Source organism: Canis lupus, chromosome 24 (genome assembly GCF_048164855.1).
Source record: "Canis lupus baileyi chromosome 24, mCanLup2.hap1, whole genome shotgun sequence".
Taxonomy (NCBI): Eukaryota; Metazoa; Chordata; class Mammalia; order Carnivora; family Canidae; genus Canis; species Canis lupus.
This window is the reverse complement of record NC_132861.1, coordinates 32,580,306-32,803,655: the sequence shown is the minus strand read 5'-3', so window position 1 is coordinate 32,803,655 and position 223,350 is coordinate 32,580,306. Positions and strand designations below refer to the sequence as shown.

The following is a 223,350-nucleotide window of genomic DNA, read 5'->3' as shown; positions in this document are numbered from 1 at the left end:
TTCATTTAAAAAGTAGACAAGTTCAGCAAGGCTAGAGACAATTTGAACAATATTATCAACTTTTTGACTTAATTGACATTTATAGAACACTCCACTTAATGAGTGCCGAATTCATGTTATTTTTAACTGCATATGAAACATTTACATATTATTAGACATAAATTAATGCCAATAAATCTGGAAAGAGTTTACCAGCATTTCTATTTATTTAAGTTTTTAAAGTAATCTCTACACCCAAAGTGGGGCTTGAACTCATGGTCCTGAGATCAAGAATCAGATGCTCTACTGACTGAGCCAGCCAGATGCCCTTGAAAAGACTCTAAATAACCATAAAGGAATTAAATTATAAACCGCAAGCAGAAAATATCTGAAAAAAATTCATAAATATTTGTAAATAAAATAATACACTTCTAAAAAGCCCATGAGTCAAAGAAAAAGTAAAAAAAGAAATGAAAAGTATTTTGAACTGAATGAAATTCAAAATACATCACATCAAAATTTGTGAGATGCAGCACAAGCAGCAAAATTTATAGTCCTGAAAGGAAAATTTATAGTACTTATATTATAAAAGAATACAAGTTTCAAATCAATGATCTTAGCTTCCACCTCAAAAAAAAAAAAAAACTAGGAAAAGAAAAATAAATAAAATCCATGTGAGCAGAAAAGAAAGTGAAGAATTTAGTAAAATCAGAGCAGAAATAAGTGAAAGACAAAGTGGAAAAACATTAGAGAAAATAAATATATAATTTAAAGTTGCTTTTTTGAGAACAGCAATAAAATTGATAAACCTCTTGCTAAACTGATCAGGAAGAGAGAAGACACAATTAACCAATGAAGTGATTTCACAGATACTAAAAGGACAGTGAGGATATTTTGAAAGATCTATGACAATAAATTTGACAACTAAGATAAATGTTAAAAAAATTCTTGAAAGAGACAAAACCTGAAACTTCCACAAGAAGGTATAGATAATCTATGTAGACCTACATATATTAAAGGAATTAAATTTGTAGTTAAAATCTTTCCTACATGTTTCCATAAAGAACGCTCCAGTCCAAGAAGATTTAACTGGTGAATTCTACCAAATATTTAAGAAAGAAATAATGCCTATTCTAACCAACTTCTTCCAGAAAACTCAAAAAGAGGGACTATATGGTCAGCATTATTGTCATTTTTGAAACTAGACAAAGAAATTACATATAGGTGAGGAAATTCTTAAAATTTTAGCTAATCCAATTCAGCAATTTATAAGATATATATGAAGTCTAGTGCATTATAACCAAGTGAGATTTTTTTAATTACTTATTTTTTTATTTTTTTAAAAAGCTTTATTTATTCATGAGAGACACAGAGAGAGAGGCAGAGACATAGACAGAGGGAGAGGCAGGCTCCCCGCAGGGAGCCCGATGTGGGACTTGATGCTGGGACCAGGATCATGGCCTGAACCAAAGGCAGACGCTCAACTGCTGAGCCACCGAGGTGTCCCCAAGTGAGATTTTCTTAAATAAAGATTTTATTTATTTATTTATTTGTTTGTTTGTTTATTTGATAGAAGCTGAGAGAGAGCATAAGCAAGGGGGAGTGGCAGGCAGAGGGAGAGGAAGATCATGACCTGAGTTGAAGGCAGATGCTTAGCCGACTGAGCCACCCAGGTGCCCCAACCAAGTGAGATTTATTCCAGGAATGCACGGTTGGTTTAAAATTTGCAAATCACTGAAGGTAACTCCCTACATAAACAGACTAAAAAAGAAAACCATATGATTATGTGAATAGATGCAAATGACAATATCCAACATTCATTAGTGTTAAAAACATCCTCAAAGTGAGAGTGTATGGAATTAGTTTTCTGTTGATGTGTAGCAAATTATCACAAACTTAGAGACTTAAAATGCCACCCACTTATTACCCAACACTCCATAGATCAGAAATCAGAGTGGGCCAGCATAGATTCTCTGCTGAGAATCTCACATTCACAGTATTGGCTGGGCTGGGTTCTCATCTGGAGGCTCTGAGGAAGAATCTACTTTCAAGCTCATTCAGGTTGTTGGCAGACCCCAGTTTTAGGTTTTAGGTTGTAGGTAAAGATCTATGTTTTATAGCTGACTGATAGGTAGCTAGGGCCTGCCATCACCTCCCTGAGGTCCATGTTTCTTCTCAATGGCCCCTCCATCTTCAAGGCAGCAATCATTTGTCAAGTTCCCACTCATACTTTGAATCTGACTTCTCTTTTTATCAACCATAGAAAGGTCCCTAACCTTTTGAAAAGATTTTTTTTTTTAAGAATAGTTTTGGATTCATAGCAAAATTAAGGAGAGGTTACAGGGATTTCCCATAAACTTTCTGCCACACTCATACAAAACCTCTCCCATTACCAACATCTCTTATCAGAGCCCCTCCTGTCAATAGCCTCTATCATTATCAACATTCCCTACATTTGTGGCAATTGATGGATCATTACTGACACATCATTAGCCCATTGTTTACCTTATACTCACTCTTGGTGTTATACATTCCATGGGTTTGAACAAATGTATAATGATATGTATCCACCATTATAATATCATACAGAGTATTTTCATGGTCCAAAAATGTCCTCTGTGTTCTGCCTATTTATCCCTCCCCTTCACCCTAACCCCAGGCAAACATTGCTTTCTTTTTTTTTTTTTTTAGGTTGTTTCCATAGTTTTATATCCAAGAATGTCATGTTGGAATCATACAGTAAGTAGTCTTTTTAAACTGGCTTCTTTCACTTAGTAATATGCATTCAGTCTTCCTCCATGTCCTTTACAAGGTTTGGAGAGCTTATTTGTCTTTTTGGCACTGAATAATAGTCCATTGTCTGGATGTGCCACAGTTTATTTACTCATTCAACTACATAAAGATATCTTGGTAGCTTCCAAATTTGGACAATTATGAATAAAGCTGTTATAAACATCCGTGAGCAGGTTTTTGTATGGACATAAGTTGTCAACTCCTCCAGAGAGTTTGATTGCTGGTGAGTATGTTTAGCTTTGTAAGAAACTGCTAAACTGCCTTCCAAAGTGACTGCACTCATTTTGCATTCCCCCCAGCAATAAATGAGAGTTTCTGTTGCTCCACATCCTCTTCAGCATTTGGTATTGTTAGTACTCTGGATTTTGGCCATTTTGATGGGTGTGTAAAGGTATCTTGTCACTTTAATTTTCATTTCCTTGCTGACATTATGTGAAACATCTTTTTACATGCTTGTCGTCTGTATATCTTCTTTGGTAAAGTGTCTGTTAAGGTCCTTGGTCCATAAAGGTCTCTAATTTTAGGGGCTCATGTGATTAGATAAGGCCCACAGATAATCTCCCTCTTAAGGTCAATTGTGCCATATAGCATAACATAATTTCTGGAGTGAGATCTCATTATAATCACCGGTGCCAGGGCATGGGAGTAAATGAAGAATACCCAAATAAGAACAAACAAAAGCTATTTACTTAGCACTTGCAGGGGATCAGACACCATCATTTGCATTTAGCAGACATTCCAAGTCAGGCTGGGGAAGTGGAAGGCTTTATAGTGGAAAAAGAGATGGCTTAAGGTATGCTCTGACTGGAGACTTCTGGTAGAGGAAACCTGGAAGTAGGCCAAATAGAAGCAGAACATTCTATGTGGCTTCTTAGGGGAGCATATTTGGCTCATTGTTTTTAATTTGGAAGTGGGAAATAATTAGGGAAGCTGCAGTTACTGACCAAGCGTTGACTATTTTGGTCTAGTTGCTGCAGAAGTTATGGGTCAGAGTTCTACTTTTATTCATGGTCTGGGTGTTGTTTATTCAGTTTTTCAAAGGATTAGGAGGAACATCTTTGGGGAGCCATTTTAGAAATTATTCCTACTACAAGTATCTATGAAAAACCTAGCTAACATCAAACTTAATGGTTAAAAAAATGGAATGCTTTCCCCTTAAGATCAGGAACAAGACAAGAAATTTTGTTATCACTACTTCTATTCATTATGGTACTGTAGGTTCTAGCCAGTACCATAAGACAAGAAAAAGTAATGATACCCAGATTGAAAAGAAGTCTTTAATCTAAGATGACATGATTTTTTTCTGTAAAAAAATCCCATAGGAGCAGGCCAGGTGGCTCAGCAGTTTAGCGCCGCCTTCAGTCCAGGGCCTGATCCTGGACACCCAGGATCTAATCCCACCTCTGGCTCCCTGCATGGAGCCTGCTTCTGCTTCTGCCTGTGTCTCTGCCTCTCTCTCTCTCTCTCTCTCTCTCTCTGTCTCTCATGAATAAATAAATAAAGACATAAAAAAAAAGTCCTATGAAATCTTTAAGAAAGTGACTACAGGGTGCCTCAGTGACTCAGTCAGTTAAATATCAGGTCATGGTCTCGGGGTCCTGGGACTGAGCCCCATGTTGGGCTCCCTGTTCAGCGGGAAGTCTGCTTCTTCCTTTCCTTCTGCCTCTCCCCCCTGCTCATGTAATCTCTCACTCTCTCTCAAATAAATAAAATATTTTTAAAAAAAAGAAAGCTACTGGGGATCCCTGGGTGGCCCAGTGGTTTAGCATCGCCTTCAGCCCAGGGCATGATCCTGGAGACCCAGGATCGAGTCCCGCGTTGGGCTCCCAGCATGGAGCCTGTTTCTCCCTCTGCCTGTATCTCTGCCTCTCTCTCTCCTCTCTCTATGTCTATCATGAATAAATAAATAAATAAATCTTAAAAAAAAAAAAAAAGAAAGCTACTGCAACTGATAAGTGAGTTTAGCAAGCTTGCAGGATACAAACTGATATATAAAAATTAACTGTTATTTCTATATACTAGCAACAAACAAAAGACAATATGACTTAAAATGGCATTAAAAAATGAAATACTTAGGGATATAGTTGGCACAATATGCATTAGACATCAATACTCAAAACTATAAAACATTGCTATAAAAAATTAAATATGACCTAGTGAATGAAGAAATATACCGAATTCATAGATCAGAAGTTAACTATTGTCATGATGTCAACTATCCCCAAATTGATCTATAGATTAAAAGCAATCCAGGGATCCCTGGATGGCTCAGTGGTTAAGCATCTGCCTTCGGCCCAGGGTGTGGTCCTGGAGTCCCGGGATCGAGTCCCACATCAGGCTCCCTGCATGGAGCCTGCTTCTCTCTCTGCCTGTGTGTCTGCCTCTTTCTCTCTCTCTGTCTCTCATGAATAAATAAATAAAATCTTTTATAAAAACAAAAACAAAAACAAAAATAAAATAAAATAAAATAAAATAAAAGCAATCGAAACAAAATTCCAGAAGTCTTTTTGGCTAGAGATTGAAAAGCTGGTTCTAAAATTCACATGGAAATGCAAAGGATCTTGAATAGCTGAATTGACTTTGAAAAAGAAGAACAAAATTGGAGAACTTACACTACTTGATATCAAGACATTATATTACTACAGTAAATAAGACAGTGGATACTGGTGTCAAGATAGACAGATAAACAGGATACAATAGAATCCAGAAACAAGCACCTCCCTATATGGTCAACTGATTTTTGATAATGATTTAAAGGCAATTTAGTGGAGAAATGATACTCTATTCAACAAATGGTGCTGGAACAATTGGATATCCATATGCAAAAGAGATAAAAAAAGAAGCAAAAACTGGAAGAACTAAATGAGAGAAATCGACAAATCTACAATTATAATTGGATATTGTAATACTCCTTTCTCAGTAATTCGTAAAACATGTAGACAGAAGATGAGTAAGAAAATAGAAACATTGTCAATCTTTTCAGCCAACTTGACTTAATTAAAAAAATGAAAATTAATAAAAAGAAAACTCATTTGGAATGGCATCAGGAAGCTAATAGGGGGAGCGGTCATGTCCAGCACTTGTTGTCAATTGTAAATCCAAGAGGAAGAGATAGATCTTGCAAGTCAACAGCACTATTCTGCAGGAGAAGAAAGACTTCTTCCTACCCTGGTAACAGCCCAGCTAGTGAGAGACAGTGACAGCTCAGCCAATGAGAAACAACTATAGTCTGACCTCCCACTTTACTCCAATGAACTTTTAGTTTATAATAGTCCCCCCAGACCCCCTTTTCCTCATAAAAAAAGCATTTCTCTGCTTTGTTCTCTGGGACTTGCCTATGGTTTAGCATAGTTTGCTTGTTCTAGATTCTAATTTATATAAAAACAGAAATCTATGAAATAGAAAATGAGCAAATAGAGAAATCAATAAAACCAAAATCATCTTGTTAAAATGGTCAATAACACTGACAAACCTCTAGGGAAAAAAGTAGATGCAAAATACTAATATCAGGAATGAAAGTGGGAGGAATATTAGGGCTCCTATGGTTTTGGAAAAGGGTGTATTGTGAACAATATATTTATTATGACAATAAATTTTTTGACAAATTTGAACACTTAGATGAAATGCACAAATTTCTTGAAATTGCCAGAATTGACTCAATACAAAATAGAAAATTGGAATGACTTGAATTTCTTTTCTTTTTTTTTTTTTAATTTTTATTTATTTATGATAGTCACAGAGAGAGAGAGAGGCAGAGACACAGGAAGAGGGAGAAGCAGGCTCCATGCACCGGGAGCCCCACGTGGGATTCGACCCCGGATCTCCAGGATCGCGCCCTGGGCCAAAGGCAGGCGCCAAACCGCTGCGCCACCCAGGGATCTGAATTTCTAATTAAAACCTTTCTCTAGGGATACTGGCTGGTTCAGTGGGTAGATCATGAGACTCTTAATCTCAGCGTCCTGAGTTTAAGCCCCAGGTTGGGCAGGGAGCCTACTTTAAAAATAATAATAATATTTAAAACCTTTCCCTAAGTCAGTTTCCAAGTCCTGTTGGCTTCACTGGTACAGTCTAGCAAACTGAAGCAAAATTTGGGTTTGAGGAGCCTGTGGAAGGTTTAAAGCCATTACTGTTGTATAGGTTGTATAGATCTTGACACTACCAAATACTTATTGAACATGCCATGGGCTGTGGAATTAGAATATCTAGTTTCTCATCTACTTCTGCTACTTCATAGTTATACAACCTTGGAAATTATTTCAGATCTTTCAGAAAACATCTATGTCACAGGCTACTGGGGAGAACCAAAGTATACATAACAGTAGTTTTATACTCTAAATTATTCACATATATGATGATACTAACATTAAAAATAACAAGCTGGGGGATCCCTGGGTGGCTCAGCGGTTTGGCGCCTGCCTTTGGCCCAGGAGTCCTGGAGTCCCGGGATCGAGTCCCGCGTCAGGCTCCCAGCATGGAGCCTGTTTCTCTCTCTGCCTGTGTCTCTGCCTCTCTCTCTCTCTCTTTATCATAAATAAATAAAAATAAATCTTAAAAAAAATAACAAGCTGTCTTTTCACAGGCTTTACCATAATTTTTTATTGATGGTGGTTGTTTGGGGGAACTTATGATAATCTTGCCTGGGCTTTTCCAGAGAAGAAGTAGGATTTCTGCACAGTCAACTTTAGGAACTCGAGTTGGCTTGGATGTGCAACACAAAATACTCAGGAAGATACCTGACCTAAACTCCCTAGAAAATTATATCAAGCCAGAGGCAGGTTTTTCTTTTTAAGTTTCCTAACACAAGGGGCCGTGTCATCATATAAATGGCCAGGATCACGTTTCACTTTCAAAGAGTCCTTTTGTGATTCTGCTTTACACTGTGACTGGATATTTGTGCCTTAGGAATTTATTTTGATGTTTTTGGCACGAGGAAGCATTCTGGTTCACCACCCTGGAAAGTCTCTGAACCCTCTCCTTTTCTTTTGTTTGTGGAGGCTTTATCACATAGGCACAATTGATTAAGTCCTTCCATTGGTGATTGATTCAACCTCCTGCCCCTATCCCAGCCTGGAAATCTGGGGGCAGCACTGAAAGTTTCAACCCTCTATTCATGGTTGGTTCCCCTGGTAGCCAGCTCCACCCATCTTCAGGGGATTTTCAAAAGTCATATTATTAACATAAACTCAGTTGTTGAATGGAGCTTGTTGTGAATGAGATACCCCTTTCGCCTTTATGGCTCTGAAGTCACTTAAGAAACAGATGACAAAGAGATCAAATAGAAAGAACAAAAGATGCTTCCCGTTGTTCTTATCAATTAGGAAATTCCAAGGGTTTGGCGAGCTGTAAGCAAGAAACTGTGGCTGGAGGACCAAAATATATATTTATTACCAATCACAATATCAATAATACCTTTAATTACTTCGCTTCCCTCCAAAACTAATTCATGCCTTAATGAAAAAAGTCATAATGAAAATATTTAAAATATCACTTAGCAAAATAATGGCATATAATTAAAGTTGTACTTAAACATAAATTTCTACATTTAAGTACATTTATTGAAACATCATGAAACACAGAAAACAAGGAAGAATCCTCAAGGAGATAAAAATGAAATGGGGGGGGTGGGGCAAGATGGTGGAAGAGTAGGGTCCCCAAGTCACCTGTCCCCACCAACTTACCTAGATAAATTTCAAGTCATCCTGAAAACCTATGAATTCGGCCTGAGATTTAAAGAGAGAACACTGGAATGCTACAGAAAGAAGAGTTTGTGCTTCTAAAAGTACAACTTGTTTTTAGCCACTCTACACTGAGCAAAATGACTAGAAAGAAAAGCCACAAAAGAAAGAATCAGAAACAGTACTCTCTCCCACAGAGTTACAGAATTTGGATTACAATTCAATGTCAGAAAGCCAATTCAGAAGCACAATTATAAAGCTACTGGTGGCTCTGGAAAAAAGCATAAGAGATTCAAGAGACTTCATGACTGCAGAATTTAGATCTAATCAGGCCAAAATTAAAAATCAATTAAATGAGACGCAATCCAAACTGGAGATCCTAACGACGAGGGTTAATGAGGTAGAAGAAAGAGTGAGTGACATAGGAGACAAGTTGATGGCAAGGAAGGAAGCTGAGGAAAAAAAAGAAAAACAAAAGACCATGAGGAATGGTTAAGGGAAATAAATGACAGCCTCAGAAGGAAAAATTTACGTTTAATTGGGTTTCCAGAGGCAGCTGAAAGGGACAAAGGACCAGAAAGTGTATTTGAACAAATCATAGCTGAGAACTTCCCTAACTTGGAGAGGGAAACTGGCATTCAGATCCAGAAGATAAGGAGATCCCCCCTAAAATCAATAAAAACCGTTCAACACCTTGACATTTAATAGTGAAACTTGCAAATTCCAAAGATAAAGAGAAAATCCTTAAAGCAGCAAGAGACCAGAAATCCCTAACTTATATGGGGAGACGTATTAGATTCACAGCATACCTCTCCACAGAGACCTGGCAGGCCAGAAAGGGCTGGCAGGATATATTCAGGGTCCTAAATGAGAAGAACATACAGCCAAGAATACTTTATTCAGCAAGGCTCTCATTCAGAATAGAAGGAGAGATAAAGAACTTCCAAGATAGGCAGAAACTGAAAGAATATGTGACCACCAAACCAACTCTGCAAGAAATATTAAGGGGGACTCTGCAAAAGAAAGAGGAAGTCCAAAGAAACAATCCACCAAAACAGGGACTGAATAGGTATCACGTTGACACTAAATTAATATCTTTCAATAGTAGCTCTGAACGTGAATGGGCTTAATGACCCCATCAAAAGGTGCAGGGTATCAGACTGGATAAAAAAGCAGGACCCATCTATTTTCTGTCTACAAGAGACTCATTTTATTTCATTTTTTTTTTATTTTTATTTTATTTTAATTTTTTTTATTTATGATAGTCACACAGAGAGAGAGAGAGAGATAGAGGCAGAGACATAGGCAGAGGGAGAAGCAGGCTCCATGCACCGGGAGCCCGATGTGGGATTTGATCCTGGGTCTCCAGGATCGCGCCCTGGGCCAAAGGCAGGCGCTAAACCGCTGCGCCACCCAGGGATCCCGAGACTCATTTTAGACCTAAGGACACCTAATGCCTGAAAATAAAAGGTTGGAGAACCATTTACCATTCAAATGTTCCTCAAAAGAAAGCAGGGGTAGCCATCCTCATATCAGATAAGTTAAAGTTTATCCCAAAGACTGTAGTAAGAGATGAAGAGGAACACTATACCATACTTCAAGGATCTATCCAACAAGAGGACCCAACAATCATCATTTATGCCCCTAATGTGGGAGCTGCCAATTATATCAATCAATTAATAACCAAAGTTAGGACCTACTTAGATAATAATACACTTATACTGGGAGACTTCAACACGATGCTTTCTGTAAATGACAGATCTTCTAAGCACAACATCTTCAAAGAAACAAGAGCTTTAAATGATACACTGGACCAGATGGACTTCACAGATATTTACAGAACTTTACATCCAAACGCAGCTGAATACACATTCTTCTCAAATGCACATGGAACTTTCTCTAGAATAGACCACATACTGGGTCACAAATCAGGTCTTAAATGACACCAAAAGATTGGGATTGCCCCCTGCATATTTTCAGACCATAATGCTTTGAAACTAGAACTAAATCACAAGAAGAAATTTGGAAGAAATTCAAACACATGGAGGTTAAAGACCATCCTGCTAAAAGATGAAAGGGTCAACCAGGAAATTAGAGAAGAATTTAAAGATTCATGGAAAGTAATGAGAATAAAGATACAACCATTCAAAATCTTTGGGATACAAAAAAAAAAATCTTTGGGATACAGCAAAAGCAATTCTGGGAGGGAAATACATCACAATATAAGCATCCCTCAAAAAACTGGAAAAAACTCAAATACAAAAACTAACCTTGCACCTAAAGGAACTGGAGAAAGAACAGCAAATAAAACCTACACCCAGCAGAAGAAGAGAGTTAATAAAGATTCGAGCAGAACTCAAGGAAATCGAGACCAGAAGAACTGTGGAACAGATCAACAAAACCAGGAGTTGGTTCTTTGAAAGAATTAATAAGATAGATAAACCACCATTAGCCAGCCTTATTAAAAACAAAAGAAAAAAGACTCAAATTTATAAAATCATGAATGAAAAACAAGAGATCACCACCAATACCAAGGAAATACAAATGATTTTAAAAACATTACGAGCAGCTATACACCAATAAATTAGGCAATCTAGAAGAAATGGACGCATTTCTGGAAAACCACAAACTACCAAAACTGGAACAGGAAGAAATAGGAAACCTGAACAGGCCTATAACCAGGGACGAAATTGAAGCAGTCATCAAAAACCTCCCAAGACACAAAAATCCAGGGCCAGATGGCTTCCCAGGGTAATTCCTTCAAACGTTTAAAGAAGAAACAATACCTATTCTACTAAAGCTGTTCTGAAAGATAGAAAGAGGGGATCCCTGGGTGGTACAGTGGTTTAGGGCCTGCCTTTGGCCCAGGGCGTGATCCTGGAGACCCGGGATCGAATCCCACATCAGGCTCCCGGTGCATGTAGCCTGCTTCTCCCTCTGCCTGTGTCTCTGTCTCTCTGTCTCTCTCTCTCTCTGTGACTATCATAAATAAATAAATAAAAATTTTAAAAAAATCTGTTGAAAGATAGAAAGAGATGGAGTACTTCCAAACTCGTTCTATGAGGCCAGCATCACCTTAATTCCAAAACCAGACAAAGACCCCACCAAAAAGGAGAATTATAGACCAATATCCCTGATGAACATGGATGCAAAAATTCTCAACAGATACTAGCCAATAGGATCCAAAGTACATTAAGAAGATTATTCACCATGAACAAGTGAAGTGGGATTTATCCCTGGGATGCAAGGCTGGTTCAACACTCATAAAACAATCAATGTGATATATTATATCAACAAGAGAAAAAACAAGAACCATATGATTTCTCAATAGATGGGGAGAAAGCATTTGACAAAATACAGCATCCATTCCTGGTCAAAACTCTTCAGAGTGTAGGGATAGAGGGAACATTCCTCAGCATCTTAAAAGCCATATATGAAAAGCCCACAGCAAATATCACTCTCAATGGGGAAACACTGGGAACCTTTCCCCTAAGATCAGGAACACGACAGGGATGTCCACTGTCACCACTGCTCTTCAACACAGTACTAGAAGTCCTAGCCTCAGCAATCAGGCAACAAAAAGAAATAAAAGGCATTCCAATTGGCAAAGAAGAAGTCAAACTCTCCCTCTTCGCAGATGACATGATACTGTACATAGAAAACCCAAAAGATTCCACCCCAAGATTGCTAGAACTCACACAGCAATATGGCAGTGTGGCAGGATACAAAAATCAATGCCCAGAAATCAGTGGCATTTCTATACACTAACAATGAGACTGAAGAAAGAGAAATTAAGGAGTCAATTCCATTTACAATTGCACCCAAAAGCATAAGATACCTAGGAATAAATCTAACCAAAGAGGTAAAGGATCTATACCCTAAAAACTACAGAACACTTCTGAAAGAAATTGAGGAAGACACAAAGAGATGGAAAAATATTCTATGCTCATGGATTGGAAGTATTAATATTGTGAAAATGTCAATGCTACCCAGGGCAATGTACACATTTAATGCAATCCCTATCAAAATACCATGGACTTTCTTCAGAGAGTTGGAACAAATCATCTTAAGATTTGTGTGGAATCAGAAAAGACCCCAAATAGCCAGGGGAATATTAAAAAGAAAACCATAGCTGGGGGCATCACAATGCCAGATTTCAGGTTGTACTACAAAGCTGTGGTCATCAAGACAGTGTGGTACTGGCACAAAAACAGACACATAGATCAATGGAACAGAATAGAGAATCCAGAAGTGGACCCTCAACTCTATGGTCAACTAATATTCAACAAAGCAGGAAAGACTATCCACTGGAAAAAGGACAGTCTCTTTTTTTTTAATTTTTATTTATTTATGATAGTCACATACAGAGAGAGAGAGAGAGAGAGAGAGGCAGAGACACAGGCAGAGGGAGAAGCAGGCTACATGCACCAGGAGCCCGACGTGGGATTCGATCCCGGGTCTTCAGGATCGCGCCCTGGGCCAAAGGCAGGCGCCAAACTGCTGCGCCACCCAGGGATCCCAGGACAGTCTCTTTAATAAATGGTGCTGGTAAAATTGGACAGCCATGTGCAGAAGAATGAAACTAGACCACTCTCTTACACCATACACAAAGATAAACTCAAAGTGGATGAGAGATCTAAATGTGAGACAAGAATCCATCAAAATCCTAGAGGAGAACACAGGCAACACCCTTTTTGAACTTGCCCACAGCAACTTCTTGCAAGATACATCTACGAAGGCAAGAGAAACCAAGGCAAAAATGAACTATTGGGACTTCATCAAGATAAGAAGCTTCTGCACAGCAAAAGAAACTGTCAACAAAACTAAAAGACAACCTCCAGAATGGGAGAAGATATTTGCAAATGACATATCAGATAAAGGGCTAGTATCCAAGATCTATAAAGAACTTATTAAACTCAACAGCAAAGAAACAAACAATCCAATCATGAAATGGGCAAAAGACATGAACAGAAATTTCACAGAGGAAGACAGACATGGCCAACAAGCACATGAGAAAATGCTCCGCATCACTTGCCATCAGGGAAATAGAAATCAAAACTACAATGAGATACCACCTCACACCAGTGAGAATGGGGCAAATTAACAAGACAGGAAACAACAAATGTTGGAGAGGATGTGGAGAAAGAGGAACCCTCCTGCACTGTTGGTGGGAATGTGAACTGGTGCAGCCACTCTGGAAAACTGTGTGGAAGTTCCTGAAAGAGTTAAAAATAGAATTGCCCTATGACCCAGCAATTGCACTACTGAGGATTTACCCCTAAGGTACAGATACAGTGAAACGGCAGGACACCTGCACCCCAATGTTTATAGCAGCAATGTCCGCAATAGCCAAGTGTGGAAGGAGCCTCAGTGTCCATCGAAAGATGAATGGATAAAGAAGATGTGGTCTATATATACAATGGAATATTACTCAGCCTTTAGAAAGGATGAATATCCACCATTTGCTTCAACATGGATGGAGTTGGTGGGTATTATGCTGAGTGAAGTAAGTCAATCGGAGGACAAACATTATATGGCCTCATTCATTTGGGGAATATAAGAAATAGTGAAAGGGAATAAAGGGGAAAGGAGAGAAAATGACTGGGAAATATCAGAAAGGGTGACAGCACATGAGAGACTCCTAACTCTGGGAAACGAACAAGGGGTGGTGGCAAGGGAGGTGGGTGGGGGGATGGGGAGACTGGGTGATAGCCATGGGGGGGATACTTGACGGGATGAGCACTGGGTGATATGCTATATGCTGGCAAATTGAACTCCAATAAAAATTTTTTTAAATAAATAAAAATTTTAAAAATGAAATGGTATATTAATTCTAATCATGGGTGAGAGGAAAGAAATAATAAAAATAAGGTAAGAAATTAATGAAGTAATGAGAGAGAAGTAATGAAAATAAGAACAATAAAATAAGAACTTTATTTATCAATAAAGTGATAAAAATATAAAACCAGCCCAAAAGCTGATTCTTTGAAAAACATTAATGAAATAGGTAAATTTCTGAGAACATTAACCCAGAAAGAAAGATAAAAAACTAACAACAAATAATATTAGGAATGAAAAGGGAGCCATAACTATAGAATCATTAATAATTACAACTTGTGAAGAGAACACTGACTATATACATTTGAAAAACTTACATGAAATGGGAAAAAGTAGAGTATGTGAACTATGAAAGTTGAATTCAGAAAAAAATAGAAAATCTTAATATTCCAAAAACCATTAAAGAAAGTTAATCAATAGGAGAACCTGGGTGGTTCAGTGGTTGAGATGCCTTTGGCTCAGGTCTGGTCCCGGGATCAAATCCCACATCAGTCTCCCCATAGGGAGCCTGCTTCTCCCTCTGCCTAGGTCTCTGCCTCTCTCTCTGTGTGTTTCTCATGAATAAATAAATAAAATGTTAAAAAAAAATCGAATCAGTAGTTACAAGTTTCTCCCCAGCTGTCCCAACACCCCACGTTGTCAACCACCTCCATATATATTTCAGGTTCAGATGATTTTAAAGGCAAATTATTACCAAACCTTGGCTGAAAAACAACAAAATATCCGGTGGTTTAAAGATGTTATTGCCCTGTCTTTTGGTCTCCACGTTTTCTCATGAGAAGTCAGCAGAATTCCTATGAAAATTCTTTTGTGTGTAGTATCTCATTTTCCTCTGGCGGATCTCAAGATTTTCTTGGTTTATAGCAATTTATTTTTGGTTACAGCAGTGTGACTATCATGTGCCTATATATGATTTTCTTCATACTTATTCTATTTGGGTTGTCTGTTCTTGCTTATGTTTTGTTCTACTCCTTAGGGTTTAATTTCTGTTGCTCTCTCCTTTGTTTCTGACATAGATTGGAAGTGTCAGGAGTTGGGGTGAGGGATCCCTGGTGGCTCAGTGGTTTGGCGCCTGTCTTCAGCCTAGGGTGTGATCCTGGAGTCCCGGGATCGAGTCCTGTGTTGGGCTCCTTGCATGGAGCCTGCTTCTCCCTCTGCCCGTGTCTCTGCCTCTCTCTCTCTCTCTCTCTCTGTGTCTCTCATGAATAAATGAATAAAATCTTAAAAAAAAAAAAAGGAGTTGGGGTGAATGTGTAGGAGACAATAAGCAAGATCCCTTCTCCTCCTCTTTTTATTCCTCAATATCTATCAGTTCCAATTCTTGTGCCTATGAGGGTTTTGTCTACTTCATAAACAAAAGCCAAGTTTGGGTTAATGTGCCCTCTCCTGGCATACACCACAGCCTGCCTTGTCACAGAGGAAATGCATGTGCTCAACCCATGTGTCCAAAGTTGCACTACAACTTTGATGGATTCCTCAGCTGAGCCAAAAATATTCTAGTTGCCAGTGGAAAACACTTCAGATCCATACCATTCCATGTTCTAAAGCATCAAAGAACTTTTGGGTGGGCCCTAGTCAAGGAGGAATAGCTCCCAGACAGTTCAATGACTGATAAAACTTAGTGGTCCTTGGGGGGAGTGGAGATTCCATGACTCTGCCAAGTCGTCCATTTGGCGATCTATAAAAGACCATTCAAGGGCCTGAATGTGGCCTGTGGGAACCTCTAATGACTGGGTCCTCACCCTACATTGCCACTTGAAGGTCATAAACCCTGGCAGGTGACAGGAGTTGGGAGTCCAAAGGATTACTACCTTAATTTTAGACCCATAAATCACCCTATAATTTGAAACAGTAATTGGCAGTTCTGGATTGGTAGATGGCAGCACATCTAGCCAGATTTTTTAATTGTCTTAGGCTCATGCAGAAACTTTCTGTTTAGAACCTTTAAAATGTCCACTGGCTACTATTTGGAATAGTAGGGTTCCCAAGCTCAACAAATGTCATCAGAGGGGATGCCTGGGTGGCTCAGTGGTTTAGAGCCTGCCTTCGGCCCAGGGCATGATCCTGGAGTCCCGGGATCGAGCCCCACATCAGGCTCCCTGCATGGAGCCTGCTTCTCCCTCTGCCTGTGTCTCTGCCTTTCTCTCTCTCTCTCTCATTAGTAAATAAATAAATAATCTTAAAAAAAATGTCATCAAAGGTTTGCCATTCCTTGTGTAGGGTTTTACCAGGGAATGCAATGTGATGACTAGTTAGCAGAACTCAGTGTCCCTTATTCCCTAACTGGTTTCCACTGCCTTTCTTATGTTCGCTCACAATATAAAGTTTCCTTTTGTAGAAGGAAATCCTGCCATGTGTGAGCCTGGAGGACACTATGCTAAATGAAATAAGCCAGACACAGAAAGACGAATACTGCATTATCTCGCTTACATATGGAGTCTAAGAAAGAACTCAAGGAGATAGATAGTGGAATGGTGGTTACTAGGGGCGAGAGGTGAGAGAAACAGGAATATGCTGCTCAAGGGTACAAACTTTCACTTATACAGGATGCAGAAGTTCCTGAGATCTGATGGACAACATGATGACTATAGTTAATAATAATATGCTGTGTGCTTGAGATTTGCTATGAGAATAGATAGAAGTGTTCTCACCACACACACATGTGCCCATGCACATGGTAACCATGGGAGGTGATGAATGTGCTAATTAGTTTGATTGTAGGGATCATGTCACAATTTATGAATACATCAAAACATCACATTGCACTCCTTAAATATACACAATTTTTGCTTGTCAATTATACTTTAAATAAAGCTGGAAAAAAAGGAAGTTTATTTTTGTGACAATTGCTTGTTATTTCAAGAAAGCTATATTAGTAACTAAGTTAGTTGGGAAAGCTGTCGTACCAAGAAGACAAAGAAAGCCATCAGCAGGACTGCCTTTTCGCTGTGCAGAGCAGGGGCATGTCTGGGACATGATGGGATGGAGGTGAACCTTCCCTGCCTTCTCTGGGGACTTCCTGCCTAGGCTCCTAGCCTCCAGTACCACTACATAGTCTGGGTCATGCCTCCCTTTGGTAATCTTTCCCTTCAAGGGTGGGTGGGGGTGGGGCAGATTGGGAAAAAGTCTCAGCTGCTGCTTTAAGCACACCACACATTTAATGGGCATCTCCAGCTGGTGTCCTGAAAGATTGAAATCCTACACCCTTTTTTTCTTATGATTGAATTGATTTTGGCATCTACTTCTGGGGTTACTCTAGTTTTTAAGAAAATGTTCATCTGGGATGTCAAAGACCACTTGGGCACAGCGAAGGTTGTATAATACAGGTCAGGACCAGGGACAACTCCAGAGCCTGCTACAGTGGGGGAGGCTAGCTTCTGGGAAGCCCATCTATGGACACCATCTTGCACCCCAAGAGACTTTTTTTTTTTAAGATTTTATTCATGAGAGACAGAGAGAGAGAGAGAGGCAGAGACACAGGTAGAGGGAGAAGCAGGCTCCATGCAGGGAGCCTGATGTGGGACTCGATCCCAGGTCTCCAGGACCAGACTGGACCGCAGGCAGTGCTAAACTGCTGAGCCACACGGGCTGCCTCCCAAGAGACTTTCTCAATGAGTATAAGTCTTCCCTGAGCAACTCAGGGAGCTTCTGGCCCACCCTGAAAGAAAGGAGATAAGAGAGATATCTGCTCTGATCATGAGTCTTTAGACCATCTAACGATCATGCTGGTGGTAAACAAAAAATGAACTCTGAGTGTATTTGACAATACTGTCTCAGATCCTCTTGCTTAATTTCTATGTTTCATTTCAGGCTCCACTCCTTCAAAATCTAACTTCCAACACCTTTGCTTTCTCAGTCTTGACTTGTAGGATTCCCTTAGATATGGCTTACATTATCTTTTTCTTCCTACTTATTGTTGCTAGAGATAACATCTAGCCAGATGACATCCTAAATACACTCTTCACACACTGGGTTGCTTTGCCAATGTTCTGTCCAGGCTTGTTAGGACTGACCCACAGTGAGCTGTGGGGCAGAGGGGGTCAACTTATGCCAGGAAATATGTTTGCAAGTGAGGAAGTGATGATGTGAAATAAAAGAAGTGACTCCAGCACTCTTCAGTCTTTCCTGAGATGGAAGACTGAGCAGCTTCCACTCAAGAGACGTGAGAGCAGCAGGTTACCAGGAAAACCCAGGGTTCAATTAAGGAATATGGTGCCAGAGTATTTTGCAAGGACTCTAATGATGTAGGCTCATTTGTCTAGGGCTTCGTGAGTATCAGGAAGGCACACTGGAGGACCTTGAAGATCAGCACTGGGAGAAACACAATGTAGCATGGACAGGAGAAAAAATATGAGAACTAATGATCAGAGTCTTGCATTTGGGGTCGACAGTGATGACCACAGGATATGAGGCTTGGCAGTACTGGCTGGTACAGATGGAGAAGTCCGATGACACTAAGGCCTGAAGAAGCTGATGGCCATGGTGAAAAGTTGTTTTCAGCAGTGCGCTATGTAATTTTGGAGGCCTCAGACTCCAAGGGTCAGGACCAGAGACATAGTAAGTATAAGACGAGGCCAATTTTTAAGAGGTTTTTCTCAAGTGATTGGGAGAGGGTGTTGGGCATCCCTTAGGACACTCATCTTGTAAAAGGCTGATCTGCACTGTGCACAGCCCAATGATGACTATAGTTAATAATAATATGCTGTGTGCATATCTATCTCCCCCATTGCACTGTAGAAAAGTGGAAGAGAAACAATTTCAAAAGCCCAATGGCAAGAGGAATTTTACTCCTACACATTTGTAAGGTAAAAAAAAGGACTTCATCCAAAAGACACAATATTTCACCTCTAGGTTATTTCACTCTTGGCAAAATAGACATGGCGAATTTATCTGTACAGTAACTTGCCCAAGATGAGTTGGAGGTCTCTGAGGGAATAGGCCTCCATATGTTGTCTCCATGTATTTAAAAAGGAAAATCGATCATGGTGGACTGTGCTCTCTCTCTCAGCCCTGGAGACAAAGCTCAAGTATTTCAGCATTTTGTTCTTAGGTTTTCCTATCTAGATGAGTTCAAGACCTTTTGGCTTTGGTTTGATTTTCTAACCTTGTCCATTAATTTTTTTTTTTAGTAATGAAACTTCTTCAAGCAATAGCTAATACAGAATCACAATACATGAAATACACAAAAAAAACCTCAGAATTTTATTAGCTTGTATTTATTTTATAACTTCATGTTTATAACATTTTACTTTGTACATGCCATTTTCATGAATACAAAAAACATGAAATTATGGTATACTGGACAACTGTATCGTTTTGGTTGAACAGCATTGAAAAATTATAACTTAGAAATGATTACAAATGGTAGTTTTAACAAAAATACTTTTCTTACAATCTCAAGATATTCTTCCTTTAAAATTATCCACAATCAGAAAGAATAATGTATTGTTTCCAAGTCAAATCACTAACAATAGTCAACAGCTGCTGGAATGCTTATCGCAAAGGTAACAGGCAGCAAGCACTGGAATATACCAGAGAAGCTAAAATGGTTTCTAATGCAACGTTGTCACAACTTGACTGACAGCTGACATATTTACTTATTACTGCATAACTGTTAGAACAATAAAGAGAACATGCGTTGAACAGACAGTAAGTATCATGAAAACCATGAGTCTTAATATATTGAAGACTTTCTATGTTCCAGACATCATACTAAGTGATTCAAAGGCATTATGTCATTGGAGCCTAACAACAACCCTATTTTGTTATGTTCCCATTTTCCTGATGAGGAAACTGATGTTTAGAGAAGTTTGTTGTATACAAAAAGCTACCGTGATGCTGTATATCAACTAGCATTTACTGAATGGTGCTCACTTATGCTCTATTAGCACACATTACATCACAGGGCATGCATGGACATGATTTAAACACCTGTCAGGTGCCATAACTCCTTAAATCTATGAACAATTAAGAGAAGTCCAGATATGTGCTCAGATATCACAAGGGAACCTTACTTCCAAGGCCTGCACAAAACAAGTCAATCTGGAAACATAAGGGGATCCCTGGGTGGCTCAGTGGTTGAGTGCCTGCCTTGGGCCCAGGGAGTCCTGGAGTCCCAGGATCGAGTCCCACATTGCTCTCCCTGCATGGAGCCTGCTTCTCCCTCTGCCTGTGTCTCTGCCTCTCTCTCTCTATCTCTCTGTCTCTCATGAATAAATAAATAAAATCTTAAAAAAAAAATCTGGAAACATAAGTGAGCCTGCGGATGAATGCCAATGTGTGAACATCTGGATATCGACGCACTTGAATCTACCTGTCCTTCAGTAGAGATGTGAAGAGTTTAAAATACATTTTAAAGATGGAACTGCTGAAAAAAAATCTGCAGAACTATACAGCACGACTTGAAAATCATGATTGTAGTGGCAAGAGGATTAGCCAGAGTCAGAGTTCTGTGTCCGCTCTGCTGCTTGTCAGGATTTCGATATTGACGAGACCACTTGACTCTTCTGAGTTTTGTCTTCGTTCTCCTTCAAAAAGGGCAAAATGATACCCTACTGATGTTGCTGTCTACATTAAATGAGATATGTGTACAACACCTGGCACATAATAGACCCTCAATAAATAACGAGCTCCATTCCTCTCTTCTGTCCCCTTTGTCACCACTAAAAATATTCTCTGATCAGAATGGTCTGCTCATAAAATCCAATCCTCCCTCTCTAGCATGCCTTCCCATAATGTGTACACTTTTTTGAAGGTGTCTTGCACACTGTAGATCTCTTGAAAGCAGGGATTAGGCTGAGTCATGGGTATCTTGAGGGCCTATCATAGTGCCTGGAACCAACCATCTGACACCTAGCGGACAAGTAGAGGAGTGCATCCGAAGTAAAGAAAAAGAAACATCATAGCGGAAGTGGTTGTATTCATTTGGCAATGGCGCTTCTACTGGGGTTGTGACTTATTTACACATTAGGTCATTTAGCTTCTCCCATGCAGAGGCCACATCCTCAATGAGGCAGTAAAGCTCCTTGAGAGCATGGCCCATGCTCCTGGGTGTAGGACTCTTGCCTGCTTGACCAGTGCTTCACACTGCTAGGCACTCAGAAAGAATGTGCTGATTTGAGAAAGGAAATCCACCTGACAAGTCAAAAAGCTCGGATTTTTAAATAGATTACAAAAGATATTTTGTTCCTCATGTCATTTCTTTCTTTCATGGTATGGGTAAACTTTGGTCTATTGGGGAAACTTCAAGTGCTTCAGATTCCTTCAGACTTCCTATCGCATATTTGGAATTGAATCCAGTGTTTAGTCATCATCTATATAGGGTCCAAGAAACTCTGGGATACTTTTTTTTTTTTTCTTAGAAAGAAGAATCAAGACCTGGCTTGAAAGCTTCGATTTCAGTTGCATCCATTTAAAGACAAAAATAGCCACCCGGTCTCAGCCGGATAAAAGGAAATGTCCCGAGGTGCACTGGCTGTGCACTGGCTCCAAGCTGGTTTTTAGTCATCTGCCTCGTCATCCCAGTGGCCATAGCCATCCCCTTCATCTGGCTCTTCAATATTCTCATTTTCAAAAGAGGCCTCTTCCTCCTCTTCCTCCCGGATTATCTTCATTAACTCAAGGAAGTTGGGAGGCGGGCCCTGATCCTTCAGCTCCCTCAGCCTGCACCAAAGGACTTCGCTAAGGCTGGCCCCTGCCATGACCTGCTCCAGCCGGACCTGATCTGCAATATTCCTGGGGATGGCTCGTTTCTCCACGGCCCGCCGGAGCAGGGTTTCTAACCGCAACAGGTAGGCTGAGACCTTCTCCCCCTCCTCCTGATAGGTCTTCAGGTACTTCACCTGGGAGGTCCTGCGGCTCTCGAGGCTTCCAAACACTTGCTTAAACGCCTCCAAACACTCTTCCACGCTTATGGCCGCATTGTCTGCTTGTACTATATGCATGAGGTCCAGGGCAGGGCCACGCAGGCTTTCCATCAACCACCTTTTCTTTTCTGCCTCTGCAACTGGCCACTCTTTGACGATCTCAGTGGCCTGTTCCAACCAGATTTCAAAGGGCTCTTCTTCCGGGGCAGGCACAGCGCTCCCTGAGAACACTCTCAGTTTCCGGTATCTCATGGGGAGCAGAGGCTGAGGGGCATGTGCCATCGCCTGTCCCAACAAATGAGCCAACAGCTCTGGTGATACGCAGGGCACTGTGGCTGGAGACATTCCCTCATGCCCGAGGGCTCGGAACATACCTGAGACTGTCTGCCCCTCTTTTTCCAGAAAGAGGTTCAGTCGTTCCAGAAACTCAGTGTCCTGGTTAGGGGTCTTAAAGATGACTTTCCAGATACCCCCCTTTCCCCGTACCTCACTGGGGATCACCGAGACGTCAACATCCTCCATAAGCTCCAACAAGACAGCATTGGCATTGTCCTGCTTCCTGAATATTTTGCCAAGCAGTCTATACCTGCCCAGAGACTTTAGGGTCTCCTGGAGAACCTCCTGAATCTCAGCCTCATCACAGTCCACCGGTATCCCCATAACCACCAGTGATTTCTGTTCATCCACGCTCATGATCCTGCACCAGTCCTCCAACAGCGCCAGCGCCATCGTCCAATTATCACTCACCCTAACTCTCTGGCCACCCAATAGTTTGTGGTGTGGCGAGGCACTGCCTTAGGACTCAGAGTATCCTGGGTGAGCTCCTGATCTTATTATACTCTACCAGCGACTGGGGCCTGGCCACTCCAACAGCAGTCCCAAAGGCTTCTGGACCAATAACCCTTACTTGCCCAGTGGCAAGAACTCAGCACTTCCAGTTATGTCTCTAGACCTGACCCAAGGCAGGTGGTTCCTATCAAGGTTATGACCGTGCCACTGCCTGTTGCTCTGCGGTCCAGTGGCTGCTGTGGCTCTCCCGATGCCAGCAGCCACGTGGTGGTGTTGACCCTCCTCCGACTGCCCGAGGCACCTGCAAGAGCTGCTTTTGCCACTCTCCCAAGTCTTGGCTGCCTCGCTTCACCTCTCCTCTCGCACTAGTCACTGGGAGAGGCCTCCACTCTGGCACCCAGAACTCCTGGAGAGAAGTGTCACCGCAGGGGTGCTTGGACTCCTAGTGAAACAATGGCCAGTTTTACCACATAGCCCTTTCCTTCTGGGGGAGCATCGTGCTTTGGTTCAGGATGGAAGTAGGGGTTCCATCTCACATTGGATTTGCACCTACCCCACTGTTAGACCTCTTCTTTGCATAGGGTGACTTTTTTTCTCTTGGGGACCCTCCTGCAATCTGGCTTCCCCACCATTTGCTCATTAGACATGCCAATTAATGTCTGAGCCCCAATTGTGGACAGGACTCAAGATGTTCCCCATGTTAAGAGCAAAATCAGGTGTGGCTAGATACCTGTTACGCGATCCAATTGTTCCGTGAGAGTCACGAGCTTATTTATTCAGCTTCTAGAAAAGGAAGATGTCACCCAACTCCACACAATGGTGTGTCTGGGTCTTTCTTAGCTCCAGCCAAGCCAAACTGCCCTGTTACACATAGATAATAAGAGTATATATTTATGGCTTGATAATATCCAGTGATGAGGACTGTTAATGCACTTATTAAAAAAAATGACAGTCTTTTACAACTTAGTTAAATCTACGAATCGATATCAAGTTGCTGCATTTCTTTAATTAAAAAAATCCAGTTAGAAATCACTCAAACATTTAAAACCAATATAGGTATAACAATTTAATTTACATACTACACTTTAATATAATATAGTATAATATAAAGTAATATAGGCATAATAATTTAGTATAGGTTTAACAATTTTTTAAAAAATTGGACCAAATAAATCAAACCTGGAATTACAAGTCAATTCCCTTTTGTTATGTCTGGGCAGGCTTTACAAATGCAATGTTTTTTTTTTTGTTTTTTTTTTGTTTTTTTTTGCGATTAATGTTAAAAATGCTTCATAGCATTTAGGCTTGAATGGGTCATTTGAAGAAAAAGAAAAACAGGAAGCCCATCCATGGAGAGTGGTGGAGTCTGGGTAACCTAGAAAGGGAAGAGCTCCTACTGTCTCCCAGTTACAGCTATGGGGTATGTGTTAAGGGGCTACGAATATTCTTCTGTAGGTCTCAAAGATCCCCATCCATCCAAACGGGGTTCATATGCCCCAGACATCAACTTGCAGCTATAGAGGCAGCTGCTCCTGCTGCAGACACATTTTCCAAGTCCTTCTAGAAGGTGCTGAAGGCCTGGGGTGTGCCGGAGGGCCAAGAGAGCAAAATACTGGGTCCCACCTTCAACCAGCAGCCCCAGGGATCTGAGCCCAGTGAGCTTCTCCATGCTGCACTCTCCCTTCAGAGATACGGGGGTAACATTCCTTTCCTTGTGATATTTAAAGGAAATACGAGATGTAAAAAGGCACTGAATGCCCAGGAAGAAACATCTCCAAGGTCTACATAATAACGGCCATGCTGAGGTTAGGCTACCTGTGGGTGGCTGCTTCTTCCAAAGGCAATCTCTACCTGCAATGAAAATATTGGCACATTAAAAAAAAAAAAAAAAGTAAAATTTTGTATTTTCTTAGGTAAAGATGGGATAAGTTGGAAAAGGAATCAGATTTTCCGGGCAGCCCGGGTGGCTCAGGTGTTTAGCGCTGCCTTCAGTCCAGGGTGTGATCCTGGAAACCAGGGATCGAGTCCCACATGGGGCTCCCTGCATGGAGCCTGCTTCTCCCTCAGCCTGTGTCTCTGCCTCTCTCTCTGTGTGTCTCTCATGAAGAAATAAATAAAATCTTAAAAAAAAAAAAAAGGACTCAGATTTTCAGGTGTCGTTGTTGGCTGGATCATTTAGCTACATAGTGACCTTAGCCAAAGTGCCTCAATCTCTCTAGATCTGTCTCCTGCTCTGGAAATGGGTGATGATAAAAGCACTCCTATCTCGCGTGCCTGCTCTGGGTAGGAAATGATGTAATTCGTGTGGAAGCACTTTATTCAAATGCGAAGCACATCTGGTGCAAAGTCCTGGCCCCTCCACACAAATATTCCTCTCCTTCCTCAGTCTCCCGTTCTCAGCAGGGTCCTCCTTCCCACCTGCCATGGTGGGCTCGTCTTCAAACTGTGACCGGTTGTCCTCCAAATGCAACTCCATTCCCCAAACTGTCCCTCACGATTGGGGGTGGGGGGAGCGTATCCGAACTTAATCCTTGCAGGGGCAAGAGCTGACAATGGGAGTGAATCCTTGGTCACGCTGCCCTGCACGCGGGTCTTGCGGTAAACAGCTTCTCCCAGCCCAAACCCACCCTGGTTACTGAGCATGCCCAGATCTCCGTCTCCAGTGGCCAAAGGATGGGCATCATTTCTGCAGGATTTTGCCACTATGGAAAGAGGGGCGGGGTTGTAATCGGCCAGAGGCAGGGACTGATGCATGGAAAGGACGTGGGGACAGGAACAAGCAATGAAGGACTCTCAGAGACCGCGTTCCCGGCACAAATCTAAATGCCCCTTATCTGCCCGCCAACCCAGTAGCTGTGGCTGGTTTAGCCGCCCGCACACACCCAGCCCCACGCACCCTCGCGTGGTCTCACACCGTTCAAGGCACAGTCACAGGCGGCACCCGATCTCCCACCCCATCAGCGGACTCGCGCCCCAGCACTTTACATCCCAGGCACTGGGCTTCGGGCCACCTGGGGGACGCCGCGGCTCTGGCGCAGTGCGCAACGCGGGCGGGGGATCGAGGCGGGGCGCTCCGGGCGCGAGGAAGGGCCGGGGACTTGGGGAATGGGCTTCAGTCTGCGTCTTACCCTCTTTTTTGGCAGGGAAGGTGGAAGATAGCAAATGAAGGCATTCTCCCGGGCCCTTCTTGGTGCAGTGGCGCAGCTACGGCACGCGGCGCCTTCGGGCACGAGAGCAGGTCCCTACCCACTCTTACTACGAGTTGCCGTCCGTGCCAGAATTTGCAGACTGCACTTTTTGCTACACTCCCACAGCCCGCAGGCCTATGTCTTTATCCCCCCCCCCCTCCACGCACACACACTGGGCTACGCCCCTCTGTATTTCCCCCCGCCTGGCTGGGCGCCCCCCACCACTGTGGGTGCTGCGAGTGAGGAGAACCTTTGCGTTTCGATCTCTGCGTGGCCCCCCCAGGCCCGTGGCTAACAAGGCTCGGTGTCCCGTGCCTCGTAAGGCCCCCACCTTCCTAAACCGACTGCGCCACCCCTTCCCCATCGTCAGCGCCGCCCCTTCCCCTGCCCGCGGTGTCCGGGCCTCACTGGGCTCGCCCCTCTCTGCCCATCCATCAGCTCACACCCCGCGTAAGGGGGAGGGCGCCCTCCCTCGCCCCGGGCCCACCTCTGCAATGCGGTGGGGCTGGGGGACAGGGGCGCGGAGGCCAGGGACTGCGCCCTCGGGTCTCCGCCCCTGCGTGCGCTGCCCCACACTTACCCCGGAGCGGAGAGCGGTCGGCGGGCCCTGCGCTCCGCATCCATTAGCGGGTGGTCTGGCCGCTCCACTTCCGGAGCGCGGGGCTCTCGGCGGCCCGGCCCTGCTCTCCGCTCCCGGGCCCGCGCTCCGCTCCCCGCCCCGCCCCTCCCCTCCCGGCGCGCGCCCCGCCCCGCCCCCGCCCGCCCGCGCCTCCCTGCCGCCGCCGCTGCCGGGAAGCTGGCAGCCTCTCCTCCTGCTGCCGCAGCGGCCGCCCTCCCAGACCCAACTTTGCTGCTCGCGGGCGCTGGCGCGGCGGCGGGGGGCGTGGGCAGGGAGGGGAGAAAGCGGGGTCAGAGGGAGGGGCCGGGAGGGGTGGGCCGCTGCTCGCCAGCCCTCCTTCCTTTCTGTACACCTTGCGGTAGGCAGAGAGCGGCAGCCTCGGCGGCAGCCCGGGGGTTTGTGCACAGAGAGGCCGACTTAGGGACCTGCAGACGGACGCACCGCGAGGACCCTCCCTGAGCTCCCGCGCCATGGCCGAGAGGAAGCAGTCCGGGAAGCCGGCAGAGGATGAAGAAGTCCCTGCCTTTTTTAAAAACCTGGGCTCGGGCAGCCCCAAGCCCCGGCAGAAATTCTGTGGCATGTTCTGCCCAGTGGAAGGGTCCTCCGAGAACAAGACCATCGACTTCGACTCGCTGTCTGTGGGCCGGGGCTCGGGGCAGGTGGTGGCTCAGCAGCGGGACGTCGCCCACCTGGGCCCGGACCCGCAGCAGCCGCACCCCCGGCAGGGCCGGCGCGCCGGCGGGGAGCCATCTGTTGAATCGAGCCGGAAGGTGGAGATCCGGCGGGCCTCGGGCAAGGAAGCGCTGCAGAACATCTACGACCAGGTTGGTGTGGGGGTGGGGGTGTTCGAGACGCGGGACCAGAGGCGGGGGTCGCCCCTCCCAGCTCGGTGGAGAACCGAGGATGCCAGCGTGCCCTCCTCCGTCCAGCCTCGCTGGGATATTGCATCCTCGAACCCGCACAGGCACCCCACCCTCCTTGCCCCTCTTCCGTGCAGGGCGCGGAGAGGCTCGGGCTCGGCGATGGGCGGCTGTGCGCCCACAAAGGCTGCCCGCGCCTCCCCGGGCCTGGGAGGTGGGGGGTGCGGGTGAAGGAAGAACCGATCCCGGGTTGGGGGGGGGGTCGTATGGCGATGCGGGGGGGGAGGGTTGAACCGATTCCATTCTTCTTAAACCCTTCTGGGCGGCTTCCGATTGCAGTTGTGGCTGGGTGCCCCACCCTTTTTTGATGCATCTGGGAGCGTGCAGTGGAGGGTTCGCGTGCAGGCCCGGGGGCTCCCCGGGGTTCGGGAGGGGCGGGGGCTTCCACAGCCGCTCCCCGCCGCGCCCTGCGCGCCCTCCCACCGGTACCTTCTCCCGCGCCCTCGGCGCCCGGGTCGGGAGCTCGGAGGCCAGGACCATGGTCAGCGCCTGGGCGGACCGCCTGGGAGGATCCGCTCGCCCTGACTCCTGCTCGCGGCGTGAAACGAGGGAGGCTGTGGAGTCACCCAAGGAACCCGAGACGCTCCAAATAGCCCATGTGGAGAACAAAGTTCCGCTAAGTATCTCAGCAAGGGCTTCCCAGAGTGCTCCCCCCGCCACTATTGGGGAGGTGCTTTGGGGATGGAGACTTAGTGGATTATGTTCAAAGGGTCAAAAGAAAAGAAAAGGGAAAAATCCCTCACATTTTGAATACATTGTCAAAGATGGACTGGACCCCCTATACCGTGTTAATGTAGAAACAAAGGAGACCGATTTGGCAAACCTTGATTTTACAAAATATTTGTTATCTCTGGCCATTGTGAACAGTGTGCATTTTAAGTGCGGTAGTCTTCTCACACCACATTTTCTTCTTTATCAGGGTGACCTTCATACTTGTGCATTTTTTTCCCCACATCCTTGATTTCTCAATCGATAAATTACGGTGTGAAATGTTTTAACACTTGTTTGCTGTTTCTCTCCCATGCCTACTGGTGAAGATGGAAAATCAGTCAATGATTGATTATTGAATACCTATTGTGTGCCTTGCCTTGTAGGGCAGGGAGAAGGTTAGCTATAAAAAGTTCAAGGTGATTTCTTCTTAAGGGGCTTTCAGACTAGTTGGGAGTGGTCTATACACATTCCCTGAATGATTCCACTAGCATTTATTTGGTATTCAGATTGTGTGCTTATAGTGAATGCATGGAGAACAATTAAGAGTTGGTGATAATGGCCAGAACACATTGCCGTTTCCTGACATGGCATAGAGTTTTGCAGCTTTTGACTTTTATTGCACCAATCCTAGGAAAGATAAACCATTAATGTCATTTTCAAAAGGTGGGGCCATTAATTACTTAGTTGATTCCTCCTCTCCCAGCTCTGTCTTCTAATTCAGTGATATAGGGGGTACCTGATATCCATATTTCAGTATGGATATTTCACAGCCAACCTGAAGGACTCAATCCAAAAAACTCACCTGAACCCAAATGATCAGACAGTTGAAACAAAAGTTTTAAATAATGTAATTTACACTGAAATGTGAGTGTGAGATACTTTCCCATGTGCATACATTGGATGAGGGCCAAACCATGATCATATAGCATCATGGTTGTGTGAGTATCCTCATCTTCAACAAGTTGTGCTGGTAATTTTACTGTCCTAAAGGGAGCAGAAAAATGCCTTGAGGTAAGGAAGAGATTATTTTAAAAATGGCAGATCAGGGGGCAGAGTTTGAGAATGGCCACCCCTATAATGATGGCAGTGAATTAGAACTTAAGTTTGAAAGGCAAAGTTTCATTGGATTGAATAATATATCTCTTTTCCTGTCCATTTGGAAGCTTAGACGTTTAAGCATCAGCTTCTTGTTTGAACACTCCCTAATTTTAGTAGAAATTTGAAATTGTAAACCTAGCATGTGTGGACGGGGAGATTTGAAGAGGAAATACCCATCCAGAACCCCAGCCACTTTTAGCCTCTGCAAACCCACATTTGCTTTAGTTGCCCAGTTATTAGCAACAGAGGATGATTCCGGCTTGGGCTTTCTGCAGCCTTCCCTGGATTTTCATTCAGTCTTGCCTTACCACATAAGAGCTGTTCCTATGGGATTGTTTTCATTCATGACTAAGAGCACTTACCAAGATCAATACTTACAGTGGTTGAATATTTCATGTCTATACAAGAGAGAAAAGGTATTTGGGGTGTGTGTGTGTGTGTGTGTAACAATGGTGATATTCAAAAGCACACCTAGGCCCACCATTTTGATTGACTTGAATAACCATCACTTTAATTTTTAGCTAATGAGCAGTGTGACTGCCAACATCTCAGTGCATTCCTGTCTGAAGCCCTGGGACAGAGAGAGGAAGAGAACTAGAGTGAGTGGGTCCTGGGGCCCCTGACTTGCACCCATTCTCCTCCCCTAAATCTGTATTTATAGGTTTTGTTAAAGTATGGTCGGTCAGAAGTGGTTTTGTCTACCTGTCACCCTAAGGGCCTGCTGTTCCTCTAGTAAGGATTTGGGAAAGGAGGGAACAGGCTTCCTCAGCCCAGATACCCAGATGCGGCTTGTGGGACATGGATGTTTGCATTTGCATTTACAGGTGCTAGCAGATAATCACTAGAGGTCAATGGGTGTGGCTTGGGCTGGGATGTTAGGTTTTGGTGAAGGGAAAGAGCCAGTGTAGTGAATATGAATGAGGAAAGCTACTTCTTTACTCTTTTCCTTTGTGTCTTTGGCAAGGTCCACTTTGGGCTGCAGTGGGGTTAGGTTAGATTGATTACTATCTGTGAAGGACTCTGAGCCTCTTGGAAGAGAGAGCATAGGGGAGTATTGTTGGCCTAATTCTCCCTTGCCGTGCCCAGGGGTCCCTCAGCCTCCTTCCTTCCTCTTAGGAACTCCCTCTATTCTACCTCAGACATAGTTTGAGGATGCTGGATCATGAGCATCTCTTCCAAAGATGCTCCCAGGCCTTTCTTCCCACAGCAAACCTGTGTGGCTGAGGAGTGATTCTCCATTTCTCCAGGGCAGATGCCAGTGAATGAAATATAATAGGAATTCCACTGAACTTAACAAAATCCCCTAGTCTGTAAAATGCTTTTTGGTATTCCCTGCCATTGTGTCGCCCCCCAATCCCCTCTCCAAATTGGCTAACTCCAGCCCTAGATGCCCAGTGACCCTGCTGTCTTCTTACTATTCAATGCCACCGTAACCCCATCCTGATGGTGATGCCCATTCTAGATCCTTCTTCCTCCAAAACAATGAGTTCTACAATCACTCTTCTCCTTTGCCCTCACTTCTCCCATTCAAAAATCTCTTCCTTGTGTGTTTATCTTAGCAAGAGAGAAATCCCAATGATTGAAGACTTCCATCTGTTATGTGAGCGACTGATACAGAAATTGTCCCCAGAGATACTTGTTTGATAGTAGGCTAGCCTGTTCAACAAAATGAACATCCAGTTAGCCAGGTATGTGGTAGAGATTTGGCTGAAAGCCAAGAACAAGGGCATTCATTTGATACTTTAGAGGCCACGTTGTTTCCAAAGAGGAGACATAACTATGAACATTTGTATGTTCAGGATTCCAAAAAGCCCAAGACCCATCTGGGATCACAGGGAAGAGAAGGAAATGATGATAATCCACAATTATCGGTTGCCCTTTACTTCCCAAGTCATATGGAAATAATCATGTCATTAGTTAGACTAAAAAAATGATTGTGGTGAAATACACATAACATACAATTTATCTTAATCATTTTTAAATATACAATTCAGTAGTGTAAACATACTCCTATGGTTGTGCAACCAGTCTCCAGAACTTTTCATCTTGCAAAACTGAAACTCTGTTAACATTAAACACTAACTCCCTTGGGACGCCTGGGTGGCTTAGCAGTTGAACGTCTGCCTTTGGCTCAGGGCATGATCCTGGGGTCCTGAGATTGAGTTCCACATTGGGCTCCCTGCATGGAGCCTGCTTCTCCCTCTGTCTGTGTCTCTGCCTCTGTGTGTGTGTGTGTGTGTGTGTGTGTCTCATGAATAAATAAAAATGAAATCTTAAAAAAAAAAACCCAAACCACTATCTCTCCATTTCCCCTCCCCCCAGATCCTGGTATCCACCATTTTACTTTCTGTTTCTATGAAATTGATTACACTAGATACCTCCCATAAATGGAATTGTACAGCGTTTGTGTGACTGGCTTGCATCACTTAGCATAATGTTCTCAAGGTTAAATCATGTTATATATAGCACGTGACAAGATTTCTTTCTTTTTTTAAGATTGAAGAAATCCCTATAATTAGTTACAAATTTTTTAAAAAGACTTTATTTATTTATTCATGACAGACACAGGGAGAGAGGCAGAGACACAGGCAGAGGGAGAAGCAGGCTCCCTATGGGGACCCCGATGTGGGACTTGATCCCAGGACCCCAGGATCATGCCCTAAGCTGATGGCAGACGCTCCACCACTGAGCCACCCAGGCATCCCAATTAGCTAAATTTTAGTAAGTCAATGATTGAAAATTTATTGCCCAATTAATAGATCTGCAATGAATTAATTATGGAAAGAAGTAAGAAGGATTACACGGGATGAGAGAGACTCTTCCAGCTTGCGGCCGGAGACCTGAATAGAAGAAAACTCTCATCAGCTAAACAGCCTTTACCATCTGTCTCCCTTGTGGCTCAAGGGTGGAGAAGAAAACTGCTGTCATTGAACTTCCAGTGGCAACATCCAGTTGGATGTTGCATAGTTCACAAACCCGTGCGCCATGGGAATCAAGAATGGCCTGGGCATTTTCTGACCCTTGGTAGAGACAGGCCAGTTTTTCTTGTGGGTCCTTTAATAGCAGTGTCTCTCTCCTCTTTCTTGAGAAAGAAAAGAGAGTCAAAATTGATCATGGATTTGAATATACACTGCCATTGGATCTCAGAGCTTGAAAGAGACCTCCTCAGTCTACGAGTGATGATTATTCAACCCCCTCAGTCTAGCAGTGGAGCAAGCGATACCCAGAAAAATCGTGCTTCCTCTCATGGAATTCAGGTGATGGTTTCTGGTTTAGGATGGAGACCTCTCACTGCCCAGTCTCACTGCAGTCCTATCCCAGTAAAACCTTGTTATTTTAGTTTCATTATATAATTCTAGAATGTATGTTTATATTCTAGAGCCAATATTTTAAAATGTGTAGAGGATAGTATTTTGAAACACATTCTTATACAGGCATTTTCCCTTTTTGTAAGTAGGGACACTGAGATTTAGTGATATTTACTGAGCAGTCCCAAGACCTTGCTCTTTAGTAAGTGTATAACCTAGGATTTGAACCAAGGTTTCCTGATTCAGTGCTGTACTACTTCTTTTTTTTAAGATTTTATTTGTTTATTTGAAAAAGAGAGTGTTAGTGGGGAGGAGGGAGGAGCAGAGGGAGAGGGACAAGCACACTCTACACTGAGTATGAGCCCAACACAGGGCTCCATCCCACAACCCTGAGGTCATGACCTGAGCTGAAATCAAGGATGCTCAACCAACTGAGCTATCCAGGTGCCCTGCTAGTTCCATACTTCTTCCAATACACCATTCTGTGACTCCATTCCACTGCCAGAGATAGTGAACTAATTTTTTTTTAAGATTGTATATATTTATACATGAGACACACACACACACACACACACACACACACACACACACACAGGCACAGACACAGGCAGAGGGAGAAGCAGGCTCCATTCCATGCAGGGAGCCCAACATGGGACCCGATCCCAGGTCTCCAGGACCACACCCCGGGCCGCAGGTGGCGCTAAACCGCTGAGCCACCCAGACTGGCCTAGTTAGTGAACTTAAAGGTACAATTTAGTTTTGCAGGCAAAATATTTCACATCCCATTAAACTTCATATGTTCTATGCTGTAGGTTCTGTGCTAAATGCTTTATGTATGCTATCTTATTAATCCTAAGGTAACTCTGTTAAGTAGGTACTACTGTTATCCTTATTTTGCAAAAGAAATATCTGAAGGTAAAAGAAACATGCAAAGCAACCTGCTAACTAAAAGCCTGAGGCAGGGTTTGAACCCAGGTCTATGTGATGAAATAGTCTTTTCCTCATTGTGAATTACTGAATTGCTTTCTACATTAATTATTTTTTTCTCGGGGATCTCTGGGTGGCTCAGTGGATTAGCCCCTGCCTTTGGCCCAGGGCGTGATCCTGGAGTCCCGGGATCAAGTCCCACATCCGGCTCCCTGCATGGAGCCTGCTTCTCCCTCTGCCTGTGTCTCTGCTTCTCTCTCTCTCTCATTCTCTCTCTCTCTCTCTGTCTGTCTCTCAGGAATAAATAAATAAAATCTTTAAAAAAATTATTCTTTTCTCATTTTATCTCCAAAGAATTAGCTATTACAAAATAGTTCTGAGTGCCTACCTTTGTTTTCCATTTTGCAGTGTACTCTTTGAAGCCATTTATAAAAAGGGCTGTTGATCTGTCTTTATCAATGTGTCCTAAACTGCTGATATTCTGTCCATTTTTTTTTTTTTAGTACAAGAAATGTCTTCAGATATCACTGGGACAGAGACCAACTTTGATAATGTGAATGACATGCTTTTTTAAGATTAGAGCAATGTGATGACAATGTGATTTTTCCACTCAATGTAAATCATGAGCTACAAGCAAATAATGAGGGAACCATCAATAAAAGCATTGGCAGGTGGGCTGACGTACACTTGACTTTGGTTGGCTGCTGCCCATGGCAAAGGCTGATGCCACAGGTCAAGAGCTCCGCACAAATACTGCATGGAAAGGGAAGCACCTGATCTTGAAGGTGCTGGTGGCTTGGGGTATGTTTTCCAGACATTATAGACAACCTGCCTGGTCTCTGATTTCAAGGCTGCTTTCTGGCAGAAAGAACTAGGGGGTGCCAGGTGGCTCAACCAGTTAAGCATCTGCCTTGGGCTTAGGTCATGATCCTGGGATCCAGTTCATGATCTTGGGGTCCTGGGATCAAGTCCCACGTCGGGCTCCCTGCTTAGTGGGGAGCCTGGTTCTCTCTCTCCCTTCCCCCTGCTCCTGTTCTCTCTCATAAATAAATAAAATCTTTAAAAAAGAAAAAAAAAAAACAGAAGAACTCTGAACCAGGCATCAGGAAATCCAGCTTGTAGTTCTGGCTCTGTTGTTCACCAGGTGTGTCACCTGCACAGTCTCTTAACCTGAGCTGTCATCAGGTAGGGCCTTAATCTCCAAGACTTCATCTCTCATTTCCACTAAAGAAATGAGAGAAAGCTATGCTGTCCCTGGCTGTACTTTTTTGTTTTTTCAAAACTGAAGTAAAATTCATATAACATAAAATTCTCATTTAAACCATTTCAGTCTACAATCCATTGACTTCTGATATGCAACCATCTAATTCCAGAACATTTTCATCACTACAAAAAGAAACCCCGTATTTACTCCCTAATACCCTCCCATCCCAGCCTCTGGTGACCACAAATCTATGTCCTGTCGCCATGGATTTGCCTATTCTGGACATTTTGCATAAATGGAATGCTATGAAATGTGGCCTTTTGTGTCTGGCTTCTTTCACTTGGTGTAATGTTCTTCAGGTGAACCCACATGATAGCCTGTGTAGTCCTTCATTCCTTTTCCTTACAGGACAATAGTCCATTGTTTGTATGTGTTACATTTCACTTATCCATTCACCAGTTTATGGACATTTGAGTTGTTTCCATTTTGGGCTTTTATGAATAATACTGCCATTATCATTTTTTAAAAGGCTTTATTTATTAATTCATGAGAGACACAGAGACTGGCAGAGACATAACATAGGCAGAGAGAGAAGCAGGCTCCATGCAGGGAGCCTGATGTGGCCTAGTTCCCAGGACCCTGGGATCATGACCTGAGCTGAAGGCAGACACTCAACCACTGAGCCACCCAGGCGTTCCCCTATTATCATTCTTTTACAACTTTTTATTTAAACATATGTTTTCAGTTCTTTTAGGTATATACCTAGCAGTGAAACTGCTAGATCATATGGTAATTTTATGTTCAGCTCTTTGAGGAGCTGCCAAACTATTTTCCACAATTTTACTACCATTTTACATTTCCACCAACAATATACAACGGTTCCAGTTTCTTTCTGCACATCCTCCACAACACGCTATTTCTCCCTTTTTTTGATTATAGCTGTCCTAGTGGTGGTGAAGTGGTATCTCATTGTGGTTTTGATTTCCATTTCCCTAATGACTAACGATTTGAGCAGCTTTTCATGTGCTAGTTGGTCATTTGCATACATTCTTTGGAAGAATGTTTATTTGAATTCTTTGCCACTTTTAAAAAAAATTGAGTTGTTTGTCTTTTTATGGTTGAGTTGTACAATTTTTTTTTCGTTAAGATGTCTTTTTAAGTAATCTCTACACCCAACATGAGACTTGCACTCACAAACCCGAGACCATGCTCTACCCACTTAGCCATCCAGGCGTCCCTAGGAGTTCTTTGGATATTCTGGATAATAGCCCTTATCAGATATATGATTTGCAAATATCCCATTTTCTCCCATTCTTTTTTTTTTTTTTAAGATATATTTATTTATTTGAGAGAGAAAGCCCATGCTCTCACATGGGAGTGGCAGCGGAAGACAAAGAATCAAGCAGGCTCCATACCACCTGGGTGGATCCTGAGGCGGGGGCTTGATCTCAGGACCCTGAGATTATGACCTGAGCAGAAACTAAGGGTTGGGTGGCTCAACCAACTGCGCAACCCAGGCACCACTGTTTTCCTCCCATTCTTGGGTTGTTTTTTTCACTTTCTTCATATGTACCTTTTGATGCACAGAAGTTTTTAATTTTGATGAAGTCCGATTTATCTGTCTTTTCTTTTGTTGCTTATGCTTTTGGTGTTAGACTACTCTTGGCTATTCTCAAAACTGCTGGATCATCTGAAATTAGCAAAGAAGTTCCAGGGTCTCATTTCTTAGAGTGATAATCATGTAACTAAATCCTGTTGCTTTATGGGAGCTTTGAAATTCATTTAGAATAGTATTTACAATGGGCAGTGCTCTTGAATGTTTTGTGTACTGCATAAGTTTGATCCATTTCATGATCCTGTTCACATAAAAAAAATTTGTTTCCTTTTTGTGTATTCACACATATATTTGGTATTTTATACACATATATAATATATACATAAATACGTATTTATATAAAGTATATAAATATATGTATATAAGTATACACACGTTTTCAATTTCATTTTTATGTGTAAAATATGTGAATATTTATATATAAACATATATATATATATATAAAACCAGTTATTTGGGAGCAGCAAGGATGGTGTTGAGGAGGGCAGTGACTAATAAGCTGAATTTGGGAAAAAATAGATTTGAAAAATGGATTGAATTCAATTTTTATTTTATTCCATATTTTTTAGAAATGACATGACAGTAATGTGTTTATCGTAGATAACTGTGATGAGCACTTTTTTAAAAAAGAAATCCTTGATAATCTGATTATCTAGAAATAAGTTTGGATAGCATTTTGATAATAGTATTTTTTCCAGTCTTTTTTTTTTTTTAAGATTTTATTTATTTATTCATGAGAGACACAGAGAGAGAGGCAGAGACACAAGCAGAGGGAGAAGCAGGCTCCATGCAGGGAGCCTGATGTGGGACTTGATCCCGGGACTCCAGGATCATGCCCTGGGCTGAAGGCAGACGCTCAACCGCTGAGCCACCCAGGTGTCTCTTTTCCAGTTTTTATACTCCCACCAAAAATGAATGAGGAATATTGTTTTTCAGCATTTCTAACATCGGTGGGTATTATCATTTTTATAGGTATTTCCCAAATTTGTAAATGATAAGTGTTACTTGCTTTTCCCCAATTTTCCTATTAAAGCATTCATATTTTAAACATTGATTTGTAAAAATTCTATATTAGAATATATATATATATTGTGTATCCACTTCAATATCAACTTGTTACACTTTTTTTTTTTTTAAGATTTTATTTATTTATTTGTCAGGGATAGAGAATGCATAAGCAGGGGGAGCAGCAGGCAGAGGGAGAACCAAGGAAGCCCGTGAAACTCAATCCCAGGACCCTGGGGTCATGACCTGAGCCAAAGGCAGCCGCTTAGCCAATTGAACCACCCAGGTTTCCCTTGTTACACGTTTTTTCCTAATTTGCATCTGATTTTTAGTAGCCTTTATATTTTTGACATCCAAATTTAAATTTTGAAATTAAATCAGTTCATCTTTTCTGATATGTTCCTGCCTTTTGAGATTATTATTTACTTATATTTTCGTCTAAAACCTTTTTGGATTCTGTATTTATATTTAGATATTGCAATCAATTTTTTAATAACTTGAACTAAGGTATAACTTAATTTTCCAAATACCCTGTTGTTCTAATGGCATATAGTGAATAATTGATGTTTCTCTTCTTATTTTTTATATACTCCACCTTTTACATGTCTGGATATGAGTTTTGGCTTCCTGCTGTTTCATTGATTTGTCTTACTAATGTAGTCGTTCAATACTGCTTTAGTTACTGTTGCTTTTAAATATTTTTGGTTCTTTTCATTTTGCCATCATTCAACTGCATTTTCCATGAAAAATATTTTCAATTACAGAAACCTGATATGATTTTTACGAGAATTATATGAAATTTATATAGAGAACTAGAAGATATATTTAATTTTAAAATAGCAAGACTTTCTTTTCTTTTCTTTCTTTCTTTCTTTCTTTCTTTCTTTCTTTCTTTCTTTTCTTTTTTTTTTTTTTTTACTAATTAATTTATTTATTCACAAGAGACACAGAGAGAGAGGCAGAGATACAGGCAGAGAAAGAAGAAGGCTCTCTGTGGGGAGCCTGATACAGGACTCTATCCCAGGACCCAGGGATCAAGCCTGAGCCACTTAGGTGCCCTGATAGCAAGCCTTTCTACCTAAGTTTATAGTATAGGCTTGCCATTTTTTTTTTCAGGTATTTCACTCTATTCCTCTGAAATTTTTTGTTACATTTATTCCCAGTGCTTTGTTGTTATTGTGAATATAATTGACATTATACTGTGTAGTTTACATTCTGAGTGACTCTTGAGTTTTATATTAATTAATAACGGAGTGTTTTATTTAACTTGCTCTTGGCTCTAATATTTTTCAATTGATTCTCTTGGGACAATTTTTTTTTACCCCATATTACTTTTATATCTTTTTTCCACTGTCTTTACTTATTATTTTCTTCTGTCTGGCTCCATTGGTTAGAGCTTCTAGAACAATGTTGGATAATGGTGGCAGTATTAGGGTTTCCTGTTTGATTTCTGACTTTGACAAGAAGGCCTCTTTACCTTCACTAGTGTTTGAAAGTTTCTCTGTCATGTTACCTAATCACTGAATTTCTTTTCTTTTTTTTTTTTTTATTTATTTATGATAGGCAGACAGTGAGAGAGAGAGGCAGAGACACAGGCAGAGGGAGAAGCAGGCTCCATGCACCGGGAGCCCGACGTGGGATTCGATCCTGGGTCTCCAGGATCGCGCCCTGGGCCAAAGGCAGGCGCTAAACCGCTGCGCCACCCAGGGATCCCTAATCACTGAATTTCTGTGTGCTCCTATTGATAATGTCCTCTGGCTAGCAACCACCATGAGCACACTTGTGGTTGAATAGGCTGGGTTTATCATTTGTTGAAGTGAGGGATAACGCCCACCCTGGAGAACCATGGGGCATCTCTGTAAGACGGTATTTGAGAGAGATCTGGGTTTCACTGGGGTGTTTTGGGGGAGTGTCCGAGGAAGTGAGGGTTCCTTCTGGGCTGGGGCTGCCAAAAAGTCAGGCAATTCTATGATTTGTTATCTCAGTAAATCTTACCTATAAAAGGACAGATTAGATAGAGGCTGAACTGTGATTGGGGAAGAAGCAGCAGGCACTAATGGCAGTTAGGATAGGGGGATTTGGTACTTTGTGACTTGGACAATGTATTTTTCAGACATGATTATGGAGGGGTCTCATTTTTGTCTTGATCCATCATGGTCACTGGGTGGACTTGTCTGATGTTAATACTCTGTGAAATTTATGTTCAGCAGGAGAAAACCCAGGTCAGCTCTTGGCAACTATATTGTTTCTCAGTATAGTGTTAAAACCAAGAATTGATATGATTTCCTATTTGTTTCTGTTTTAGCAATTTTCCTACCCTCTATTGAAGATGCCAAATCATTTCTTGAATGTGTCTCTCCCACTCCTTCATGAAACCTGTCCTTTGTTCTGTAATAATTTTTGGTAAGCTTGCTATTTTTTAAATTTTGGTTTTATCTTCAATTAAAGTGAGATCCCTTCAGAATCCATGCTTTTAGCAGAAAGGTGTGTGAATGGTTTTTGGCCCCAGACCACATGCACTCATTGAATCTTCTTTATTAGGCTTATAGTTTGAGGCTTGGTTCAAGCACCAGCTGCTTGTCCCATTCCCATTTTCTGGTGCTGTGTTGGCAGACTTTGGCTTTCACACTCTGGTTAAATTTCAAAAATAAATTTGGGGGGCAACCTAAGGGTTGCCAATTTTTATGTTGCCAAAATAGGGACGCTAAAGAACGAAGCAAAACAAGGCAAAAAGATCACTACATGATGTCATCTCATAACAGGGAGGACAATTAAGCCCCAAACCAGCAGAGGTAAATTAACTTTAGAATTTAAAAGTATGCATGAATTGAGCTTTCTGAAAAATTACATGTATTGTCCTTATTTTTCTCACTTTGACCTAGGCGTGTGAACACTTTGTCCCAAGCAGCCTGGCATCAGCTACCAGATCAGCATTGGCGGAGGTGGTGTCTCTCTTACTTCTCCTTGTCTGCCCTTTCCTGAGTAGCCTCTTTCCAGAAGTTGTTACCTCTGTTGGGTAAAGGAGCATGACCTCTCACAGGCTAGTATAGGCAATTGTTTCAAAATGCACCTGGGATTTGTTTTGAGCAGGTATAGTAAGACACACAGACATGGGAATGACTGTCACGAAGGAAGAGGTTTTTATCCTTACAGATCCCTAGAACAGGAGACAGAGCATGGACACAGGACTGCCAGGAGAAGCACCAGGGTAAGTCAAGAGGCAGTGGAATGACGAGAAGACAAGGGTAAGAGCCATTATTGTGGTTTCTGGGAAGGAACAGGCAGGGCAAGGAAAACAGGCTTAGTTTGGATAATTTTAGTGAGCCCTGGGGCATAGGGCCTGTCGCTAGTTGTCTGATACTTGGTCCTGGGGTGATCAGGGCAGGTGGATAGTGGCCTTGAGTTTAAGAGCTTCAGAAAAAGAGTAGATGGCTTATTGGGCTCTTGATAGAGAACATACGTTTGCATATGAAAGGTGCACTCCGAGGAGAATCTCAGAATGTAGGAATTGGCTAATCCTGTGAGAGGCAATCTTTCCAGGGTCAGTAAAGTCCCAGATGTCCCAAGCACCAGAAATACAGAACATAAAAAGACATGATTTAATATAACAATACTATCAATAGTAGACCTAAGATTATTACAAAACTCTGTCCTCAGGCATCTGTGTTCTTAGGTTTACAGAATTACTGGGCACTTTGGCATGGGTGTGTTTTTTAAAGATTTTATTTATTTATTCATGAGAGACACAGAAAAAGAGGCGGAGACATAGGTGGAGAGAGAAGCAAGCTCCCTATGGGGAGCCTGCGATGCAGGACTTGATCCCAGGACACCAGGATCACGACCTGAACCATGGTAGACACTCAACCACTGAGCCACCCGGGTGTCCCGGGGCATTTTTGTGTTCGTATGATCTTCATTAGCATTTATTTAAAATGTTCTATCTGCAATTTCTGGCCCACTGCCTTTGTAAGTCTGGAAACCCATAATCTGACTTTTAAAAACTTAATGTGGGGGATCCCTGGGTTGCTCAGTGGTTTGGTGCCTGTCTTCAGCCCAGGGCATGATCCTGGAGTCCCCAGATCGAGTCCTGCGTCGGGCTCCCTGCAGGGAGTCTGCTTCTTCCTCTGCCTGTCTCTGCCTCTCTCTCTGTGCGTCTCTCATGAATAAATAAATAAAAAATAAAAATAAAAAAATAAAAACTTAATATGTGTTCAGTTATAGTCTCAGTCATTAAAAACAATGGAACCAAAACTTCATTCCATTGCTGGGCCTTTTTATTTATTTATATAAATGAACTATATTTCGTACAGGGCACGTGATCATGCCAAAGATGGTAGTGAAGATAGCTAGGAAAAAAATTGACCACAAAAGCTCTCGTCTACAGTTCTGGGTCCTAAATCTCCTCCAACTTTAGTGACAGAATTAGCAAAAACAGGATATCCAGACAGGATCAGCTTGCCCCCCTGACTGAGTTCATCCAGTGACAGTGAGCATGCTCATCGCGGCATTATCACAGCTTCCTCGGCTTCACCATAGCACATTGGCAGAAGGGTCTCTTTGTGATGTTCTTGAAATAGCCTTTAAGTAGTCTGTGATATTTGGGGTCACATCCTAATGAAGGTGCAGACTCTGAAATTATCTTGCAGGATTTGGGAATTAAGCCCTGCAAGGCATTACCCAAGTTTGAAATCAGAGAAAGCAATGCAGAGATAGTCTAGAAGCTTCTCAGACCCAACAGGACCTTCAGCTACTTTTAGAATTCTTTCATATTTAGCATTATCACCACTGGCTCTTTTTCCTTCCTTCTGGCCATTTAGTTAGGTAAGAAGATGTACTTCCATGGGAAAACCACCCCAGTGTTGTGTGTTTCACACTCGATTCTTAAAGTGTCCTTGAATGTCACTGGAGAGCTTAGTGTGTAAGAGATTAGGGTGACTTTACCATGTTACAGCGAGCCTTTTGATTATACCAGATGGTGACTTTGAGCAAAACATCTATTTCTTAGACCTGATTTATTTCTTTTCTTTTCTTTTTTTCTTCTTTCTTTCTTTTTAAGATTTTCTATTTTTATTTGAGAGAGTGAGTGAGAGAGAGAACACAAGGAAGAGCAGAGAGGGAGATGCAGATTCCCTGCTGAGCAGGGAGCCTGACGTGGGACTTGATCCCAGGACCCTGGGATCGGGACTCGAGCCTAAGGCAGACACTTAATTAACTGAGCCACCCAGGCACCCCTAGACCTGCTTTCTCATTTGAAAAGTGGGCATCAAAATAGTGACCCTGTGGGTTACTGTGATATTGTGTGGATATTGTGTGTAGAATGCTTGGCCTGAGTAAGGAGATGGACATATGTATGAAAAATTAGAGCACCACTTGGTGAGGTCTAAATAGCAAAAGTATGGAAGCACTACTGTGGGAACACCAAGGTGGGAAGGGTTTATTTTCTTTTATCTTAAGCGACAAATCGCAAATGGACATTGAACCCTTTCCAGTACAAAGACAGATATTCTACATCTTCCCGTCACTCAAATCCTATACCCTCTCCACCTGCCATCTATCAGTGGTTGACTCCATTTTACTGCCTGGGAGGTAGTGGGAGGAACAAGTCTTAAGAGAGGAACCCACATTATCTTCTTACCACTAAATGTATCACCTTCCATCCCTGGTACTATCCTGCCCTCCCGCTGCTTACAGCAGAAGAAGGGTCCCCCTTGTGTCTCTGGTCACTGGCTCACAGATGGCCTGAGTACATCACTTCCTACCTCCTGAAACTGCTCACCCTCATCCCCTCAACTGCATCGTTTCTACTACATACAAATGTTCTTCAGCACCTCCATTAAAAAACAGCAACAACAAAACTCACAGAGTCCTTTCTTGACTGCACAGTCTCCCCCAGAGCCTATTATTTTTTTACTCTTGGAGAACTTTTCTAAAGTTTGATCTGTATTTGCTGTCTTCAGCCCCTAATCATTTTTTAGAATATTAACTTTCTGGGGGAGCCTGGGTGGCTCAGTTGGTGGAGTGACCAACTCTTGATTTCTGCCCGGTTTGTGATCTCAGGATTGTGAGATCAAGCCCAGCATTGGGCTCTGCAATGAGCGTGCAGACTGCTTAAGACTCTCTCTCTCTCTCTCTCTGCTCCTCCCCCAGCTTGCGTGTTCTCTCTAAATAAATAAACAAAAATAAATAAAATCTTAAAAAAAAGAAAATTAACTTCCTATACATCACACAGAAATATGTTATTAAACACAGAGATATGGCTAAAGCCCACTTTGAACACTCTCTGCGTCATGTCTCTCTCCTGACCAGAGGTCACCAAGATTTATATGTTCCCTATGTCTCTCCAGCCCCGGTTCCACATATTTACAGGTGTCTATGTTCTTGCAAAAATATGTAGTATTTGTGTGTTTGTTTTACCTAAATGATACCACCCTGTGTTAGCAATTTGTTTCCTTTCTCTCTTTGTGTTTCAGAAGTCTGTGTTAGTACACAAAACTTATATTATTTCACATAAATTTACATTCTTTTAGCTTCTGGTTCTATTAATATTTGCTAATATTTATTGTGTGCTGACATGTCATAAACATGTCCCGTGTTTTATGCGTGGTTACTCATTTAGTCCTTTCAATGGTCCTGGGGTGTAGGGTTTATTGTCCCCATTTATTTGTTGTTGTTTTTTTTCCCCATTTATTTGTTTTAAAGATTTATTTATTTATTTTAGAGAGAGAGAGAGTGTGTGTGTGTGGGGGGGGGAGCAGGGAGAGGGGTAGAAAGAGACTCTTAAGCAGGCTTCATGCCCAGCTCGAGCCAGTCTGGGGGCTCATTCTTAGGACCTTGAGATCAGAACCGGAGCCAAAATCAGTAGGAGGCTTAACCAACTGAGCCACCCAGGTGCCCCTACTATCTCCATTTTAATCAGGCAACTGAGGCAGAAAGAGACTAAGTAACTTGCTTAATTAAGGTCATGTGCTCAGTAAATGATGAAGTCAGGGTATAAAATCTGGCACTTGGCTCCAGGGTCTGTTATTAATCATGACATCGTCCTACAGTATGAATATACCGTGGCTGATTTAGTCTGGTGTTTTGTTATTGTTCATGGTTTTTGTTGATAATAAACAATGCTTCAGGGAGCATCTTGCACATGCTTGCTTGCTTGTGCAGGGGTGTGTGTTTCTTGATGGTCCTTTCACACTGGATGGTTAAAGTTCTGGGTCACGCGGTGAGCACATTTAGCATTATTATGGATATCACATCCCCTTTGAGAGGAATTGTCCATTTTATATTCCCAGCACCCAAGTAGGAGCATACTTGTTTTCTTGTGATTTCACCACAATTTTAAAAATTTTGCAATTATGCAAGTTAAAAATGTTATCTCATAAATTTCACTTGTCTTTTTCCTTTTCTTTTTTTAAGATCTATTTATTTATTTTGGTGGGAGAGAGAGAGAGTGGTGCAGGGCGGGAGAGGGACAGAGGGAGAAGGAGAGAAAATCCCAAGCAGACTCCCCACTGAGCACCAGAGCCCAACACTGGGGCTCTGTCTCACTACCATGAATCACAACCTAAGCTGAACCCAGAATTAACTGCTTAACCAGCTGTGCTAGGCACCCCAATTTCACTTGTGCTTGTGGGTGGAACATCTTTTCATATGGTCACTGGTTATTCATAGTGTTTCCTTTATGGGCTGCCTGTTTATAAATCTTAGATGTTTTTCTGTGTGAATATTTGTTACAAAATTTCAGTTTGTAAGAGTTTATATATTTTGGATACCACAGCACACTACAGATAACTTCCATATGGCTTCCATCTCTACTAAAACTTATATAGATCATAGTATCCTTCATATAGTGGATTCAATAGATCCTTCTCTGTCATTATCTGGGGCCATGCCAAACATAGTGGGTTTGAGGCTACAGGGGTTGGTACAGGAGACACATGACCGCTAGATGGCAGTAGCCCTCAACAGTCTTATTTGGGTGGGTCCTTTGACAAGTTGCCTGAGAGGGGAAGTTGCTCACAGCAAGAGACATTCCAGAGACTGGTGGAGCCACCACCCAGAAGAGGAAGAGGGCAAGGGCATTCCTGGGGGAGAGGGACATAATATATAGTGGGGTTGGGGTCTCCAGGTCTAGGCGGTGTTCCTCAGCAGCACAGTGGGGTGTCTCTGGGTCAGAAAGTTTTTTGAAGCTTTGAGTTGTTTGTTTGCTTTGTAGCCATAAGGTTTGGTTTATCTGTGGCTAGCAGATATTGGGTGCAGTTCTGTGGGATCTGCAAAGCAGGCAGGGTCTCAGTCTCTAAAAATATGCTTTACAAAAAAATATTTACAGCAATTAGATGTGTAAAAATTTGAGTTTGGAGCTGGCGGTCTTTGAGCCAGAAATCCCAGTATACTGGAAAGAAAAAACAACATAGGGACCAATATAAAGGGGCCATCTGTAACCCATTTACTTAACACTCTTTTTTCAAACACTCTTCTGATTTATATGATGCTGCAGTCAGGTTTTCCTCCTAATCATCTCTCTCGGTACTCTTTCATCTGTCTTCTAAATCAGTGATTCTCAAAATTTTTGGACTCATGATGCCTTTAAATTCTGAAAAATTGAGGTCCCCAAAGGGCCTTTGCTTTTGTAGGTCATATTTCTCTATATTTACTGTCTTAGAAATTAGGGCTGGGGAGTTAAAATATATTTATTCATTTGTTTAACAATAGCAGTAATAAACCCATTGCAAGTTGACATTAAGTAACATCTTTTACATGAAAAGTGAGTAATAGAACCTTCTGATATATTGATTTCATTTTCATCTTTAAGTGTAGACAATATACTATACGTCTAGAAATTGAATCTTCTTTTTTTTTTTTAATTTTTATTTATTTATGATAGTCACACAGAGAGAGAGGCAGAGACATAGGCAGAGGGAGAAGCAGGCTCCATGCACCAGGAGCCCGATGTGGGATTCCATCCCGGGTCTCCAGGATCACGCCCTGGGCCAAAGGCAGGCGCTAAACCACTGCACCACCCAGGGATCCCAGAAATTGAATCTTCTAATCTTTTTTTAAAGTCAACAATCCTTCCTTAGATAAAATAAAATATTATAAATAAATTTTATTTTAGAATGAAATATTCTTTTTTTTTAAAAAAAGATTTCTTATTTATTTATTCATGAGAGACACACAGAGAGAGAGAGAGGCAGAGACACAGACAGAGGGAGAAGCAGGCTCCATGCAGGGAGCCAGATGTGGGACTCGATCCAGGGTCCTCAGGATCAGGACCTGGACTGAAGGTGGCGCTAAACTGCTGAGCCACCTGGGCTGCCCAGAATGAAATAGTCTAAGTAATAAAAGCCCAAGATAGAATTTTTTTTATTTTAGTTCAATTTGCTGACATATAACACCCAGTGCTCATTCCATCAAGTGCCCCTCTCAGTGCCTGGCACCCAGTCACCCCCACCCCCTGGCCACCGCCAAGATAGAATTTTAAAATTTAGAAAATATTTCAAAAATCTAAAAAAATTATTGTAAAACAAGGAAACAAAGTCTACTTAGTCCTAGTTATGTCTCCACATGGGCTCAAGGAAACTCTGGGATTTCAAAATAACTGTTGAGCCTGACGAGGGGCTTGATCTCACAAGCCTGAGATCATGATCTGAACTGAAACCAAGAGCTGGAAGCCCAACTGACTGGGCCACCCAGGGACCCTATTAATGACATCTTTTATATTTTGTTCATACTAAGGGCTTTTTTTTTTTTTTTTAGCTTTGAGATATAATTGACATACATTGTGAAACTTTAAGTTGTACAATGTGATGACTTGCTATATGTGTATACTGCAAAATGATTATCACAATAGGGTTAGTTAACATCTCCATTACCTCATATAATTACCGTTTCTTTTTTTTGGAGCAAGAATATTTAAGATTTCCAGGCAGCCTGGGTGGCTCAACAGTTTAGTGTCACCTTTGGCCCAGGGCGTGATCCTGGAGACCCAGGATCGAGTCCCACATCAGGCTCCCTGCATGGAGCCTGCTTCTCTCTGCCTCTCTCTGTGTGTGTCTCATGAATAAATAAATAAAATCTTTTAAAAAAAGAATATTTAAGATTTCCTCTCTTAGCAACTTGCAAGTATATACTACAGTATTGTTAACTATCACCTTATTCATCTTATAACAAGAAATTTGTACCCTTTGAACAATATCTCCTCCACCTCCCCCATGCCAAAGCCCTTGCAACCACCATTCTACTCACTGTTTCTGTGAGTTTGGCTTTTTTAGATTCCATATATAAGTGATATCATACAGTATTTATCTTTCTCTGACTACTTCACTTAGCATCATTACGCCCGCAGTATGTTATCATAAGTGGCAGGACTTCCTTCTTTCTCATGGCTGAATAATATTCCCATGTGTGTATGTGTGTATCATGTATTCTTTATCCATTACATCCACAAGTAGGGGCTTAGGTTGTTTCCACATCTTGACCATTGTGAATAATGCTGCAACGAACACGGGAGTGTAGATACCACTTCCAATTAGTGATTTCATCTACTTACTTTCAATATATACACAGAAGTGGAATTGCTGGATCACATGATAGTTCTATTTTTTTATTATTTCAGGAAACTTCATACTTTCCTTTGCATAGTGGCTGTACTAATTTACAGTCCCACCAACAATGCGCAAGGGTTCCCTTTTTTTCTACATCTTTGCCAGTAATGCTGTCTCTGATCTTTTTTTTTTTTTTATGATAGTCACAGAGAGAGAGAGAGAGAGGCAGAGACACAGGCAGAGGGAGAAGCAGGCTCCATGCACCGGGAGCCCGACGTGGGATTCGATCCCGGGTCTCCAGGATCGCGCCCTGGGCCAAAGGCAGGCGCCAAACCGCTGCACCACCCAGGGATCCCTGATCTTTTTGATAATAGCCGTCCTCATAGGTGTGAGGTGATATTTTGTGGTCTTTATTTGTATTTTCCTGATAATTAATGATGTTGAGCACCTTTTCATGTACTTGTTGGCTCTCTGTATAAATTCTAGTCAATTAATCTGCACACTTGAACTGCACACTTTTTTTTTTTTTGGTTTTTGCTCTTGAGTTGTATGAGTTCTTTCTATATATATATCTATTTAAAGATTTTATTTATTTATTCATGAGAGAGAGAGAGAGAGAGGCAGAAACACAGGCAGAGTGAGAAGCAGGCTCCATGCAGGGAGCCCAACATGGGACATGATCCTGGGACTCCAGGATCACACCCTGGGCCAAAGGCAGGCGTCAAACCACTGTGTCACCCGGGCTGCCCAGTTCTTCATATATTTAAGATATTAACCTCCTATCAGATAGATGGCTTGCAAATATTTTCTCCCATTCTGTAAGTTACCTTTTGGTTAATGGTTTCTTTTCTGTGCAGAGAACATTTTAGTTTAACGTAGTCCCAATTTTTGAGTTATGCTTTGTTGCTTGTGCTATTGGTGTCATATTCAAAATAGCATTGCCAAGATCAATACTGAGGAGTTTTTTCCCTTTTTTTTTCTTCTGGGAATTTTACAGTTTCTAGTCTTATATTTAAATCTATAAGCCAGGATCCTTGGGTGGCTCAGCGGTTTAGCACCTACCTTCAGCCCAGGGCATCATCCTGGAGACCTGGGATCAAGTCCTGCATCGGGCTTCCTGCATGGAGCCTGCTTCTTCCTCTGCCTGTGTCTCTGCCTCTTTCTCTCTCTCTCTCTCTGTGTCTCTCATAAATGAATAAATAAATAAAATCTTTTTAAAAATCTATAATCCATTTTAATTTTTTTCCATTTTACTTTTTGTAAGTACTATAAGATAAGGGTCTAATTTTATTCTTCTGCCTGTGATTATCCAGTTTTTCTAGCATCATTTATCGTAGAAATTGTTCTTATCTCATTAAGTATTTTTGACTTCCTTGTCAAATATTCCTTGGCTTCCTAGTACCAAATATGAGTTTGTTTCTGGGCTCTGAATTCTGTCCCACTGGTCTATGTGTCTTTTTAAGCTAGTACCATACTGTTTTGATTATTATAGCTTTGTAGTATAGTTTAAAGTCAGAGAGTGTGATGCCTCAGCTTTGTTCTTTCTCAGGTTTGCTTTGGCTATTTGCAGTTTTTTTGTTGTTCAATACAGATTTTACAGTTGTGTATTTCTATTCCTGTGAAAATGAATCTGTAGATGACTTCGGGACATTTTAACTATATTAATTCTATTGATGCACAAACACAGGATATCTTTTCATTTATTTGTATCTTCTTTAATTTCTTTCAACAACAAGGTTTTGGTGTACAGATCTTTTACCTCTGTGGGTTTTTTTTTTTTTTTTTAAACCAAACCTCAAAAAAGCCACTTTAATTCTGGCCTAACAGTGCCAGGTGCAATGTCTGGGGACACACTCTGGGTACAATGCTGTGTGGTGACCACTCACTCACACACGGCTCTGAGAAGGCCCCTGAGGGAGACTTACCTTCTGGGGGCTGAGCCAAGGGGGAAAGGGGTGGTCCCAGAGCAGGGGGCAGGAGCAGGCAGGGGGGTGGAAAGTGCTACTTCTTGGCAAAAGAGATCTTCATGGCATTGTTCTGGGTGATCTTGAAGCCCTGCAGTGTGTTGCGAGTGGCCCCTGCCTGTACCTCATTGTCAAACTCCACAAAGGCAATGTCGTGCCACCCAGGGACCAGTCGTACCTCCTTGAAGCCAGGGAACTGGTTGAAAAGCTTGGGCAGCATGAGCTCATTGGTCTCCTCGGGCAGGTTGGTGAGGAATAAGATGTGATTTGGTGGATTTTCTGAAAGAGGCTGGGCTGGTGGCATCTGCCTACCTCTGTGGTTAAGGTGGCTTCTTGGCTATTATGAATGGGATTGCCTTATTTATTTATTTATTTTCAGATCAGCAACTCTGCCAGTAGCTCCATCATCATCATTTAAAAAAAACCATCTCCATAGGTGTTCAGGGCACGTTACACATACAGAGACCTCAGCCCTGCCTCCGCAGACGACTAGTCTGAGCAAAAGCCTAGCAATCAGCCTAAAAACATTGTTGCGTGATTTGAATGCAACTGCTCTTGAATATTGGGAATGCTGCTCTAGGAGCTGGATTCAAACAGTCCTTTATAGTGAGGCTGACACACCACAGGCCATGTTTCTTTGAGAATTAAGTTGTTAAAAAAAAAAAAAAGAAGTTGTTTGCCAATAATTGGTAGCATTTAAAATTAGGAGTTTCTTTCCTTCAAACTCTGCAATTTGGAACATAAGCACCTTCACCCTAGAATTAGGGGGAGGTTTCAGACCCAGCTGCCTTTTTTCCATGGAATTGGGGTCCTTAGAGAAATCCATGTCAGGTAAGAAGATGGAGATGCGGAAGGAGAGGACCAAAACCCTGGCTGCCCAGCTCCTTTCACCTATCCAGCGTCAGACTAGATACGTCAGCTGTATTCTGTGGAGGCAGAAACTTACTGATGCCATTCCAAGATGAAACCAGGAGGAAAACAAGTAATATAAAGGCCAGAAAAAGCAGAACTCCCTTGAGAAAAAAGATCCCATATGAAGCTGAAGCTTCCTTCTCAGCAAAAATCTGTCTCCTCCCCACAAGGTATGGAGATCCACAAGAAGGAATGTGCGCAAGACCTGAGAATAGACTACCCTAGAACAATCAGATTAAGATTTCACTCCACTTCCTTTGGACGCTGAATCTGCATGATGGTAGATTTGTAATGTGTTCAGGTATTTACATGCCTGTTTCTGCATTTCCAGGGTGATGCTGAGAAATGCTTTGAACTAAGAGACATACAACAGTATTTAGTCTTATGGAAATGCGGGTACCCTGGCAGATGCAATTTTAGGGTATGCTGGAGAAATGGGTTAATTCAATCTATTCCTGCTCTTTGATTTGATGTCTGCCTATTCTTTGTAGGGGCTGTTCAATATACGGCTTTATCTGTCTCCGTGGCTATGTATGAGCTTTACTCAGAATCTGTTCATTCATCTGTTCATTCAATAAATATTTATTGTGCATCCACTTGTTAGTGTATAGAAAGAAATACAATTGATTTCTGTATGTTAATTTTGCATCTTGCAACTTTACTGAATTACTTGATTAATTCTAACAGATTTTTGGTGGAGTCTTTAGGATTTTCTATACAAAAGATCATATATCAGCAAACAGAGATAATTTTGCTTTTTCTTTTCCAATTCTTTTTTTTTTTTTTTAATTTTTATTTATTTATGATAGTCACACAGAGAGAGAGAGAGAGAGAGGCAGAGACATAGGCAGAGGGAGAAGCAGGCTCCATGCACCGGGAGCCCGACGTGGGATTCAATCCCGGGTCTCCAGGATCGCGCCCTGGGCCAAAGGCAGGTGCCAAACCGCTGCGCCACCCAGGGATCCCTTCTTTTCCAATTCTGATGCTTCTTATTAAATTTTTTCTTGCCTTAGTACTCTGGGTAGGACTTCCAGTACTAGGAAGTATTGAGTATGATATTTGCATTCCTAGAATAAATCCAACTTGAACATGGTGTGAGATCATTTTAATGTGCTATTGAATTTTGGTTTGCTAGTATTTTGTTAGAACTTTTGCATCTATTTTCATCAGAATTATTGGCCTATGGTTTTCTTTTTCTTGTGTTATTAACTGGCTTTGGTATCAGGGTAATGGTGGCCTTGTAAAATAAGTTAGGAAGAGTTCCCTCCTGTTCAATTTTTTGGAAAGGTTTGAGAAGGATTGGTGTTAATTCTTTAAATGTTTGACGGAATTCACAAAGAAAACCATCCAGTCTTGGGCTTTTCTTTGTTGGGAGAGGTGTTTTTGGTTTTTTTTTTTGTTTTGTTTTTTTGTTTTTTTGTTTTTTAAAGATTGATTGATTGATTGATGAGAGGGAGGAAGGGAGAGAATGGGGGGAAAGGGCAGAGGGAGAGGGAGAGAGAGAATCTCAAGCAGATTCCCCACTGAGTGCAGAGCATGATGTGCATGATGTGGGGCTTGATCTTACAACCTTGAGACCATGACCTGAGCTAAAATCAAGAGTTGTTTGCTCAACCAACTGAGCCACCCAGTGCTCCTTGTGGGTTTTATTAGGTTCAATCTCCTTACTCTTTAGTTTGTTCAGATTTTCTATTTCTTCATGATTCAGTCTTGGTAGGTTCTATCTTTCTAAGAATTTATCAATCTTTTCTAAGTTGTCCAGTTTATTTAAGTATAATTGTTCCTAGTAGTCTCTTATTACCTTTCATGTTTGTGTGGTATTGGTTGTCATGTCTCCTCTTTCAGTTATGATTTTTGTTTGAGTTCTCTTTAATTTTTCCTGAGTTAGTGTAGCTACAGTTTTGCCCATTTCTCTATCTTAAACAAAACAAAACAAAACAAAACAAAACAAAAACAGCTCTTAGTTTTGTTTTCCTATTGTTTTTTTTCTGGTCTCCTACTCATTTATTTTTCCTCTGATCTTTGTTATTTCCTTACTTCTAACTTTGGGCTTGTTTGTTCTCCTTTTTTTCTAGCTCCCTAAGGTATAAAGCTAGGCTATTTGTGACCTTTATTATTATTTTTTTAAATGTAGCTGTTTATTGCTATAAACTCTCCTCTTAGAACTGCTTTTGTTATATCCCACAAGTTTTGGTATGTTGTATTTTCATTTATTTAAAGATATTTTTAAATTTCCATTTTAATATCTTCTTTTAAAAAAAAATATTTTATTTATTTATTTGAGAGAGGCAGAGAGAACATGAGCAGGGGAGGGGCAGAGGGATAAGCAGACTCCCTGTTGAGCAGGAAGCCAGACCCAGGGTTTGGTCCCAGGACCCTGAAATCATGACCTGAGCTGAAGGCAGGCACTCAGCTGACTGAGCCACCCAAGTACCTCATTTTAATTTCTTCTTTAGGCCATTGGTTGTGCAAAAGTATGTTAATTTCACATATTTTTTAATTTTACAGTTTTTCTCTGCTTATTGATTTCTAGTTTCATACCATTGTGGTTGGAAAAGATACTTGGTATGATTTCAGTCCTAAATTTGCTAAGACTTGTTTTGTGATCTATCACATGAACTATTTAGGAGAAAGTTTTGTGTGTGCTTGAGAAGAATATATACTCTTCTGCTGCTGAATGGCATATTCCATATGTTCTGTGGGTTAGGTCCATTTGGTCTAAAGCATAGTTCAAATTCAACATTTCCTTGTTGTTTTGTGCAGATGATCTATCCATTATTGAAAGTGAGATATTGAAATCCCTACTATTTTTGTATTGTCTAGTTCTCACTTCAGATTTGTTAGTATTTGCTTAATATATTTAGGTGCTCTGATGCTGAGTATGTATATACTTATAATTGTTATATCATCTTGATAAATTAAACCCTTTTATCGTTTTATAATGACCTTTGTTTTTTGTTACTGTTTTTGGCTTAACATCTTATTATGTCTGGTGTAAATATAGCTACACCTGCTGTCTTTTGGTTTTCACTTACATGAAATATCTTCTTCTATCCCTTCACCTTGAACCTCTGTGTGTCCTTAAAGCTGAAGTGAGTCTCTTGTGGGCAGCATATAATTGGGTCTTTTTTTTTTTTAAGTTCTTTCAGCCATTCTCTGCCTTTTGATTGGAGACTTTGATCCATTTACATTTAGAGTAGTTATTTATAGTTAAGGACTTATGGATGTCATCTTATTGTTTTGTGGCTGTATTGTAGTTCCTTTGTTTCTTCTTCTCTTGCTGCCTTGCTTTGTGAGCTGATTTTCTATAGTTGTACAACAATTATAATACACATTCTAGCCCCTTCTCTTTCTCTTTTCTTTCTAGGATTCCAATAATTTGTACAATTTTTTTATAGTTTCCCATAGATCACATAGGCTCTCTTCTATCTTTTTCTTCATTCTCCTCTGACTGAAAAATTTCAAAGGTCCTGTCTTATAATTCATAGATTCTTTCTTCTCCTTTATCTTTTCTGTTGTTGATGTTCTGTATTGTATTTTTCATTTCTTTTCTTTTTTTTTTTTTTTTTTGTATTCCTCAGTGCCAGGATTTGTTTGGTTCTTTTTAATGATTTCTATCTCTTTCTTAAACTTCTCGTTTTGTTCATATATTATTTTCCTGGTTGGTTGAGTTGTCTTTCTGTGTTTTCTTGTAGCTCACTGAACTTCCTTAAAACAGCTATTTTTTTTAACAGCTATTTTGAATTCTCTTTTTTTTAATTTATTTTAATTTATTTTTTTAAATTTTGAATTGGGTAAATTGCAGGTCTCCATGTCTTTGGGGTCAAGGTACTAGAAGATTATTTTGATTCCCTAGTGGTGTTATGTTTCTTTGATTTTTTTTTTTTTTTTATGTTTTCTGAAGTCTAAGGTGGCTGTCTTCATATTTGAAGTATGAGTCACCTCCTGGTGTCTTTTTTTTTTTTAAGATTTATTTTTTTAATTTTTAAGTAACCTATGTACCCAAAGTTAGGCTCGAACCTATAACTCCAAGATCAAGAGTTGCATGCTCCACCAACTGAGTCAGCCAGATGCCCCTCTTCCAGTCTTTACTGACTTTGGGAGGAAAGTGCCCTCTGTCAGCCCTGCTAGGGATTTTGCGATTCCTCAGATCTTCTGTGGATATATCTGCTCCACACTTCCTACTCCCTCTTTTGGCAGAATCCTTCAGCTTCTACGCTTTCTTTTGATCATGCAGTGTAGAAGTTAGATTCTGATGGGTTCCCTTTTGCTTTCCCAAGGGTGGAGCTAAAGCTCAAGTTTGTGGTCCTCTCCTTGTCCCACAAATTTGGGTCAGCTATCCACATGTGCTCATTATTTGTCTGCCAAAGCTTTCTCTCGCCACTCTTGCCACTGTCAGGATCATGCACAGGCAGCCAGCCACAGAGTGGGATGTGTGTGGGTGAGATGCTCACAGCACTGAGGGTACCTGTCAGCCAGCTGGGAGGGTCTACAAGTGAGGCATACCCAGGGGCTCCTGGGGTGGCTTCTTGTTACATGCAGTTAATACTACTTTAATGCATTCTTAGTGTCTCATCTGCTGCTCTTCCAGCCTCTACATACCCCCTAGTCATGCAGCTCAGGACTTAGTACTCTGGATGAGAGAGAAAGGGCCTGTTTGGCAGCATCCCACACAGCTAGGAAAACTGGGAGCTCATTCATATGTCCTAACTTTTCTCTGTGGGAGAAATCACAGCCCAAGGAGGGCTCATAGCACAGAGCTGTGCCATCCTGGGGCACGTGTGAGGCAGGTAAAGTCAAGCTGTTCCTCTTACCATGCCAATGCATCCAAACTCATGGGTTTGTTTTTTTCTCCAGTGGTATGCTGGAACTTCTCTGCTAGAAGCCTGGGCTTACACAAAGGCTCCCTTATCTGTGAATGATTGTCTAAGACAGTGTTCTCCAGGGGGTTCTTGGCAGGGGCTAAAAGGGACTGGAGTTGCTTACTGGGCTACTGCAGAGTCCACAGTTGGGACTGAAGTCTGTGTACCTGTTATCCAACACGCAGGGGAGCAAAGCTACTCCTGGATCCCTACACACATGGTGCTAGATGTCATAGCTCCCACCAAGGCACTTCTATCTGTAGAAGGATGCTAAATTGTTGTTTTTGAAGGGATATAAGTGAAGGAAGTCTTATTTGTTCATCTGGTTGCTGTCTTTCCATATCAAGTCTTTGAAATCTGGTGTATATCTTATTTATATTTACAGTGTATCTCAGTTTGGACTAACCACATTTTTTTTTCTTCTTCTTCTTCTTCTTCTTCTTCTTCTTCTTCTTCTTCTTCTTCTTCTTCTTCTTCTTCTTCTTCTTTGAGAGGGAGTGTAAGGGAGGAGCAGAGGGAGAGGGAAAGAGAGAGCCTTAAGCAGGCCCTATGCCCAGTGCAGAGCCTGATGTGGGGCTCAATTGCACAACCCTGAGATGATGACCTGAGCCAAAACCAAGAGTCAAATGCTTAACTGACTGAGCCACCCAGGTACTCCCTACTCTGGAATGGTTTAAATAACATTAGGTTTACCTGTTCTTTGAAGATCTGATGGAATTCTCCTGGGGGTTCTCAACAGGGAAGACATGCATAGACGTCTGTTGTGAAAAGATTGTTCTGGCATAAAGGTAAGGGATTTATTAGATGTAGGAAAGTCTGAGGGCAAAATGACCAAAAGAAATTAAAAAGCAGCAGTTGGAGAAATAAGATCAATAGCAGGCAGGTGTGGTATCATGGTACATAGAGCACTGATTTTGGAGTCATCCAGAGCTGGAGTTGAGTAGGTTATTTAATCTTGGGCCTCAGTATAACTAATCTACTGGCTTTGGAGCCATATATGAAAATTAGAAACAGTTCTTTTTTTTTTTTTTTTAACCTGTCTCAACCCCTATTCCATACCATCGTTCAGGTTAACCCAGAGGATTGGTGGAAGTACAGTACCTGGTATTATCAGGTACTTAAGAAATGGCTATTGTATTTTATGTAATATCATAAAAGTCAAGATAGGAAGGGGAAAGGAGGACATTTCAGAAGGTGCAAGATGGTCAACAGTGTCAAAGACATAGTCAAATGAAATAGGATGAAACCTGAAATGATAGCACAGGTTGGCTGTTAGGCTTTGGATCTTTGAACAAGCAGTGGTGGAGGATGGGTGGCAGCAGCTATGTGGTGTGAGGTTGGGGAGATTGGAAGTGTGGTGGGGGTGGATGGAGGCATCTCATCTTGATGTTCTTAGGGAATACAGGTAGTTTCCTGGGGAGGCAGGCATGGAGAGACATCTTCTGTGTTTGTAAGTTTATTTACTTTGGTACAGTAGGAAATCTTGCTCACATTTGGGTAGTGAGAGGAGAGCCACAGTGGGAGAGCAGTATTGATAGAGAGGGGGGTTGTGGTCTTCTGAGTAGGAAGGATGGATTGGCTTCAAGTGCAGGGGTGGATGTGGTTGCTTGAAAATGATCAGGGCTTTCTCTTGGACTTGGAAAGACTGTGTGACCAGGGATGGGGGTGAAGGTGAAGGGAGGGCACTTGAGGGAGCTTATGTCCCGTGGGCTTCATTTTTAGGTAAAGGAGGAAGGGAGGGTGTCTTCAAGGGAAAATGAGTCCAGGATGCACTTCAGGAGAGACATTTTTTTTATTGAGATATGATTCATGCACCATAGGATTTCACCTCTTTAAAGTGTATGATCAGTGATTTTAGTTTTTTCATAAATTGTGCAGCCATCACATGGTCTACTTTTGAGGCATTTTCATCACTCCAAAAGGAAACTGTTAAGCAGTTACTCTCTATTTCCTCTACCCCCAGTTCCTGGAAACCACTAATTTGTTTTCATCTCCACTGATTTGCCTATTCTGAATATTTCATACAAATGAAATCATACAATAAGAATTTTTTTGTGACTTAATTCTTTTCCTTGGTTTTGTAAACTGCATGTTCGTGCCCCCCAACAGATGTATATGTTGAATCTCTAACCCTCATTGAAATTAAAGTAGGAGGTGAGGCCTTTGAGAGGTAATTAGGTCATGAGGATGGAGCCCTCATGATGAGATTAGTGCCCCTTCTGATAAGAGAAAGAGAGCTAGTCATTTCTCTCTCTCTCTTTCTCCCTCCCCTCTACCATGTGAGGATATGTTGAGTAGATGACTGTCTATAAACCAGGAAGAGGACTTTCATCAGAATTTGACCATGCTGGTACTCTGATTTTGGAATTCCAGTCTCCAGAATTGTGAGAAATAATGTTACTTAACCCACTGAGTCTATGGCTTTGTGTTATAGCAACCCAAACGAATACACTTTGCATAAAGTTTTCAAGATTTATCCATGTTATAATATTTATTGGTACTTTATCCTTTTTATGGCTGAATGATATTTCATTGTATGAATATCCCTCTTTTTCTTTATCCATTCATCAGTTGACAGATATTTGCATTGTTTCCATTTTTTGGCTATTATAAGTAATGCTACTATGTATATCTATGTATAAGTTTTTGTGTGGACATATTTTCCATTTTTGAAGGTATATATTTAGGAGTGGAGTTGCTGGCTGATATGGTAACTCTATATAACTTTCTTTTTTTTAAGATGTTATTTGTTTACTTGACAGAGAGAGAGGGCCAGAGTGAGAGCACAAGCAGGAGGAAGAATGAGATGCAGATTCCTCACTGAGCAGGGAGACTGATGTGTGGCTCAAACCCAGGACCCTGGGATCATGATCCAAGCCAAAGGAAGATGCTTAACAGATTGAGTCACCCAGGGCCCGCTGTGTTTAACTTTTTAAGGAACTTCCAAATTGTTTTCCATAGTGTAGAAACTCTGTGAGGGCTCCAATTTCTCCACATCCTTACCAACACTTGTCACTGTTTTTTTGATTGTAGCCATCCTAGTGGGTGTAAAGTGGTATCTCATTATGGTTTTAATTGCATTTCCCTCATGACTAATAATGTTAGTACCTCTAAATGTGCTTTTTTGGCCATTTGGATACCTTCTTTTGAGAACTGTCTATTTAAGTCCTTTACCATTTTAAAAATTGAGTTCTTTATTGTTTTAATATTGCTATAGGAGTTCTTTTTTTTAAGGTTTTATTTATTTACTTGAGAGAGAGAGAAAGCATGAGCAGGAGGAGGGGCAGAGGAAGAGGGAGAAGGAGAAGTAGACTCCCCAACTGAATTGAATTGAACTTGACACAGGGTTCAATCCCAGGACCCTGAGATCATGACCTAAGTCGAAGTCAGACACTTAACTGACTGAGTCACCCAGGCACCCCAGAAGTTCTTTTATATTCTGAAGACTAGCCCCTTAGAAGATATATGATTTGCAAATATTTTCTTCTGTTCTATGGGTTGTCTTTTCACTTTCTTGATAGTGTCCTTTGGAGTTGAAAATCTTAAGACTAACAACAATCATAGCAGCAACAATACTGGTTATTAGTATTATTATTAACAACTAGTATTTGAAACCTACGAGGTGTCAGACACCATGCTTCATTTATGTAGACTATCTTTTTCAATCCTTACAAAGATGAAAAGTGTGAAGTCTGGTGTCAGCTGCTTGGCTTCATATTGGCAATTGCTACTGCTTACCAACTGTGTGACCGTGGCCAATTACTTACTCTTTCTATGCAGTGTTGCCAGTTTTCACAAATAAAAATAGAGGACCCCCAGTTAAGTTTGGATTTCAGATAAACATCAAGTATTTTTGTGTATGTGAAATAATTTTTTACTTGGTTTAGTTTGTCTCATGAAATATTTGGGACATACTTATACTAAAAATATTATTTATTGTTGGCCTGAAATCCAAATTTAACTGGGTATCCTGTATTTCATCGATGGCAAATGGTATTGGTATTTCTGTGACTATTTCCTTGCTTAAATGAAGGTAAGAACACCATCTAAGTCTTTAAGTGTCTTAGTCTATTTGGGCTGCAATACCAAGTAAAGACTGGAGGGCTTAAACAACAAACATTTATTTCTCACAGTTTTAGAGGCTGGAAGTGTGAGATAAGGGTGTTGGCTTGGACAGGTTCTCATGACAACCCCCTTCAAGTTGTCGGGAGCCAGCTACTCCCTGTGTCCTCAAATGGTGGAAAAGAGAATGAGCCAGCTCTCTGGTTTCTTCTTATAAAGGCACTAATCCCATTAATGAGGGCTCCACCTTCATGACCTAATTCCTTCCCAAAGGTGCCACTTCCAGATACCATCACACTGGGGGGTTAAGATTTCAAAATATGAATTTTGAGGGGACATAAATATTCAGTCCATAACATTCATTCCATTAGGGGAACTAAATGTCTGATACATATACAGTTTTTAGAGCATGAGTTGGCACATACTAAAAACTGAACTATTACCTCTGATACTGTGTGAACTTTTCCCATTCGAGTCTGAAACTTGAATTCATTTCATAGAATATAAGTACAACAGTTGTGGTAGAAAACAATAACAAAAGGAGAAACATACTATGTTTCAGGCCTGTTCATGAACAGTTAAAGACTGAGATTTGGATTTTTTTCAGGGGTCATGTAGGACAATATTATGAATTGGGATGTAAACTAGTTATTTACTTAGATGAGCTGGTCAAGATGAGATTGTTAATTTGTTGGCATTATCTTGAAATAAATGTGCCAGGGCACAGGGTCAGCATATTTCACTTCAGCAAGAACAGGGACTTTATGCTAACACACAATGCTATTATCGTTTCACCCTATCATTACAAGTTCAGATAGCTTTCTTTCATCTAAACAATAAGTTCTCTGTCGGTAACATGCTTTGAAAAGGTAAATTACTGGGTGGGCTAGACATGAATGGTGGAGTCACGAAGGACAGGAAATTGTGTTTGAACAAAAAAGAATCTGGAAATAAGTCTAAAAGAAGCAAAACAGGAATAAAAGAGAAACATTTGCATATGATAGAGAAATGGTAAAGATCCTGACTGCAGATTTATTGACAGCAGAGGCGATGAAGACACAATGAGTCAGATGTGAAGTATAGCCTGATTTAGGCCGCTGAGCGGACTCTGTTTGGTAATGCAGGAAAAAATGCCCATTAAACCTGATGTCCCTTCACAGCTGATAGGCATGCAAAGGGAGGTCATGATAAGTAAAAAGGATATATTTAGGGATCCCTGGGTGGCGCAGCGGTTTGGCGCCTGCCTTTGGCCCAGGGCGCGATCCTGGAGACCCGGGATCGAATCCCACGTTGGGCTCCCGGTGCATGGAGCCTGCTTCTCCCTCTGCCTGTGTCTCTGCCTCTCTCTCTCTCTGTGTGACTATCATAAATAAATAAAAATTAAAAAAAAAAAAGGATATATTTAGGGACGCCTGGGTGTCTCAGATGGTTAAGTCTTTGCCTTTGACTCAAGTCATGATCTCCAGGTCCTGGGATCGAGCCCTGCGATGTCAGGTTTCCAGCTCAGCTGGTAATCTGCTTCTCCCCCTGCTTGGGCTCTCTCTCTGTCTCTGTCTCTCAAATGAATAAATTAAAAAAAAATTTTTTTTAAAAGGATATATTTATTTGATAGAAAATTTTAAAAATTAATTTTCTAATTATTGGCTTAAGTACATTTGTTTACAGCTAAATTTATGTTAATGGACTGTAGGAGCTAAAAGTAATTCTTACAGAAATAATTGGGCAATAGTTTCTTCACGACTGTCTAAATATTTGGATAATTAGGGCAAATAATTGTTCTGGGAGAAGCTGGGTGATGGCTTTGACTCTCCACTTTCTGATTTAGTGGAGCTTGATTTGGGCGGTTTGCCCCAGCTCTGCAGAGTTAAGGCAAATGCAGCAGCTGCAGGATGATTCAGCGTAGGGTCCCTTACTCCAGGCATTGACTAGTTTTTGTTATAGCTGCATGCAGTCCTTATTATTATTTATACAGTATTTAATAAAAATCAACTTCTGCTTTTAAGCTATTTTTTAACTTTATATTTTCAAGTAATCTAAAATTTACAGAAACAATGCAGAAATAGTACAGACTTTATGTATAACTTTATTCAGTTTCTCTAAATTGTTGACATTTTACTACATCTGCCTTACTCTTTCTTTCTCTGTCTTTAAATACACACACACCCCTATATGTATTTTTTCTGAGTTATTTGAAAGTTATAGATATAATGTGCATTTTTCCTTAATACTTTAATGTGTGTTTCCTAAAATACAAGGACACTCTCCTCCATAACCAAGCATAACCATCAAAATTGGAGAATTAACGTTGATACAGTACTACCATCTAATCTTCAGATGCCATTAAAATTTTGTCAATCATCCAATAATGTTCTTTTTTTGGGTTTAATATCCAAATCTTATTTTATTTTATTTTTATTATTTTATTTTTTTAGAGAGAGAGTGAGAGCAGAGTGGGGAGCGGCAGAGAGAGAGGGAGGATCTTAAGCAGACTCCATGCCGAGTTGGAGCCTGACCCAGGGCTCAATCTCCTGACCCTGAGATCATGATCTCAGTGAAGTCGAAATTAAAAGGCAGATGCTTAACTGACTGAGCTGCCCAGGCACCTCGCAAGTCAGGTATTATACTTAGTTTTTATCCCTTTAATATTCTTCAATCTGGAATAGCTCATGAGATTATATGAAGGTGTAAGTACCAGCAGGAAGGGGCTACTGGGGGGCACCTTGGAAGTCTGCCTACCATAAAGAATAATGCTTCTTATGTCAATGTATAGCATTTTATAATTTTTAGGTCTTTTTCCTATTTAATCCTCATCATACCCTGTGAAATTGACTAGCTTGGGGCTCAGCAAGGTGTTGCTGGCCAAGGTGACACAGTCCATTTCTGACATGGGCAGAAATAGACCTGGTCTGGGTCTCCTTCCACTATGTCACACTGTTCCGGCTGCCCTCTGCCTCCCCTGGATATCCTGTGGTATAGCCTAAGATCAACTCTCCCCTTTTCCAGTCTGAGTCTCCTATAACCCATTCTCCACACTGCAGGTATCTTCAAAACACACATCTGCTCGTTCTTTCAATGTCCCTTATAGTTTGTAATCCTAGCTTCTCACTTCATTAATGTGACTAATTGTCTATTTCCTTTTCTAGTCTGCAAGTTCCTAGATAATAGGGACCTTGTCTGTCTTTACATGCTAAGGGTGTAGCAGCTTGCTTGGTACATTATTTGTTGAGTGGGCTGGAGGAAAGAAGGGAATTGCAGTGTCCCTCATGAAAAGCAGAGGCTGGGGTAGACAGATGGGTCTCATCTGATGCAGTCTTTGTTCTTGAAGTTTGGGTTACTGGCTGCTTGGATGTGGGGTGGTAGGTATTCAAGTGATCTGTCTTGAGCTCTAAGGTCAGATTTGATCTCCTATAGTAAATGGGTAACACCAGTACCAGCTGATTATGCTCCATGGAGTCCTAAGGCTCCTCCTCATGGTTGAGTTTGTCTGGAGAGGATGTCCTCTGAGGATTTCATGAAGTCCAGATCCTGGCAGCTGGTGAGCTTTACAGCAGTTGGCCTGCTCTATAGTACCCTAGACCCTCAAAAGACCATGGATTCCTCCAGTCTTGAGCACTGGCCACCTAAGTGGACATACAAGCTCTGTGGCAGATGAATTGTGAAGATAGAATGTGTACATAGACACCATCTAAACTTATGATACCAAGTTTTGCTACAAGTCAGACAAAGGGACTTACAGTCATGTTGTCCCAATAATTTTTCATTATAGTTATTTAAAAGTCATTCAAATGGGGGTAATGGGTCATTGAGATCACCATAGTTAGTTGTGACCAATTTTTAAGAGAGAAAATATTTTGTTTTATTTTAGTTGCACAGACACATATGTATGTTAGGTCATGATGTAAAATGTTTGTATTTACTAAGAATCTTGGGCAAATGTTTGCAAAATATTGGTCTGAAGTCTTATGCTAGATGAATATATGGGCCACAGCCTGTTATAGAGACAAGCAGTAGTGTGACCTCAGCAGTGGATAATGTAAGAACAATTTAGATTTGACCTTGAAATGTTTTCTGTGACTTCCTCCCCCAGCTACTTTGCATTCCTACTTGGTCTGCTTTTAAAGACAATATCTTTGTTTATTTTGTTATAGAAGTAATATATGCTTGTTGTGAAAAAAATCAGACATTATAGGAAAGAATAAAGAGGTGACTCTCACCTCTAATCCCACTCTAAGGGTAACCACTGGTTAAGTGTGCAGATGCTGCAGACAGATTGCCTGGGTTCAAATACTTAGATGAATTACTTGACCTCTCTATGCCTCAGTTTCTTCATCTATAAAAATCAAATGACAATAATATCAAATTATCTTTGGGATTGGTGTCAGGAGTAAACAAACTATTTAAATATTTAAACAATTATGAATTTAATAATCACTTAATTATTGAATTAAATAATTAATAATTTTAAATAATCATATAATACCATTATAGTTATGACATATAATATAATAATTAACTACCAAAGAGAGCTTAAAACAAATCTTGGCACCCAGTGGCTGGTCAAGAAATACTAATAATATTAACATTTTAGAGTATATCCTTTTAGAGTCTTTTAAAGGAATTTATACACATGCATTTATTTACATTTATCATGTGTATATACACTGTGTATATTGCATTAAAAAGAAAACAGAATCAGATGAGAGGGTTTTCAGTTTCTGGTCCAACATGTTAGGAGTCATGACTTCTGTTTTCACAATAAGAAAAGAGCTGAACAAATGGAAAATCAGCAGTTCTTTTTAGATCAGATAACCCAGGTTGCAGGTTAAACTTCTGTGCCCACAATTGGAGAGATAAACTAATACAGAGAATCAGCTTCCTGGGGCAAAAGTCCACCATAAGAACAAGTGTGGATTACTTTACTCAGGACACCATGACTGACTTTCAGCAAAAAATTACAAAACATGCTAAAAGACAACATAGTTTGAAGTCACAGAACAAACATCATAACTAGACTCAGATATGACAGAGATTTTGGAATTAGCAAATAGGGAATGTTAAATAACTACAATTACTATAACTAAAAGCTTTAATGGAAAAGATGGAAAACATACAAGAACAGATGGATTATGTTAGCAGAGATACAGAAACTCTAAGAAAGAATAAAAGGAAATTCTAGGAAGTAGAAATACTGCACTTCAATTGAATTCATTGAATGCCTTCAATGCACTTATCAAGAGACTAGACACAGCCAAAACAGGATCAATGAGTTTGAAGACTCTTTAATAGAAACTTATGAAACTGAAATGTAAAGAGAAAAAGAAAAGAATGAAAATGACAGAACAGTATATACAAGAACTGTGGGACAGGGCACCTGGGTGGCTCAGTCAGTTAAGTGTCTGACTTGATCTTGGCTCAGGTCATGATCACAGGATTGAGAGATGGAGCCCCACATTGGGCCCTGTGCTCAGCCTGCTCGAGATTTTCTCCTTTTCCCTCTGCTCTTCCCCCCACTCCATGCTCTCCTTCTTTAAAATAAATAAACCTTAAAAAAAAAAAAAAAAACAAGAACTTCGGACAGTTATAAAAAATGTAACATAGATGTAGTGGGGATACCAGAAGGAGAAGAAAGAAAGAAAGAAAGAAACAAACAAACAAACAAACCCCGGAAGAAATACTTCAAGCAGTAACAACTGAAATTCTTTTCAAAATCAATGATAGACACCACAACACAAATCTAGGAATGTCAGAGGACACCAAGCAAGATACATTCCAAAAATTTATCCCTAGACCTATCATATTTAAAATGCACAAAATTCAAGAGAAATAAAATCTTGAAGGAAGCCAAAGACGGGAAGGTACAGCTTACATAGAGAGGGACAAGAAATAGCATCAGATTTCTCTTCAGGCCCATGCAAAGGAGAAGAGGATGCAGTGAAATATTTCAAGTGGTGAAGAAAAATAACAACAATAACAACACCTAGAATCTTATATCCAGTGAAATTATTCTTCACAAAGCAAGCAGAGGGGTATCTGGGTGGCTCAGTGGTTGAGAGTCTACCTTTGGCTCAGGTCATGATCCCGGGTCCTGGGATCGAGTTCCGAATCAGGCTCCCTGTAAGGAGCCTCCTTCTCCCTCTGCCTATGTCTCTGCCTCTCTTTGTGTCTCTTATGAATAAGTGAATAAAATCTTTTTTAAAAAAGGCAAAGAGAAATAAGTACCTTCTCAAACAAAGTTGAGGGAATTTGTTGCGAGTAGATTTGCCTTGCAAGAAATGTTGAGGAATTCTTCAGAGAGAAGAAAAATGATACAGGTCAGAAACCTGAGTCTGCATAAAGGGAGGAAGAGCATTAGAGAAGGATAAATAAGGGTAAAAATGAAATCATTTATTTTCCTTATTCTTTGTTGACCTAAAAGATAACTGCTCAAAATAATAATACCAACAACATATTGGTAATGACAGCTTTATGAAGTGAAATGAATAAAAGCAATGATATAGGAGATGGGACAGAGCAACCAGTGGGGCAGCTTAGTGTTATTTGAAAGCAGACTTGGATTAGTCGTAAATGTGTATTGCAAACTCTATGACCACCAGTAAAAAAAGTAAAGAAGAAGCAAAATTGATATGCAAAGGAAGAGAGAAAATGCTCAACTAAAACCAGAGAAGGCAGCAAAAGAGTGGGGGGGGAAAAACAACAAAAAAGAACAAAGACAGTAAATAGAAAATAACAGCAAACATGGAAGGATATGAATGCAACTGTACTGAATATCAATAATCACTTTAAATGTCAATGGTCTAGACACACCAAATAGGAGACAGACACTGTCAAAGTGAACAAAAGAAACAACACCCCACTATATGTTGTCTGTAAGAATCTCATTGTAGATATAAAAAAAACAGGATTAACAAGTGCACTTGTGATGAGCACCAGGTGTTGTATCAGGTGTTGAGTCACTATATATTGTACACCTGCTACTTATATAACTAACTGGCATTAAAATAAAAACGAGAAAATAAATATAAAAACAGACATAGATTTTAAACAATTTTTAAAAAACATTTTATTTATTTATTCATGAGAGACACGCAGAGAGAGGCAGAGACACAGGCAGAGGGAGAAGCAGGCTCCATGCAGGAAGCCTGATGTGGGACTCGATCCTGGGACCTCAGGATCATGCCCTGGGTTAAAGGGAGGCACTTAACCACTGAGCCACCCAGGCGTCCCAATTCTTTTTTTTTTTTTTTTAAAGATTTTATTTATTTATTCATGAGAGACACACAGAGAGAGGCAGAAACACAGGCAGAGGGAGAAGCAGGCCCCATGCAGGGAGCCCGATGTGGGACTTGATCCCTGGGCTCCAGGATCATGCCCTGGGCTGAAGGCAGGCACTAAACTGCTGAGCCACCCAAGGATCCCCCAGAGATAAATTTAAAAGGATGGAGAAAGTTATACCATGCCAACACAAAGCAAAGGAAAGCTGGACTAGGTATAGTAATTTCTGGCAAAGAACACTTCAGAGCAAGGAATGTCATCAGGAACAAGGAAGATCATTGGATAATGATCAAGGAGTTCATTTTCCAAAAGACACAACAATCTTTAATGTGTCTGCATATAACAGTAGTGCATCAAAATACGTGAAGCAAAAATTGATACAACTTCAAAGAAAAGTAGAGGAATGCACTCTTATAGTTGGAGATGTCAATGTTCCTCTACCAGTAATTGACAAATCCAGCAGGCAGAAAATCAGTAAGGACATAATTGGACCAAAGAGAACCATTGATCAACTAGATTTAACTGACATTTATATAATACTTTATACAACAACAGCCAAACACGTGTTTTTCTCAAGCTTGCATGGAACATTTACCAACCTTCACATCTGGGCCATAAAATACTCAACAAATTTAAAAGAATTGAAATCATACAACATAAGACCACAGTGGGATTAAACTATGTCAATAAGAGAAAGATAACTGGAAAATCCCAAAATTCTTGAGATTAAGCAGTACACCAGCAAATAATACATGGGTCAAAGAAGAAGTCTCAAGAAAAATAAAAAAAAATAATGAACTAAACCAAAAGAAAAATACAACGTACCAAAATCTGTGGGAGGCAGAAAAAGCAGCACATAGGGAATTTTATAGAATTGCATGTGTATGTTAGAAAAGAAGAAAGATCTCAAGTCACTAGTCTAAGCTTCCACCTTGGGAAACTAGAAAAAAGAGAACAAATTAGAATCCAAAGTAAGCAGAAGAAAGTAAGTAATAAAAATTGGAGCAGAAATCAATAAAATTGGAATAAGAAATGACTAGAGAAAATCAATGAAACCAAGAACTGTTATTTTTAAAAGAATAAATAAAATTGATAGTTCTCTAGACATGCTAACTGAAGACAAAAGAGAGAAGACACAAATTACTAATGTCAGAAATGAAAGAGGAACCATCACTACTGATCCCAGGGATTTGGAAAGGATAATAAAGAAGTATTATGAACAATTCTGCATCCACAAATATGATAATATAAATGAAAAAGACCAATTCCTTGATAGGCACATGTACCTAAATTCACAGAAGAAGAATGCATAATCTGAATAGATATATCTATTAAAGTACTGTAATCAATAGTTAATAATCTTATAAAACAGAAAACACCAGTGAATTCTATCAAATAAGAAGAAAGTGTACCAGTTCTTCACAATGACTTCCAGAAAATAGAAGCTGTGGTACTTAACCTAATACCAAAATCAGACAAAAGCATTACAAGAAAAAAAATCTATAAACCAAATATTTCCCATGAACACAAATGTAAAAATCCCCAATAAAATATTGACAAGTAAAACCCAATAAAGCGTAAAAACTTTCTACACCATAACCAAGCAGGATTTATTTCTGATATGCAAGTTTGGCTCAGCATTCAAAAAATCAACTAGTGTAACCCATCACATTCATGGGCTAAAGAAAAAAAAAACATTTGATCATATCTATTGAGATATAGGAAAAGCCTTTGATAAAATCCAACATCCATTCACGATAAATACTTCCAGAAAACTAGAAATATAGCTAACATCATAGTTAATGATGAGAAACTAAGCCCTTTCCTGCTAACATTAGGAACAAGCCAAGGATACCTCTTCTCACCACTTCTGCTCAATATGACATTGGAAGGCTTAGCTAATGCAAGAAGACAAGAAAAGGAAATAAAAGGTATATAGATTGGGAAGGAAGAAATAAAATGATCTTTGTTTGCATATGACATAATTGTCTACATCAGGATTTATATCCCAAAGAACCAACAGTAAAGAAAACCCATCTGGAACTAATAAGTTGTTTAATATACAAAAGTCAATTGCTTTACTTCAGCAGTAATGACTAACTGGAATTTATTTATTTTTAAAGGTTTTATTTATTTATTTGACAAAGGAGAAACAGAACAAGCAGGAGGAGTAGCAGGCAGAGGAAGAGGGAGAAGCAGGCTCTCCACTGAGCAGGGAGCCTGATAAGGGGCTGGATCCCAGGACCCTGAGATCACAACCTGAGCTGAAGGCAGACACTTTTCACTGTCTGAGCCATCCAGGTGCCTCAACAACTGGAATTTTTAATTTAAAAAACTGTACTCTTTTTATTAGCATCATAGGTATAAATCCAGTAAAACCTGTGTACAATCTAAATGAGGAAACCAATAGTTCTCTGATGAAAGAAATCAAAAAAGATCTAAATAAATAGATAATCCATGTTTGTGGATAAGAAAATTCAATATTGTAAAGATGTTATTTATTCCCAACGTAATCTATGCAATCAATGAAATCTCAATCAGTTATTTCATTAATATTAGCAAACTAATTTTAAAGTTTTTATGGAAATGGAGTGCTGTATGGCTCAGTCGGGTAAGTGTCTTCCTCTTGATTTCAGCTCAGGTCATGATCTCCGGATTGTGAGATAGAGCCTTGAGTCAGGCTCTGGGCTGAAGGTGAAGCCTGCTTAGGAGTCTCTCTCTCTCAAAAAAAAAAAAAAAAAAAAAAAAAAGGAGTCTCTCTCTCTCTCTCTCTCTCTCCTTCCTCTGCCCCTCCTTCCTGCTTGTGCACTCTCTCTCTCTCTCACACACACACACACATACACACAGCTTATATGGAAAGGCAAAAGATTTAGCATTGTCAATACAATATTGAAAGAGAAGAATAAAATTGAATGGCCAATACTACCTGACTTTAAGACTTAATATAAAGCTATAGTAATCAAGACAGTGTGGTACTGGTGAAAGAACAAATAGGTTGAGTGAACACAATTAAAAGCCCAGAAATAGACCCACACAAATAGAGTCAACTGATCTTTGACAAAGGAGCAAAGGCAACTCAATGAAAAAAGTCTTCTTTTCAAGAAATGACACTGTAACAGCTGGACATCTATATATAAAAAATGAATCTAGACACAGACCTTGGCCCTATACCTAACACCTTTTATAAAAATAAACTCGATATGGATTATAGACCTAGCTTTAAAATACAAAACTATATAAAACTCCTAGAAAATAACATAGAAGAAATTTTTGGTGACCTTTTGCTTGAAGGTCACTTTTTAGTTACAAAACCAAAAGCCGAATTCATGAAAGAAAAAATTGATAAGTTGGGCTTCACTAAAATTAAAAACCTCTGGTCTTCAAAAACACTGTTAAGAGAATACAAAAAAATAAGCCACAGACAGGGAGAAAATCTTTACAAAACACTTTTCTGATAAAGGATTGGTATCCAAAATCTACAAAGAACTTTTAAAACTCAACAATTCGGAAGCAAATACCTCAATTTTAAAAATGGGCAAAAGATTTGAGGATACTATACAAAAGAGATAAAAAGATGCTCAACACCATATGCCTTTAGGGAAATGTAAATTAAAACTAATTAAAACGATGATTTTCTACACCTTCCAGAGTGGCTGAAATCCAGAACCTTGACAACACCAAATGCTTCTGAGGACGTGGAGCAAAAGGAACTCTCATTCATTTTTGTAGGGAATGCAAAATGGTACAGCTATTCTGTGGGAGGCAGTTTGGCGGTTTCTTATAAAAACTAAACATACTTTTATGATCCAGCAATCACATTCCTTGGAATTTACCCAAACAGGTTCACACAAAAACCTGCACACAGATATTTGTAGCAGCTTTATCTGTTGTCATTGCCAAAATTTGGAAGCAAAAAGATATCCTTCAGGAGGCAAATGGATAAATAAACTGTGGTACAGCCAGATAATTAAATATTATTCAGCGCTAAAAAGAATTGAGCTATCAAGCCATGAACAAACACAGAAGAACCTTAAGTGCTTATTGCTATGGGGAAGAAGCCAATCTGAAGGGGCTACACGCTGTACAATTCCAGTACAGTTGTAGGATGGAGACAGTTAAAAAAACACTGGTTGCCAGGGGTTCAGGAGGAGGAAGGGAATGATAAATAGGCAGAACACACCAGATGTTAAATGCAGTGAAACTATTCTGTAATACTACGGTGATGGATGCTATCCTACATGGGTCCAAATCCGTAGAATGTGTAACTCTAAGAGTGAACCCTAGTGAACCCTAGTGTAAGCTATGGACTTTAGTGAATAATGATGTATCAATACGAACCTCATCAGCTCTAACAAATCTATCCTCCAAATGCAAGGTGTTAATACGTTGACAATAAAGGAACTGTGTTTGTGGGAGGGGAAGATGCTATATGAGAGCTTTCTGTATTTTCTGCTCATTTTTTCCTGTACATACAAAGCTGCTCTAAAAAAATAAAGTCTTTTAATGTAAAAAATGGGATTATATTATATAAACTTTTGTAGCTTACTTCTTCCACTTAATACTATGTTGCACACACTAAAAAAATTAATAATTGCATGGTTGGATCTATCATGAATTTAAACATTTCTCCATTGTTTCTACTTTTTTACTATTTCTAATGGTACTGCAAAGAACATCCGTAAACATGCATATCTGCCAATGATTTCCTTAGGATACATTTCGAGAAAAGGAATCATTTTATTTATTAATTTTTTAATTTTAATTTTTTAATTTAAAAAAAATTTTAAATGATTTTATTTATTTATTCATGAGAGACACAGAACAGAAAGAGAGGCAGAGACAAAGGCAGAAGAAGAAGCAGGCTCCATGGAAGGAGCCCGATGTGGGACTCGAAACTGGGAATCCAGGATCATGCCCTGAGCCACTCGGGTGTCCTGAAAAGGAATCATTTTTACTAAAAGATTTTATTTACTCATTCATGAGAGACACACAGAGAGAGGCAGAGACATAGGCAGAGCGAGAGGTAGGCTCCATGCAGGACTCAATCCCAGGACCCCGGGATCACAAGCCGAGCCGAAGACAAGATGCTCAACCACTGAGCCACCCAGGTGCCCAAAAAGGAATCAATATGTATCAAGGGATATGCATATTAAAAATTTTACTTGTTTTTTTCCTCTATAAATATAGTGCCAGTGTACTTCCTGTGAGGAAGACAGACACAGGCAGAGGGAGAAGCAGGCTCCATGTAGGGAGCCCGACGGGGGCTCCAGGATCAGGAGGATCAGGCCCTGGGCAGAAGGCGGCCCTAAACCGCTGAGCCACCGGGGCTGCCCCTATTTTTTCTAAATAATAGTAAGGTTAGACATATTTTCCTTTTTGTTTCTTCTCTTATGAATGTGTATTTAGTTTCATCTTTAAATACACTGGAATGTTCACTTTTATTGTTCTGTAAAGAATTAAATGAGGATATTAGTTTTTCACTGTCATAGGTTCTAAATGTTTCATAGTTTGTCATTTGCCTTTTTTGTTAGGATTTTATTCATTTATTAGAGAGAGAAAGAGAAAGAACAAGAGAGTACAAGCAGGGGACCAACAGGAAGAGGGAGAAGCCCCAATGTGGGGCTTGCTTCCAGGACCCCGGGATCACAAACTGAGCTGAAGGCAGATGCTTAACTGACTGCACCACCCAGGCACTGTGTCACCTGCGTTTTAATTTTATGTATAACACTGAGACATTTCTATGAATCTTTTCCTTTAAGGTTTTTAGTTTTGATGTCATGCTTTGCAAAATCCTCTCTACCCGCTGCTCATTCTTTTGTGCTCTGGCTCCTATAAATCAGTTCCTGCTGGAACTTCCTCAGAGACATAGGGAGGAGTGCCCTGGGTGTGCAGTGGTCCAGGATGGCCCAGTAATCCCTGGATGAATAAACTGTGCTGGATTGAAACATCCCATGGGAGACCTTTATTCTCTTCTTGCCTTACATCTCAGCTCTCCTACTGTTAGTCCATAGGAGATGGTTGACTCAGCTAAAGACCACGCGTAATTTTATATCATGAGCAGACCCCGCCATGCTCCACGGTCTTGGCAGGTAATCCTGACTGATCTCGGGTGTGTGTTTTATAACTTTCACAAAACTAGGTTCCTTCCTTTCTTTCTTTCTTTCTTTCTTTCTTTCTTTCTTTCTTTCTTTCTTTCTTTCTTTCTTTCTTTCTTTCTTTCTTTCTTTCTTTCTTTCTTTCTTTCTTTCTTTCTTTCTTTCTTTCTTTCTTTCTTTCTTTCTTTCTTTCTTTCTTTCTTTCTTTCTTTCTTTCTTTCTTTCTTTCTTTCTTTTTTCTAGGTATGTTTCTATTCTCTAGGCCAGGCCACATTTGGATTCAGTACAAGTCTTGGGACACTTCAAGACAGAGCTCCTTCAAAGAATCTGCTTTATTTACTGCTTAAGATAACATTTAGATTTTATTCACAGTGGTTGCAGCCCTCTGCTGGTGAGATGAACTTGTGTCTGAAAGTCTGAGAAGTTCTGGATGTCCACTGACTTGATCTTGAGGATGGACATAAGAGAGTGTGTCCACAGCTCAAACCAGGCTCTGTGGGGTAGACTCAGGGAGAACTAATCAGGGAAAGCATTAGAGCAGATACCCAATAATGCCTTGGTGACACCTGATAATGTTGCTTGAGGCAGGCTCATCTCTGTTCTTTAATAGAAGCATTAAAAAAAGTGAGCAGCCATAATTTCAGGGTACAGGGAGATTTTCTATGGGGATTTTTCAAGCATCATATGCTCTGTTTCTGTCACGGATATGATTTATCCTTTTGGTAAAGGTGCATGTGGGCCTCAATGTGATCCACCTATGTATCATTGGCAGGAGTTACAATTTGCAGATCCTCCTCATTTCTCACCAGAAAGGAAAGAACATCATTAGTTTTACAAATGTGGGGCCTCCGGGTCTAAAGAGGAATTTGAACCTGAACTGGACTCTCCCAGAGAAGGGGAGAGAGCAGCCGCCCATGCATAGTAATGACACCCTATCTTATCCCATTGCTGTAACATCTGTGATCCCACCACAGCAGCCTTCCAGAAGCAGAGGGATAAATGGAAAGAGAAAGGTTGATCCACGAGACTGTCACTTGGTGTTCCTGATGGGATGCACCAGTGGGTCGTCTGAGTGGGGATATTCTCCAGCCTCCCGGCAGCCTTAGCAGCACTTACCTGAAACATGGCTTCTTTTGGTGCCCATCACACCACACCCCCCTGCCTATCTCTCTGATCTCTCCTTTTGTGTCTTCACAGGCAGATCTTTTTCTAATTGCATGGGAAATATGGGAGCTGACATGTCTTCTCTCCTCCATCCTCACTTTGTCCCTAGATGGTCTCATAGTGTCCTCTAGCTTTGACTACTGCCCTAGTTCATTCAGGCTGCTATAACAGGACACCACAGACTGGGTGGCTTATAAACAACAGACATTTACTTCCCACAGTTCTGAAGGCTGGGAAGTCCAAGATCAAGGCACCAGAAGATTGGTATCTGGTGGGAGCCTGCTTCTTGGTTCATAGATAGCTCTTCTCACCATGTCCTCACATGGTGGAAGGGGAAGGGAGCCCTCTGGGACCTCTTTTATAAAGGCACTAAACCCATTCATGAGGACTCTGTCCCCATGATGCAATCCTCTCCCAAAGGCCCCACCCCCTAATACCATCACACTGGGGATTAAGATTCAAGTACAGATTTGAGGAGGACATAGTCAGTCTATAGCAATTACCATCCATGAGCTAATGACTCCTAAACAACCTAAACCTTGACTTCTCACTTGAGCACTTTATTATTTCCACTCGGTGTCTAAAAGGCATCCTCAAATTACCACGCTTCAAATGGAAATTCCTTCCACTCCCATGGAAATGTTGACCAGGTGCATATTCTCACCCTCCCACATCAGCCTGCTTCTCTCCTTGTCTTTCTTATGTTGACCAGGAGCACCACCATTCTCCCACAGCCTCCAATCTAGGGTTCACTTGTGAGAGTTTTCTGGCACCTACCTACGTCCAATCCAGCTGTGGCTGCTGTTGCCCGTAGCCATGAGAAAGGACATAGACTCTGATCTGGCCCCAGAGTCTTGATTCCTGGCTCTACCACTTACTAGTTTTGGGTCCTGGAGAAAATTCCTTGATCTCTTAATGTTTTCCCCCCCACCTCACAGGGGTTTTGTGAGGATTAAATGTAAGTTATGAGGATTAACCTGAGTTAATACATGTAAAGCACTTAAAACAGTGCCAGGCAGGGTAATTACTGAAAAAGTGGTAGCTGTTAATATCACCTTACCTGCAAAGTAAATGCCATACCTCTCCATATCTCCCAGTGCTACCTGCCCCCACCCTACTCTTGACCATGATCAGCTTCTCCTTCCTATAGACTGTGTCCCAACAATCCTCCAACTATGCGGCAACCAAAACAATATCTAGAAAGCATGAGTTGGATTTTCTAGATTTTATTTTCCTGATTAAAGGACTCAAATGGTTTCCTTTTATTTTTTTAAAGATTTTATTTATTTATTTGTGAAAGACATAGAAAGAGGCAGAGACATAGACAGAGGGAGAAGCAGGCTCCCTTGGGGGAGCCTGATGTGGGACTCGATCCTCGGACCCTGGGATCACACCCTGAAGCTGAAGGCAGATGCTCAACCACTGAGCCACCAAGGTGTCCCAAATGGTTTCCCTTTAAACACAGAATAAAATCTAAATGTATTTCCATGGCCTAGAAAGTCCTCCACATGTGGCCCCTCCCTACTGCTTTCACTTTAGTCGTACAAGGGAGATATTGCTGCATAACAAACTACCCCAAAATGTAGTGGCAAAAGCCAGCGATGGCTTCATTAAGCTCAGGGATCCTGTGGGCTGAGAACTTGAATACAGTATAGGAGGGATGTATTGTCTCTACTCTACAATGTCTGGGGACTCATCTGGGGGAACTTGTGTAGCTTGGAGTGATTTGAACAGTTGGGGATGGAATCATCTGGCGTCTTGGCGATGATGGCAGGAAAGCAAGACTCAGCTGGGACTGTCTGTTGGAATTCCTATGTAGTTTGTGCTTCTTGACATCATGGCAACCTCAGGGTAGTTGGGTTCCTTACGTGGTGGCTCAGAACTCAAAACGTGGTCTTTTATGACCTATTCTTTGTCTCTCTCTTCTGCTCACGGTTTTCTAGTCATGCTGGATTCCTTTCTGTTCTAAAAACACACCATCTGGGATCCCTGGGTGGCGCAGCAGTTTGGCGCCTGCCTTTGGCCCAGGGCACGATCCTGAAGACCCGGGATGGAGTCCCACATCGGGCTCCCGGTGCATGGAGCCTGCTTCTCCCTCTGCCTGTGTCTCTGCCTCTCTCTCTCTCTCTCTCTGTGACTATCATAAATAATAATTAAAAAAATAACTTTAAAAACACACCACCTAATCCTTACCTCAAAGTTTTCCCACCGTTTTGTACTCTCTGATGTGAACTTTTTTCTCCCAGATGATTGAATGGTTGGCTCCTTCTCAGAGTTTGGGCTAAGGCTTCATTTTCAAGTCACAGAATAACTTTGAAACTTTGCTGCCAGTGATGAAGCTCTGCTATCTCCTTCCAGAGATGAAGTTCTAAGTTTATTTTCCAGTCAACTGACTTTTCCCTGTGGGGTCTAAGTTTTGACCTCTGCTGCCTGAGGCTAAGTCCGGAATTTTCCCTCCAGAGGCAAAGATCTGATTTTTGCTCTGGGGATGAAATCCCCACTTAGATGTCAGCTGTCCAGAAAGCCCTTCCTAGACCACCATTTCTAAAGTGCCTCCATCTTTCCATGCTCTGTTTATGTCATCGATAGTGCTTAGCACAATCCATAGGTATCCTGTATATGGTTCTTTACCTGTTCATAGTATGTAACTTCCATGAGGGCATGTGTAAGTTTCTGGTTTTTTTCCCCCCAAAACTCTATCCCTTGGAAAGTAGGAGGCACTTAATATATCCTTGTTGGATGAGTGAATGAAGGTTGGGAGGGGTCAGAGATGAAGATTTGGAAGTCAGAAACATTTAAGTGGTATACTTTCTGGTTAATTATTAACCATGGCACAGAAAGAAACTCAGGAGATAATGTCAAAGATCAACAATATTTACAATGGGGTAAGGATGAACATTGAGATACAAGGGGCATAGGGACCCCTGGGGGGCTCAGTGGATTGAGCGTCTGCCTTTGGCTCAGGGCATGATCCCGGGGTCCTGGGATCAAGTCCTGTATCGGGCTCCCTGCAGGGAGCCTGCTTCTCCCTCTGCCTGTGTCTCTGCTTCTCTCTGTGTGTCTCTCATAAATAAATAAATAAATAAATAAATAAATAAATAAATAAAATTTTATAAAAAAAGAGAGAGAAGAGGCATAAAGATAGGGGAGACAAAGGGAAGGCATCAAAAGAGCAAGGGAGGGGAACTTGAAGAAAAACAGTAGAGGTGATGTTAAGTATCACAGGGAGGTCAATTAAGATGAAGGCTGCAAAATGTTCCTGAGGTTTACCAAGGAGGGGGCTCTTTGCTAGAGCTCTTTCAGTGAGCTAGGGGAAGTACCAGATGACGATGGCTGAGAAGCATGTGGGAGCTGAAGCTGAGGAGGTGGAGACACTTGACTATGAGGGAAGAGCAATCCCAAGGCATTAGCTGGTGAGAACATAGGGCCTAGGAGGGTGGGAAAGGCTGCGGAGTGTTTCCAAGCTGACGGGAGCAAGTGGCAGAAAGGATGAGGTTCATAGGAAGAAGGTGGGACACAACAGAGATTAATAAAGAACCCTTCAACAAACCGTCCTCTTCCAATGAGACTGTAGACAAGGAGAGAAGACAGGCACACATGAGTCTCTGCTAGGAATAGTCATTCCACATGTAGTCCCTTGCTCAGCATCTGCCTGGCCAGTCAGACAATGAAGTCCAAAAGGGCAGGAGATGGTAAAAGTCATGGCAGCTGCTGAGACACACAGCTGAGGGTGTGACCCAGTCAAGGGCTTTTCTGAGATTATCTATCCCAATCTTTAAGGCAGGATAAGTTTTCTCTGGCATCCTTTTACAGTATTGGTGCAGGAATAGTGAGTTTTGGGGTTGGTCCAGGACCCAGAGGTTTCAAGGTAAGAGGAATAATGGAAGGATGCTGCTGAGAGTCAATCACGTGATGGTCTGTGGAAGTCAGCCAGGATGGAGATGACTCAGCTGGCCTTGATGATGCTGTGTGGAGCTGAGGCTTCACCAAGCCTAGAAGCCATGGCTGAAGATAAGGGCAGGCCAAGGTTGCTGGAGTCAAGAAGGTGAGGGAATTGAGAGGTGCATGTGTGTGTGTGTGCATGTCACAAATTTTAAATCCAAACAGCATTATGATAGAAGTTGATAGAAAGACTACTGCTGCTGTAACAATTAGACCCCAATACATACAATGGCTCAAGCACAAGAGGAGTTTACTTCTGTATTATATTCATGATGTTTAAGGTGTGTGTTCCTGATTGGCAAGTGGGGAGAGGCACAAGGTCCTTGCTCTATGCAGTTAATTAGAGACTCAGGCTGCTGATGGCCCTCCCGCCAACACGTAGCTCCCAAGATAGTCTGGGGAGCATCATCTCAGTCATCCAGAAGGAAAAAGGAGCATGGAGGAACATAGAGTTCTGTTTCTAGAAGAAACAACCATAGGTCTCCCCTTCCTCCCATTCAGGTTCAGTTGTGCTAGAACCCTGGCACATCTAATAGCTAAGTAGGCTGGGACATGTGGTGCACTTGTGTATCCTAGAAGAGGAGATCATGGATTTTGTGAACAGATAGCAGCCTCTGCCACACTGCGGGGTCACAAAGAGAAAGACTGGTCCTATCACTTATATCCTGAATAAATATGGAGAAATGGCCTGGAAACTGATTGATGCCAGTGCACTGGAGGGTGGGGCTTCTGCAGGATAATGGGAGTGTGATGGTCTGGAAATGACTTTGTCCGGTGGACAGATGGAGTACATGGGAGTCAGATTTATCTGTTTGAATGTTGGCTATGTTACTTTCTGGCTATCTGAATTTGATTCAGTTATTCAATTTAATTATTTAACTTCTTACAGCCTTTAGTCTCTTCCTCTGTAAAATGGGATGGATGCCACTGACTTCACAGTATTAAATGAATAACATATGTAATAATTTTTAGTGAATAGCAGCTGTTTCATAAGTTATTTTTCTTCTGCTGCTTATTTAAGGCTCTTCAAAGTCACAGACAGAGAGGAATCTTGTTCAAGAAGTTGGGTGAGGTCTGTGGTTGGCTAGGCAGACGTTACTTACATCAAGGCTACCTGGAGCCAGGTGGGTAGATGTGCAGCAGTCATGAATGAAGAAGGTCCAGGTAAATGCTGGATAGTAACTGAAACTCAGCCTCTGTGTGAGGGTGGCCGGTGGGGTGTGTGGAGATCAAAGAAACAGAGCTCAGGCCCTTCTCCAGGGGCAGCTGCTACCCTGTTCCAGCCACCTGATGCCACCTATGAAGAGACACTAGAGTTGCCTGGAGCTTCTGAATTTCCAAAAGCACATAAAAATGTGGCTTTTTCATGAAAAGTATCCTCATTTTAAAATCTTGGCCAAATTAAAAATCCATTGAAAACACTGTATGGTGAAACAAAATATGTCTTTGGGCTGATCTGGCCTATGAGCTACCAGATTGTGCCTTGCATATTCTCCAACACTTAAGGCCAGCTACAAGCCTTGGCTTCGGGATCTGCACAACCCAATGCAATACCTACAAGGAGCTATTTAAGTTAAAATTGGTTTAAATGAAATAAACTAAAAATTGAGGTTTCCCCCCCCCCACCACAGCATCACACTAACTGTGTTTGGAATACTACACAACCATGGGTGGGGGTGGGGGTAGTGACTACTGTGTTGGACAGAATAGATATAGAACATTACACTCATGGAAGAAAGTTCTTTTACAAGGCACAGCTCCCTGGATGGAAGGCACATGAAAGGTTGTATCATGTCACAAATCATTCCTTTTATTAGACATTTGTTATATTTTGTCTATCTTGATGAATTAGGTGTTGTCACACAGCCAAGATGGGGGTCAGAGGAAAGACTCACAGAGTTTCCTGTTGTCTCATACACAAGTGTAATTCCCATCTCTGGGCTGCAACTTTGGTGAGTTATGGAGATTTGATGGTGTCAGATGGATGTAGACTCCTCCACTCCAACTTGGCTCTATCCACTGCACTCTGAATGTACAAGATGAGATACACATCCTGTGGGCGGGGGGGGGGGGGAGAAGGTATCACATCTTAACACCTTTCAGGTGGAAGACTTGGTTTCTCCCATGGGAAGGGTGGTGATCCTTTCCCTAGGGTCCTCCTATGCCATAGGCTAGGTCCTCCTACGCCAGAGTGGATATGTAAGGAAGGTGACTGTCAGGCAGAGATTGGGACTGGTGCTTTAGTCAGGCAAGTACAGTCAATCAAACAGTTCAGCTCTCGTGAGTCCCATGTCAAGCAAAATGGGCAGCAGTGGCAGTGGCTGGTGGGGGTGAGGGGGATCGGCAAGGTGCAAAGGCAAGTGGTCCATCAGTTAAGTAGAGCCCTGGGATGGGGTTCAAGAGTAGGTCACTCTAAGAAGCACTAGCTGGTAAGGAGACAATAGCCATTCTGCAGGAGACCTGCCATTTCTTGGGAGGTCTTCTGTGCATATCAGATCCCAGTTCCTAGAATCCACTGGGCTGGGTGCAGGGCTGGACTTCAATCCTCAAGAGGTAAACTAGCAAGAACCAGGCAAGACCCAGGCCATAGGGGTTGATGGCACCTGGGAGGGGCCTGGGACCCATCTCCAACTCCCAGGACCCACCACCCTCCAAAGGTACCTGTGGGGGGAGGGGAGGCAACAATCACTGAAGAGAGTGGAACAAGAACCCACTGTTAGCTGCAAAATAAATCCCATCTCAGAGGAAAACACCTAATACACAACCCTGACTGTGGCACCTTGCAACACTTGCATCCCATTTGGACTTGTCTGGAAACTGAAGAATGTGCTTGACAACATGAGGCATTCATAGAATTGGGTGCAGGTATGGACATTAACAATGGCTTTGAGGCAAACCTCATAAACCTGATGGGAAGGGAAAAGGAGAAAAAAATGAGACAAGGAATAGAAAGGAAGCCCCCAACATTTGACAAAAGATCTTTTTGGTCCTCTTGGTATCTGCAGAAAATATGAGGCAAGAGAATAATAATCATACAGAGAAAACTAATGCCTGGAGGGTTCTTCTAAGATGATGCAAAGACCAGCAAAGAATTTTGTTCAGTTCTTCCCCTGGAGCCTCTGTCTTGGTGGCTTTGGTAGGAAGAAATTGAAGCCATTTGGGTCACCCTATTCCTCATGCTTTGATGATTGCCACAGCCTGTAATGTTCCAAACGACACTGTCTCTCTCTTGGGGATGTGTTAGCTGGTTGGTGTGGGCAGACACAATGGCCACAGGAGAGCTACTTGGTTTATGCATTAAATATGGAGGAAACTGTCAGGAGGTCCCTGCCACTGTCGGGAGAGGGAGAACCAGGCGTTTGGGCAGGTTGCTATCCTAGAAAGATGATGGATGCAGAGGAGGGGTTGGCCCACGGTCTACTGACCTGCTCATTGCTATCATCCTGAGCACCAAATTAACTTGCACAAGCTAGTGGGGGAAGCTTCCAGATTGTCCCAGTAAGAACTATGCTGAGCATTAACCTCAGTGGTTTGAAATAATGATGCAAGCAAGCTGCATTTTGGCCACCTGGCTGTGGCTATCCATAGCTGAGGGGCCAGCTTAAGCCAGGAATGGCCTAGTGTCCTGATACTGCATGCTCTATTTTTTTATTATGATGTTGCAGCCTTACATTTTGCCGTAGCCTTGCTAGTTAAAACTACAATGGCTTTGATCTATTCTTCCCTGCTTCTTCTCCACCATCTGATTTGGAGGTTGTCCTGTGAATGCCCAGATCTAGTCTCCTCAGGATGGGAGGACTCAGGAAAGTGTGGGGCTCATGCTGTTTCTCAGCTCTGGTCTTACCCCAAAAGGGGCTGAAAGGGAAAGTCTTAAACCACTGGATTCCCAGGGGTCACAAGTTTAGGATTCAGACCCCTGCAGTTTTAGTGATATCCTTGGTCGTCCACAAGATGATGACTACTTCTGGTGCTTTGTAGGCAAAAATGACCAAATGACTTAATAAAGCAAAACAAAACAAAACAAAACAAAACAAAACAAAACAAAAAGATGAAAAATAGTGGAAGGGGGAAGGATAAGGGATAAGGAATATTTGTACTGGATTGAAAGAACATTCTACAGTGTATAAACTTCTTCAACCTGCCTTTGCCTATCTGAACATTCCCCCATACCAACCAAGGATATTTGTCACCCTGGGAGATGCCAGCATTGTGAAGATGTCCTTTCTTCAAGGTCTCTTATCCCGTTTGCATTAAGGAGAAGTGTCTGGAGACATGTCTGCTGATCCTTGACTTTTCTGCAGCATGAAGAGTATCTCCCAGAAAGTGCCTAATCCATCCATGAGTACACAGTGGTGCTGGTAGCAAGTCAGAGGTACCCAGGCCCAAGTGGCAGTTCTGTAGTCTTCTCTGGCAGGACTGAATGGCTGTCAAGAGTACCCACTGGTCTTCCTGGGAACTTGAAGTAAACAGAAGGGGCTGAAGACAAAGCCTGGTTGTGAGCTTTGTGCCTTAGAAGATCATTTTAGACTCAAGTCCCTGTGTAACTATATAACTGGGACTTTTGTTCAGGGAGCTTATTCATTTACTCATCTGTTCATTCTTCATCCATCCATCCATCCATCCATCCATCACCCACTCATCCATCCATTCATCCATCTGCCCATCCATCTATCCATCCACCCACCCATCTATTCATCCATTCATCCATCTGTCCATGCACCTGCCCATCCATCCATTCTTTCAGAATGTGTTGTGTGTGTATGCATGGCCTTATGGTTCATGCTGCAGAAAGAAAGTATAGTTTTCTGCCATCAAGATGCTTCTTGTCAAGGAGGAAAGGGTGCATAAAGAAATTACACAGCAAACTGTTTCAGGCCCTCTGCTAAGAGTCTTTATAGGGCCCAGGGGTGCACAACAGGAGTGGTCAGCTCTACCAGGTGATTGTGGAGTGCTGCAGAGAGGAGGTGTTGGTGTGAGAGGTCAAGGAGGGGATGGGGTGCTGGAAGAGGTGGAAATATGAGTAGAGACACAGGCTACAAACAGCCTGGCATACCCAGGGAAGGTGAAGAGTTTGATGTGGCTGGAGCACGGGGTGTGGCCCAGGGATGCGGCACAGGGATGCAGACGGCGCTCAAGAAGGCGAGAGAAGTAGGCAGAAGCCCAACTATGCAAGAAGCCTGGACACAGTGCTAGGGATTTCGGACTTTGTCATGCAGGTATCATGGAGCCATGGAAGCATTTGAAGAAGAGTAACATGGTCAGATTGCATGTTGGGAGAAGTACTGATTTGGGACAGCATAAGATCCAGAAGCAGCAGGGCCCTTAATTCAGCACAGGAAAGATGGTGACACCCCAAATGAGGCCGTGGCTCTTAGTCTCTTAGGCCCCCGGGATTACTGTCTTCCTGTCCCAGCCAATCACCTAAAAGGGGCTGTTTTACTAATTTAACTTTATTCCTAAATTCCTGAGGAAGAGAAGGGAACTCCTGTGGCACTCAGACTCCTCTTCTGGTTTGAGTGCATGCTACACGAAGTCAGCGTGGCCCGTGGATGTAGAATCCGGTTTAAAGGCCCACATGTGTGATGGGTGTAAATTTCAATGACTTCCTTATCTGCCTGGTCCCATTGGATCTTGTTCTGCTTCTAGAGGGAGGCCGGGCATGCTCAGAAGTTGGATGGTGCCCCGTCTTTGGTGAGGGGACATTGCAGAGGCCCAGGCCCAGGGCAGAGGAGCACGGCTTCTCTGGAGCCCGGGAAGCAGCGTGTCCCCTCACCCCATGGCCTCACCGTGCGCAAGGCCTGACAGCCCAGGGGGCTCCTCCTGTGAGGAGCTTGTGAGCTCGCCTCCCCATTACCCTTTGGTTTTTCTTGGGCTGGAGCCCTGTGATTGGCAGGGGAGAGGGGAGTGAGGGCGGGGGTGGAGGGGGCAGCGGAAGACCAATCTGATGAAGGGAAAAACCAGCAAATCTTTAAATCTTTACAGTATCCAAATGGACTACTTCCAAGAATTCACAGACTAAGCTTATAAATCGCCCCCAAAGAGGTCTCTAGGGGACCTGTGTGAGCAACCGGGCTAGAGGCACACAGTATGTTTTTGAATAAGTTAGTAATTCTCAGTCTTTGATTCTTCTAAGAGACTTAAGCTCCTGACGTATTGTTTAGACTCTCTGGACACCCGGTTGACACGTTGTCACAGCCTTCTGTGGAACTGACAGCTTCTGAACCAAAGAGGGCCCAGACTGACGAGGATGGGCTTTATTTCCTAAGTGTGTTGCAGCCCAAGCCCAAAGCGTAGGCTTGGCCAAGGGACTCACCTGCAGCTATCACAGGCCAAGCTGGTGGAGTCGTGCTTGGGGAAGGCCAGGCCCGGGGTACCTGAAGGCCAGGTCCCAGGGGGAGAGAAATCTACACATGCTGCCACAAGTAGCTGGTCCTCAGGTCACTTGTGACCCAACCCAATGAGGTGAATTCTTGCCATCTAGCATTTTAAAAACTTGGGTGAATGAGGACTTGTGGGGTGGCAGGTGCACATCAGGGAGGCAGAGGTGGAAGGTGAGGCCTGGGTCCCCGGGCTGGAGGACTGGCATGGTGGGGCTGGGAACCAGGTGGCTCAGGGAGTCTGCAGATGCGAGTGGGAGATTCCAAAATACAGATGTAAACAAACACGCCAGATACTTCCCACTGTTGATCGCTGCTCTTAGGCAGCTGCCAGGATAAGGAAGGTAACAAATATGTGGGCTGACTTCACATAGGGGTCAAGGAGAGTGTCCCAGAAGAGGGCACTGACTGGTGAGAAGGAGCCCTCCCTGCAGTGAATGGAAAAAGTGGAGGGGACCACAGCAGCAGCAGGAACCAGGGGTGCTGTAGAGGCAGGGAGGGCAGGATGAGGCTGGGAAAGCAGGCAAGCTGGACAGTTTGCCTGGCCTTTAGGCAGGAAGCCCATCGGGGCCTTGCCCTCTTAGCTCAGGGGTAGCATTGTTCAGGGTTCATTGCTCATTGAAACCTTGGTGTTGATCTATTATGTTTCCAATGAGAGAAACTGACAGAAACTGACAGAAACTGACAGAAACTGACAGAAACGGAATCCTGCTGGGTACTCAAGAAAGGGGGATGGAGAATTGATTTGGAGACAAGGGGAAATGGGGAAGAAGTGCAGAAGTCCTTGGAGCCAGTTGTGGCAGGGGGGCACTGGGAAGGGGTAAAGAAAGACCCAGCAGGCCTCCTACACCCACCTCCTTCACTAGCTGGGCACTAGTTTCTGCTGAAAAGTACTTTATCATTTAAAGAACTAGCGCCTTGAGCTGTGGGGGTCGCAGGGGCCTGGGTTAGCATCCTGCTCTCACTCTCTCTCCCGCACCTGGGCCTGGAACAAAAGGTTTCTTTGAGTTTTATTCTCTTCCCTATACAATAGGGATACAAAGACTTCCCTAGTAAGATTTTTGGGGAGGATTAAACAAGATGTATTTAAAAGCTTTGCGTAGACTACAATAGGTGCTCAGTAAATGTGAATTGCCTCCTAAGGACTGCATAAGGAGTGTTTTCCTAGGAGGCAATCAAGTGGAAGGATAGAGGGAATATTTACCACTCTTTCATAAGATGTCCCCATGGGGTGAAGAGAAGGGCCATCCCTGTACTTTGGGGAAGGAGAAAAAGTCCTGCGTAGGCCTGAGACCTGAGTGCAAGCCAGTCCATGTTTTCCCAGCTTCCTTTTCTCTAAAAAGCAGGGTGTGGTGGGCTCCTGGCCAGAGGTAGACTGGGACTTATCTCTGGAGATTCAAATCAAGAGGGCTGAGTTAGGGCCCCAGGTGATTCCAAAGCAGAGGCAAAATCACTCCAGGAACCCTGGGACCAGGCCCTTTGCTGATCCTGAGTTGAGGACGGAGGGGACCCAAAAACGCACTCTCCTCATTCACCACCAGAGGGCGGGCCGCAGGCATGACGGCCAAAGCAAGCTGCTGCCTGTCTCCAGCTGGGGCAGAAAAGACCCCAGGAAAGATCTGTGGTCACACGGAGGATGATGTGCAAGGTAGGTCATGAAGGCCTCATCAGAGGAGAAAAAGCCGAAGGCTACTAGATTTGAAGTGCATGCTTTCCTCTGTGTCCCAGTGTCCGAGAGGACTGGGACAGAGGAGCCTCTTGTCTTCACCCAGTTAGGACTCAGTCGGGGTGCTTTCATCCCCAGCTGACCAGTAGTCTTTCCAGTGCTCGCAAAAGCAGCATCTGGCTCAGAGGGCCTGTCACTTCCACCCCTCATGGGTCACCAGTCTGCAGCCCTGGATAAAGGATGCACCCACTGGAAAGGCTTGGACGGGCCAGCCGTTGGCTGTCCCTCTGCAGACTACCCCTTCAGGGTTATGCTCACAGAGATGGCCAGATTCCATCTGCAGGGAAGAAGGCATCACTTCCAGCTCAAGTGCCTCATCAGTGCCCTTAGTTTTTGGCAAGAAAGAATTCCGGTACTTTCTCTTTACCACTGCATTGATTTTAACCTCCTCTGCAGACTGCATCTGAGGCTGTAGCTCTTGGTGGCAGTCCTGCAGCAATGTGGGGACTTGGGGATTTCTCTTCTTTGCCATGTCTGGGCTCTGCTCTTCTGGTCAAAATGTATGTTGGGGGGGCTTCCCTACTCTGTGACATCCTGAATGTCGCACTTCCACAGAGGGAGGCCCAGGGGGGCCGCAGAAGCAGAACTGGCTACTGCAGCCTCCCAAAGGGGGAAGATGAAACCGAGAGAAGTGGTGGGCCTGGTCTGAGACGGCTGTGGAGGAACTGGAAACAGCCCAGTCACCCTGCAGTGCCCCGCTGACGGGACTTCACGTCCCCACCCCCAGTTCCCTGCAGGCTGGGTGATTTGAAGATCTTAAAAAAAAAAATCCTGACTGGATGCCATCACTCATACATCTCTCCTGGTGGCCCATCCCTCTAGACACCACCACCACCTCTAGGTGCCACCAGGGTGGCACCACCACCCTGTCAGGCCCTGTAAAGGGTAAGACATGAAGAAGTCTTAAGAGTTCCCAGTCTATGTGAGCTCAGACTCTCAGGGGAAGGAAAATCCTGCTCACCTCATCATGGTATAGGTGAGGGTGGTATAGGGTAGGTGGTGGAACACGATAAAGGGTTCCAGGCAGGCACGTACAAAGAATAATGGAAGGGTGGAGAAGAGAATGATCTGAGAAACGGGTGCTCGGGGCGGTGGGGGGGCGGGGGTGGGTGGTGGAAAATGACCAGAGATGCCTTGTAGGATTCTAGAGCTCTGAACTGGATGCTCTCTCCTGTATTTGATCAGGCTTGGTGGTATGTGGCAGCTTTGCTTAGGGGATCCTTGGCTTAAAATTCAGGCAGCTACGCCCACACCAGGAATAATGAGCTGCATCATTATAATAAGGTTCTCCTGCAGTTTCTGGAACTTGAGGGGGGAGAAGGAAGACCCAGCAAGGCAACAGGGCTATGAGAAAGGCTGAGTTGGGGGATTTTGTTGACATTCAAACTCACCCTGGCAGTGACACGGAAGGACTCTTTTCTCTTGGAATAGCAGCGACAGCATTTAGCTGTATATCAGACATTGAGGGCCCCTGCCACAGGTCAGGCAGTGTGTTGGTCACTGCACAAAGAGAAATGCAAGGCTCTTAGCTTTTAGGAGTCCTGTTCGGATCGAAGAAAAGCACAGTCACAATATGGGAGGATGGGGATCCCTGGGTGGCGCAGCGGTTTAGCGCCTGCCTTTGGCCCAGGGCGCGATCCTGGAGACCCGGGATCGAATCCCACATCGGTCTCCCGGTGCATGGAGCCCGCTTCTCCCTCTGCCTATGTCTCTGCCTCTCTCTCTCTCTCTCTCTCTGTGTGACTATCATAAATAAATAAAAATTAAAAAAAAACAATATGGGAGGATGCAGGTCCCAGTGGCGGTGAACACAGGAGGTTAATACCACAGGAGGCAGCAGGGAGGTGGACTTCTCGGAGGTGGTGAACTTTAAGCTCACTTTTGGAGGGAGGGTTGAGGGAAGAGGGAGGGAGGTTAAGGGAACAACATAGGGCAGGGCACAGATTTGAGAAGGCACATGGCCTCGAGGGGCAGCGTGTATATTGGTCCACGTCTGCATGTACCCCATGTGAGCGTAGGGAGGGAGGCATGGGTGTCAAGAGACCTCTGTCTAGCTGAAGGCTGTGGTCAGAGACTGATACAGAACCTGGGTAGTCTGCTCTTTTTTTCATGTTTGATATGCACTGAATTCCTTAAAAGTCTAGAAAAATCCTGCCCAAGAACAGACTAAAATATTTGGTTTGGGGAGAACGATTTGTAACCTGACAGGAATTTTCATCAAGTGTCTAAAGACAATATGAAAAAAAACCAGTGTATATTATATAGGTCTGTCAGTGCAGAGTGGGTGGAAAATGCTTCCCTGCCCCCTTTATTTTTCTGCAACACACTGAGCAGGAAGCCTGGCAAGAAACTCGGATTGCAGACAGTTCCTTGACCAATTAAGACTATTCGGTATCTTCTTTGTGCTAAATACCCTTAGGCCCTAGTTAAACTAATGAATTTAAACCCTAAAGCTTTGGATATGTAGGAGTGGAAATGTCCATCATCATGGACTAAGAACCTCGTATCGATGGCTCCAGAAATAAGGCTGATGCAAATAAGACTGACATAAAAGCTTTTATTACAGAGGCGCCTGGGTGGCTCATTCTGTTGAGCGTCCTGACTCTTGGCTGCTGCTCAGGTCATGGTCTCCAGGTCCTGGGATTGAGCCCAGCATGGGGCTCTGCGTTCAGCAGGGAGTCTGCTTGGGATTCTCTCTCCCTCTCCCCCTCCTCTCTCTCTGAAATAAATATATTTTTTAAAGCTTTTATTACAAAACAAACTATTCAATGGCAAATTAGTAAATAACAAGATATAGTTAAACCTGTTAAGATCAAACCGTTCAGGAGCAGGAAAATTTAACAAGAATATATTAACAAACAACTTAATTAGAATTCAATCTGTTTTAAATTAATTTGAATCTCATTATTTGCTTGCTTGCTTAGTGGTATTTTACTCATGATCTAATAGAACACTTGCCCCTGCCCGGGTTGGAACCTACAGTTGGCTTTCCCTGGTAGGAGGGCACATTTTAGCTTTCTCAGACTTGTGACTTTAACCCTTACAGGCTGACACTAATACCTGCTGACATTGTCATTTTGCTCTTAGCACATCACATAGTCGGAGGGGGGAGTGCTTCTACTTTGTTTTCAAGATGCACAGCTAATTGGAACTTGAATGAATTAACCAGCTCTGAAGCTTGCTGCATGCCCCCACAGCTCCCTTCTGGGACTTTAGAATTTACCAGAAAAGGAGTTGAAGAGTCCAGTCTTACACCTTCTGGACAATCATCCAAAGCAGCCACATGCAGAAAGACATTGGAATGCGGGGCCACAGTAGCCCCAGGATTATTTTGTATTTATCTGGCTAATCTTTGCTGAGCAGGTATGAGCCAATTAAATAGATTCCTTTTTTTTTTTTTTTCCCACGGCTGCCTGATGGCCTAGATTATGGAAGGATTCTATCTATTGTTTGATCTGAAGCAGAGAAACCCAAAGCCATGAGCCTGTCTAGATGTTTCTAGTCATTGTACCTGCTTGGGCAGTATCTCCAAAGAGATGACCCCCTGGGAGATTGTTCTGGATCAAGTGGACCGGCTCATTTCTCCTACCGGGATTCTGCAGGAAGAGCGCTAGTGCGCTATTAGGACCAGCAAAGCGGGTGGGTGGGTGGGTGGCGCTTCCAGGCCTGTTCAACTGCTGGCGCCAAGAAGAGAGGCCTTGAACGCAGTTTAAATCGCGACTAGCACCTCTGAGCGGGGAGGCAAAGAGTCGCCTATGTTTTTAACTCGGATTCCGGAGGGTTTCTGCCTGACTCAGTTTCCCCTTCTTGGGGGGGGGGGGAATGTAAGATCTTCCGCTCCTCCTGCTTTCCCCATCTCCTCTTTCTGTCCCATTGTATGATGCGGAGGCCCCGTCTACGGCACTCGGATCGCGAGTTTTTCAACAGATCTGCAGGCCCCGGGGTGGAATGCGCCCCTGTAATCCCCCAAATGGGCGTGGGCGGGACTGCTCGGGAGAGCTGGGCCCTAGGCTGGGCCTCGACCTCAACCTGCGGGGGCGCGGGGGGCGCACAGAAAAGGGCTTTCAGGGCGGGGTGTGTCCCGTCCCTCCCATCGCTCTCCCAGCTGCAGCGCGGCCTCCCTCCCCGCTCGCAGCACTAAGGGCTTGGGCGTCTGCAGCCGCCGCCAGGCCCGCGCGCCCCCGCGGCCAGCCGCCCCTCTCCCGGGCCCGGGCGGGCCCTCCCCGCGCCGCTCCCCTCCCCTCCCCTCCCCTCCGCCCGCCGCCACCCCAATTCCCCGTCGACGCCTGGGCGGGGGCCGAGCGAGCCTTCGCGAAGGGCGAAGGCGGCGGGAGGAGGGCCCGGGCGCCCCTCCCGGGCTGCGCGGCGCCGGCCGGCGGTGCAGTCGCGCGCTCGCCGCCAGCAAAGCCATTGGCTCGGCGCAGTCACCCCACGCGGGGCTGCAGCGGCGGCCTCCGCGGATTGGCGCGCGGGCGGGCATCCAGCGGGGCGCGCGCGAGCGGGTGCGTGCCGCACGGCTGCAGCGGAGCCCGCCGTCTCCGGGCTGGGCTGCCCCGGCCGGCCAGGGCCGCCCCTCCATTGTCCTTGAGCCGCCGAGGCTGCGTGTGGGCGGCTGCCAGCCCCGGCCCCGGCCCCGGCCCCGGCGCCCCGGCCTACAGAAAGGGCGCGAACGGCGCGCTCCCCGCTCGGGCGCACGCCCCGACCGCCGCCCTCGGAGCCACACTGCGGCGTTCGCGCTCTCGCGCCGCCCCCTCCCCGCCGGCGCTCATTTGCATCTCCCACGCCTGTGGCCAATCAGGGCGCGTCTCTCTCGAAGCGGATGGCTTTTGCCTGAGAGGAAAGGGAGTGGCTGGCGGCGCATGCGCCGCGGTGGCCGACTTGAACCGAGGCTTTTATTGCTGTAGTTTATTTCCACCCCTTCCCTCCTGTTCTCTCTCTCTCTTTCTTTTTTTTCCGCCCTAGCTGGGGCTGTGTTGGAGCAGAGGAAGAGAGACAGAGGATTGCATTTATCCCTTAACGTTCCTGAAATCTGCAATCAGCAAGACCGGCTAAGCGAAGCGGTTGCACCTTTTCCAGGGCTGCAAAAAAAAAAAAAAAAAAAAAAGAAAAGAAAAAAAAAAAAAAGAAAAAAATACCATCTCTTTCCTGGCAATTTTGGCTTTAAAGCTGTCCTCTTGAAATTATTGTTATTATTTTTTTAACCGAGAGACAGAGAGATGTCTTATCAGGGGAAGAAAAATATTCCACGCATCACGGTGAGTTTGGTACTTGGGAAATCTGCGATCGGCCAGCAACCTTTTGTGGCAAAGAACATTTAAGGGTTTTGTTTTTTTTTTTTTTAAAGGAGGGGGAGGAAGAGGAACCCAACTTTTCTTTTTTTCTCCCCCCCCCCCCTTTTGCTAAAGAAGGCGATGGTGGTGGTGGTGGGAGATGCAATCACATGGAATTGTAAGCTCCATGATTTGTAAGGCATTAAAATGGGAGCGTAAGTGCATGAAAGGACGTCTTGGGTAGCGCGCCGGAGCCTCCGTATCCTTTTATTGTCAGTCCGAGATGCTGCAGTGCCGGCCTGCGGGGTGTAAGCAAATGGATGCCAGATTGAATATGCGTGCTGGAAGCTCGGATATTGTTCTCCGGGCTGCGTGCTGTGAGGCTGGGCTCCGGGAGCTGGATGGGGAGGTGGTGGAGGGGGGGGTGGTGGAGGATGGAGATATGGATTCTCCCTGTGTCTCCCGCCCCCACCGTAAAGGCTTTCTGGAGCTTTCCTCGGGCTTCAGCCCCGAGGCGTCATGACAGCAGGGGGATGCTGGAAAGGGCAGGGAGGACCAGGATGATGTGGAAAGGGGAAGGAAAAACAGGGACGCGGTGATGAGCAGACCAGGGTGCGGGGGCGGGGGGGGGGGTCAGGCGTGGGCTTTTTGTTGATCAGGGACTGGGTTTGGGTGGCCCTCTCGGCCCCCTCGCCCACGGTGTCGGGGGGGGGACCCCGGCGGGGCTCTGGGCTCGCTTTCTGGGCGTCTTTCTGCCTCTTCTGCAGCCGAAGAGGCGCACACAAAGCGGGCTGGGAGGGTGGGCGCTGGGGACAGCGCCGAGCCGGCTGCAGAGCTAATGGCGCTGCGCGACGCGCGGAGCAAGCAGATGGCCCGGCCCGGCCTCGGCCACACAATGATCGCAGCGGCCGAGGTGTCGGCGCGGCCCTGGGCCTCGGGCTGCTCGTGTGCAAATCGCGAGAAAAAGCATCGACGCGGCGAATTTGCGGTGCTGCAGCGATGAACCGCGGGTTCTTGCTTTCACCAAAGCTCTCCTGCCCCCCCCCACCCCCTCCCCAGTCCTGGCTCTCTGCAGCCCCGAATAAAATCCCGGGGAGGGAGGAACGCGAGGGCAATTCATTGTTATATAATGATGTGCAGTTGGAATTGGCCGGCTGGCGGCTGGGCAGAGACCGAAGAATCCTGGTGAACTCAAGAGGTGCTGAGGGCTGGATGGGAGGGCGCGCTTTGGCTCTGGTTTCCTCCTCAGCCACGGACACCCCGGCTTCCTCTGGATGCACAAGGGCACACCCATCCGCAGGAGGGAGACGTGGAAACAAATGCACAGGGGAGGGGGCGTGTGCTCGGAGGACTGGATGGGATGAGCCAGGCTGTGCTAGGCGAGGGTGGGTACTAGCTTTTTCTCGAAGGCCAAAGACTCAGGATCCGAAAGGGCTGGGCTCAGGGGGATGCAACATTGTGTGTTCCCTGCTCTGGAGGAAGGAGTCTGGGGAGTGGGGATGGGTGGGGAGCAGATTTGCTGCAAAGCTTTAAGTAATTTGCTGTCTTCTTGAATGCAAAAGGCAGTTTCATTTTGACGGGGTGGAGAGAAACACATTTAAAAAGCAAACAATCGAGACCTTATTTATTCCTTTTTTTTTTTTTTTTTTAAGAGCGCCCCCTCTACGCTTAAAATCTGTTTTTATTATCTTAGGACCTATAGCATGGTTTCCCTCCCTCCATCATCATGGCCAGCATCTTATGTAAGAAGCCTTCTGGAAGGCACTAGGGTGGACGGGGCTGTGATGTCTCTTTTTTTTTTTTTTTCCTTAGCATGATATTGGCTCCAGGATTCGCAGTGTTAGCTGGGACAGGTAATGGCAGTGACTAGGGGAGCTAGTTGTGAAGGGCAGGGCTGCTTCATGCTTCCTGAGGCCAGGAGCTGGATGGAGACTAGGGGGCTGGGGGATCCTTATAGACAGAGAAAAGTACCCTGGATCAGGTGACCTTGAGCAAGTGGCTTAACCTCTCAGCCTCAGTTTGCTTATGGTCCTAGGAATGAAAATCTGGCCCCACCCACCTCACAGATGTGTTTTGAGGCTTTGGTGACTTGGGTACATGGCAGGATTTTGTAAAGATCTTTACATTTACCTTGTACAAGTGCCAGAATTATTGTTGACTGTTCATTCCCGTTCAACTTCCTGAAGTCTATAGCAGGATGAAGGACCCTACCATGTACAAAATTAAAAGGATCTTACTGTTTTTCAGTAAGAAAATAAAATAAATACTTTCCATACTTGGCTGTGTCTGCATTCATATGTAAAAGTATCTTTTTCCCTAGGTACCTAGCAGCTTACATATTTTTTATTACTTATTTATGTAATTTATATTTTTACCTCTCATCCCCTATATTTTTTTAAGGATTGGTTATAATTTTCTTTTTTTTTTTTTGATAGGTGCTGAATATAAATAACAGTAAGAATATTGATTTGTAACTGGATTTTAAGTTAGCCATTATCAAAGTGAATGTCATCTTCTGAAATGTTTTGTATATTAAAAGAGCAGTCTGTGGTTCAGCTGGTAACTGAGTCTGGAAGAACACAGGTGCATATCCACTGAACACAGACCGTTAATAATCTCATTCTGTCAACAGCATTTGGGATAGAGATGAGTCATAATGTAATATTTCTGTTGTATTTGTGGCCTTCATGTGCTGCTTGTCATATATATACACATGAACGTATTTTGCACCAATTAAATATAAAATATAAGTGCATCAACAACGTAGATTTTGGAACTTGCCAGTTCATCTACTTGATCACAAAACTCTACCTTTTTCTTAACAGCTTAGTAGTGAAAGTAGTGTATGTTTGAAGTATTTTTTCCTCTCTGTTACAATCTCTGTGATTTACCTCAAAGATAAAAAGTGAATATACAGAACATATTGAAATGAAACTTTGCAGTGGTCGAATCAAGTGTGTTTGTGTAGAGTATCCCATGACAACAGACTTGGTTAATTTTTCCCCGACACGAAACTTGCCAAGAATTGACTTCCCTACATGTGGGTGTGTATATATATATATATATATATTTTTTTTTTTTTTAATGACGTTTAACCTAAAGCCGTTTAAAAAAATATTGTCTTCTTTATCTGAAATGTTTCCACAGCTCTTCAAAGGGAGATTGTTCTTTCATTTTCTTTCTCTTTTCTTTCACTGGAAAGGGATGGTTTTTTTTTTTTTGGTTTTGTTTTGTTTGTAAACCTAGGATAAGCTTTGAGCTTTTGCCAGTGTTTGACTCATCAAGTGATGAATAAGTTGTCACATCAGGTTCACCTTTGTCCCTAAAGCTTTTCCAAAATTGACATATTTTGAGCGTCTCTTTTGAATAGTGAAAAATACGTCCTTAGCTCATTGTCTCATTACCAGTGTTTCTCATAGATCACGTGTGAATTGTGACTTTATTACTTCTTTATTTCAGAGTGATCGTCTTCTGATCAAAGGAGGTAAAATTGTTAATGATGACCAGTCATTCTATGCAGACATATACATGGAAGATGGGTTGATCAAGTAAGTGTAATTCATCATATAGACAAATTTGTGTACTTTCCAGTATTCCTAAGCAGTACCTGCAATTCACATTTGTAGCATCAAACTTTAATAAGGACTTCAAAGGCTTACTAACTTAGGATCTGTTTAAGCTCATTTTGATTGGTGGTAATTAGTGAATTTGAAAACTCAGATTTAGGGAATTCAGAGCCACAGTTAAATGCACACCCATTTCCTTATGTGTTATGTAATTTACTATTTTCACCGAGGTGACACAATGTCCTCTGGTTGCCAGTTCAAATACTTGGTTCATGATCTATTGAATACATTAAAGGTTTTCCTAGAACGTAGTTGTTTCAGTCGATTGCCCCATCGAAGACACAAACGTGGTGTACAGCCTCTTCTCTGAAGATAACACATCTGCTTTCTTAATTAAGAATCCAAGTTGGTGGGGCCAAAGGACACCAAATTGATTACCAAGTAACACACAAAGTACTGCTTCATCCTGAGGGAATTTTGGGTTTCATTCTGTAAGTGGCAACAAGCACAAAGAAGACTGCCCTTGTGCTTATTGTATATTGTGTGGCAGAGGAGAACGGACAGAGGGTTAAGTGAGCTGAGTCTATTGAGTATATACCAGTAGCCTCCTGCCCTCCTCACTGGGGCAGCTCACAGGGCCCTGGAGAAGGAGCGCATCTGTTTAAAGACAAACACTGTAGCATATGACATCTTTTAAATAAGCAGCATTCATCAAGTGCTAGCAGCAAACCAGTTTGGAGGAGTGGAAAACTGAAGTGGATATGTCTGTTGCCTGGAAACTCACACCCTGATTTATGAACCTAAAATAGGTCTTAACATTTCCACATTTAATGTTTTCTCCATGTGTGTTTGCTTGTGACATTCTCCGCTCCAGGCTCTCAAATACCATGACTTTCATGTTCCATTTTCCCCCAATTAGAAGGCAGCATGATACTGGCCTAGAAGTGAGCAAGCCTGTGTCCTATTTTTAGTCAACACTGATTTGTTTCAGAACTTTATCATCTCCTCCTTGATTACTTTTTCCTTCTGAAAAAACTAGTAGCGAGATGTAGCCCAGATGTTTTTTAAAAATTGGAAACAAATCCATGTCCCCCAACATAATATTAGTTGTTCTGTCCTTAGTATCTGAGTAACTGAGCACGTGCTTCCAAATTTTTTTTTTTTTTTAAGATTTTATTTATTCACGAGAGACAGAGAGAGGCAGAGACAGATAGAGGGAGAAGCAGGCTCCCTGCAGGGAGCCTGATGTAGGACTTGATCCCAGGACCCCAGGATCATGCCCTGAGCCAAAGGCAGACGCTCAACCACTGAGCCACCCAGGCACCCTGCTTCCAAATTTTTAAATAGTTGTAATCATTATGTTCCTTTTCCCCCCCCTTTGTTCTACTGCTAACTTTTCCACCCCTGTTTTCTCGGGGTTGAAAATAAATGTAAAGTATAACCAGGTGTGGAGAGAATTGCTATTTGATAATTAGTTCAGGTATATGTGTTACAGAGAAAGTGTTGGGGCCTTTTATATAAATATCTTGGGGCCTTGTTATCATTTGATCTTAGGGGTTTTTTGGCAATTAAACCTCTTCAATCAGGGCTTCTGGTACTTTATTTAAATTTTGTTTTCTAAAAAAAAATTTTTTTTGTTTTCTAGTATGCTCTGCTTTGCCTCTTAGTTGGGAGTAGGGACTGGGGAAGCACACATAATATGAATATGAACAGTAATCCAAAAAGTCTGCAGAACCTAGGGAAGGATAGTATATGGCTTTGTGAAATGTCCTGTCAGATGCCATTTGGTTCAGGGATGGTTTATTGACAACTGTTATCATCCATCCTGTTTATTTAGGCAAATAGGGGAAAACCTGATTGTGCCAGGAGGGGTGAAGACCATTGAAGCCCATTCTAGGATGGTGATCCCTGGAGGGATTGATGTCCATACCCGCTTCCAGATGCCTGACCAAGGAATGACCTCCGCTGATGACTTCTTTCAAGGCACCAAGGCAGCCCTGGCTGGGGGAACCACCATGATCAGTAAGATAGCTTAAAAATAATAATCTTAGAGCTTGGGAGCCATTATTATTTGAAAATGAGTCTTTGTTGTTTGATTCTTTCCTTCAAAAAGTTGCTGGACTGAGCAGGGGATTGATTTACCTCAGAAGTGGGTGGGAGTGGGCCAACCATTTGTCTTGTGTCCTTGTCCTCATTTTCTGTCTGACTTGGAGTCATCCAGTTGAACTTGAGAATATGGTTCTAGAGAATTGTGGTAGGGTAGAAGGAATGGCTTCTTGCTTCCACCTCTGGAATTTTTGTCTTCCTTAACCTGAAAATGTGATTTGATGGTGGTCACTTTAAACACACAGCGTTGGGAGCAATTGTCAAAGCTCTCAGTTTTGAGTCTTTGCTCCAAAGTATTTGAAATTTCATTTTTAAAGAATTCCTGAGGGTGCCTCTTCCTGGGATGAGGATGGGGTGTCATAAATGAAATGTGGAAGGCTGAACCTCTCTATTCCACTGCTAAGAAAATCAAATGGGAGGAATATATCCTGGCCTGGCTTTGACATAAATGAAATTGGGTGGTCCTGCTTGGAGAGGGAGCCACAGATATCATTAAGTGTCATTTAGATATGAAAATTGCTGGCACTAACAGCTGGGTATCCTTCATGCGTTGCTCCAAAGAATTCATGCTTTCCATTCAGCTGAATCTAAAGTGTTATTTCTTGGAGTCATAGCACACATGTTAAGAATTTGCTTGTAGAATGTCAGTTTCCAATGTGTCTCTTGATGTCCCTGTGACAGATCTTATTTTGTCTTTGAGAAGGTGGGCCTACACACACAGCGGTCCATCAGACACATAGGTTAAAAAAAAAAAAAAGTTTATATGAGAGCGAAGGTAAATACATAGTCTTTAAAACTTACAGTTCAATTCAGAAGAGGGTCAAAGTAGAAAGAACTCAGCTGTTTTTATACTTTAGAGAAACCTACTGCTTGTTTTTCAGAATAGTGGTCTTTTCCCCTTACAACTTCAGGGTCTCAGCTTCCTTTTTTTTTAATCCTACTGCCCAGGGAAACATTGCCTTGCCTTCCCCTCTTCGTCTGATCCTCCCTTGCATTTTAAATTGCATGTCCCTGGTCTTCTGTGAGTCCTGGTCTTCAGAATGATTGAAGGATTAGGGAACGTTCTCTCCTGTTCAGCTTTCCAATGACACAGCCTGCAGATTTAAGCCTTGTTACCTCTCTTTTTTTTTTTATTTTTTATTTTTTTGCGGCGCACATCACCTTCTAACCCAGTGGGGCTACTCAAGGTGGGGGTGATCCTCCACACACACCTCAGGACCCTAACCTGGAGAAGGCTGCCATTTTGTCCATGGTATCTGTTAGGACTCACTTGGTACTGGTGGGCATTGCTACCTATCCTCCAGAGCCGGCTGCAGAGCCACATTAGAGCTTTGAGGAGCACAGGCTGCTTGGGTATAAGCCTGCAGGTTATAACCTGTCTCCGTCTAGAGTTCACATGAGGGCCCTGTAGGCCCCCACATTGGTCACAGAGTGTTAATAAGCCACAAATAATATTCCTGAGCGAGTAGTCAGGGATGTCTCATTGGAGGGATTGCTGGGCAGGAGCCCTCCACGGGGGAGAGGCTGCTAACCAGGAGTCTGGTGTTCTGGTCTCCCTCCAGCATTAACTTGCTGTGTGACTGTGGGCCAGTCACCTCACTTAGCGGGGCTGCTCAATGTGCACAATGAAGAATATGCACCATATGACCCTGGATATCCCTCTCAGCTCCCCACACCTGCTGATTCACTGAGCTCAGAGACCGTTTGCCTTTGATCAAATGCACTTTGCTCAGCAGATGCATAAAAACTGTTTTCTCTCAGACTTACTTGAAAGACCCCATCATTCTGTTTTCTCCACTCTTGTGTCCTTGAATGTGCCTTCCACTCCTTACATGTGACCAGTGACCCATTCTTTGGCCTCATTTTCTTTCTTTTTTTTTCTTAATAAAGTTTTTATCTATTTATTGATGAGAGACACAGAGAGGGGCAGAGGCACAAGCAGAGGGAGAAGGAGGCTCCCTGCAAAGGAGCCCAATGTGGTACTTGGTCCTGGATCTTGGGGTTACGCCCTGAGCCAAAGGCATACGCCAACCGCCGCCAACCGCCGAGCCACCCAGGTGTCCTGCGATCATGTTTTAATGTAGGGTTTGTGATGCAGTCAGTTAGGCCAAAGAGTAGGGGAATTCAATGAGCAAACCTCAAAGAGTGAAAGTAATCAGCAGTGGTGGGGATATGGTTGGAGTTGTCACATCCCAAACTCCACTGCTTTTATAGCCTGATAAAAATATTCCTTACAAATAACCACCCACGGTTATTGACGTCTATATAATTCCCACTGGCCTGCCCTTCCCTCAAGATGTAAGTGGTAATAATACGGGTTTGAGGAAATCAGGATTTTTTCTGCTTGCTGGTCATGCATTCTGCATTGCTTCCAGTGAGCGCCCGGCACGGGCACTTTGCGGAGACTATTTTGCAAAGAGGGAGAGCTAGCTTGATATGACTTTGTTGGTACCTTTGACCTGCTCCTTCATGGAGACTGTAGCTTCTTCAGTGAGTATTGAGGCCAAAAGGAAATGCTTAGGGCACTTGGGTGAAAACTCGGAGGAACAGGCCATCGAAGTAAATCAGTGCGCCACTGCCCACACCCCCTTGCTCCCATCTTCCCGCATTGCTACAAGCACATGCCCTTTGCTGTGTGCTCCTCAGGTCCGTCTGAACCGGCACTGCCCAAGGTGCAAATGTAGCAGAGCAGTCCAAGTTTAAAAATGGAGGTGACGCGTCAGCAGCAGAAAATAATATTATTGCCATCAAACAGAGCCTCCCATTGAGACTGGCACAAGGAGATCTTTGTAAGGGGCGTTCAGTGCGGGGCAACTTTGCCCTTTCCATCCAGGGATGGGTGGGCGGAGCCTCCAGACATGCCCTGCAGGAAGCTTCTAGACTGGCTGAGGGGTCAGGGAGGTGGCGGGAGTTGCAGCTTGGGGAAAATGCTGCTGGCTCCCTGGGAGCTTTATGATCATCAGAGTTAAGACCCAGCATCTCCTGGGAAGCAGATGGGAATGGTTACCTCCATTTTATAGAGGGGAAATCTGAGGCCAGAGGGAAGGGCGTTATTTGCTGACACCCTGTGTGTTGGTGTAAGTGGCGGGTGTAGACAATACACCTACATTTCCGGCTCTACCATTTGCCTTCTGTGTGACTTTAAGCCTCAGTGGTCTCATCTGCAAAATGCGTAAAGTTGTTACAAAGGTTGACTTGGAGACATTGGAACAGTACTTGGCCTGTAGTAAGCACTTGGATATGGTAAGTTAAAATTTTTCCATCTCATCTCTGGATCTCTACTTTCCTAATAGAGCCAGAGAAAAGAGCTCCAGCTGCAGGAGGGAGCGGGGTTCTCCGAGTGTGGTCATCAGCTTGTGTACTCCAGTGTCACCTGCGTGCATTTTAAACTGTGCAACTTCTTGGGCTCCACCCAACCTACTGAAGTAGAGAGTGTGCTGGTGGCACCTGTGAACTTGTGTTTGAATCTGGTGATTGTCACATGCACTTGAGCTGTTCGTGAGTATGGATCTCAGGGATCCAAGCCAGATCTCTGCATTCTAGATGTCCAAGGGCCAGGAGCCACAGCTCAGAGAGGAGAGCCTGACTGTCACTTCTGCTAACCTGAACTGCAGGCTCTCTGGAGGGGCGGAGCCCCAACACCATACAGCAGAGACCGGGGCGGGACTTGAGTACAGAGAAGTGAGGACAGACTGCTGCTGCTGAGGGCTGGTGAGCACTGGAAGGGGCCTCTCTGAGTTCTGGACTTGTCACCTTTTAGATGCGGGCCCACTGGATGTGCCTCAGGCATCTCCATCTAGCCATCCCTCTCTTTTGGTGCACAACTCCAGACAGGGTGTTTGTCACAGTCATGCTGGTTTGAACCCATAAAGTCACCCTGTGCAGATTTGGGAGGATTTTATCTCTTTGATCTCTTGCACCCACTCCACGACTGCAACTGATGCATTCATACTTTTGTTGTCTGTAATGGATTTTTGCCCCAGCCTCCTGAAGAGTCTCACTTGCCTCTGGGATCCTGTCTCTATAGCCTGCATGTCTCCTTGCACCCTGGGCTCTTTGTCTGGCATGGTGGGCATCATGCCATCTCCCTCCGGTGAAGCCCTCTGGCTCTCTCTTGTCTGGAGAACGCAGCTCAAGCAACAGAGCCCTCACAACCTGACTCAGTCCTGATGCTCCAGGCTGGACTCATGTTGTCACCTCAGCCAGGGATGCCCTTACCTTCTTTTCTTTGCCTCTAGGAATCTTAATTACCCTTCAGCTAGGTGTTACCTCTGTCCTAGAGCTCCTCCAGAGCCCCGTTCACTGTAATATACCACGGCCTCTTTGTCCCTTGGCAGACATTGGGTTTTTGTCCCATGGCCAGTATGGCATCCATCCTGTGTTACAGCTTGATCAAGACCTCTTTCATTTGAGTACTCCCTACCCGCCCAGCAGTATCTCCCCCCTCAGGTGCTCCACTGATGGCTTCTAGTTGAATGAATGAATGAATGAATGAATGAGTGAAAGAAAGAAAGAAAGAAAGAAAGAAAGAAAGAAAGAAAGAAAGAAAGGAAGGAGACTCTAAGGGGACTTGGTTTCATGCTTCATTTTGAACGTGATGCCAGAGGACTGAGAATCCTGGGGTGGGGTTAGCATGTCTGAGGTCCATCATGGTCATTTCAACTGAAGCAGATATCTCCAGAGGTGACCCCTTGTGTCTGCTTCCCCCACCCCATAGTCACCCAGGGCAGCAGTTGAGGGAGGGCAACATGAGGGGAGAGCCCGGGGCCCATGCATCAGCCTAAGGTCGTGATCGGGCAGCTTCCTCCCCGATCACGGGGACTCTGTTGCCCACAATCCACAATCCTCCCCCTCCGCCTGGACTGTTCTTTCAGGAGGAGGCAGGGTAGCACACACTCACGCGGTCCTCCTGTGGGAGATTGGGCAGTCATACCCTGACACACCTTGGGCAGGTCCGTCCCAGTCCTTTCTGGAGTCTTGCCTCTGGAGGCTGGAGGCCTGACGGAAAGGCGAGGAGGCTTCCCACGGCCCTGCTGGCTGGGCTTTCCTCAGGAGACGTGGCTCCGAGTGTCACTGTGGTACATCCACTGCTTGTCATTTTTTCATCCATGTGGCATTTGGGTTAACTCCCTGCTTCTGATGAGTACACATGTGTGAACACACACACACACTATAATATAAATCGCCTGTAATTGATACTTTGATTATTCCCTTTGCACCATTCATTTGACTCGGGTTAGAAAGTGTTTACAAAAACGGCCGACCACATCAGACTGAAGTTTCAGAGTCCAGGACCAAAGTTGCGGCCACAGAATCTGGCCGCGGTCTGGCGATTAGAAAGCCACGTTAGCCGATGGGCTCTCGTCGCCTCTTGCCCTCCGCTGCTCTGTCTCCCCAGGCACACGTGGGTGAGGTCACTGTGCGAGCAGACACCAACGGGGCCTGCACAGGTGGTGCCAGGACTCTCAGCCATGACCATCTGTCTACTCCGGGCAGGATTTTGGGTTGATCACCTAACACCTGCTGAGCAGAATGCAGGAAGGGAGGGAAAAGATGAGGAGACCCATTGGGTTGGGCTTGACCAGCCAGCCTTGTAGCCCTGTGGGTTTGGGGTAAGGTCCCTCTAGAAACAGAGGTATTCCCATTCGGGTCTCTAGGTCCTGTGGATATTGTCATGATTATCCTAATCTACTCGGGGGGTTCTTGCTGGCTTCTGGCTCTGAGAGCTGGCAGTTCCAACTTTGGAATTCATCCCTGCCTGCAAAGGGGGTGGTAGGCCTTTATCTCCTAAGAAGGCATCTGCATCCTCCCATGATCCGGTTCTGGCTCTGTGTGTGAATGCTGTACACGGAGTTTGGGGAGTCTCAGTACTCGGATGCACCCAGAGCCTATTCTCTGGCTTCCCATAGAGCAGGATGTTTAGACTTTTGGGAGCTTCCTGTTGACTCTGTTGCCCACAATCCACAATGGCGGCTGGAGCCAGGAGTAGTAGCAGGGGAAGTGGAAACGTTGCACTCCAGCAAGGTCTTCCCAGTCTCTAGATGTGAGGGATAGGCTTCAGGGGTCAGCATCCTGAGGGATCAGGGTTCCATGTGGCTATATAAGAGCCTGAATGACACAGACATGTCCGAGGACACCCTGGCTCTGTGTCCTGGCTCTGTAAGCTGAGCAAAGATTTCTGGAGGGCACAGATAATGCCGAATCTGATTGTATATGGCACCTCGCATACGTGGAAGCTGCCTAATAAAGAGCTGAATGAATCTGGACCTACATCTGGACTGCATTGGTGCTTCTACCTTAATAGTTTCACATCATTGTCCTGGGACACCTCTTCTCATGTGAAATCCTACATGGACAGGCCTCCCCTCTTCCTGTCCCCTCTACCACCTGGCAGATAAGGCTGATGAAGATGGAGCTGCTCTGGCTGGAACAGTGGGCTGTGGGAGGGCCCAGGTCTTCGCCCCCTTTCTCACTGTGTTCCCCATCTTGGCAGCCTTTCTGCCTCTGGGGAATCCTTAGCGCTTGGGGAATCCTTAGTGCTTGGCGAAGCCTAGTTCGGAAACCACCCCATTCCATTACTGCCTTCTCCATTGCTTCCCTTCCCTACCTAGCCATGTGACTGCTCCCTGCCTAGCTCCATGTTAAGTTCTAGGAGAAAGGGTGTTCAGTAAGAAGGGACTTACCCACTTAGTCATTTAAGAAACTCCTAACTACACTGTAACTTTGGGGTGGTTTTGTGCAACATATCTTTCGGTTCAAGACAGGAATTGGGACAGAGCACCCATGTCACTTCTGCATAGGTTTGCACTGCTTTGCTTGGATTTTCATGAAAGCCCGTCATAGGTAAACATTCTGTCCTTGTTTGCAAAATTAATGATGCACAGTGTTTTAAAGAGAAAAATGCCTGTCTGAGGGAGTGGCTGGCCTAGGTGTTTGCGTTTTCCGACCTACCATTCATAGTTCTAGCCCCACATCACTCCTTTTGGGCTGCTTTTCTCTTTTTTCCTCTTGGAGAAGACTTCCCTATTTCTTCTTGGAAAATGATTATTTCTTTGGGTTTCGAGGGCTCTGCCTCTGACTTTTCTGCTCTTGTTGGGGGAAGCCATTTACCCAAATTTCTTGCTTTTAATCCATCCTAACTGCCATGGTAATGATAAAGGGTAATTACAGTGAGTAGAAATTAGAGTCTTTCTGGTTAACCCATTTGGGAGGCAGCTCTCTTTGAATGTGACTAAATGTTCCCCTAATGATAGAGAGGATGCAGTGGGGGGCTGGGGTTCTGGCCGAGGCTGCCTGTCCAGGGAAGGGAATTTTGCAGTGAGCCAGAGCAGTAGTTATAAACCTCGGTGGCGCGCCTAGAATCCCCTGGGGACTCTTCATAAACTGCAGAGACCAGAACTTCTGACTTTATTGTTCTAGGTGGCCTGGGCATTAGTTTTTTAAAAATTCCAGGTGATGGCCGGGGTTAAGAGCTGTGGATCTAGGTGCTTGTTCCAACAGCTGGTCTTCAGCTGAAACTGAATGAATATCTGTCAAGGTTTTCTTTCTTTCTTTCTTTCTTTCTCTTTCTTTCTTTCTTTCTTTCTTTCTTTCTTTCTTTCTTTCTTTCTTTCTTTCTTTCTTTCTTTCTCCTTTCCTTTCCTTTCCTTTCCTTTCCTTTCCTTTCCTTTCCTTTCCTTTCCTTTCCTTTCCTTTCCTTTCCTTTCCTCCTTTCTTCTTCCTCTCTCCCTCCCTCCCTTCCTTCCTTCCAGAATTTTATTTATTTATTCATAAGAGACACAGAGACATAGGCAGGGGAGAAGCAGGTTCCCTGCAGGGAGCCTGATGTGGGACTTGATCTCAGGACCCCGGGATCATGACCTGAGCCAAAGACACTCAACCACTGAGCTACCCAGGGGCCCCACTGTCAAGGTTTTCTAAAAGCTGGAGATGCCCTCTGCCACCATTTCCTGCTGTATCCTGTCCTCTTTGTGAAGGGAGGGGGAGGGGGATTGCACTGTCATGACCTGGGGTGTGTGGATTTTGCAGCCAGCAGGTGTCCTCCAGAAGCTAATGAAACATGGTGGGGCTGAGCTAATGTCACCAACAAGGGCCTCCCTTCAGTTGCTGTCCTTGGTGTGCTGGAAGATTGTACTTGGCTAATGCCCTAGTAGGGCACTGGTTAGGACTTGCAGAAGTGGGGTGGAAGGTAGGTGGGGAAGGAATGCTGAAGGTCAATGACAGGGGCTGGGATGGGGCCTGGGATGGGGGCCTGGGACGGGGGTGGGGGGGTGGGGGGGGTGGGGGGAAGGCTGGAATGGGGGCTGGGATGAGTATTTGATGTCCCTGGCCCCATGGGCCACCTGCTGGGCTGGTTTCCCTGAGAAAACCCTAGTGCCTTTAGATTGAATCAATAGTGTTTATGACCTAATCTCCCTCTAATGATAGGTCAGAACTGAAATCCTTCTTTGTGGGGAGCCTATGAGGGAGAACTCAAAAGAGCCTGGTAATAACATAGAATCAGAGACTTTAGGCAACTGTTCAGATTTTCTGTCCTGGCCTCTGTCTTCCCAGTGGGTGGAATTTACTGGACCATGCTTCAGAGGGCAACACAACAGGGCTGGGGCAGCCGAGCTCCAAGGGGCCGAATACCTCAGTTTAGTTTCCCTTTCTAGTACTCGCTGCTTGAGTATGGTCATGTGATACCTTAGTTCTAGATGGCAGTTTCCACGTCTAGAACATGGGGACAATGCTGTCCTGTACGTCGGACTTACGTGCGCAAAGCAAGCAAGGTTGTTTGTACCACTCTTTGGAAATGATTATTGTGACACTTTTGGTACACGTGTGGATCGGTTGATCTATCTATCTACTTAAGTACTCTATTGTGTGTCTGTCTCATCTCTGTGTCTGTCTTTCATTTATCTCCTCTCTCATCTCTATATGTGACATCATCATCTATCTATCTAGTCTGTATGTCTAGCTATCTAATCTCTTGCCTAGCATCTAGATAAATCTTTATTATCTGTCTGATGCATCTACGCAATTTAATATCTACCTACTTATCGAAGGGTCTGTCTATTGATGTGCTCTTCATCTCTCCTGCTCCAAGGGTGCAGTCACATGCCAGCTAATTCCAGATGGCTTATCTCCCTTTGCTGCCACTTGGTGAGTTCAAGGCTTATTTTGTCTTCAAGCCCTTTTGTAATGGACTTTGTATTCTGAACATAGTAAGAAGAACGACTGTCTTGGGAAAACGACCATCTATCTGTCTACCTATCTATGAAGCCCTCTAAAATGGCTTCTTACACAGAAATTTAAAATTGTACTTTTCACTTTCCGCTCCACCTCCAAAAAATCACTGGAAAACTTGGAGCTCGAATTTCTTGACAACACACTCCGCCCCACAGATGCAAAGCGATGTCACCAGGAAACAGCTCATCAAGTCAATAACTCTTGCTAGATTGGAATTCTCAGCCAAACAGGAATTCAGATGAGGCCAACTTTATACTTGGTTGTCACCGTGCTGTTGAACACCCAGGCCTCTCTGTTTCTTGTGGTGGATTCATTACAGTCTCTGCAAGGAGGTTGCATTTGTTGCTGAACCTGCAGAAACCCCTCTTTGCCCTCAGCTCACTGAGCTTCCCGTGCCCAGCCTAGAGTCATGACCCTGGCATCGGGGACAAATTCCTCCCCAGTGGGTGTCCCACTTAGGAGGGCTTTAGCCATATAGAGCCCAACACTCAGAGCATGGTGGGAGAGTCTGGGCAGAATGCTGAGCTTTCTCCTCTCTGGGCAGGCATGGGACATGACCTGTTTTTGACATCAAGTGAAAGGACCATGTCAGACCCCTTGGAGATGAAAGCACTGGTCCCTGATCCGTCATCGGCCAGTTCTGGCAGATAGGAGTAGCTGCTTTTCCCTCAACTGGCACATCTCCTGCTGCTTTCATCCAGCTGGGAGTCTTTATTATTTATAACTTATTTATTTCTTGCGTGGATTCATTAGCTACAAAATCGTGGGTGACAAAATACAAGTAGAACAAACCCATTGTGAAGGCAAGAGGAGAATTTACGTAGAAAACCATTCCCTGAGGGGTGGACAGATATTTTGGGGATACACAGAGCTCAGTGGAGGGGGGTGGAGTTAGTATTTTGGAGAAAATAGAATTTTTGCTTTAGAATTTTATATGCAGATCCAACAGAGTGTTGCAGCTCAGGCCCAGGAGTGGTGGTATGTTTTAAGTGTCATTTTATGCCATTATATGGGGGCTTCAGCCCTATAGGTGGAATGGCCATCTCAGTTTTTGTCCAGGTGAATGCACGTGTGGGAGCGAGAGGGGGTGCTCCTGAGGACAATGGAGTCAACCATGGTGGTCTCAGGTAAACCCAGATGAGCATCACTCTTCCTCTGAGGGGCTTGCCTTGAATTCTCTTGTCCTCAGATGAGCTTGAAAGTGAATGACCCAGTGGCTGCTCTCTGGACCATGCCACTGGCCTGCAAGGACTCGCAGGGCAGAGCTGCATGACTCTTTTGCACTTGAGATGGTTAGAAGAATGTGGGGTAACTCGGAGTGAGCAGGTAATTGGTGTTACTTATTGGGGCATCGGTGCCGGGCCAGCCCTACACATTCCATTTCTAGTCCTTCCATTAGCCCTGAAGATAGGTGGGCTTATGCTCATGCCATAAATGAGGAAGTGGGAAGCCCAGAGAAGCCAGGTGACTTGTATAAACCCACGGGGCTTGCAAATGTTGGGACTGGGATTCTGAGCCAAGCTCTGGGGTGACGGCACTTGCAGATCACAGAATAAAAGGGTACTGTTTGCCTTTTAACAATTAAAAAGTGTGCTCATGAATGCTCCTCTGTGCCAGTGTTGTCGGGTGTTTCACAGATATCCCAGATGCAGCCCCCACCTAGAGTTTGTGGTCAGGCATTGGGCTACTATCCATCCCCAAGGAACAGAAAGATTTTGGTGTTAAAGCTTTATACTGCTCTTTGATCCAACTTTATTTACTTATTTAAATTTTTTTAAAAAAATTATTTATTTGAGAGAGAGAGAGAGAGAGCGGACAAGTAGGGGGAATGGCAGGCAGAGGGAGAGGAAGAAGCCGATTCCCCTCTGAGCAGGGAGCCTGATGGCGGGGTGGGGGTGGGGGGGCTCCATCCCAGGACCCTGAGATCATGACCTGAGCCCAAAGCAGATGCTTAACCGACTGAGCCACCCCGACGCACCCCCAACTTTCATTTAAAATTATTTTTTTCTATAGTATCCAGGGAGGGAGTGATCAGATAGTGACCATCTTCCTTCCACAGGAGGCTGTGTCCAGTGGGGAAAGATGCTCACCACAATGGGGGTCGAGGGTATCTTGCTGTCCAACAGAAGCACTGGATTGATGCCCTAGATTCCCCACCCACCCCCCGTGTCCTGGGGTGTATCTGGAGAGCAATTGAGAGGAGTAACCGATGCCATGCATTTATCAGCTGAACTTACCCCTGGTTCTGGGAGGCCCAGGAGCTCTTTTCCATGTGGGCCAGATTGTGCTGAGTCCTGTCACGCAAGCTGCTTCAAAGGTCTCCTTGCCCTTGCCTGGGCCTCGTCTTTCCTCCTTTTTCTGACTCACTTTGGCATGGTCCCCTGCGAGGTTCACTGGGCTCAGCTCTTTGCAAGGCTGATTGGGAAACACCTCGGGCAGATGGCATTGTTTTAGGAGGACCAAGGACAGGGAGGAAAATCTGACAGTTTTTCCGAGTTGAGATTGCTGTTCTGCACATTGTTTTTTCCTTTATGGAGATAATCCAAGGAGCACCATGAGGTGTAGTGGAAAGAATTTGAGGCCTACACTTCTTGACGACACATCTTCATGACGCTAGGAATCCGAGACCTTAATTCTGGAATTGACCCTGCTGCATATTTATTAGCTCAGGCAGGTTGTCCCTTATTTCTGTCTTGGTTTTGTTGGTTTCCTGAAGGGCCTGGATCAGACTTTCTTGCCTGCTGGGGTTGCAGAAAGGATTCAGTGGGGGCGATGTAGTTGATTGGGCTTGGGCAGGTTAAGTTTGAGGGAGGAATGGGCCCTACAGCCCCGTTTTGCTCCTAACAGTTAATATCATGACACCTGGACACTGAAGTATTTGAAGGGATACATTTGTAGTGATTGACTTCAGCAGTTACCTCACATTTCATCATATATACATCTCTCCTTCCATTGAGATTCGCTCAAAATGGTCCACATAACTCTGAAATCGTATTGTTTTGGACATTATAGCAGCACATCTTCTCCATCACCTAAACTTCTTTTCTTGCTGAGAGCACTCAGCTCTGTTATTGGAGAGTTCTCCTCTGGCACCAGGAAACGTAGTTTACATCTTACTTTGGGAAAGGAGGACTTGCTTTGCTGAATTTTATATCCTGCTTAGTGGGAAATTTAAGCTACCCAATCATTTTCTCCCTTATATTCTAGAAAAAGGCCCATTTGTTTAATTAGAAAAAGGTACTTTTAAATAATGGCTGGCTCCAAGGACAGGTAAAATTTTAACACCAAAGTCTTTGTTACTGGGGGATGGAGAGTGCAAGCTCCAGGTGAGGGCTGTGTCTTAAAGATTGTTTACTGCTATCTCTTCACTTTGCAGCAGGGAATCCAGAGCTCAGGGGGTGATGTGACCTTGGGGACAGGTCTGAGACTGCTGGTGTGCCCTTTCTCTCATGGGGCATGTTTATATCTGTACTAGCGTGCCTCGTGTGCATTTTTGTTCACTACCAACGGTGAGTGCTGGCAGTTCACTCACTCTTAAGAAGAGAAGCTTTTCCACCATGCAAAGCTCATCTCCACAAGAAAGCTCACCTTCTGGAGACTAGCTGAGCAAGGTATCATTCCTCTTTGTGGCAAAAGGGGGGTCTTCATGGAATGGCAAGATATCTCAGCAAAAGACAGACTGGAAAGGCTGATAAAGAAGAAAGAGATTCCCCTATCTAGGGAGATGGAAAATTTTTATTCAACTGTATTCCTGCTGCCTTTGGCTTGAGTGAATAGGCATATGACTTTCATGTCTCAGTTGCAAGAGTCAGGTGATCCCGAAACCACATTCTGCGCAACATTTCTGTTTCTATGACATAAATCCCCGATTTCCATTGTCTCCTTGCCAGTTAAAAGTGGCCCCTAGCGACCGATGGGTTTTCCATCCATGACTGTGCCAGAAAATGTTATTTTCCTGATTGCATTCCCTCTTCATGGATTGGCTTGACCCTTGCCTTTTCCAATTCTCTTTGTCCTGAAGGCAGTTTGCAAAAAACCCCTGCCTGTCCATTCTGCTTGTTCCTAAGAACTTCATCAAGAAAAGATGCTGTGTAAGAGTCTCATTAGTTAAGGCTTCCTTCCTTCCTTCATTTGTTGATTCATTATTTATATGTTGGTTTGCACAAGCTATATTAACTCTCTAAAAGCTAAAAAAAAATATGTATAATTTATAGGCCATAAAACTTACTCTTTTCAAGTGTTCAATTAAATAGTTTTCTGTATATTCATAGAATTGTGCAACCATAACTCCATCTGATGTCAGAACATTCTCACCACCTCCAAAAAGAAACCCCATACCAACTAGCAGCTATACCCCACCCCCAACTCAGGCCAGAGACACTCAGCTACTCTCCATCTCGGTGGATTTGGACATGTCACATAAATGGAATTACATAACACGTGGCCTCTTTTGCATCTGGCTTCCTGCGTTTAGCAGAACGTTTTCAAGGCTCATGCGCGTCGTAGCATGAATTAGCACTTCATTCTTTTTTATGGCTGAGTAATAGTGTGTTGTATGGATAGACCACATTTCGCTTATCCATCGGCCAGTTGATGGCATTTGGATTGTTTCTACTCTGTGGCTGTTGTGAATGATACAATGTTCGTTGGTGGACAAGTTTGTGGGTGCACATATGTTTTCATTTGTCTTGGGTATATATTCAGGAGAGGGAGTGCTGGGGTTTAAGCTAATTCTATCTTTAACTTTCTGAGACCCTGCCAAACTTCTCCAGTGGCACCAATTTTCCATTCCCACCGGCGGTGTAGGAAGGCTCCGATTTCTCCATACCCTTGCCAACACTTGTTATTGTCCATTGTTTTTACCCTAGCCATGTGGGGAGACGTTGAGGAGTGAGGTGGTATGTCATTGTGGTTTGACTTTAGGCTTTATTTTGAGGCCACTCTGCTTGTTCACTGACTCCTAGTCACACTTCTCTTGATCTGTGATGTGAGAGCTTGGTTTTGAGTCTGTTTTCCTAGCCCTGCATAGGGGCACCCGGTGTGACCAGTACAGGGATGCTCCTAGAAATGAAGTAGAATACCTGGAATCAGATACACCCCCCAAAAAAGCAGGGTTCACTGTCCTGGTTGGCTGCTGTGGCTGCCTCTGCCCCCTCTAGATTTGTTCTGGTCTCCCCACATGTTCCAGAGGGAGTCCTGTTCTGCTGCCTCGGTGACCATCCTTCATTGTGCTCTCCAGGGGGATGGGCAGGTAACTGCCCTGTGCCAGGGAGGGAAGTTGGCAGAGGCTCTTTAGCCTGCAGGCCTGGGGAACTCCTGGCTGAACTGGAAATCTCCCGGGCCAGTCCATTCCTGCCTCGGGTGGGCATCCCCCACTTCTCCATAGAACAGATAATTACCTTCTGTGCTGATTGGTACAAAGCCCTTTACACACAGCTGCTTTCTCCTGGGACTCTCCTTTTCACACTCCATAAGATAAACAGGGTGGGAAGTGTCCCCCACTTCCCATGAGGAAATTGCAGAATAGAGAGGTTAAGTGACTTGTCCAAGGCCACCCAACTGATACCAGGCCAAATGCAGACTCCTGTCCTGGTCATCTGGTGGCATGTTGCTGGGCCTCTGTCCTCGGGCAGGGGGACATCAGGCATGTGAACATGGTCTCAGTATGTGCTCTCGATTTGAGGTGCTCTCGATTTGAGGTGCTCTTGATTTCTGATGTAACAGTAGTGAGGACCTGCTGGATCCGAGAACTGACAATATGGTGCTAGGTGGCTGTGGTTGCATTCATGTGGGCTGGTGGAGGGTGATAACGGGGATGTGGTTATTTCCCCAGTGCCATCACAGCTCTTACTTTGTTTAAACAAAGTTAATTAGCGCTGTGGTTTCTCTGGCTAAGAAAACCCTGTTCATTCATCCATTCAGCTGATGTTTCTTATGCCACGTGATAGATACCCATCTAGGCAGTAGAGCTGCAGATACGGTTCCTGTTCTCAAAGAACTTGCAGGCTACTGAGAAGACCCAACAAATAAAAGCTTACCATATAACATGATCATCCCTATACTAAGGTTCAGGGGAACCTGAGGAGAAGAAATCTTTAAAATCTGCCTGAGAGGGTCAGGGGGAGACCTCCAGCGAGGCTTGAAGGCAGTTCAGGATTTGCCCTGGAGTCCAATTGTGGGGCGGGCAGCAGGACGTGTCCAGCCAAAAGAGAGGCATGGATGAATGGATTGAGGCATGTGGGCTCTGGTAAATGAGAGTCTGGCATACTTTAGAATTTACAAGTAAATCAGTATTGTTGGGTATTTAATTTTTTTTTTTTTTCAGCCTGTGGGGCATGGGGAGAATCTACAAGGAATGGGGAGGAGAGGCCAGTGGAGAAGGGGACCACGGTAGAGAGCATCCTGTTGGTGCAGCAGGAGTGTTGCCACCTATCTCTGGGTCAGAGGGGAGCCCCTGCCACTTATTTTTTTTTCTGCTCCTCTCCAATCTCTATTCCCTTCCATTTATTATCAAAATCCAGCCTGTCCTGTCCTAGGCAATGCTGAGAAACTCCAGGTTGTAGAGAGTCAGTTCCTGGAGGGCAGAACCAAGCCATTGATGGGAAACCTTCATTCTGCAAGGACAAGTCTTGGGGAATTCCAGCCTTAGGCATGGGGCTGGTTGTAGGGACCTGTGATGGAGGGATGGACTCTGGATTTGGCTGTATGGTGTTTGAATTCTCCCTTCACTGCACACCAGCTGGGCAAGCATTTTTTATTTCTCTGAGCCACAGTTTTTTATTTCTTCCTTCTTTCCTTTTTAATTTATTTTCTTAAATTGCTCTAACACATACATGAAGTTGACCATTTTGACCATCTTTAAGTGTATAGCTCAGTGGCATTAAGTACGTTCACATTGTGTGTGACCATCACCACCATCCACCTCCAGAACTTTTTTTATCTTCCCAACCTGAAGCTCTATACCTGTTAAACACTAGGTCTCTGTTCCCCCTCCCCGCAACCCCCAACAACCACTATGCTACTTTCTGTGTCTATGAATTTGAAATTCATAGAATTTCATTGTGGGATTGTTGAATCAGACACATTTGTCTTTTTTGTGACTGGCTTATTGCACTCAGCTCAGTGTCTTCAGGGTCCATCCGTGTTGGTGCAGGTGTCAGAATTTCCTTCCTTTTAAAGGCTGAGTTCTAGTCCATTGTATGGATATTCCATATTTTTCAGTCTACTCATCCGTTGACGGGCACTTGGGTTGTTTCCACCTCTTGGCTATTGTGAGCAATCTTCTATGAGCAAGTATCTGTTGCAGTCCTTGATTTTAATCCTTTGGGATATATTCCCAGACATGGAGTTGCTGAATCATATGGTAATTCTTAGCCACATTCTTCTGATATGTAATATGAGGTTTCAAGGTTACTGTGCAACTTACATTTGATAGATTATACAAACTGCTGAGTACATGCTTGGCACGCGATAAATGTTAATCCCTTCCTTTCTGAGAGGCACCTTCCATCCTCTCCTGAAAAATTTACCCTTTAAAACAAAAGCATTTTTAACTATTTTGATGAAAAATACCTCTTCAAAGTCACCTGGCCAGCTTAGTTGGTGGGAGCATGTGAATGTTGATCTCGGGGTCATGAGTTTGAGCCCTATGTTTGGCATAGAGTTTACTTAAAAAAAAAAAAAATATATATATATATATATATGTGTATATATATATATATATATATATATATATATAATTGCTCTTCTTATACACTTAAAAAAATACCTCCTCAGGAATAATGCCTGGTCCCTTCTAAGTGAAGGGAATGGGACATAATTTCAGCCTCTCTTGATGGCTCTGCGTTTATTACTAGGATCTGTTAGAACGCTGTGCTGCTTTCAAAGAATTGTGTTTTAAACAACTCCCACAAATGGTCTCTAGTTGTTGGGAATATTTGTCTCCGTTTGATCATTTTCCTGCCTCCTCCCTTCCTGTCTTTCTTAGCGGTGCTAGTGTATCTGACTGTGGTTGCCACCCTCCCTCATTTATGTTCATGTTTCAAGTCTTCCTTCTACTCGAGGACCAAAGGAGTGAGATCCTCACTGCTGTATGAAAGTAGAAAGAGACAGGTGTTGATTGAATTCTATAACCACCCTTCCCTGAGAGCAGTTTGTTTTGATGGAATAGAAGTTTTTTTGGCAGTTTTATGGAGTTTGAGTGAGGAATCAGGTGGCCAGATTTGGATAGATGTCCTTGTGCCTTGGAAATTATGCCAGGGAGGAGGTGAAAGCCAGGTGCGTATTCTCCCAGCTTTGAAGAGCAAGTGGACAGCTTCCATCTGGACGGTCTTGGAAGACTTCTTAGAGGAGAGGGAAATGGGCCCAGTTGGGGAAAGGGGTGGTGAATGAATGCATGGAGAACGTCAGAGGAAGCACAGAGCAAAGAGATCAGCTGCTGGCTGCCCCTTGAGCTCCATGGCAACTGTGCTTTGGCACTCCTTCACGGCAGGACCCAGGAAAAGTCTGACATCCGGCCATTTCTATTCTAACCCCCTCCCTGTCAAGTCTTGTATTTACCTTAGGAAATAATTAACATTGTCTTCATTTGATCCAGTATCTTATATGTTTCTCAAAGGCATTTTTGTTCAGTTGTTGAAAGTGTGTAGAAGCTGCTGTCTTCTCTTGCTTTGAACTTTAATTTTGCATCAAGTCTGTGGGCCATGGGGCTCAGGCAGGAGCACTAGTGCTGACCCACACATACTTCAACGTCTCCCTCCCTGCTAAGAGACCAGAATGCCAGTTATTATCTCCAGTTATTGTTCGGGGAAGTCCTAGCTAATGTAATAAGACAAGAAAAATAAGTGGTAAAAATATTGGAAAAGAAAAAATAAAATGGATGTTATTTGTTAGATGGTCGTAAATATTCAAAGGAATTGACTGAAGGGAATATTCGATTTAAGAAGAAAGTTTATTAAGATGACCAGTTTAAAAATATATATTCAAAATTAACAGCTTTCTCATATGCCAGAAATAGCCAATTGGAAAATGTAATTTTAAGAATCCCATTCACAATGGTATTCTTAAAATTACAATAGCTATACAAAATATAAAATAACTGGGAATTATAAGAATACATTCTTAAATATGGGACCTGAGAGAAGACATTAATAAAAAAAAAACAACCCCACATTAATGAATAGAAAGACCTAACACTGTAAAGAAGCAAAATCCTTAGAGATTAATCTAGAAGTTCAGTGTGATTCCAAGCAAAACCTCAAAAGGTATTTTATTTTTTGACACTTGACTAAATGATTCTGAAATTCAGGTGAAAGAATCAACAAATATTAAAAGCCAAGAAAATATTTTAGAAGAAAATAATGAAGAAAGGCAGGAAGCCTATGCTTAATGGGATATTTAAAAAAACTAAAAAATGTCATAATTCAAGTGGTAGGGACTAGCTCCAGAAAAGACATCTACATCAATGACATGAAGTAGAAAATTCATCAGTGGAACCAACTCTAAGTATTTAACATGTGAAAAAGGAACATATCCAACTCAGGGTGAAATGATGGCATAGTATAATATTATGCTGGCATAGTTAACCATTTGAAAAACAAAGAAAGATAAATTCCTTACCTGACATCCTATTTCCAAATACCTTTCAGATGGGTTAAGTTAAATTTAAACAACAAAGTCAAAATGAACAAGAAGAGAACACAGATGAAGAGTCCTGTACTTTATGTATTTTATTGGAGGGAGAATCAGGTAAGACAGAGCACTTGACAATGTAGAAAGACTTCATCAGAGTAAACTAATTAAAAGGAACACCAGAAGTAGGAATTTAGATTTGCCAAATATGATAAAGGGTTGATGCATTGAAAATATGAAATCTTAACATTTCTTTTTTTTTTCTTTAAAGATTTATTTATTTATTCATGAGAGACACAGATTGAGAGAGAGAGAGGCAGAGACATAGGCAGAGGGAGAAGCAGGCTCCTCACAGGGAGCCTGATGTGGGACTCGATCCCAGATCCCAGGATCACAACCTGAGCGGAAGGCAGGCGCCCTATCACTGAGCCACCCAGGTGTCCCTTAACATTTCAATAAAAAGGTGAACACTAATAGAAAACCTAAGGGATATGAACATGATATTCACAAAAGAAGAAATAATTCTACCATTAAATTTTTGAAAGAATATTCAATTGAATGAGTAATATAAGATATAAACTAACAATGAGCTAAGTTTTTGTTTTCTAAATTTTCTGATATTAAAAGGGATTGTAATCCTTGTTGATGTGAAATGGGCACTCTTAAACTGCTGCTAGGTGCTCACTTTGGTATGGCCTTTCTGGAAGGTAGTAAGAAAATATCTAACAATAGCTTTGACGGTTTATAAGCAAGAGACACATCCCCTTTGACTCTGAAATACCCATCTGCAACATTTCCCTCTAAAGGTGTTCATTGTAACATTATGATGAGAAAAAAATTAAAAACAAGCTAAAAATGAGTAAAATAGATTGGTTAAGTAAATGATGGCCATTGAAAAGGTAGTATGTAGTCATTAAAAAACCACAGTGGAAAATATTTATTAATATGAACATGTTCGCGGTATATTGATGGAAGAAAGCAGACCATGATCATTATGTCCAATTTGATGCTATTCTTTTTAAAGAGCTTCATTGAAATATAATTTACATACTGTAAGTTATGTAAATTAGGGCACCACTTTTGTAAAGAATACATATGTGGGTGTGTTGGTGGGTAGGAGAAAAGATTGGGTAGACATACATCAGTGTATATTTTCTTTGGATGATGGAATTACAGAACATTTTGGGTTTTTCCTAAATTCTTTCCTAAATTCTTTCTTGTTTTCCAGGTTATTGACATTTAAACACTTTTTCACTTAAAGGAATTTTACAAAAAGAAAAGTTTCCTTGGAACTCTCTTTTGCATCTGGGGTATTATCTCTTACTCCTGTCATTCCTGGGGAGGAAGAGAGCATAATGTGAGGAAGTGTTTGAATTTTATGTACAGTGGCAGAGGCTGGCTTGTTTGTGAACTTTCAGCTACTCATACAGTTGTGAGGTTTAATGAAAGGCTCCCTAGGGATGCCTGGGTGGCTCTGTCGGTTGAGCATCCGAATCTTGATTTTGGCTCAGATCGTGATCTCAGGTTTGTGAGATCAAGCCCTGTGTCCGGCTCCACGCTGAGGCATGGAGTTTGCTTGGGATTCTCTCTTTCTTTCTCTTTCTGTCCCTCCCCCACCACCCAACTTGCTCATGTGCACACACTCACTCTCTCTTTTAACAAAAAAAAAAAAAAAAAAAAAAAAAACTCCTTGAACAGCTGGTTCCCTTATCAGGCTTAAACCTCATTGTCCAGATACATTGGCTGTTATTCAGAGTCTTATTAATCAACTAGGGGAAAAAGACCCATTGAACGGTTAGCCCTCAGCCTGAGATAGAGAGCACATGATGGTACAATGACCATAGTTCAGACTCCAGAGATGTTAGGCTATGTTTTTGAATTCAGTCCAGGTTCCTAGGAGGAAAACACCCGTCAATTATATTGGCTTTAGATAGGGCTCAGTCAACATATGACATCACCAACTCTTCTTTCCTTGCCCAACTTTCTTTGCAGGGGCTGCAGGGAAGACAGTTGTGCAACATTGGAATAAACAGAATAGATACCAGGCTCCTCAAGCTTTTGTTTCTGGATTGAGTTCCAATCCAAGAGCTGATACATTCTTTTCCAGATACAGTGAGACTCTGTCAAAGCAGCTTTGTACAAGGGTGGATTAATTAAGAGTCCTGCGAACACATCAGTTCTTTTTTTTTTTTTTTTGAACACATCAGTTCTTATTTGAACTAGGCACTCTTGTCTTTTTTATATAACTTGGTGCATGTGCATAAATGATGTCTTAAAATATAGTGGGCGTGAACATCACGTCTTTTATTTCAGACCATATTTCCGCACAAAGATGATTATATTTAGGTCATAGGGTTTGTCAGATTATCTACTTAAATAGGAATGTAAACATGGCTGTTTCTTTAATTTGCTTCCTGTTTTTTCCTGTTGTTGACCTTGACCTTGGGTCTTTGGCTGTAGCATTTGACATAGTTCCACCCGTTAGGTGAATACTGGGTTTCTCTTGGTCTCTAACTGGGAAGCTGCAGGTCCTTGAGTTTATAGTTGAATCTCCTTTCCAATGAGGGACCAGCAGGAAGGAAAATTGAGCCCAACCCACTCTGCACGTGAAAGCCTGGCAGTGTGACTTTTATTTTTTTGTGATGTTCCGCACAGCCCTGTAATCTCTTATTTTTGGCAAGCCAGAGCTGAATCTGTGGTCCGGTAGCCCCGGGCAACCAAAAGCTGAGACAAACAGAGGAAGTGTCATTACTCACATGTTTCCCCAGCCACCTCATCTGGGCCTGGTGCTGCCAGCTGCCGCCCCTCTTGCGAGGTGGAGCTCTTCAGCATGGAGGCAGACCAGGCCCCACATGGAGACTGTGCAGGGTGTCATGCCCTGGCCCCCTAGTGCCCCTAGCCTCCCTCTTGGCTCCTTACTTCTCTGCACTCTTTCTGTAATTTGTTTGTAGTCTGGATTTTATTTTATGGCAGACTTTATGGTGAAAACAGGGAAGTATCCATTTCCTTCAAGCAGCCTGAAGGCCTCGGGGGGATCACGGGAGCTCACCTCCCATCCCTTGGTCCCTATCATGCTTACACAGGCGTGCACATGCACATACACACAAACATGTGCATGCATGCGCGTGCGCGCGCACACACACACACACACACACACACACACACTCGTACATACTCTTGAGTCATCCTGTTGATGTCCAGGATATTGTGTCTTATAAACAGAGCTGATGGATGCGGGTGTGCTCAGGAAATCTGCAGGCCCTTGAGCTGCCTTTGCTAGCAACTCTTAGGAAGCTCACCTCCTGCTGGGTCCTCTCTTTCCCAAAGGGGAGAGGGGAGAACCAGATCATGGATCCCAGCCTGTGGTGCTCCTATCCCTCTGGGTTTTTGAAAATATAAATAGTTTCGGGCAGCCTGTGTGGCTCAGTCTTGAGTCTCTGCCTTTGGCTCAGGTCATGATCCTGGAGTCCTGGGGTCAAGTCCTATGTCGGGCTTCCTGCAGGGAGCCTGCTTTTTCCTCTGCCTGTGTCTCTGCCTCTCTCTGTGTCTCTCTTGAATAAATAAATAAAATATTTGAAACAAAATAATCTTAAAAAAAAAAAAACATAGTTTCAGGGTTTTAAAAGTCTGCTGGAGATTCAACTGACATTTCAGGGGTAGGCCCAGGTTTCCTTGCTTATGATTGGAATTGCATGGACTCTGTTAGTGGTTTGTGTTTCCTGTCCTGATTGGGTCACTTTTCTTGCATTTGACTCATAATAAAATGGGGGATGAATTTATTCATTCCTAATACATTTCATTTGATAGGAAGATTATTTCCATCACTGTATCCAGGGCTTAAAAGGAGTTGGGGAGGGATGTTCTCTGGGAGGTGACAAGTCTCCATTTATGTTTCTTGAAAGAGGGTCTTTGATTCTTCCTGTACTAGCATTTACTGTCTCTTATTTTATTTTATTTCATTTTTAATAAAGATTTTATTAATTTATTCATGAGAGACACAGAGAGAGAGAGAGAGAGGCAGAGACACAGGCAGAGGGAGAAGCAGACTCCATGCGGGGAGCCTGATGTGGGGGGCTCGATCCTAGGACCCTCGTATCACCACCTGAGCCAAAGGCAGACTCAACCACTGAGCCACGCAGGTGCCCCTACTGTCTCTTATTTTAGAGCCAATGCCTACTTGCTATGTCAACAGGACAGATTTGTTTTGCTTGTCTTGGTCTTACTCCATTTTATGCAAAAGACAAAGTTCCATGCCTTTCTTGTGGCCCAGGAGCCTCCGGTCTCCTTCCAGTAAGGTCTTTATCCTGACCCTTCCCATATATAGGACTCCTCGTGGGTTTGTTACCTTAGCGCACCTCGCCGAGCCCTTCCACTGCTCCCTGGCCGACAAGCAGCATTTGGGAGAAGGTCCTCAACCTCCTAGATTCTCTGCCCTTAAGATGACCTAAGCCCTGACTGCCTCCCCACCCCCCACCATGTGATACCTCTTAGTAAAATGGAACATTTAGGGAAGACCAACTTCTTGCCAGGAACTGGTTCAAGCAACCTTTTGTCCTCAAGACAATCCTATTTTGCTTTTAATTTAATGAATACTTATGTAAAACCTTCTGCGTAAGCATTGTCCTAAGCCCTTTATAAATACTATTTCATAACAACCCTGTGAGTGGGTACTATTACAATTTCCATTTTACAGGTAAGGAGACTGAGGCCCAGAGAAGGAGATGGTTGCTAAGGTTATCTAGCTTGTGGATGGATGCTAGAGCTGGGGTGCCAGCTCAGGCAGTCTAACTATGGAGTTCATGCTTTTAACCCCTATCCTAGGAAGTAGCCACTGTTGCTGCTCTTTTGCAGATGGGGAAACTGAGGCATGGAGGAGGTGGTTTAAGTTACTTGCCTAAGGTCCTAGAACCTAGTCAGTGGCAGAGCCATGACCTCAACCCCAGAGAGTTGAGCTGTGGAGCCAAGCTCTGCACTTCAGCAGTGCTGCACTGCCTGTGGGTTTTCTTTCTTTCTTTTCTTTTCCTTTTTTTTTTTTTTAAACAAAGATTTTATTTATTTATTTGAGAGGGAGAGAGAAAGCATGAGCAGGGCGAGGGACAGAGGGAGAGGGAGAAGCAGGCTCCCCACTGAGCAAAGAGTCCCCCTGGGGCTTGATCCCAGGACCCTAGGATCATGACCCTAGCTGAAAGCAGATGCTTAACCAGCTGAGCCACCCAGGCGCTCCCACCTGTGGGTTTTCATCATACCTTGTTTCTGGCGCATTCGGCATGGACACTCACAGCATCAGAGACTGTTCCCACACAGCACTGTGTTTCCTGGTTCTCTAACACTTCCTTCATGAGTGAGAGCCCAGCTTTGCAGGCAGTGGTGCTGAGGCCCAGTGGTCTGAGCAGGGGTCTGAGAGCCGGCCACCTGAGGGGCCTCTGCAGCCCTGTAGGGACGAGTCACTCCCCGGGGCTTCATGATGCTCTGAGGAATCCCAGGATCAAAATGCTAGCCTGTAGCCAACTTTGTGGTTCTCCCACCGGTGCAAGGATAGGAGATGCCATAAACCTGGCTTTTCTTCAGACTCCGAATGCCTGTCTAATTACAGGAAACAGAACCCTCCTCCCGCTGTTAGCCAACGATTTCAACATCTCTTGGAGAAATTCTCCGTGGACCTGAAGTTTGAAGCTTTGCATTCTAATGAATTTGGCTGGGATTTTCACCTTTGGCTCTCCTCGCCTTTTCCCTGGGCCATGATTTCATCATCGTGCTTTGGGGATGGCACTTCCTCTTGAGTGTCTGTCTTTCTGTGAACATACATGGAGCTGAGACAAAGCGCAGCCTCTCTGTGCACCTGGGGCCTTGGGGAGGCTGGGGTTCTCTCCAGCTCTGCTGCTGCTCTGCCTACATCTCAGATGCTTGGCAAGGCAGCCTGAGTGGGAGTCATCTTTGGGCTCCCGAGACAAAGCTGCGAGATGGGTTGAGGGGGGACCAGAGCTAAGATGGTGGATATGGCCATTTAATCATGGTCTTGTTAAATCGTCAGTGACTTCTTTGTACAGCTGGTTGGTCTGGTCTCTCACGGATTACGCAGTTCCCTATTTGGGTCTTGGAAGATGGCCATTTATCTGAGACAGAGAAGATGGCTTAGCAGAGTGAAAAGATCTTTGTTTCCTACCCCCTTAAATAGTAAGCAAATAAAATGAAAACCCCAGCACTGGCTGGGGTGACATCCTGGCGTGTTGCTGGTGGCAGTGTGAAGGGGTGACACTTTTGGAACGCAACATGGTCATCTGTGTTAAGAACCATATAGTTTATCCCAGCTCTGGGGCCCTCTCCAGAGAAAAGCACCAAGAAAAGGAGAGAAGGATTTGCATGGCTGCACTCCTGAGAACATTAAGTAACATGGGAAAACTGGAAGCAGTCTATACGTTCAATAGAGGGACGTGATTAACAAAGTTCTAGAAGATTCCCCCCAACTAGCTCTTAGAATAATGGTATTATGAAGATTGTAGGACGAGTTGGTATTAAGGAAAAAGGCATCATGCCCTGTCATTACCCCCCATATAAAATATATCTACAAGACCAATCTGGAAGATGATACAAAAAAGGTTTCTGGTTACTATTAGGATGGTGGGGTTTAGGTACTATTTTCTTCTTTTATAAAAGAACAAAGTGAAGGCCACAGTTCAGATTTTAGCTTCAGACCTCAGATTAATTCTGGTGTTACTCATCTCGTGTATCTTTTAGCAACTCTTGAAACTTCTCTGGGACTCAGATTCCTCATCTGTAAAAAGACAAAACGATTTCTAAGTATCCTGGATCTGAACCTGATTCTTGCCATGGATACCTCTTCAGGTAGAATAAGACCGACATCTGGGCACTCAGGAGCATCGTTGATCACCACCAACAGTCGGAGACAACTTTAAACATTTCTGGTGTTTAAGTGGTGCTCCTGCAGATTTGTTCTCACCATTCATGGTTTGATAGAACCTTCCCCCATGGCATGTCCTTTCTGAGTGAATTTAGAGCAAACTACCAAGTACTACCCCAGAGGCTGAATTTGAAGTAAACTGTTCCTGGTGAAGTGACTTTCTTCTCTCCCTCTCCAAGTCCACTGGTCAACTCTGATGGACCCTTCCTGGGAAGGTTGAGCCCATGTTGCCTACAGATGGGCTCTCACACTCTCCCAGTCTCCCCATGTCTGCTCCTGCTAAGTCAGGGAGAGGCTATCTGCCCATTGTGTGGTTTGTCGCTCTTCAAGGATTTACACGTTATAAATGACCCTTCATCGCCACACATAGATTTCATTAGCCTGGCCTTTGATCTTGTGTGCCATGTGCACGCTGGGCCATGTGCAGGCTATGCCAGGCCTCAAAGAAAAGGGTTTTACGAGGTGCTGACATTTTGACAAGCTTTTTATCTGACACCCCAAGTTGACTGTCACCGGCTCACATTGGCCATTTCCTCCTCTGTCCACTAGGTTAAGGTCATTAGCTGCACACTTAAGTGAACCTGCATATGTTTTTGATGATAGAAAAAAGCCTACGTTTGAAGAGTTGAGGTGAATGGTTTTTGTAGAAACCCTGGGAAGGTGGTGGTTAGTAAAGGCGGTAAAACACGGTAGGTTTGGGCTCCGGCTCTGTGAGTTTGTGTCTGCAGGACTGCAGGCAGGTCTCACAGCCATGGTTCATCTGTGCCACCAGCACCATAAATATATCTGCCTCCCTATTAAAGCATCCAATGAGGTAAGGCATATGGTAGCACTTTGTGAATCGCTGAAAAGCTGTACCCATGTGAGGTCGATACCATTGCCATCACATAAATGCAAACAGTGGTATGAACTTATGACACGGTTCCATTGTCCCCCTGGAAAAGACTTCTACAGGGGTGGATATATTTCTCTAATGCGGGGAGCTCTGGTCATGCCTGTGTTCTATTGTGAAAAAGGAGGAGAGCTGAGGATGTCTTTCTAGGATCGTCTTCAGAGTCCGAGATAACACTGGGTTTAGAAGCTGGGCCTTCTCTGCCCTGCTCCCCACTTCTCCTTTCCCATCCTCAGACTCCAGCTCTGAGCCCTCGACTCCCAGAGTCAATCTTCCAGCAACCTGGAAAGAGTGTGATCTCATTCCAGCGAGCACAGGCCACAGGAAGGGAAATGGGTGGACAGGAAGTGTGGACTGCATGTGCCCGCCCCCCGCTTCTAGATGGGCAGCTCCCATCACGTGCAGAAGCCAACCCCAACAGGTGCTGGTGCCTGCGGGTCTCCCCTGCTTCTAGCTGCTCATCCTGGGATTCACCTGAGACCCAGGAGAGTCCCAGACCCCAGATCCATCACCCATCGAATGTTGAGCCTGAGATGCACTGAGGAAGATAGCAGGAAGCAGAGGAAGGAGGAGGACGGAGATCGGGAGGGAGGAGAGAGAGGACATGGCTGGGGACAACGAGACCAGAAAAGAAACAAGAGCAAGAAATAAGGGGCCCTGTGCAGGCCAGCTGGAGGAGGGCCTGCAGTTCTGTGGTTCAGATCCCCGGCCCAGGACCTTTTGAATAAATGTCAGACATGTGAGTGGAATTGAAGGATGTCGGACGGAGCTCCTGGGAACAGCAGCATTGAAAACACTGGGGCAAAAGAGGGGCCAGGGGACAGTTGTTGAGAGAAGCTGAGGGAAGCATGTGGGCTGTCCAGAAGCTGGGGTGGGTGTGGGCAGCCGGAGCTGCGGGCAGTCACACCAAGTCCTTGGAGGGTGGTACTGGTCCCCAGGGGATGGGGAGAAATGAGAGCTGGTTCGGGGGTGTCGGCACACTAGAGCCAAGGGTGCAGTTGGCCACGAGTGAATGGGAGGTGACAAGGTGAGGCATCAACAGCATTCAGCTCTTTGCAGAGCTTGGTTGAGAAGGGAAGAGTGGGGATGTGCAGTAGGCTGAGGATTGAGCAAAATCCCTTCCTCTGTGCACACTTTAATGCCTTTTTTTTTTTCCCCCGAAACTAGATTTTAAGCATTTTAAGGGTATGGTTTGTATCTTCTACCTCTTTGTTTTCCTCCAAAGCTGGCTGGTCATCAGATCACATAAGAGGTTGTTTGCTTGTTTTATAAATACATTTTACTGGATCTCGCTTCAGCCCTTATTCCCTCCAGATTCTGGCTTAATGATTCTAGCAGCGATCTCTGGATGCGGAACAATTACTCCTGGCTCAGCTTGCTTTGTATGACTATACTTGTTCAGCTTTATTTATTTATTTTATTTTTTTATTTTTTTACTTGTTCAGCTTTAAAAGAAAGGTTACATTAAAGAAAGTTTGGCAAAGAGAAAGGGATTACCCAGGTGTCTCTAAGGTCAAGCACTTGGGAGCATGAGTTAATAACCCTGTGGTTGTTAGGCTAATTATACCATTTTCTTTTTATTGAATTAATTGAACTGCATGCTGTAGTTATAAAAAATAAAGGGATAAGGCTCCATTTCCCTTCTCAATGATCCATTCCTCCCCACTCTTAAGAGTAGAGGTTCTGGAGTCAGACTCTGGGGTCACATTCCACCTCTGCCTGTCAACAGTTGTACTGGCTATGGCCACATTATTCACACCTTCCAGAGTTCTACCAAGGGCCTTGCTTGCCAAGGCACACGCGGTATGAATGTTGCAGACCTTCTGTATGTATCTCTGCATGCTAAGTAATACGAGCAGGTTACTTAACCCCACTGCCCTCAGCTTCTCCACTTGAAAACTGGCCCATGCTGGCCCAATGTAAGGGTTAAACAAGATAATCCACAAAAGATGCATGGAATTGTACCAGACATAGGAAGTATTCAATAAGGATTATTTTTACTGTTACTCCCATTTTGAAATGTGTGAATTAGACTTATGTTAAAGGTAGTTTACTGTGGTGGGTCCCCTTGCCAGCATTCAGGAAGGCTGGGATTTAACAACCATGGCAGACAGACAGGAAAGCTGCAGGCTCCAAGAGTGCTAGGGATCCCTGGATTGGAGTGTTCCATCCCAGAGCCCCATGGCTGGGCCTCTTGGAGAAAGAGGTTCCTTGGTGCTCCAGTCCTAGGGTTGGCCACGGCCTTTCTTGCCAGAGGCATGTGTGATGTTTGGTCTCTCCTCTGCTTATTAAGCACCTTCTGTATGCCAGTCCTCCTGCTTGATGCTTTAGGGGGTACAGGGAAGAGGATGTGCTCATTGGAATAGCACTTCATTGTTTACTAATACCATCTTACTGGGCACTAGCAAAAGTGCTATGAGATGTGTTATTGGCACTGGTTTGTAGATGAGAAAAATCAGGCACAAACATTCGAGGCAGTTCCAGCTCTTGGGAAGATGCTTCTATGTATTACCAGAGAAGCGATATATTTGTGCAAGGCAGGTAGGTTGCCCCAGAAGCTTGTGCTTTAGAGGCACCTGAGATACTTCACAAAGGGGTTTATGTGTAGCAGTTTTCCTTACAAAGGAGTATAACTGTCCTTCCGCTGGTGTTTGTTGAGCACAGCTCTGAGGCAGGCATCCTTCTAGGAAGTTCCCCTGTCATCTCATTTACATCTCACTGGATCCCTGAATTCCTGGTGGAGGAATCTGAAGGCCAGAGAAGATGAGTATCTTGAAGAAAACCTCATGATGAAAAGGTGGAACTGACCAGGCATAGGGCATCTGACCCTGGTCCTTCCTCTACTACCTCTCCTCTGGGTACCCCTTATGTTCCTAAGGACAGGTGCTTTCTCTTCCTTTTCTGCTTTTTTTTCTAGAACAAAACCATGTTATTCTAACTGGCAGGACAGGGGCTTTTATCTCTCTACCAACAAAAGCTATTCTCTGCTGAATAGGCCACTGGCATTTTGCTGAGTAGATGGCAGCTCGATGCCCTCATGGATGAGCCAGCGGTGGTTTCTGTTGTCATCTCCCTGATGGTTTGCTTTTAATTCAAGCCCACTGATTAATCTAGGACAAGAAAGGGAGAGGCAGACGTACGGACAGCTAAGTGACGGGACTAGAGAATGAGGCAGTGATGATTCTGGAATGGGAGGCAGGAGATGGGCAATTCTGATAGAGTAAATACCACTGGGAGTGTGGGGTGGTGTGTGTACTAATTGGAGTTTCTAGAACTGCAACTGTGTGTGAGGCTTCAGAGAGACTGGGGCCAAAGGGGAGCCCAGCAGAGCTATCCCCCTCTTTTTCCTGCTCCACCTGCTTATCTAACTGGCAGACTTTTGAGATGTGAGTCCTGCTCAGCCACTTCAATTCCCGAACAGGGACCATGATGATGACTTTTCTGACATCTCTATGTGTTTTCAGTAACGTTGGGTCCCTTGAGAGCTGATCAGAAACACTAACTGCTTGGGGTTTTGGGTTATGTCCATGTGGACATCCTGGTTGTGAAGTGTTAAAGTGAAGCAAGTGTTACCCCTGGGGGACAGTGGGTGGAGGGGCTGAGGACTTCTTATAACTGTGTGTGAATCTACAGTTACACTTCCAAGTAAAATGTTAAAAAAAATACGGTCTTTTAAATCCTGCAAACTCCAGAGGAGTTCTTTGTTTGAATTTTCAAGCAGCAGCTTGTTTATTGTGTGTCCAGCACCTTGCCAATATCCTATAAATATAAAAATAGGGTACTGAAAGCGCTTGGGGCGATAAAAGAGGAATTGGAGGGCTGTTGTGGGCTCCAATGTGGATGAACCTTGAAGACAAGATGCTGAGTGAAGGAAGCCAGACACAAAAGACCACATACTGTATGATTCCATTTACACAAAATGTCCAGACTGGGCAAATCTCTAGAGGCAGAAAAAAGCAAATTAGTGGTTGCCTTAGGGCTGGGAGCAGCAGGCTTAGGAAGGAATGGGGAAGAATTGTAGATGGGTATGGCTTTCTTTTTTTGGGTGATGTTCCACAATTAGATTGTGGTGATGGTTGCGCAACTCTCCGACTGGCCTAGAAGCCGTTGAATTGTACCAGTTTAAATGGGCGCATTGTGTAGTATGAATTACATCTCAGTAAAACTCTTTATAAAATTTGGGGTCTTTTGACAGTTTCGAGAGAAGTAATAGTAGCTCTTTGGAAAGAGCTGGTGTCTTCTAGGAGTAAGTACTTCTGCGTACTGCCTGTAACGCCTCAATTCAGGCCACCGTCCCAGGGCATGTTCTTGGCTCCCTCCTAAACCAGATTCGCAGGCCTACCACTGGAACCACAGTGTGTTTCTGAGCATTCAGCTCAGGGGAATGAAGACTCAGTGTGTGCCAGACGTTCTTTCTGCCAGGTGCTTTCATACATGCTTTCTTCAACCTCCTGCAGCTCTGCACGGTGGGTAGTTTCGTGCCTATGTTTTATGCATGAAGGCATAGAGTTCCCAAAGAGTATATACAGCAGGGTAGAGCTGCCCTGAGAACCAGCTTTTTAACCCCTGGATCGTTAACTTTACTGCCCGGTTGGAAGGCTGGGTTGATGAGCTTTTGCTCACATCTTAAACAAGGGGAAAAAGTCAGCTACAAGGCAAGAGCCAGGCTCTTGCAGGGGCAGGTAGCTTAGGAAAATCACCAGATTAAAGGCCTGTGAGTTCTGGGCAAATCCTTTGCAGGCTGGTGTCTTCAATGGGGGAATTTCTCTTTCCTCCGGAAGAGAGGATGACTTTTTGCCCTGTTCCCTGGAGTGGCTCTTCCCAGGAGACAGCTCCTATGGAAAGAGAACTGTGGGAAAACACGAGGAGGCTTTTCATGGACACTTTTCTGAGTGTCATTAGTTCTTAGAGGAAACATGTTTATTTCCCTGGAGTCCTCAGCTTTGCCTGTGCCCTGAGTTTTCCAGAGTTCGTAAGGCTAAGAGCTGTTTTTGAAAATGGAGGGAGGCCATTTTCCTGACTGTATTACAGTCAGGGAACCTGGTGTTTTTTTGCAAGTGAGAATGCTGTTGAGTAGTGAGACGGGACCCTCCTGGTAAAATGGGCATGAATGAGCGTGAATTCAGGTGGTAGGAGAAGTAAATGGGAAGAGATATGCACTCAATTAGTGATGTTCAGAGTGGTCTAAGGCAGACATATCAGCTCCAAGAGAGATTATTAAAAATGCAAGTTCTCAGGTTCCAGCCCAGACCTACAGAATCTGAAATTCTGGGGATGATGTCCAGGAACCTGTGTTTTAGTAAGCTCTCAAGAGAATTCTTAAACACACTTAAGTTTGAATAGCTTAGCACCAGACGACCTCACATATACTTGAGGTTGAGCAGAAAAATCTGGTCATGTTCCCAGTAGAGCACCTCCTTCTGCGCTTGACCTGATCTTGCAGGGAGGAATGTGAGCTGGAAGGGAGCATTGACTCATTTATCGAAAACATTTATTGAGCACTTCCTCTCTTGCAGGCCCTCAATCCCTGCGCCGAGGGAGTTCACATCTAGTGGGGGAGTCAGATAGCAAATGAGGGGAGTGGGTGCAGAAATTACCACAGATGGGGATGTGATTCTGGGATGGTGGCGTATATCCAAGGAGGCAGAGATGCCCACGTAAAGAGCCAGAGGAATGGGTTTCCAGAGAGGGAACTGCTGGTACAAAGGCCCAGAGAGGTGGGGAGGAGTCAGGCAGGTCCCTGAGTGAAAACAGCTGGAGGCTGATGGTGGTGAGCAGGGTTAGGGGCTGAGAGTACATTGGTGAGATGAGACTGGGTCCGTAGGAACAGGGAGGGCATTTGTTTTTTTGGTTATTATTATTTTTTTTTTTAGATTTTATTTATTTATTCATGAGAGACATAGGGCGAGGGAGAAGCAGGCTCCCTTTGGAAGCCCAGTGTGGAACTTGATCCCAGGACCCCAGGATCACGCTCTGAGCTGAAGGTAGATGCTCAATCACTGAGCCACCCAGGTGTCCCAAGGGAGGGGATTTGAATTTGACCCTAAGGGTAGTGGACACCTATCGGAGGATTAATCAGCAGAGTGATGGGATCTGGGTAAAGATTTAAGAGGATCATCTGGCTGCTTATATGCAGGCTGGTGTGGCAGGACGAAGGATGAAATCAGGAGTGTGACCAGGGAGGGTCTGTCGAAATTATGATTGCCACAAAATCATATTTTCTTCTCCTCCTCCCCACCTGCCTCCCTTCTTCTTCTGGTGTGGGGGGACACAAGAAAATTAGAATTGTTTTGTCAAGGTTTCTGTGTCAGCATTTTACAGATGGAACCGACTTGCATTACAAGTGCGCATCCTCATTGCTTTCATTAGATAATATGATGTGTGTTACAATACCAGCTGTGCGTGTACCCATTTAATCACATATACTACTGCTTATTTTTGAAAGTACATTTCGTTGAAAGAAAATTCAGCTTTGTTGTCCACATTTTTGAGACCTATAAAACCAAGCTCAGTTATTTTTTTTTTAAATATTTTATTTATTTATTCATGAGAGACACACACAGAGAGAGGCAGAGACATAGGCAGAGAGAGAAGCAAGCTCCCGTGCAGGGAGCCCGATGTGGGACTCAATCCCGGGTCTCCAGGATCACACCCTGGGCCAAAGGCAGATGCCCAACCGCTAAGCCATCCAGGGATTCCCCCCCAAGCTCAGTTATTACAGTTCAGCAGCATCTGCAAGATTTGATCCATTTCAGAAATTCGAGCTCACTAGCGTTGCCGGGGCTGGCATTTTCTTAGCCGAGAATTGCTTACCCCAGTCTAGAAAACCTAATGTTTTATTTAGAAGAATGATTCATTGCTTTAGGTGTCTAGAGTCCTGGGTTTTATCTTTGTTTGCCTAAGTTTTTTTTTTTTTTTTTTTTTAAGATTTTATTTATTCATGAGAGACACACACACAGAGAGAGAGAGAGAGAGAGAGAGAGAGGGGCAGAGACACAGGCAGAGGAAGAAGCAGGCTCCACGCAAGGAGCTTGATGTGGGACTTGATCCCGGGACCTGGAATCACACCCTGAGAGAGAGAGAGAGAGAGAGAGAGAGAGAGGGGCAGAGACACAGGCAGAGGAAGAAGCAGGCTCCACGCAAGGAGCTTGATGTGGGACTTGATCCCGGGACCTGGAATCACACCCTGAGCCAGAGGCAGATGCTCAACCACTAAGCCACCCAGGCGTCCCTGCCTTCCTAAGTTTGGTTTGACCTCGGACAAGTCATTTCATATTTTAGTGTCTCTGTGCAGAAGATTGGGGGTAATTGTTCTGGTACACCTCTCATCATCAGGGTTACTGGGCAAGAGCTCTGTGACTTAGAGATACAGTACGTCTGCAAAGGCCCTGTGGCAGAAGGGAGCAGGAACTGGAAGTTAATGTGGTTGGAGGGCAGAGTGCAAGGTGGAGGTAATCCAGAGTGATGTAGAGGTAGACAAGGACCAAGCTGGGCCGAATCTTCTTGGAGACTTGATTCTTTATCTTAAGAGCAAGGGGAAACTGTTGAAAGATTTAAATAGGGGAATGACAAAAGATCAATAGATATGCTGTTTCATTTAATCCTCATGAGAAATGTGTGTAGCAGCTAATATTCCCATTTTAAACCACTGGAGAAATTTAGGGTAGTGGAGATTAAGCAGCATACCCAAGAGCATGTTGCTGGTAGGTGGTGGAGCCAGGAGACCAACTCAGGTCAGCCGGAGTCCAAAGTCCCCTGCCCTCCATCTCAGGCTAACTCAATAACTATATAACAATAACCACTGTTTTAAAAGACACTTTGAACTCTTAAGATGAAAGATCTCCCTTAAATGACAAAGTGGTATTATGCGGCAGAAATATGAGCGGTGAGGAGAGATTGGATATGCCTAGAACCTTTCAGAGCCCCAGTCTGCATGGCTGTGGTCCAGCATCTTCAAGTTCCTTGCCGTCTGGTGAGGGGCGTCTCACTGGCAGCTCTCAGCACACAGAAAGGGTTGGCAGCTCCGGCCGGCCATTCGACACTGCCATTGTCCATAAGGACTCATTGTCCAGGAAATGTGCCCGAGGTACGAGCTTTCAGGGCTTTTGAGCTGGGCGATCAGATCCGGGCAGTTCATGCATGGTTTCGCTGGAGTAATCAGGCCATGCCAAGTTTCTGCTTTCTGCTTTCTCCCTCTTGGGGAGTCAGCTGGTTTAAGTGGATTCTTAGAAGCAGGTTATAGAGATCACCATCTCGATTTTGAACCTAAGAAGTCTTGCTCAAGGTTGAAATGGGAAAACAGCTGTGACCCATGGCCCTTGAGACTTGTTGATAACTGCCGGTGTCTCTTCTTTTCTAGTTGACCATGTCGTGCCCGAGCCCGGGACAAGCCTGCTGGCAGCCTTCGACCAGTGGAGGGAATGGGCTGACAGCAAGTCCTGCTGTGACTATTCTCTGCACGTGGACATCACTGAATGGCATAAGGGCATCCAAGAGGAGATGGAGGCCCTGGTGAAGGACCACGGTAGGTTGTGCTGACCAACAGCTCTGGGGATATTTCCATTTCGGTGCATGAGCTCTGGTGCAGGTCTGTGAATAGCACTTGCAGATCCCTTGCATGCCTTACCTCTGTGCCTGCTAGGAGAAAGGGTTGAGCTGTAGCTGGTGCCCATTGGAGGTGACCAAACCCGGGGCAGCAACAGAAGCTTTCATTGACATGAGAACCTGAGCTATACCACAGGGACCAGTTCTTAAGTAACAACTACTCACAGCTTACTGGTTTGAGGGATCTGCACCCAGCTAGGTTGGAGACTTGAGGCCAAGAATGCCTATCCTAGTGATGATTCTAGGTGATCATGGGGAGGTAGGTGCCTGGGACACTGAGTGGGGGACTTGGGCAAGCTCTTTTTACAACCCCATAAGAACCAGGATAGATTTGGGGATGAGGAGGCTCTGGGACAATGAAAGATACCTTTTTATTTCTTTTATTCTTCCTTTTTTTTTTTTTTTAAGAGTTATTTATTTTAGAGGGAGAGAGGGAGGTAGGGGGGTAGATAGGAGCAGAGGGAGAGAGAGAGAGAGAGAATTTAAACCAGACTGCCCACTGAGCTTAAAGCCTAAAGCAAGGCTCAATCTCATGACCCTGAGATCATGACCTGAGCCGAAACTGAGAATCAGACAATCAACTGAGCCACCCAGGTGCCCTGGGTCTTTCTTATTCTATAGGACTATTTTAGGAAATAGGATTCCAGAGGTTGCATCCTGGAAGATTCCCGGGGAGTCTAGGGGAATCTAGATGACCTCAAGGTGCCTCTGGGACCCTTTTGTCCACAGGATCCTTGGGAGTTGAGGTGGTATTGCCAAGTTCTATCATCTTCTGGGGTCTTCTTGAGGTTGGCTATAGACTAGACTCCTGGGGTGAGATGTTGATCTCCCTGGATCTTAACTGTCAGGGAGACTTCCTGTTGCTTTCATTTTCTGAGATTTCTAAGCTTAGAAGTACCATGAGCTGTGATTCAATAGCAGGAGGGAAATCTCTAGGCCCGAGTACAGTAGGTAGATATCCATAGATACAGCAGAAAATGCCCCAAATGAAAGTCTAGAGTCTTAAATTTTATGAGGCTCAATTAAAAAAACATCTCTGTTTTTTGGTATTGGGTATTGGACTAGAGGGTATTGGACTAGAATATCCTGAGATTCCTCCTGGTATGAAGGTCCCACCCAAAAGAAAATAGGTTACCCTTGACCTTTCTTACTTTTGAGAGAATACTGAGGCTTGAGGGGGTTTAACTTTCCATATTTTAAATGAATCGACTTCAAATCAGCTAGGAGAGTTACCATAGCAACTGTTGCCTGGTAGAAGAGAAAGGCTGGGATGTCCTGAGCCATTGAACCCAGACAGCATCCAGCACCCCCAGGTGGCTTGAATTAAGCTCCAGGACTAGAAGATTGTCCGCTCAGTTGTTTACCATTGTGATGGATGTGGGGCAGGGATGTTTGGTCTGGTGTCTCGGGTGACGAGGACTCTGAAATGCCAGGGGGAGAATTGCGACATCAGTTTGTTGGACCCTGTCTTACTTAAAAATGTTTCTTAAAAGTCAGCTTCAAGCGCAGTCTGTTTACCAAAGAAAAGACATTTATTATAGATCCGCATCCACAGAATCTTCTAATTCACGTTCTTCTTAAAGTCCCAACAGTTGAGGGCAACTTTTGTTTTTACTTTTTTAGTTTTTTAAATTGTGGTGAAATACAGCACAGCATAAAATTTACCATCGTAGTCATTTTTAAATGTCCAGTACATTCACATTGTTGTGCAACCATCACACCAGCCATCCCTAGAACTTTGAATCTTTCCAAACTGAAACTCCATCCCCGTTAAATATGAACCCCCCAATCCTCCTCCCCCAGCCCCTGTCAACCCCCGTTCTACTTTTTGTCTCTTTGAGTTTGACCTATTAATGGAATCCTCCTTATCTGTCCTCTAGTGACATTAGCATAATGTCCTCAGGGTTCATCCATGTGACAGGATTTCCTTCCTGCTTAAGGCTGAATAATATTCTGTTGTATGGCTGTATGACATTTCGTGTCTCCATTCATCTGTCAGTGGACACTTCTGCCCTTTGGCTGCTGTGAATACTGCTGGCTGTGTATTTGGATGTACAACACGGGCAACTCTGAATTTCGATATAGTTTTAAACTTAAGAGACAAGCTGTCAAGATATTAAGAAGAACTTCTGCACCCTATTCCCAGATTTAAAAAAAAAATTTTATTTATTTATTCACGAGAGACAGAGAGAGAGGCAGAGACATAGAGGGAAAAGCAGGCTCCACACAGGAAGCCTGACGCGGGACTCGATCCTGAGACTCCAGGATCACGCCCTGAGCCAAAGGCAGACGCTCAACTGCTGAGCCACCTGGGAGTCCCTATTTACAGATTTTTTTTTTTTACTAATTCTTAGTATTCCAGCCCATTTGTTTTATCCTTATTTCTCTGTCTCCACCTCTGTCTCTGTGTCTCTCTCCTGCTCCCCCCACCACCGCCCACTATATACATGGTATATATATATATATATATATATATATATATATATATATATGCATGGTATTATACTTTTCGTATTCTTTTTCCAGTTTATTTGGTTTGTTTATTAAAGCCAGGTCTCTGCCTCTCTATTTTGTCTCTCTGCTAGGAGTAAATTCCTTCCTTGTGTACATGGCTTTCAAAGATCGCTTCCAGCTAACGGATTCCCAGGTAAGAAAAGGTGGCTTTCCTGAACAGGCGCCTTGGCATTTGGTACCTTGGGACCAATGCTCTTGTCTGGGAAGCTGCCTCCAGTGTATGTATGTCCCTTAGCTCCGTGGGAAATGGTTAATGGATGAGGCCCCTGGGTGACTTTAACCTTTAGGGAGGGTGTGATCCCAGTGCCCTGGCCCTCCAGGACTGGTGTTCTCCCAGGCTCTGGAGTCAGCCTCCAAGCTGCCTCTTTGGCTCAGAGCCACCTCAGCAAGCCTGGTGCAGGGCCAGTTGTCCTCCATGAGCCTCCCCTACTCCGTGTCCTTTAGGTTATGCTGCCTCTCTTGGTTATTGAGTGCTCCTGCTCTGCCAAGTGTGGCCAGTAGCTTTGACCTTGGGTCATGTCAAAGGAGATAGCTGTAGTAGTAGCAGCCAAGGGTGCATTTCTGACCCCAGTGGCCGGCAGGGAAGTGGCTGTGCTTGTGTACAGGAAGATGGACACCCCGTCTCCTCTCTGCCCTCTCAGATCTATGAAGTATTGAGCGTGATCCGGGATATCGGTGCGATTGCCCAAGTCCACGCAGAAAATGGTGACATCATCGCAGAGGTACGGGGCTTTCCTCTTGTGTTTTCTTCATGACCTGCGGGGTATGAGGCGGGCTCGAGAAAGGGAAGGCATTCTGTAGCTCAGCTGTGAGGAGGAAAAGCAGGGTGACCCAGGGCCACCATCTGGGGGCACAGTGCTAGCAGTCTTACCGGCAGCGTGGGTGTTGGTGATGAGCGTGCCTGCCTCCCTGTGTCCTGCGGGACACACAGACTGTTCCCTTTCCACAGAGAAGTCATTTCCCTCAGTGGTCATGCAGCTGTCTCGGAGGTGGAGGGCACATGTGGGCTTTCAGCATCCCAGGGGAAGAGCTGAACACACTTGGGAAAGCTCAGGCAGGACTGGGGACAGGGTAGCGATCCCTTCTCTTCACGAGGTCCTGTGATGAGGGCTGTGAGGGGTCAGCAGGACTGTCTTTATGTCTTGTCCGAGTAACTTTTTGGATCAAAGATCTCTAGCAGTCAGAGCCATCTGGAGTCCAGCTCTCCCTGACGGCCTCGCTTTCTTTAACCTTGCAGGAACAGCAGAGGATCCTGGATCTGGGCATCACGGGACCCGAGGGTCATGTGCTGAGCCGGCCTGAAGAGGTGAACATCTGTTGAATGGAATGTGTGACTCGGTGTCCCTTGGGTGCTTCCAGAGCCACAGAGAACCCACTTCTTGCCTGTTGAGATTGGGGCTTCTCAGGATCTGAGTTTGGGCCCTCTGAGAAGTCACAGGTTACATGCGTACATGCGTGGGTGTCTCTGTGGGCAAAGTGAAATACTAGTCCGAGCCTGGAGATTCTTCTCTGTGTCTGATTCTTTGTGTGTGTGTGTGTGTGTGTGTGTGTGTGTGTGTGTGTCTGATTCTTTAAGCCCTTCCTTGAGTGGATATGAACAGCTTTTTATTAGCATCCTGCAATTTGGGTTTCATGGTTCACAGTGTGGGCCCTCCAAAATCTCACCACCACCAAGACATCGTCATGGGGATCTGAAAGCTCTTTTACATTACTAAAAAGCTTAAGGGGAATTGTAGGTTTTTCCATGGAAAGTCTGCGCCAGGTTTCAGCAGAGAGTAGCAGACAATCTTTCAAACCTGGGAGGGATAATTAAGATCCAGAGCACAAGTTGAGGGTCACGGTCATGGATGTTGAGTCTTGTAAGACAGAAGGGAGGTGCTCACATCTTAGATGGTGGAGAATCTGCTCTTCTAAATTAGAATTTGTGACCTTCTCGGAAATTGGCTCATTGATGAAAGTCTCAAGGTCAGACTTTTGACGACCTGGCTGCCCTGAGCAAATAGAATGCTGGGGGGAATCTCATGGAAACAAACAGACTTTTCTTCTTAAAGGAGAGAAGTGACAGAGAAGGGCAGATAAAATCCTCAAGGAACTGGATGTTGGCTTAACAGGATTTTTCCTTCTGGAAACAAGTAGAGGGAGATGCTTGAGAAGAGTATGAATCGGACCCATGCCCCCAAAGCACAGAACTTTAAAATGGGGAGGTTCCCCCCGGCTCTGGGAAGTGTTCACTCTGGGAGCCACGATGCAGGGAGCATCAGCTCCCCCTAAGAAGAAAATAGATTGTCCAGGTTGGGGTGGAGGGCATGGTATCCACAGCCTTTTCCCTCTGACTTCGGGGGAGAAATGAGGCTGGAAATAGAAAGAATGTCAGAAAAAGGGCAGAAAAAGAAGCAGGAGGCACTTGGAATTTCCTGCACATACTGAGGGTTTGCACTTCCTTGTCCTGTCCTAGCTGCACGTGCACACACACAGACACACACAGACACATACACACCAGGGTACCGAAGGTACCATCTGTGGCTCTGAAGACACTTTCCTGTTGTCAGTTGAAGGACAGAAGCTGTGGCATTTTCAGTGCTGTCTGGTCCCTGTCCAGGCCTTGGGCTGTAGTTCCTTTCACACCATCCAAGCTGCCCACGCACACTAGAAAGCCACAGGGATGAGCCGGAGCCAGCGCACAGGTGAGGGAGGTTGAAGGTGGCATCTCTCGGCCCTTGTGTCATAGCTGCCTGCTGTCACGAGTAAATACGTGTACACATGTGCAGTCCCATACATGCGTACATTGTAATGCTCACACATGCACACCTGCATGTGCACACACGAATGTATACATGCGCATACGGCAGTCTCATATACACATATATTGTAATGCTCACACATGCACACCGAGTGTATACATGCACACATGTGCAGTCCTGTACACGTGTACATTGTAATGCTCACATGCACGTTTGCATGCATGCACATGTGTATACCTATGCATGCACACACTAGTATTTATGTGTACACACGTGCAATCCCATACACATGTAGATTGTAAGGCTTACACTTGCACGTTTGCATGCATGCATATGTATACACCTATGCATGCACACACTAGTATTTAAGTGTACACGTGTGAAGTCTCGTACATACATACATTATAAGGCTCACACGTGCACATTTGCACGCATGGACATGTGTACACCTGCGTGCATGCACACACACGCCCGCGGGAGCCTCAGCTCCCCATATACCCGATGGGCCCCTGTAAGCAGGTGATGACACCCAGGGCCAGACTTAGTTAGAAAGTTTGCTCTCCCCCTCATCCAGTTGTTTGTGCTGTGTGTTACCTTGTTACACGGGGGAGGGCTACCTCTGAGATCCATGCTCTTGTTGAACCTATAGGAGCCTCCCTGGGGCTTTGCTTTCCTCTCTCCTTCTGTCTGTTCTCCATCCGTGGATCCCTGCGGACTGGAAAACAGTGCAAGCCCTGCGTTTACAGAACAGGCGAAAGCTATCGGAGGAGAGTTCGACAGAAGTCAAGCCCATTCTTCCGCGGTTCGACCCAGGAGATGTCTCTCATAGCCGTGGTTGCGTGGAGAAGTTCAGAGTCCCCAGAGGTGGATTATGAGACCTTGTTTTGGGGCCATCAGACCTGGGGTGCCCCAGTTTGAGGAGTTTTTGGCTTTTGGGGAGGGTCCTCTTGTCTCACAAAAGGCTGTTTTAGGTGCTTTCCGGGGTCAGCTGCTTCTTAACTCCTTCAGAGGCACCTGCTCTCCGTCAGCCCCCATATTTGGTACTTCCCCTGAGCTTGCCCATCAATGGTTCCCTGCACATGGATGATTGGGCCCAGTTGGGACAGCCAGATGAAAGAGGAAGGGATTGAGGATGAGTTGGAGAGGAAGAGACCGGTGGAAAGTAACTAGGGAGGGTAGAAAGTGACAGGGGCTCTGGGCTGAAAGACTGGCATTCTGGAAGAAAGTTGGTGTTTTGGGTGAGGGTGATGGCCATGAAGAATCTTTCTCAGAGAAGGGAACTTTCCAACTGGGCCAAATGGGAGCTGTAATTAGGGTATGCATACAGTTAGGGGGCTGGGCCATAGAGGGTCTGTTGTGTATAAACGCTGTGTGTGTACAGGCACTATTGTGTATTGGGATTTTTTTTTTTTAAAGATATTATTTATTTATTTGAGACAAAGCGAGCGAGCCAGTGAGAGAACTAGCATGGGGAGAGGGAGAAGCAGGCTTCTTGCTGAGCAGGGAGCCCAATGTGGGGCTTGATCTCAGGACCCTGAGATCATGACTTGAGCCGAAGGCAGACGCTTAACTGACTGAGCCAGCCAGGCGCCCTGTTGTTTGTACGGACAGTGTTGTGTGTTCTGACACTAGTATCCAGACACTACTCTACCAACACTGTTGCATGTTCCTGGACAAGTGGCTTTCCTCTCTGGATCTTGGGGGTGTCCGATCTTAAAAATCAGCAGGGCTAGGTGATAAACCCCAAATCCTTGATAGCTCTGTAATGAGACAAAATGTTTTAATTTTTAAGCTGTAATATTAATTTCATAATATTTTAAGTTGGTCTTACTTAAATCTGTTCACTGTGTGTAAGGGGCATGGGCAGGTACACACCGAAGGATAAATGTGGATCCTTCTATGGTTCTGGGTGGAACGCAGAGAATTGGGGATTAGGGACCCTGTCTTTCCAGGAGGTAACCTTGTAGTCAGGCCTGTGCCCTCACCCATTTGTGCGCTGGGACAGAAGAGGGCTCAGAACTCGCCTTATGACTGATGAGCGAATCCAGAGAGGGCCCTGGGAAGCCAGTCCTGCCGGGGGCAGCCCCCCCCCCCCCCCATAGAACTGGCACATTCGCTCCATTTACTTCTAATTAGTCTGATTCCACATTCCAGTTCACCCAGGACAGTCCCAGTCCACGCCCATTTCTCCCATGCAGTTATTAATAGTTTTCTGTTCACTTTCTGAAGTATTTGTGTTGGGCCAATAAATTGGGTAGTCATTGGCGCCCCCGGGAAGCCGTGAGGATTCTAGAGGAGTCCTTTCCGTGCTTCACACTATGGGGACTTTTCAAGTGACTGCAGGGATTCAGGCCATCCCTCTTCTGTGCTCCCCCAGGCCAGAGGCACTGCTGTTGTAATTGGAGTCACGGAGAGGGAGGGCCAAGAGGGAGGGCCGGGAGGGCCGATGCTTCAGCTATTCCAGGAATTAAAAACATTTGGATGTTTAATGAGCTTTTTTCAAGAGCCATTTGGTTTACCTTTGAATTTTGAGACCTCTCTTGTCGCATAGTCGCATAGTTGATGCCCAAAAGGGCAAACGTGAATGAAGTTGTCTTCGTTTATTAAATTAGATTACCAGTTAATGCAATTACAGAACTTCATCTCTTGGCCAGGGTCCTATAGAAACTCGGTTAGCTAAGATAATTCAGTTAGGAACTCAGCTATTTCTTGTGAAAAGTAGCAGCTCTGCATGGCACAGCCTAGCTTGAACCAGTAACAAAATAAAGTTAATTTTTTGGTTCAGTAAACATTTTTGGGCAACCGCTGTTGTACCGGGCATTACACTGAGGACCCTTGGGGGTGGGGCACGGAGGATAGAAAAATTCTGAGTCAAACCCAGCCCCTTGCCTTGAGTGGAAGCCACAGCTTTTGCCAGGATTTGAGAGGGAGCAAAAGGCTTTTGGAGATCCATCCTTCTACAATTCCACCTGGGGCCAATTCTAAACACACATACATCTGTAGGATATCCCCTGGTCTCCATAGTCTTACCTGGCCAGGTAGTTAATAGTAATCACTTGGGCTCTTTGGAATATTATTCACTGAAGCATCAGGTTTAAAGAATCCTATTAATTAGAGCAGCTCTCCCATCTGGTGCTGAAGGCCCTACCAGTTTGTGTGCAGCCACGTGTTTCCCATATTGGAGACCATTGCTTGACACAGATTTGCCTGCTCCATTCCCAGAGGCTTGTGAGGTTGCCTTATTTGTTGGATTCATTTGTGGGTGTCGGACAGAAGCCTGGCACAAAAATCTCATTGCTGGATGTCTTGACTCAACACCGTGCAGCTGAAATGAATGCACTGGTGTGGGAGCAATCCGTTCCTGTGGCTGGTGGTTTTCTCACATGAGCAAGCATAAGTCAACAGGAGCTGTTAAAACGACCCATGTTCTGGGCCCCATCCCCAAAGTTACTGATCCGTTTGGGACTGAGAAGGGCCTGAGAATCTGCATTTCTTCCCACCCCTGGGCAGATGCTGCTGTGGTGGGTCTGCCGGGCACCCTTCCAGTGCCTCACTCGGTCTGGGAAGGAATTGCCCCCTTCTATCTCCACCCATCAGTATTGAGCGACACCGGGAAAGTCCCATGTCCCTCCTGTGGTGCCGCTCAGGGTTCAACCTTGAGGACACAGTGGCCTCTCGTTCCTCTTGACCTCTTGGGGGTGGGGAGGTGGTTGAGCATAAAGACGGGCTCATGGAACAGGTGCAGATCGGGCAGGGTTCTCACGTCCACGTGCTCCTCTGTAGGTCGAGGCCGAAGCCGTGAATCGCTCAATTACCATCGCCAACCAGACCAACTGCCCTCTGTACGTCACCAAGGTGATGAGCAAGAGCGCGGCTGAAGTCATCGCCCAGGCCCGGAAAAAGGGTAAGTGTTACCTTACCGGCTGTCTGTCGGCGGGCAGGTTCAGAAGGGAGGAAGGCTTCTTTTCCAGACCTTCATGCCAAGTGGGCTGCTTTCATCACGTTCCAGCATTAACCTAATTACCGCGGTGCGAGGCAGGGAGCTCCAGTTTCTCCCTCGGTGCCGCCGCCGCCACCACCACCCTGTCCCTATCTACTTAGAGCTGCGCACCGTGAAGAGTGGGCGGGCGGGCACCTCTCCCTCCTGCCCCTGCTTCTGGAGCAAAGTTGGACTTGGTTCGATGCAATCTCCATAAACTAGACACATACACAGATGGTGTCAGCTGTCATCTGCCCCAGAGTCCTTCTGGGGAACGTTCTGTGGCCACACGAGTCCCTGTTCCGTGGCTGGTAGTAATTGCTGGCCCGGTAAGTAAGAGAGTTTACGGGGACAGAAGGGCAAGAGATTTTGCCCCGGGGCCTCCCCAGGTCCAGTTCTGCAGGAGCTTGAATCACTCCCTATCAATTATATTGACATATTCGGGGCTGAGGCTGGCACCGTGTTAGTACTTGGGAGACCATTGAGAAGGTTCTTGGAGACTAATTTACTAAGTACAGTTTCCCCTGCTGCTTCCAAAGGCTGGTCCGTGGAGCTCCTTATACATTATGAATTCAGCAGAACCCTCTCGTCACCTGCTGTTGCCTGTGAGCTTGAGTGGTCACACCACGTGTCCTGTGCTTGGGAGTGCAGCTCATGTCCAGCTTGATGGTGTGAGGTTGACTTCATGAGTGTGCATCCTGGGCCTGCTTATTTCTCTCTCGTTTTCTGTCTAGCTTTCTCCTGCCCCCTCCCCCCCCATCTGTTTATCTCTTTCTGTATTTTTCTTTCTCTGTCAGGAAGGGAGCAGTTTGACCTCTATGCTTCTGTTCCTAGTTCTCTGCGGGATGTGACCCACATGGATAAGGAGGATTGTAGGAGTTTTTCACTGGTGGGTGACTTGGTACAAAACCTAGAACAGATTGCTCAATGACCACTGAGTCAGCTTGTCCCCAGAGATGATGACTTCCAGACGGACACAGCACTTCCTGACCCATGTTCCTTGGAGCTCTCCCTTGGAGCTCTCCCAGAGGCCTCTGTCCTTAGGCTTTGCGGCCCATGGTGGCTAAATTCGCATCTTCCCGGAAACCTGCCCTCTCCTGGCAGCTAGTAGAAATTGCCTTTTTGACATAAAGGAACATTCACCCAAGTAATAGCATCTGCTCAGAATCAGCGTCCAGTTGTTTTCTGGAAGACACCATGGATGATGACTCACAGGGAGCATGGGGGCAGTTGGCACAGTGTCTGAAAAGGAGGAGTTAGCGGGTAGCTTAATTTATTTATTTTAGTGACCATACTCTACCCAGATGATGATAATAAGTGAAGAGGTAAACATTTTAATATAATTTTAATATGATTAAACATTCCAATTAGCAGAATTTAAAAACCAAGGACCCATTTTCTGATTCAGTTATCACTTGTCCAAATTATAGGGTGGAGGAGTCAGTCTCTCTCTCTCTCTCTCTCTCTCTCGACCCTGGCCCTTTCAGGTGGCACTAGCCTTGGTCTCGGGCACAGAGTGCTGACTTGTGAGCTGGCAGTGCTGGGGGTTCTCCTTTCTGTGCCTCAGTTTCCTTATTTGAAGGTGTAGAGCTGGAGTGTGTTACTGTAGAGTCCAGGCCTGCTCTGGTACTCTACAGTTCAGTGCTTGATGATGTCCCTCTGTCGTCTTTAGGACTTTGACCCTGTGTGGGCAGTGAGCACCAAGAAGGGGCTACTTTGGTCTATTTGTCCTAGAACTTTCCGCATGTGAGTGCAGTGGTGCCTGCCTGCATCATGGTTACTGGGGTGGCTTTTGCATTCCAACTGTTCCCCTCTAGTCTGTGAAACCCTTTGCTTTAGATGGGCCTGAGCTGCCAGAAAGTAATTTTTGGTGCATTTGGCTGCTAATGAGCAAGAATGAGAGATCCTTGCTTGCTTGTGGGCTCTTAAGGCTTTATCCATGTTGTTGGAACTCCATCATAACAACTTTGAGAGGCAGCCTGGGCAGGAGTTTTTTTTTTTTTTTTTTTTTTTTGGGCAGGAGTTTTTGTACTTTGTTTTACTTTGCAGTTGGGTAAACTGAAGCTCAGAGCTAATGAGCGGTGGGATTGGGTTTTGATTGTCAGGTGCCTGACTTCAGGCCTGAATAGCCACGTGAGTATCTGAATTACCTTCATGTTTTGAGATTATTTTAATATGAGCAATGCAAGTATCTGCTTGGATTTAGTTTCTTAACAAACCTGGTAGAAACTGGAGCTTGACACCTAGTAAAGTCGTGTATAATACAGAAGCAAAGATTCCCAAACACCCAAGAAGGAAAACAGGATAGGTTTTTATTATGCATTTGCACTCTGGGATCAATGTCCTTTCCTGGATCAAATCCCAGCTTGCTTGTGTGCTAGCATGTGATGCTGGATAGCTCCCTTAGCATTGCTAGGTCTCATTTTCCCATCTGCAAGGAGAGGCTAGCCATAGTGACTCATCTCATAGATTGAAGATGGTACGTAACTGAGATAATGTGTTCATAAAGATGTATATCACAACTATACCCACTGTTCTCTCGATTAGAGAGTAAAGCATTGGTAGAAGTACAGCAATGATGCCTGCTGACCTAGCATAGGGGTATTTTGCTAAGGATGCTTTTCTATTTAGGTGAATTCTTCTGGTCCCTAGTGGCAAGTGTTAAGGCACTGCCAACTTTCTGCTGCTCCCATTTCTTCATCTGTAAAATGGAGAGGTTCTTCATTCATTCAGCAAACTTTTTTTTTTTTAATTTTTATTTATTTATGATAGTCACAGAGAGAGAGAGAGAGGCAGAGACACAGGCAGAGGGAGAAGCAGGCTCCATGCACCAGGAGCCCGATGTGGGATTCGATCCCGGGTCTCCAGGATCGCGCCCTGGGCCAAAGGCAGGCACCAAACCGCTGCGCCACCCAGGGATCCCTATTCAGCAAACTTTTATTATGTGATACTTCAGGCCTTTGTGCTGGAGATGAGACATAGTCCTAGCCCTCAGCTCCTTCACTCATAGGGGCGGGACACTTGGATAGAAAGTCACAATGGCAAATGGTCAATGTTAGAAAAGAGGTGCAAGCCCAGTAGGGTTAGAGCACAGAGGAAAGAGCCACCATATATAGATGTACACCCCACCTGTCTCGGAGGTCAGGCTGCATAAGGAGACTCAACATTTCTTACAAATGGGAGCAATTGGAAGATCATGATTTTATATCTTATTAATGTCTTTGTGCCTCCCCACCTAGAAACATGTTGGTCCTCAATCTAAAATAGGATGTATTATTAAAAAAAGAAAAAGAAAAAAAATAAAATAGGATGTATAGGCTACCAAGGATGTGAGGTGAATTTCAATGTGAATATTTTCTATGCACATTTGACCCACCACAACCACATACCATCTTCCTGGAGAGACTGCGTTGCTCGTGCTGTCCCCTCGTGCTGTGCCAGTCAGCAGGACCATGTGTCATCACCCCCCACTCTGCAGACAAGGCCATGAAGACACACCCAGGAAAAGAATATTTTAGGCAATTTTTACTCTTCAAAACAACTTAGATGTTGGTCAGTTTATTTTTTATTTTTATTTTTTAAAAGATTTTATTTGTTGATTCATGAGAGACACAGAGAGGCAGAGATATAGCCAGAGAGAGAAGCAGGCTCCTCATAGGGAGCTCAGTGTGGAACTTGATCCCCAGACCTGGAATCACCCCTTGAGCCAAAGGCAGACTCTCAACAGCTGAGCCACCCAGATATCCCAATGTTGGTCAGGCAAATTTCACGGAAGAGAAATTAAAGTGCAGAAAATAAATATCTTGCCCCAGATCATCCAGCCCATGGTTCCAGACATTTGGCCACCTCTCTTTCCATTAAAGGTGAGGATTTGTCTAGAATGAGTTCCCTCAGACTATACTTTGTTCATGAATGAAATCTACTGTGGCTGCTGGTACCTTCTGCATATGAATGGTAGCATGTAGGCAGTGCCTGATAACCTCATCTGACGTCTGATGGACATTCTTCTCCGTCCTCCTCCTCGCCTCACCCCCGTAACTCAGATGCAGAAATGTTTAGAACGGCTGGTGACTGCCGAGGGATGTTATAAACCCTGAGAACCCAAACTGGAGCCAGTACTTTCTATGTCCCGTGGGTCAACTAGAATGACTCTGGCGTAATGAGAAAACTGTGTTCATGGGGCTTGCAAGGACCACCCCAACTTGGGGATGAAGCCTTAGCATTAAGCTAATGCACAACCTCACTATCTTGAACCCAAAGAGGGGCATATGGATTGGCTTGGGAATGTTGTAAAATCTCACCAAAATCTGGGTTAAGGCTCTTCAGAGAAACAGAGCCTATATATAGAGAGAGGGAGGGCGAAGGGGGGTAAGAAGAGAGAGGGGGAGAGAGAGAAGGAGATTGATTGCTGCTCTTAAAGAATTGGCTCAGTGGTTGTGGGTGCTCTCACTTCTGATTCCGCAGGGTGGGCAGGCCTGGAGCCTCAGGGAGGAGTCAGTGCTGTGGCCTGAGCCCGAAGGCTATCTGGAGGCAGACTTCCTTCCCAGTCAGTGCCCTTGCCAGGTTGTGAGTTCAGTGTGTCATAGTACAGCTGGCTTGCAGGATGAGACTCTGGGTTTGGTTTTCAGCCATTTAAACTCCAAGATTCCTAGAGATAAGGCTCTCTTTCAGGACAGATATGGAACCCTTCCGATCATTTCTATAGCACTTGGGCTGGGAGTTTGAATCCCTGGACTCCTTTTCTTTCCTCACTTTGTCTAGCATGATTAGGAACAACCAGCCAATCTTGATTATACTCCGTTGGACAGAAATGTCCTAAGGAATCAAAGCCATGGTCAACCCAGATTTAGCCTCTTAAGAGAAGTATTTGATTGGAGTATCCAGTGGTCGATATTTTGTGCATCTCTATTGCCCCAACACGCCATGACCTCTCTTTACTACTAGGAATAGAGGCATTAGTGCCTTTGTTTTTTAGAAAAATAAAAACATTTTTATTTTTTAAGATTTTATTTATTTATTCATGAGAGACAGAGAGAGAGAGAGAGAGAGAGAGAAGCAGAGACACAGGCAGAGGGAGAAGCAGGCTCCCTGCAGGGAGCCCATGTGGGACTCGATCCCAGGACCCTGGTATCACTCCCTGAGCCAAAGGCAGACGCTCAACCACTGAGCCACCCCGGTGTCCCAGCATTAGTGTCTTTAAATCAAATCAAATTAGAGTGGTAATTTCTAGAAACCCCAGAACCAGTTCAGGAAACTTACAATTCTCTTCCTTTGGAACCACTCTTGGTTATCTGACAGGTTTATCTATGGATAGGCCCTAGGTTATGGAATTCTGGCCTTGGGCTCTCTTGAGAGGAGAGTGTAATTGTGTTTGTGTGTGTGTGTGTGTGCGCGCGCGCGTGTGTCCCAGTTGGTTTTTTACTGTGCTTTTGTGGCTGCGTTTTGAAATCTACATACATGGTTTTCCATTGTTTCTACTCTGAATTTGTTCTCCTTCTCGTTCATGGGAAATGACTTAACTGTCAGAGCTGGGAGCTGTCAAACATTTCTAAACCCGAGCCTTGCATTTATTCTTCATGAATGCACTCAGGCTCGTGGTGAATAAACACCACCCCCCAGGGCCCTTCAGTTCCCGGCCATCCTGGAGAGCCTGCCAAAGGCTGGCTCGGGGTCACATCCTTCAGTTTAGACTTTGCCTAGAGAAAAAAATCACAAAGGTCTAATTGCCGCCAAGAAAGAGTCAGCAGTGTGTTTAGAGGAGTATGTAAAGGCCATTTCAGCTTATTTCATGTTTTATTATTATTATTATCGGTAATTCTTTATGGCACACAGTTTAGTGGTGTCTGGGGTGGCCTGACTGAGATCCGAAAGCTCATCCACGGCTCCCTCCAGTATAGTGTTTATAAAATGGGAGAGATGCCTTGGGAAGGTGCTGGGAGCAGAGCCGGGCCCCCCCGCCCCCCCGAGTTGTGATCCCACATGTCCCTGGAGGTAGAGGCTTCCACAGGATGGTTTAACTCCTGCCCTGTCTTTGGGGGGCTAAAGAAAAGAAATCACCTAAAAGCCAGCAAGGACCTCTGAATCCCTTGGAATTTGAAGAGGACAAAGCAGAAATGAGCCACAAGATGCCTCTTCCTCCAGGATCCCCATCTTAGTTCAGCTTCGGCCTCAGGAGTCAGGTTCTGGTCTGCAATGGCCTTGGAGCTCTGACCCAGTTCTGGGCTTTCCGGGGGCTGCAGGCTGGGTTCATTCCTTTGCAGTGAGGTGTGTGTTCCCAAGCACAGAGCGAATGGGGAACCCCCTAACCCACCCCCGCAATCTGAGCTGTATTTTGCAGAGTGAGATGAAGGCCACAGTCAAGGGCACTCACACTCGTGGGATCCAGGATGTTGTTCCAGGAACCAGATCCTCCTTGTTCTAAAGTTTCCAAAGGCAGGACTGAAGAGCAGCTTCAGGGAGAAGATGACCCATAGCAAATGACAGGAAAATCAGGGAAGTGTTTATGCTTGCCCACGGATCTTCAGAGACAGTCTAACCACTCTTTTTCTCTGAGCAGTTCCACTCTCTCGACCCTATTCATGTCCACAGAACCAGGAAACCTTTGGGGTGACAGATCCTTTGTTTCTCTTGGCTCTCTAGGGAGACCTCCCCTTTGTGTGGCAGTAGTGGGACCTCCAGGCTTGGCTGGGTCAGAAGAGCTCTCGTCAGCTCAGCTGGGTCCTGCTGATGTGCAAACCAAAAGCTGGGAGCCCGGGGGTCCTATGAGATCCGGAGAGGGAGGCCCAGCGCTGCTCTGCTCACCCATCTGCATTTATAAATGGCCCTGGCAGCAGCTAAGGCCTTCTCATTATGCCTTGTTTTTCCACTTTGGGATGAACTGGAGCAGTTTGTGTAGCCGCCCAACTGGCTCCTGGGACTGCATCCTGCTCTGGGAGACTTTGAGTGGGTCAGGAACTCAGGAGCCCTTCAGGTGATTCTGAGCATTGGCTCTTTTCTGCCTGGGGGTGTCCTGCTGTGTGAGGCTTCCCCGGGGGTCCTGGAGATTCTGGAGCTCACCCTCCTGCCTGGGGATTTTTTCTGATTTCCTCCAAGTGAGCTGCCTGCCCTGGCCTCTTAACACTCCCTGGCTGGAGAGAGGCTCCTTTGTGAAATTCCTGAGGCTGGAGGGGGGCGCCTGGGAGGAGCCAGCTCTAGAGCAACAGGGGAGGGTGTTGGGGTGTATTATCAAGAGCTAAGTCCTTGAAAGAGGCTGGGGAAAGGAGAGGAGGTGCATTCCTGAGTGGGAAGTGTTTGGCCTCGAGGACCCTGTGTTTGGAGAAGAGGGATCCCTTGGGTGAACCACTAGGGGAGTGGTCAGCCCTGTGCACAAGGGAGGAGACTGGAGAGGTACATTCCTGGTGGTGGTGAAGGCTGGCTGAGGTCAAATTCCAGCCCTGATGCCCTCGGCTAATGAAGTATCACACCCTTTCATCAGTGTGACACACACTTACTGAATGCCTATTCTTTTTTCCAGAATTCTCCCATCAGGTGGAGAATAAAAAAAATTCAAAACTGGGTAATCGTTGGGGTATTGGAGGGGAGAACTGGATGAGTTGTGAATGATTTTTTTTTAATTTTTTTTTTTTAATTTTAAAATTTTATTTATTCATGGGAGACCCAGAGAGGTAGGCAAAGGCATAGGCAGAGGGACAAGCAGGCTCCCTGCAGGAAGCCCAATGCAGGACTTGATCCCAGGACCCCCGGATCATGAGGGCAGCCAAAGGCAGATGCTCAACCACTGAGCCACCCAGATGCCCCAGTTGTGGATGATGTTGAGGAAGAGATGAACTTTGGTAGGAAGCTGGATGATGAAGGGCATCAGATGCTTCTGTGTCGAGTTTGTTTCAATTTTTGAAGGCAGAAGGGCTGCTTAGGAGGAGTTACTGCAAGAGAAAGGCATGGGAAGATCACTCTGGAGGTATCCTGGGGAGTGAGCAGAGGGGTGGGGAAGAACGAGGAGAAAGCAAAAGTACATCTGAACTCCAACTGAGAGGCTCTGTCAGAATGGGCTGGGGAGAAAGGAAGAGGCCCGATGGAAGGGAAGATGTGTGGGGTGGCCAGGGAAGGATGTGTTTAAGGGATTGAAGCACTGGCATTCCAGTGGCATTATGACTCCTGATTTTCTGGGTTGCAGCAGACACGATTTGAGTGAGCATCAGGGAATTGACATTCTCGGATGATGTGTTAACTTAGACTAAGCTTCTGGAAACACTGACATCCCGGTGGTATAACCATGCAGGACCCTTCATTTCTGTCTTCTATCGGCAGTGCTGCTGGTGGCTCTTGGGGACAGCTGCCATCAGAGATCCAGGCTGTCCCTCAGACCTACCTGGAGGGCTGTAGATGAGTTCCCGAATGCTTCAGCCCACTGCTGTCATGTGTAACTTCTCTTGCAGCCCAGGAGCCAGAATGGGCAAGTGCAAAGGTGCTGGGCAATGTTGGGAGAAAAGGGAAAGCGTTTGGTGAGCAATGAGGTTAAGCTTGAGGTCACCCCAATATAAGAGTTCAGACAGCATTTGGGAGTGGGCATTTGAATGCAGTGTGAGTGGGAGATTGTTTAGTAGACGTGGGGATCAGCAGTGTCAGAGGTGGAAGTGTGTATTGGGGTCGAAGAGCGGGGCTCAAGGTGGAATCTTAGGGAGCACATGTTGGATTGGTGACTTTGGCTGGTGGTATCTGGCCATCGGTGTCGTCACCTGTGAGAGGATGCTGGTGCCTCCTTCCAGGAGAGTGGGGAGAGTGTGTGGCCTGCTGCCAGGTGGGTAGCGACTCCCACCAGGGTGGTTTCCTTCCCCGGTTGCATTGTACTCAGCCTTGGTTTTCTGTTTGTCAGGAACCGTGGTGTATGGGGAGCCCATCACCGCCAGCTTGGGAACTGATGGCTCCCACTACTGGAGCAAGAACTGGGCCAAGGCCGCTGCTTTTGTCACCTCCCCACCCCTGAGCCCTGACCCGACCACTCCGGACTTTCTGAACTCCTTGCTGTCCTGGTGAGTCTTGGCGACTTGCTTGCGCTCCCCATTCTCAAGGTACAGCCTGGTGGGCACAAGCAGGCTTGCAAACAGAGAGACCTTTGTTTTCCAAATTCAGATCACTAAGCGAGAACAGGGAATTATGGCTCTGATGTTGTTCTGCTGGGAACTTTCAGATAAAAACCTGGGCCGTCTTGAAAGCCAGGCAGCGGGGATGAGGTATCAAAAGGGTTCCACTGGGGTGCAGTCTCACTGTAAGATAAAATACCTCACAAAGTGGGTTTAGACATGCAGCATTATATTGAAGTTTCCTCCTGAATTTCCTATCTCCTGGCAGGGGTAGGGGGAAGGATAGGCTATTTCAAGAGCTTTCAGTGGCCTAGAAAATGAAAAAAAAAAAAAATGTCCAAAGTGATTTGAAGTCGAAGATGAGTTAAAAACCAGTTGTGTGTTTTCCTTCCAGCGGAGATCTTCAGGTCACTGGCAGTGCCCATTGTACATTCAACACGGCCCAGAAGGCTGTAGGAAAGGACAATTTCACCCTGATCCCCGAAGGCACCAATGGCACCGAGGAGCGGATGTCCGTTATCTGGGATAAGGCTGTGGTAAGGAGCAGGGGCCTTGCTCATGGACTCGTGTCAGTTTGCCCCTGCCTCCCTGTCTGATGGTCGTGGGTCTCATGTAGGCCTTGAAATGGTAGTTGAGAAAACTCTAGAAGCTGGTCCTTGCGTGATAGTACTTTTTAGGTTTGGGAATCCAACACCACTGCTTATAGGTCATTTCCTCCTAAATACTATATGTATTTCTTACTGTTGTCATCTGTGGATCAATGGAAGCTGAAAACAAACAAACCCAGAGACTTTTTAAAATAGGACTTTTTTGATCAGTCAGGAAAAAACTTAGCAACCTGGTGACAGTCTCAGTCAATCTGTTAGTTTGGGGAATGGATTCTGTTTCCTTCAAACTGTCTTTTAGGGCTCTCTGGAGCTGGCATTTCTGCCCACTGCAGGCTTCTGGGAACCCTGCTTTGAACGTATATTGACCTTTCAGGGGTCCTTTGGGATTTTTCATTTTCAGTGTTTTGTTTTTTGAAAGATTTTATTTATTTATTCATGAGCGACACCGAGAGAGAGAGGCAGAGACACAGGCAGAAGGAGAAGCAGGCTCCTCGCAGGTAGCCCAATGTGGGACTTGATCCTGGGACTGGGATGATGCCCCTGAGCCAAAGGCAGATGCTCAACCTCTGAGCCACCTAGGTGTCCCTCATTTTCAGTGATTTTTTTTTTTAAATAAGATTTTATTTATTTATTCATGAGAGAGACAGAGAGAGAGAGAGGCAGAGACACGGGGAGAGGGAGAAGCAGGCTCCATGCAGGGAGCCCGACGTGGGACTCGATCCCGGGTCTCCAGAATCAGGCCCTAGGCCAAAGGCGGCGCTAAACCGCTGAGCCACCCGGGCTGCCCCTCATTTTCAGTGTTTTAAGCATAGTAGCAGGAGTGCTTCGGTTGTTCAGTTAAACGTCTGCCTTCGGCTCAGGTCATGATCCCAGAGTCCTGGGATCAAGCCCCACGTTGGACTTCCTGCTTAGTGGGGAGTCTGCTTCTCTCTCTCCCTCTGCCCCTCTTGTCCACCGGGCTCGTTTGCGCTCTGTCTCAAATAAATAAAAATATTTTTTAAAATGTAGTAACAGAACAGATTTTCTGGTTCTTAATGATTTTTTTTAGATTATGGGAACAATATAATCTCATTCCAAAAAGAATAAGGAAGTAAAAACCACTCATTTCACACCATCTTTCAGATAACTGCAATGAACCTTTTGGCAAATGTCTTCCCAGTTTTTGCCAGTCCAAGAGCACACGTGTGTCTATGACATGTATGTGTGTGAGTGTGTAAGAAGCACTGGCATTATCTATACTATTTTGTGGCCCATTTTATTGAAACAGTATATCCTGAAAAGTCTCCATATCCTTAAGTATACTTGAAAAACTTGGTCTTTAGTAGCTGAAGATTCCATCTTAACCCTGGATTTGTAACTCTTTGAACGTTTATGTTATTTCTGATTTTTTTTTTTTTCTGAGATGAACATCTTCTGTAAACATCCTTGGACAGATCTTTAACTGTGGTTGTAGAAGAAATTTCTAGAAGTGGTATTCATAGGTCAAAGGGTGTGTATATGTTTAAGGCTATTGCTATATATCGTCTAAATTCCTTCTAGAAAGATTGTACCAATTTTTATGCTGCCAGCCATGCATGACATTGTCTTCTTTGAGGTCCAAATTGGTATTATATCAGCAAAATAGAAGTATTGCTGATCTGGCTGGTGAATTTGTTTTACATTTACTCTCTCCAATTACTGATTAAAATGAATTTTTTTCACGTCCTTATTGGCTGTTTGTATTTCTCACTCTCTTAATACTTGCTCATTTTCTTTGCTCATTTTTCTACTACCTTTAGAGTGGGTTGCCTACAGACAGGCAGTCATTTCCTCAGATTCTGTATGTATGTATGTATGTATGTATGTATGTATTTATTTATTTATTTATTTAATACAGAGAGAGGGGGGTGGGGCGCAGAGACACAGGAGAGGGAGAAGCAGGCTCCATGCAGGAAGCCCGACACGGGACTCGATCCCGGGTCTCCAGGATCATGCTCTGGGCTGAAGGCAGCGCTAAACCGCTGAGCCACCCGGGCTGCCCCAGATTCTATATTTAAAGGGAAGAGGAGGACAAGTGGTAGAGACGAGAAACAGCAGGGAAGGATGTGAGGAGACTGGGACTGGCACCTATGGCATGCTGTGGACACCCAGACATGGCCTTGGGACCTCTAGGTGTCCTAGACTGGAGACCTAGGGCTGTGCCTGTGGTTTTGAAAAGCACAGTCATTTGGGCCAAACGATGTTTCCTGAAGGGCTCTGAACTTTTCACTTGGAAACAATTACAGATTCAGAGGAAGTTAACAAAGACAAAGAGGGGTCCTGTGTATAGTTCATCTGTTCTCACCAATGCATAATTCTGGCACCATATCAAAGCCCACGGAGTGACAGTGGTGCAAGGCGTGTGTATGATTCTGTGTCATTTTGCCATATGTGATTCATGTAACCACCACTACGGTCAAGACACAGATTTCCTCCATCACCACAAGGACCCCCTTTGTGAGGCCCTGTGATTGTCACACTGACCCTTGACCCCTGGAGGAGTCTCCACCTCGCCCCTCATCTGTCCTCCATCTCTGTATCTTCGTTTTTTTGAGAATGAGATTATTAAATAGAGTCATATGGTATGTGGCCTTTTGAGATTGGTTCTTTCACTGTGCGCAATGCCCTTAAAATCCATGCAAATTGTTGTGTGTTTCCAAAGCGTGTTTCTATTTTCGCTAAGTTGTATTCCACCCTTCAACTTTTTAACTTGCTTTTGGGGTATGTGTCACACTCTTCAGGTCACTGGGAAGATGGATGAGAACCAGTTTGTGGCCGTGACCAGCACCAATGCAGCCAAAGTCTTCAACCTTTACCCTCGGAAGGGCCGCATTGCTGTGGGATCCGATGCTGACCTGGTTATCTGGGATCCCGACAGCGTTAAAACCATCTCTGCCAAGACCCACAACAGCGTAAGTCCAGTTAATTGCATGGACCCAGTCCCCAATGAATTATAGTCCCAGAAAGGGATTGAGGCAGGGAGAGTCCCCAGAAAGAGCTTGTTGTGATAGGAATGAACTTCCCCCAGGGTATGTTGTAACTTGAGGTTTGCTGAAAAAAATAGTAGCTATCTTATCTCTCTCTGGTCAGGACAATAAGAATGTTAACCCTTCTCAGCGTTTTGGAGTTCTTTATAGGTAGAGGTCTTTGTAGACCTTCAGAGCCTCCAAAGTTATGCCAGGACATCAGAAGCTTCTAGAAGTCAGGCGCCATCCTATGTGAATGGTTGGGTGCAGCACCTTTCATGGCGGTGCTGGCCACAAGGGACCCACAACGAACATTCAGATATCCACTCCTGAGGTGCCCACTGGGCACTTTTATTCTTTTAAGCCACTGCTTTCTCATGTCAGTGTTTCAGGACAGAAACCTCAGTGACAGATGCTCTTGGTGGTCCTAAAGGAATGAATTGACTTTGAGTTGACTTTTTTCCTTCTTCCTCACTGGCTGACTTAGCTTCGCAGCATAGCATTACAGCCACACCTACCCTTTTTTTTTTTTTTTTAAGATTTTAAAAATTTATTCATGAGAGGCATAGAGAGAGAGGCAGAGACATAGGCAGAGGGAGAAGCAGGCTTCCCATGGGGAGCCTGATGTGGAACTTGATCCCAGGATCTCAGGATCCCAGGATCCCAGGATCACAAATAGCCAAAGGCAGACGCTTAACCACTGAGCCACCCAGGCGTCCCCAGCCACACCTACTTGTAACTTAGATCACAACTCTTGGGGTCTCAGAATGGCCCCTATGGGCAGAGCTCCTAAGGTCCTGCCCGGTGAACCTACCTGTTCATATGTATTAACAACACAGCCCCATTTACTCTTTACATGGCCTTCTCAGTAAAGAGATGGCTCCATTTACCCCAGTTACTTAGTGCGAAGATTGTAAATGGAAGCTTCAAGAGCTTACGTGACCAGTTTGACATTATATAGCTACTTTGTGGTAGAGCCAGAATTAGAACCCCAGATTGTCCAAGGTCCTTCCCTGCCACACTGCATATGTAGCCTCTTGGCCAGGCTTACCTGGAGGGAATGCTCCCCTTCCCTTGTGGCCCCTTCTACAGAGGTGATGCGTGAGTTGGACTCATTATTTAAGTTGTGGATGACCCAGCTAGGGAGTTTACATGTGGAGCCCTTTCCAGGCCGAAGAGAGGACGTGAAGGAGAGATGATTCAAGAAGACATTTCGCCCTTCACACATCATTGCCAAACCTTTCCAGAGCAAAAGCACTGCCCTACCTTTACGTCCAGGCAACCCCGTGTAAAGAAAGTACCTCTGTTCTGTCCTCACCTGATTCAAAGAGTCCACACTAAACACATTTGTGCAGCATTAATCATCCAGGAAAATACAAATGAGAGGTTTTCCCTGCGTAATACAGTGTTTCATACCACTGGGCTAATTAGCTTTAATTTGGAGCATTTAGCTAACTATTACTGAGCCCTGCTGCCAAGCCTCTGCTTGGGTTTTTCAGGCATCCAGCCAGATGAGTAATTTCAGAGAGCCAGGGCTGGATGTAGGTTAAAAATGTCTATACCTGGTGAACAACGACGCCTCGCTGCCTCACGGTTTGATAGAAAGTTGATTCTGTATACCCTGAGCTGTGATCTGACCAATGGGCTCGTTCATTTAAAGTCACATAGAGTCATGGGGCTGGTTCCTCCCATCTTTTAAAAATGGGGAATGGCTCAGAGCCCTTTTAGGCTTTTGTGATCTGTCCTTTACAAGCGATTAAACTCAACATATGCGTCTTATGATGGCTTTGTCACTGAAGAGCTCGCAGTCTTATTGTGAAACGACAATAAAAAACCAGACAGTGGATGAGCGAACATTTCTTAAGTGCCTACTCTGGGCCAAGTACCGTGCTGGATGCTTTTGTTCATTTTATTTCATTGAGTCTTGGCATCATTCCTACAGGGCAGGCTTTATAAACCCCGGTAGGTGAGGAGCTGAGTCTCAGATGTGTAAAGAACTTGTCCAAAGTCACAGCTGGGGTGTGGCCGACCTGGGATACAAACCCAGGGTGGATTTGTCCCAAGTGGTCTCCAGTCCTCCAGTAGGGTGCAAGAGGAGCTTGTAGAGTGTAGATACTTAGCTGTGGAGTGACACGGAAGAGCTGGGGCTTGATGCCCTCAGGATGACGTACACCCTGTAAAGGTCACTTTGGAGATGACAGGATTCAGACTTTGTGATCTACGGATGTATGTTGGTTTTGTTGTCATGTTCACATAAGCCTTGGGAGAGAGGCAGTTGGAGAACCTGTGGTTCTGAGGCAGGATTCAAATGATTGGCTCAGGGTTCCACGCACAACTCCTAGATTTCACCAAATCTGAGATGCCTTTGATTTGAAGCTATTCCCTGCGTTCATTCACTACCATGAAAGAAAACACACGAATCTGAGTCTACTATGAGACTCCTTTCCAAATACACTCTGCTACCTAGGGCTTGCCTGTGCTTCGCATAGGATAACCATGAGGTGAGTCTGCCCTGGAGAAAGGGGGGGACAAAGAATCTTGTGTGTCTCAACATCAGCATTGGGGGCCGAGCAGGCAAAAACAGCTCCTGAGAAGATGAGCTGCAAGCTGGTACTCCTGCAGGTTGCTGGCGATCTGAACTCCTCCTGCCAGAGTGGTCTAGAGAAATGTCAAGCTGAGCAATTCATGTAAAATGGCCTCAGTGTGGTAATCCCCCAGGCCAGTGGGAAAAGCAGAGCTCGATCCCACTGGCAGAGAGCTCTGTTCCATGTGGACTGACAAGGGGTTGCTCAGCTCCATTGTTGTGAGACACATACTGATTCCAGGGAGGAGTGTCTTTAAAATGATGGAAGATAGTCACAGACTTGAGGACACATGCTTTGGTCCTGGAATGAATGTGTGGGATCCCCTCTGATCCCCCTGGTGCCTCTCTGCCTCGTTCCTTGGGGAGCTTCTACAGGATTCTTTTTGAGGCTCAGAGCAGTGCCAACAGTCCTTCATTGCAGTTTTCTTTTTCTTTTCTTTTATTTTCTTTTTTTTTTTTTTAAGATTTTATTTCTTTATTCATGAGGGACACAGAGAGGCAGAAACATAGGCAGAAGGAGAAGCAGACTCCTTGCAAGGAGCCTGATGCGGGACTTGATCCTGGGACCCCGGGATCATGACCTGAGCCAAAGCAGACACTCAACCACTGAGCCACCCAGGTGTCCTTCATTGCCATTTTCAATCAACATCACTGCATTCTGATACTGAATGTGAGCTGTTAAGCCAACCTGGGGCTTCCCCTGCCTTCTGAGCCACTACGTCAGGCAGAAATGTTCTCCTGAGCCATACTGTACCCTATCAGCTCTCTGTTCACAGACTCTTCTCTGGTGCTGTTAACCTGTCTGACTTTCCCCAGAAAGCCAAGCTGCTTTGTATGGTGAGGGCTCCCTCTTCATCCTCCAGCCACAGCCATTTGTGCCCATGAACAGGGCAGGCAGGAAGAAGTGAGGCATCATGAAAGCCGGGGAAGTAGCAAGGGGTGAGCTGAAGCTGTAGGATGGGGCTGTGGCACGTGGAGTAGCGCCTCCTCTTTTCTGTTACCTTCCTCTGCAACAGCAGACTCACATGCATGTGAAGAATCTGCCTGTTTTCTTTTCTTTTTTTTTTTAATTTTATTTATTTATTCATGACATATACAGATAGAGGGAAAGAGGCAGAGACACAGGCAGAGGGAGAAGCAGGCCCCATGCAGGGAGCCTGACGTCGGACCTGATCCCAGGACTCTAGGATCACGCCCTGGGCCCAAGGCAGGCACTAAACCGCTGAGCCACCCGGGGATCCCTGATCCTGCCTGTTTTCCAAGAGGTCGCCCAGCTGGGTCACTTTGCAAAGCTTGAAGCTAAAGGGATAGCTGCATAGTCTGGATGTTAACTGGACTTCAAACATTTTATTGAAGGCATGCCTCGAGTTCCCTCAGTCTTTTTCATTCAGGGATTGCTGTTGAATCACATGGCTAACAGATTGGAAAAACAACAGGGTGACTGGGTGGCTCAATCGATTAAGGGTCTGCCTCCGGATCAGGTCTTGATGTTAGGGTCCAGGGATCGAGCCCCACATTGGGCTCTCTGCTTAGTGGAGAGTCTGCTTCTCCCTTTACCTCTGCCAGTCACTCCCCTTGCTTATGGTCTTTCTCTCTGTGTCAAATAAATAAATAAAATCTTTAAAAAAAAAAACGATTGGAAAACCAGGAAATCCAATGGGAAGATCTGCTCATGGATGGTGCATTTTGCAATGAAATTTAGAACTCGGGGACACCTGGGTGGCTCAGTGGTTGAGCATCTGCCTTCTGCTCAGGATGTGATCTCAGAGTTCTGGGATCAAGTCCCACATCAGGCTCCTGCATGGAGCCTGCTTCTCCCTCTGCCTGTGTCTCTGCCTCTCTCTGTCTCTCCTGAATAAATAAGTAAAATCTTTAAAAAAAAAAAAAAAAAAGAAGAAAGAAATTTAGAACTTGGTCAGAGAAGGCCTTTGGATTTTAACTTGATGGGGGCTTGAATCCGTGAGGATAGAGGTGCTGCTAATATGAGGAATCATTTCCTTTATATTTGTGTAGCATTTCCAAACCCTCATGCTTTTCCATACAATGTTCCTGTTTAGCTCTTTTTCCCCAAAGTTTTTGAGAGGCAGGAAAGACTATTCTGTATTCTAGACAGGGAAATCAAGACCGAGACATTAAGTGCCTGCTGGAGTGGCCAGTCAGGACAGGGACTTCAGTCTCTGGGCCTTTCTTTTGTCTGTGTGATCTTGGGCAGAGTGTATGCTAATGTTTACGTATTGTCTCTTCCTAGGCCCTCGAGTACAACATCTTCGAGGGCATGGAGTGCCGTGGCTCTCCACTGGTGGTCATCAGCCAGGGGAAGATCGTTCTGGAGGATGGCACCCTTCATGTTACCGAAGGCTCTGGGCGCTACATCCCCCGGAAGCCTTTCCCTGATTTTGTTTACAAGCGTATCAAGGCGAGGAGCAGAGTGAGTAGCTTCGATCCTTACAAATTGTCTTTATCATGGGTTAAGTTCAGTTCCATAAATGTTTACTAGGCACTTTGAGTTAGAATAGTGAGGTGGACATGGAGGGAGGGGGTAGGTCAGGAATAAGGGATACATGATTTTTTTATTTCTGGAGTTCAGAATACCAGTGGATGAGTCAGGTATGCCCATAGCCAGCCCCAGAAATGAAGTAAAGAGTGTGGCATATCCTGTGATGAGAAGTGTAAAGTGAGGTTCAGAGGAGGCAGCCATGGCCATTGCTCTGGAGTCCTAGGCTGAAGTGTCATGGGAAGAGGGCCCTTTGAGTTGGGTTTTGAAGGTTAAGTAGGAGTTTGAAAAGCCAAAGGGGGGTACACAAGGGAATTAGAATGCCATGATTATGGAAGACATATAGTGCATTCTGGGCATGGTATAGCACTGGTACTTGGGACTGTGAGGCAGAGATTGGATGGAACTGTGAGGGAATTAAAGAGAGTGAGATTGAAAAGAAAACTGGGGGCCAGATCTTGAATGTGAGACCAAATCTCTTCACAGTATGTTTGGAGTTTTGGCCTTGGGTATAAGTTAAAGTGCTATGGGGGAAAAAGATGGTAAGAAATATTAGTTTTTAAGGTAACTAGTACCCATGGTCTGTCTTCTGAGAATGTTGGCCTGGAGTGGTGGGGGCTGGCTCCTCGCTGACATCTGTCCCTGCTCTATGTGTCCATAAGGGGAACCCTTTTTCCGAACATCTCACAGGCCCGTCCTGACTGCCACTCCTTCCCCATTCGGAGGATTGCCAGGGAGATGTCCTCTGCGAACGCAGCAGGAGTCAAGGGGCTCTTGTGTTTTGCAGCTGGCAGAGCTGAGAGGGGTTCCTCGTGGCCTGTACGACGGACCTGTGTGTGAGGTGTCTGTGACACCCAAGACAGTCACTCCGGCCTCCTCGGCTAAGACGTCTCCTGCCAAGCAGCAGGCCCCACCTGTCCGGAACCTGCACCAGTCTGGATTCAGCTTGTCTGGTACGGTTATGGTTTGGGTAGGGCCTGGTTCTGCAGGGTTCCTGCTCATGGAGCAGGCAAGTCAAGAATTGATTTTGTTAAAGGGGCAGAACTGGAAAGGAATGATCTTCATGAGAAATATGAATATCCCCAGAGACGTAACTCATACCAATGACCAGTTGGGTTTCAGAATCTTGACAGGAGTTTACATCACATATGATGTTATGATGCATGTTCTCTGTGTATTTATATACAACCTGGTATAGTAAGAGGGCGTTTCTCCAAAGTCTTGTGTCCGTTCTAAAAAAGGGTATTGTATTTCTGAATTCTCTTTGCCCCCGTGCATGTGGTATATTGTAATGGTTCAGCTTATGGAGTCTGGAGTTTGAATAGCTCAACTCTGTAGCCACATGCGGCTCTGCCTCAGTCCCCTTGTCTATAGAATGGGCATAAGAGTAGTAGCTACCTCATGGGGCTGTCGGAGGATTAAATGAGTTAACGTACATGTGAAATGCTTACAACAGAGCCATTTGATAGTTGTGAGTTGTTTGTGTGGATAAAATGTGATGTCAGGGAAGGTGAGAGCAAAAGGTCCAGATTTTAAGGCTTCCTTACTTGAAACTTCCAGTCCTCCATGTGGCCCATGGCTAGAAACCTACTTTTCAAGCTCTCTGTGCCATAGATATGTATCCAAATCTCTATGGCACGTTAAAGAAACAGTTAATCTGATAGATTTTTTTTCTTGTCAGATATACTGGTTTTCAGAAAGCTACCCAGTATGTATATAGGCATTACCAATTTTCAAAAAAAATTTAATTATTTAAAAAATTGAGGAGGGGCAGAGGGAGAAAGAATCTTATGCACACTCCCTGCTGAGCACGGAGCCCCACACAGGGCTCCATCTCACCACCCTAAGGTGATGACCTGAGTCGAAACCGAGAGTAGGAGGCTAAACCAACTGAGCCACCCAGGCGCCCCTACCAGTTTTAAAAATTTTAGTTTTGTCAGAAAATGAAATGAGCATAATAATGTCTGTGCTTTTTTCTTTTTCTTTTTTTTTCTTTTTCTTTTTTTTTTCTTTTTCTTTTTCTTTTTCTTTTTCTTCTTTCTTCTTTCTTCTTTCTTCTTTCTTCTTTCTTCTTTCTTTTTTCTTTTTTCTTTTTTCTTTTTTTATCTGACCAGGCCATTCCAACCTAAGGAAGCATCATTGCTCTTACTCTTGATTAGACAGCAGAGGTGCAGAGTTAGGGGAGTAGAATGTGGCGGAGAAGGCTGTTCAGGCCTTCAGAAAAGCCACCCTGGGTCTGACTAATGAAGAAAGGGGCAGGATGTAGTCTTGGGCAAAAGATGAAATAGTGTTATTTTTACATATAGTTTTACTCTTTCAAACAAGGGAGCCAACCAGCTTCTGCAAAGACTGCTTTACAGGGTGGGTGATTTCTTTGGCTATTTTAAGCCAGTCCCTTTTTTGGAGTTTAAACTTGCAGTGAGGTTTTGAGAGAGGGATAAGGTACATGGTATGGGCCTGGCCCTTTTTCTCCTGGGCTGTGCTATTTGTTTATTTTTATTCATTTTTAAAGATTTTATTTATTCATGAGAGACGGAGAGAGAGAGGGGCAGAGACCTAGGCATTTGACCACTGAGCCACCCAAGTGCCCCTATGCTGTTTTGGTTTAAAGCAGGAACTCTCAAGTGGGAACTCCCTCGTGGGAACCTTCTCCTGGGAACTCTCGAGAACTGGGGGGAACTGGTAGGACTGCTTTTGACTGGACTCCTGTCTCCTCTGCAGGTGCTCAAATTGATGACAACATTCCCCGCCGCACCACCCAGCGCATTGTGGCTCCTCCTGGTGGCCGTGCCAACATCACCAGCCTGGGCTAGAGGTCCTGGCCCCGCAGCCTACGTGGGGATGGGGGATGGGACACCTGAGGACATTCTGAGACTTCCTTCCTTCCTTTTTTTTTTTTTTAAGAGCCTGTGATAGTTACTGTGGGGCAGCCAGTTCATGGGGCCCCCTCTAGGGCCCTGCACTCCGTCCCTCACCCGGAGTCACTGATTTTGCCACCCACTTCCCTATACATCTACGAATATCACACCCAAGTCTATCCACCAACCCCATACACGGAACTGCATCCAACACTCAGACATGCGAAACAAAGCAAATCACAACGAGGGCGTTTTTCATCTCTAACCTCTGTTGTACTTGTTACCATCTTCCTTTTTCATGGGGGCGGGGAGGAAGATAAAGTGAATTGCCCAGAGCTGCCTTTTTCTTTTTAAATTTTTAAAAGTTTTCTTCGTGGGTCTGGGGAGAAGGTGGGTGGGGGCGGGGGGAGAGTCTTTTTTTGTTTTTTGTTTTTAATACTAAATTGGGAAGCCTATTTCGATGTTAATACAAGGGGTTTGAACTGGACATCCTAATGATGCAATTATGTAACCATCGAGCTGCTTCAGGGTGGTTGGCAAACTCTTGTCCCTCCTGAGACGCTCCAAAATGGCCACACTGCATTCCATCGTCTTCTGGGTCAACTGTTGATAAAGGGCAGGTTTTCTTTTTGGCCTAGATTTTGCTGCAGATCACATTTTTTGAGGATTCTCTTCTCCTTTCTTAATATCTTTTCTGCTCTCTCTCTTTAGCTTTTTTATTCATGAATATTCTCACGTGTGTCCCTTTCTTTGTGTTTCCTTCAGCCCTTGTCTCTGAGACCGTGTTTTTCTCTCCGTCCCCTAGTGTCCTCTCAGATGACCGGGTCTACTGTTTTAGTGTGGTCATAAGAACCTGCCTGGAAGAATTTGAGCTTTGTCATTGCAACCATAGTAATATGCTGTCCTAATCTGTACACGACTGGTGCTACCCACCCACCACCACCAGGATATGCGTTTGACTTTGGGATGCTTCCAGGTGCAGTGAAGGCTGAGCTACCCACACTATCACCTGTGGGCTCAGAATAGAACCTCAAACAGTACTGAGATGTTGCAGAAAGAAACCTGAGGTTATAGGACATAAGGTTTTTCCTCCATGCAATGCTAAGTAGCTAAAGAAAGACACCCATCAAATCAGCAAATTGAGCCCCCCATGACCCAAGCAAACCAGTCAGCCTCAAGTCGGCCGCCAGCACAATGTTGAGCTGGGAGGAGTCTGACCCTCACTGGGGCTTGCTGTTTCCCAGCCTAGTGTGTCTTTTGGGATTCCAGAGCATGCTGGGACTTCTCGCTTCGGGACAAAAAATATTTTTTTCTTGTTCAACTATTTTGGAAGTTATCCATGCAGTACAGTGGTGCCCCCTTCCACACAGGGGGATACATTCCAAGACCCCCAGTGGATACCTGAGATCTCGAATAGTACTGAACTTGTTTTATCCCCCATACGTACTTGTGATAAACTTTAATTTATAAGGCACAGTAGGAGGTTAACAACAATAACTGATAATAAAACAGGATAATTATACTCTAATAAAATGTATATGAATGTGGTCTCTCTTAAAATATTTTATTATACCATACTCACCCTTGTGATGACATCAGATGAAGAAAGGGTTATATGATGGGATGAAGTGATGTGAATGACGTAGGCGTTGTGACGTAGTGTTAGGCTACTGCTGACCTTCTGACAGTACATCAGAGGGAGAATCACCTGCTTCTGGACTTCAATTGAAGAACTGAAACCGCAAAAAGCAAGACGACAGATATGGGGGGGGGGGGGTGATGCTAAATAGCAAGGCCTTCTGAACTCAGAAAATCTTTGGGAAACTGGACTTTGAGTCCATTTTACCTTGTAAGGGGAAAAAATTTGTTGCATGAGCAACATGTCCAGTCACAGCTGTTGTGGGGAGAAGAATCTTACAAATCAAACGTATGGCCCCCATAGAGACCACAGATGACCCTGTGTCCACATCCCTACCCTTGTCTCCGGGACCCTTCCTGCTAGCTGCCTTCATTCCTGGCCCTGTCTTTGCTGATTTGTGTTGCATTTCCTTCCAAACGCGTTTACAGGTTCTTAAGCAATGTTAACGTATGCAGGCTTTTATCAAACCAAATCTGCTTTTGTAAAGCATAACATAAAAAAGTAGATCACATCATTACACTAGTCTCTCCACACATTTTGCCTTTGGGGTTATGGTTGGGGTTTATTTTTTGTTGTTGTTGTTTATTTGTTATTTTAAAAGTAAATTGCACTTTTAAAGAATAATTGGTTAACTTAATATATTTGCTTTTTTCTCACCTGCACTTAGAGGAAATTTGAACAAGTTGGAAAAAAATTTTTTTTTTGTTTCAATTCTAAGAAACACTTGCAGCTCTTTTAGTATTCACTGAGTCTTCCTGTTTTTCCTGTACCAGGTCATGGTGATTTTGGTTATTTTAATTGTTTTCTTAAAACCATTTGAAACCTGAAGATTTCTGCAGGCTGTGTAAGCATGTTTACCTGTTGGCTTGCTTTGTGTGTCTGTTAAATGAATGTCATATGTAAATGCTAAAATAAATGGACAGTGTCTCCGAACTGAATAACTACAGTGACTTGATGCTCTAAAACAGTGTAGGACTTAATAATAGATGGTTTCTAATCCTTGGAATTGTGATTGTGACCCATGAGTGGAGGAACTTTCAGTGCTAAAGCTGATAATGTGTGTAGCCAGGAGAGTACCTTTTTTTTTTTTTTTTTTTTTGTAACCACTGTCTTAATGGCAAAATAATTATGGTAAAAAAAAAAGTCTCGTGTTTATTATTCCTTAAGAACTCTGTGTTATATTACCATGGAACGCCTAATAAAGCAAAATGTGGTTGTTTCAGGGGCGTGTCTGTGTCGAGATGTTCAAGGAGGCAGTTGCTTGGCCTCACCCACCCGAACCTTCCCTTCCTGAAACATTCACAGGCATCTATGGCCTGGCTTTGGTGATGGCACCAAGTCAAGAGTTTTCACTACATGTTGTAAACTCATAGGCAGCTTTGAGCTTATGGCCAGGCCCCTGAGGTCTATTGCCAAACAGAACTGTGTGGCAGAGCTGAGTGTCACACCTTCATAGACCCTGCCCTAGAGAGGGCAGGATATCTTTCAGAATCAAGTTGCAAACACAAGTTTGGAAGTGGGAGTCTAGGGGGGGACCATATAGGTTGGTGTGGTGACCCCTGTGCCCTCTGCATCCATACAGCTGGTTCACCCTGGAAAATCTTCAAGCTATAAGGAGGCATACAAAATAAGAGATGAAAGTGTGTTGACTTGCATCTGAGGCCCAGGAAAGCAGGACAAAGTACGTGTTCTCCACCCCCAGAACAAGGGCCAGGAATGCACACTGGGGGCAAGAGCCATGCCAACCCCAGCTGGCTGGCTGCTTGGTTCTCACAGTTACCGTAACGGGGCACTGGTATATTGGTTCTGAAGACACTGAAGTAAGTGTGTGCTTGGGACTCCCCTGCACAAGCCCACCCTGTGATTGGTGAAGTCTTTCTTTTCGTTTTCTATCCAGCCCTGTCCAAACAGGATATGAGGTGGTTTACAAAAATATATACACTAAACTAAGCTTTATAAACCAGAGTGTTGGAGTGAAGGGGGAAATGAGAGAAGGAAAAATAAGGTAAGGCCTCAGTGGGGTTAGTACCACACACCTGCCATGAGGTTGTAAACGTGGAAGCGAGTTCTGAGCATTCCAGCAGCAAATACAAAAAAAAGGGAAGCGTGGCCAGAAGACCATAAAACATCTATAGTTACCAGAAGTACATTAGTCCAGAAGGAAAACCGAGATTATCGGTCCTCAGCTCTACTGGCAAGGCTTGGCGACCCCTGGAACCACCAGTGTTGTGTATCTAGGGCTGGCTCTACTGCCTTCGCTGTATGTGGTAGCAGATCACCATGATCCCGGAAAATCAAATCTGTCCAAGAGGGGAAGGGAGAAAGGCTCACCCTAACCTTTATTGGACCTGTGACAACAATGGAAATTGCAGGCCCAAAACCCATGCTCCTATTCCCACCTTGGCTCCATCCTACACCAAGAAGGTGCTCCTGCTCATGCCTGTGGACAACTCGGCCCCATGTTCCAGTAGGGCTTCCCAATCCCTAGCAAACAGCCACCCCAAGTCTGTCCTCACCGGCTGTGAGGTCTGCCGTCTGGAGAGGCCCATGTAGGCCCTGGGAGAAGGCATGGGTCCATCTGAGGGGAATTGTAGGGTGGCCAGAGCAAGTGCTCTGAAGAGAAAATCCCATGGGTGCCACATGGATAAACAATGAAACCAGGTCTAGAGCTCTTCTGTGGTGTGATATAATCCAAAGATAGACTTTATTATTATTATTATTATTATTATTATTATTATTATTATTAAATTTTATTTATTTATTCATAAGAGACAGAGAGAGAGGAAGAGACACAAGCTATTTATTCATAAGAGACAGAGAGAGAGAGAGGAAGAGACACAGGCAGAGGGAGAAGCAGGCTCCAGGCAGGGGCCCCGATGTGGGACTCGATCCCGAGACTGGGATCACGCCCTGAGCTGAAGGCAGACACTCAACTGCTGAACCACCCAGGCATCTCAGTTTTATTATTTTAAAAAATATTATTTATTTTAGAGTGAGGGAGCATGAGCAGGGGCGGGGTGGGCCAAGAGAGGGAGGGAGAAGGAAAGAGAGAGAGAGAGAAGCACACTCTGTGCTGAGCGTGGAGCCCGACGCAGGGCTCTATTACCCCCCTGAGATCATTACCTGAGCTGAAATCCAGAGTCAGAGGCTTAACCAATTGAGCCACCTGGGTGTCCCTCCAAAGACAGATTTTAAAGCATCTGGGAAAAACAAGTGAAGTGGAATGTATATCCTTCAGGAAGGGTTTCTGTCCGGTGTTGCTGTGAATTGAAAGTTCTATCTGCTGGCAAGTTTCTATAGCATGCATATTCTTTATGAAAAAGCAGATTTATCCTTTTCTCCTCAACTGGGATAAGTTTTGATGGTGCCACTGATGAGGTATACATCTTTTGGAAAGCTTCTATGGGCCTTATTTACCTTTCTGCAAGATAGAGATGATGTTATCTTGTCAATCTAACTCCCAGCTTAGGACCAAACCGGAAAGGACAAGCTGTAAATCAGATATGGTGCAGAGCAGAAGATTGCAACAGAGCAATAGGAAGCTGTTGGAAACAGTGTCCTCAGTGTCTGTCCTAAAATAGAACTAGATTAGCAGATGACGGATGACGGCAGAGGTCTTTAGTTGAGGGCAGGGATTGTAGAACCATGACACATCAGAGATGGTGTCGATGGTCAAAGAAAACAATCTGTTGGCTAAAGTCATGCTGACAGTAGCTAGCGCTTATTATTATGTGACAGGCACTACTCTAAAGGCATTGCACGTATTAGCACAGTTAGGCTTTGCGGCAGCACCCTGACAGGGGACAATTTCTTATAAGAAAGTTCTGGCTTAGAAGCTCATGAGAAAGAGAGAAGGGGGGAAAGTGGCAGAGAATGAGCCTGTGCAGGCAGTTAGGCAGACTCACGGGGGGAAGTCATGGACAGGTGAGAGCTTGGCGAGAAAAAGCACAGTGATCTCATGCAGCTGGCACCGATTGGGAGACATATGGGCTCTAAGGAAGAGAAATGAAAGGCCTAAAAAAAAAAAAAAAAAAAAGAAAAGAAATGAAAGGCCTACAAAATACACAGAGCTAGGAGAAAAGTGGTTCCGAGGAGAGCACCAAGTGTAAAGGAAAACAATAATGATTTCAGTACAGTTGAGTTTTATACAGAAGATTTGGAGAGATTGTATTGATTTGGTGAAAAATCACAAATCGTGTATGCACCCAAATGTATGTAGAGAATTGATTTTATAAGGATCTGGAAAGAAAAAAGTCATGTCTATTGAAAATACTTTGAGGGGCACCTGGGGGGCACAGCTGGTTGAGCACCTGACTCTTGGTCTCAACTCGGGTCTTGATCTCAGGGTCATGAGTTTGAGCCCTGCCTTGGGCTTCATGCTGGGCATAGAGCCTCCTTCAAAAAGAAAAGAAAAGAATAGAAAAGAAGATACTTGGCAAAGGAGCAAAGGGACTTAGACACATAAGTGCATTGTTGTTTTTTGAGGATTGGATGGCGAGAGAGGACTGGTGCAGTCAGGTTGGGGGCAGCAGATGCCACCCTTAGCAGTGAGGAACGTGGCCTCCACTCAGGGCTTGAAGCCTTGCAGGACTGAACATAACATGAGGGGCTCACAGAAGGAACTCTGGGAGGATTGAAGACCAAACACCACAGCACATAAGGTCTTATGGTCAAATAATATATTACTTTGAGATTGTTTCTGTGATTAATTTTGGCAGCTAAGTGTTGTCTGTGCTGTAGCTGCACAAACTGTTCTCCTCCTAATAAACCTCATCCCATAACATAGAACTATCTGGAAACAAGGCATGGGCTGGAGGTCTGAGAGATGTAGCCCGTCCTCTTCCGGCGATGACCTTGCTGGGGACCAACTGTTTTCAGCCTTATCTTACAACTGTGGGGACCCCAGGGACCCATGAAAGGACCCAAGTGTAGATGCCTCAGGGAAGAAGTGGGCCAGAGGGGAGAATTTCTTGTATGCTGTTCACAGCTCTCAAGAGTTGATCCCTCTTCGGAGAAGATCAGATCAACAGTGGACTTTACACTGAGACTTTCCATTTCTGGTGGTTATTCCCCTTGATTTTTCCTATCACTCCAAACGGTTGCCATTTTTATCTGTTAGCCTTGGGAAGGCCTCAGAGTATACAATGAGCCTATTACAAGTCTGCCGATCTGTGGTGTTGCGCTCCCTCTGCTGGAGACAAACATCCTTTATCTTTCCTTAGGTGTTCGTGAGAAAGCACAGAATGTAGCCAAGGACTGCCTTGTTTCTCAAGAGAACAAAAAAGGAGGGTTAGCTGTCTGCTGGGATAGACTGTGAGTGTCCTGCCTAGATGTAGGGACATGGGTCCCCTACATCTTTATCTTCCACTCCTTGACCAGCATTCCTATGCACCCACTTGCACTATACCCATGTTTCGACGTCATACACCTTCGGTCTCTTGACTCGCTTGTTCTCTGGCTATTAGCCTCCCCCTAGCAACCCACCAGGACCTCTCATTTTTATTTTTTAAAAATATTTTATTTATTTATTCATGAGACACACACACAGAGAGAGAAACAGAGACATAGGCAGAGGGAGAAGCAGGCTCCACGTGGGGAGCCCGATGTGGGACTCGATCCCTAAGACTCCAGCATCACGCCCTGAGCTGGAAGGCAGCTGCTTAACCACTGAGCCACCCAGGCGTCCCCAGGCGTCCTCCACCAGGACCTCTTAGCAGTCACTTGAGCTCTCTTATTAGTTCCCTCAATTTCTTTGAACTGGTGTCTTTGAATTGTACCTGTTGAACAAACCCAACTCTGGATTCCTGATCATAGCAGCCCTGCCAGCCAGCAGCCCTGGCACAGCTAGGTCTTGATCCAGAGCACCAACCCCAAAGGACAAGGACAACTACCTGAGGGTGAAGGCTCTCCTGACAATTGCCTAGTTGCTCCCTGGCATCCGCGTCATGTACCAGATTGTGAGGAATGAGAATTCATGATCCGCCCCCTAGGCTACGGCTAGATTCTGGGAGGCCCAAGTGCTATTGTGTAAGAGGGGACATCTAGCCTTCTGTTCTTTTCTCACTTGTGTTCTTTTCCCACAGACGTTGTTCTGGGCATCTGTCTTCTTCTGTGCTTCTTCCCCTTGACCAAACCTCCCACTCTCAAACTCTACATTGTGTTTCATGACCAACAAACTCACTCAAATACTTCAATAAACTCTTATTTTCACTGAACATTCTCTTCTACAGCTTTGATTTTTTTTTTAGATTTTATTTATTTATTTGATATATAGAGAGAGCACAGACGAGAGAAAGCATGAGTGGGGAAGAAGCAGTTGGGGAGGGAAAAGCAGTCTTTCCATTGAGCAGCAAGCCCAATGTGGGGCTTGATCCCAGGATTCTGGGATCATGACTTGAGCTGAAGGCAAATACTTAACTGACTGAGCCACCCAGGCACCCTTATAGCTTTGATTTTAAAAGAAATCCTGGTTCTCTTTTCTAAGGATGAAATTTCATCCTTAGTCTTCTCAAGTGGAAGTTCATTTGTATCTCAATCCTCACATTCTCCAGGGTGGTAAGGGGTTGATGTGCTGCTCAAACTTCTATATGCCCTTCATTCTCTCCATTTGGCTCTGCTGCTCTCACACCCTACTCATTGCTGTAATCTACTGATTTGGAGGCACTTCTTGTTTATGGAAGATTTGGCATCAAACCATGGTGTAGCTTTGCCCTCTACCACAACCCCTGTCATCAGTAGGGGTTATTTCAACATCCATGCTCCTGCTCTTTGGCAGCACCAGTTCTCCCTGTCCCTCATTCCATCTGTCTTCTTCTTTCAGAAGCTTCCTCCTGTCTTCCTTCCCTATCCATGGTACATGATTTCATTCTTCTCTTTGTCAATATCCTAATTCCTTGACCTTTTGTCCTTTTTCATGGTATCCTTTTTGTCAAACCACAATCCCAAGCTGAACCCAACCAACCTTCTCTATAACTTGGGCATGAACCACATAATTCTGCTAGGGATAATAACACAAGGCAGGTTGCTATCATGAGAAAATCCTGGTGACTGACCAGCTGAACACTGACCTGTGAACACTTCCCAGGAATCTTTTTTTTTTTTTTTAAAGTTTATAGGCTGCTGTCCTGCTTTCCATGTCTTGAATCTCTGTCCCCCTTCTTCCTATGTCCCCTTCAGAAGATGTTCTTGCCCCCATTTCACAATGAAGATGTACACCATCAAGCAGAAACTTCTTTGACATCCCTTTACTAGATAAATAAAACTATCACAGCTATCCCGATTCACTCTGTCTTCCTCTCCAAACCCACATTTTATCTAAGTCAGCCCCTCTACCTGTGCCAGCTGCACCCAACTTCTCAGAAAATTTTATCTGTATTTTCAATCTCTCTCTTCCTCTTTCTCCCAGATAATTTAATCAAAATCAAAACATGCTCAAATAGCCTTTTTAATAAATCCCTCCTCTAATTCTACATTTCCATCCTCTCATCTTTCTCTCCTCTTCTGAGCCAACTTTCTTGGATGAGGTATCTAGATTCACTGGATCCATTTTTCCACATTCCATTTACTCCTTAACCTATTCAAGTCCTGCCTGGACCACATAGTGATCTCCCTGTTACTAAATTCAAGGAAGAGTTTCCATCTTTATCTTACCTGGCCTCTTGGGAGCGCTTGATGCAATTGACTTCTTTCTTTCTTTAATGCTTGTGTCATTTGCCTTATTTTCTTTCTATCTCTGTAGCCATGATTCAGTATTCTTTTCCAGCCATTTCTTCACCACTCAATTTGGTATTTTAGAACCCTTCAAGGCTCAAGGATGCCTGGGTGGCTCAGTCAGTTAAGCATCTGCCTTCAGCTCAGGTCATGATCCCAGAGTTCTGGGATCAAGCCCTGTGTTGGGCTCCCCGCTCAGTGGGGAGTCTGTTTCTTCCTCTCCCTCTACCCCTTCTTCTGCTCATGCTCTCTCTCTGATGAATTTAAAATCTGAAAAAAAAAGGAATCCTTCAAGGCTGTGTCACAACAGCTCTTTTATTTCATTTGACCCTACATTCTCTCCCACAGTTCCCTTTCTATCTATGTGATAATGACTTCCAAGAGGTTGTGTGGATAATGATTTCTCTTTCCAGTCAAACCTATATATCTAACTATTACTCAGACTTTGGTTGTAGAGTTTGTGGTCACCTCAAGCACATGTGAAAAATATGGAACTCTCTGTCTTTTTTCCTTCACAAATCTGTTTCAACTTCTGTGTTTCATTGAATTGAAACACAGGCATCAAACCAAGAATATATTTTTTAAAGATTTTATTTTTTATTCATAAGGGACACACACACACACACACACACACACACACAGAGGCAGAAACACAGGCAGAGGGAGAAGCAGGCTATCTGAGGGGAGCCTGATCTGGGATTTGATCCCAGGACTCCAGGATCAAGACCTGAGCCAAAGGCAGATGCTCTACTGAGTCCCCCAAACACCCCCTCGAAAGTCTCTTGGTTCTACCTCTTCAGTATCTCTCAAATCTGCAGTCTCACCCCTATTCCTCCTATTATCTTCCCCTCTGCTCCTTTGCTCTTTGTCTCAACCACCATTATTATTCTCCTAGATAACTAGGTTTTATTGCATCCATTTGTCTTTGTTTTGTTTAACTTTCCTTGACTTAGAGAGACAAAAAATGGTACCAGTTTTAGGTGTATAATTCCTTGATTTTTCTAGATGTATACTCCCATAGAACCAATGTCCCAGCAAAGAACATTGCCATCACCCAGAAAGTTTCCTTGTATACTTTTCTAGTCAGTCTCTGCCATAAGAACCCTGGCTGCAGCACAGGGTAACCAGTCTTCTGCTTTCTGACACCATAGTTTAGTTTTGCCTGTTCTAGAATTTCATATACATCAAATCATAGAGTATGTACTCTTTTGTTTCTGGCTTTTTTTGCTCAGTATGATGTTTGTGAGATTCAGTAACCCTTTCTTTTGTATTGGTGAGAAGCATTCCATTGTATGAAAATACCACAATTTGCCACAATTTGTCCATTAACCAGGAGATGGACTTTTGGGTTGTTTCAGTTTCTGGCTATTGTGAATAAGGCTGCTGTGCATTTTGTAATTTTGATTTTTAAAAATGATTTTACTTATTTATTTGAGATTGACAGCACAAGTAGGGAGAAGGGCAGAGGGAAGGGAACAAGCAAACTCCCTGCTCAGCAAGGAGCCTGATGAGGGGCTGGATGCCAGGACCCTGGGATCATGACCTGAGCTGAAGGCAGATGCTTAACTGACTGAGCCACCCACGCCAGGCGCCCTTCTGCTATGATTTTATACTGACTTTTGTGGACATATGATTTCATATGTTTTAGTAGAGATAGGAGTGGTTCATATATAGGTACATGTTTAATTTTCTAAGAGATTGCTGAACTATTTTCCAAAGTTGGTTGTACCATCATCACACAGACTAGCTGTATATGAGAGTTCCAGTGGCTCTACACACTCACCAACACTTGAAATAATCATACTTTCACATTTTTACCATCTAGAGATATTTTTAAATGGTTGTTAAAGTCATTTACCCATTTTTTATTAAGGTCTTTGGGACTATGTCTTATTTCTATTTATATTCTTCATTTTATCACAGGATCTGGCTCATGAAAGGTATTCAAAATCATTCTGGACTTAACTGAGCTAAATGCCATCTCACTCAAGAGCCAGATATACATGTTCCCTTGGCTACATTTAAAAAAATATTTTATTTATTTATTCATGAGAGACACAGAGAGAGAGGCAGAGACACAGGCAGAGTGAGAAGCAGGCTCTCCATGGGGAGCCCGATGTGGGACTCGATCCCAGGACTCTGGGATCACACCCTGAGCTAAAGACAGATGCTCAACCACTGAGCCAGCTATATTTTAAAGGAGTTGGCAAAACTCAGGCTTGATGCTGCAGAAGAGAAAAGGACAAAGAAAGCCAAGGCAAATCTATCCAATATCTTTTGTGTCACTTCTCATAGTTCTTAAGTCTCCTGACTTGATTTACATTTTTGACTGGTTTTCCTCAGCCAGGAGGAAAAAAAATAAAACTTTTCTTATTTTGAAAAGCAGAGTGTCTGGGATAATATTTGGATGAAACTATACAATTAATTGCACAATAAATCCCATCATATACAGACCCATTACTGAGGTTAGCTGGTACATGAGTAGACTTAGCAGGAGCTGCTTTGGTTGTTAAAAAAATAAAGTTTCTTCTCCCCAGGTCTCATATGCTAATTTGAATTTTGTTTTTCTAAGGTTTTCTTTCACTAAATTCTTCACATTATTTAAATGAAATCTCTGCTTGGGCCAGACTCCTCTCTCTATTATTTTCCAAACATGCCTGTCCCCTCCACTTCCTTGCTCCATCTCACCTTCATGCTTGGTGTGAAGGGGACATTTTGGCAAGTAATGCTTTGGAGTTATGCTGATGAGAGGAGATCCATGTTCCAAAAGAGAAGCTGAGCTTTTCCCCTGCTGTTATACAAGTGCTCCTCTCTGAAGAATGTAAAGATCCATAGCAAATGATATTAAAAAAAAAATGGGACTTGCTAGTTCAAGCACAGAACAGGATGAAGCCAATGACCCAAAGTTAGAAGGTAGGGAAGTAAGGTTGCAGAGGAATTGTGGGGGAGAGGTTCCTGGGAGCAAGCCAGGAAAACTGACATTGATGGAAAGGCTCCTGATAAAATGATAAAGAAACATTCCCACCAGGTGTATTTACAATTAGCTGACTTAGTAAGACTGAGTTATTTCTTATAACTGACAGACCTTCCAAGACATTTTGTGGCAGGGTTTGTGTAGTTCTAACTCAACACGCTTGCTCAGAACACCATCCTTCTTTACTCTTTTGTTTGCCTCCGTATTTAATGATGATTCCAGTGATAATTATAATATCGATAATACTAGCCATAAATACAGTTTAGTGAGCAAAGGAGACATCATTAGCTTCGTTTTACGGATGACAAAAACAAGGCTAAGGGAAGCTAAATAATGAGCCCAGCTTCTTATTCCTGGAAATGGCAAAATTTAAAATCCGTGAGTCCCATCCTGGGCTCTTTTTGCAGAGTCACGAAAGGCGACAGACTAGTGGGTAAGCACGCGGGCTCTGCAGCCAGGCTGTGTGGGTGCGAATCCTAGCTTAGCCATCTCCCAGCTGAGTGCATGGGCAAGGCATAGCGAGTCTGTGCCTGTTTCCTCCTCTGTAGGATGGGGATAAAAATAGTACTTACTTCATAGGCTCTTGTGAGGCTTGAATATGTTGGCGTGTGAAAACTCACATGTGCTCGCTAAGTGCTCAATAGGTGTGAATTCTTGCTACACCCACTGTGTTGTCAGCTCTTCCTTCTTTGGCCTCTTCCGTTATTGATACTCAGTATCCCTCAGTGGATTCTTCTCAGTTTTACCTTATAAGTATTTATCAGCTCTTTAAGGATAGAGACATGCTGTATGCATCTCCCATAGCATTAAGCATGGTTTCTTGCACAGACAGATGCTGAATAAAGGTCACTTGGACTGCACCGTAAAGTAGACAACATACTATTTAGGAACATAGACTCTGGAGCCTGACTAATCTGGGTTCAGATCCCAGACCTTCTACTTACTAGCTGTGTGCTCTTGAGCAAGTGACTTAAGCACTCTGCGCCCCCCTTCTTCATCCAAAAATTGAAGATAATCAGTATTTCCCACCCTGGAAGTTCAGAGTGAGGACTGAAGAAGTTATTTTATGTGAAGTGCTTAGAACAGTGGCAGATTCATCATAAGCACTGTATATGTGCTTGCTCTTACTGTCATCTTTTTAAGGTGACTGTCTTATCTCTGAAAGTAGATTGCAGGCTTTTGGGAACAAACAACTTTCAAATCTCAGTGACTAGCGGAGCCACTGTTCATTTTCATCTTAAGTCATGCAAGTTCCAGCATGGTTGTTCCAAGTCAGAAACATTTGCTCCCCTGTGGTCTTTCTTTTAAGTGTTGACATGGTGACTCTGGCTCCTTCAGTTTTCTGAAATCACCACGCTTACCACATGGTCTCCAGCATTGCCAGAAGAGAGACTTTCAGGTCAGGCCTGGACACATGCATGTCATTTTGCTTGCATTCCATTGGCCAGAACTCATCTTACGACTCTTCCTACATGCAAGGAAATATAGGCTTCCTGTGTGTCTATGAGGACACTGTAATACTTTGCTTAACACAGAGTATTATTTCTGCCACACCAGAGATGAGATGGTTCCCCAAAGGGTAAGCAGGGTGATAGAAGCAAGCAGAAGAGAGGTGGAAAACTCTGTTAACGTTACTGCCTTCAGATTAATTAAAGATTATTGGCAAGGCCCAACTGTCTCTCTATAATGTGATACTCTTAGCACCTTCATCTGAAGAAAAATGAGAAAATGATCCTAAAGCATTGTAGTTCTTTGTACCAGACTGCATGGACCCTAGCTGCATCTCAGACATCTCTTGGTTATGGCCTTAGCTCTTGACACAATGGTCCTCAGTGCTGTATCCATAAATTCCCCTTGCTGGGGGTTCATTGGTAGAGAGAAAAGAATAGTGTGGTGTGTATTATGCTCACTGCCAGTGGACAGTTTGTGGAGAGGTGGACCTCTACCAGACCCAGGTGCCTACCTACAACAGCAAATGGATCAAATGAGGTTTCATTCTAGAGAAGAAGGCAGACTTGTAAACAAGCAATTCAGATTAGTGTTGTAACAACCGTAAGCCTCAAGATACACAAGCAGGAGGATGTACTAATTGAGGGAATGGGAAAGATTTCACAAAGAATTAATGAGCCTTAAACAATGAAAATGGGACAAAGACTAGAATGGGGAAGTCTGCTCCTGTAGAGCAGCAACCTCTAGGCCAATTCTACCTAAACCTCAGGCCAAGTTCATCTCCAGGGTTACTAATCTGATGCTTGACTTGAGCTTTTTATGTAACTGGGTTAGGCCAAGGTGACCAGATATTCTGTTTCTCTGGTCCTTCTATTCCCCAAGAAATTTCTGTCAGTTCTTAGTAACTCCTTTGCAAACCTGACACTAGCTGAAATGCTACAATTTTCACAAAGGATGACTCCATTGGAATTATGACTGCCCTTCCTGTTCCTCATTCCCACTTCTCCATCTTCTCTGCCCCACCTCTCAGCCTTCACTCATTCCAGAATGGCATCCTGTCCTTCTGGTCCTTACTTAGAAAAACAGTCCTTCCCCTTTAAATGCTTAATTCCACTTTAATATGGCATTGCGTCTGCTCTCACCATGCCCCTTTCCTCCTGGGTGACAGGCTTAAGACATGATGGTTTCAGTTGACCAAGTGTTGAGGAATTTGGAACGAAGCTTATTAAACTCCGCTCTGGCAAGTTGCACAATTTCCTCATTAGATGGCAGCAGTGCACAAGCTTGCAAGAGCAAGCCTCTGAACTCTTGAAACACATGAAAAGAGGAAGGAAGGGAACACTTAAGTCAGGGCATAGCTCATTTATAAACAAGCACAGGCCCACTGTTTATGGGGACCAGTGGATGACTATGAGGAGATCGGTGGATGACTCTAGGTTTGGAGACTTATGTGTTAATACAAAGCGGTGTGAAGAATTAATAGGAGTCACTAAAAAAGCTGATTACTGGAGGCCAAAGTCTCAAGTCCCCCCATTAAGTAAGATTTCATGGCGTGGCTGACACTGTTTTCAGTAGTGCTGTCAGCTAGCCAACCAGGGACTAGAGAGGTTGAGGTCTTCATTTCCTCTTGTAGCCTGTTTTGGTGTTTCATGTTGATGTCTCCTCTCTCTCCCTCCCTCTCTCTCTTTCTCTCTCCTCTGTCACTGTCTATACAGGTAAAGTTACTGGTCAAACTGGTCACCATACTTCATTTTATTCTTTCCTGTTCCCAGTTCCTGTTTCCATTCCCAGCCTAGGCCTTCTTATTATGCTTGATATATAAGGATATGGATCTACACATTGTCGTTTGGGATACCCTAAAAACCATGGTCTTCCCACGTTAAAGTCATGTATTAGAGAGATGTTCTCTTTATTTGTATTTTAAGTGAGTCAAGGGATAGGTAATACATTAGATGCTATTATACCATCGATGCTAATTAAGGCTTAACACTCAAAATGAATGGACCATAGAACAAATAAACATCTTAAAATAACTATTAAAAGCAAAAGTAAGGCATGTTAAATGTAAAAAAAGTATCAAAAAAGCATAAAGCACAAGAAGGCAATACATTTGGGTATGTACATTCATGTGTTCCCCACCTCCCCCCCCCAAACTGATACCAGTCTGAATATACTATACAGAAATATTTTTTAGTAATTCATTTTTTCTTTTTAAAAAATTATTTATTTATTTATTCATGAGAATACACAGAGAGGAGAGGGAGAGAGGCAGAGACACAGGCAGAGGGAGAAGCAGGCTCCATGCAGGGAGCCCGATGTGGGACTCAATCCCGGGTCCCCAGGATCACACCCCAGGCTGAAGGCGGCACTAAATCGCTGAGCCACCAGGGCTGCTCAGTAATGTCATTTTTTCATGGCCAGTTAATACTCCATTCTAAAAAAGTATAATGTATTTGATCAATCCCCTATTCTTATTGTTGGTTTTCATTTTTTTCTATTATAATTTGTTCTTTAATGAACTCACTTGCAGATAAATCTTTGTATTCATTCATGATTTTAGCCTTAGTACAAATTGCTGGGAACCAAGTTCTTTGGTCAAAAGGTATGCCCATTTTAAGACTGTGGTATGCATTGTCAAAATGACCTTCAGAAAGTGTTTACCTGAATGTCCTCACATCCTCACTAACACTGAATATACTAACTTTAAAAACAAAATTTGCCAATAGGACAGGCAAAAGAATTCTATTTTTTTGCTACTTTGATTACTGTTTCTTGTGTTTATTTTTATTTATTTTATTCTTTTATATTTATTATTCATATTTGTGCTTATTCTTTGAAAATTGCATAGTCATGTCATTTGTCCACTTAAAATTTATAGTGCTTATTTTTTCCATTGAGTTGTATGAAATCTTTGTATACAGATTGTCACCCATTTTCTGTAATGTATTTGCAAATATTTCCCTAATTCATTATTTGCTTTTTTTTTTGTTTTTTTGCTTTTTTTTTTTATAATGATCTATTCATTTATTTGAGAGAGGGAGAGAGAGAGAGAGAGAGAGAGAGAGAGAGAATGGTGAGTGCATGAGTGGGGAGGTAGACAGGGCAGAGGGAAAGAAAGAACCTCAAGCAGACTCCCTGTTGAGCATGGAGTGTGATGTGGGGCTGGACCCTAGGACTCTGATTTCATGACCTGAGCCAAAATCAAGAGTTGGCTGGCTTAACTGACCCAGTTGCCCCATTCATCATTTGCTTTTTAAAAATATTTCAAAAGTGTTAGTATTTTAACAGCTTCATTGAGGTATAGTCGACATATACTGAACTATACATATTTAAAGTGTACAATTTGGTGTTTGGACACATGTCTACCTTTATGAAACCATCACCAAAATAAAGATAATGAACATATGCCTCTGTTTCATTGTGCCCGTATAATTCTTCCCTGCCTTCTGTCCCTATACCCAGGCAACCACTGATCTGCTTTCTGTCGCTAGCAGCTAATTTGCATTTTCTAGAATTTCATATAAATGGAATTTTATAGTATGCATGATTCATTTTGCCTGGCTTCTTTCTCTTAGTATAATTATTTTTATATTCATCCATGTTGTTGCATATATCAGTAGTTCATTCTTTTTCATGGCTGGACAGTGTTAACCTTGCATAGACAAGTTGCTTTTCCATTCACTTGTTGACAGTCATTTGGATTGTTTCCACCTTTTTGCTACTACAATAAAAGCTGTCATGAACTTTCAGGTACAGTCTTTTTATGAACATATGCTTTTGTATGGAAACACCTAGGAATGGAATGGCTAGATCATATGGCATGTTTCCTTTTTTTAAAAAAAATTGCAAACTATTTTTCAAAGAGGTTGTACCACTTTACCACCAGCAGTGAATGAGAGTTCTAGTTGCTTCTTCCCCTAATCAACATGTGGTATAATCAGTCTTTTTAATATTTAAATTGTATTTCTCCAATGGTGCATAATGTCAAACATCTTCTCATATATTTATTTGCCATCTTTGTATCTTCTTTGACACTGAATATTATCAATTTTTGAAGGTTTAAAAAATATTCTGGATTCACATTTTTATCAGATATATATCTCGCAAATATTTTCTCTCAGTTTGTAAAATTGTCTTTTCATTCTCCACTGAAATGCCTTCATACTTCTGTTAAAAAGCAGATGTTCATACATGTGTGGGTCTATTTCTGGACTTCATATTCTGTGGCATTGATCTATTTGTGTATCAGACACCAGTATTTCACTGTCTTGATAATATGTCTTAGAGTCAGTTAGTGTTAGTTTTCAAAATTTGTTGTCCTTTCTGCAATTTGTTTTGGCTATTCAAGGTCCCCTGAGTTTCCATGTGAATTTTAAAATGAGTTTGACAATTTTTACAGAAAAAGCCTGATTGAATTTATGTGGTAGATCAATTTGGGAGTGAATGGACATTTTTTACAACATTGAGTGTTCTAACTCATAAATGTATATCTCTCCATTTTAAAGGTTTTTATAAAATTACTTTCAGCATGTATACTTTTATTTTAAATCTATTTTTACTTTATAATAGTTTTAGAATTACAGAAAAATTATGAAGATAGTACAGAGATTTCCAATGCCTCCCACACGCAGTTTCTTCTATCATTAACATCTTATGTAAGTAAGATTCACATTGGTTCACATTAAATGAACCAATACTGATATATTACTGATAACTAAAATCTATACTTTACTCATAATTCCATAGGTTTTACCTAATATGCCCTTTATGGTATGGGATCCCCTGCAGTGAGACAAATTGTCGTATCTCTTTAGGCTCCTCTTGGAAGTGACAGTTTCTCAGACTTCCCTTGTTTTTTTTTTTTTTTTTTTTTAATGATCTTGATAATTTTGAAGAGTATTGGTCAGATACTTTGAAGAATGTCTTGCAGTAAGGATTTGTTTGATGTTTTACTCACAATTAGACTGGGGTTATTGGTTTTGGGAAGATTATCACAATGTGTCATTTTCATTACATATATCTCATCACATCACATCAATGTATATACTATCAACATGATTTATCACTGTTGATGTGAATGTTGATCACCTGGCTGAGGCAAGTTTTTCAGGTTTTTCTTTTGTGGAGTTATTACTTTTTTCCTTCTTTATATACTATTTTCTTTGGTAAGAAGTCACCATGCATATCTTGAACTTAAGGAGTGGGGAGTTATGTGCCACTTCTTTGAGAATAGAGTATATAGATTTTGAATGTACAGATCTTTCATTTTGTCATATTTTTCCCTATTTTTTATTCATGATGCTATTTTAAGTGTGATTGTTTTGTAAATTGTTATTCATGTTTAAATATACAGTTGATATTTGTATATGGATCTTACATTTTTGCTGATCTTGTTTATTTGCTTCAGTAGCTTTTTGTAGAGCCACTTAACTGAGCCACCTAGTCACTCCTTGAGATTAAAAAAAAAAATAGAGATAGACATTGGATTTTTAAAGTGCTTTTTCTTTATTTATTGAGATGACCTTATGCTTTTTATTTTAAAATTTGTTACTATGATGGGTACTCCTGGGTGGCTCTGTGGTTGAGCATCTGCCTTTGCCTCAGGGTGTGATCCCAGGCCTGGGGATGGGGTCCTGCATCAGGCTCCCATGGGGAGTCTACTTCTCCCTCTGCCTATATCTATGCCTCTCTTTCTATGTCTCTCAGGAATACATAAATACACAATTAAAAAATATTTTATTTATTTATTCATGAGAAACACACACACACACACACACACAGAGGCAGAAACATAGGCAGAGGGAGAAGCAGGCTCCATGCAGGGAGCCCAATGTAGGACTCGATCCTGGGACCCCAGGATCACACCCTGGGCTGAAGGCAGGCACTAAATCACTGAGCCACCCAGTCGATGCAAATTAAATCTTTAAATAAAAAAATTTTTTTGTTAATATGATGAATTACATAGACTGATTTTCAAATGTTGAACGACCCTTGCATTCATGGGAAAAACTGCCCCAATGTATCATCCTCCTGTTACATTGTTTGATTCAATTTGCTAACCTTTTATTTAGAATGTTTACATTTGTGTTTATGAGAAACAGTGATCTGAGTTTTCTTTACTTGTAATGTCTTTGGCTTAGTGTCTGTTTAATGTTGGTTTTATATAATAAATTTTGAAGTATTTTCTCCTTAATCTCTGAAAGAACATGTGTAGGATTAATATTATTTCTTTCTAAAATATTTGATAGAATTTACTATCAAAGCCATCTAGGCATGGAGTTATGTTTGTGGGAAGATTTTTAGATAACAAATTTAATTTCTTCAATAGGTAGAGGGCTATTGAGGTTATATATATTTCTTTTTGCATACGCTTTGGAAATTTGTGTCTTTCAAAGAATTGATCTGGGATGCCTGGGTGGTTCAGTGGTTGAGCATCTGCTTTTGGCTCAGGGTGTGATTCTGGGATCCAGTATCAAGTCCCACACCGGGCTCCCTGCGAGGAGCCTGTGTCTCCCTCTGCCTATGTCTCTGCCTCTCTCTCTCTCTCTGTGTGTCTCTCATTAATAAATAAATAAAATCTTTAAAAAAATTCTTCTTTTCCAATATAGGTATTTAGTTCTATAAATTTTGTCTTAGTGTTTTACTTTCTTTTATATGTCAGTTATTGAGAAGTGTGGTATCTAGTTTCTAAACATTTAGATCATGTGCAGAGATCTTTTTATTATTGATTTATATTTTAATTTCATTATAATTGAGCATATTTTGTATGACTTAAATAACTTTACATTTATTGAGAATTGTTTTATGGACCTAAATGTGGTCCATCTTGAAAAATGTGCCAAGTGCACTTGAGAAGAACCTTCTGCTGTTGGTAAATGGAATATCCTACAAGTGCCACTAGGTCAAATTAGATGAGAGAGTCATTCAATTCTTCTAATGTTCACATTGATTATCTGTCTACTTCTTATATCAGTCCATACCAATTTGATATAGCTGAGAATAATTTAATCTGAAGTTTTAGAACAATGTTAAAATGGAGTCAGCAGCATTCTGTTTTGTCCTCCACATTACTGGGGAGACCATTACTACAACATTTTCCAAAATGAATTTCTGTAAAATATTGGTCTGGAGACCATGGAAACAATATCCTATAAGGTCAAATGGGTATGAAACATATAAACAAATAAACATACAAACATATAAACAGTTGAAACTCATATAAACATATAAACACCTGTTTAATTTGGTTAATTATTTCTCAGATTTATTTGTTCAAAGCACAATTTACATACTTACTAATAAAATCCATCAGAACTAAAGTTATTTGGGACATATTTTAGGATATACTAAGTAAATATGGCTTTAGCTATTGTGTTAATATAGATATTATTTATCATGTTAGGATTTTTAAAATCCTATTTTAACTATTTTAACTACTATTTTAACTACTTTTTTTAGAAAAACAGATATCAAATTTTATCAAATCTTATTGGGATAATTATGCTTAAAAATCTGTTTAAGTAAAAAAATCAAATTAATTTATGCATATTATTTCTTACATAAAGATGATATCAATTTGTTAGAACTTTATTTAGATTTTTGAATTAATACTTATTATTAAGAATGATCTATTTTTTACACATCTGTTTTATCAGGTTTTGGTTTTCGGCTATGGTATCTTAAATTAATTTGGATTGTTTCCATTTGTTTCTGTACTGCAAAATAGTTTACATGGCACAAGAATTGTCTATTGTTTGAAAGTTTGTAAAGACTTGCCCATAAAACTGTCTGAGCCCAGAGCCATAACTAGATTATAAATATGAACAATTAAGGGAATAAGGTTTGGTTTGTATGTAAGTCCTGGAAGAGAGTTAATTGCTTGACATATTGAAGAGGTCTGCTTAGAGCAATAGAGCCTCTTGATAATGAATATAAGTAAAACATTGGGTCCCTCTATGTTCTCTGACTTAAGAGTTTCCCTTTATCAGGTTGATACATGCAGGATTGATTAGCCATAGCTTTATGTAGCAGGAATAACCTGTACTTTGACCAAGACAGAGGCGTCTGGCTTTGTCTTGACCAACAGCAGAAGAAACTATGGTGGTTATTAGATCCCTCTTAGTGCTGGATAACCTGCTCCTGCTACAAAGTGGACTAAACTGAGAGAGGTTTCTGGGAACAGAGGATCCCACCTGAGCAAGGAGTCACTGCCCTGGAGGTAGCAAGCACAGCAAGGCCATGGCACCTACAATCCTGATAATAAACACTCAGTTCTCCATGTCAGGGTATGCACTTGGTCATCACCAAACATCCATTGTCTTCTTTGTGGGCAAATCACTTCCTGTTGATTGTTTCTCAGGGTCTGTTTGGTCTATCTGACACTGAAACAAGAGCCTATTGTTTTCAGAGTGGGATTAGCTCCTGGCAAGAGAATCAGAGTTGTGACTTAACCTCTTAGTAGCCATTTCTATTTTTCTCTTGTCTTCTTTCTTTTCTTTTTCTTTCTTTTTGCTTTTTAATATTTTTGCCATATGTAAGTGTATACTTCAGTGATATTAAGTACATTCACACGGTTCTAAGATCATCACACCCATCCACCTCTAGAATTTTTACCATCTTCCCAAACTGAAATTCTATATTCATGAAGCAACAACTCCCCATTCTTCTCTTCCTCCAACCCTTTTATTTTACATTTTTACTAATCCTACTACTGTGGGTACCTCCTATAGTATTTGTCCTATTGTGACTGGTTTATTTCACTAGAATAATGTTTCAAGGTTAATTATAGCACATGCCAGAGTTTCCTTTCTTTTGGAGTTTCAGTATTAGTCCATTTGTGTGTATTTGAAGTTTCTTTTAAGATTTTATTTATTCATGAGACACACACACACACACACACACACACACACACACACACAGAGGCATAGCCACAGGCAGAGGGAGAAACAGGCTCCACGAAGGGAGCCCGACATGGGACTCGATCCTGGGTCTATAGGATCACGCCCTGGGCTGAAGGCAGCACCAAACTGCTGAGCCACCCAGGCTGCCCCCATTTGTGTGTATATGAACAGAGAAGCAGAATCTGACAGTAGTGTTGAGCCACAATAACACAGCACATAAGGAAAAATTCAGTGCATTCTTGATCTCATTCCTTCAGTGCTCCTGGAGTTTATCTTTCCTAAGGTTTGGGTCCTTAATTCTTATTAATTCAGTGTTTCTCAATACAATTATTCCGAACCCCCTTTAAGGAACTAACCAAAATCTGTTGTTGATGACAGAAGAGCCCTGACTCCTATGGCCCCGGGATCCTTTTCTCCCCCCCCACCCCCCCCCGGATCCTTTTCATCCAGGAAATAATGCAACTGATCATCATTGAGTTGGCACTGTTATTTCTTCGTGGCAGAGAGTACACTGCTGTCCAGATTCATATAGATGATTCACACCTGAAGGTGGCTCTGTAAATTGAATTCATGGCTCAATAAATAAGGGCTTTAAGTAAGCATGAGGGAGTATGCTGCAATAAGAAATTACTCATGAAAAATCTCTTGAGATGTGAAGTCCTATTTACCCTATGATGGGTGAACACTAAAAATTCAGAAATGACATAAAAACACTCAGATCTTAAAATTTAAGATCTTTTAAAGAGTTCTTTCTCTTCTAAAGAATTCCAAGAATCAGAAAAATTGAGCAAAAGGATTTCAAAAAGATATAATTAGAGAAGAAAGACCCAGAAGAGAAAAGAGGCCAACAGAAGACATGAAACTATGCTGGGTGTGATGGTTTATGGAACAGGCTGCGCTCCTTGGGGCCCAAACAGGAGAGGACATGTATCCCTCTAGCACTGCCTTCAGACTAGCACTGTGATGCACTTCCTACTCTTTGACAGTGTCTCTTGCAGAACCTGAAGCATCTGAATTGCTTTCAGTAATAAAAACAAGTCCCATTTGACAGTTGCAACCTAGTTTCACGATGAAAAGGACCAGCCCCAAATGCCACATCCTGCTTTTTTACCCTTCGTCCCAATTCCAGGCTGGTCTGTAGTTGGGGACTAAGTTAGTGTGCTTGGGCTTCCATAGCAAAGTCCCACACACTGGCTGGCTTAAACCACAGAATTCAGTTTCTCAAAATTCTGGAGGCTAAAGGGCTTGAGATGAAGGTGTCAGGCCTCTTTTCTTGGCTTGCATATGGACAGCCCTGGGTCCTCACATGGTCTTCTCTCTGTACATGTCTGTTCTAGATTAGAAGACACCAGATTAGTCCTCTTAGAAGGACACCAGTCATATTGGGTTAGGGCCCACTGACCACTTTCTTTTTTTAATTTAATGACCTCTTTACAGGCCCCGTCTCCAAATATAGTTATGTTCTGAGGTGCTGAGGGTTGGAACTTCAACATATGAATTCTGTGTGAACACAATTCATAACAGGACAAACCCCAAACGGGACCCATGATGGGGAAGGAACATAGTCACTTAAAAAATTTTTTAAAAATATTCTATTTATTTATTCATGAGAGACACAGAGAGAGGCATAGACACAGGCAGACGGAGAAGCAGGGTCCCTCTGGGGAGCCTGATATGGGATTTGATCCCAGGACCCTGGGATCATGATCTGAGACAAAGGCAGACCCTTAACCACTGAACCACCCAGTGCTCCTAAAAAAGTATTTTTTAAATGTAATTGCCACAGCCTGCTCTTGGCCAACCCTGGCTTGCAATAGTGGCACCCTTTGTCTGTGGCAGGCATTGAGATTCTGGCTTGTTGGTGGGGGTCAGGGGTGGCTTCTTTAGAGACTGTGAGCTGGGGCATGGGATTGAGATATGGAGGAAACTCAGCTTCCTGTTAAGGTCTGTACATTTAGTATTTGATCTTATATTTGCCATAAATTAGGTGTCTTTCTTTATTCTGAAGGCACGTGCCCAGGGGCATGTTAGGATGTCCACTACCTTTGTACTTGTCCGATACCGAATGTACTGAGAAAGAAAACTGCCAATGGAAGTAGGCTTTAGCAGATGCACAGCCATCAGGCCAGGATTCCCCTGAGTCTGGACCAGCACTCCTTGCCTTGTACTTCTCACGCAGAAGGACACTCAGTGCAATAGCACTCGGGCCTGAGACTGATGACGGTGTCCCTACCTCCTAGATGCCAGACAGGTCTTCACACAGCATACTGTTTCCTGCCTGCAACTGTATCTCCCTTTGCTTTGTCTATCTGCCTGGCCTTTGAACCTGTGGAACTGGACTGTCCCGCATCTCACCAGACTACAGATAGGAAAGAGATCCCTTTAAAACTGCCACCCAGATTCTGCTCACTTCCCACCTCCCATGTGCCGATGTGAAACTTGAGCTTCCTAAGATTCTGTCCTAGTCATTTCAGGGAGCCCCCACTATTTCCCCCTGTCCTTAGGAATCAGTCTGCCTCTCCGTCTGGTGGCGATCCCAGTGCCACAGTTGAAGCCTACCCCTGTTTCTGGTATTGCCATAGGAATGCAATGTCACTGCCTGCCTTCTGCATGTGGCCTGGCATCAAAGTTGCCTGGTAGAGGAGAGCATGGTGAAGAATACAGCTGGAGGATATCTCTTCCTCAATTTCATCATACTTTGGGTAGTAGGCATTCATCAAAGAAATGATTCTTGATCTTGGAGATCAAGATGCACATTGGAATTGCCTGGAAAGCTTTACAAATACCTGGGCCCTGAGATCAGCATTTGGATTTCACTGGTGTGAGATATAGCTCAGCTCTTGGGGCTTTTTAAAAGTTCTCCTGGATTCTAACATGGTCAAGTTTGAAAACTACTGTCTGCTACTCAAAGTATGGTTTGCAGACCGGCAGCATGGGTGGTCCCCAGAAGTGGGTAGGGATGCAGAATCTCAGGCCCCACCCTGACCCACTGAATCAGAATCTCTGTGTTAACAAACTCCCAGGATTTGTACACACAAAACTTTGAGAAGTACTGGTTTCACCCACATCCCAAATTTTAAATTGGCTGAAGGTGATCCGATAAGTTCTGTTGCAATAGTATATGCATCCTCTTAAACTTTACTGTACTTATATGTGTCTTAATTGGGTTGAAAGTATCACCTGGGTCTCTCCCATCAGGAAGCATAGCTGCTCTGAGCTCAGAGTCATTCCTGAGGATTCTTTTGCTCCTCTGACTGTGCAAACTTCTGGACTTAGAGGCTGAAATGTTTTCCCTCCCTCAATTCATATGTTCATATACTAACTCCTAGTACCTCAGAATATGACTGTTTTTGGAGGTAGAGTCTTTCAAGAGGTGATTAAGTTAGAATGAGGTTACTAGTCATTAGTCTAATGTGATCATGTCCTTATAAAATTAGAGAGAGAGACACAGGGATGTACACACAGGATGTACACACAGAAAGACCATGTGAGGAACTTAGTGAAACGGTGGCCACCTACAAGCCAAGGAGATCGGCCTGCAGGAACCAGTCTTGCTGAAACCTTGATCTTGGACTTCCAGCCTCCAAGAGCTGTGAGAAAAGAAACGTCTCTTGTTCAATCCACACAATCTGATGGCAGCCCGAGCAAGGTAAAACAGGGCTCTTCAGAGATTTACAAACTCCCTCTGGTTGCAGAGCTGTCTTTTCATCTCCCTTACTTACAGCCTTACAGCTAGTATGAGAGGTTTGTGTACTCTTCTCCTGCTTCTAGGGATTTAAGCACTTGCATGCAGTCCAACAAACTTGATCCTTACAGATTTGTTACAGTCTGTCACTTGGGCCTGACTGCTCTCTGTTCACCAAGACTTTCAAGAAAATAGCTACTGAATTTTCAGACTTGGCTCCAGGAGGGATCAAATCAGCCCATGGGACCAGATGGGAAGAGATTTAATGCCATCTTCTCTTATCCACATCTCTCCCCAAGATTCCCATTCACAAAAACATCTTCCCTATTCCTCTGGCCAGCTTGGAAAAACAAGAGCACAGCATGCATGTCAGCTGTGTGCCATTGCTGTCTTTTTGTGTTCTCCTCTACTTTGCAGGGGCCAGAAGTCTAAAAACTGCATTTTTCAGACTCCCCTGCTAGCTGTTTACCAGGTAAGGCCTGTAGGCAGGAGGCACTAGTGGGGAAACCAGAAAGCATGAGATAAAGAGAAGCTTCTCCCTGTGTCTGGCACCGGAAGCAGCCGTAGTAGCAGGTAATGGTGGGATCCAACAGCATCGTCGCAGGCACAGCAGTGACAGAGTTCCAGAAACCACAGTGGCAGCAAGTGTGGCTCCAGTTCAGGTAGCAGATTCCTGATCTCTCGATAATTCCTGTACTCATCCTATTTTACTTCTCCAGTTCTGACAACACATTTGTAACTGATTTGCAGTATTATGTCCCGTTTTACTCTATCCAGAGTGGTTTCCGTTTCCCTTTCTTGATAATGACTGAGACAATATGCAATTTATCTGATGTAAATAGATCCTAATCAAGGTGCATGGGGTGGGGGTACAGTGAGAGGGGTCTCTGGCTTCCCAAGCCAATCGTTATTCTACTCAACTCTGACCATTTTAATCACTGTGGGTTTCTATGGCATAAGTGTGACCCTTGTCACCACCAGCCACTCAAGTTGGTTCTTTGTGTTTTGAATTTGATCCGTAGTAATTGACCCTGGCTCCACCCCTCAGCTGCACGCTTTGCCCATTGAAACCTTGGCTCCTACCTCTTTGGTGCTCACTCTTGGTTATCTCTTGTTTCAGGCTCTTGCGCCCCAGACATGCAGCATATGATGTTCTTGCTCTGACTCCTTGGAGCCGGGCTCCATGCACAGTCTGCCCCACTCCCATCCCTGGCAGGCAAAATTCATTTTAAAATCCCAAGTGTGGGGATCCCTGGGTGGCTCAGTGGTTTAGCACCTGCCTTTGGCTCAGTGTGTGGTCCTGGAGTCCCGGGATTAAGTCCCGCGTTGGGACCCTTGCATGGAGCCTGCTTTTCCCTCTGCCTGTGTGTCTGCCTCTCTCTCTCTCTCTCTCTCTCTTTCTCTCTGTGCCTATCATGAATAAATAAATAAATAATTAAAAAAATCCCAAGTGTGTTAGCCTGGGTTCAACCAGGGAGGTAGTACCCATGAGAAAAAGGATCAAAATATGCAATGGGATAGAGGATCAGGGGATTGTTACAAGGATGTGGCCCCATACAATTGGAGGAGCTGGTTAAGCAGTCTCTGTAAGTCTGTTGTTTTCATGTCTGATGCCGGAGATTCAAGTCTACAGGTTAGTGATTCAGGAAGGGAAGGTGGATGTCAAGGGCAAGCTAGAAGCCAGAGCATGGGGAGGGAACCCCAAAGGATGGCCTGAGACTGTGTCAGTTCTTGTTGCTTCTGATCTTGTGGTATGTCTGTAGAAGCAAAGTTGAGGAGATGGAGCTGGGAATACAGTGAGGCAAACACACTTAAAGCTCACAGGGCAGAGAATCAGAAGAGAACTGCATAGAAAGAGCTCTGAGGATCTACAGAGGGTCTGTCTTGTGTTGTCAGGTGAGTACTGATCAGTGCATTCACATGAGGAAATTCCCCAAGCTTAGGAAAACCTAATCTAAAAGGATTAGAAGGAACAATAACTCAGCTCACATAGGATCAGGAATAGTTCCTATTCCCACAGAACAAAGTAAAAAATCATCCTAATTCACAGGGAAACCAACAGGATACCCAGAAAGTTAGGTTTGCCCCAGTACTGGGGTAGAATCAACCCTAGACTAACATTGTCTGGTTCTACCTAACAGAACATAAATCTAAGACATGAAATGATGAGACTATTTCCAAATAATTTAACTGCATTTTGGAACAAATCTCAAGAATATTTGTAGGTATTATGATATATGTAGTACCAAACAAGGTAATACAATATCTGGCATCCAATAAAAAATTATTTTCTGCAAAGAAGCAGGAAAATATGACCCATTATGAGGAGAAAAATCAGTCAATAGAAACAGACACAGAAATGAAACAGATGATAGAATTAGTAGACAAAGACAGTAAAACAAGTATTATAGCCAATCTCCATATGTTCAAGGAGGTTGAGGAAAGATGGACTGTGTTAACTAAATATACGGAAGATTAAGAAAAAGGAGTTAGAGATGAAAGTTACAATGTCTGAGATAAAAAATACACTGGATGGGGTTAACAGAAGATTGAACATTTCACAAGAAAACATTGGTAAATTTGAAGATAACATTAGAAACTACCAGAATGAAACTTAGATCAAAAGAAAGATAAAAAATAAACAGCATCAATGAACTGTGAGGCAATTTCAAATAGCCTAACATATGTGTAATTGGAGTTCTCAAAGAAGAAGAGAGGAGGGGGCAGAAAAAAGTATGCAAAGAAATAATGGCTGAAACATTTTCAAGTTTGATGAAAAGGATAGCTGCAGGGATCAGAGAAGTTCAGTGAATTCCAAGCACAACAACAACAAAAAACGCTATCAAGGGACTTCATAATTAAATTGCTTAAAACTAAAGCTAAAGTGAAAATCTTAAAAGCACCAGAGAAATTTCACTTGTATTTATATCCCAAAGAATTGAAAGCAGAAACTCAGACACTCAAATACCTCTGTTATTCACAAAAAGCTAAAAGATGAAAACAATCCAAGTTGTTCAGTAGATGGATAGAAATGTGATATATACATACAATGGAATATTATTCAACCACAAAAAAGAAATGAAATTCTGATACATGCTACAGCATGGGTAAATTTTCAGGACATTAGTGAATAAATAATGACTGAAATCAACCAGATACAAAAAACATAGATATTATGTGATTCCACTTATATGAGGTATTAGAACAGGCAAATTCATAGATGCAGAAAGCAAAGTAGAGCTTAGTGGGGGTGTGGGAAGGGGAGAATGGAGAGTTATTGTTTAATGCATACAGAGTTTCTATTTTTGAAATGAAAAATTCTGGAAATGGATAGTGAAGATGATTGCACAACACTGTGAATGTATACTGAATACCACTGAATTGTACATTTAAAAGTGGTTAAAATGGTAAATTTTGTTATGTAAATTTTATCACAAGAAAGACAGCATACTTAGAGAAGGCAAAACTATAGAAACCAGAAAAGAGGTTGGCTATTGCAGAGGTTCAGAGGCAGGGAGGGACAGAGGGATGAATAGATGGAGTGCAGGAAATTTTTAGGGTGGCAAAACCATTCTTTATGGTACTATAATGGGGAATACATGATATTATACATTTATGAAAACTGATAGAACTGTACAATGCAAACCATAATGTAAATTAAAGACTTTAGTTAATGATGTATCAATACTGGTTCATTTATTGCAACAAATGTGCTATAGTAAATAGTAATGTTAGTAATAGACACTGTATGGGGAGAGGAGAGAACATATATGAGAACTCTATATTTTCCTCTCAATTTTTATCTGAACCTACACTTCTTTAAAAAGTAAAGTCTATTGGGGTGCCTGGGTGGCTCAGTCAGTTAGGTGGCTGCCTCTTGATTTCAGCTCAGGTTATGATCTCAGGGTCCTGCGATGGAGTCCTGTGTTGGGCTCAGTGTTCAGCAAGGAGTCCGCTTGAGGGTTTTCTCTCTCTCCTTCTGCCTCTCCCCCTGCTCAAACACATTCTTTCTCAAATAAATACTCTTTTAAAAAAGTAAAGTCTATTAACAATAAAAAATAAAAAAGAGCAGTCAGAGAAAGAAACATATATGAAGAAACAATTTAAGAATTACAGCAGACTTCTTATAGGAAACAATGAAACCCAGAAAATAGTGAAGGAAGGAAGGTATTACTAGAAAAACCATCAATCTAGAATTCTTTACCAAGCTCAATATTGTTCAAAAATGAAGATGAAATAAGAATTTTTTAGAAATAAAATAAGCTGTAAGAATTTATTGTCAGCAGACTCATAATGCAAGAAATGCTAAAGGAAGTATTTCAGGCAGAAAGAAAATGCTTCTAGCTGGAAATCTAGATTACACAAAGTGAATGAATAACAAAGGAAATGGTAACCATGTGGATAAATATAAAGATATCTGGGTGCTGCCAATTCCTGAGTTTTGGGGTCACTTGACAATGTTAAATAGATTGATGTTGATGTTAAATAGCCATCTTGATGATTCAGTCTGTGAGTTTGCTTAGTCATTTATGTTTTTATGCCATAATGCCATTTTGACAGATCATTTGCTTTCCTGATTCCAAATTTTTTTGCAGTTGTCACCTCTCCCATTATGTCAACCATTTCCCCCAGAATTGGTGCTTATATCTCATCTGTTGCTGCATATCAGAAACAGATGAAATATAATATTCAAATATTAAAAAATAAACAGAGCTGCAATGAGCTGTGAGGAATTCTTCCTTCACATTCCATTTCTCTTGATTAAAGTAGATTATTAGTGTGCCTTCCTTCAAATTTATTCTTGTCAACTGCTGTAAATTTCCCTTTAGGTCTGGAAAGTGTTGATGAGACCATTTTCTATCATAATTCAAATCTGAATTGCTTATTTAATAAGATTATTCATATTTGTGAGATACTTAGGTATTTGTATATTTTGGACTGAAAATGTGATCATGCAGTTATTATCGAGCAGTAGGAGGTTGTGAGGGCACTAGAAAGAAGCCCTTCTGGGGGCACCTGAGTGGCTCCGTGGAGCCTTTGGCTTGGGTCGTGATCCCAGAGTCCTGGGATTGAGTTCTGCATCAGGCTCCTTGTGGGGAGCCTGCTTCTCCCTCTGCCTATGTCTCTGCCTCTCTCTCTGTGTCTCTAATGAACAAATAAAAATCTCAAAAAAAATAAATAAATAAGAAAGAAAGAGAGAAAGAAAGAGAGAAAGAAAGAAAGAAAGAAAGAAAGAAAAAGAAAGAAAGAAAGAAAGAAAGAAAGAAAGAAAGAAAGAAAGAAAGAAAGAAAGAAAGAAAGAAAGAAAGGAGCTTTCTGGTTCTAGGCTGAGTAGGGCTCATGGGTTCTGGGTTTTAATTCAAGTTTTCTCAATACTAACTGTCTGTCTTTGGTAACTGACATCACTTATCTGGGTCTCACTTTCTTCATCTATATTTTAATGATGGAGTTGGGTTGATTCAACATTTTCTATCCTTTCTTTTAAAAAATATTTTATATATTTATTCATGAGAGACACAGATAGAGAAGCAGAGACATAGGCAGAGGGAGAAGCAGGCTCCTCTTTGGGAGCCCAAAGCAGGACTCCATCCTAGGACCCTGGGATCATGACTTGAGCCAAAGGCAGATGTTCAACCACTGAACCACCCAGGCATCCCTAACATTTTATTTTTCTTTAAAAATATTTTCTATTTATTCTGTGACAGTGGAGACAAATCACATTTTTCTCATCCAGCTATAGAATAAAAAATAAACTCTGATCACTTTGTGGCACAAGCATGGAGATGCTTGTCACCACCATGTTCAATGAAACTGTTTCTTCCCTCAGCATTTTGTGACATTCCACCTGAGATCTGAGATCAGGGAGTGGGTAATTGGTAGAGTGGTCCAGATGGAAGATTCAGGCAAGAATGAAGAATGGGATCAACAAAGAGGGCCTCAGATCAAAGGACGTATGATATCTTTGAATCAGATATCTGCCTTCTTAGCATCTTTTAAGATTAGGAATTGGTATTTCTGTAGTGTTAGGCACTGTTCTAAGCACTTTACGTGTATTTACCTGTTCAATTATCACAACATGAAGTGAGATATTTCATAGAGTAGGAAACTGAAGTATAAAGAGCTAAAATAATTTGCCTAAGTTTTACAGCTGGAAAATGGCTTTTCTGGGAGTCAAAGCCAGGCTGAGTGTTTTCATTTCTTTTTAAAAGATTATTTATTTATTTATTCATGAGAGACACAGAAAGAGAGAGAGAAGCAGAGACACAGGCAGAAGGAGAAGCAGGCTCCACGCAGGGAGCCTGATATGGGACTCAATCCCTGGACTCCAGGATCACGCCCTGGGCTGAAGGCAGGTGCTAAACCACTGAGCCACCCAGGGACCCCCAGGCTGAGTGTCTTCAAATCACATTCCTAGCCACTCTGATACGTCAGTAAAATTAATTAAACTTACCAATCAATTTTGGAAGACAAGACAATGTACCTAACTTTATTAAAGTCATCAAATAGATTTAATACAGTTTAATACAATTTTTCTGTTTTCCAGAGACCAAGGCAGCATTGTCTTTGTCCACCAGAGGGTGCTTCCAGCACAATCCCCAAGTTCACAACTCAGCCTCTCTGGGTTCTAAAAGACTGGACCCTCACAATTAGCTACTGATGACAGCCTCACGCAGTTGTCCATCTTTGACAAAATTCAAGGGTGTTCGAAGCACACACAAAGGAATTGTTATTTCCAAAGGGTGTGCAGATTCAAGGGACTCTAAAACGAGGGATTTCTGTTCACTGTGGTGTTCTGTTTGTGACTTTCCTCAAGGAGAGGAAACTGGGCGAAGGATATATGAATCTGACTCATGGTGACGATTCTTGTGTCCTGTGAGGAGAGTCCCAGAATGATAGCCTAAGTTTGGTGTCCTGCAGAAACACACCAGGCCAGGATGATGGGGCATGTGGGGCAGGCTAGGAAAGGGTTTTCCCCACAGGAGGAAATGTCAGGGTATGTTAGGGGCTAAGAATCAGCACAATGACTAAGACCTCTCAGTTGCTAGTTAATAAAATCAACCCTTAAAGCTCATGCAGGGCCTCAGGTAAGGAGGAAGTTTCCTGTGATAAGCCAAAAAGGGAGAAATTTGTTAGGGCTGCCCTGTTGTGTTGGAGATAGTTGAGGAAGCCACAGATCAATCGTCTGTTGGCTTTTTCTTTGTGTGTGCACATGTATGTGACTTTATTGTCACTGGACAAGTGGTCTGTGGAAAATAACGCCATACTGATATTAGTGAAACATGAAAGTCGGAATTTTCAATATTCTAAGTGTAACATATACACGTGCACACACACACAAACATACGCACACAAGAGGATAGCTCAACAGACACCCTTTCTGATATTTTTTTATGGCATTGACCATTACTTTATAAGATGGGGTATATCTTATCCAGAGAACATTGATTTTAAGGCATTTTAGAAAAACTTTAAAATTCCAGCGCATATTTTAAAAAAGTCTTGGAGTTCAAAGGGAACGGAAGGGAGATGTTGTCCTATCACTTTTTGATGCTTGAATCATCTCTGTGGCAATGCCCTCCAAGGGTTTTCTGGCCTATTCTTGAATTTCATAGTAGCGGATATACTTGCAAAGGTATCCCCTTCCAATTTGGGTAACTCTGGCCATTAGAAGATGAAGTCACCTTTCCTTTTTACCCCCTAGCCTTAAATTTTTTATAGTTGTTGCTACTATTTATTGAATATTGGGAGCTGGTTATTCTCTTATTTAATCCCCCCCAGATGGCTCAGTGGTTTAGCACTGCCTTTGCCCGGGGCATGATCCTGGAGTCCTGGGATCGAGTCCTGCATTGGGCTCCCTGCATGGAGCCTGCGTCTCCCTCTGCCTGTGTCTTTGCCTCTCTCACTCTCTGTCTCTCATGAATGAATAAATAAAATCTTAAAAAAAAAAAAAAACAGATCTCACTGACTATAAAGCTGGTGTTCTTTCCACTTGTGCCACATGGCCTCATGTTCCTTATTCTATTTAACATTTTTTAAAAAATTATTTATTTATTTTGGGGGGAAGGGCAGAGGGAGAGGGAAAGAGAGAATCTTAAGCAGATTCCCTCCTAAGTGTGGAGCCCAACACAGGATTCTATCCCATGACCCCGAGATCTTCCCTGGGCTCAGGTCACTGAGCCAAAATCAAGAGTGGACACTCAACCCACTGAGCCACCCAGGTGCCCCTCATGTTCCTTATTCTGGAAATAGAAAGCCAGTCTGCCTTGGACTTGAGACAACCTGAGGCCAATTCTTGCTTTGTCTAGTTCAATTTTCCAGACTAGGAGACTTGATCCGGGTTTGAGGCCACAGCCCTAAAGTAACAAAGTATGCATTTTTCTAGAGAGAGGTCAAAGGAAGAGGGGCTGTGGTAATCAAAGACTCCGTGTATTAGCTTGCCAGGGCTGCCATAACAAAGCTACTTACCACAGGCTAAGGAGCTTAAACAATATACATTTATTATCTCACAGTTCTGGGAAATAGATACCCAATATCAAAGTATTAGGGTTTCTTCTGAGATCTCTCTCCTTAGCTTATGGATGGCTATGTTCTCCCTACATCTTCACAAGGCCTTCCCTCTGTGTATGGACTCTTCTTATAAGGACACCAGTCACATTGCATGAAGGCCCACACTAAAGGTCTTCATTTAAACTTAATTACCTCTTTAAAGGCCCAAACTGGGATCCCTGGGTGGCACAGCGGTTTGGCGCCTGCCTTTGGCCCAGGCGCGATCCTGGAGACCCGGGATCGAATCCCACGTCAGGCTCCCGGTACATGGAGCCTGCTTCTCCCTCTGCCTGTGTCTCTGCCTCTCTCTCTGTGACTATCATAAATAAATTAAAAAAAAAAAAAGGCCCAAACTACAAATAAATGACATTCTGAGATCCTGGGGACTAGGACTTTAACAGATGGACTTTTAAAGGGACACGATTAAGTCAATAACACTCAGGGTGGGGCAGCCGGGGTGGCTCAGAGGTTTAGCACTGCCTTCAGCCCAGGGCCTGATCCTGGAGTCCAGGGATCGAGTCCCACATTAGGCTCCCTGCATGGAGCCTGCTTCTCCCTCTGCCTGGTTTCTGCCTCTCTCTCTCTCTCTCTCTCTCTCTTTCTGTGTGTCTCTCATGAATAAATAAATAAAATCTTAAAAAAAACCAAAACAACCTCAGGGTGCTGTGCATTCCCCCTCAGAGTCCTGACTAACATAGGGCACTAATGCTTCCAATGCTGCTCCCAGGAGACTTCCCATAAGATCATCAGTTTCCCTTACAGAATGCTTCCCGAAACACAGCTTGTTGCTCCTGGGTGTACCCCAGTTTACTGAGTACCTCACCTATTTCCAAATGTCAGGGAAAGTAAAAGATAGTAGAACTTTTAAAGGTGATAAAATACGTGCTTTTTTTTTTTTTTTTTGAAGTCTGGGATTATTTTCTGTTACCAGAAAACATTTTTTTTCTCCATTAGATAGCATCTCTGTGAGTATTCTATTTGCTTTTTCTCCTAGCACTTGCTTTCTATCCCCTCCCATTTGGAAATTGCCAGTTAGTTACATAAACTAGTCTCCTCATCATTACACATAGGAGGAGCTTGCCCTAGCACACAGGGTACACAGTGTCCTCTGAAAAGGGCATGGAGTTATGAAACCAATTTACACTAGGACTTTAGAAATATTTGGAGGAAAATACAGAAACACTCATGGACTGGCCACATGGACACAACCATCTCCACCTTGCATATTGTTTGTGGTTTCTTAGTTCCATGCTTACAGATTATGATCAATATCTGTAAGGATCCAAGTAGAAACAGAGATGCTAAACTAGTTGTTTTAACAGAGAAAATTTAATGTAGAGAATTGGCTAAATAGGAGTTGGAGAACTAAGTACACAGGGGAAACTGAGGTAACACAAACAGGAGTTGCAGGGAGCAACTCCCACCCCTAGGCCTGGGACAAGGGAGGGAAGGAGGTGAGATGATTAGCAGGAGCTTGGAGGGGGTCTCTGTGGGGCTGGGGCCATCTTTCAGGTAAATGAAGATGCCTAGACTCTTCCCCTCCCCTCACTCCCACTCCAACTGGAGACACGAAGCCTTAGAGGAGTCAGTCATGGCATCCATCTCTGGATGATATTTATTACTTCCCAAATTCAGTTAGATTCCCCCCGGAATATTCTGTAACCTAAACAATAAATTGACAGGTGACCACTACCAACAATTTTTACATGAAATAAAAAGAAGAAAGTAAGAGAGAGGGAAAATTAGTAATGTATACTATACACACAAGAAAGGGAAAATACACATAAACTACTAGAGTGCTTGTTTTCTTTTATTTGTTCATAGGACCATAGTTAATATTTAAAACTTTATTTCCCCACAGTTATAGATAAGCAAAGGGAAAAGGCTAGAATGAACTCTGTAGTACTGGGCTTGAAATTGGAGACATCAGTAGGAACTCAGTTTCATTTAATGTCTGTACAGATGGATGGATCCAGAAGCAGTTATAGATGTGTGTATACAGATGAGGTAGTATGTATTCACGTGTCACTTAGCTTTGTCCATTGGGAAGGCCTAGAAGCAATGATACCTCAGTAGCAATGAGGACACCCAGTGCTAAGCTCTTGATTTCAAACATTATTCTCTAATAAAAAGAATCAGAATTCTTTGGAGAAATAACTGGATTTTAGATATGGGGAAGGGAAAACACAGGATGAGCCTGGAGCATATTGTAGTGCCAGAAAGTAAGGAAATGCTAACCCCCCCTCCCCCAAGAAGATACGGGTATGTCAAAGGGACTTAGGGACCAACTTGAGAGGGTTTCCTATGGCCAAAATGGACCAGTTTGAGTTACAGAATGTAAAGTAGTATTAGATTATAACCCCAAGTGTAAATAAGTCCATACTGATATAAGTAAATGACTGAATAAATAAACCAAGAGAAGAGACAACTATTCCTTTTTTTTTTTTTTTAAAGATTTTATTTATTTATTCATGAGAGACACACAGAGAGAGGCAGAAACATAGGCAGAGGAAGAGGCAGGCTCTTCAGGGAGCCTAATGTGGGACTCGATTCCGGGACTCCAGGATCATGCCCTGAGCTAGAGGCAGACGGTCAACCACTAAGCCACCCAGGTGTCCCAAGACAACTGTTCCTTATAGAAAAATTATAATGTATGCAGGTGCTGTCCTCCTTCCAAGAGGGGAAGATTAGTTCTGCGTACCCTGTTCCTTGGGGTTGGGCTGGACCTGGGGACTCACTGTTACTTCATACAGTACAGAAAGGGATAAATAGCAACTTGACTGTGTGAAACCCGGCAGACAACCTTGACAAAGAGATGAAGGCTAGCATTCCCCCCTGATGCCATGCAAATGCCATGTACCCCCTGATACGATGTGACAAGCCAGTGCTTCAGCTCAGTGGTATTTCCCAAATTCTATGACCCCCATCTAACCTTGAGAGAAATGTCAGACAGACTGAAATTGAGGGACATCCTTCAAAATGCCTGGGCAGTACTCCTCACAATTGCCAAGGGCATGAAAAACAAGGAAGGGCTGAGAAACCATCACTAGGCTAGAGGACACTAAGGAGATATGACAACTGAATCTAGAATCGTATTATGGACTGAATAGGATAGAAAAAAGAACATTGATGAAACACTGTTGAAACCCAAATCAATGGGATCCCTGGGTGGCGCAGCGGTTTGGCGCCTGCCTTTGGCCCAGGGCGCGATTCCGGAGACCCGGGATCGAATCCCACATCAGGCTCCCGGTGCATGGAGCCTGCTTCTCTCTCTGCCTGTGTCTCTGCCTCTCTTTCTCTCTGTGACTACCATAAATAAATTAAAAAAAAAAAAAATGAAACCCAAATCGAGTCTAGTTACTAGTAATATATACCAATGTTGTTTTCTTCGTTTTGCATACATACCAGGAGTGGAAGATGATGGAATTAGGAGAAACTGGATGACAGGCATAGATTCAGACACTCTCTTTTTTATATTCTAATATAAAAGTGTATCAAAATCTTTCATTGGCTATTTCATGTTCCTCTTTTCCTCAACTGATTGGGGTTCTTTACCTGTTAGGGTGACCCAAATTTTTATTCCTAAAGGGTCTGAGTCTTCCGTAGTCTTGTGTTTTTTTAGTTACTGTAGTTTTTCATTAGCTGTCATTACTGAGAAGGGTGTACTAGGAAAACTTTGGAGAATCCATTGGAACCACAGGGTTCCAGAAATATCCTCTTTCTTCCAGTGTGTAGACTCAACACCAATCACTCTAGCTAATTCAGGAGGTTCCTTTTTTTGCCATTGGTTTGGAGGCAGGAGGACATGCCTAACATGGCCTGGTGGTGGTTATCATGGAATCATTGTTCTGAGGCATGAGGACTCTAACGTGGCCTGGTGGCAGGCATCATGGAGTTATTGTGTCTGTGCCTGGTGGATGCATTCCTCACAGTAGGCAGTGGCAGTAGCTAGATTATCCTTGGTGGAGAGAGGCCCAAGTTGGTGGGTTTATGCACAACCTCTCTTATGGGATGAATCTTTGGGGCCCCCTGCAAATTCATATGTCAAAATTAAATCCCTGGTATGATGACATTTGGAGGTTGGGCCTTCGGAGGGAGATGATTAGGTCATGAGGGTGGAGCCTTCATCAATGGGACAAATCCCCTTATAAAAAGAGGCCAAAGAGCTTTATCTCTCTCTCTGCAGCTTGTGAGGCTTTAGCAAGATGGTCACCCTTTGGGATGTAGAAAAAAGCCCTCACCAGACATCAAATGTGCCGGCACTTTGATCCTGGATTTCCAGCCTCCACAACTGTGAGGGAGAACTGTCTGTTGTTGAAGCCACTCAGTCAATGGTATTCTGCTCTCGCAGCCCAAGTGGATTAAGACAGCCCTTTACCAACACCACAGCTCTTGCATATGCACAGAGAAAGAGCTGGGTGTGTGGGAAACAGGCTGGCTCACTCTCACCAAATTAGTAAGAGCCTCCACTGTAGTGACGCCCCATAGTTAACATCCACATGGGACACATATATCACCACACCCCATGCTTATTCTGAGAGATCCACCCACATACCTCTTTGTCACCAAACAGGCAAGTTGCCAATCTTTCAATTCTTTCAAGTACTTGACACCTGCCAATCCATTGGCTGTTCCATATTAGTCAGTGTAGACTGTGCCTCTGGCTACCTCTCCAAAGAGAAAAGCAAATGTTCTGGTTGGGGTTCTTCCTGCCGTCTTTCAGGAACATTCTTGACTGGGCTGTAGCAAGCAGCAGTCCATTTCTGTTTCATGTATTGTGCAAAACCACTGGAACCAAGGGCAGAGCCTTTCTCCACCTCCATCAGTGAGTCCTAAGCAACTCCCCATGAGCTTGTACAAGCGAACTGAACAGGAGGGGATGTCAGGGAAGCCTGAGACAGACAGAGGCTCAGTGTGAGGCACCCATGCCTTCTGAACCTGCTCGAACCTGATTCATTGTACCATTTCTATATGGAGATGTGCCTCTATGATCTTGTGCATCCCCAACATTATGGCTAAGTATATCAGATAACACCAGTTCATGATGGGACACTCGGGTCCCATAACCATATGATATCCCATGACTAGGTATTCAGTTCCTATGAAACCCAGTAGAAAGCCAGGAGCCATTTCTCCAGAGAAGAATAATTATGAGTGGAACAGGGCAAGGCTTTGCTCCCAAACCTTAAGGTTCTGCTCTAAGACACCCCTGTTGAAGCTTTTCAGAGACTTCCTACCACATTGTTAGTTTCCACAGAAACTTCATTCATCATGGATGTTCCATGTCACAAGGCCCATGTGACAGAGCCTCTTGTCCTGGAGTCTGAGCCTGCTGCTGGTTCCCTCTTGGCCTCTGGTCCTCACTTAAAACCAGAGCTGAGATGGTCAGAATAGGATATTTAATGTGACATGTTCCTTTTAAAATAAAAAGGACCTGCCAAACATTATCATCTCTTTTCATTGGTAAGAGGGAGAGGTGCAACTTGTTTCCACTTTGGAGACGATATCCCAACATGCTCTGCTTAGACCTCAGGGCTCATCTCTCCCTCCACCCCATGACTTGCATGTGTTTTATTACCAAGGCATCTAAGGTATCTGCTACTTCTTGTGCATTGTGTCTAACATGCACAATGTCATTTGGTATGATTTTTATCGGATGTCAAGACCATTGATATTTCTACCCTCCGGCAAAACTTGAAGGTGTACTGTTGGCTCTGCCAAAGAAAGCAGATTGGTTCTAGTGGTTCTTGGAAACTGGTAGAGAAACCAAGAACCTGCCACATCAAGCACTGCATACAAGATGCAGCGAGTTGTTTTGATTTGCTCTAGAAAAGTTTTCACATCTGGAGCAGCAGCTGCAATAGAAGCCAGCACTTGTTTACATTTAAAATGACTGATACTCCCTGAGATCTATCCACCTCCTGATGGGCCAAACAGGTATATAGAATGAGAAAAGTGGTATGTTTCACCTCTCTTTCTTCCTTCAAGTGTGGTGGTGGCACTGATTTCTTCAAACTCCTTTCAGGGTGTAGTAAAGCTGTGGGTTTGCTATCCTAGCAAAAAGGGGATGTTTTGAGGACTCTGCGTAGCCCTTCCTCTTTTTTTTAAAAAAGATTTTATTTATTTATGAGAAACACACAAACACACACACACACACAGAGAGAGAGAGAGAGAGAGAGTGGCAGAGACACAGGCAGAGGGAGGAGCACGTTCCATGCAAGGAGCCCGATGTGGGACTTGATCCCGGGTCTCCAGGATCACACCCTAGGCTGAAGGCAGACACTAAACCACTGAGCCACCCAGGGGTCCCCATGTAGCCCTCCTAATGCAGTAGTAACTCTTACCCTGTGGGTCCAATGTGGGGATTCTCTCAGTTGTCGAGTGTGCCTGTTCTAAGTATACATTTAGGAAATGGAGAAATAATACTAAGGATGGTAGTCAGACCTCCTGGGCCCACTGTGAACTAGACTGGAACTAAAACTTCACTTGTCAGCTCATGATTACAACCCTTTACTTTGATTAGTGGATCATAGAGCTATTTTAGCTTCTTAAGAATAAGCATCCATTCAGAGCTAGGGTCTCATATAATCCCCAGGAGGTCTGGATAGTCTCATTCCCCTGTGTATAGTCACCATTTATTAGGCTCACATGTCCTTTAGGAGAGATCTTGGAGGAATACAGACTTGTGACCATGTTGCAGGGTCTTTACTTCAGGTGACCCCATCCCTTGTTCCATCAAAGATTTGTGAAATAGACTGAATGTAGGAAGCAGAGTAACATTTTTCCATTGTTGTGACTCCAGTCAGGTCTCTGACCACCTGGAGTTTTCTTTCTTTTTTAAAATTTTTATTTATTTATGATAGTCACAGAGACAGAGAGAGAGACAGAGAGAGAGAGAGAGAGACATAGGCAGAGGGAGAAGCAGGCTCCATGCACTGGGAGACTGACGTGGGATTCGATCCCGGGTCTCCAGGATCGCGCCCTGGGCCAAAGGCAGGTGCTAAACCGCTGCGCCACCCAGAGATCCCTGGGGTTTTCTTTTCATATAGACCAAGGTATATTAGTAGGTTGTCCACCTGCTGTCTCCTAGAAATACTGTGATCAAAGTGAGATCAAAGACCATGCAGATCAAAAGATTCTGATTTACCACATCATCCCTGCTGCCCTCACTAGTTGTGCCACCTTGTCTGACAGCTAGGTGCTGTCGTCGGCCTCTACTGCTCTGAGATCCCATCATTCCCCTGAAACCAAGGAGCTCATCTCAGGAGATGTCCCTTTGGCACCTAGGAGACAGCCACCAATGATGTTTGTGAGGATACAGGTGCTTTGCTCACCACTGCAGTTCTTTTTTTTTTTTTTTTGCAGTTCTTGATGCCTTAAAGGGAAGTCCCTTGAGTTCTCTTGGGGAACATTGAAGAGATGTGAATAGGTGTGCAGCTTGTGTATGACAAATCCACTGTAATGTTCCTATCTCCATAACCCTTTGAATTCCTTCCTCTATGTTATGCCAGAAAAGTTCTAGAATCCCAGTTGCAGTGTATGTAGGTTACTGCTGAGTCCAGGCTTCAGTTGCCCAGCCAAGCAGACCATGAGAACCATTTCTAGTTGTAGTAGCTAACACATAAAACCTTGCATCTTGGATATTTCACCATATCAATACCATGGGCCTGATCCTATGTTATGTTCTATCCCTTTGGTGTAGCCTCCTTACAATCTTCTACACATGTTACAAATTTCCTGCTGGTCTCCATGAGCATAGTCTTGATCTTAATTTGGGAAATAAGCTCTTTCTTCCAAGGTCAGCTTTTGTATTTGATCCTCTGGAGTATCCTGAGGAGAGTTTAACTTTTTACTTTTTTTCACTTAACAGTTGCGCAACAGCTTTCTCCTTGTTGTGTACTTAATTGCTTTTAATGGTTGTATTCTATTCGTTTGTATTGAAATAGACTTTTCCAACCTATTCTTCTGATATTGAGAGTTTAGGTTGTTTGCAAAAACTGTATTTTTAAAATATTCTGAAATAGAATATATAATTATTTCAGTATATATCCCAAGTCTTGTTTTTCTAAGAAAAAATTAAAATTAAGACGAAATAACGAAGGAGAAATATTTCATTAAATGAAACTAGGCAAACATCTGGGAGAGGTTAGTTCACACTTCAGCTTCCTGACATGAGAAATGGGTCAAGATGTTCAAGCAATAGAACATCTCAGACCAAAGAGATTGAAAGTTGTAGACAAAAATCCAAGTAATTGTTCTATTGTTTTGTATTATTTTTGTATCTCATGAGTCCATCATCAAAGTAATTCTCAGAAAGAGTCAATCAGAATGACAATATTGGGGACTGTCTGTTTTTCAGAAGAATGTAAATGATAACTTTTTACCTTAATGGCTTGTACTGTTACCAAGAATCCGCATCAGACTGCAGTGCCTGGCCCCAGGCCCATAGAGCCCAGCAGTCTCCCACTCCCCCCACTTTGCCCTTCTTAATGGCCAGGCCTTCCAAGGGGGGAGTCATTGATGTTCTCCAACTTGATTTAGAACCTCCCACTTTTGAGTAAGGGTGGGAAGGTTCTTAGAAACGAAAGCTTTGGTACTTCCTTTATAGGACTTCTGGACACCTATATTACCTTTGAGTCATACCATTTCTTATTTCTTCAATTCTTTATGACTGGACTTCTGCCTCTATTTCCCTTCTGAAACTGGAGCTTTGCTTCAAATTTCATATAGTTTAGGCCTTGACTTCCTGCTGATGAAAGTCCCCTGAGGCCTTGGTTCAGCTCCTTGAGGACCCTCAATTACTGACTGGGGCTCTATTGTTTATGGAATCTGTGTGCTGCAGCTGACTATAATCACGACTCTGACTCTTCAGATTGGATTATCTATTGTTGGCATTGCACAACCATGCCTATTTCCCTTTAATTTTGATTACTCGGTTGCCTTTATCAGTATAATTAGACAGTTTCACTCACCATAATCTCTGTTGTAAGAGTACTTAATTTGTTTAGAAAAATAAACTACCAGGGGTGAGGATTTTAAATGGGATCCCTGAAAGCATGTAACAAAACAAAGGATGGTGTCTGGCTACTTCTGTAGGAGGGTGGATCCAATACATTGGCAGACCTCAGTGATGGTTGATGGTTTTGGGAATGCATACTGGGTGCAAGGGCTGGGGTGCCAAGAGTCTTTTTTTTTTTTTTTTTTTTTTTTTTTTTTGCTTTTTTCTAGAGCCACCAGTAGCTTTATTTTTTTTAATAATAAATTTATTTTTTATTGGTGTTCAATTTGCCAACATACAGAATAAAACCCAGTGCTCATCCCGTCAAGAGCCCCCCTCAGTGCCCGTCACCCATTCACTCACACCGCCCACCCTCCTCCCCTTCCACCACCCCTAGTTCATTTCCCAGAGTTAGGAGTCTTTATGTTTTGTCTCCCTTTCTGATATTTCCCACACATTTCTTCTCCCTTCCCTTATATTCCCTTTCACTATTATTTATATTCCCCAAATGAATGAGAACATATAATGTTTGTCCTTCTCCGATTGACTTATTTCACTCAGCAGCCAAGAGTCTTTTAATGAGGATTTTAAAGAGTGTGCTGTGGACCGTGTGCATGTCTCTCTGCTGTCTCCTTGTTGAGATCTTCAGTAAAGTTCATATTAGTTCCTAATGCTTTGTGTGAGTGGATTCTTTGGAGGGGCAGGGGTAATCTAGCATACAGTCAAATTGTAATTATTCAGAACATGTGGAAGCTTCTATCTGAATCACATGGGGCCAGGACTAACACTAAAAGTCTATTAACACCCTGTTTTTCACTGTCTACAAAACTTGTTCTTGGGAAACAATCCAGGAAGCAGAATACCTTGACTTGAATCCTTGAAATTGCAAGAAAGAAGTGACTCAAGCTCTAGCCCTTGAGTCTAATCCTAGGCAACCGCAGGGTTTTAGAACCTCTACCAACATCTCTTCTTGCCAAGGTAGAAGTACTGCTTAATATCCCAAAGAAGAATACCATCTCTTTTGCCGTTAGGAAAGCTCCCCTTGCTTGCCCTCATTGGCTCCCTGGAAATGGCCTGAAAGGAGTAGGTGATGCCTTTGTAGTTGAGAGAAAGTCATATTGTACATTTCCAGTTTTTGCATTGTCTTTTCCTGGCCCCTCACTGTTCCCTATAATGTTTCTCTCTCACATCATCCAGTTCATTTATAAAAATACATTTGTTCTGAATATCAGTAATTCTTTTACCCATAGTGGGAACTAGTAAGGACTCATGAAAATTTTGAAGCCACTGGGTGAGAGAAATAACTGAGTTTAAATCTATTCCTTGGTTGAGGTAACAATCTAGGGTGTCTTGGCTGATGTTCGTTAGGCTGATGACTAATCAGGTAGCATGCTAATACTTTCATTTTACTGCCTCATACATGTTTGCCTTTACTATTTCAATTTCCAGAAGTAGCTTTCCAGAAGCAATTAGAATTAATTCCTCAGTGATTCCCTGAGAACTGAAAGAGCAACCTCTTGCTCCTGTGTGCCCTACCTGGAGAGTGACAGAGAGGTCTGGAGGTTTTGAAGGGTCACCATATTTAGGACTGTTGCACAAAAAAATATGCCAGTGTTCATTTGAGAAACTATAAAGACTTTAAAAACAAATTCTTTTGAAGGAGACATGAATGAAACAACTGGTGTGACTTTTCTAAGCTTGGAAGAAATTCCAGAGCTGTGAAGCTGGTACCAAACAATAGAGGCCAACACGTGGAAGCTGTTTTAAATGCTGGCCGTCCAGGGCTGTTAATGTCTTCCTTGCACCTGATATGGGATTAAGAATAAAAACAAAACATATTCTTTTGCTCATGGGAAGCAAAATGGCAGAGATCACCTGGAGTAGACCCCTTGAAATTTAAGAAAGTGAAGGTCTCAAGTGCCAATGCTTTGACTTTATTTCTTAGACAATGACAGTAACATTCACATGTTTCTGTCTACACTTGTTAATGCTCCAACCAAGCTCCCTTTTCTTGCCAGAAGCTCACAGCACATGGCACTGCTACCAGTTTGTTACTAGCAATAGGTTCTCAGTGGGTAGAGGCAAGAATTCCTTGCAATGTCAAAGAGAACTAAGGCACTGTGCTCTTACATTAATGCTTGTATTTTGGAAAACTTGGAACTTCTATTGCAAACCCCACTTTGTTTATAAGAATCAGAACTTGGTTAGAATCTGATCTCTGTTCCTTGGAGATTCAGAGAAAATCAAATCATACAAGTTTGAGTGTTTAATTTATATCTTGGACAATGAAAGCAAAGTTTCTAAGAATCTGTTGGAAAGTGATTACAGTCAGGAAAATTTAGTTGTATAATAAACTAACTCCATACCACCCAGTAAGTCATATAATTAGTACAGATGGAAATATTGGAAACATAGATAGTCTGGATTTAAGGCTCTTCTTTAAGTTTCAAGAAGACATTTTTAATATCAGAATAAGCTTATTTTTAGTTTTCTCTGTGAAGAAATTCTTAGTATTGTGACTAATTCTTCCAAAATATAAAAATGCAAGAAATTGTTTTGGATTGGTGTGGATTCCTTGACATTTCAGGGAGGACTAAGTTTCAGAACTTTGATTCTGGTCCTTAACAATAATGAGTTATTGTTTTAGAAGCTTCTTTGAATGTCCATTTTTAAGTGTCATGAATTAGTTGGTTGGCTACTATTATTTTAGTATTTAAAAGGCCAAACAGTTATTATTGGGTTGTTTGCTCATGTAGATCCTTAGAATTTATAAGTAGAATTTAAATTCCCATTCTAGAAACCCAGACCAATATTTGGGAACTTGTGTGAATACCTACACAAGTCAGGAGTGAGTTTAAGGCAGAGTATGTGAATGAACCCTTCCCTTTCTCCCTTTCTTTTTTTTTTTTTTTTTTAAAGATTTTATTTATTTGTTTGAGAGAGAGAGAGAGAAAGAGAGAGAGAGAGAGAGAGAGAGCGCAGAGACACAGGCAGAGGGAGAAGCAGGCTCCATGCTGGGAGTCTGACACGGACTCAATCCCGGGACTCCAGGATCAGCCCCAGACCAAAGGCAGGTGCCAAACCGCTGAGCCACCCAGGGATTCCCTAACTCTTCTTTTTCATTGGCCATAAGCCTTTGCCTTGCTTATAGGAAGTAAATTCATACAAAATACTGAAGCTATTTCTTACAACTTAAGGAAGATGTAATAAATTAATCTTTGGAAGTTTCTTTCCTTGGTGAATATGGTTATGGCTGAAGTACAGTGAAATATTAGAAGTGCTTCATTGACACTGATGCCTCTGATAGCACTTATGTTTTAAGAAGTGGACCGGGGGGCATCATTTATAAACGTTAACTGTCAAGGAAGGGTTTATCTTTGTGCTCTCTTTAACTTGATAAGGGTTGACCAGAGTCAAGAATACACACTGGGCTACATATGCTCCTTAAGAAATTCCCTGTGTATTGAAGGAGCGTCTGGTGTGAATCCCATGACCTTTCCATGAGAACCAGTTAAAGCATAAGATGTTCTGGATCTGGACATTGATAGCAATGCCAGCAACATCCTCTGTCAATGCTGTATGACCAGGGTTGAAATACAGCCAAGTTTTATGCTGGCCCATTCATGTCCCTCACTACAGCTATTCCACTATATTCTTCATAGCAGTTGCAAGGAAGGAGTTACTCAAGAATTGTTTGTTCTGGCCTTAAGTAACAGGCATGAAACATCCAAACACTGCTTTTCCCTTTCTAAGATCAGAATTGAGAACCAAGGAGTGTCTTTCAGGTCTTCTTACCGAGAACTCATTCTAATTGCTACAAGTCCATTTCCTGAACAAATTAGTACCCTGACTGTGAGATTGGCACCATGTTTAATGAGGTACTCATCATTTCATTGAAAGCAATTTAACAATAGTTTATACTGAACACTGACAGAATGTCCAGTACTCAACTACAAATACAAGAGTTTGTTTGCAGTAGTTCTCTGAAAATGTCAAGGATGCACACCAGCTACTTGCTTCAAGTTCTATTTTTGAAAGCAAAATAGAACAGTACCATAAATCCCTGAACTAAAGAAGGAAAAAGGAACTGCAGGAGTCAATAGAATGACATTCCTGGCTTCTCTCAAAAATAATGGGCTTGGATGGAAATGTCCAACCATCATTTTCAATGCCTAGGACATGCATTTCATCATAGGAATGTGGTGGCTTTGTCCTCCTGGAAACTGGAAAGTCTCCTTCCTAGCAGTCACTCCACATCTACTTCCCATGATTAAAATGGTGGCCACACATGTGCCTACAGGCAAAGGAAATGAAAGTTGATCACACACCAGCCCCTCTCCCAGTGAGAGCAAGTATCTACAAGTACAGCCAAACCACTCTAGTTTACTATTGAGTTCTGAATTTAGTTTTCTCCCCAACTTAAAAGCATGAAAAGCAGCTACTCAATGTGAGTCCAGTTCTTGCAAACATTTTGTGGGTGCTACCCTGACTCTCTTGTGCATGAAGTGAAGCATTGAGGTGTGCAGCATACTAAACTGCCCTCCACTGTAGCGGTCACAGTGACTAGAATCTTCTAACTGGCTGACTTTGTTTAGGATCAGGCCCTGCCACACGGTGAAGCTGACATCTTGGATCTCTGCGTGTTCTTAGGGATGCAACACCAGATGTTCACTGGGAATTTGCAAACACATTTGCAATTGTGTTCATGGCTCATATCAGATTAAATAAAAGAGAAATCCAGTAGCACGAAATTGTGACTAGTACATTTATCTTGGTCTGTCTTTCTTTCTCATGTTGTGGGCTTTCCTCATTTGAGGAAGGTCTGGTAAACTTTGATTGCTTGTTCATATCTCAGTATGAGGCAATAAAAAGGCTGGTTTGGAGATGACTTACTAATTGGGTGAGTCATTACGTAAGTACCTTTCAAATTGTCTTTGTTCTTACTTGACAAGGCAGCTAATTTTTTTTTTTTTTTTTTTTTTTTAAGTAGCATTCCCTAGCTTATGTCTTGTTTTTTCTTTGGTCTTTGGTGGTACTGTGTTGGGGAGGAGACTATAGGTATCTACTTTTTTTGCTTGGTTGGTGGTGGTTGTAGGGATGGATGAGTGGTGAACCTTGACACACACAGACCTTCCATTAAAGCCCATTTTCCAATCTCATCCTCCCTGTCTGCAAGGCAGGCCTGGAGCTTCCGTAATTGAGTTTAAAGCTGTGCAAGCTCAGTTCTGCTTGAGTAGTGACCCACTTCAATTTTCTTCCATCTTTCAGAGATGTATCAATATGGCCTATCTATAGTTGAACTTACTGGGATTCTCGTCATAAAACTAAGGATTTGGCTATAAGCCTATATTAGCAGGATGGTGAGTTTCAAAAGTAAGTGAAATGGAAATTTATCATTCTATTGAATCTGGGTGATATTTCTAAGACTTCATGGAATCCAAGCCAGTTCTTCACAGTAAACCTGGTTCTTTCATATCAATAAGCACCACTTTAGCACTATATTGGTGAATGAAAAAGTTGGTGTGTAGAAGGTACCTTCCTGCTTTGGGGCATTTACTTGGTTTCTATTGTCTTCTTATAGATTGACTCTTTCCTATGAGATGTACTGTATAACAAAATCTTATTTAAGAAAATTTCCAACTAGTATTGAGATGCTTAATAGGTGATTTTATATATATATATATATATATATATATATATATATATTTACCAATAGACAGTCACTAATAGATTGGAAATTTTAAATCTAAAGTTCTTTGAAGAAAATTAATTACTATCATTTGTTTTTTTTTACAGTTAAAGGCATTCTTTGAATTAATTACCATTATTAAGGGATGCCTGGGTGGCTCAGCGGTTGAGCATCTGCCTTTGGCTCAGGGCATGATCCTGGAATCCGGATCTGATGGAGTCCCACATCGGGTTTTCTGCAGGGAGCCTGCTTCTTCCTCTGCCTATGTCTTTGGCTCTATCTTTGTGTGTCTCTCATGAGTAAATAAATACATCTTTAAAAAAAATTACCATTATTAAGTATATGAGCTTATAGATTTAGAGATTTAGTGCTTTTTTTTAAATAAAGCTGGGTCTGTGGTTAACATTCTCTTTAATATATTAATTAAATATATGTTGATAAATGTTAAAAAATACTTTTCAGTAAAATCATAAGGAATTCTAGATGGCCAAAAACATGAAAAACAAAACAAAACAAAACAAAACTAAGCTCGTTGGTAGTAAAATGCAAATTAAAACTAATAATAATGAAATATTTTTGCCAATGGAATTAGCATAGATTTTCCATAACAGTAATATTTAATGTTGGCAAGGGAATAGACTGCTGGGAGTAAAAATTGGCATGTTTTTGGAGAGAAATTTTGCAATAAATATGAAAAATCTTAACTATGTATGTGACTTTAATCAGACAACTCTGATTTTAAGGGCTTATTTAAGTCAAGGAATCACTCACGTTTGAAAGGAAGTACCTGAAAGAATGTTACCACAGTGCTATTTATTTAGCTTCTGGGACTAACCTAAATATCTGAAATAAGACATTGGTATAATCACTTATCATATTATATAAATGAAAATCAATATAGGCAAAATGATGTACCTTGGAAAAATCCTCATAATATGCAGTTAGAATAAAAGATAAAATCTACAAAAGAATATTGATATGATCCTATTGTTGTCCATTTAATATTTTAGCTTTGCAAAAAGAAAATCTGAAAGAGTGTGCAGGGCAGGCACAGTCCATCATCAAAAAGAAAACAAGGAAGTTTTTTTTTAAATTAATAGACTTTACCTTTTAGGGCAGTTTTAGTTTATAGAAAAATGAGCAGAAAGTGCAGAGAGTTCTTTTTTTACTTTAAAGATTTTTATTTATTTACTTGAGAGAGCAAGCAAGAGAGAAAGCACAAGCAGAAGGAGGAGTAGAGGGAAAGAGAGAGGGAAAAGTAGAATCCCTGCTGAGCAAGGAAGCCTAACACAGGGCTCAATCCCAGGATCTCAGGATCATGACCTGAGCCCAAGGCAGAAGCTTAACTGACTGAGCCAGCCAGGCGCCCCAGCAGAGTCCTTATATGCCCATTCACTTGTAATCCCCAGTTTCCTCTATTACTAACATTTTGTATTAGTGTGGTATATGTGACACAACTAATGAGCCAATTTTAATGTATTATTATTAACTGAAGTCCTTCAGTGATATCAGGGTTCACTCTTTGCATTTACAACTTATGCGTTTTGGCAAATGTATAATGGCATGTGTACTATTACAGTATCATACAGAATAGTTTTACTGCCCCCTAAATCCTAGGTTCTTCACCTAGTTGTACCTCCCACTCTCCCTCTCTCTGAGCTGGCACCCACTGATTGATTGATTATTTATTTATTTATTTATTTATTTATTTATTTATTTATGACAGTCACACAGAGAGAGGAAAAGAGAGAGTCAGAGACACAGGCAGAGGGAGAAGCAGGCTCCATGCACCAGGAGCCCGACGTGGGACTCGATTCCGGGTCTCCAGGATCGCGCCCTGGGCCAAAGGCAGGCGCTAAACCGCTGCGCCACCCAGGGATCCCCCCACTGATCTTTTTACTGTCTCCATAGTTTTGTCTTTTCCAGAATGTCATAGAGTTGGAATCATACAGAGTGTAGCCTTTTAAAATAAGCTTTCATTTAGCAATGTGAATTTAACATATTTTAACATGTCTTTTCATGGCTTGATGGATCATTTCTTTTTAGAGCTGAATAATGTTCCATTGTCTGGATGTATCACAGTTCACTTATCCATTTATCTAGTAAAGGACATTTTGGTTGCTTCCAAGTTTTGGCAATTGTGAATAAGGCTGCAATAAATATCCATGTGCAGGTTGTTTCATGGGGGTATGCTTTCAGCTCATTTGGATAAATACTAAGGAGTATGATTACTGAATTGTATGGTAAGAGTTTAATTTTATAAGAAACTGCTGAACTATATTGCAAAGAGGCTATACTATTTTGATTTTCATTAGCAATGAATAAAAGTTCCTGCTTCTTTACATCTTCGCCACCATTTGGTGTTTTAGTGTTTTGGATTTTGGCTATTCTAATGCTGCTGGTGGTATCTCATTGTTTTAATTTGCAATTCCCTAATGACATATGATGTGGAGCACCTCTTCATATGCTTATTTTCCATGTGTAAATTTGCTTTGGTGAGATGTCTGTTCAGATATGTTGCGCATTTCTTAATTGTACACTTGTTTTCTTATCATGGAGATTTCAGATTTCTTTGTATATTTTGAGTACAAGACCTTTATTGGTTATGTGTTTTGAAAATATTTTCTCCCCATCAGTGGATTGTCATTTCATCCTCTGAACAATGTCTTTTGCAGAGCAAAAGATTTTAATTTTAATGAAGTCCAATATATTTTTCTTCACGAATTGTGCTTTTGATATGATGCTTTAAAAAAGTCATCACCATTATATATGATGGCATATTATTTAGTCATAGAAAGAATGAAATCTTGCCATTAATCACAACCTGGGTGGAACTGAAGGGCATAACACTAAGTGAAATAAGTTGTTCAGAGAAAGATGAATACCATATGATTTCACTTATATGTGGAATTTAAAAAATAAAACAAATGAAGAAAAGAAGAGACAACCCAAAAACCAGAGTCTTAAATATAGAAAACAAATAAATGGTTACCAGAGAGGAGGTGTGTGTGTGTGTTGGGGGGGGGGTGCATGAAATGGGTGAAGGGGATTCAGAGTACTTATCCTGATGAGTATTGAGTGATGTATGGACTTGTTGAATCACTATATTGCCCACCTGAAACTAATATAACGCTGCATGTTAATTATACTTGAATTAAAAAAATTAAAAAAATTAATAAATAAAAAGTCATCGCCAAATCCAAGGTCATCTAGGATTTCTCGTGTGTTATCTTCTTGGAGTTTGATAGTTTTCAATTTTACATTTACTTCTATAATTCATTTTGAATTAAATTTTGTGAAAAATTTAAGGACTGTGTCTAGATTTGTTTTGGATGTGGATGTGCAGTTGTTTCAGCATAATTTATGAAAAGGCTATTTTTTTCATTGAATTGCTTTCGATCTTTTATGTAAGATCAGTTGACTGTAATTTACGTGGGTCTACTTCTGGACTCTATATTCTAGTCCACTGATCTATTTGTCTATTCCTTCCCCAGTATTCCACAATCTTGGTTGCTATAATTTTCTAGTAAATCTTGAAATTTGGTAGTGCTAGTCCTGACTTTGTTCTTCAATATTGTGTTTGCTATTCTGGGTCTTTTGTCTTTTCATATAAACTTGAGAATCAGCTCATCAATAACCACAAAATGACTTTCTGAGATTTTGATTGAGACTGCATTGAATATATAGATCAAACTGGGAAAAACTGAACTCTTGACAATATTGAGTCTTCCTATCCATGAACATATTATATCTTTTCATTTACTGAGTTCCTCTTTGGTTTCCTTCATCAGAGTTTTATCATTTTTTCAGGTAGATCTTGTACTTTAAAAAAATTGTATCTTAATATTTCATTTTTTTGTGCTAGTGAAAATGCTCTTGTGTGTTTTTTTTTAATCTTAAATCCCAATTATTCATTGCTGGTAACAAATTATCTCTCACAGATCACAACCATATAGGAGGATGAGACCAAGGACCTTTTCTCTTACCTATTGAGTTGTCAAGTAAAAATATTTCCTGGCAGTTTAGTTAAGAACATGTGCCAAAGTTTTATTTTAATCTTGTTGCATAGGAAAAGGCTTTAATGTATTCTAAGATTCACTTTTGGAAGACACATTTAAGGGAAAATAGAATGGTTAGCTAATCATTGTTAAGCTACATATAAAAAGTTATATTATATAAAAAAGAAAGGAATACTTGTCCAAAAAATTAATTGTCTCAACTGGTACACATTTGGGAGAGCAAGGACACACTATTAATGATTACACTGAAATGAACCTGGGACTTTACCCTGTATCCAAGGAACCATGACCATTAGACTCTTGACTGATAGTACACAGCACGGTTTCCAAGAACAAGTCTTTTTTTTTTCTTTTCTAAGAATAAGTCTTAATCCCATTAAAATTTGTCAGAAAATTACTCAAGCATTTGATCAGAAATATTAATTTCTTTTCAGAATGAGTTCTTTTTAAAGATTTTATTTATTCATGAGAGATACAGAGAAAGAGGTAGAGACATAGGCAGAGGGAGAAGCAGACTGCCCTTGGGAAGCCCAATGCAGGACTTGATCTCAGGACCTTGGGATCACAACCTGAGCCAAGAGTGTATAATCAACCTCTGAGCCACCCAGACATCCCTTTCAGAATGAGTTTTGAATTACATCATCTGGAAAAGTTTTGTCCCAGGCTGGGCTTAGGACAATTTTTCTTTTACATTGCTTTTTTTGGTCCTTATGGAGTTGGGTGGCTGTCTCGGAATACATTCTTCACTCTGGCTTCTCTTCTTCTTTTCTCTTCCCCACCCATGTTGCCTCTGTCTCACTGACCTCCTTTTCAAGTTTCTGGTCCATGCTGGTGGTGCTCCACCCAAGAAGTCCACAGAAGTAACAGACACACTAGTAGGAATTCTTGTGGAGTGATTACCATATAATAGATGCTGTTCTAAGTACTATAAATACATTTACTAATTTAATCCCTCCAAGAGTCCTTTGAAGGAGGTACTGTACATATCCTATGTAACTGAAGGAAACTGAGGCATAGAGTGATTAAATAGTGTGCCTAATGTCACACAGCTAATAAGTAATAGATATGAACACAAACTGACTGGTGTCCCTGCTTTTAGCCAATCTACTACAGAGAAGAATGTCTAGCAGACAAACCATTCTCTCTTTATAGGGCATTTCTCACATGGGTTAAATAAAAAAGAAACCAGAGTGAGAAGGATGGAAAACCATCAGTCTACATTAAACAACAACAAGAGCAACCTGTATTAGTTAGTTTTGGGTACCATGAGAAAATGCCATAGATTGGGTGGCTTAAATAATGTAAATTTGTTTCACAGTTCTGGAGGCTGGAAGTCCAGGATCAGAGTGCCAGCTGGTTTGATTCCTGGTGAGAACTGCTTCCTGGCTCTGGACAGCTGCCTTCTAGCTGTCAAGAGCTGTCCTTCTTGCTGTCCTCTTGCCCCCCCCGCCCCCCACCCAGGGCCTCTTCTTTGTGTGCAAAGAGAAAGAAAAAGAGAGCTCTAGTTTCTTCCTCTTCTCATAAGGATGCTAATCCCATTATGAGGGCTCCATCCTCATGACCTCATCTAAACTTAATTACCTTCCAAAGACTCCACCTCCCAATGCTGTCACATCAGGAATTAGGGTTCCAGTGTATGAATTTGGGGGTGGGGGACACAAACATTCAGTCCCTAACAACACTGTCACCTATAACATGTTGTAATAGTACGTAGGAACAAATTAATAGATGTATTTTTCCATATCTATCATTTTTTTTTTCAAAATATTCTACTTTTAAGTAAGGAAACACACACTATCATAACACCTTACTATTGAATAATGACCTCCAGGCAGCCCAGGTGGCTCAGAGGTTTAGCGCAGCCTTCAGCCTAGGGCATGATCCTGGAGACTCAGGATTGAGTCCCATGTCAGGCTCCCTGCATGGAGCCTGCTTCTCCCTTTGCCTGTGTCTCTGCCTCTTTCTCTCTCTCTCTCTGTCTCTCATGAATAAATAAAATCTTTAAAAAAAAAAGAAGAATCTATAAAAAAAAGAATAATGACCTCTAAATGTGTTTTTCCTTTCATTTTGCATTGAGGTATCAAATATTCTGTATGAATTCCAGAACAAAGAATCTACAGCAAACACCATCCTTTAAAATAGGTGCTGTGACACTGTGGCATTCCAGTGCACACTGTGTGGGCTCTGGCCTTTACGGGAATTACAAATCAACTGAGCTAAGCTTTCAGCTCAGGCAGGGGAAGTTTCCTACACATGAGAAGAGCATAATTGTTGAATGCACACACCATCCATCATTTCAGGTTCATTCTGGGTCGAAGCATAGATCATCCCCTTTCCTATTAAATAACAGGCAGAAGAGGCTCCTGGGACTTGGCAATTAAGAGCAGCATAAATCAAGCTGGAAAATTGCCCACGATTTCAACCCTTTGTTCAGATACTTTTCCCTTTTCCCATTTTCTCTACTTTTTCTTAATTTAATTTTTTTGTTGACATAGGATTCAGTTATGGAAGGCTGCTTTATCTTTTATGAATTAATACACTGAAAGACAAAAAGCTATAGAGCTAAGAAAGCTGCATTAAGAGCCCTTGGATATCTAAAGAAAAAGAAGAGTGAAGTTTTCAGAGAGAACAATGGTACAGAGATGCCTGAAACCAAGGACCAACACATTCCCCTAATGTTGGCAATCTCTCTATGGGGCTATTGGCATTATCATAAAGATTATTAATTTTTCTAGACAGCAAATGCATGAACTCGAGCACAAGAAGTGAAAGTCTCGTTTGTGGGTGATTAAGTCTACTTGATGTCAAAATAAGCATCTAAATAATTGAAAAATATGACTCAGCTCTGTGGTCAAAACTCAGTCTAACCAATTATGAGATCTTAGGCATTTGTATCTTGTGTCCAATATAAGAACTTGAATCTTGTGCTTCCATGATGGAAACCAAAGGCCATTATTCTAAGATGATAATTTCTCTGTTTTAAAGTACTCTGTTCATGCCTTAGTAACAACTATATATCTCCCTATCTGAAGGCCAAAGAAAAAGAGGAAAATTCAAGCATTTCAGTAGCATCGGAACTACAATAACAAAGAATTTAGATCTTTTAGTAATGAAGAGTCCTGCCACATGGAGAACTGGAGCTTGTAAGTTCTTCCTGAGAGTGAGGTCTTCATGTAAAATAAAGATGATGATAAAATGATACCTGTTTCCTGTTTCCTGGAGAATAAAGCCCAGTCTTCCCACCCTGGTTTTGTTTATTCGAAAACTTTCTTCCATTTCTCAGTTCATATATTCTTCCCACCTCTGCAGACATCCCTATTGTTCTGCAGGAATGCTGTGCTCAAAAGTGGACGCAAAAATGAAAGAAATATAGGTCTTTCCCTTTTTTAAAAAAGTGATTTTATTTATTTATTCATGAGAGACACAGAGAGAGAGAGAGGCAGAGACACAGGCAGAGGAGAAGCAGGCTCCATGCAGGGAGCCCAATGTGGGACTCGATCCCAGGACCCCAGGATCATGCCCTGGGCTGAAGGCAGACACTCAACCGCTAAGCCACCCAGGTGTCCCTGTAGATCTTTCTCTTAAAGAGCTGTCAGTCTAATTGAGGAGATGTGAAAAGGTAGAAAGAGTGCATAAATCATAAATGTACAGCTCAATGCATTATTGAGGAGTGAGCATCTATGCCAAGAAATAGAATATTCCTAGCAACCCACAGGCTCATTCTAGATGACTGTATTAGGTAGAGTTCTCTAGGAAAACAGAATCAATAAGAAACATGTACATACACCTATGGAGAGTGAGAGAGTGGGAGAGAGAGAGAGAGAGAAGGAGGGAAATTTAAGGAATTTGCTCATGCAATTGTGGGGACTGGCAGGTCTGAAACTTGCAGGGCAGGCCAGCGGGCTGCAGACCTAGGGGAGAGCTGATGCTGCACCTTGGGTCTGAAGGCAAGCAGGAAGCAGAATCCATTCCTCTTCTGGGGACCTCATTCTTTTTTCCTTAAGGTCTTCAACTGACTGGGTGAGGCCCAACCAAATTATGAAGGGTGATCTGCTGTCCTTAAAGTACACTGATTTAAATGCTAATCTTATCTAAGACATGCCCTCACAGCAACATCTAGACTGGTGTTTGACTAAGTATCCAGGTCCCCTGGCCTAATCAGGTTGACACATAAGATTAACTATCACATGGATCACAACCTCCCTTTTTTGTTTTACTTTATGATTTACCACCTATGTACGCATCCCTAAAATTAATGTAGTTTTTTTTTCCAGATGTTGAACTTTATAAATGGGACTATTGAGAATGAATATTGTGTCTGGCTTGTTTTGTTCAGCATTACATTTTTAAGATTCATCTGTGTCATCATCGCTGCGTGTAGCTGTGGTCTTAAAATTTCCATTGCTGTATAGTATTCCATTGGATGAACAGACTACAATTTTTTAAGAAAAGATTTTATTTATTTATTCATGAGAGACACAGAGAGGAGAGAGAGAGACAGGCAGAGGGAGAAGCAGGCTCCATGCAGGGAGCCTGATGTGGGACTCGATCCCGGGTCTCCAAGATCACACCTTGGGCTGAAGGCGGCAGGCACTAACCCACTGAGCCACCTGGGCTGCCCCCAGACCAGAATTTAATTGTGCTTCCTCTATAGGCATTTTGTTTCCAGTGTTGGGCAATTACCAACTATAATGCTACTATGACCATTTTTGGGGAGTACATATCCTCCTCCACCTTCTTTCTTCTTTTTCTTTTTCTTCTTGGCCTCATAAGCAAATATAATGATAAATGACAACACATTGCATTTAAAGGAAATTTCTAGCAAGACATATATAGATCAATGCTAGATAAGTCTTATTCAGCCCCATTCTATTTTATTTTATCCCAGATGTACAGAATTGGGTCAGTCATAATCCTAGGTTTATGACACATTCTTGTTGTATCATGCAGGGTCCACTTTTATCTGTATAGTTGGATATTTTCTATTAATGTGATAAACACCTCAAATTCACTACCCAAATCAAAAGCTAGGATCTTGACTATAACTACATCTGCTTCCACCTCACTGATTCCTCCCAACCCAGGTAACCATCATCCTGGACCCTGTGTTTATTGTTACCTTGTATTCCTTTTTACATCATTTTATTATATTTATAAGTATTCTTATACTCATTTTAACTTTACAAAAAGTATACAGAGTAGCTTGTATTTTTTAAAACCTACTTTTTATATCCAGTATTATTTTGCTAAGAATTATCCACATTATGTGTATGGTTGTATTTCATTCATTTTACCTGATGTATTCTATTCCATTGTGTGAATACAACGGTCTGTCTCCTCTCCAGTTGATAGGCACCAGGGTTGTCTCCAGGATTTTTCTTTTGTGAGTGATATTACTATGAACATTTTTGCATGTGTATTTATTATTTTATATTTATTTATTTATTTATTATTTAATTCCAGTATAATTAATGTACAGTGTCATATTAGTTTCTGATGTACAATATAGTGATTCAACAATTCCATACATTACTCAGTGCTCATCATGTTAGGTGTACTCTTTTTTTTTTTTAATTTTTATTTATTTATGATAGTCACACAGAGAGAGAGAGAGAGAGGCAGAGACACAGGCTCCATGCACTGGGAGCCCGACGTGGGATTCGATCCCGGGTCTCCAGGATCACGCCCTGGGCCAAAGGCAGGCGCTAAACCGCTGCACCACCCAGGGATCCCGTTAGGTGTACTCTTAATCCCCTTCACCTATTTCACCCATTTCCCTAACTACCTGGTAACTATCTGTTTGTTCTTTTTATTTAAGGATCAACTCAAGTGTCTATCATCAATAGAGAAATAGATAAAAGAAATGTGGTATAGATACACAATGAAATATTATCCATAAAAAGTAGAAAATTTTGCCGTTTGCAATATGTAAATGGATCTAGAGGGTAATTATGCTAAGTGAAATAAATCAGAGAAAGACAAATATCATATGATTTCACTCATATGTGGAATTTAAGAAAAAACAAACAAAGAAAAAAGAGACAAGAAATCAGATTCTTAAATATACAAAACAATCTTGTATGGTTTTGCTGTATGTGGATCAATCTGTCTCGTGTGTATTTCTAGAAGTGGAATTGCTGAAGCAGAGTCCATAAATATTCAATTTTAGGAGATCATGCCAAATTGTTTTTCAACATGGTTGCACCAATTTTTATATCAAGGAGTAATCTGTAGGAAATCCAACAGTTCCACATGCTCCCCAACACTTGGTATTGCCAGATTGTTACATTTTTCTCACCACATGAGTGTAAATTGACATCTTCTTGTGACCTTGAATTACATTTCTTTGAAGAAGACGATGTTGAACATCTCAACGTGCTTATTGGCCATGTGTATTTCCTATAGTAGAATGTTTCCTTATGTCCATTTTACAGATTAGAAAACTTAGGCTCGGGGATCCCTGGGTGGCTCAGCGGTTTGGCGTCTGCCTTTGGCCCGGGGCGTGATCCTGGAGTCGGGGAGCGAGTCCCGCGTCGGGCTCCTGGCATGGAGCCTGCTTCTCCCTCTGCCTGTGTCTCTGTCTCTCTCTGTCTCTCTCTCTATCATAAATAAATGTATAAATCTTAAAAAAAAAGAAAACTTAGGCTCAAAGAAGTTAAGCATCTGGCCTATAATTATATAAGTATCATGAGGCAGATCTGGGCTTCAAAGTCAGGTTCATCTGAACATAAAACATTTGTTTTCTCCATCACTTGACAGTTTCCTTAAGCAGTGGGATCGGTTTTTAATAAATATATCAGATGTCATTCACTCAAATAGGAGTTTTTTTCCCAAAGGACTCATTTTAGAAGTCTGTCCCTTTATTCCAACCATGAAGCCACTGTTTGAACAGTTTGTAGATTTCTTTTTTTTTTTTTTCAGTTTGTAGATTTCTTTTCACTATTGCCACCATCTGAAACTGTCAGTTTATAAGCCTTTGTAAGAAAAATGGTCTTATTAAATTAATTTTTCTTAGTCTATTTGTAATCTAAATGAGATTCTCCAGGTTTTTCATTCACTTTAGGAACTAGGTCCATTCTATATGACTCTCCCCAAAATCCCACTAAAATTTTTGAGAATCTGTCTAATGGACTCATTTCAGTAGCTTTCCGGCTGTGTCTCTTGAAGCCCTGTGGACATACTTGAGGACTTCTGAAGGGAACAAAAGGAAGCTGAGTGCCCATTTTAACCGT

The 223,350-nt window shown here is 43.2% G+C and overlaps 2 protein-coding genes and 1 long non-coding RNA gene across 8 annotated transcripts; 2 read left to right on the top strand and 1 right to left on the bottom strand.

The window, feature by feature from the left end:
* Positions 1-19,485: 19,485 nt before the first annotated feature.
* Positions 19,486-26,863, bottom strand: PNMA2 (PNMA family member 2). 3 transcript variants are annotated; one of them, XM_072796205.1, is made up of 4 exons: positions 26,708-26,861; positions 24,755-24,790; positions 23,670-23,800; positions 19,486-23,381 (listed from the first exon to the last, which is right to left on the bottom strand). In XM_072796205.1, the coding sequence occupies exon 4, from the start codon at positions 22,877-22,879 to the stop codon at positions 21,785-21,787; it is 1,095 nt and encodes a 364-aa protein (XP_072652306.1). In that variant the 5' UTR covers positions 22,880-23,381; positions 23,670-23,800; positions 24,755-24,790; positions 26,708-26,861; the 3' UTR covers positions 19,486-21,784. The 3 variants fall into 3 exon arrangements, with proteins under 3 accessions (XP_072652306.1, XP_072652307.1, XP_072652308.1); XM_072796206.1 differs by lacking the exon at positions 24,755-24,790 and having other exon boundaries at positions 26,708-26,863; XM_072796207.1 differs by lacking the exons at positions 24,755-24,790; positions 26,708-26,861 and adding an exon at positions 26,068-26,263.
* Positions 26,864-27,169: 306 nt separating this feature from the next.
* Positions 27,170-165,369, top strand: DPYSL2 (dihydropyrimidinase like 2). Of its 3 annotated transcripts, none has more exons than XM_072796202.1 (14): positions 27,170-27,570; positions 95,178-95,266; positions 97,122-97,306; positions 132,422-132,586; positions 135,252-135,313; positions 135,822-135,902; positions 136,418-136,486; positions 141,705-141,825; positions 150,773-150,929; positions 151,375-151,516; positions 154,348-154,518; positions 159,405-159,584; positions 160,438-160,603; positions 162,372-165,369. In XM_072796202.1, exons 1-14 carry the CDS (start codon positions 27,217-27,219, stop codon positions 162,461-162,463), a joined length of 2,034 nt encoding a protein of 677 aa, XP_072652303.1. In that variant the 5' UTR covers positions 27,170-27,216; the 3' UTR covers positions 162,464-165,369. The 3 variants fall into 3 exon arrangements, with proteins under 3 accessions (XP_072652303.1, XP_072652304.1, XP_072652305.1); XM_072796203.1 differs by lacking the exon at positions 27,170-27,570 and adding an exon at positions 91,270-91,703; XM_072796204.1 differs by lacking the exon at positions 27,170-27,570 and adding an exon at positions 92,027-92,095.
* LOC140615989 (uncharacterized) lies at positions 92,106-95,164 on the top strand. 2 transcript variants are annotated; one of them, XR_012016505.1, is made up of 3 exons: positions 92,106-92,330; positions 93,531-93,571; positions 94,154-95,164. It is a non-coding gene; the product is annotated as an uncharacterized lncRNA (long non-coding RNA). The 2 variants fall into 2 exon arrangements; XR_012016504.1 differs by lacking the exon at positions 94,154-95,164 and having other exon boundaries at positions 93,531-93,993.
* Positions 165,370-223,350: the final 57,981 nt, after the last annotated feature.

Coding starts and splice junctions, on each gene's coding strand:
- PNMA2 (XM_072796206.1), bottom strand. CDS start 22,879: ATGGCGCTGGCGCTGTTGGAGGACTGGTGCAGGATCATGAGCGTGGAT.
- DPYSL2 (XM_072796202.1), top strand. CDS start 27,217: ATGGCCGAGAGGAAGCAGTCCGGGAAGCCGGCAGAGGATGAAGAAGTC. Junction 132,587..135,251: donor GGCCCTGGTGAAGGACCACG/GTAGGTTGTGCT, acceptor TCTCTCTGCTAG/GAGTAAATTCCTTCCTTGTG. Junction 141,826..150,772: donor CGCCCAGGCCCGGAAAAAGG/GTAAGTGTTACC, acceptor TCTGTTTGTCAG/GAACCGTGGTGTATGGGGAG.